The 243,793-nt window shown below is 56.4% G+C and overlaps 15 protein-coding genes and 1 long non-coding RNA gene across 34 annotated transcripts; 8 read left to right on the top strand and 8 right to left on the bottom strand.

The window, feature by feature from the left end:
- Nucleotides 1–1,134: 1,134 nt before the first annotated feature.
- LOC100546611 (protocadherin-10-like) lies at nucleotides 1,135–6,593 on the bottom strand. Its single transcript, XM_003210228.4, has 4 exons — nucleotides 3,598–6,593; nucleotides 2,586–2,644; nucleotides 2,401–2,489; nucleotides 1,135–2,187 (listed from the first exon to the last, which is right to left on the bottom strand). Exons 1-4 carry the CDS (start codon nucleotides 6,076–6,078, stop codon nucleotides 1,928–1,930), a joined length of 2,889 nt encoding a protein of 962 aa, XP_003210276.2. The 5' UTR covers nucleotides 6,079–6,593; the 3' UTR covers nucleotides 1,135–1,927.
- A 7,906-nt stretch (nucleotides 6,594–14,499) lies between these two features.
- Nucleotides 14,500–24,206, bottom strand: ZMAT2 (zinc finger matrin-type 2). The gene is made up of 6 exons (XM_085236472.1): nucleotides 24,051–24,206; nucleotides 21,337–21,430; nucleotides 20,647–20,770; nucleotides 19,256–19,329; nucleotides 16,830–16,975; nucleotides 14,500–15,322 (listed from the first exon to the last, which is right to left on the bottom strand). The coding sequence occupies exons 1-6, from the start codon at nucleotides 24,066–24,068 to the stop codon at nucleotides 15,179–15,181; spliced, it is 600 nt and encodes a 199-aa protein (XP_085092598.1). The 5' UTR covers nucleotides 24,069–24,206; the 3' UTR covers nucleotides 14,500–15,178.
- Nucleotides 24,207–24,256: 50 nt separating this feature from the next.
- On the top strand, nucleotides 24,257–29,239 carry LOC100547230 (histidine--tRNA ligase, cytoplasmic-like). Of its 3 annotated transcripts, XM_085236469.1 has the most exons (12): nucleotides 24,257–24,468; nucleotides 24,542–24,661; nucleotides 25,046–25,141; nucleotides 25,865–25,990; nucleotides 26,108–26,215; nucleotides 26,412–26,510; nucleotides 26,832–26,925; nucleotides 27,130–27,257; nucleotides 27,358–27,600; nucleotides 27,910–28,026; nucleotides 28,282–28,428; nucleotides 28,570–29,239. In XM_085236469.1, the coding sequence occupies exons 1-12, from the start codon at nucleotides 24,304–24,306 to the stop codon at nucleotides 28,624–28,626; spliced, it is 1,500 nt and encodes a 499-aa protein (XP_085092595.1). In that variant the 5' UTR covers nucleotides 24,257–24,303; the 3' UTR covers nucleotides 28,627–29,239. The 3 variants fall into 3 exon arrangements, with proteins under 3 accessions (XP_085092595.1, XP_085092597.1, XP_085092596.1); XM_085236471.1 differs by lacking the exon at nucleotides 24,542–24,661; XM_085236470.1 differs by lacking the exon at nucleotides 26,412–26,510.
- A 231-nt stretch (nucleotides 29,240–29,470) lies between these two features.
- On the top strand, nucleotides 29,471–40,855 carry HARS1 (histidyl-tRNA synthetase 1). 2 transcript variants are annotated; one of them, XM_085236467.1, is made up of 13 exons: nucleotides 29,474–29,635; nucleotides 29,714–29,803; nucleotides 30,692–30,811; nucleotides 31,022–31,117; nucleotides 31,666–31,791; nucleotides 33,545–33,652; nucleotides 36,095–36,193; nucleotides 37,041–37,134; nucleotides 37,339–37,466; nucleotides 37,567–37,809; nucleotides 38,797–38,913; nucleotides 39,653–39,799; nucleotides 40,344–40,855. In XM_085236467.1, exons 1-13 carry the CDS (start codon nucleotides 29,558–29,560, stop codon nucleotides 40,401–40,403), a joined length of 1,506 nt encoding a protein of 501 aa, XP_085092593.1. In that variant the 5' UTR covers nucleotides 29,474–29,557; the 3' UTR covers nucleotides 40,404–40,855. The 2 variants fall into 2 exon arrangements, with proteins under 2 accessions (XP_085092594.1, XP_085092593.1); XM_085236468.1 differs by lacking the exons at nucleotides 31,022–31,117; nucleotides 31,666–31,791 and having other exon boundaries at nucleotides 29,471–29,635.
- A 219-nt stretch (nucleotides 40,856–41,074) lies between these two features.
- On the top strand, nucleotides 41,075–43,765 carry DND1 (DND microRNA-mediated repression inhibitor 1). Its single transcript, XM_085236924.1, has 5 exons — nucleotides 41,075–41,086; nucleotides 42,038–42,155; nucleotides 42,230–42,691; nucleotides 42,773–43,159; nucleotides 43,265–43,765. The coding sequence occupies exons 1-5, from the start codon at nucleotides 41,075–41,077 to the stop codon at nucleotides 43,270–43,272; spliced, it is 987 nt and encodes a 328-aa protein (XP_085093050.1). The 3' UTR covers nucleotides 43,273–43,765.
- Nucleotides 43,766–45,417: 1,652 nt separating this feature from the next.
- WDR55 (WD repeat domain 55) lies at nucleotides 45,418–47,959 on the bottom strand. 2 transcript variants are annotated; one of them, XM_085236362.1, is made up of 8 exons: nucleotides 47,808–47,959; nucleotides 47,601–47,731; nucleotides 47,273–47,373; nucleotides 47,118–47,205; nucleotides 46,867–47,046; nucleotides 46,685–46,784; nucleotides 46,405–46,574; nucleotides 45,418–46,004 (listed from the first exon to the last, which is right to left on the bottom strand). In XM_085236362.1, the coding sequence occupies exons 1-8, from the start codon at nucleotides 47,823–47,825 to the stop codon at nucleotides 45,686–45,688; spliced, it is 1,107 nt and encodes a 368-aa protein (XP_085092488.1). In that variant the 5' UTR covers nucleotides 47,826–47,959; the 3' UTR covers nucleotides 45,418–45,685. The 2 variants fall into 2 exon arrangements, with proteins under 2 accessions (XP_085092488.1, XP_085092489.1); XM_085236363.1 differs by lacking the exons at nucleotides 47,601–47,731; nucleotides 47,808–47,959 and adding an exon at nucleotides 47,503–47,555 and having other exon boundaries at nucleotides 47,273–47,466.
- An 839-nt stretch (nucleotides 47,960–48,798) lies between these two features.
- On the bottom strand, nucleotides 48,799–57,033 carry IK (IK cytokine). Its single transcript, XM_085236357.1, has 20 exons — nucleotides 56,936–57,033; nucleotides 56,619–56,685; nucleotides 56,357–56,449; nucleotides 55,861–55,920; nucleotides 55,176–55,343; nucleotides 54,977–55,091; nucleotides 54,657–54,727; nucleotides 54,507–54,553; nucleotides 54,127–54,290; nucleotides 53,911–54,019; nucleotides 53,447–53,486; nucleotides 52,835–53,030; nucleotides 52,519–52,537; nucleotides 51,878–51,954; nucleotides 51,488–51,570; nucleotides 51,021–51,078; nucleotides 50,497–50,585; nucleotides 50,092–50,200; nucleotides 49,448–49,482; nucleotides 48,799–49,093 (listed from the first exon to the last, which is right to left on the bottom strand). The coding sequence occupies exons 1-20, from the start codon at nucleotides 56,949–56,951 to the stop codon at nucleotides 49,066–49,068; spliced, it is 1,644 nt and encodes a 547-aa protein (XP_085092483.1). The 5' UTR covers nucleotides 56,952–57,033; the 3' UTR covers nucleotides 48,799–49,065.
- Nucleotides 57,034–57,054: 21 nt separating this feature from the next.
- Nucleotides 57,055–58,469, top strand: NDUFA2 (NADH:ubiquinone oxidoreductase subunit A2). Its single transcript, XM_010718797.3, has 3 exons — nucleotides 57,055–57,214; nucleotides 57,291–57,397; nucleotides 58,281–58,469. The coding sequence occupies exons 1-3, from the start codon at nucleotides 57,111–57,113 to the stop codon at nucleotides 58,370–58,372; spliced, it is 303 nt and encodes a 100-aa protein (XP_010717099.2). The 5' UTR covers nucleotides 57,055–57,110; the 3' UTR covers nucleotides 58,373–58,469.
- TMCO6 (transmembrane and coiled-coil domains 6) lies at nucleotides 58,392–64,948 on the bottom strand. The gene is made up of 12 exons (XM_085236358.1): nucleotides 64,792–64,948; nucleotides 64,572–64,693; nucleotides 64,151–64,260; nucleotides 63,886–64,069; nucleotides 62,909–63,013; nucleotides 62,220–62,305; nucleotides 61,575–61,691; nucleotides 60,975–61,086; nucleotides 60,712–60,886; nucleotides 60,130–60,224; nucleotides 59,429–59,596; nucleotides 58,392–58,945 (listed from the first exon to the last, which is right to left on the bottom strand). The coding sequence occupies exons 1-12, from the start codon at nucleotides 64,868–64,870 to the stop codon at nucleotides 58,772–58,774; spliced, it is 1,527 nt and encodes a 508-aa protein (XP_085092484.1). The 5' UTR covers nucleotides 64,871–64,948; the 3' UTR covers nucleotides 58,392–58,771.
- A 218-nt stretch (nucleotides 64,949–65,166) lies between these two features.
- On the top strand, nucleotides 65,167–70,007 carry CD14 (CD14 molecule). Of its 2 annotated transcripts, none has more exons than XM_085236359.1 (2): nucleotides 65,167–65,684; nucleotides 66,539–70,007. In XM_085236359.1, exon 2 carries the CDS (start codon nucleotides 66,549–66,551, stop codon nucleotides 67,944–67,946), a length of 1,398 nt encoding a protein of 465 aa, XP_085092485.1. In that variant the 5' UTR covers nucleotides 65,167–65,684; nucleotides 66,539–66,548; the 3' UTR covers nucleotides 67,947–70,007. The 2 variants fall into 2 exon arrangements, with proteins under 2 accessions (XP_085092485.1, XP_085092486.1); XM_085236360.1 differs by lacking the exon at nucleotides 65,167–65,684 and adding an exon at nucleotides 65,691–65,938.
- Nucleotides 70,008–75,213: 5,206 nt separating this feature from the next.
- Nucleotides 75,214–77,168, bottom strand: SLC35A4 (solute carrier family 35 member A4). Of its 2 annotated transcripts, XM_010718795.4 has the most exons (2): nucleotides 77,035–77,168; nucleotides 75,214–76,780 (listed from the first exon to the last, which is right to left on the bottom strand). In XM_010718795.4, exons 1-2 carry the CDS (start codon nucleotides 77,041–77,043, stop codon nucleotides 75,950–75,952), a joined length of 840 nt encoding a protein of 279 aa, XP_010717097.1. In that variant the 5' UTR covers nucleotides 77,044–77,168; the 3' UTR covers nucleotides 75,214–75,949. The 2 variants fall into 2 exon arrangements, with proteins under 2 accessions (XP_010717097.1, XP_003210285.1); XM_003210237.5 differs by lacking the exon at nucleotides 77,035–77,168 and having other exon boundaries at nucleotides 75,214–76,906.
- LOC116217201 (SLC35A4 upstream open reading frame protein) lies at nucleotides 76,977–77,783 on the bottom strand. Its single transcript, XM_085236364.1, has 3 exons — nucleotides 77,645–77,783; nucleotides 77,475–77,573; nucleotides 76,977–77,391 (listed from the first exon to the last, which is right to left on the bottom strand). The coding sequence occupies exons 1-3, from the start codon at nucleotides 77,657–77,659 to the stop codon at nucleotides 77,194–77,196; spliced, it is 312 nt and encodes a 103-aa protein (XP_085092490.1). The 5' UTR covers nucleotides 77,660–77,783; the 3' UTR covers nucleotides 76,977–77,193.
- An 8,029-nt stretch (nucleotides 77,784–85,812) lies between these two features.
- On the bottom strand, nucleotides 85,813–92,227 carry STING1 (stimulator of interferon response cGAMP interactor 1). 5 transcript variants are annotated; one of them, XM_010718793.4, is made up of 8 exons: nucleotides 91,682–92,227; nucleotides 88,076–88,248; nucleotides 87,625–87,898; nucleotides 87,355–87,529; nucleotides 87,065–87,173; nucleotides 86,711–86,949; nucleotides 86,193–86,379; nucleotides 85,813–86,107 (listed from the first exon to the last, which is right to left on the bottom strand). In XM_010718793.4, the coding sequence occupies exons 3-8, from the start codon at nucleotides 87,867–87,869 to the stop codon at nucleotides 85,929–85,931; spliced, it is 1,134 nt and encodes a 377-aa protein (XP_010717095.1). In that variant the 5' UTR covers nucleotides 87,870–87,898; nucleotides 88,076–88,248; nucleotides 91,682–92,227; the 3' UTR covers nucleotides 85,813–85,928. The 5 variants fall into 5 exon arrangements, with proteins under 5 accessions (XP_010717095.1, XP_085093210.1, XP_019475881.1 ...); XM_085237084.1 differs by lacking the exon at nucleotides 91,682–92,227 and adding an exon at nucleotides 89,742–91,615; XM_019620336.3 differs by lacking the exon at nucleotides 91,682–92,227 and having other exon boundaries at nucleotides 88,076–88,308.
- Nucleotides 92,228–92,576: 349 nt separating this feature from the next.
- UBE2D2 (ubiquitin conjugating enzyme E2 D2) lies at nucleotides 92,577–121,822 on the top strand. Of its 7 annotated transcripts, none has more exons than XM_085237088.1 (8): nucleotides 93,043–93,650; nucleotides 100,391–100,454; nucleotides 103,968–104,036; nucleotides 104,714–104,745; nucleotides 104,833–104,910; nucleotides 104,999–105,104; nucleotides 116,642–116,735; nucleotides 120,181–121,822. In XM_085237088.1, the coding sequence occupies exons 3-8, from the start codon at nucleotides 104,027–104,029 to the stop codon at nucleotides 120,224–120,226; spliced, it is 366 nt and encodes a 121-aa protein (XP_085093214.1). In that variant the 5' UTR covers nucleotides 93,043–93,650; nucleotides 100,391–100,454; nucleotides 103,968–104,026; the 3' UTR covers nucleotides 120,227–121,822. The 7 variants fall into 7 exon arrangements, 6 of the variants coding, with proteins under 6 accessions (XP_085093217.1, XP_085093213.1, XP_085093214.1 ...); XR_014886705.1 differs by lacking the exons at nucleotides 93,043–93,650; nucleotides 103,968–104,036 and adding exons at nucleotides 93,804–94,785; nucleotides 107,825–107,861 and having other exon boundaries at nucleotides 120,181–120,284; XM_085237091.1 differs by lacking the exons at nucleotides 93,043–93,650; nucleotides 103,968–104,036; nucleotides 120,181–121,822 and adding exons at nucleotides 92,577–92,880; nucleotides 117,183–118,105.
- A 16,693-nt stretch (nucleotides 121,823–138,515) lies between these two features.
- CXXC5 (CXXC finger protein 5) lies at nucleotides 138,516–167,020 on the top strand. 3 transcript variants are annotated; one of them, XM_085236338.1, is made up of 3 exons: nucleotides 138,516–138,656; nucleotides 161,276–162,286; nucleotides 165,996–167,020. In XM_085236338.1, the coding sequence occupies exons 2-3, from the start codon at nucleotides 161,501–161,503 to the stop codon at nucleotides 166,038–166,040; spliced, it is 831 nt and encodes a 276-aa protein (XP_085092464.1). In that variant the 5' UTR covers nucleotides 138,516–138,656; nucleotides 161,276–161,500; the 3' UTR covers nucleotides 166,041–167,020. The 3 variants fall into 3 exon arrangements, with proteins under 3 accessions (XP_085092464.1, XP_085092465.1, XP_085092466.1); XM_085236339.1 differs by lacking the exon at nucleotides 138,516–138,656 and adding an exon at nucleotides 139,479–139,499; XM_085236340.1 differs by lacking the exon at nucleotides 138,516–138,656 and adding an exon at nucleotides 144,828–144,846.
- Nucleotides 167,021–190,128: 23,108 nt separating this feature from the next.
- LOC146543290 (uncharacterized) lies at nucleotides 190,129–196,836 on the top strand. Its single transcript, XR_014886520.1, has 2 exons — nucleotides 190,129–192,620; nucleotides 194,696–196,836. It is a non-coding gene; the product is annotated as an uncharacterized LOC146543290 (long non-coding RNA).
- Nucleotides 196,837–243,793: the final 46,957 nt, after the last annotated feature.

Genomic DNA, 243,793 nt, shown 5'->3' with positions numbered 1-243,793 from the left:
GGGGGTCTCAGGCAGCAGCTGTTTTGGGTTCTATTTTACCGTTAGCACTCTGCAGAGGCCATTGCAGAATCCACTTGGCAGCAACAAATCCTTCATCCTACCTTCTAATTGGGACAGGGAATCTTTCATCTGCTCACAGCCAGGCAAATGCAAGCTGGGACTGGAGGCACAAGCAGCAGCCAGGTCCCTTTCATGTCCACAGCCCACTCCTCCCGGGGCTCTGACTCCCACAGGCCCCTCGGTGTGCTCCTGCACCAAAATGCACATTACCTGCACATAGACGAGGACTTTTCTGGGTTAATCCCAAAAGCCGCACTGCAGCCTCCTCAGATCCATCCCCGAACAAGCAGGGACAGGAGAAGGAACAGCCACAGCGTGGCCATCTCTGCACTTCATCTCAAGCTGAGCCCCTTCCCACCTCCAGCTAGGAGCCCCCAGCTGGTACTGCCCTCCCTGTTCCCCGCTGGACCCTCCCCCAGGCACATCCAGGTTATCTCCTCCTGCACTCCTATTCCTGCAGCAAGCTGGTGGGCGGTGAGCAGCTAGGGGAAAGCTGAAATGAGCTATAGAAGGCAATGCACCATGATAAACAATAATCCACAGTGAGATCCAACGCCCCTCCCCAGCAGCTCCAGGCATCTCCATTGCCACTGATGCTTTTCTGCCAGGCCCTTAGGTGGGCCTGAGTGCAGCAAGAGGGGACCTCGAGCCCCCAGCCTCTGGGTGAAAGGAATGAATGAGCCTTCGTAGGCTGCTCCAGCAGTGAAGAAAGCCATAGGGTCTGCATGTGTGCTGGAGCTGATTCCTGCTTTGCAGCTCAGTGATGATCCCTGCCACCGGGTGCAGCTGGGGCTCAGGACAGTCAGCAGGCAGAGTGAGCTAGCAAAATACCATTTATTGGTACAAATCAGACATCATGAAACAAACTTGCTTTAGAAAGAGCTGTCATGTTCTGCACAGATGGGCCTGGACTCGAGCTATCTGGTCACAGGCGAGCGATCAGAAATACTGGCAGACAGAGCGGGTGCACAGGTGTGGGGTTCTGGGGCTGCAGCCCGGCCCTCAGGCTCCTGGCAGCCAGGTGGAAGTCCTTGAAGAGGAGAGAGAGCAGCGGGAGCTGCGTGTCCTGCACAGGTGGGGTTAACCAAGGTGCTCAGGACTTGGAAAAATGGAGATGCAAGTGAGAACAGGGGAGAAAAGGGGAGAGAGTTGTCACCATGCTGGGACTCCTCTGAAGAAGGAAACTTCCTCTCAGATGATGTCGCCTTGGAGATACCCAGCAGGGCCTCACCCTGTGCATCTCCAACAGCCCTTCTGGCCATCCTGTGCTGTTTGCAGAGCAGGGACTGGTAGCATCCAGGATACAGCTGCATCCTGGACTTCACAGTTCTGCATGTGTCAGATGGTAGTTTGAAGGGAAGCCCACATAATGGCTGGGATTGCACTCAGAAACCAGACACCAGCTCTGGATGTGCAGCATCTCCTACTGAGTCCCAGGAGCAGGGCACTGGTTGCTGCCCACTACCTGATGCCACATTTGGTCTGTGTACATCTCCCTTCTTCCTGGGGCAGAAATACAGGCATGCAGCACAGTACATTCACACAGCCAGACAAGACAAAGTGACAACATTTACAGAGATGGATCGCCCCTAAAGGGGACATGGGAATGGGTAAACACAAGGCAGATTTGCTGAAATCTGCTCACCTGGACCCCCAGCAGCACCTGCTGCCAACACAGCTCTAAAAGAGACAGGAAACACCTTTCACCCCTTCTCCCCCCCATCCTGCCTCATCCTCTCGCTCCTTTCCCTCTCCCCAGGCAGCCCTACAAACTCTGGAGCAGTCTGTGAATGGAGCTGTGTGTTGCAGATGGACTCAGCAGCTGAAGTAAAGTGTAATGTGGGTGATCCAGGCCTGGCACCAGACACTATTTCAGGTCGTTGTTGATAACCACACTGTCAGGCATATCGTAGTACGTCGTCATTTTCTTCCTCTTGCCAAAGGTGGAAAAGCTGTTCTTGCTCTCCTGGCCTGGAACCAGGGGGCCATCTTTACTAGAAAGCAGAGTTGGGGTGCCGGGGATGTAGACGTTGTGCTGGTAATCTGGGGCTGGGATGTGACCAGGGTACAAGGGGCCATACTGGGGTGCCCAGATGCTGTTGGTGCCCGCTGAGGCCTTCTGAAACTCTGGAGAAAAGATGGGTGTGAGGATGGCTTGTTGGGGTCTGCAGCCCTTTTCAGGGGGACGGTCACAGCCACGTCCCAGAACACTCATGTGTCACCACCCTCCCTCCGTCCCAGGGCCATGGGCAGCCCTGTGCACACTGCTGAGGGCAGGGCTGTGTCACCCCAGGGACATCATCTGGTTCTGGTCTCCCACCCCAGCACCCTCATACTGACCAGAGACCGGGGTCACCAGCGTGCACAGCCTCTCGTGCTCCTTCTGCAGGGCTCTGCGGATTTCCCCCACATCCTCCAGGCTCTGGGAGCTAAAGAGAAGAGACCAAAGAGACCAATCCAGTGCTGCATCAGCGGGAGCCTCCCCATCCCCACAGCCCCTCCACCTGTGCCCCCAGGTCCCGTACCTCTTCAGCGCAGGTCGTTGCATGCTGGGGGGCAGCCAGTCTGTGTTGGGCTGCTTTATCTGGAAACACAGAGTGGGGAATGTCTGTTAGCCTTCAGTAACAAGCAAGGCCCCAACTCCTCCATCCTCTCCTCCTGTGGGAAGCTCTAATTTTACAGACAGGACAACTGAGGCAGAGCTAATCCATCCCCCCTCTTCTGGGACCCCCACTCAGGGCACTGGGTTGTCACAGAGGCAGACTCGCTCACCACCTGTGTGAGGGTTCCATCGCCAAGCTCTGCTCTGGGGAGAGAGAGCAGATTTTAATTCTAAAAACCCTTTTATGCAGATGTGATGATGACTTCACCCAGGTCTCCGGAACCTGAGGGTGCAGAATGGGCTCGATGATCTGGGGCTTTAGTATCCCATTAACACAACAGGCAAAGCCAGCGATGCAAGGAGATGCAGAGGGAGAGCCTGCTGGCAGCGAGTCCTGTGCTCTCCTTGCAGGGCTGTTTCATTAGAAGTCCGAAGTAAGTGGATTAGATGCTTCATCACTCTCCAGCTTTGTAATCGTGTTTTGGACAGAGTCTCTCGTTGGGAAAATGAGGCATCCCTGATTTCAATACCTAACAAATGTTGACATCAGAATCCCACCCTGAGATCTCCACTTCCTCCCCAGCAACAAAGCCCATAGCCATAGTGCCTGGATGTGGACATGAGTGGGTCCCCGCTGCAACCCCTGGCATGGAGAAGAACAGAGGTGTCCTGGTGTGGAGATGGTCCCTCACCCCCCTCCCCCACCCTCGGGCACTGAAGCAGCTCCATGGCCTCTAATGCATGCAGAAGGTGGTGGGCAGGAGACTCCATCTCACTCCTGCTTTTCCCCATGGGGAATCTCGGTGGAGCATCCCCACCACCCAACCCTATCCTCCGTGAGGACCAGCGCCTGATTCCTCCTGTGGGCTGACGGGTGAGACCCCTGGGGGTAGGGGACATGGAGGAGTGCGGTGCCAGCCCTGTGCCCACCTCACCTGCTTGGGGCCATGGAGGGGCTGCCCTGGCCGGGACCGCTTCCCAGCAGCAGGCAGGTTCCCAGGGCCTTTCTCATTGTTGCGGGGCAGGCTGCAGGGCTTGAGGAACATGAAGTCGCTCTGGGCAGACTCTGGCCCGAGGCACAGCTTGTAGCAGTAGCCTGGGGGGCCACCATCGGGCACATCGAGGTGGGTGGCCGTGCTGGCACCAGGCTGTGCTGCAAGGTTGGATGTCTTGAGGCCGTCGGGAGAGCGCCTGGGCCGGGGGCAGCAGCAGCAGCCGTCACCCTGCCAGGGGTATCGCATCCCACGGCATCGGATGGCCGTGAGGATGAGGATGGCCAGCAGGAAGGTGAAGGAGATGGAACCCAGGGACACCAGGAGGTAGAGAGTGAGTGGAGAGGAGGAGGAGGCTTCTGGGGGGAGGCTGAAGTTGCTGAAGTCAGAGAGAGTCTGTGGCATTGTCTCCACCACGGAAAGCAGGAGGGACACAGTGGCCGAGAGCGATGGCTGCCCTCCATCCCTCACCTGCACCACCAGGCGCTGCCGGGCCGCATCCTGCTCCAGGAAGGAGCGGAGGGTGCGCAGCTCACCTGTGTCCGGTGCCAGGCTGAACAGTGTGAAGTCGGTGGCTTGGAGCAGCTGGTATGACAGACGGGAGTTCAGCCCTGCATCTGCGTCCACTGCTGACACTGTGCCCACCAGGTAGCCAGGCCCGGCAGAGCGCGGCACCAGCTCGGTGGCCACAGAGCCATTGCGCGGCATGGGGGACACGATGACGGGAGCATTGTCATTCTGGTCCAGCACGAAGATGTGCACGGTGACATTGGCACTGAGCGGGGGGAAGCCCGCATCCTGCGCTTGCACCTGGATCTGGAAGCTGCGGATCTGCTCATAATCAAGGGAGCGTAGGGCATACATGTGCCCGCTGTCTGAGTTGATGGACACGTAGGTGCCCACGGGCATGCCATGGATGTGCCCGTCGGTGATGGAGTAGGACAGGTAGGCGTTCTGCTGGCAGTCGGGGTCCAGAGCGCTGACAGAACAGATGGAGGCCCCTGGCGCGTTGTTCTCCATCACGTAGACGCTGTAGGAGGGCTGCAGGAAGTGCGGGGCATTGTCGTTCACATCAGACACCGGCACAGTGAGGGTGCTGCGGGTCAGCAGGGCAGGGGATCCCATGTCCCGGGCCATGATGCTGATGTTGTACTCGGACACCGCCTCCCGGTCCAGTGGCTCCGTGGTAACCAGTGTGTAGTAGTTGCGGAAGGAGGAGCGGAGCTCAAAGGGCACACTGGGGCTCAGCTCACAGCTCACACGCCCGTTGTCTCCGGAGTCCCGGTCCAGAACACTGATGACTGCGATGACGGTGCCCGGTGGGGCATCTTCCTGCACCGGCGTGGAAACTGAGGTGAGGGTCACCTCAGGCGCGTTGTCATTCACATCGAGGAGGTGCACAAGCACCCGGCAGTGCACAGCCACCGCTGAGGGCCCACGGTCCTTGGCTTGCACGTAGAGTTCATGCAGGCTGGCACGCTCGTAGTCCAGGGGGCCCTTCAGCAGTACCTGCCCACTGCGGGGCTCCACGCGGAAGAGCTCTCGGACGCTTGGTGGCGCGTGCCCGCTGAAGGAGTACTCAATCTCCCCATTGGGGCCCTCATCCAGGTCGGTGGCGTTTAGCTGGATGACCAAGGTGCCGGCGGGGGCATCCTCGGGCAGGCTCACTCCGTACGAGGGTTGGTCAAAGGCAGGAATATTGTCGTTGGCATCCAGCACAGTGACGAGGACATGGGCTGTGCCCGAGCGCCTGGGGATGCCACCGTCGAGCGCGGTGAGCAGCAGCCGGTGCGTGCGTTGCTGCTCACGGTCTAGGGCGCGCTCCAGCACCAGCTCTGCAAACTTGCTGGCGTCGCTGCGTGTCTGCACCTCAAGAGAGAAGAAGCCATTGGGGCTGAGCTGGTAGGTGTGCACCGAGTTGGTGCCCACATCAGGATCCTGGGCGCTCTCAAGCGGGAAGCGGGCACCCAGCATGGCGGACTCAGCCACCTCGAGCACATACTCCTGCCAGGGGAAGGTGGGAGCGTGGTCGTTGATGTCCAGCACCTCCACCTCCACACGGTACAGCTCCAGAGGGCTCTCGACAAGCAGCTGCAGGTGGAGCAGGCAGGGGCCCCCTGTTTCGCACACCTCCTCCCGGTCGATCCGCTCGTTCACAAAGAGGATCCCGTTCTCCAGGTTCACTTCCAGATGCTGCCTCGCCCCGGCCCCGGCCACAATCCGGAACCGCCGCGCCGACAGCGTGGACACGTCCAGCCCCAGGTCCTCGCCGAGGTTGGCCACGAAAGCTCCGTGCTCCAGCTCCTCGGGCACAGCATAGCGCAGCTGCCCACCCGTGGAGTGCGGCGCGGCCAGGAGGGAGAGGAGGAGGAGGAGGGAGGGGAGGGAAAGCTGCCCCCTCCCGCAACTTGCCCCGGTCCCCATGGCCACGCAGCCCCTCTGCAGCCCGCCCGCTGTGCCCGTCCTCGCTCTTCCGAGGGGTTCCGTTCTGCCGGAGTCGGCGGGGAGGGCCGTTCCCTGTGCTCCGACCACGCTGTACCGGCCCCGCCGCGGTCTCCTCTTAACCCCTTCCCCGCCGGAGCCGCTATCAATCAGGGGATGGGGCTGAACCCGGAGGGGGAGGCGAAGCCGCGCTAAAAGCGAGCGGAGCCCCGGTGAGCCCGACCGCTGCCCCGGCCCAGGGTGCCGGTGTTACCCCGCAGCTGCAGCGCCCGTCCCCGCGGTAAGATTAAGAGGAGCGCGGATCGCAGCGGCTGCCAAATCCCCCGGCTGCGTCCCCCGCCGTGCCGGTCCTAACCTTTAGCAGATGGTTAAGCCCCTCCAGACTTGATTACATTTCCCCGCACACCGTTTTCCTTGTAATGCGGAGTTTTTAATTACCGGAGCAGGGGGATTACAGCCTCGGATAAAGCTGAGCCCATCGGCATGGAGGCACTGAGAGACCCCCCCCGGACCCTGCCTGCCTCCGCCCCCGACCTCCCCTCTACCCGCGGCCCCGCGCCCGTCGGTACCGAACGCAGCCCTCTCCCGAACCCCGTCCGCGATCCCACCAGGATTAGAGCTCCGGGCTCTCCCCGCAGCGGGGACACGGGCACAAACTTTCCTCCGGCTCCGAAGCGGGAGGAGGGCACGGACAGAGCCCCGGTTCCTGTCCGGCCTCCGGAGGACGACCCCCGCCCCGCCCGGTACCGGACCCGGAGGACGATCCTCGCTGCGCTCTCTCCCGTAGCTCCGCAGACTCCCGTTAGCGGGACGGCGCGGACAGCCGCTCCCCGGTGCTGAAGTCCCGGATAATCCCCTAACGATCTAGTTAAGGGATCGGCGGGGCTCGGAGCGGCTTGAGCTGAGCACGGATATTTTACCGCCTTTGTCTCTGCCTCCCGGTCCCCGGCGGGCTCCCGCGGAAGGGAATTGCCGGCTCCGGGCGGCCCCGGGGAGTCCCGCGTGGGAGGCGATGCGCGGGGCGATCCCGCAGGCAGCGGGGTTGGGGGCGTCGTGGGACGGGGAGGGGGGAGACGGACCCCAGAGCGCAGCGGGACCCACGCGGGACGCGGCACTCGTGGGGCTGCCGGGGAATGCAGCGGGGAAGGGTGGGGTGGCAGCGGGGTGGCAGCGTGGGGCGGACGGGTGATAAGAGCCGGCGCCGGGTCACGCGTGGGCTCGGACCCGAGAGGGAGCGGTGGGATCGGACGACTCCTGGTAAGTGAAGCTCAAGCTGTATCGTAAGCGCCTATCGCTGCCGGCACGTTTTCTGCACCACCTTCCGAGCCAGGGCCACCCCCTCCCCATTTCATCCTCCTTATCCCTGCTGTGACCCCACAACCCCTGATCTGTCCTCTCGTCCCTGATCGGCCGTGTCCGCCTCCCCATCCCCCCCCTTCCCGTACGCCCCCCCAAATCGCAGATCTGTGTCTCCCCCAGCGCTAGAGAAGCTAAGACGAACGGGGGAGGGACGCTCCAGAGAGCTGGGAGGAACGCTCAGGACGGAGAGGTATTGGGCGGGGGGGGATTCGTGAGGGACTCGTTTTCCCACTCCCGTTTCCAACCAAATGCGTTCCGGGAAATCCTCGGAGCTGTTTTCACCCTTTTGTTTAATTCAGATTTAAATATTCATTCTCCTCCCCTCGGGTGCGATGTGCTCCGGGAGGAATCCTCCCCCCGCCCCCCTCGGCTCGGTCCTGTTTGTGCTTCTCCAGCTCTGCTGCGCGATGTCCCCCAGTGCAGCTCATCACTTTTTCCTTTTTGGGGAGGTAGGGAAGAATCTATCCCTCTTCTCCTTTTTTTTTTTTTTTTTTTTTTTTTCCCTAAGGAAGGTAATGGGACAGCCCGTTAGCCCCTCTTCCTCACCTCCCCAAACCTTGCTCCCTTCCTCCCTCCCCCCAGTCCTCCTTCGGTGTCCTCCCACTGCATCACCCCACCCCAATGTTTGTGCTTTACCAACCATAGAAACTCTCACTGCTTGCAGTCCCTCCAGATCCTTCTCTTCCCCATGTCCAGGACTTCAGTGGACCAAGGCCAAAAGGGGAAGCTGTGGGGTGGAGGACACGGGTTGTCTTCGAGATCCCTTTCCCTGGGGAAAATGTTACAGACTGTGGGGTGACCATGGGTGCTGCAGAGGAATGAGGACTCAAGAGAGACCTTTCCGGGAAGGGGGGGGTCATGGCAGTGGACAGCAGAATGGGGGAGATGGCATGGGGACAGCCCAACACCCCCCTACCACCCCGCTCACATCCCGCAGATTTTATATTCTCCCTTTCATTCAGGGGAGCATTCAGCCCCGGTTCTCATGGAGTGAGGAGCCAGAGCACAGCTAGAAGCTCGCTTGGGAAGGCGCTGGAAGCCACAAGAAGGGGGGCTTGGCTTGCTGCGAGACGCCTTGGCACAGCAGCAGGTGGCCGGCTGCCGCGGGTCAGCACTGATGTGCCTTGGCAGGGCGGCTGGCAGATCGGGATGGGATGCAGCAGGAGATGCTGCAGGTTGAGCCGCTTCAGAAAAGCCACGCAGGGAGCGAAGTGGGGGGAAGCACCCCACTGCCAGCCAGCACCAAGCCTCACTGCCACTCCACGTCCCTGCCCTCCACTTTCTGGGGCAGAAGAAGGGTCTGAAAGCGAATCGGTCCCTGTCAGACTTCATATCCCCTCCCCCAGCTCCCCAAGGCTCCCGTGTGCCTAGCCATGCGTGTGGGTTTGTTGCTCCCTTCTTGCTGGAAGCTAGAGCAGCTATAGTTTGCACTGCCCGTGAGAGAAAGCACAGTGAGGGCTCCTGGTGGAAGCTGGGAATGAGTCACTGCTCACTGGCCTACAGCTGATGAGCAGCACAGGGTCAGACACCTGAGGTTTGACTACTGGGAGCCACCAGGATCCTTCCCTGCTGAAGCTTCTGCCCCTGCCATCCCTTCGGAGGAGAAAGCAGTGCCCTGAAGGGGGTGGTGGCCATCTCAGTGTGCTATCGGTGCTGGTGGGGCACCCTGCCTGCCCTTGAGTGCTGGGATGTGAAGCATTAAACATACATCAAGCCATGCTACAACTGTGCTGGCATCTCCAGTATGAGAGAGACATTGATAAAATGGAGCAAGTGCAGTGTCAGTCACTGATAGTGATACAGGCAGTGCCCTGAGGAGAGGCTGAGGATGAATCAGCCTGAAGAAGACAGCACAGAGCGGGATCTAGCTGCCCTCTTTATTTCTCTAAAGGAAAGATGGAGCCTGTCTCCCTTCAGAGGTGCACAGAGACAGGATGAGAAGCTGTGGGCACAGACTGGACTGGGGAAATTTCTGTTAGATACTGGGAAAAGAGCTTCACTGTAAGAGTGGTAAAACTCTGGCATAGGGATCTGGCAGGGCTAGGAGTCGCCATCCTTGATGAGGCCCTGATACAGCAGATCTACCAGCCCTGCTCTGAGCGGGGCTGGGACAACAGACCTCCAGGTGTCCGCAGTGACCAAAGCTGCTCTGGGGTTCTGAAAGCCTCGTGCTGTAGCAGCCCACTCCAATCAGAGGTGAAGTGGCCACAAAGGCAAGGGGCACTGATGGCCAGGGTACGTCAGTAATGCTTTCTTGCATCCTCCCTACAGGACATAAACTTCATGGCAACTCAGAAAGCCATTGTCTCCGTTCCCATTTCAGAGGGGGAGACTTTCTTGCAATCCCAAGACTGCACAGGGAGATCACTCCATAGCTGCTGCCTTCTCCCTCTGGAATTAGCTCCGATCCCAAGCAGAAGAAGAGCTGGGTCTCCGTTACCCCGGGGCCTGAGACTTGTCCTCTCCTAACCACCCTCTGGGAGGTTTCCCCTAGAATACCCTGGGAGAAGATCACCTCTCCTGGGGCTCTGGGAAGGGAGGGCTCAGTGAGTGGGGATGAGATGGTGGGCAGTGGTAAGATGTTTGGAGGAGAGATGATGCCCCCCTCTATCAGGCAGCGGGTTCCTGGAATGCTGCACATGGTGCCTGTGTCCCAAGTTTTGGCAGAAGATAAAACCAACCAACAAACAAAACAAGTGATGTAAGGCTTGGAACAAGAATTTTCAGGGGGAAGCTGAAGTGAGGCTGCCTAAATTGTGCAGAAAGAAGGAGGAGGGTTGACTGCAGAGCCAGGGAAGTGTCACAAGGAGGAAATGCCGGGGGTAAAAGGACAGCTGCAGGCACATAGCCCCCCGTGGGGCATTCATCTCTGCGTGTTGATGGGTGAGAGGGGGTCAGGCTGTCTGAACTGCCAATGGTGTCCTCAGATCCATGTAGAACAGATTTGTGTTCATCAGGTCCAGGTTCCCCAGAGTATCTGGATGACATGGGGAAATTGTCTGTGGGGAGAGGGCTTCAGAGTGACTTCACATCCTCCAGCATAGGAACCACGACAGCTGTCCCCTCTTTGTGGGTGAGGCTACAAGAAATTTGCCCTTCTTATGGTCCTGCAGCCACAAGGATGCATGCTGCCAGCTCCCAAAGGACTACGGGTCATAACTCTAACATAACTCCAGCAGCTTCCATTGTTGGAGCACCCTGGTCCTGGGCCTAGGACCTGAAACCTCTCCTCTCCTTGCAGGAGTTGGGTTCAACGTATCTTTGCCCTCTCCCCACACACCTCCTTGTATCAACACCCGGGCAACAAACACGTGTCTGCATTTCACTTCAAAGCCCCCTGTCTCTGGGCTAGGTTGGCTGTTTCAGGAAGGAAAGGCAGAAAAAAAGAGGCATGTTCTCCTCCATCCTCATTTCTTTTGTAGCCATCTGCTTCTGTGGAGCCACCGTGGACCTCTGGGGATTCATCTCTGGAGAGGGAATTCCAGTTTTTCCAGCTCTGAACAGCAATGGGAATTTTTCCAGCTTCCCAGTCCGCCCTTCACTTTCTTTCACGTCCTCGCTCTCAGGTCAGGGACCACCCCTACCTGCCCCCCACCCCCCAGGACAACCCCCTGAGATGCCCCCAGCATCCCCATCTGCTCCCAGGAGCTCCACATATCCCCCCCCCTCCCCCCAGCCCTACTTCTTTCCTCTCTGCCGGAGAGATCAGTCGCCCAGGGTGCGACACGCACGAGTCCGACCCCCCCGGGAGGCTGGGGGTGGTGTTCTGCTGCGGGAAGGCGAAGCTGCCATCAGCAGGAGCTTTGATCTGCAGACAATTACAGACGAGTGTAGGACCTCGCCTCGCTCAGCCAATAAATAATGGAATTCGTGCGTTGACACAGACAGATTCCCCCAAACTGTCAGAGAAGGGGAGACAGAAAGTGAGACGAGGGCATGTGGGGAAGCAGGGAGCGACGGCGGGGGATTCTGGGAGGCAGTGCTGGTGCGGGGAGCAGCACCGGAGGAGGAGGGTGAGGAGGACGTATTTGGAGAGGGGAAGGAAAACCAGGCAGGAGCTGTGGGCAGGGAGGGGGTGATGCACACACAGCAGGCTGGAAGCAGAGGAAAAATCCGGAGGTAGAAAAGAAAGAGGAGGAACAAAGGCATGGCCGTGTTGCTGGGCTCCGCGCTGCCCGGCGGATGGCAGTGCTGTGGGCAGGGACCGGATCCTGCCCTGCAAGGGACCCCAAGGCACCCACACGCGTGGGATTTGGTTGGGCTCAGCTGCCCCAAAGCAGCCCTGTGCTGCTCCTCCTCTCCTCCCCATCTTTTCCCCTCTGCAGCCTGGGGCTGTTTGCTCTCCAGCTGATGATGGTTTTTGCTTTGCTTGCAATGAAGAAACACCCCCTCACGCTCACAAAGCCATGGAGCCCTCCAGCCACACACAGCTGCAGGAGTAGATCTGGTGGCATGGGAGAGCCACAGGGGCTGCCTCCTAATCACAGAATGATTGGTTTGGAAGGGACCTCAAAGGTCATTCAGTTCCAACCCCTGCCATGGGCTTTGTGGCCCCCACAAGATTCAGCTGCCCAGGGCCCCATGCAGCCTGGCCTTGGGCACCTCCAGTGATGGGCTGCACAGCAGCCTCCCACTTCTCTCTGAAGGAAGGAAGGGGGGGGGGCAGCCCCACATCGTGTGTGGTGCTCAGCCTCCACAGAGGGCTTCAATCCCCACCCCCCTAATATGAGATCAGGGAGGAAGAGGGCTGGAAGAGGAGATGTGAGAATAAAATGGAGTTCTGTTTTCTCTGGGGTCTGCCGTGCTGCCTGAGTGCTTCTCCAAACACTGCCATCAATGTTTAATGGGATGGAGCAGCAATGGGCAGGCTGAGGCTGCCAGCATCCCCCTGCCTGCCTGGCCTGAGGTGCATGGTGGTCCAGTGGCATCCCGCACACTATGAGCAACCACCCCAGCCAGGGGCCTTGCACCCTCCACCGAGGTGCTGAACCCAATGGAAATGTCCCTCCTTCCCCTGCCAGCTCCCAGCTGGGCCTTTTCTTACCCCTGGAAGGTCTGCACAAAGTGGGCTGCAGGTGAGGTGAGAGCAAAGTAGGAGGCAGATGGCACAGAGCAGTTGGGCACCATTTGCTGGTGGCAGGAAGAGGGAGGGAGAGAGGCCAAGCTGAGACCCACCTCGTCCTGGTGAAACCCCAAGATCTGCAAGGGCAAATCCAACATCCAGCATGAGGTGAAAGTGCTAGAGAAGAGCCAAGAACAATGCTGCTCGAGTGCTGGGGGCAGAGCAATGGATTAAGACTCCATAGCAGCACCAGGCAGCAGTGGGAGCAAAGAGTTAACGCAAAGTGTGCAGGGAATGCTATCTGTCTCTTCTCTAAACATTATTTCCTCCCATGAAACCAGCTTTTCATCCTTGGCTAGAGGCAGCTCCCGCTGCTGGGAATCCGGCAGCAGCTTGTATCTGTGGCTGCACACACCACTGCTCCCAGCACGCGTGCAGGCAGAGCTGTGCTCCCCCCGGGACAGGGACAGCAGCCTCAGCGCAGGGACCAGCAGCTGGTTTCCCTCAGTGCCACAAAGGGCTTTGGTCCAAGGCTGCAAACAACCCCAGACTTGAGCTTAAGGAAAGGGCTTTAATCGAGGGACAGAAACTGTTTTTTTTAAAAAAAAAAAAAAAAAGCCTCTCCTACCGTGCTGTACTGCAGAGGGATTTCCTCCCCCATCTCCCATGTGAGGCACAGAGTGATGGAGAGCTGCAGGCAGTGGGCTCTGAGAGGCTCCAGCAGACCTGGAAATGAGAGAAGGGCATGGAGGAGCCCCTCACCCCAGTGTGTGCTGTGTGCTCCGTGGAGAAACCAAGGGCACAAACTGGGAAAGCCAAGGGTGCAGTGCAGCCTCTGTCCCTTCCCCAGGTCCTCCGTTGGACCACGGCCCGGCCCAAAAGCATTTGTCCAATCATCTTCATTCAGGCTGCAGTGAGTGTCTGATCGTCTGCAGAGCTGGTGGCTGAGATAAAATGGCTGCTACTAAATCTTGTCTGAAACAACCTAAACTTTTAATGTGCATGAAACAGAACCGTGGCAGCATCCCTTTGCTGCCCCAGAGGGCACAAAGGCACAAGCGTCTCCTCTCTCCCATTCAGCAGGAGCCACGTGCTGCAGTCTGAGCAGCGCTGGGGACGTGGCTGGAATGAAAGTTGCCTTCCAGCTCGAGTGCTCAGGGAGTGTTTGCTGAAGTCTGAGGATTGCCAAGTTAAAAGGGTCAAATCTCCAAGGACAGTTGTATCTGACTGGCTATATATCATTTCAATAGCATCTTCAACGGGGATTATAATCTGAATTGAAGTGGAAAGACCTGAGGCAATGAAGCTGTCAGCAGTCTAAGATTAAGGAATTAAAACAGCAGCAGAGCATTACAGGATTTGTTCTAGATGTATTAGAAAGAGCAGGCTAAACACACTTCAGCCTTCCTCGGGTCGGAAATTTCATAAAAGTACAGAGAAGGGCAAGAACAAGGATCTCATCAATGTACATAAAAGACAGAGGAGAGAAAGGGAGCAGAGACAGAGCTATGAAAACCCAGCCAACGCAAAACATAAATCCTAACTGGAGATGGAAATGAGTCACACAAGTAAATAAAAGCAGAAATGAAGAGGATTTAGGGGAGGGCAGAGGTGAAATGACACTGGAAGCCAGTAGACAGGTTAAAAGTGGCCCTTGATATATGAAGGCTGGTAAATTCTAGAATGCAGCCTGGTCTGCTCTTGGACTGCCTAATGGAAATGCAGGCCCACAGTGCTGCCCACCCTTCCATCCCCCTCCCGATTTCTCACATGCATCTGAAGAACCACGTTAAAACCCCCAAAAATGGCAGTAACTGCCTGCAGAGGGGAAAGCTGGCAGCTGAGCAAGTGCCCCTAAGGGAGAGAACAGGCAAACTCTGCCTTCGCCTCTGCGGAGCACCCCTGAAGGCCACCAGCAGCTATGTGCACCACAGGAGACATCGGCTCTCAAAACAAAGAAGGACTCAAACTCCCACCAAAGGGCCAATTAAAACTATCCATTTATTCTGGGCAAATCGCACACACTGTTCTTTCATTTGCTCTATCCTAGATCAGCTCCGGGGAGGAGCTTCTCCCCCGGATTAAAGATATCAAAGTTATGGCACAAAACACGAAGAAAACCAGGGAGGTATCCCTTACAGATAAAACACTGGAAAATTTCAGTAACCCAGACTCCATGCAGCCCCCAGCTCTGCTTAGCACAAGCCAAAAGGTTCAGGCTGTACAAAACAGCACCGCTCACCGTGGCACAATTCCTTCAATTACGTGATCCAAAAAGAAACTGAACGCCTCTCTGCACCTCACGACCTCAGAACAACGATGCCCAGCTGACAACTAAAATAATTCTGAACAATGCCATCTGTACAGAACTGTTGCACTTTATTGACACAAAACTGTACCCAGCAGAACGTCTCCCTGCATACACAAGGCTGAAGAGCACTGACGAGCAGCCAGATCTAGGACACAGAAGGAGATGGGAAGCTAAAGACAGGTGGAGTTTGTTCTGCAGCACAGGTAGAGCACAGAATCGCTTTTCAACTCCTCTGGCCAACTTCTACTGGGAGATTTACATACAAGTCCTCAGTCAAGTCTTAAAAGAATTATCCGGAGTCCCCTGGGTAAAAACAATCTGCTTCAACAAAGAAGAGAGTCCAGAGCTTCTCAGTGATTCTTTTTGGTTGAGCCGAAACCAGAGAAGCCCATCACAGCTGCCATTTCATCATCCTCTTCAAAAGTCAAATCTTCCTCTGCCCTCCTTTTCTTTTCTCTCTGCTTCTCCTTCTTGTAGGCTTTGGCCTTTTCCTCCTGCAGCAAGGAAAAGAACAGCAAAATAATCTGAACTTCCTGAGTTAGGTAAGCTTTTAAGACACCGGGCACTGCACAGTAAACTCAAAATCCAAGTCCTACCAGCATAACCCAAATTGTATCTGAAGAAATAAAACAGCCAGCAGAAATCTTGGCCTGCAGCCTCCCAGGAGGTTTCCCACTGCCTACAGACCACCCACTTCCACCCCAGGAGGGAAGCCGCACACAGAGGACGCAGCCAAAGCGATGCACCATGAAATCATCAGCTCTCACTTCAAGCAAATGGCAGAGGTTTCACCTGGAATCAACACCGAGAAGGTGAGAAGGGGCTGCTCGGAGAGCAAAAGGCATTTCCATCACACAGTGGCTGTGATGCTGAATGTCACTGCCTGTTGGCTGTCAGTGTGGCAGAGTGACAGCTGCTCACTGGAACAGAAGTTGAGCTCTAAGTGGCTTTGGGGGTTTTGGCATCAAAGAGCTTGCACTGCACTAATCAAAATGCTTTGCTCTGTAAGGATCACAAGCCCTGGAACGGTGCCAGGCTGGTACTGGGCGACACATAAGTATGGCTGCAGCTCCCAACTTAGCAACTGATCCTGCCATTCCCATCACCATCCACTGCTCTGTAGCTATTGAAGACAGCCAGGCCCTGGAGAAAACTGCACCAAAAGCCGCTGCTGATGATTTCTTTGTTGTCACGCATAGATTGGCAACAGCTTTTCTACCCACTGCATGCTAAGGCATTGTCTCCTGCCTCCCCCAGACTGAGCAGGCTCAGCAGCACCAAGGCCTGCTTCAGGACGGAGCATGGGGTTGCCAAACATTAGGACTTGCACACTGTGAAGCAAAGCTGGGAGCTTCAGCAGGGAGACTCAAACATGCAGCACGTCTGGTTTTTATGACTGCTGATGAAGGAGAAGCATGCAGAGAAGCTCCTTAACTGTCAGAATTCTGTCAGTTGTTTCTCAGATATAAACTTGATCTTCATTTCAGTGAACTGGCACTTAAGCCCAGGTTTGAGGGGAATCTGATGCCTTTCATTCCTTCCACACACATCCCACAGCACAGTACACCACTCACAAAGCCCTCCTTCACTTGGGGAGGCCACACAAAAGCAATGTGCCACGTGGAGAAGGAATCAGCAATCCCCAGAACCATGGCACACCTCATGAAGGCCATGGACAAGTATACTGCTCTGTTTATCAGAGCACGTAAATTCAAATACAAGTAATGGGGCACAAAGAAGGTGTACTGTCAGGGCTGCAGTACTCTTAGTAGAAACTTTAAGTATCAAAAGTAAGTAGCATCATGCATAAAGAAGAAAAAAGGATTTCCAGGGACCACAACAGAAATTATTTTTAAGAAAACAAGCAGCAAGTAAACAGACCCACTCTGAGCAGCAGATAAGAAGCCCACACCACCAAGTACAAGATCTCTGCTAACAGGATAAGGAACCAGGGCTGCTTTCCTCAGGGGTTCTGCTTTGCCAGCTATTGCCCACGCTCACCTCCTCGCGGAGTTCCTTCATCCTCTCCTCAAAGTCATAGTCCTTCTGCTTCTCCTCCATCTTCTTCTTGTTCACCTCAAAGCGCTTCTTCACCTGGTCCAGCGTGGAGCGCTCCACCCGCATGGACATGCCCAGGTTTCTCTGGTCTGGAGGAACACAGCTAGCCATGTTCAGCAACAGCCTTAGCCTTTAAAGGTCTGCACACAGCACCCCTCCTTGCTCCCAGTTCAGCTATCTCAGCACAGCACCCCACCACCACTCAAAGCACAGGGAGCAGCTTTGTCCTCATGTTCTTGTGCAACAGAGATCAGCATGACACTGCACAGAGTGCCCAGCCACCAGGGATTCCTCTCAACTCCATCCTTCCCTAAGGACACACCAGGTAACTCAGATTCAGCCTGGAGGCTCTGACACAGCAGTGCTCTCTTCCTCTCCTCCCCTGAAAGGCAAACGTTTCCTGCCTTCATTTGGTTCACGCTTCACGCACTGGGATTTCTTATGTCAGAGATGAGTTGGGATTTAAGGGTATACCAGAACTCAGACAAGTCAGTGACTAGAGTGACCCTTGTATTACTCGTACCAAAGAGGAAGATGCAACCTTTTCAGGTTCCATGCTCGGGAGCTCCTGACCATGTCGGTGTTCTGATACTTCTGGAAGTTTTTATCTTGGACCAGGGAAATAAGGACTGGAGCACTGAACAATGGTTCAGAATAAAACTAGCAAGCTGGCTTCCTTTGGCTGCGGGAGAAGCTAAGGAAGCAGCTTGCAGTAAGAGACCCTGAGTACATGGGACATTTCCAGCTAAAGCAAAGCAATGAAATATTAAGACAGGCCTTTAATTCAGTGTCTTTTTAGTGCAGATTCCCACTAGTGAGTGAGCCCAGTGGGAAAGGGTCACCCCCAGCTACATCTCCAGCCCACACTGCCTGGTGGATCCAAGCAGCCTGTCGATGCACAGATCTGTCCCAGGCCTGCAGCAGCACTAGAAAGCTCAAACTGTGCACCACGAACTAGCAAGAGTGCTGGTAGAACAATCAGATTTCAGTCACTTCATTGCTGGATCCCACTGCTCCCAGATTTACTCACACTGTACCAAAGACCTATGCCACGTTCCAATCAGAGCCCAAGCCTTCATCTCAGGACCTTGCACAAAGACACGCCAGGCTTCCAGATTCTCTCAAACAGACTTACTGCAGATCTTTCATTGTCAGACAAAGTGCTTCTTTGTCATCCTCCCACTCCCATAAAAGCGTATGGCCTCAGTGCAATGGATTTCCAGCCTCAAGCTACAGAAAGTTAGCCCTCAGTTCTTCTTTACATCCCCCCCCCCCCCCCGTTTCTAAAAGGTTCCAACACCAAGGAGCAGACTCCCACTAAAGAAAGGAGAGCTGAGTATTCCTCTGTATAAAAGGTTGGACAGGTCAGCATCACATACATCACCATCTTTTTGAAAAAGAGTCATTTGTTGACTTACACAGAGAATCAAAATCACCTTTAGGAGCAGAACAGCATGCCAAGAGCGTGCCATTGTATCCTTTTGCTCCTTTACCTTCTCTACTTTCCCCACTCCCTGAACGTGCCAAGTAGAAGTAATACTGCCTCATGAGATGGGGGTCAATTCAGTGAAGTCCTGTTTTGACTGCATTCCACACTGGCCTCTTATTCAAGTAAAATACAGCAGAGAAACAGGCAAGAGAAAAGAATTCCCAGTTCTCTTTGGCTAAGTTACCTGCATGATCCCAACAACAGGGAAGAAACATGAATCTGTGTGGCTTTTACCATGTGTATATATATACATGCACTCTGGGAAGCCTATCTTTGTGTGATCACATCTGGACAGCTGCACAGGACAGCAACACAAGTTGCATCACACAGCATCTTGGGGGTCATCCCTTCCCACTTCTGATTCTGCCTCACTTCAGCAAACCGCAGAGACCAGCTGGTCCTGAGCTTCACACTCACATTCTACAAAAAAGAAGCTTATGATCCAAAAATAGGCTAGTCAAAGATATTCTTAGATTGGTGAAAGGTCCATACTTTTCCCTTATCTAAGAATTGATTTAAGTTTCAATGCTATTAAAAAAAAAAAATCTCTCTCCATATTTTCAGAGGAGACATCAGGATTTGCTGACCTGAACTTCATGCAGTGCAGATGCTCTGAGTGGAAAAAATAATTCTATCTAACCAGACTCACTATTTCTTCTGGGTTTATTCCACACAAACGGTCCATCAGCCTGGAGAAGTTGCCATGAGATAAAGACAACATCTCCACAGCTCTAAAAAGTAAACTCTGCCTAAATCCCAATCACTAAAGCACATTTTGATCTATGTGTAAATGTTCAGCACTCAGAAACTGGTGATGTATGAAGGGAACAGCCTACAGAGTTGCACCAGCACTCCAACACTGCAGAATAATTGTCCTTACGTTTTTTGCCATTGATGTGATCCAAGAAGTTAATGGAGTCTTTCACCACGCAGTCACATACATTACAGTAATACCTAGCAGGAGAGAGGGAGAAAAAAACCAACATTAACTCCAAAGCATGAGATAAACCTCACCATTTGAAATGACCTAAAATGCAAAATCTCCATGTTATTTGGACCTCCTGGTTCTAACTCAGACTGCTGATCTGGGCTGAATTCAAACCAATCCAGTGCCACAACACCCAAGTCCTCATTGAAGCAACTGAAACAAATACAATCCCAGCAATTGCATCATCCGGTCTCAGATACCCTGACAGATCAGGCCTTTGTTTAGGACACAACTCTATCCAGGCTGAGAAGGAAGTTACTTCAGGGAAAAGACATGCAAGGCCATACTCCAGACTGACAGAGGTCTAACCTAAGCCAACGCTGCAGTTACCAGCCCTGATTGTTGATGCCACTCCAAGAGATGACATAAACCAAAAAGGGCTGACTCGTATTAATGATGGCCATGGCTTCTTGCCCTTCCACTTGCAAATAACAAGGTGGAATGGTCTCTGCAACATCCCAATGCCCAGCTGCCCTCCTCCACAGCAGGACTGGCCACACAGCCCAGGATTCCCCTTGGACTCTCACTGCAGCCTGCTGTAGGCTCTCACCCAGCTGCAAGGCAAGTCTTCTCACACCTATCACCTTGCAGAAGCAGCTCCCTGCTTTCCACCCATCTTAACAGCTTTGGCATAGCTGGCATTTCTACCCCTGGCTGCTGTTCAGGGCTCTCCCTGGCACTACTGACTACTAGGCTACGATTGTGAGGCACCAACAGGCGTACTCTTAATATGGCACAAACTTAATGCAGGCTCTTCAGCATCTGGATGGCTTAGGGTAAGCTAAGAACCCTTTCAGCCTTTGTCCAAACATGTCCCTATTTTTTGCAGGGGAGTAGGACAAGGTAACCTTTAAAGGTCCCCTGCAACTGAAATGATTCCACGGTTCTATGATCCAAACAAACAGCAACCAGATGCCACTCCTAGGAGCTGCTATCAGGATCTCTCTTTCTCCCACTTCCTGTGCTGATCATGCCTCATTGCAGGCAGGTTTCCTGACTAACAAAACCCAAGTGAGAAGCAGAGATCTACCTCAGCTGTTCCTACAAGAGGGCAAAGCAACACTGATCTCAAACCATAAGACTGGAAGTGGCTCAGTTTGCTGTGTCTCTTCCACACATTATGCTGAAGACACGGTTTAGGTATAATGCAGTGCAGTACTATCTCACCAGGCTCAAACACAGGGGGAAAATACCCACCAGCACTCTGTAAGGGCTCACTGCTTTATCACAGACCCTAGCGTTATCAACACAACTCAGATTCCAACAAAAAGGGCAGGACTTACCCTCCCATCTCTGACTGAGGGGTAGTTTTGGTAATGACAATGGTTTTCCCCAGCTTTGATTCCAGGTCCACTTTGTAGTCTCGGTGCCGCAGAAGTTCCCTTTTGACGGGCTGAGCTGGTTTGCCTAGAACATAAGCAAAAGTGTCAGGCATCTAGCAAAAAGATCAAGCTTGCCCTGCTGGATTTCATGCTGCCCTTGACAAAGAGGAGTCTGCCAGAAACCCACGAACTATGTGATTTGTGCAGAAATTGCACTCGAGTTTTTGTTCGCTTTGTTGTTTGCTTGGTTTTTGCTTTGTTTTTGAGGTCAGTAAAGGACACCACCTCATTAAAAAGCTAAAATTAAGACTGTTAGAAGAACAGGCAGATCTGTGAAGTATCTCCAGCTCTGACTTGGGTCATCCTCTTGAGATCTTCCCGTTTGCAGGGGCTGATTGTTCCTCTCCCTCCACAAAGAATAGGCCAACAGAGACAGAGATTTTCAGTAATTATTTTTGTCAGGGAAAAAAAAAAATTAAAAAAAATCAGTGGCTAGCAAAGAAAAAAAGGATTGGAGCAAACCAGCCTTGAATTGCTTCTATTTCCCTTTGGGATTTCATTTCTAGCTGCTCTCTCCCTCCCAAGAGGGTTTGGGTGACTCACTGCCAAAAGAGCACAGCTTGCCTGCAGTCAGTACACTACACTACTCACCATCTTTCTTTTCTCTCTCCTCCGTGAGCCGCTTCTCTGCAAGTTTCTCATATTCATCCTTGTCCCACTTTCGGCGGAAGTCCAAGTTCTTAGTCTGAGGAAGAAACAAAGTGCATTAACATTTTAGTACAGTCTGATTAGCTCTAAGGGAAGGCTGAGGAAAGATGTGGAGTTGTTTGCCCTGTAAGGCCACTGCAGTGACTTAGGGGCGCTGCACTACATTCCCGTGTCCTTTGTTTTCATATCCAGGGACTAACAGGATAACACTGAGCACTTGAATTTATTTTAATAGTTCCCAAGATGATCACCCAGCCCCTCCTTTTGAAAAACAGGCACAAACGGCACTGAAACTGTTAGACCCAAAACTGCATAGGCACCACCTGATGAACACAAGACAGTCGTTAGCAGATTATTTAAACTTCTTCCAAAGGTTAAATCTCAGTTACAAATACCAGACGAGGAAGACAGGAAGATGCAGAAGTACAGAAGAAGGATGTACCTCCCTGCTCTCAAAGATATCAGCAATACATTTACCTGTCATGGGAACCAAAGTACTGAATTTTCTACTGAATCATAAGAACCAGTTTGAGTTTTTAAACTGAGACATGCACGGGAGCAGAAGAGAAAAATCTCTGAACATGCCAGAAGTCAAAGTGGGACATGGAAATATTAGGAAAGGTTACTATGAAACACACAGCGAGCTACCCCTCTCCCCATTTAAGTCAATCACGGAAGAGAAGTAACATCCTGAAGGCAGCCTGGCCCTCCATCAGCCTCTGGAAGCACTTTAAACTGGGAATGACAGGGTAAACTGTGTGAAGAGAGGCAGAATTCAGGTACAGCCGGCACCAGGTCAATAAGACGACTAGGGTAAAAATCCCCCACACCCAGAAGAACAGACACCACTGCTGAGGGCAGAAGTGACTTGCCAAGAATGCCTTTTTCTATTTACACACCAACCTGGCACAGCACCTCCCCAGTGACTGCCCAGCAGGCAGCGAGGGCCACAGCCACCACACCTAGCAATGGTCAGAGCTTACAGCTCACACACTTCTCTACCCTCTTAAGAAGATAACTCCCACACAGCTAGAAAGCTGCATTTCACTTGGAACGGCAGTGAGAGGCTCTCAGTTTCATATTAAAAAGAAAAAAGTATGGATGTATTTTAAAACACCTCCGGGAAAAGAGGACCCACACCCACCCACCACCTCTCTGCTCAGCCAAATCAAGAACCCAATCACAATCCAAAGAAAATAAATCCCATTTGAAGCTATAGCAGCAGCAGCAGCAGTCATTTAATGGTTTCTCCTCTGGCAATCCTTCAAATGGAGTGAACAACTACTGATAAGAACGAAAGTACCTTAGGGAAGTGTAGAAAAATTCTCATTTATTCCCAGAGCTTCTAAAGCACTTTAAGCATGTCATAACAGGTTTTATTAACCACCCTGAGCAAAAGACAAGAAAATATCACAGAGTGCAAATTAATGTTTTGGGGTATTTTCCAAAACCTAGGTTCTCCTGCATAGCAGCACATTATCACAAATCATAGCCTCTCAGAGCCCCGAGAGGAGACAACTGACTTGCTGCTCTACTCTCCTGTTGTAATAAAAGGGAAATTGCTGTTCGTGGATCTTTTACCATCTCCCCAGTGCCAGCGCAATGAAAGAAAGCAAACCCAGCTGTGAGCTGGAGATCTCTGACAAGATCTTGGATAGAAGTTATCCAAAGAACTTTTTTTCTTAATTGTCCTGATAGAGGCAAGGATTGCTGCAACGCCAACCTCTTCTCCTAACAGAGTATTTCCCAAGTAAGTAATGACTGAAAAACAAAACTGCCCCACAGCCTCGTGTTTGCTGTGGATGTTGGCATCAAATGACTGATTGGTATCAAAGCCCATGCAATGACACAGGAGTCTCTGCCCCAGCTTGAAGTAACAGGGTCATAACCTCAAGCAGTTGAAAACAAAACATCAGCTCCTCATTCCTCGGCAAGCATTCTGCTCCATCTGCTCTCCCAGCATTGCTTGCTTTCAGCAAGTGGCTTCAAGCAAACAAAAGATTTAGCAAGGAAGCAGCAGAACACAGCCCTGCAGTGCTGACCCATTCTGGGTATTAGAGGAGCTGTTTGAACCAGCGTGGCTCTCCAGTCAGGTCACACCAGCACTATTTGCCTCAATCAGCCTATTCCCAACACCAAATCCCGCAGGTCCACAAAGGCAGCAAGACCTCACTGCCCCGCCACACCACCCAAACAGTCCCACAAAGCAACCACGTTGCTCACACAGGAGCAAAGCAGAGAGGCAGCAGGCAGACACCTCAGCACACAGCAGGACAGGCCCTCATCCACCGCCCAGAGGGGCTGGAAAGCAGCAGGGCGGGACGGGACAGCGGGGAGGGGCTGCCCGCACACCGCCGGGCGGGTCCGATCCTCCAGCAGAAGGGCTGCTCGCGAGGCAGGCCGGGCCCCGAGAAGAGAAGACGGGGGTCGGTCTCACCGCTCCCTTCAACCTCTTGGGGTTCCCGAACGTCCCCCGGCCGCACGCGGAGCAGCGGAGGCGAAGGGCCCCGCCGCGGCCCCTCCGAACGGCTCTGACCCGCGGCCCGCCCGCAGGCCCCGAGCCCGGCCCAGCCGCCCCGAGGCTCTGAGCCCCTCGCGCTTCCAGAGCGGCCCGTCCCGCTGCGGCCCTGCCCTGCCGCCCCCCCGGCAGCACTCACCCCGCTGCCCGACGCCATGTTGAGCTGCAGGCGACGAGGGAACGGGAACTGTCGCTCCGTGCGAATTCGTGTCGTAAAGCAAAGCAGTCCGCCCAAACACCAACGAGTACGCAGCGCTTCGACCTAGAGCGGCGCTACGGGCCGCCACTTCCGATCTCAGCCGCCTGCCATTGGCTGCCCGGACGGAGCGCCCCGCCCCCAGCGGTGCTCTGGTCTCGCCCTGCGGTGGGAACTCTATGGTCCCGGTTTGGCCATGCTGCGGGCGCTCTCCGTCGCCGCGGCCGCCCGGCGCCCGCTGCGGCTCCCCCGGCCCTGCGCGCCCCCTGGGCAGCTGCTGCTCGGGCTGCTCTGCCGGCAGGTGCGGGCGGCGGCGGGTTCCACCGGTGCTGAGTGTGGCTCGGTTCTGAAGACGCCCAAGGTAAGGGCGGCAGGGCATGGCGGTGCGCTCGGCGCTGTCCCGGCGCTCAGCGGCCGCTCTTCGTCCCGCCCAGGGCACCCGCGACCACCACCCCGCGCAGATGGCGCTCCGAGAGCGGCTCTTCCGCACCGTGGTGACGTGCTTCAAACGGCACGGGGCGGCCGCCATCGACACCCCCGTGCTGGAGCTGCGGGTGAGGACTTGGAGCCGTGGTTCGCGGTGCGCTGGGAGGCGAGGGACGTCCACCGGGGTTCCCCAGTGGGAATGGGTGCCTTTCTGTCCTATGCGCTTCTTTCGGGGCACCTCACCCTGTTTGTGTTCCCTGCCCTTTATACAAGGGGCCGGGGGTCTCCAGGGGGATGGAGAGGCCGTGCTGCTCTCACGGGCCTCGCAGACTGAAGAACAAACATTGTACCTCAGTGACGGCTCACAGCTGAGCTTTGGTTGGGGTCACTGCTCAGAGGTCCCTGACCGAAGGTTGCTGACTCCCCTGCTTGTCCTCTGTGCTGAGGACTGCATGCTTTGTGTCTCACTGTGCCTTGCCTCCTCCTCTGACTGTCACCTCGTTTCTCTCTAGGAAATGCTGATGGAGAAGTATGGAGACGACTCAAGGCTCATCTACGAGCTGCAGGATCAGGGAGGAGAGCTGCTGGCCCTGCGCTACGACTTGACTGTATCCTGTCTTTACTGTACACAGAATATGCAGCTTTGGTGGCAGGAGCAGAGACAGACTGAGATTACAGCCTCCTCTGCTTAGTTTAAAGTTATTAGGTAGATCATCTGTGCCCTGACCTGTCTGCAGATCCCAACTTTTTCCCATTATGGTGGCCAAAAGCTCCTTCCCACTAGCCAGTGGACATCCTTTCCAGTCAGTCTGGTATCTGCAGCAAAGCTACTCTTTCATCCCTAGTCTGTGTTCATCCGGTATGCTCCACACTGCTGATCATACTGCTTCCTTGTTACAGTGCCCAGCTCTGTGCCCTCCTGTCCAGGCCATGCCACCTTTCCAGTGTTGTGGTAGTTCTGAGAAAGCAACAGTATTTGCTGCACATAGAAAGCAGGCATCCATCCTGGGCCTTTTCCATCTCCACAACATGCCTAAAAATCTCTTGTGCACTATATGTTGTATTTTCTTTGTGTCACATCTTAAGAAAGCAAAATGACCTGGTAGAACCCTATGTTGGCAAGGTGCTGATGTGCTGTGGTTGTGGAGGAAGTGCAGTTGTGCTACAGGAGCACAGCATTCTCGTGACATTGGTACTCATCATCAGCCAGGCTGTGCTTCAGGCATTTGTACCAGCTGTGTAGGTGAAACGAGGACGGGGAGATTGAGGTTTAGCTTTTTGCACCTCAGAGGTTCTTCCTCGTCCCCATCCTTAACTCTTCACTCCCCCAGGTGCCCTTCGCTCGCTATTTGGCAATGAACAAAATCACCAACATCAAGCGCTACCACATCGCAAAGGTGTACAGACGGGACAACCCGGCCACGACCAGGGGCCGCTACAGGGAGTTCTACCAGTGCGTGAGTGTTGTGGCTCTGTGCAAGCAGAGGGGGGAGAGTGCATAGGTGAACAGCTGAGAGCCAGGCTTCAGCAGCTGCCCAGCTGTGCCAGAGTCTCTGCCTTTTCTTGTGCCTCAGGATTTTGACATTGCCGGCCAGTTTGACCCTATGATTCCTGATGCTGAGTGCCTGAAGATATTGCATGAGATCCTGAGTGAGCTGCAGATTGGGGATTTTCTCATTAAGGTGAGACTAGAGCCAGATATTTTTTACACATTTGTGCCTTCACTTCCTGGCTCTAGTGTGCTGTGGGATTGAGACACCAGTCAAAGAACACAAGCAGACTCTCAACAGCTGTGCTTCTAGCACTCCTTGGACAAGGGCAGGAAGAAATTGCAGTGGAACGTCTTCTCTGAGCTAAGCATGCTTCTCCAACCCTCAGGTTAACGACAGACGAATTTTGAATGGCATGTTTGCCATTTGTGGCATCCCAGAGAGCAAACTTTTAACTTTGTGCTCTACTCTGGACAAACTGGACAAGGTAAGCATTGTGCTCTTACAGCAGATCATTTCCAGTCTCAGGTTGGATGTCAGGTGTAGGGCACTATCATAATAATTAAGCCATTAGTAATTGTAAAGGACATAAAGAGATTCTGGGCTGATAACAGTGGCTAAAAGTAAGACCTGGCATTTTCAGTGATCTTAGTTAACAATCTCTGTGAGATGCACAGAGATCATTGGTAAAGATTGCTCTCTGACAATTATGTTACATTCCAGCATATGTTCTGGATACAGGGGCCTCTGGAGGCTGTGGCTGATGCGAATGTTCTGCAGTGACAGATGCTCTTTACTCACTTTGTAGATGCCGTGGGAGGAAGTGAGGAGTGAGATGGTAGGAGAGAAGGGTCTCTCACCTGAGGCTGCAGATCGCATCGGGGAGTACGTCCAGCTTCATGGTGAGCACGGTGGGATCCAGCCCTTGCCCTCCCTCCTGCTCTGTTGCTCTCCCCATGAGTGCAGCTGCTCTCCTCCATGCCAGGCAGGCCGGGACAGGTGTGACCTGGGCAGGGATGGAGGGGCACAAAGCAGCACACGTGGCAGCCTGGGTCATTGCAGGTGCTGCCGCGCTGGCTGACCTGAGACACAACTTGTCCCTGCAGGTGGCATGGACCTGATTGAGCAGCTTCTCCAGGACCCAAAGCTGTCCCAGAACAAGCTGGCCAAGGAGGGGCTGGGGGACATGAAGCTGCTGTTTGAGTACCTGACGCTGTTTGGCATCGCGGGGAAGGTGAGCAGGAGCAGAGGCAGGAGGGGGTGCTGCCCTGCTGGCTGGGCAGCCCTGGACCCCTGTCCACAGTTGCTGAAGGGCTTTCTTTTGTGTCCTGCAGGTCTCCTTTGACCTGAGCCTAGCACGAGGCCTGGATTACTACACAGGGGTGATATATGAGGCTGTCCTGCTGCAGCAGGAGAATGACCATGGAGAGGAGTCAGTCAGTGTTGGGAGCGTGGCTGGAGGCGGTCGCTATGATGGGCTGGTGGGAATGTTTGATCCCAAGGGACGGAAGGTGCCATGTGTGGGGGTCAGCATTGGGATTGAGCGGATCTTCTCCATCCTTGAGCACAGAATGAAGGTAGGTGCTGCTGGCAGTGTTTTATATGGGGGAGGGCTCTCAGAAGCAGTTATTTGTAAATTGAGTGTTGAGGAGGGAGGATTTTGCAGGCGAGGATGAGTCATCTCCAGTCATCCGCCTAAACATCCATGCAGAACATAGAGCCCATCGGGTTACAGTTGTGAGCAGCATTTTGTAGCAATCACTAAAGAGGTTTCAGAGAAAGCCCCTCAGTTATTTTTAGGTCAAGTGTGATGAAATAAGTGAGCTGCTGCTACCCGGTGCATTCAGCTGACACAGGTGCTTCCATGAATGTGTCTGTCTCCACAGGCTTCAGGGGAGAAAGTCCGAACGACTGAGACACAAGTGATGGTGGCTACGCCTCAGAAACATTTACTCAGTGCAAGACTGAAACTCATCTCTGAGCTCTGGGATGCAGGAATCAAGGTAAATTTAGGGTGTGGGCTTGGTGCTGGAAGGTGTCAGTGAGGGAGAGCCTCAGTGAAGTTTTAGAAGAGCCTGACTCTGCTGACTGGCTGTGCAGCATTGGGGTCTGCATGAGATCAAGAGACCTGAGAGCACTAAAAGCAGCTGCTGGCTGCAGGAGCAGTGAGATTTCTGTGGAGTTGTAGTGCCTGCTGTTTTGTTCCAAGATCCACCAGAGCAAATTTGCACTGATGATTCACCACTGCTTCCTTCTAGGCAGAAATGATGTACAGAAAGGACCCTAAACTGCTAAAACAGCTGCAGTATTGTGAAGACACGGGCATCCCCCTTGTTGCCATTATAGGAGAGCAGGAATTGAGGGATGGAGTTGTCAAGTTGCGAGATGTTGCTACAAGAGAGGAGGTGAGAATGTCTCTACAGCAAGTTTCAGAGGTGTTTCCAAAATCCAGCTGGTCCCAAAAGGCTCTGGGTTTTCCTGGAGCTCCACTGAAGAGCTGTATTGTGGATCTGGCAGATAAGTGCTCCTTTCTGCTTGCTTTGTAGGTTGATATCCCAAGAGAAGAGCTTGCTGCTGAGATCAGAAGAAGGCTGGTGCGCTAGGACTTTTCTGTCCAGAGCTGCACAACTGGAAACCCCACTGCCCATAGCCATTACCTTCCTGCTGAAGTCTCCTCAGTACCCACTGTGATTAGGATTGCCTGGCAGTCTCTGGCCATGGCAGGGGGCAGAAGGAGCAAGCAGGTTTTAAAAATCACATATAGTGCCATACCCTGGTTAACTGCTGCTGGCCAGGCTGAGCTTCTGTGCCCTGAAACAGCGTGATGTGAGGCTGAGCAGGGGCTCAGTGCTGGTGGACAAGGTGGCACAGTGCAGGCAGACGGACGTGGCCCAGCAGCTACAGCCAGTGAAAGCCGAGCCCCTGCTTGGCTCGGGGCAGGGCTGGCTGCGCACGGCAACACCTCTTGCCTCATGGAGTGGGCTGTGCTGCTGCTGGGAAACTGCAACGCGGCCTTGTGAGGAGCCGCCCGCGGTGTGCAGCCAGGCGGAGCTGCGGGCAGCCGAGTGCTGCTGGTGGTGACCGCCGGCGTGGGGTGGGGTGAGACCTGACCCTCAGCACCGGGAGCACGGTGCTCCTATGGGAAGCAGGCGAGCGGGTCGGCGGCGCTGGAACCGCTTTGTATGTTGTTACAAAATAAAACAGAAAGAAAAAGAAGGCTCCGCAGCCATCGCTCCGCCTGCTGGGCGGGCGCGGTGCAGCGCGGCACTGCGAAGGCGCGGGACCGGGAGCTGTCCGAGCGGCAGTGCGCATGTGCGGTCTGGGGCCAGACCGTGCGCAGGTGCAGTTCCGGGAGCAGTCCGGAGCGGCAGTGTGCATGTGCAGTCCGGGGCCAGACAACGTGGAGGTGCCGATCCGGGAGCCGTCCGGAGCGGCAGTGCGCATGTGTAGTCCGAGGCGAGGCAGTGCGCAGGCGCGGTCTCGGGAGCCGTCGGGAGCGGTAATGCGCATGCGCGGCGGGGCACAGAGGCGGCGATGGCGGACGAGGCGGCGGTGCGGGAGCAGGCGGAGGTGGTGCGGCGGCTGAAGCAGGACAAGGCCGAGCCCGACGAGGTGCGGCTGCGCTCTGAGGGGAGGGGCCCGGTGCGCGCGGGGCTCGCCGGGCTCACCGAGCCTTTCTTTCCCTCGCAGATCGCCAAGGAAGTGGCGAAGCTGCTGGAGATGAAGGCGCGGCTGGGCGGAGAGGAGGGGAAGCACAAGTTCGTGCTCAAGACCCCCAAGGTGAGCTCCGCCGGGCGCCGTGCCGCTCCGCCTCGCTGCCCCGAGTGGAGATGCGGGGAGCGGCCGTTCTGCCCAGCGCAGCTCTGTCCGGCCGTTTTGCCCAGCGCAGCTCTGTCCGGCCGTTTTGCCCAGCGCAGCTCTGTCCGGCCGCGGGCGTTGCTTTGTGCTATTCCGGCAGCCCTCCCTGCGCGGCTGGGAATGCGATTTGTGCTGAAGGCTCTTTGCGTTCTTCGTATTTCAACGCTAGCAGCTGTCCTGAAAGGCACTGCTTTGGTGCTGGGGCGTGGAGATGGTTATGGATAATATGAGTACAGGTTGCTGTATAAAAACTGTGGCCTTAATGCCAGTGACTTAAAGGACATGCTTCAGGACTGCCTCCCTTGTCCATTTCCTTGTTTTAGTGAACGCAGACTGTGGTGCGGGGCCTGGGAAGAGAAAGGTCTCGCTATTCAAATATGCAGAATGAGGATTTTGTGGCTCTCTGGGTGTCAGGAAGAATGGTTTGTGTTTCCAGCCTGTCCCAGCTGCACCAGTGCAGTGCTGCAAGCCCCTCGTTGCTGCACCACCCTGGTGGGCTGCTCCTGCTGTCTGCTTCCACTGATTGTTGGGCCCTTGAAAATGAAAGGACCAGTTAATTGACAGTGAGTTACGTGTGCCTGGAAACCTAAAGGCTGTCACTGCAATAATTCAGCGACTCTTAACAGTGGGGAATAGTAAAAAAGGGACCCATACTGGTGAATTTAATGAATATCAGATTGTCAAAATACAGGCCTGATCTTTCTGGCCTTTTAAGCGATGGATTCTTTGCATCGCTTCTCACATCTGTCTGTCATTACGTACTTCTAACCCAACGTGCTCTTTGCTCTTCTTTCCCTCACCACGTCCCAGGGCACACGGGACTATGGCCCCAAGCAAATGGCCATTCGTGAGAGAGTCTTCATTGCTATCATCACCTGCTTCAAGCGCCATGGAGCAGAGGTCATCGACACACCAGTGTTTGAGCTGAAGGTGAGTGAGAGTGCAACACATCAGCTGAGCTGATGGGGACCTCGCACTTGGAAGCCCCTCTTTATGGCTGAGCGTTCTCCTTTCATCTTCTAGGTGTTCTCTCTTTCCTTTCTCTCTTTATTCTCTGTGCTTTAGGGTTCATCACTTGACACTGAAGATGCTGTTTGTTTGTGTGTCCTTTTTTTTTTTTTTTTTTTTTTTTCTCTGTAGGAGACACTGACGGGGAAATATGGAGAGGACTCGAAGCTTATCTATGATCTGAAAGATCAAGGAGGAGAGCTGCTGTCCCTGCGCTATGACCTAACTGTATCCTGCAATCCTCAGCCAGTGCTGAGGGGTTGTTGTCTTTGCTGCCCTCCTTCTGTGGCAGCGCTGCCCAGAGCAGCAGGGAGGAGGAGGGTGGGAGGGCAACCCCTTGGTACTGACCCCCTCCAGGCAGGGAGAATGTGAAAAGGTAATGTGGCACAGTGGGTGCAGAACTGCTGCTTAGTTATTTATGCTGCCTGTTGCTTAAATTAGTCAAAGTAACGCTGGTAGGTAGAGAGAAGGAAGATCTCTGCTGAGCGGAGTTCTTTCTACAGCAGGGTACCCAGACTAGGCGGTGAGGCAGCGCTGAAAGGTGCCCATAAGGTCAGTGTGGCAGGATGTGCGGGCTGTATCTGGGGTGTTTGTGGAGACCTTGAGGAGCTGTGACCAGTCCAGCATCTCTTAGCTGTTGCTTTGACCCACAGGTGTGTGCCATGTGTGGTGCCGTGTGCCTGTGCTGGGGAGACAGCGAGGCTGCAACACTGCCCATGGCTGATAACTGGGTGGGGTGATCCCTCCTCCTTCCCATCCTTAACCCTGGGTCGCAGGTGCCCTTCGCTCGCTATTTGGCAATGAACAAAATCACCAACATCAAGCGCTACCACATCGCAAAGGTGTACAGACGGGACAACCCGGCCATGACCAGGGGCCGCTACAGGGAGTTCTACCAGTGTGTGAGTGTGGCAGCTGCAGTGCTGGAGGCTGGGCAGTGGCTGTGGGGACGTAGGACTGTGGCTGTTATCCTGCAGCCACCTTCCCTGTAGCTCTGGGAAGCTCCTCGTCTCCATCACGTTCCCCTTCGGGTTTGAAAAGCAGCTCAAGAGTGGGAGAGGCTGAGATCGTTGGCTGTAGCACAGAGCAGTGCTTTGCCAGGGGTCTGAGCCATTGTAACTTCTGGGTATGGGTGGCACTTTGCACTGTGGAGGGCAGCAGCTCCTTGCTCCATCTCACAGTGCTTGCCAGTTTGATTGAGGGGAAGAATTTCCTGGGGATCCCAAATCTGGTTCATGCATCTTGCTCACACACTCAGCTGTTCAGCTCTTGCCAGAGGAGCAACTTAGCCACAGCACCCATTGCATCCATCCCACGCTTAGTCCATTTTATTTCAAAGTAAGGGAAAACCCAGAGGCCAAATTACAGAACAAAGAAAGCAATTTCCTCTGTGACTTTCCCAGACAAGTGTGGTAGCCCTGAGGAATGGATTTGTTCCACTGTGCTAACACCACTCCGAGGGCTTTGTGCCACAAGTAAACTTAACTGAGAATATTTCTGCTTTCTCATAAAATTCCTGATGATACCTTCCAGCTTCTGACCTTGGTGGATTCCCTTTTTCAGACAACTTGGGATATTTCCAAGGTCTCATTTGTAGGCTAACTGGGAAGTCTTCTTGCATCCAGGCAAAACTTGTGTTTGACTGTTCACTTTTCCTTGTGCCAGTGCAGTTCTTCAAATGGTGCTCTCCTATTTAAGTGGGTGTCCCTAGATACTGGTTTCTTCCCTTTCCCAAATGAGCCTTTTGGAAATGTTTAGAGCAGTCTTCCTCTCCTAGCCTAGGTGGGTCAAGCTGTTACCTGCTCTCCCTGGAGCTGCTTTGCTTTGCTGCTCTCTAGTACCTGGTGTACCTTGTAGCTGTTTTCTGCATCCTTTCTTAAGTGTGACTGAGCAGCCCTTGAATATTTGTGTGTTTTTTTTTTCCCCAATGTCCTGCCCAGCTTCCATGGGGATTGCATCAACCCTCTTCAAGTTCAGCTATCAGAGGACTGACTGATGCAATCACAATTCGTTCCTTCTCCATTGTCCCATTTTATTTTGGAAGCTTGGTGAAACTGCACTGAAATTTACTCACCATTCAGTCCCATGTCCCTAATTGTTCTTTTACTCAAAGTCTGATAGAAAACTGCGTTTGGGGATTTGTAAATGGGAGGTGAACAGAAGGTTTCCTTTTGCTTCTGTGTTTTTCTTCTCTGAATTTTGATGCTGTCTGTCCTGTTTTCCTACCACGGGGTACTGAAACATCGTGCTAGTAAGCTGTAGCTGTACATACTGGTGCTTTTTCTGGCAATCCACGGTGGAGGCCACTCAGAGATTTTGATTTCATTTTCTGTCTTTGCAGTTGAAACTTCGGTTTTGTGTCAGTTGAGATCACTTCTGCTGTCTTATTCCCAGTGTGCCTTAGCAGTATCCTGATTTGCTTGTTCATTTAGAAGGGGAAAATAAAAAAGAACATTTTGAGGATCAAAATCTCCTTTCCTTTCTGATTCCTTTGTTCAATTTATTTGTTCTTGATGATCTCTGTCTTTGTTGTTGTTTTTCCGCCCTGTTTTTGCTGCCTTTTGTAAACAAAGTGCTTTTAACAGCAGAGTCGAAGCTGTGGCTGCAGCCATACCAGCAGTGCTGAAGTGCTCTCTGCCTTTTCTTGTGCCTCAGGATTTTGACATCGCCGGGCAGTTTGACCCGATGATTCCAGATGCTGAGTGCCTGAAGATAGTGCACGAGATCCTGAGTGACCTGCAGCTTGGGGACTTCCTCATTAAGGTGAGGCCAGGACTGGGTCCTCAGGCAGGTGTCTTTGGGCCACAGTGGGAGGCAGCGGCGGTTGCACTGGGTGGTTGTAGCACCTGCCCACTGAGGCCAGATCCGGAGCGCTTGTCACCTTGCCTCTCTGCCCTCTTGTGGTGTACGTGCTAAGAGGCTGTGCGTCATCTCAGGACCTCTGAGGTGGGAATGCGAGGAGGTTTCCTGAGGCCGTAATTAGCAGAGTTCTCTGTAGCATCTGCCACGGTCACCTGCAAAACATCCAGCAGTCAAGGAAAAAGCTGACTGTTACATTCACTGCCTGCAGTTAAATACAATCTCCAGCCCAGGGTTCCTGCCCTTGTCACAGCTGTCTCTGTCCCTTTAGGAGGGATATCTCCTGTGTGTGTGCGCCATGCCACGAGCAAACTCCTGCCTTCCATCACCTCCTTCCCAGTACTGAGCCCCTTCCAGAGGAAGAGCAGTGCTCTAATGGGGATTAGGCTGAGCTTGCTGTGTGCTTCAAAACACCTCTCTTACCCTGGTGTGGCAGCACATGGTGCTCAGCCGGGATGGGAAGGCTGTAGGAGAGCAGTGGGTAGGAGGGCCTGATGTGTTGGAGGTCAGCAGGGTTGCTGTGCTATGCAGGGAAGGAACAGTGTGGGCTGGGTGCTGCACCCTGAACTGCCAGCCCTGTCCTGTGCTCGGTTACCTGCCCAGGGACCTGTCAGAGATGAGCTGAAGTGCTGTGCTTAGGAACTGCCTCTCTAGATCTAGTGCAGCTGGGTTGTGTTTGGCCAGTGGCCACAGAAAAGGTCTTTGAGGATGAGCAGGCATCCCAGCAATGGGGAACAGCAGAATAACTTGTCTGCAGTAGAAAGGACTCTGTGTCTTCTGTGGGGGACTGTTGGGATATACTGATGCTGGAGGGTTACATCCTCCCAAGTCTTTGTTTCTGTCTAATTTAACCGTGCGTGCTCTCGCTACCCATGCAATGTTGAATTCAGCTAAGCTCTTGGTCTCAATAACCTTCTCTTACAGAACATAATTAAACCATGGAATTGACTTGCGCTATCAAAAAAAGAAAAAGGAAAAGGAAAATCTTAGAGCAAGGTTTTAAAGTATCCAGTGTCCCTTTGTTCTTGTACTGGCAGTGCAGGGAACACAGTGAATTAATCTCCTAAGTCCGGTCTGTTCCTGAGCTATTTTTACAAATCCACATATGAGATGATTTGTAGGCTCCTGTATTGGATTTACATGGCCAGGTTTGGTAGTGTGAGCACTGCAAGAAGAGATCAGGGGCTGCCCTCGTGTTGGACAGAGCCAACTCTAGAGGGAATCATCACTGGCCCAAGCCACGTTTGTGCCAGAGCAGAACTTCTTGTGCAGCCAAGGGAGCAGCAGGTTGTATCTCTGCAGCCTGCTGGAACCTCTGGAGCACCTTGCACTGCAACAGGCAGATCTGTAGAGGGATCAGTTTGGGAAGGGCTGTGTGCTGGAGGCCAGAGCCCACACCGGGTCAGGGAGGAGCACGAGGTGAAGGGAGAAGAAGAGACCGTGTGTTGTGGTCTCCATCCACACGCAGTGCTCACAGGGATGTACAGAGGAGACAGAAAAGTAGGGAGTTGAGCCTGGGAAGGAGCGGTGAGGGGAAGGTTAGTTTGTTCTTTCTTGCTTGCTTTCCTACTCAATTTTTAATAGGCTACAAATTAATCTTCCCCCAGCCAAAGTCTGCTTTGCCCTTGATGGTAACCGGTGAGTGATCTTCCTGTCTTTGGCCAGACCCACGAGCTTTTTCATCTCCCCTCCTGTGGAGAGCAGGTTGGTGGGTGCCTGGTAGTCAGCTGAGATCAACCCATTGTAGTGCTGCTGCTTTTCCTTCTTTCTGAGTGTCAGCAGCTCCAGGAGGAGAATGTGATGGCTCTCCCCAAGCCTGACAGTTTGACTTAGCTGGCTGCTCTCAGGGGAGAGGCAGCTTAGCTCCCCAGGAATGGGGAGAGAGAAATTACCAAGAAGCTATAAGCAGCAAAAAATGTTGGCAGCCTCCCCACAGGCTGATTTCAAGTAACTGTTAGTTTGATTCTTCTGCCATCCTTGCTTCTCTTTGCTGTTCCAGCTGACTCTGACTCACCACATTCTTGCAAATTTTATTTTCTCACTTTTCCTCTCCTAATTCACAGTGAAACTTTACCCCCTTCCAACTGTGGTTTCTTGAGCATTTAGAGAGGTATGTGGGCAGAAGGTTTTGAAAATGCTTAGAGCTGTCTTTGTTTCACCCTGGATTTGCACTGAGATATAACCTGAACATCAGAACGCCAGAGTTTCTGGGGCACAAGTTTCCCATGGAGGTAGGATGGCTGCTAGTTTCTCTCTTCTGTGCTTAGAACTAGAGAGAAGAAAAACTGAGCTCATCTCAAGCACTTGCTTGAGCTTGTGGTAAATGGCTTTCTCCTTGTCTTCCAGGTCAACGATCGGCGCATCCTTGATGGGATGTTTGCAGTTTGTGGTGTCCCAGACAGCAAGTTCCGAACGATCTGCTCCAGTGTTGACAAACTCGATAAGGTATGGGCTGCTCTGTGAGTCTCTGTCCTGTGGGCTCTCAGTGAGGTCACAGCTGTGACCTATTCATAAGCACTGCATGCAAGCGAGTGCTGTTCTCAATGGGCAACGTGACGTCTGGCATTCTGGCTGAGAGCACAGAGCCTGCAGCAGCTTTTGAGCATGATCAGGACTTCAGTGTACAGCACACAGTTGTGGCTGGTTTGGGACCTGCGGGAGATAGGGACGTCAGAGATGCAGCAAAGGGAAGTGAGGAGGACACATATGGGCAAGGCTACAGTGTTCAGCGGGAGGCAGAGGAATGCATTTGGAGTGAGAAGGTGTAAGAGACCAGAAATACAAGCCTGAAAAAAATTATCAGCAGCACTTTCCTGCCCTCTGGGCAGGGGAGGGGTGGTCAGTTTGATATGTGCTGCAGTGTGTGCATCCTCATAGCATGTCTTCACTTTCATCTGCTGCTGTCATCAGTGCAAGGTTGTTTTCCTAGGAACACAGTTTGGTGCTGGTGCAGCATCCCAACAGGGCACGTGCAGTCACAGGAAGAACATACTGCTCAGTGCAAGTCTTGGGGCTTTCAAGTTTTTGGGCAGCTTTGGTGACTGCAGGATTAGGATACAAAAACACCATGTAGAAGTGCAAGAGATGGAGTTACAGCCGTGCCTGAGGGCATTTAATCTGCTGCTTCACTCATGAACCTTTTAATCACCTCAGTGCGGATGGAGTTCAGCACTGCAGAGATGTGCTGAGGGCAGGTGTTTGATCCCCTGTATGGGGCAGTGCTATCAGAGACCTTCCTCAGGAGAGACCACATCCCTGAGGCAGTGGCTGATATCGTTCTCACCCCTCACAGATGCCGTGGGAGGAAGTGAGGAGTGAGATGGTAGGAGAGAAGGGTCTCTCACCTGAGGCTGCAGATCGCATCGGGGAGTACGTCCAGCTTCATGGTGAGCACGGTGGGATCCAGCCCTTGCCCTCCCTCCTGCTCTGTTGCTCTCCCCATGAGTGCAGCTGCTCTCCTCCATGCCAGGCAGGCCGGGACAGGTGTGACCTGGGCAGGGATGGAGGGGCACAAAGCAGCACACGTGGCAGCCTGGGTCATTGCAGGTGCTGCCGCGCTGGCTGACCTGAGACACAACTTGTCCCTGCAGGTGGCATGGACCTGATTGAGCAGCTTCTCCAGGACCCAAAGCTGTCCCAGAACAAGCTGGCCAAGGAGGGGCTGGGGGACATGAAGCTGCTGTTTGAGTACCTGACGCTGTTTGGCATCGCGGGGAAGGTGAGCAGGAGCAGAGGCAGGAGGGGGTGCTGCCCTGCTGGCTGGGCAGCCCTGGACCCCTGTCCACAGTTGCTGAAGGGCTTTCTTTTGTGTCCTGCAGGTCTCCTTTGACCTGAGCCTAGCACGAGGCCTGGATTACTACACAGGGGTGATATATGAGGCTGTCCTGCTGCAGCAGGAGAATGACCATGGAGAGGAGTCAGTCAGTGTTGGGAGCGTGGCTGGAGGCGGTCGCTATGATGGGCTGGTGGGAATGTTTGATCCCAAGGGACGGAAGGTGCCATGTGTGGGGGTCAGCATTGGGATTGAGCGGATCTTCTCCATCCTTGAGCAGAGACTGGAGGTGAGTGCACTGGTTCTCAGCTAAGCACAGGGTTTGCATTCTCCCCATGCATTTATTCCAGTCCAGCAAATGCTGAAGTGGGTCTTTGATAGAGAACCTATCCAGGCCCCTGCTGTGCCCTACAGTAAGAAGTCAAAACAAGTTCAGTCTCCTGTTTTCTCTGGCATCAGACATGATCCCTTTTCTGCAGTCCCCATTACAGCTCCAGCTGGAGGGAGCACTGATTTCCAGCTGTATAAGGTGCCTTGGTCAGATGCCCCAGTGTTCCCCCTGCACTAGGCATCCCTGTGACCACAACGCTTCGATGGCAAGCCAGTACTGCAAGGTTCATGGGCAAACAGTCTTGCACATGTGCCCATCCTGCTGAGAGCACTACAAAAACCCGATAGGGGCTGGATGTCCCATGGTAGGGAGTACAGTGCCTTTGTCAGGGTTTGAGGTACGATTTTCCTCTTCCCTCCTCCTCAGAGCTGTTCTACCCATTTGTTCTCAGTCCCGTTCATGGATGCTAAAGAGGTCTTGGTTAGGATTCCAAAACGCTGCCATGCATTTTCCTTCCCCACAGTCCTGTTGTGGGGAAAGCTCTTGGCATCCTGACCCAACTGAGACTGACAGAGCTGGGACATCTCAGCTTGCTGTTGTTAGCCTAACCCATAGTTACAAGCCCAGCTGTAGAATGTGCAGCTCCCACAGGGCTTGCTGCTCTCAGCCACTCCAAAGAGATCTCCCAGAGGCTGCAGGCCCTTGGGTCTGGAGGGACAATGTAGGCAGAGGTTGGCAGTGAAATTAGTCATTCTCAGCATGTTCTCCAGCCTGTGCACACCTGCAAGCACAGAAAGGAGGCTAGGATAAGCACCAGAACGTGGAACAATCACAGGTGTTGAGATTCTAGGATGGGTCCCTGGGCACTGACTGCCCAAAGTGTTCTTAGAGCCTTGGATATGTCTGTGTGTCTGTAGAATCTTTTGAGTCTTGTCCACTTTCTAGGCCTCGGAGGAGAAGATCAGGACAACAGAGACACAAGTGCTCGTGGCCTCTGCCCAAAAGAAGCTCCTTGAAGAGCGGCTGAAGCTCATCTCTGAGCTGTGGGATGCTGGAATCAAGGTATAATCAGGTGACGGCCACGTCAGGAGCTGCCTGCTCCGTTCTCTTCTTTCTTACACCCAGAAATGGACGACATCTGACTTTGCTCTGGGAGGAAGGAATCACAGGGAGAGGATGGGCAGCAGACTGCCTTTCTGAATGGAGCTTGCCTCTTTGTGTCCTAGATGAGGTGTTTTCCAGGGGGTGCTGGGTGATACGACTTGCTTGGCCCTACACTGCAGCAGAGGCTGTTGTGGATGCTCAGGATGGATTGCCAAAGCAGGGCAGCACTTCAACCTCTGCAGCTGTGATGTCGTGTGCCACTTCCACCAGAAAACACGATGTTGCAGAGACTTGCAAGGAGGGGAGGAGCCTGGGCTGTGTTTTCCATTGTCTAAAAAGCCACCTGTGTCTGTGCACTGCTCCTGCTGCAGGTAGTCTGCCGTGAGACCCAGCAGAGAAGGGATGCTCCACAGGGCTTCTGAGCCTCAGGAACACCACAGATGTCAGTCCTGGTCTGACACACACTAGAGCTGACAACCTGGTGCTTTCCCAGGAGCAGCAGTGTCTTCCAAGTTCCTCTGAGCTGTGCTGCATTACTTTCTAGCTGCAGTGCCCTGCCTTTTGATGTCAGCCAGTCTGTACATACCTCCCATTCACGGGATAGCAATTGGACTGGTCTGGAAATGCTGATGGAACGATGGGGCACAGAGCAACAGGCCAGTGCTGAGAGCAGCCTTGTGCTCTGGTTCCCTTCCAGGCAGAAGTACTGTACAAGAAGAACCCCAAGCTCCTGAATCAGCTGCAGTACTGCGAGGACACGGGCATTCCCCTTGTGGCCATTGTGGGAGAGCAGGAGCTCAAGGATGGAGTTGTCAAGCTGCGGGTGGTGGCAACCAGGGAGGAGGTGAGGCTCTGGTGACTCAGAGGGGGTGAGGGCTGCCCGACCTTCCATCCCAGCTCAGATCTGCCTTCCATGCCCTGTTCAGCCATTGGGGCAGGTTGCGTACAGCTCTGGGAAGTGGTGCAGGTCCGTACTTTGAGTTTGGTACCCAGAGGAGAGTTAAAAGCTCAAGGGCCTGCAGTGAGGGAAGGTCAGCATTGCTCTATGGCTGCTTCCATGTTCCTTCCAGGGTACGGGAGGGGCCTGGAAGTGCCCTGCTGGAACAAGGAGGGGACCCGGTGGCCATCTACGTGCTGGCCTCAGTTTTGGAAAGAGTGGACGAGTGTTGTGCTTGGTCATTGGGTGGGAGGGTTACTTACAGTGCTTACTGTCATGGAGCAGAGTCCAGCTCTGTGTATGCTGCTGCCTGCTTGATCCCCAGAGAGGGACTGGTGCCACGGTGGCACAATTTCACCAAAGGCCGTGAATTACAGCATGGGCCATTCCTCAGGGACCGTGCAGCCAGCTGCTTGTGTTGTAATTATGGAACCTTCTGCTTTCTGTGTAGGTCAACATCCGCAGGGAGAGCCTCGTGGAGGAGATCAGGAGGCGAACAAGTCAGCTTTAGTGCCCACCTGGACAGCTCTTGTCGCTGGGTTCTGGTGAACAGACGTAGTCCTGTACCCACCAGGCTGCTTGGCTCCACCACCCAGCCAGCTGGCAGCAGGTGCAGGGTCAGGGAAGCCTTTGGAGGTTGTATTTATTCTTTGTCTTGCGTCCTCCCCTTCTCAGCGGGAGCAGAGAGGCTGCACTCACTCCTATGAAACGCCCGGCCCTGGGCTGCATCATTGCAAAGATGTTTTGTGAGCGGCTCTGGCACACGCTGCCCTCCCTCCTGTCTGCAGCTGTGCCATGACCGGAGGAGCCCCTCGCTGCCAGCAGCCCCCAGGCTCTTGGCTGAGCTCCTTGTGCCCTTCGCGTTCAATAAGTGTCCGGCCCAGCGTTTCTGCTCTGGCTGCGGAGGGGTTGACCTTATCCCATGCCAAATGTTCCGACGACCAATAAATCTCGTCCATCCCACGCCTCGCCTTTTCTTCCTTCCTCTCACCTGCCCACCTCTGCTCCCGCCGGTTCCTCGGCGGCCCCACGCCAGGAGCGCAGCGCTGCAGGATGAGGGGCTGCGCTGCACCCCCAGCCCTCCGCTCTCTCCTCCCTCCCCGGGGCGGGGCGGTCGAAGCCCAAGGGTGGGCGGGGGCCACGGAAAGTTCCAGAGCCGAGAGGGGGCCACGAGGAGCGGCGATGGCGGAGGAGGTGGGTGCTGTGCGGGAAGGGGCTGCGGGGCGAGGCCGCGCTCGTGGGATCCCCGCTTGTTACGGAACGGCCGTCGGGCTTCGCGGGCACCGCGTGGGGCCGGGCAGGGGCTCGAGCGGCTGCTGGGGGCTCGGCGCCCGTCGGGGCTCAGAACCGCACTGCGCGGCGCTGCCGGGGTCGGGAGCCCCGCGTGGGGCTGCTGTGCTCGGAGCTGACCCCGCAGGGTCCGCGGCTGCGTCCGGAGGGGTGTTCTGGGCGTCGGGAAAGGCGGATCCCCGCGGGGACAGAAACAAGGCGGTGCGTGGGGGTGAAATGCAAGCAGACGGCGTGTTAGCGTGAGCTGGGACCGGAGCGGTTGAGTCGTGAAGGCTGGAGAAGAGCTCTACCGTCATCGACCCACCCCCACCATGCACACTAACCACGTCCCTCCGTGCCGCGTCTCCACGGTTCTGGGACAACTCCGGCGCTTCGAAGGCGCTGATGAGACCGGGCGGTACTTAATGGGTGCTCAGTGATGATGGTGCCGCGTGGGCGGTGTTCTCGGTCCCTCCCTGAGGCCGCAGTGTGCCGGGGGGGTAGGCTGGAGGTGGGAGCTAGCTGTCCGTGTCCCACCCGTCCTGCCTGGGGCTGTGCTCACCGCGGTGCAATGGCTCAGAGCGGCACTTTGCTCCCGCCCTGCCTTGTGATGCACCCAAATCTTTGCTCTCAGAGCCTTTGCAGACATCTCTGGAGGAGCTGTTGGTACCCATGTGCTCTGCCAGAGCTGCTGCTGTTAGGCAGTGGAACGGGAGAGCTCCTTGGGTGCGACCTGAGGGCAGAGCAGCCCCGCATTCCCCCACGTTGCAGCGCAGTGCTCAGCCTGGGGGCCGCGCTTCGGGGTTGGGATGCCTGCAGTTGGGCAGCTGGACGCTTTGCCCAGGGCAGCACCGACCTCCTCACTCCCTCCCTCAGCAGTGGACCAGCAGCATCAACCGGGCCAATAAGGTGGCCCTGCTCACCTGGGTGAGAGAAACCGGCATCGACCTGGTGCAGGTGAACGGGCAGCGGCGGTACGGCGGCCCTCCGCCAGGTGGGTGCCAGCGGCTCGGCGCGGCGCTGCCCAGGGGTGGGCGGTGCTCTGACATTGCATCCGTGTGCCTGCAGGGTGGGTGGGCAGCCCGCCGCCCCCGGGCTCCGAGGTGTACATCGCCAAGCTGCCGCGGGACCTGTATGAGGACACGCTCATCCCGCTCTTCCAGAGCGTGGGGCAGCTCTACGAGTTCCGCCTCATGCTGACCTTCAGCGGGCTGAACCGTGGCTTCGCCTACGCCAAGTACAGCGACCAGCGCAGCGCCGGGAAGGCCATCGCCGCCCTCAACAACTGGGAGGTGCAGGAGGGCCGCGCCATCCTGGTGTGCCGGAGCTTCGAGAAGTGCGAGCTGAGCGTGAACGGGCTGCCCGCCACGCTGCGCCGCGGGGAGCTGGGCGCCATGCTGCTGGAGGTCACCGAGGGGCTGCTGGGCCTAACGCTGCACAACAGCCCCGGCCGCAAGCAGGGCAAGGTCGCCGTGCTGACCTACGGCTCGCACCGGGCTGCCGCCATGGCCAAGAAGGCCCTGGTGGAAGGTACTGGGGGGCAGCGGGGCCGCTGGGCTTAGAGGTGGGGTGGGACGGACTGAGCGTGCAGCTGCTGTGGGTCTCTCCTAGGGAACGTCGGCCTCTTCAAGAAGGCGAAGGTGGAGTGGCTGAAGCCTGAGCTGAAGGAGCAGCTGCGGGCGCGTGGAAAGAAGCCGCCCCCCAGCAACGTGCAGCGCCTGGGGAGCCCCGAGCGGGTGCTGCCGTCCTCGGAGCTGCGCGGTGCGCTGGGCCGACTGCAGGCCTTGTGCCGGCGGCTGCACCTGGGGAGCCCACGCTTCCTCACCAGGTGCGTGCAGGCAGAGCCCGACGGCTGGCAGCGGTACTGGGGCCAGGTGGTGATCCCATCCTACCCCGTGCCCTGCAGCACCTTCCTGTGGGTGCGGGAGGACACGTCGGGCACCGCGGGGCACGAGAAGATCAAAGAGGCGGTAGCACAGCTGGCCCTGATGATGCTGGGTGAGTCCGTTCCCACCTGCCCTCACTACCTGGGGCTCTCCTGGGGCTGGGGGCTGCTGGGGATGGGCCAGAGGGAGAGAAAGAGTGCTCTGCTCTCTCCTGCAGGGTATTGAGGGTGTATGCAGGCACACGTGGTGCCCCAACTATGAAATGAACCCGAGCCACCCGTTGTCACGCCATGGAGCAGAGCTGAGCCCAGTGGGGCCGCGTTCCTGTTCAGCCTTGTTTTGAGTTCGTTGGGGTTTGTTTAAGGGCCATCTGGAGGGCATGGGCGCTGCCCCATTCCCACCAGCGCTGGATCCATTGTGAGCAGCAGGCACGTCCTGCCTGCTTCCATGTTTTCCTGTTGATGAAGTTGTTTTGTGTTGCTGTGGTGCTGCAGGGCTCTCAAGAGGAGCAGCAGCTGCCTGGAAGGATGCGAGCTGGGGGTCTGGCACTGGGCCCCAGTGCCTGCAGCCCCGTTGTTGCCATGAGACAGTCGGGACCCTGGGCTGTTCTGCAGGCGCTGCCCGCAGCCTGGAGGCCAGCGGCCACCTGCTGGCTATTAAAGGAGCCTGGGAAGCTGTGATGGTGTTATGTTGTGTTTTGTTGCTGTGCTTTCCCTGGGTGGATCCCATCCTGCAGCCAAGCCCACATTGGTTAGCTCCTGCTGACGTCACCCCGACGTCACCTCTGCGCACAGTTCCTGAGGCACAGCAGCTGCCACCCGTCCTGGGCCGGCTTTAGCCCAGCGGTTCCTTCGGTTCAAATGTTTGCATTGTGGACTCCGACTGGGGTTCGATCCCGCGGGCACCCCTGGCCCATTTTGTGTGTTCCCATCGTTACTTTTTAACCACTTCAGGGATCAGTGCTCTCCAGCGTCTTCATCAGTGACACCGAGTGGTATCGAGTGCTCCCTGAGCGGTCTGCAGGTGACAGCAAGCTGTGAGGGGACACACCGAGGGACGGGATGCCATTCAGAGAGACCCAGACTGAGCAGTGGGCCCAGGAGAGCATCGTGAGGTTCAACAAAGCCCAGCACACAGCCTGGCACCTGGGCCGTGGCAACCGCCACTGTCAGTGCAAGCTGAGGGGTGACAGGATGGAGCACAGCCCTGCCAAAAAGGACTTGGGGCACTGCTGGGTGGCAGCTGGACATGACCCAGCACTGTGCCCTCGTAGCCCAGAGGGCAAACCGTGCCCTGGGTGCACCCAAAGCAGCACGGCCAGCAGGGTGGTGGAGGGGATCTGCTCCTCTGCTCTGTGCCTCACCTGCAGTGCTGCATCTGGATAGGGAGTGCTCAGCATAGGAGAGACATGGAGCTGTTGGGATGTGTCCAGAGGAGGGCCCAGAAATGCTCCCAGGGGTGGAACACCTCCCTGTGAGGACGGGCTGAGAGCTGGGGCTGTGCAGATGGAGAAGACTGTGGGAGAGCTTAAAGTAGCCTTTTGCTATCTAAAGGGGATGTAAAAAGGAAGGGGACAGACTCTTGCAGGGCCTGCTGTGACAGGAAAGGAGGAAATTGCTTGCTCTCAGTGCCTCTCCATGCAGGCGGGCAGCAAAGCAAGGAATGGCTGCACATATCCCTCGTGCAGGCACAGGTGAGCTAGCTGGAGGACAGCACTCACACCTCAGCTGCACTCACACTTAGCATGCTGTGGTGCTCTGAGCTCCAGCCCTGCACACACTCCTCATCAGCATCTTCCCCTCACCAATGTCCACCACTGTGGCTGTCATTTCTGGGCACATCTTGGCAACAATGCTGCAGGTGGCCTCATCACACATCCAGGTCCCATGCATCAAATTCCACCCACCCGAGGGCTCTGCTGGCCAGAGCCCAGAACTCAGGATAATCCGAGGGGAGAAGCCTACAAGCTGTGCCAGGGGTTGGACCAGGACACACTGCCCTTCCCCTTCTTTCAATGCACACGATTCAGAGCAGGGATGTAACTCAGCCCAACGTTGGAACGCACACCATGCACTGGGAAATCAGGTCCTTGCCCTGCTCTGTATGAGCTGCCAGTGCCTCTCTGTGCCTCCAGCACCTGGAGGCCAACAGCCTCCCTGCTGCAGGGGACACAGAGCAGCCTGGGAGTCTGAGGTCAGCTGCTCTGTCAGGAGGGATAAAAAAGCAGGTTTCCTGCCAAAGAGAGCTACAGTTTGGGATGCTGGCCCATCCATCGGGAGGACTCGCATCACCGCAGTGCCCAGCAGTGGCCCCAGTGTTCTGGAAAGTCTCAGGGAAGTTTGGGCAAGACGAGCCATCAGCACAAGCTGCTAGGAACCAAAAGACACAACATTTTTAATACCTCTGAGGCCTAAGCTTAACAGTTGATCGATGCTTGATGTATCTGCTCAGGATGCGGTGCAGGCTCTGCTGCAGCCTGGAGGAGACACGGCACAGTCCTCACCGACCCCGTGGAACCTCACATCTCACAGCAGACGGGAGCTGCCCCATTTTCTCTCACTGACCCCACCATCTCCGCCAGCACCCTGCTCTGTTCCCAGTCTCAGGACGTCCACAGCCACCAGCAGACCGCAGCCCCTCAGTCACTGTCACTGTCGCTCCCTGTTGTCGCCTCCGCTGTGGCTTCCTGCTCCTCTCGCAGGTCTGCAAAGAAGTCTTCCCCGCTGCCTGCAGCCTTACTGCTCAGGGCTTTCAGTGGCCCCCCCCGCTTTTTCTTCTTGCGGTACTCATCCACCACTATGGAGCCCAGCGAGGAGATGTCCCAGAATTTCACCTTCTGGTCGTGGGCACAGCTGGCCAGGAGCTGCCCACCCGGGGCCACAGCCAGCTGCTCAATGGGCTCCCCCAGGTGCTGCCCGACGCACCCCAGCACCCGGTTGGGCAAAATGTTCACCGCCCTGGGGAAAAGTGAATGGATACAGCACAGTGAGGGGCAGAGCCTTGGGGAATGCAAGCCCACCCCTCCAGCTCAATGCAACCCTTCCAGCATGAGCAGAAGCTTTGCTTGCCCTGCTCTCCAAGGCTCATCTCGCTCTGCACCCTCCCCAGAGCCCTCCCCATTGCATCATTTTCACACAGAGGGTGGCGAGACACTGGAACAGGTTGCCCAAGGAGGCTGTGGATGCCCCATCCCTGGAGGCATTCAAGGCCAGGCTGGATGTGGCTCTGGGCAGCCTGGTCTGGTGGCTGGCGACCCTGCGCAGAGCAGGGGAGTTGAAACTGGATGATCATTGTGGCCCTTTTCAACCCAGGCCATTCTATGATGTGATTCTGTGATCCCACGCCCACAGTGCTGACCTGATGACCCCATCCAGGGATCCTGTGCACACGATGCTCTCTGTGACGGGGACCATGCAGTCCACTGACTCGGCCCTCAGAGAGAAGCGGTCACTGGTGGCCCCGAAACCATTCCAGTTGAAGAGGTAGATGGTTCCTTCGCTGGAGCCACACACCACTTTCTTCCCTCGCTAAGCAAGAAGGGGAGAGAGACCAAAGCACAGGCAGAACACACGAGGCAGAGCATGGGAAGGAAAGAACAGGGCTGTGCTCGTGCTGGGCTGCAGGGCCCCCAGCCTACCTTCAGCAGCACAACCGATGTCAGATCCCCGCTCTGCGGCTCTGAGAGCAGCTCGAAGCGGCGCCTTTTGATGTTGAAGACTCCCATGGTGCCGTCGCCACTGCGGGAAATGGAACGGCCCTGTGGGGTGGGGGCCCAGGGCAGCACCAAGCCCACCACGGGCAGTCCCAGCCCTGCAGTACCTGGCGGTCAGCAGGATCTTCCCGGCCCCATCCACGGCCATGGCGCTGATGTACTCCTCGTGCTGCCGGGCCTCCAGCACGGCGCTGCCCTTGCGCAGGTCCCACACTTTGAGCTCTCCGTTGTCGTCGCCCGTGGCCACGAGGTGCTGATCGACGGGCAGCACGCAGTTGAGGGCCGCGCTGCGGGACCACGTGCGTCAGCAGAGGGCTGAGCCGCAGTCGGGGTTCCCGCAGCCCGGCCCGGCACGCACCCGTGGGCTTTGGCGATGCGCGTCTCCAGGCGGCCGTCCTCCACCGCCAGCACATGGACGGCTTTGTCTTTGGCCACGGTGAGCAGCCCTGGAGACGGAGAGCCATCAGCGCGGCCCCGACCCGGCCACGGCCCCGCCGCCGGCCCCGCACTCACTGTTCCCGTCCTGGGAGAAGGCGACATCGCGGCACGATTTCAGGTGGTGTCCCGAGGACCAGAGCTGGCGGTTGTTCCCTTGCACGCAGCAGTACGAGTACCTGCGGGCGGCCGTGAGGCGGGGCGGGGCCGTGCGGGGCGCCCACGGGTACCCATAGGTACCCACAGATACCCATAAATACAGATACCCATAGGTACCCACAGATACCCATAAATACAGATACCCATAGGTACCCACAGATACCCACAGATACCCACAGATACCCATAGATACTCACAGATACCCATAGGTAGCCATAGGTATTTACAGGTACCCACAGGTACTCACAGATACACGTCGCCGTCCACGTCCCCCACCGCCAGCAGCTCCCGCTGCGGGTGCAGCGCGATGGCGTTGGCCGCTGCCTCCAAGCAGATGTCGTCGGGGGTGTCCCGGAGCTGCGGCTCCTCGGGCGGCTCCTGCGGGCGAGATGGAGCGCGGTGAGGCGAAGCGCGGCCCCGCACCCCACGCCCCGCACCCCACGCCGCTCCGCACCTCCTCGGACTCCGCCATGCCGCCGCGGACAGCCTGCTGCGCATGCGCGGGCTCGGCCGGCGCTAGAGCGCCCCCCGGCGGCCGGGCTGACTGATGCGGAGGACGCGGGTTCGAAGCCTGGGTTCGACTCACAGAATCACAGAATGGCCAGGGCTGGAAGGAACTTCAAGGATCACGAAGCTCCAACCCCTTGCCACATGCAGGGCCAACAACCTCCACATTTAATGCTAGACAAGGCTGCCCAGGGCCCCATCCAACCTGGCCTTGAACACCTCCAGGGATGGACGGGGCATCCACAGCCTCTCTGGGCAGCTGTTCCAGCACCTCACCACTCTCTCTATAAAGAACTTCCCCCTGACATCCAACCTAAATCCTCCCTCCCTCAACTTAAAACCATTTCCCCTTGTCCTGCAGTTATCTACCCTTTCAAAGAGTTGATTCCCCTCCTGTCTGCAGGCTCCCTTTAGGTACTGAAAGGCTGCACTGAGGTCACCCTGCAGCCTTCTCTTCTCCAGGCTGAACAAGCCCAGCTCCCTCAGCCTGTCTTCTTAGGGGAGGTGCTCCAGTCCCCCGATCATCTTTGTGGCTCCTCTGGACCCTCTCCAACAGCTCCCTGTCTTTCTTGTACTGGGGGCTCCAGACCTGGACGTAGTGCTGCAGATGGGGCCTCACAAGAGCAGAGCAGAGGGGCACAATCACCTCCCTGTCCCTGCTGGCCACCCCTCTGCTGATGGAGCCCAGGATCCCATTTGCCTCCTGAGCCGCAAGGGCACATTGCTGGCTCGTTAAGTTTTTCATCTATCAAGACCCCCAGGTCCTTCTCCACAGGGCTGCTCTCAAGGACCGCTCCTTCCAGTCTGTAGGGATGCCTGGGGTTCCTCCGGCCCAAGTGCAAAACTCTGCACTCGTTTGCCTCCCCTCCTCTCCTGCCCTAGGACTCAACACTGAGCTGAGCCAAGCACCACTCTGCCTACACATGCACACACTCTCAGAAGCCTTGAATGTAATTTTATTACATCTACGAGGGTTGCAAATCACAAGCTGTACAACAAACTCAAGGAGGGAGCCCCAGCACAGCCCCACATCCCCACAGCACGAGGCTGGGGCTGTGCGTGCAGCCCGGAGCAGGAAGTAAGCCAGTGTGGGGGTGAAGGAGGAGCAGCCCAGGCCGAGGCACACCTGCACTCTGGGAGCACTGCATCCAGCAGGACGAGGCTCCAGGAGCAGAAGGATCAGATGTAGGCAGGCAGCTACAGCTTCAGTACTTGGGCCTTTTCACCTCCACCCTGGAAAGAGAGATGGGCACACGGCTGGTGAGGTTGCAGAAAGGACAGCACTCCCCCTCCATTCTAGGGCTCAGTAGCGAAGTCCAGAGCACCATCCTAAGGGCACGCAGCAGGTGACGGTGATGAAAAGCCCAAAAAGTCATCACCTCCCACATCTGCTCTGCCCCCACCCAAGGCCCAGGGGAGAGGTACCCTGCATAGCACGCTGAGGGGCTGAATGTTCTCCCCCATCCTTCCAGACCCATTGCCTAGAGGCAACAGAGAGGTCTTTGCCCCTCGCAGCCCCAGAGAGGTCTTGCAGGAGACAGCCAGACTCTCTGCTGCTGAGCCAAAAGCAGAGATAACTTTACTAACCCATCAGCCTCCAGCTTCTTTCTCTTCTCAATGATCTGTGGAAAAAACACAAATGCCTGTTATACTTTGTGCACAGCCAGCTACCCAGCTGCCTCTTTCCTCCATAAGGACAAAGCAAGCAGCAGAAGCACTGTAGGGTGCAAGATACAGTGAGAGCTACAGCTGGAGCAAAGTTGTCAACAAGCTGCCTGAAGCCTGGATAAACTTGGCCTGTTCTCCCTTTGCTCCATTTTGGCCATCAAGGACAAGTCCCATTTTTGTTTAGCATCTGTTCTCACTTTTTCCTAGCCCACCCCTCAGTACTGGGGGTGCTCATGGCCTGCTCACCCTGACAAGACCTCCTCCTCTTGGATATCCCAGCTCTGCTTCTTAGAAAACAGGAAGCCACAAAACACGTCCCGTTCCCCTCCAAGCCCACCTGCACGGCTTAGAGCTGCTGCTTTTGGACACATCCATTTGCTACACAGTACTAAGCAAAAAACCCCCCCGGCACAACAGCAACGCCTGGCTGCAAGGGCATGAGCCAGACCAAAGAGAAGTGCCTAGCACAGCAAGCGGAGGGCTAGATGGGAGTTCTCCTGACTTAGGGATATGTTGGTAATTCACAGCCTGAAAAAACCACCACCCCAGCAGCAAGCACTCACTGCACTGATCTTCTTCCACTGCCGGTCCAGCTCTGCCTTGTCATTCGTCTCTTTGAAACGACGGGTTTTGCGTCCCTCAGACATTTTGATCCCATACTGGAAGGCTGCCCTAGGAAGGAATGAGAGCTCAGTGCTTGCTGCAGTTCTGTGGCCTGGTGCTGGAACAGATACATCTGACCCAGCCACAAGCCTGTACTCCACCGAGCCAGATTATCACCCTGGAAACTGTCTGGGCAGAGCAAAGACAAGTCACCAAGCCCAGGATCCATGGCTCCTCCCCCAGCCCTCACAACCGGTTGCTCTTCTTGATTCAAGCTCCCCCAACACCCGGGTTTGGGAGCTACTGCCATTCCCACCCAGAACCAATTCCTCAGCTATCTAGCACTTCACAAGTGCTGCACTCACTTGGGCAGAGCCTCTTTGTTGTTCATGTATTCACTGTATTCCTCCTGGGTATCGAAGTCCCAGCGGCCCAAAGGCCCTTTCTTGTTACCCTGCAGCAAAAAGAGAGGATTCAGCAGCTCTTCAGTTGACACTGGCCAGGACTTTTCACGCCTTTTATATGCCCACGAGATCTCAGACTGTCATCAGGCCCAGTTCAGCAGACTCATGCATCCAGTATGGACCTGGCTCTAAGATCTCCTCCCCTGGAAGACCCAGCCAGGAAATCCCATGGAAATGGGAACTGAAACAGATGAGCATATATTACCAAACCTCTTCCCAAGTGCCATAAAGCAGCATGTTTGCTCCTTGGGACAACAGATCTACCTAGACTCGAGCGCACAGTAGCTTGGCAAGCCCCAAACCACAACCAGCACCCAGCTCCTGGTATTCAGTGCTTTACACAAGCCTGCTTTCTCTCCAGTGGGACCCTCTAGGCCTGCAGCGATACCTAGTTCACTGCCTGGCCTCAGCTTATGGCAGCCTACCTGATCCATCTTGCTGTAGTCTACCTCTTCATCACTGTCCACAGCCATATCATCCATTCTGTATGGGGAAAACAAAAAGGCACAGAAAATGCTCAGAGTAGGTCTCTGAGACACAGATCAGGATCTTGGAGTCAGGTGTCAATACTAATGAGGCAGTGAGCTCATGACAGATATTTCTCATGTCCTCAGGTTGAAAACTAAGCTAACCAGAAAGAAGTTCCTCCATCCCAGAAGATTCTCAGCCAACTCTGCCTTCCCCTAGCACTGAGGAGCAGAAGGTTCCAAAGAAGAGACCCAAGGAGCATTTTACCAAAAAGTTGCATAGATTGGCAAGGCACCACAGCCAATTGAAGGCCTTCTCCTTCCAGCCAGGAGCAGTGGGGCTGGTGAGCGAGCTCCTGCTGCTAGAGAACAGTGCCCCTTGGTGCACCCTGCTCCCAACCCACAGCTTCTTGCTGCTTCCTTACGTAGCAGGGTAGCACTCTGCATAGCTGTTTGACATCCCAAAGAAGTCTCCCAGCTGCTTCTTGTCTTCTGGCTTCTTCAATGTGACGACAGTAAAGGAAAACAACGGCAGATAGGCTTATGTACAGCTAAGGGCTGAGCACAACGAGGCAAACAGCAGATTCCCCTACACACCCAGCAGACACTTGCCCCAACACAACTAAACCAGACACTGCCGAGCTTATGTTTGGTTTACAACAAATAACAAGGTCCAAGTGGCATTTCTCTATTACAGAAGGAAGAGCCCTCCCACAGGAAGGAAGGACAGCCACATAGCCACTCAGGCACAGCTTGCCTACAGAGGAAGCCTGGCCCTGCAGTCAGCCAGGCTGCTCAGACAGTAAAGGATATGTCTCTGTTCCTTCCCAGCCAGCAGCTCCAGCAAACTTCTCATTGATGGACTTGATGAGCTCCTTGGCAGAGCCAGGTCCTGGAACAGAGAGAGCAGTAGGCTGAGTTTTGGTGGGGAAAACAGCTCACCTTATTACACCTGGGGCTGGAAAGAGCCTCTTTCTGTATGATCAGTTCATGCAGCTTTAGGGCAGCCCAGGGCAGCCTGCTGCAGGGTACATGGGACGGACAGCACTGGGATGGGGTAGCAGACAGGAGCACAGGCTGCACACGAGGTAGGAGAGGGAAAGCTGGAGAACACCAGTGAGCAGCAAACTTCACTTTGAGCACATATAGAGGTAATTCATGCAAGGCTGATCCTAGGAAGAACTTGAATCCTCCTCAGCTTATAGCTGGCATAAGGTCATGTAAGTGGATTTGCTACTAGAAAAACCAAGGGCTGACCTGCAGCAGTTCACAGACAAGAGACTCTTAACTCCATTACCCACCTCCCACAGCAGACAACTCCCTCTGTCATAGCAGTTTCTGGGAGAATGGAGTTCAAGCAAGACAGCGAAGCAAGCAGCTGTTCAACAGCATGCAACGTCATGTGACCTCACTGCAATGTCCAGGCTCATTCAAGTAAACACACGACTTTACTCACCTTTGTCAATGTCTGCGGGCTGCAAAGAAGAGGGAGAGATACTGTGTCACGTGGGAGGGCTGAAAGCACGCAACCGATGGTGCTGCATGACTTTTAAGTTTGCTCGTGGCAATCACATGCACACAGAACCAAATCATAAAAGCCACCACCTGTGCCAGTTTTGCCTCGCTTGCTGAAGGAGAGGACAAGCACCCAACCGCCCACCAGCCCCTAGCTGGAGAGACAGAGCTCAACATGAGCTGAACACAGGCACAACTGGGAGTACAACCACACCAACCCTACAGCCACACTCACCACGCTTCAGAAGCAGACTCACCTCGTCATCAGCCTTGGGCTTCTCAAAGTAGCTGTGCCTCTTCTTCTCCTCCTCCCGGTCACGCTCCCGGTCCCTCTCACGCTCCCTGTCCCGTTCCCGCTCCCGGTCCCGGTCTCTCTCGCGGTATCTCTCCCTCTCTTTATCCCGTGGCATCTTTGCAGTGGAGGGCACATAATCCCCAATGTCTTCAAAGATGCTAAAGTGGAAAAGAGCCCACACTTACAGGTGGTGTAAGAGAAGCCACAACCACCTCCCTTTGAACTGGAACCTGACAAAGGAACATGCAGCATCAACACAGAGAGCTAAGGATGCCGTCAAGAACTGGCTTCTCCATCTCTCAGAAGTGTTGCTGCATTTCTGCTCTCTTCTGTTGTCTGAATTTGCCTCTTGTGGACCAGGACAAGAGACAGCCCTTGGCTGCCTTAGTCAAGAAATAAAACAAAGCTTGTCTCCAGTCTTAGCCACCTTGTCTTAAAAACAGCCCAAACAGCATGTCCAAAAAGGCAGCTTGCTCCACACGCACTAAGCCCAGTACTCTCCAAACTCAGATGATCAAAAAGGCATTAAGGCATATAGCTCTGATCCCACAGCTTGTGGTGGCAGGACACTTACTTCATATCAGCTTCAGGCGGTTTCTTCTCATCCAGCTTCCCTGCAAGGACACAACAGCAGTAAGATGCACGTTGTTCCACACCCCACCTGTGCTGCTTCCCAGCCCAAACAGCAGAATGCCTGGAGGATGTCCTCCCAGCTTCCTCTTATGTTACCACATCACAGTTCAGCACCTTGGCAATCCATCAAGTTCCTTCCCCACAGAAGGCATTTCCCTAAGGAACTGGCTCAGACCAGGAAGAACAGAGTAGCACAAGCCACTCTTGCAGCTGTACTTTCTCAGCATTTACTCAGTTGTGAACATCCTGCCTTCAGGATGCAGTGTTTGGACAGAAACAGGAAGTCACTGCCCTCCAAGTTCACTGCCCCACAGCGCAGAGAATGCAGGAAATAAAAATGTATCTCATTCTCTCAGGACAGGCTTCAAGCACGAGTCCTTCCACTTGGCTCCCTTCAGCACCTACCTTTATCTTTCTTCTTGAGCTTCTTGTTGCGGGTTCCTTGCCTGAGATAAGAGAGGATCTGTGTCAGCTTGCTGATGACGATGTCATTTGTGGTCAGCGTAGTCTGTGCCTGAAAGAGAAATGCCCAAGGAAGTGGTTGGCTCTCTGCAGAGGGCAAGCCCTGCTCCAGGCGATTCAAACCAGCACAGTCAGGGAACCTGGAAGCTGGCTGGGTACCTCCATGGTGGGGCAGTCGGCCTTGCTCCGGATCAGCGTGGTGGGAATATCAGTGTCAGCGTACTCATCATCCAGATCTACCACATAGGCCATCCTCCCTGGCAGGAACAGCTCGTTCCTCTCATAGGCTTTGTTCTTGAACAGAATGCGGTAGATATTTCGACCTGAACAGAAAAGAAATGCTGTTAATGTCTTACAAGAGCAATGGACAAGTCCATAGAGAACCAAGTTTAGCTGATCAGAAACATCAGAATCAGCTCCTAAGAGCCGTGCTTGGGCCCTCGAGTTCATAATTCCTACACTCTGTATGCCTCCTTCCATCAGCTTCAGTATTTCTCCCACATTCAAAACACAGCACAGCCACATGCACACAGCCTTACCCAACCGAGTCTTAAATTCAATCTTGTTCTCAGGATCTTCATCTTTCCTGAAAAGACAGAGAAATTAAGCATGCTAAGCACACGCCCCCTCTGCATCATCCTCTCTAAGAGGCAGCTGCACTCAGGAGTGCAAAATTCTCCACCACTCACTTGGTTTCTTTCTGAGGCTTCTCCATCATTTCCTCTTCTTCCTTCTCTTTGCTGGCAATCTCAGCCCGTACCTGGCCACAAAGTAAATCTGTGCATTACAAACCACATCACACCACTGCTGTTCATCACAACAAGAAAGGCCTCTGCCACTAGTTCCCCAGCCATTCATAAATCTTTCCATGAAAGGATGATGCATTCCAGGAACGCACAGGCAATATCACAGCATCTGACAGCAGCAACGACCACCTTCTCCTCACCACCTCTGCCAGCTGGACAGGCCACAGATAACAGAAGAGCAGCATGTGGATATCTGTACTCACCTTCTGCAGCAGGGCAAAGTCCAGACCCTTCACCAAGTGAGTGTGCTCCATGTCACCACCCAAGAACTTGGACTCTTGGATCAACTGTCTCCTCTTCTCTGCAGCAGATTTATCCCTGTACAACAGAAGTGGAGGCTGTTATGAGACAGCCACTCTGGAGCAGACTGTTAAGAGAAGGCCATGTCACAAGCTCACGTACGCCTCTGCAGTGGGCCCCACAGCCCTGTAGTTTGCAGTTGTGCTGATCAGCTCTGTTTCCTCATAGTCCTTGTTCACACCATCTCTTCTCTCCTTGGCTCGATCCCTGTACTTCTCAGCCAACTCTCTTTCGCGCTCTATCTCCTGCTGGCGCAGCTTTGCATAATAGCTGAGGTTGGAGAAACAGCCCAACATTAGTGACACATTCAACGTTTGATGCACTGTTCCTGCAACAGCCTCTAATGCCCAACCCATGCCTGTTTCACTCTCCATCTCTTCCCCACATACAAACTAAAGCACTGTGGAACACATCTCAGATGAGATGAAGCTGTTGTAATGAGGAGCTCAGTCTTCCCTTCCAAAAGGAAAAGATCTGAGGGCAGTGCTGCTGCACAGATGTGTCCCAAAGGACACTGTCACTACTGCAGGTGTCCTACCACTGTTCTACCCTGCTAGATGCATACAGAGCCCGTCCCACTTTGTCTGGTGGTAAAGCTGCTACTACACATCTGTTCCCACGGGCTGTGACAGTCAGTCATCTTGAGCTCTTCTTATACAGCTTAGCTCCAAAGCTCCAGAACAATCCAGGCCACTAAGCATCATTCTTGGAAACCCAAAAGCTCAGATCCATGGGAAGTACATAACAAACAAAGGGAAAGCCCTGATGCGTCACTTTCAATGTTTACCTTTTCTTCTTCCGTCTACGAGCAGCTGGATCTTCATCTTCATTGTACTCCCGGGGCATCCTGGAAAAGGGTAAGAAACAACAGGTACAACCTGCGCAGCCAAACACAGACAGCATGACAGAATAGTCACAGCAGAACATCACAAAGCCCAAAGACAGGAATAGCAACCAATTATCTCCAATATGTCAACAGGGAGAGGAAGACAAAGTTCACATCTGCACTCAGCAAGAACCTAATCTGCCTCTTAAAACTGACATAAAACATTCTAGCTCTGACCCACCAGTTTCTCACATTAACTCTAGTAACATACACATGCAACGTGCACACCACAGCAAAAACCAAGGTGAAGATCTGCTCCCCCAGCCCTGTCTCCACACTTATTAGCACAGGCATTTGAATACTCCACTACAAGGTTATGGAGTCAGACAGATATAATGCTCCTGAGGGATGAAGGCTCTGCTGTGCCCCACAGCCCCATGAAATACACCCTACTCACTCATGGTGGCGAGATTTGGATGGCGGCGCTGATGTTGGCGTCGCCCGCGGGGTCATGAGAAGCTTTCGAAAGTCTTCATTGGTGAGTTTGGACCTGCAAGGAAGCAAGAAGAGCAACCATCACCTCCTGGCAAGCTGCACCAGCCCGGCAGGTTCTGAGCGTCTGCTTGTAGGAGATGCCCAGGCGCCCTGTGGGGCACTGCCAGGCTGCGTGTGCAGAACGCAGGCGCTGCGCCCTGCTCCGATCCCCGCGTCGTACTCACTGGTGGAAGGAGTGAGCGTCGTCCACGTCGTGGCCATCGGGGGCCAGGGGGTTGGAGAACGGCTCACCTGGGGACGGGAGGGAACAGCTCTCAGAGCCGGCCTCTGCAGCCAACCCCTCCGGCCCAGCCGTCACCGGGCTGTCACACCCTGCGGCTGCTCCGCCGAGTCCCACAGGCCCGATGCCACCTTTCTAGGCCGTTCCAGCCTTCACTGCTGCGCCACAGGGCCGCTGCGCCCCAGTCCCCCCCATTCCACGATCCGTTCCCCAGCCCCCAGCAGCGCTCCCCGCTCCCCGCAGCCCCCCGGTTCCCCTCACCGTCCCTCTCCGGCATCGCTGCTCCCTCCGCTCCCCTCAGCCGTCGCGCCGGAAGTGCCGGAAGTGCCCCTCGTCCTCCCCGCCTCCCATTGGCCAGTTGGCTGAGCGGGCGCGCCGATTGGCCGAGAGCCGGTGCCACGCCCCCGGCCCCGGCAGCAGGAGAGCGGTGCGCAAGATGGCGGCGGCGGTCGTGAGGGGCATCGGGGGCGGTTTGGGCCACGGCCTGCGGGAGCTCCGCGTCCATCTGTGCCAGCGCTCGGCCGGCAGCCGCGGCGCCAGGTGAGCCCGGGACCGGCTGCGGGGGAGGGCGGGGGACCGCGGCACGCGGCTCTGACGGCCTGCCCGACCTTGTCAGGGAGTTCATCGAGCAGCACTACGTGACGCTGAAGCAGGCGAACCCCGACTTCCCCATCCTCATCCGCGAGTGCTCCGGCGTGCAGCCCCGGCTGTGGGCGCGGTACGGTGAGTAGAGCGCGCTGCCGCGAGAGCTGGGCTGGGGTTCGGGCGGCGAGAAGCTCCGTGCTGCTGCGAGCTGCGTTTGTGCTCTGTGTGCTCAGCCAGCGCTACGAAGGGAGCGGGGAGGCTCTTCTGTAAGGCTTTGCGTTTGTCCCGAAGCCACCGGCAGCGGATAAATGTCCTCCCCGGCCCCGTCCTCCGGCTCAGGCCGCCCGGCCCAGCGTGGCATGGGGCAGCCCCGGGGACGGGGCACTCACAGCTCTCAGGTTAAGGGATTTCTTTCACGCATCTGACCGAAATCTCCCCTATTTGAAAGCCATTCCCCCTTATCCTGTTGCTCTCAGAAAGTGTAAAAAAGTCCGTCTCCATCTTGCATATAAGTTCCCTTTAAGTACTGGAAGGCTGTGATGAGGTTCCCCCCCAGGTGTATGAACCTTTTAAACAGGAGACCCCTTGTGCCAGCACCTGCAGGTATCAGTGTTGGTCTCTTTGTGATTTGCAGGAAGATACAGCCCTCAATAGGGGCTACCACAGGAGCAGTGAGGTTTTCAGCAGGGTTTGTGAGGCTCTTTACGTGAGCCAAAAGCAACCAGGCTGATTACTTTGGGACATCATAGTGGCCTCTGCTCAGCTGCAGTGCCGCAAGTTTAAAAAGAGGTGAGCAAATGTGGTAGGGTACATCATTTTCTCCAAAGGAATGGCTGAGCAGTGGGATCAAGGAAGGTGGAAAATGTAACTAGGGCACAGGAGGGCACCTGGGGAGTGCTGGAGGGTGGCGACACTGATCTGAGATATGACATTGGCCCTGGGAAACCCAAAGCAGGGCCTTGCTTTACCCTTCCAGCAGAAAAAAAAGAACGAGGCCTAACCCTCCCTCTTTTTTCTGCAGAGTTTGGCAAGGAGAAAAGCATGTCACTGCATAACCTCAGTGTGGATGAAGTAGCCAAGGCCTTGGAGAACATTGTGAAAGGCAAGGTGTGAAGACAGCCAGCAAACGTACTGAATGCTTTACTTGTGATTTTTAATGTAAAAATGTGTATCCTTAACTTAATCACATAAATGTACATGCTTCTCCTGAGCATCGCGTGTTGGGTTTAAAACTGCAGCAGTAAATCCAGCAGCATTTGTACATCCCCTCTGCAACAACAGGAGCCTTCCTGTACTGGTTGCAGCTCAGCTCTGCCTCTGCCCCACGTAGCAGGGAGGCACAGGGCATCCTGGCAGTGCTTACACCATGACGGGACGCCAGGACCAGCATTCCTGTACAGCCAGCACTGCTGCTTGCAGATAGTCTGACCGCCCAACAAGCCCTCAGGCAGTGGTGTAGGAGAGCAGGGCACAGAGTGAACAGTCTATTCTTCCTCAGAGCAGGAGGGCAGGTTATGTCATCTGGGAGAAGGTGGACGATGCAGTGGATGAAGAACTAAATGCAGAGGCACCCGGTGGCTGCAGGGCCATGTCCAGCAGCACTCGCACCCGCTCCTGGAGTTCTGGGGTGCTCTGGTGCTGCTCAAGGGTCTGGTGTCCTCTTTGTCTGACGAAGTCAGCAGCAACCTGTGTGAGGAGGGAGGAGTAAGAGTGGGCTGGCTGCTGCTCCAGGCTGAGGTGACTGCAGCCCACCCCATCAGTGCTGGGCCTGGATTCCCCTTGTTCAGCACAGGGGTCATGACTGAAGAGATTTGCCAGACACATGAGTCCAGAGCCAGGTAAATCCAGCCATTCTGATCACTGGTGTGAGTGCACAGAGCTTGAAGTAAGGACAACTGAAGGAAAACAGTGCCTCCCTGCATAATGGCTGACTTATAAAGGGGGCAGGTAACCTCCACAGAAAAATTATTATCAACAGAAAGGAGCCCCTCAGAGACAAGAGAAGGGCTTCCAACTGACAAAAGTGGTTCCCACTTCAGATGCATATTTGGGTCTGAAGAGTGTGGGAAGAGAGAAGGAACAACTGAAAATACTTCTGTTTAAATAATAATGCCCACCCACTGCCCTAAGATCCTGTGCTGCGTTGTGGGGCACGAGCCCCAGGCCTACCTGGGGCCAGTGCAGGAAGAGGAGGTGCAGCAGCTCCAGGCACTGCCCCACCACCTCGGGGTCAGGTACCATGAGAACCTGCAGCAGCAGGGGAAGGGCAGCCTGCTGGTGCAGCTGCTGGCAGTAGGCTGGGCCCTTCTCTGCTATGTTGCACAGCACTGTCAGGACCTGCATGGAGAAGCCATGAGAGTGAACAAGGAGTGCTCTGGAAAGAACTTCTTGCCTCTTCCCCAGAAGTTCTCCAAGGTGGCTTTTAAATGCTCTTCAGAAGCTTTTCCCACCCCCTGAGGCGCTGCTTATGTGCATGTCCTGCTTTCTCTCAGCAAGATCCCTCTGCAGCAGTCACAACCACACCACCCCTTAGGAAAGCATCCCTTCAGACCTTTCCCTTCAGCCTTACAGTCTTCCAAAAGAAGGTGGCCCGCCTCAGGTGCAGGCAGGCCTGGCCCCAAGTTAACTTCTGTCCTGGGTCCTCAGGATTAGGACCAGGCAGGGGATTCCTCATTTTGCCAGAACAAAACTGACAAGGCAGAAGCAGTGACTTCAGAGGACACAGACAATGACATTACCACCACATCAGACTTTCTACCAAGTTGTTAGCACTGTCCCAAGCCAACTTCAGCCTGAGCGCTACATGCACACGACTCATTTGTGAAAGTTCAGAGCTTTCCATAGATGTGTGGCACAAAGCAAGGCCTTACCAACATGCTCACTGTCTGGGAATGCGGCAGGAGCTGCAGCAGGGCTGGGAGCAAGTCCATAGAGAGCAGAGCAGAGCAGAAGAAGGGCTCATCCGCTACAACGGGCATAGAATAGATACATTAATAAAATCAAGGCCTCAGTGCAGGAGGGACAAACTTGGTATGTGCTGAGTGCTCTTGGCAAGTGCAAGGCATGCTCACAGCACAGGACAGACCAGCTTAGACACACCAAGTGCCAGCAGACAGATTCTCACTGCATCTTACCAAACTCAAAACCTATCCTGGGAACTCAGTCGAGGGGGAAATGTGCATGAGGGGAAGAGCATGGCTAATTCAGCAGTATTACATCTTACAGCCTTACAGGCTGTTACACCTTAGAAAAGAGCACTTTTCCATCCCCAAAGCACTGCCGTCTGTATGATGTGAGACACCGCCTGGCAGTCCCTCGGGGTCTGGCAGTGTCACCATGCAACACGGCACTGCTGGCAGGCTCCTCGTGCAACGACCTCCAGGCCTGCAGTCAGTCAGGGCAGATCCTGGCAGCAGCTCAGGCTCTGCTTACAGCCTCACCGAGACACTCGCCTGTGAGGTTGTTCAGAAGCCAGAGACTCTCCGGTATGATGAACGGGTGCTGCTGCAGGTAGCACTGCATGATGATGAACAGGGCCACGAGCAGGCGCTCATCTTGGGACTGGACTTCATGACCTGTCTCCTCCGCGAGCAGATTGCCGAGGCACCGCAGAACCGGGCAGATGAGCTTTGACAGCATGACAGACACTGCCTTTCAGTCAGCCCATATCCCCAAAGCAACGAGAAGAAAGGCCAGCATCCTGCCTGTGTCTTACCAGCTCCAGGCCCTCAGAATCGCTTTGGGAGATTTCAGAAGCGATGTCACACAAGAGCGAGGTAAGAGCAGGCACAGCCCCCAGCGACATCAGCTCCACGTTGGCTGTATGGCTGCGAAGGAAAACATTATCTATGTGGGACAGAAAACAACAGCCCTGCTCCTTCTCCAAGTACCCACACTGTCCTTTCCCTTCACGGGGGCAGAGACGGCTGGCAGTAGTCAGGCTGGATAGGTGGTGCTGAGCCAACCATGGCAGCTCGAGGATTCAGGGAGCTTTTCTTGGGGAGAGGACACAAACCCAAACGTGGGGAGGCAATCAAGGGGTTTTCAGAGCACTAGGAACAGCCTTGAGTTTATCATTTGTTACCACCCTGTACATGAAATCATAAATCCTGCAAACCGCACGTGTGCTAAGAGATAGGATGTTGGGAACGCCCAGGATGGGAGAGAAAATGCTTTCCATAGGGAAAGGAGTGAGGGGAGGCAATCCAGGATCCCAATCCACAATCATGGGCTTCTGCTTCAGCCAGCAGAGCCTTTGTTCTTCTGTGCTTAGCTGCCCCCAGGGAACTCAACATGAGGATAAAAAAGCATTTACCTACAAACAATGTAGTGGAGGCACCATGCAAACTCTACTGCGGCTCCTGTCCCAAACTTGAGGCCAGAGCAAACCAGTCGAAGCATGTGCTGGGGGAGAACAGAGTCCAGAACCAAGCTGAAATCAGAACAGCAGAGTTAATGGAGGAACTGGCCAGAGCACCAGCAGGACAGATAACTGATGGGGACAGACCAGCCGTAACATCTAGGCAGCTCCAAAAACACTCCTGGAAAAGGCTCTTGGACAAGGGCTACAATCTCAGCATCAACAAGGCACGATGCAAGGCTCCCCTGTCAGTGGCAGGGCCTGGGGGCACTCAAACACCTTGGCTGCAGTCACATTTTTGGCACTGGGGGCTGTCAAAGTTGATCTTTTCCAAAGAAATACAGCCAGAATTTCCCCACTGGCCTACCCCGTTCAACAGTGTCCTTTACTGAAATACCAGAGCTATCCACTCAAATTAAGCTGGGGAAAAAGACTCACGCCTGGCACCGTGATCTGCAAAACAGCCTTCATAGTTCAGCAGGAGGCTGCTCTGAATTATTAACATCACTGGGATGGGAAATGCATCATCGTCTCTGGCATGCAAATACCACACAGGGCCGCAGGGCACATGCTGGTGCAGGGTACGAAGCTCAGACTCACGGAATGATCTCTGTGGGGGCTTCATTGGCTTGGAGGAGCTGTGACAAGACGTAACCCAGACCTTCCAGCACAGCCTCATGCGGGGACTGCAACCAAACAGAACAAAGGTGACACCCACAACAGAGCCAGGAGGGCCCAAGGCACCAGCTGCGTGCCACTGAAAGGGCAACGCTTTCATGTAACACAGCCTTCCACAGGAGCAGACTGGGAGTGGTAACACCAGCTCAGGCCTCACATGAACAGGCTGTACCTAAGCTGAGCTGTCCCCCCCACCCACATTCACAGGGGCTGCAGTTGTAGGGATTCAGGACCCAAACACGGCAGCAGTGCTGCTCTGCACACTTAGATCTGCAGGCAGCACCCTGCTCACTGTGCTGGCCTCCTAAACCTGCTGGGCCCAAACTGCACTGAGGGAAGAAGCCTACAGCTCACTGCATTAGAGAATAGCTGAAGGCCGTGGTGATGATGGACACAAGATGTTCATCTGGAGAGGGGCAGCAGGTGGTAACCTGAGCCCCCAAAAAGCAGTGCAAGGAGCCCAGGAGAGACCTCCACACACAAGAGGACAGCCCTGTGCAGAAGGGCCGCTTATCTGCAAGGAGGGCTGGTCATTCAGCCAGACAGTGTCTGAAAGGCATAAGAAAAGGTCTCTTTATGGGGAAGGGAGTGGGAAGAGCTACTTCACCCACCTGGATGCAGGATGCCAGCACTGGAATAATGCCCTGAGGCAGAAGCTTCTTCCTCACAACTTCGCTCTCCACTACCAGGTTGCCCAGTGTGTACAAACACAGCTCCTGAAACACCCGAGAGCAGGTCATCCCGTCCATGCAAGCCTGACCACCCTCCATCTGAGCACGACTGGCTCCAGAGGGGCAAACACGGATGGGTATCGCTGGCCTCTCCCAGCTACCCCCATTCTCAGCAGAGCTCAGCCTTCCCCTCCAGTGCCCTGGTCTCTGCAGGGACCTCCCAGTGCTGCTTCACTGTCCACCTCCAGCCATAGCTTCTGTGGGCACTGCCAGGCCCAGCCAGCATCAGGGGCCTGGCCACATGCCTGCTGTTGGTAGTCAGAGACCCACAGCCCCCCACTTCCACAGACAGCCTGTAGCTGCAGGGGGCTCCCAGGGCAACACGAAAGAACTGACTGCAAATGAGGCAAAGCTGCTGTGTGCTGCGCTGTGTCAGAGTGTGACACAGGGATGTTCCCCTGAGCTTGGTGCTGACGGGGTTATACCTAAGCACTGCCCCACACCAGCCCAGGTGGTCCCCAGTGGTGATGCCGGTGAGGCTGAGGCAGGACAAAGGGTTACAAGGTGGGCCAGGAGTGCTGGGCTGGGTTTGTCTGGCCTAGGGGCAGCATGGGAGCATTTACCATCAGTCTGCAGCTACCTGAAGGTGTAAACATGATGGAAACAAAGTCCTCTTGGTTTTGGGAGGGGGGTCTCCACACTCATGTGTTCCAAGACTGGGCCAGGCAAAGCCACAGCTGCCCTGGGCCAGCACTGGGGGCAGTCCTGCTCCATGGAGAAGGTTGGAACAGAGACTTCCAGAGGGTCCCTTTTAACCAACACTTCCACATGAGCCACAGCAGGCTCCAGCTGGCCAAAACAGGTCCTCCCAGAGGCTTACTGGGAGCCAGAGAGGGCAACGCAAGCATGGACCTTACCATGAGCTCGATGCTGTGTCCCGAGAGGTAGGTGAGCAGGTAGGAGGTGACGGGCACGCACGCCTCAGCCACGGCAGCATCGCTGGAGTGGGACAGCTCGTGCAGGCAGCGGGCAGCCTCCAGCTGCACATCAGGCAGGCTGCAGGTGAACAGCCCGACCAGCGTCCGCACAGCTCCGTCCAGCCTGCGGGCACATCCTGAGCTGCTGCTGCTGCTGCCTGCACGCAGTGGGACGGGCGGCCCCGCAGGGCCGGGCTGCGCTCACCTGACAAACTCCTGCTGCGTCTCTTTGCTCTGCAGGGCCCGGCGGAGGCGTCTCAGCCATCCTCTCCGATCCTCGGAGCCCCTCTGCACGCCTCTGAGCAGCTCGGAGACCTGTCCGCACATCGGTGCAGCACCAGGGTTAAGATTCACCCCTGGAGGCACTGACGGCCGTGGGGCAGCCCAGGTGCCCACAAAGAACCCTACCGGCCGCCAGAAGCACGAAGGTTGGAAGACCCCCGAGATTCAGCGAATCCAACCCCTCCCCTCCCCACCCACCCACCGACCGCATCCCATTCACGGGCCGCCGCATCACCGCTCTTTCGCAGGACCGACGTTTCCTAACACCCAACCCGACCCCCCCCCCGCCACAACGCGAGGCCACCGCCTCTCGCCCCGTCGCCGTTATGACCACCCGCGCTCACCTCGCCCTGCAGGACCGGGCCCAGCACGGCCTGCCCCGCGCCGTCCTGCCCGCGCTCCGCCTCGTCCTCCCGCAGGAGCCGCTTGCTGACCAGCTGCTGCTCCCGCCGGGCCTTGCGGAGCGCTGCGTGCAGAGCAGCGCGGTCTGACCCCGCAGCTCCGAGCCGGGGCGGCGGCGGCGGCCGCCGCACCCCTCCCCGCTCCCGCGGTCCCGTTCCCCACCTGCTTCCCGCTCCCGCCGCCGCGCCCGCAGCTCCTCCGCGCCGCCCCCCGGCGCGGCCCCGCGCTGCCGCCCCCACATGGCCGCGGGAGGAGCGGGGCGGGGCGCGGCGCCGCGTGACCGGATCCGGCCCTTCCCACCCCGCAACGCCGGGCGGCGCTGGCGGCGCTTTGCTGCTGGCGGCGTCTGGGAGGGGTTGTCGTAGGATCGCAGACCCGTGTGTGTTGAAGGGACCCCCGAAGGCCGTCCAGTCCAAGCCCTGCAGTGCACAGGGACACCCGCGGTGCCCGCAGCCCATCCCGTCTGACCTTGGCTGCCTGCAGGGACGGGGCACCGCCACCGCTCTGCGCCTCGCCGCCCTTAGCGCTTTGCTGTGAGCGGGGAAGGGGCGTCGTGGGATGGAAGTGAAAACAGCGCAGGGCTCCCATGGTGCTGCGGAGAGATGAAGCTCAGCGAGCTTTCTCTCGGTGCGGTGTCCGTTCCCGTCCCGCGTGAGGTGCGGCACACACACGGGTGCCAAACTGCGCGCAGAGCGCCGCGAGGTTCGCACGTCGGGGCAGCCCTCGGCGGAGGCACGTGAAGCAGAAGTGCTCGCCCGCTGCTTCCCATGGCACGGCGGCCCCGTCCCACTCAGGAAGCGGCCGGGACGGAGAGCCTCGCAGCACGGGCGGTGCTGTCTGCCTGCTGCGCCGAGCGGGCGGGAGGTGCCGCTAAAGCAAAGCGGGGCAGGACGGAGCTGAAAAGTGCCGGCGGGGTTGGGAGGCACCCGCGGTGCCGCTGCGCTGAGCTGGAGGCGGGGGAGCAGCGGGCGCGGAGCTTTTGGCAGCGCTTTCGGATCTTGGCAGCAGGTGGAGGAAGCGCCGCGGGGCACGGAACGCTGTGCCGGAGCTGCCCGGTGAGACACAGCGCGGCCCACCTACGGCGGGGGGGGGTGGGCGCGGCCGGGCACTAAGACCCCCCGGGCGGTGGGCGCGGGGTGAGCTCCGACCGCTGGGGTTTGTGAGGCTCGCGGTAAGGGCTGGGGCTGCGCTGGGCTGGGGCAGGCGGAGAGCTGGAGCGGAGCCCCCCCGGCTCCTTCACACCACCCTTAGGCGGAGCCGAGTCAGTGCGTACTTGGAAGCTTGGGAGTACTTTTGATTTCTGCTCCCGGTAAGAGCCTGCAGTTATCCGGGCAGCAGAGCGGTACGTGGTGTCGGCGGGGGAGTACGGACATCCTCAGAAATGATTTTCTGCTCTCCCCTTGGGGCTGGTAATGAATAAGATCCTTGGACCAGAAGGAAAATACGAAGCCCTCTTTTGCAATTTCCTGCCCCAGATCGCACAGAAACAAACAGAGCTGTGGGTGCCCCGTCCTTTGCTCAAACCAGCGGCTCTGGCTCTGCTTTGCATTGCTCAGCGCTTCTCACTTCTCCAAATCCGTGATGTTTCCTGGCTGCTTGTGGGCAGCAGCCAGCAGCGTGTGCCCCATCTCCAGCCCCGCTCCCACTGAGATCTCCTTTTGGGCTCAGAGCAGTGCCACGCAGGAGCGGTGGCACAGGTGGAGCAGGCAGGGTGTTATGCTGGTGACTGCACAGGGTGGGAGCTCTGCCCTGAGCTGTGGCGGCCCAGCACCCACCGGCTGCAGGCGGGGTGGTGAAGGCAGCGTGGGGTCCGTCAGGGCTGCTCTGCGGGGCTGATCTGGGCTGATCAGAGCAGTCCCATTGGCCGCGGTCCCACGGGCCGCCCCGCTCACTGCCGTCTCCTTCCCAGGCTGCTCGCCATGCGTGGGGCCGCTCTGCTGCTCCTGGTGCTGGGGCTGCAGCAGGCAGAGGGCCGGTGTGTCTTCAACCGCACGCAGGAGTACTGCCTGTGCTACAGGCTGACCGAGCAGAGCGCCGGGAGCGTCATCCAGTGCCTCGCCGCCTCCGCCGTGGAGTTCCAGGGAGGAGACCTGGAGAAATACGCTGACTTCCCCATCAAGGACCTGGACGACTCCACCATTGACATGCTTGGCAGCCTGGAAATCAGGAAGATCATTTTTTCAGACCTTCTGGTTCCTGAGGTCCTCCTGGCCCGCGTCCTGCGGTTCTTCTCCTACACTCAGGTGCAGGAGATGGTGTTTGAGAGCTGCAGCTTCGTGGGGAGGAGCAGCTGGGCGGACATGGCGGGCCGGGCCTTGCCTGTCGTGTCACTGCGCTTCCACAACGTGACGGCCGCCACGCTGGAGGGCCGCGAGCAGGACCTGTCCCCGCTCAGCCGCTGGCTGGGAGCCCTGCAGGAGCTGTCGGTCACCGCCTCGCACCTGGCCGTGCTGCCCTGCACTGTGGGCCGGGCTCTGCGGGCCCTGCGCTCGCTGGACCTGGCGCATAACAGCCTGGGGGAAGACGGCCTGGCGTCTGCCTTCTGCCAAGGGGCCTTCCCGCAGCTGCGGGTGCTGAGCCTGCGGCACAACAACCTGACGTCGTACCACGCCGTGTGTGGCGGCGTGCGGCTGCTGGGCGAGCTGCGGCACCTGGATCTCAGCCACAACGCGCTCACCGCCGGCACGCCTTCGCCCTCCTGCCGGTGGCCGGCGACCCTCCGCGTCTTTAACTTGTCCAACGCCGGCTTGGACGAAGTGCTCACACCTCTGCCCCCCGCTCTGGAGGTGCTGGACCTGAGCTCCAACCGCCTCCACACTGTGGACATCTCCCTGCGCTCCCTGCAGGCGCTCCTCCTCAGCCGCAACGCTCTGCCGGCCGCGCCGTCCATCCGGGGCTGCCCCGCGCTGCGCACCCTGCACCTGGACAACAACCTGATCGCAGAGCTGCCGCGGGACGAGGTGCTGCTGCTGCGGCACCTGCAAGACGTGGCCGCGGCCGGGAACCCCTTCAACTGCACCTGCGCCGGGGCCGGGGCCGTGCAGGCGCTGGCGGCCGTGGGGTGCCTGGGGCAGGGCTGGCCGCAGGGCTACGTGTGCCACGCACCTGCCCGCTACCAGGGCGTGCTGCTGCGGGACGTGCCCGCCTCCGTGCTGCACTGCAGCCCCGCTGCCGTGCTGGCTCCCCTCTGCGTGGGTCTGGCGCTGCTCTGCGTGGCCGTGGCTGGCGGGCTGCTGTGGGCGCGGGGGGCACGGCCCAGGTGGTTGTGTGGGCTGCGGCGACGGGAGGACGCTTGCAGTAGTGCAGAGCGCTTGTAAGGGCTCTCCTGGCGTCCCACACTGCAGTTCCCTGTGGAGCAGGACTGCACCCAGCGCTGTCCTGCAGCAGTGGTGGCTTTCCAACACGAACCTTGGAAATCCTCTTAGAAGCATTAAGGTTGGAAAAGACCTCTTAAGATCAAGTCCAACCGCAACCTCACCATCCTACCCTAACTCTTACAACCCTCCGCTAAGTCACGTCCCTGAGCACCACATCCAGGTGATTGTTGAACACACTCAGAGATGGTGACTCAACCACCTCCCCGGGGAGCCTATTCCAGTGCTTAACAACCCTTTCCGTAAATACGTTTGTCCTGATATCCAAGCTAAATCTGCCCTGGCACAACTTGAGGCCATTTCCTCTCGTCCTCTCTCCTGCCACCAGCGAGAAGAGACCAATCCCACTCTGCTGCATTCACCTTTCAGCTATTTGAAGAGAGCAATACGGTCTCCCCTCAGCCTCCTCTTCCCCAGACCAAACAGCCTCAGTTCCTTCAGTCTCTTCTCATAGGCCGTATTCTCCAAGCCCTTCCCCAGCCTTCTTTGGACCTGCTCCAGCACCTCCATGTCCTTTCTGTACTGAGGTGCCCAAAACTGAACACAGTACTGGAGGTGAGGCCTCACCAGTGCTGAGTACAGGGCAGGATGACTTCCCTGCTCCTGCTCACCATTCCTGATCCAAGGCAGGATGCCATTGGCCTTCTTGGCTACCTATGCACACTGCTGGCTCACATTCAGCCTGCTGTCCATCAGTACACCAAGGTCCCTTTCCATCAGGCAGCTTTCCAACCACTCCTCCCCAAGCCTGTAGGGCTGCCTGGGGTTGCTGTGACCAAAATGCAGGACCTGACACTTGGCCCTATTGAAACTCATACAGTTTACCTTGACGCAGTCTATCCAGGTCCCTCTGTAGTGCCTTTCTCCCCTCAGGCAGATCAACGCTCCCTCCAAACTTGGTGTTGTCCCTGAACTTATTGAGGGTGCACTCAAGCCCCTAATCAAGACAGTTAATAAAGATGTTAAATAGAAGCGGCCCCAGTACCAACTGGATTTAACTCCACTGACCACAACTCCTTGGGCCCGGCCATCCAGCCAGTGTTTCACCCAGCAGAGCGTACGCCCATCCAGACCATGGGCAGCCAGCTTCTCCATGAGGATGCTGTGGTGGACAGTGTCAAAGGCTTGACTGAAGTCCTGGTAGATCACATCAACAGCCTCATCTTCATCCACTAAGCGGGTCACCTTGTCATAGAACAAAGTCAGGTTTCTCAAACAGGTTCTACCATTCATAAACCCATGCTGACTGGACCTGATCCCCTGTCTGACCTTTAACTGGTCCCTGATGGCTCATAAGATTATCCGTTCCATAACCTTCCTGGGCACTGAAGTGACACTGATGGGTCTGTGCCTACCAGGATAACCTTTCCAGCCCTTTTTGAAGATGGGCGTCACATTTGCCAGTCTCCAGTCCTCTGGGACAACCCCAGTTAGTCAGGCCTGTTGAAGGATGATGGAGAGTGGCCTGGCAACCACATCCACCAACTCCCTCAGCACTCCAGGATGATCCAGTCCAACCCCATCCCATCTCACCGTGTCCCCTGGTGCCACGTGTACACATTTCTGGAACACTTCCAGAGTCGGTGCCTCCACCACCTCCTTGGCGGCCCATGCCAATGCATTATCACTCTTTCAGAGAAGAAATGTTTCCTAATATCCAACCTGAACCTCCCGGGCACAACATGAAGCCACCACCTCTCATCTCCGTTACCTGGGAGCAGAGGCTGCCCCCCCCTTGTCATTATCATGGAGTTGCAGAGAGCAATGAGGTCCCCCCTGCACCTCCTCTGCTCCAGACTGAACAGCCCCCGTTCCCTGCTGCTCCCCATAGGAGTGGTGCTCCAGACCCCTCACAGCTCCGTGCCCTTCTCTGCATATGCAGCAGTACCTCAGTGTCCTTCTTGCAGTGAGGGGCCCAACACCGAGCACAGCACTCGAGGCTGGTGGTGGGCAGTGCTCATGCCATGCTCTGTTCTGCTTTTCCATTAAAATCTACTCCTTGGTCTTGTTGGTGTCACTTCTCTATGCTCTGTGTGTGACTGGCAGTGCAGACAGGCTGGGCTGGGTGGTGAGCAGGGTGCAGCACGCAGGGATGCTGGGGCTGGCTGTAGCAATGGGCACCATGGGGCCAGGCTGCCCACCCACTGCTGGCAGCATGCGTGGTGTGGGTGGGTGTGTACTGTATCTGTGTTTGCACCCTGGGGTTTGTTCTGGGAACTGGGAGCAGCACCTCCACCCAGCAGAGCAGGAAGGGAAGTCCCCGTGTACTGGAATTCACTGACCCTTATCAGGACCTCTTTGCTCTTAGTGAACCCACAGGGCTGTTTCCCCATCTACACCCAATGGCTCACGTCCCATCACTCTGGACTTCGGGGTTGGCTCAGGGACAGGAGCAGCTCTGTCACCTGGTCCTATAGGGAGTGGTGGCAGATAGAGGCATGTGTGCCTGCTCCCACCCTAGTGCCAAGGGCAGAGTCTGGGACCCCTCTCCTGCCCCTCAGCCTGTATTGGCACTGAACAGAGCTCCCCAGCTCCCCAGTCGGTCTCCAGGAGGCATGAACCTGTGGGCTGTGGCTGCTTCTTGTCCCTGGATAACGTCCGAGGTGCCTCATCCCATGCCCGCCCGGCTGTGTGCACACGGCTGTACCCGATCACCATCAATAATGCACAGGAACACGATCCCCTGCACAGCCCCATCCCTGCCCTGTGCTGGGTGCTGAGCCGTGGACGGTGAGGAGGTGAGCGGGGCACATTGCAGATGCCTTGGGGGGACTGTCCCCTGGTTTTGGGGTGGCCCCCAGGGCTCACCTGGCTGCCGGTGGTGCTCGGGGCAGGAGCTGGATTGTGTCCCTGCTGCCATGCGTGTGTCCCCGCCAGCTGAGCAGGAGGTGTGCGTGCGAGCAGCCGTGGGACTGCAGCAGGCAGCAGGTGGGGCTGGGAGCAGCGGCTGTGCTGGGGGTTGTGGCGGTGGGGCGAGCGCTTCCTCCCCTTCACCCACCTAGTGACTGAGCACTGTGGTCACTGTGAGAGGGCTCGGGGAAAATGGGAAGCCCCGAACCTGGCCCCTGGAGGCTGGGGGTGCTGGGGGTAAAACTGGGGCAGGTGGGGTGACCCCTCTCCATGCTCGATGTTTTCAGGGCAGAGCTGCGCAGCTGGCAGTGGAGACCCCCTGCAGCTGCTCCTTGCAGAGAAGGAGATCCAGGTGAGAGCAGCAGGGGTGGGGACACTGAGGGGACAAAAGTTCCTGGGCCTCAGATGAGAGCAGGGAAGGGATGGGAGTCTGACCCCTTCCTCTGTGCCACACTAACCATTTGCAGTCCAGTGTGCCCAGTCCTTCCTTTGCCCTACACTGGTCATACTGGGGGAAGCTGAATATCTTTACCCTCACTCCTTCATGCCAGGAGAGCTGCCTGACTGTCGATGACATCTTTCACTTGGATGCAGGACAGGTACCATGGGCCCCACGTCCTTCTGCAGCCCTGTGCCCAGCCAGATGAGCCAGGGACACATGGCTGCCATCAGGCTCCTGTCTGAGGAGTGCTGGTCACCACTGCTGGCTCCTTGGGTGTGCTCAGGTCCTGGAGCTTGTCCTTCAAACGTCTCTGCTGCTGTTTCTCATCCGTCCCTGTTTCCTCTTGGTGTTGGATTGTGGCTCCGTGCTGTGCCATGCTGTCTGTGCCATCCATGCTGTCCCATGCCATCTCACCTTTGCTGTGCCATCTGCTCCATGCCAGTGACCTCTGTGCTGAGCCATCTGCACTGTTCTGGTTGTACCATACCACTCCTCCTCAGCTACACACATCTCTTCTACCAGGAGAAGGCCTTGGAATTGGCAAGACCCCAGCTGGCTCTGCTGCCCCTTGGCTACAGTGTGTCCCTGATGCTATGGGACCCAAATGGCCCTGGGACCCAGCTGCCACTGCAGGACATCATCTGGCAGGTGAGGGCATGGCTGCAGACAAGTCACCTTGCCAGGCTCCAGGGTCCCAGCCTGCTGGTACAGGTGTGGGATACAGTCATGCCTGCTGAGAACCAGCAGCTCCCAGTTTGTCCTCAGGTGATCAACACCGTCTTTCAAGAGCTGGAAGTGTCAGGGAGCAATGCACAACGCCTGCACACAGTCAGCCTGGTCCAGGTATGGTGGCAGCAGGGCTGGCCAGGACAGGCTGCTCTGGGCAAGGTTCCCCATTCTGCTGCCAGTCCCAAGTAATGCGGCCTTTGCAACTCAGTTTTCTCACCCCTGGGCTCCCCAGAAGTGGGAACCCTGTGCACCAGCCCTGCACGGCCCCATGTGGTTCCCAGGGCTTTGGCTTTGGCTGGCCTGGTGCTGGAAGCAACCCTGACGCACTCCCTTCCCAGCCCATGCATAACACAAGCAGTCTGGGGCCCCAATGAGTGCAGGTTACCAGCAGCCCCCTCCATACAGCACTGTCCCATTCCAGGTCTGCGCTGAGGGTGAAGCCTGGGACCTGCTCCGTCCCGACGGCCGAGCTCTGCACGTGATGGACATCACACCCCTGGGCCTGTAGGTAGCTGGACCCCAGGGGCACCCCAACACCCATCGTGGGGATGGGCCTGGTCGAGGAGGCAGGGCAAGCAGAGGTGGAAGGACATGGTTCTCCGTGTTCATTCTCATCTCTCTGCTTCTAGAATGGTGGAGGAAGCGATGGAGGTCGCTGTGTCCGACGCCCAAACTGCCATCAACATCTACACGTGGGGGCTAGGGGCTGCTCCAGCTGCTGGACCCTCAGCCACACAGGGGTGGGTGGGCTCGGCTGATGCCCCAGGCAGGGGTCCCGGGTCCTGGCTCCACGCACTGCTGCTCATCCCAGCTCCTCCCCAGGACCTGCAGCCTCTTCACCCTCACTGTGGAGCAGCAGCTGGAGGATGGCAGGCATCAGCGCTCAGCTCTGCGCATTCTGGCATCCCCAGGGGCCTGTCCTGAGCTGTAGGTGTGGGAGCTGCAGCTCAGCCTGCTCCTGCCATCACAGGCCCAGCTCCATACACCCATCCCTCCCGTGGGTGTCTCTCAGCAGGGTTCCCCACCCCATGCTGCAAGCACCAGGCACGAGCGTCCTGCCCTGGATCGTGGAGAGGCTGCTGGAGGGGAACAGCCTCACCTTCCTGCTGCTGTGTGTGACACTGCCAGGTAGCGCTGGGACCACGAGGTCCCCGCCAGCAGCCGCGCTGTGCCAGCCCAGGGACACGGCACGGCCACTGCCAGGCACCCAGGGCTCACTGCTCTCCCAGACACCCCCAGAGCGCAGATTCGGGCAGCCCTGGCGCTGGCTGAGCAGGTGAAGGGGGCAAACAAATCCGTGTCACCCACACACTGGGACCCTGCATGGGAGGTGGCAGCGCGACGGGAGAAGATCCGAGGGCTGCGGACAGAGCTGCTGCAGATAGAGCTGCGGGAGGCAGTGGGCCGCCCCGAGCAGCGCAGAGTGCTGGTGCAGCTGCAGAGAGCCCTGCGGGAGCTGCAGGTGGGGGACGCTTATGGACACTCCATGCTGGCCGCTAGCGGGGCAACACCGATCCCTGGCTGGATGAGGTCGGGTGTCCCAGGCCCACATCTGCACCGAGGCGGTTTGGGTGGGATACGTTCATGCCTGGAGCTCCCTGGCACCCCCAGTCACTTTTTCCAGGTGCTGAAAAGCCAAAGGTGGGAAAAAAAGCAGGCGCTGACCAGGGTGTTTGGGACAAACCAGGTGCAGCAGCCCGATGCTGAGGTGGGTGCAGATCAGGCGCTGCCCACCTCCCCCAGGGACCACCTGGGCACAGAAGCAGCACCAAGGCCTGCTGCCTCCAGCTGTGTCCTCTGCTCCCACAGGACCCGATCTCTGCAGGGAATGCAGCACCAACACAACAGCCTGGGACCCAGACACCCCCATATGGTGCCAGCTTGGAGCCAGCGAGAGGTCAGGAGCAGGGGATGGGCATGCCCCACACCTGGGGGGCTGAGGAGGGTAGGGGGCATTGCTTACACCGCATCCTTCTCATCCACAAACATCAGAGCCCAGCGAGAGCTGCAGGGCAGGAACCAGCCAAGCCCCAAGGAGCGCAGGACAGGGTTTGATGGAGGAGTCACAGGCACTGACCAGGGGACACACAGTGAGCGAGGCCCCACCAGGTCTGCGTCCAGAAGCAGCTCAGGTCCCCCTGCACCCAGCCCCTTGTTGTGCACCCCATGGACCTGCCTCTGTCAGGCAGGGAAGCAGCACGAGCCATGCCAGTCTGAGGAAGTTGAATATTCTCTGGCAGAGGCCCAGAGGCAGCAGATGCAGACTCAGCACCAGCTGCTCCTCCAGCAGGAGCTCCAGGACAGGGCAGCACAAGACCAGGAGGTGAGCATGGGAGGAGAGCCTGACAGGACAGGGTAGGAGAGGCAGACCTGAAGGGCTCCAGGTTCTCACAGATATGCCAGTGCTGCCCTGTCCTTATCCCTGTCCCTGCAGCAGGATGCAGCTCGCTTGCAACAGGAGGTGGCTGTACTGCATCTGAGCCTGGAGGCAGCATGCAGGGAGCGAGAGGCAGCCAAGCAGCACCTGGACGTCCTACTGCAGGGCCGTGGGCAGGAGATGCAGGCCTGGAGGCAGCACCTGCAGCAGGTGGGGACTGAACCACGGCTGCTGGCACGGCTCTGCTTGCAGAGGCCAGGTTGGTGTCAGGGCTCCTGTGTGTCCCTGCAGGTGCTCCAGGACCAGCAGCGCCGGGGAGAGGAGCGGGCAGAAGCGCTGAAGCAGCGGTACCAGGCACTGCTGCAGGAGGTGCTGCGGGATGCCGTGGAGCTCTCCACACATAACCAGCAGCTGCAGGAGGCCAGAAGACACAGTTCAGCTAATGCCACCACGCAGACACCCTGAGCCAGAGTCCCTGAGCAGTGGGAACAGCCACTCTGGCAGCAAAGACAGGGCGGGTGCTGGTTCCTCCTGCTGCTGCCAGCTGACATGCAGGCCACAGCAACAACTGCTGCTCAGCACAAAACCCCCAGACCAACCTACTCTACCTTATGTGGCAGCAGGCTGACACAGGTATGAGGCTACAGCTGGTGCCATGGAAGGGCTCATGGCCCCAGGGGTGCTGCCGAGTGCAATAAAGTGAGTGCCCCCACACCAAGGAGTGTCAGGCTCAGATGCGTTACTAAACAGGGCAGTACAGGGCTCTGCCAAGTGAAACTGACATCTTCCTGCAGGGAGGACAAACACATGCACATCGTTAAACTACAGCTTTAATAACTGTACCAGAGTCAGCAGTGACTTCCGCCCACCAGGAATTCCACACCACACTTGTACAAATTCAGGTGCTGTTTCCTCTTTGTAGAGCACATAAGACTCCCCTTATAATCTCTGTCTACAGAGGTAGACAGCAACGTCATGCCCAGGACAGGCAAATGGGGCCCAAGGATACCAGACCTCCAGCCAGGGGCTGGGCTGAGGACTGGGGTGGAATACTGCAGAGGAAGGGTGGGAGAAACCCCCAGCCGTGGTGCAGGGCTCTCCTGGCAGCAGAGTTGGCCACATGCTCACGAGCAGCACACCAGGGCTAACCCTGCAGCAGTTTTACTGGCACAGGGGATAGATGTGCGCTTTGATGTGCAGAAGATGGGGAAACAGCAGAAGTGTGACGTACCGTACGAGAAGAGGCTCAGGATCCACTCTAGAGCCTGGGACTACTGGATAAAGAAGGTGTGGGATAAAGAAGCATGAGGCCTGGCCCAGGGAGGGCACTCTCCCCTTTTACTGAGCAGAGGTACGCTGAGTAAAGCCCTCCCAAAGTGCATTTGCTTTAGGGCAGCAGAGACTCACACTGGGCCACCCTGCCTCCTCCTGTGAGCAAAAAGGCAGGGAGGCACCACTGTGCCCCACACCAGGCCCAGCACAGACAAGGAACACCCCTGAGTAACAGCTAAGGGCTGCCCTGGTGCACGCAGGGCAGGGAGGCCACAGCTACGTCACCCCATAGTACAAGTGAACAGCGAGGCCGATGCACGAGACAGCAATGAAAAAGAGGAGGGTGAGCTGCAGGTTAAAGAGGGCGACAGACAGCAAAGCGTTGACCAGGATGGAGCAGGAGATCACAAAGAGCCTGGTGATGTTACTGCTGTGCTTCATGACCACGGACATAATCAAGCCGTTCAAGGCCTGGCTGACCACAATCACCAGCACCCAGAAGGAAAAGCCCTCCAGAAAACCTCTCTCTGTGCTGCTCCAGAAGTGGCCGACCAAATTGACCAGGACCCCAAAGAAATAAAGGAAGAGGTTCTGAAGGTTGAGGGGCAGCACCTGGGTTTTCAGGATAGCTTCCGTGTAGACAGCAGACAAGCCCGATATCAGGCAGTACACTGAGATCAGCAACAAGCCCACCAGCGTGACGTGCAGCTGCATGGCAGAGGGGCTGCCAGAGCCCCGTGGGTCCCGCAAACCCCCACAGCTGTAGCTCACCCCGGCAGCCATCAGCAGGCAGAGCGCCAGCCACTGGCGCACACGGAGCCTCTGGCGCAGGAAGAGGCTGTAGAGGAGCGCGGTGCTGACGATCTTCAAGTTACTCAGGATCTGGTAGGTGCTGGGATCCATGAAGAGCTGCATGTGAACCACGAGGTTGTTGTTTGCAGCGTAGAGCAGGGCTGAAAGGGCGAAGGGAGCGACGTGGCGCCAGGACACCGCGGCCCCGAGCAGCTGCCGGTCCCAGGTGAGCAGGAAGAGCAGGGAGAGCACCAGCTTCGTCAGCTCGATGAGAACCACCACGGCCGAGGAGCTGAAGGGGATCGCGCCGTCCACCTTGCACAGGGTGAGGAGCGGAGCGTGGGAGCCGTATATGGCCACAGAGGAGAGCAGCATCAGCCCCCAGAGCCCGCGCTGCGAAGGGCTGAGCGCGGCGCCGGCGGCTTTCCCAAACACAGCCATCTCCGGGCTGCGGCACGAAGGGCCAGGGCTGGCACAGCAGGGGGAGGCCGTACAGACTCCCACCTCGGGATACTCAAAAGAGACCAAACGCCACGAATTTAATGAGCCCGACTACAAGAGGACGTTACCTGCCACATTCCCCGTGCAGCACAAGGGAACGGCTTCGCTCCTCCCGACGGAGCGGCGGATCCGCCTCCCCGGGACGCACCGCACAGCCGGGGGCGGCGGGGGAGAGCCGAACACCGGGCACGGACGGCGTGCGAGGTCCCGGGAGCCGGGCAGCCCCGCTACTCCCCTCCTTTCCGCAGCGAGCTGAGGTAGTCCTGCACCGTCTTCTCCACGTCGGGCACGGCGTAGTTCTGCGCGGCGTAGATGCCGGTGCACGTCCCCACGGCGAAGCCCAGCACCGCCGAGAAACGCAGCTTGGCCACCAGGTACCCGGCCAGGAAGCCCTTCAGGAACGGGGAGGCCAGCAGCGAGCCGCCCTGCGGGGCACGGCACGTCAGGGCGCGGGCCGGCAGAGCGGGGCAGAGCCGAGCGGGGCGGAGCCGGGCCCGGCCGTCCTCACCTGCCCCACGCCGGCGTGCACCTCGTCCTCCACGCGCCGCTGCAGGCTCTCCAGCTGCCCCTTCAGCAGAGCCAGGTCCTTCAGCTTGGGCAGCGAGTCCTGCGGGAACGCACAGCCTCAGGCGAAGCCGCAAGCCAAGCCCGCAGAGCGCCGCTCGCCGCTTTACTCACCTTGTCGTCCGCCATGCTGCCGCCGCCTGGCCCCACCTCTCCCGGGGGAGCTCCGCCCTGCGCGCCGCCATTTTGAGGCGGGGCGCCCGGCCCTGTGCGGCGCCGCGTTGGGGGCGGGGCGCCGCGTTGGGGGCGGGGCGCCGCGTTGGGGGCGGGGCGCCGCGTTGGGGGCGGGGCGCCGCGTTGGGGGCGGGGCGCCGCGTTGGGGGCGGGGCGCCGCGTTGGGGGCGGGGCGCCGCGTTGGGGGCGGGGCCGTAGCGACGTTGTCTTTCCCGAAGGTCGCTGGGGCTGTGAGAGGTGCAATTGGCGGGGGAAGGGCCGGTTCGTGTGTGACTGTAGGGTCAGCAGGGCTGTGGTTCAGGCTGCTGGAAGCGGAGTCCTTCAGGCCCCAGTAGCCACACTTGGGCTGTTTGCTCAGCTTTTCCTGTGCTTTCCCCCCACAGCATTTGGTCCGTGGGTTAATGAAAGTGAAATCTAGTTACTGCTCCATCTGTGGGGCTGTCTGGAAAAACAAGTGCAGTTACCCTTTCCGCCTGGAGTGTGGCAGGATGGCCTCAAACAGCTGCTCGCAGGCTGGCCGAGTATCTGCTGTCCAACAACAACAAATGGACAAAGTGTTCCCTGAGCACTGCAGACGCTGAGAACAGACAGAAGGGAAGTGCGTGGCTTGCTCTGTCCTGCCTGGCAGGTCTCATACTGGTTTGCCCAGTTTTGCAAAGAAAAACAGGAGGACTTGCAGCTGGAGGAACTTTCAGTCCATTCACAGTATCTACAGAGCGGTTTTCTTTATGCAGAGAGCCCCGATGCAGTGAGTTCATGTTGCTTAGCGCGAGGGACCTGACGAAGCCCCAGATGAGCCCTCGCAGCGCAGTTCTGAGTGCTGCTTTTGGTTGAGCTGGGCATGGCCAGACGAGGGCAGTTTTGATGTGTGGGGGTGATTGTGGGAACTCAGAGCAGAAGCTGTGGAGCAAGATAAATGGCATGAGAAAGCAAGGCTGAGAACCAAGGACACCTCTGCAAGAGGGAAAACAAAGCGAAGTGAGCTGCGTGATGGCTGTGCAGTAATGGCCCTGGTTGGAGGGAGGGTGCGTGTCCAGGAACGACCCATGGATGTCGTGGATGAGTGCCTGCGTGCCCGGCCCAGGGGTGTTTGTGGAATGGTTTGCTGGCGTGTAAAGGCGGGTGGGAAAGTTAAAAGAGAAAACTTGCGAACGTATGTAAGGCATGTTAGAACCTGTAATAAACAATTTGGATCCATCACATCTGAGTCTGTGCCTCAGACGCTGCAGGACGCAAGGTCACCCTGAGGGCTGCCTGTTTTGCCATGGTTACAAGGTACCCATGGTCTGGAGAGAAAGCTGCTTTTCCAGTGAAGGGCAGTCAAGGGGATGCCTCATCCCCTGCACACTCTAACACTGATTTGTCAGTGCCTGACTTGGCCACGCATGGCTCAGCATCCTGCCGTCCCCTGGCTCTCAGGCTGTTCACCATGAAGGTGACATTGTCTTTCAACCTGGGCTGTGGCTTCCTTCAGGAGGCTTCAAACCTGGCACCTGCATGTTTTCCGTGTGGGTCTGGAGATGAGAAGGGACTGGTGTCATAGGGGTGCACCGGGGAGGGAGAATGGACGGAGCGGGACCTGGCCCCTTTAAGATGGCAGTGCCCATAGGTGGACCTCTAGCAAGTCCCCGTGGCATCACTGCGAGCCTCTGAGGTGCCACCTGGCTGCTGTGATGCCCCCAGCACTGCCTGTGCACCGAGCCTGGGGGCAGTGCCTCCCCTGGGCTGGGCAGCCTGGCAGCCAGCTCGGCTTGTAGCATTGCTGGTCACTCTGTGGGGGCTGCACCTCTTACATTTTGCTGCTTCTTTTAGCACCAAATAACTCCTTGCCATCAATCAGCAGCTTGCTCTGCAGGCCAGGCCGGCCCTGCTGTAGCCCCTGGCACAGCTTTTCTCACAGAGTCTGGCCCAGGGAAGGCTGATGCAGGACCCGCTGTGCCAGCACCAACGTTCAGCAGCCATACCACACCGTGCTTCTGGAGGAGGCAAGCCCACGAAATGCCTTGGGGACTGATGTAGAACTGTTGTTTTTTTTCAACCTGCCTTTAGAAAATACAAATGCTGTGGATAATCCACAGCATGGAACAGCACCTCGGAGACCCACACTTTGCTCCTAACCCAATGCCAGTTTTGGTGTTGGAAAGTAACTGGAGAGATCACTTCAACCCTCCATTTGCCCTTGCTGGGAGCCCTAAGCTGGAGAGAGCTTTTCTTTTTTGGGGGGACAAAGAGGTGGAATCTGTCCTCCTGTAAGAAAAGAAATGCACCTTTCTTTGAGATCTAAGTCTTGCTGAGGACCGCTGTCAGACCAACACAGCACTGATGGTGCCAGCTGAACTTAAACCACAGCACTTACAGCTGGGCAAATAGGCACTGCAGATGCAAGTCTGAGCAATTGAGAGAAATACGCATTTCAGACTCTTGGCTAGCAGTTTGGTTAAAAACTGGGATGCTGGGATTGATGTGGATGTTAACTCCATGTGTGCTCTACCAGAGTTTAAAAGCTCAAGTGTGAGTTGCAGTTGCAGCATGCAAGAGCATCAGGTCAGCCCCAGGAAAGTTTCTGTTGTGCTGGTGGCTCTCAAATTTAGTCTGTATGCACTCACCTTATGGCGAGGATGCCAACCTCTAAGCGCAGAGAGAAGTGACCTTGGGGAACCTGCTGCTTTTCTCTACCACGTCAAATAAGCCCACGTCTCAAACAGGCTTTTTCCGGCATAAGAAAAGCAAAACAGTGTGATCACAAGGGCTTTTTCGGGGAACAGCCACCAGGCTTCGAAAGGACGAACTTCATGTTGGCTTTGAGGATGTGAGAATGGCCAACTAACGTGCAGCACTGGAGGGCAGCACAGCATCGCCGCAGCCGCTGCTGCCCTCCTCCGGTGTGTGATTCCTGGTGGGACCTTCCCACATCCCCAGCCTTGCGAGCACCGTTCTGTGCAGGAACACAGGCACGCTGTTCGGTTGCAGCACAGCCCTGTTTGGCTGCATGCGCACCTATTTGCTCGTTGTATTTCAGCCTCGTGAGCACCGCTGCAAAGCTGACTGTAAAAACCCAGGACCTGCACAGTTATCAATCAGACTGACTTGCTCTTTGGAGGTTAACTGGTGTGAGATCTGAGGATACAGATAAAAATAAGTCCTGATGAACCTTTTTAGCTATTCTCAGCTATCCTTAGACTAACTTTTTACACGGTGTGATAGTGATAGGACGGGGCGGAATGGCTTTAAGCTAAAAGACAGGAGATTTACACTAGGTAACAGGGAGAATTTTTTTATTCAGAGGGTGGTGCGGCGCTGGAACAGCTTGCTCCATCTCTGGAGGCGTTCAAGGCCAGGCTGGATGGGGCCCTGGGCAGCCTGATCTGGTGGGTGGCAGCCCTGCCATGGCAGGGGGGTTAGAACAGGGTGATCTTTAAGGCCTGAGCTATTCTATGATTTCTTGCCAACTGCTCCAAAAGTGTCAGAATGAGTTTGTTGGGTCTGTGAGAGCACCAGCAAAGCCAAGAACCCTTTCTACCTCTTGCTACCAGAAGTCAGGTTTGGGGCCTTTCTAGACGTTCCCTTCATGTCACCATTTATATCCAAGAACGAAACTACGAAACTACTAACGCTTCAAAATTCATTGGCTTTTTCACTAGACAGAAACATGACAGCCAAGGTGCATGCTTGGCACGAGCTCTCAAGACACAGCAGACAGTTGTTCCTGGGAATGTAAGCGAAAATAGGAAACCTCAACACATTTTCCATGATCCAGGCACTAACCACCAGCAAGAGCAGGAGGGAGAAAGCCAGCATCCGCATCAGCTGCTCAGCTTCACAAGGAAGTTAGTTCTTCCTTTAAGCCACGTCTCTCCTTACGCTGCTGATACTGGCATGTGAATACATAAGCATTCTTACAGCCCTTTATCATCTTTGTCACTGCAAACTGAATGAATTTAAATGGCTCAAAACTTCTTCTGACTTTGAGCAAAACAGTGATTTTTGCAAGGTCTGTGGGCCAGAGAAACCGTGCAGAGGCTTAAAGAGAAAAAAAGGTCATTTCCCCATGGCAAGCAGTAACCATCCCCAAAGCTTTTAAATGATGCTTGGGATTGATACCCAGACGTGTTTGAGAGGACTTGAAAATGTCAGTCTTTGAAGACAGTAAAAATGTCACCAGGTTGAAGGAACCATCTTGCAGTAAAGGACAGATTCTGTTGTTGCTGAGCAGCACCAGTTGCCTTTCTTAGAGCTTTATTGCTGCTCAGCAATGCAGCAGGAGCAGCCCAACGTGTCCGAGGTGCCCCATCCATCACAGGGCAGCAAGCAGAGGAGCAAGGTTTCCCAGAAGAGCTGGATGATGTTTCCAGCTCTCAAAGTGCCCTTTACAGGAACATGCTTTAGAGGGTCATACCGATGCTGGCCTCTCAACCCCTAAACCCAGCAGTAAAACAGAAGAGGAATTCTCTATCCTTAAACCCAGAGTCGCAGATGTCAGCATCAGCTGGGAGTTCTGAGCAAAACAGGTAGGAGTTAAAAAATCCCCAGGCACACCTGGGAGGGCAGCTCCAAGAGGTGCAGCCCTGCTGGAGCAGAGGGCAGCCTGCTGGCAGCCTGCTCACCCCTACAGAGGGTCTCGTGTGCCTGAAGTGGGGCTGGCTTCTGGCACCCAAAGGGGCCACGTGGGCTGGAACGGGCTTCTCAGCCAAAAACACTTCTCATCCTAATCCTAAACCAACTCTTAGCTCCATCCCCTCCTTTAAATATCGGCTCATATAGCTGGAGTCAGCCTTAACATTCCTGGGACTTCCAGTATAGTGATCTTTAATACATGAATTCCTCCATAAGAAGAGCTCCGAAATCCACTGTATCCAAACAGAAAGGCAAGAATTAGGGAGCACTTTGCCTCCACCTTCCCAGCCCTCTGTCCCTGACAGCTGCTGCATTAGTGCAGACTGCAGGGCAGGCTGCAGTGGTGGCTTTTCATCCGTGGCAAAGAGGACACGTAAGAGCAGGGGTTAAAGACAGAACAGAACCTGCTGGGATAGGAGGAGAGCGGGAAGCCTCGGCCTTGCTTGGAAGCTGTGTCCAAAGTCAGCCCTGGCCCCAGTCCTTGTGCAGCCAGGGTACAGCTGGCTCTGCCTTGCTCACCCAATCCTGACCACGAAATTACCTCCCTGCTCCATGCTGGGCCTCTCCCACCATCGCCGGGTGATGGCGGACCCCACAGAGGTGGTTTCTGGGTTACCGGCCCTTGCAGGGTAGCAGATCTGCTGCTCTCTGACGCCGCATGCCGGGATCGTGCCACCCTGTGGGGTGCTGCCAGCTCAGTCCTGCTACTGAAGGTGAGCTGGGCTGTGGGTGGCTGTGCCAGGCAGCTCTGGGCCGGCATGGTCCCCACTGAACAAGGCCAGGGGCACAGGGCAGCGGTGTCTGTGCTCCAGTCTGACCCTGGCAGAGCTGCATGGGTGACCCGTGGGTCCTGCAGATGAGGGTGTGCTCCACACATCTCCAGCATGAAATACAGGCTGCAGCAAGGAGAGGTTGTATGCAGAGCAATTCAGGGGCTCTAACACCACGTGTGTCCCCTGTGCCAATCTGGTCATCAGCTCTTTGAGCCCTGGATGCACAGGACCTACAGTCACACCGCAGGGCTGTGTGCTCACTGCGGAGAGGAGCAGCAGCAGAAGCCCCCCAGCAGCAACGTGCTGCTGCAGCAAAGAGCACTAAGCCGGGCTGCAGCGCATGCTGGGCTCCTCTCTGCAGTGTTTGGCTGTGGGATGTTTGGCTTGGGCTGTGCTCCTGTCCTGCAGCGCTCAGGTGCTCAGGTTTAAGACAGCGCCTCACACACAGCTCTGCTCCTGTTGGCAGCCTGGTACCCGAGCGTCCCCAGCCCCAGGTGGTGCGTGGGGATGTCGGGGCTTTTGCATCCCTCTGCCTGAGGTGGTGACAACGGCTGCTGCAGACAGCACTGCAGCACTGCCCCGTGAGCCAGCCAGCAGCGGGCACTGTCAGCTGCCCCAACAGGTCAGCTCTGGTGGAGCTTCCAGTGCTGAGCCTTGCTATCGCTGCCTCTGCACCAGCCCTGCCCGCCGCCACGGCTGTCCCATTGCCATTGCTTGGCCCTGCCTTGGTCCTTGAGCAGCAGCACGAGCTGTGCTGTCAGACGTCAGCACGAGGCCGCAGGAACAAGCTGCACCGTCCCTCTGCGCCCACGCCTGTCCCCAGCGCTGAGGCCAACCTGGCCTTGCTGAGGGTGGTGGTGGGGAGTAGTGCCCGGACCTGACAGCAGCCAGGAGGGAGCGTGTGCTGCTGTGCACGAGTATCCCTGCAGAGAAAAGGACGCAGCTGGGGGCCGCGGTGCTGCTGGCTTCGCTGCCCTGCAGCTGCCGCTGGCTGTGCCCTGCTGCTGAGCTCAGCCCTGGCACCGCACGCTTCCAGCCCAGCAGATGCTCCCGCTCTCCAGAACAGGGGGTGGGCGGTGGGTTCAGGCCAGCATCGCTGCCCCCAGCCCACGCAGGGTGAGCAGAGCCCTCAGAGCAGCACCAGCGTGTTCCCCCCGCCTGCAGGAGGTCCCCACCCTTTCATCTGTCGCTTTTGTCTCTTGTGCAGATGCAGTGCCCAGAGATTAGGCTGCAGATTAGGGCTTTACTGAATCCTGCTGTAGGTTCCAGCTCCAATCCCAGAAGGACCGACGTGCAGCCACATCTCCCTGTAACCTTGCTGGAGTCTGGAGAGGCATTTACCACCCTATGCTGCCCTGTGCATGGGGGATGGAGCCCCAGTATTTGCAAAGACTGTGGCAGCTGCCAGGCTTTGTCCTGGGAAGGAAGGCTGGAGAGAGGCAGGAGCTGAGGCTGCCCAGAGGATGGAGCCAGCCATGGCCTGCGGGCAGCTGAGCTCAGTCCTGCAGCAGCTGACTCCTCCCTGAGGCTGGAAGTGCAGGCTGAGCACCTGGCAGCTCTCACGTGGCCTCATCCTTTTGCTAAAGTCTTGAAAGCTGGGAGGGACCAAAGGGATCGAATCCATGTAGGGATGCTGCAGCACCAGAAGATAACAATCCAACTGAACTGCCTGTCTGCCTTTTAGCAAAAGGGGAAACTGAGGCACAGAGCAGCAGCGTAGAGCTCTGTGGCCTCCCCAGGCTGCTGACAAAGGGGTTTTGGCATCAGGAGGCGGGGGGCATGCGTTGTGTGGGCAAACAGTGTGCATGCTGCTGGGTGCTGAGCAGCACAGTGAACACTCAGTGGGGTGTTCTCACTGCAGAGAGGTCCAGGCGTGTCCCCGTGGGCTGAGTCTCTTAGGTCTAAGCATTTGCCCTAAATCAGCCAGGACTGCTGCTGGAGTGAGGCAGAGTGCACAGCCTGGCACATCACCTGAGGCTGGAGAGACACTGGGTGCTGCAGAAGGCTGCCAGCATAAAGTGACTGCAAGGAAGAGATGCAGGGAGGTTCCTCATGCTGTAGGAGTGCCCAAAGGCAGAGGTGCCCAGGCCTGATGAGGATGTCTGTGTGTGTAATTACTGCTGGGATGTGTCAGCTCAGGGACCTGGCACACACACACGTGTGGCTGAGACTGGGGCACTGCCAACGAGCCCAAGATTTGGGATCATGCAACTTACTCCCAAGAGGAAAACACTTCACATAATCACAGCATGTGAACATAGAACCATAGAGTGGGTTGGGTCTGGGTTGGAAGGGTCCTTTGAGGACTATGATCATTGAGATCATGGAACCATGGAATCACAGAACAATTGGGTTGAAAGAGCCCTTACAGCTCCCCAGCCCCATCCCTGCTATGGGCTGGCTGCCCCCCAGCTCAGGCCGCCCAGGGCCCATCCACAGCATGGGGCACCTCCAGAGATGGGGCACCGCAGCTCTGAGCAGCAGTGCCACTGCCTCGCCATCCTCTGGGTGAAGGATTTCTTCCTAACATCTTACCTAAATCCCCTCTTTTAGTTTAAAAGTGTTCTCCATAGTCCTGTCACTGTCTGCCCATGTAAAAAGTCATTACTCCTCCTGTTCACACGCTCCACTGCTCCTGGAAGGCTGCAGTGAGGTCTCCCTGGAGCCTTCTCCACACTGAACATCCTCAACACTCTCAATATGACACAAGGAAAAACCAGATTAGAACACACCAAACATTCATGTGTGTACATGAGAAATACACAACACAAATGGTACTGGAAAGCGTGCCTCGGGGCCGCAGGCAGCTGCTCCTGGGTGCCAGGGGAGCACTGGGCTCAGGGGCGGTCACTGCGCAGAGGCTGGGGGAGGTCAGAGGAGCTGACCTGCAGGCTGAGCTCCATGGAGCTGGTGCCCAGGGGAAGCTCCTCCTGCACCATGTACTCCTCACTCTGCTGCTGCTGCAGGTGCCAGAGGATCAGTCTGGACAAGAAGTGGCTCTCGGCCTCTGCCGGTTCTGGAAAGAGGAAAGGCAAAGCCGTGCTCATATCTGTGCTGAGAGGGGCTCTGGGCAGGGCTCTCAGCAGAGCACCCGTGCTCACCTTCATAGGCGATGAGGCGGTACGTCCCCGCGCACTCCCTGGAGCTGCCCAGGATGTCCCGCAGCGTCCTGTAGAACAGCCGGGCCTGCTCCAGCCGCTGCTCCCGGCCGAAGGCTGCACACTCATCCTGCGCCATGGCGTACAGCGTCTGCAGCGGGGACGCAAACTCCAGCACGCAGGGCCTGGGCTGTGGGGAGACAGCGTGGGGAGGGCAGCGCCCACTGAGGCCCCGGTACTGCCGCCCAGAGCTGTGGTGCCCGTCCCTGGAGGTGCCCCATGCCACGATGGGCCCTGGGCAGCCTGAGTTGGTGAGGGGCAGCCGGCCCACGGCAGAGGCGGGGTGGGGGGCTGTAGGGCCCTTCCAACCCAACCGTTCTGTGGTTCTATGGGTTGAGCAGTGCAGCTCAACCTAACCCAAACCCTAACCCTAACCCTTGCCTCCATCCCCAACCACACAGGCAGGACCTCCACCTGGGGACACCTCCCCCACCTGGGGATGCAGGGCTGCCCCAGCATACCTTGTTGTCCTTATCCCTGATCATATACAGGCTCTGTCTGTAGACTCTTCTTTTGATGCCTGCCCGGGTCAGGGTGGTCTCAGGAAGGTCTGCCAGGTACTGGATGTTGCTGTCAGCCTTCTCCAGGTCATCCCAGATGTCACAGTTCAGTGGGACCAGGATGTGGAGCTTCCAGGTGTCGTGGTGTGCCCGCAGCATGGGGTTGACCCTGCTGATCTCTTCCATGCACTCCTTCAGGCCTGGAGGAAGAGTGAGGTTTTGGGGGAGAGCAGCATTGGGGTCTGCTCCTCACTGTGGAAGTGGGAGGGCTGCAGGAGCCATTTCCATCTATAGTGCAGAGCAACAGCTACGTACGTGGCAGAACTATTTTCAGGTAGCCGACATAGTAGGACCAGGCGAGGCCGTGAGCAACATTCTTCTTGGAGCTCTCAGTCAGCTCTGACACCTCCACTGCTGAGAGCTTCTGCAGAGGGAAAAGGAGAAAAAAAACAGCAGCGGGGCTCAGAGAGCAATGCCCGTGACAGGATGCAGAGCGGTGGTCCTGCAGATGGGAGGTCAGGGCAGGGTGTGCCCAGCCCCTTCCCAGCAGCACACTGCAGATATGGAGCCAGGTGGCCGAACATCACTGCTGAGCATCCCCTTACCTGCAGCCCGAGGGCAAGGACCAGCAGCTGGCACAGGCAGGCGAGGGCGAGGCGGGGGCTGTGCCCGTTGTCCTCTTGAGGGTCCAGGTAGGCTGAGCCGCCGACAAGGAGCAGGGCCAGGTGCCAGTGTGGAGGAAAGCAGGCACACAGCATCTGCCAGAGGCTGCCATGGTGCCTGGATGGGCGAGGGACAAGAGGTGGGCTGACACCTGGACTGGAGGGGCCAGGTGGGAGTCAGAGACAGGGAGTGGATCCCCCAACGGTGCTCACCTGGAGCGCAGGTGGAAAATCTCCTCTGCCAGGCAGCAGCAGCCCTTGAGCAGCACCCCGAGCTGCAGGGCCGCCAGCTGGGTGCAGGCACGGTAGGTGATGGGCATCAGGGGCTCCCCAATCAGGAACAGTACCACGAAGCACACAGCCAGCAGCACGCACGCTGCATGCCGTGCCCGCCCTGCACGGGGCTCGGGGATGAGCAGGGCAGCAGGGCTGCTCCTTGTCGACAGGTCCTGGGGCATCTGCAAGCAGGAAGTGGGGGCAGCAGCAGCTGGGACCCCCGAGATCCACATCACGGTGGAGTGTGGATGTGCATGCCCAGAGCTCAGTCAGCACTCCAGAGCTTGCAAGCACAGCTCACACCCTGCATGCCCAAATCAGTGCCTCACCGACCACTCTGCTGCCCTGCTGATGCCACCCCTGTGCTAATGCACCCGTGGGCACTCACCAAGATGCAGCTGTGATGCTCGGCACTGGGATGTCTGTGCTGTGGGCAATGGACGCAGCAGTGCTCAGCACGCACAGCCACGGCCTCCACTTCCTCCGGACGCTACTGCTATGCGCAGGGTCTGCACAGCTCTCAGTGCAGGGAGAGGGCAGAGCTGCACGGCTGCTGCAAACCTAATGGAGAACAAAATGAAAACGAAAGCTGCTCTGGCAGCTGTAGGTGGCAAGGGAAGGCGTGGAGCCGCCCAAGCTGGGCACCTGGGGGGTGTCTGTGGCTTCAGGAATGCTGCCCTGGGCAGCTCCGGGGGAATGCTGCAGGTTACAACATGCAGGAGTTTATGGCTCTGGAAAACCCCAGCATCCCTGCCAACTCACAAAGGCGCTGTGCCGGGATAGAATGAGGAAGGAAATTAAATCAAGCTTGTTTTTTGCTTAGAGTGGGTTTCCAAAGCAAGCAGAACTTTGGCAGAAATGGATTCCTCCAGTGAGGCTGACCCACAGCATTCCCCACACAGCCCCAGGGGAGCTTGGGGCTCTGCTCATGGGCACCAAGGGTATGGCTGGAGCTCCTGCCCACCTTGCTTTCCCACCTGGGCACTGCCACAGCCCGGGCTCCTGATGGAGGCAGAGAGCTGTGCGCCTCCCCAATGCCAAGGCTGGCCAAAACAGGCAGATGCCTGCTTCTACCCCTGTATCGTGGGTCTGTTCCCCACTCCCAGCTCCTGCCCGTGGCTGTGCCACTCTCCTGCTTTTTCAATCCCCCCACTCTAATTCTGCCCATCTCGCTTTTGCTTCCAGGCTCTGCCCTGTGCCTGCTCCTGTCTGCACACCCTGGATGCTCTGGTGCTCCTGTTTCCCTCACTCCTTGCTGGCTGCATGCTGCACACAGCCTGCCCTCTCCTTGGAATTTCCTCACACATCCATTGGGGTTCTCAACTCTTTTGTGACACCAAAGCTTCTTCCCTGAGAGATTTTCTCCATTTGATAATAGATAAAATTGTGATTTATCTGCCTTCTTTCAATGTCCTTTAAGCTGCCAGCACCTGCAGTGCCCATGGCAATGGGTTCTTGTGCACGTGTCAGACGGAGGAGTCCTTCTGCTTTTGGGGCTGTTCCAGGCTGCTGCTCTTTGAGGTGTTCCCGTTCTTGTGCTGGGACACCTGCAATGCCCTCAGGTCTCAGGAGCCTTTGCCCTCCTGCCCGTAAGCTGCCTCTCACCCAGCTCCTGGCACAGGGAAGCAGGCATCCACATATTTCCTCACCTCCCATCATGTGGGCGGTGGGCACAGCACGGGGCTGGGTGGAGTGAGATCACAGCAGTGTGATGCTGCAGGTGCACACGCCTTCCAGCCACTTCTCATTTGTAACGGAGAGCCACAGAATCACAGAACTGTTTGTGTTGGAAGGGACCCCCAGAGGCGTCCAGTCCAACCCCCCGCAGTGCACAGGGACACAGGGACACCCGCAGCTCCATCAGTGCCCACAGCCCATCTCGTCTGACCTTGGCTGCCTGCAGGGACGGGGCACTCAATCCCACTCTCAGTGTCACTGATGAAGATATTAAAGAGCATCAGTCCCAGCACGGACCCCTGAGAGCCACCACTTGTCCCTGATCTCCATCCAGACATGCAGCCATTGACCACTGACCACCGTTCTCTAGGTGTCACCTTGTGCATGCCTGGCTTCCTTCTCCCATTGCGCAGTTGTAATTACATGGGGGTGTGGTCACGTTCTTTCCTTGTTCCTCCTCTCCCACCCACTTACAGGAAACCACTGCTGCCTTCTTGGCCAGGACGTGCATCTGAGGGAGGTTTATGGAGGAGAGACACTGGGCAGGAGCCGGTCCTGTGGCACACATCCCTCGTGCTATGAAAATGAGCTTTAGTTTGGTTTGCACCAAAACCAGAACAAGCTCGTGAAAGAACGAACAAAAGAACCATGGAGCTTGGGAGGATGGGGTAGCAATTGCCAGAAATGGGAACCACATCAGCAAAACAGCAAAACGAGCTTCTGTGCCTGCATAGTGGACACTGCGTTTGTTTGGATCGTCGTGCGCTGCAATTCCCCCAAAGCCTTTTTCTTCTTGTAGAAAAATCCATTGCTAAAAAGCAAAACCAGCAGAAAAGCAAACAAAGCCCCCAACGTTGCTTTGTTGAATGAAGAAAAACCTCTGTGTCCTGAGCAGTTTTTTTTTGTGCTCCTGTTTCCCTACCGCCTTGCTGGCCGCATGCTGCACACAGCCTGCCTCTCCTTGGGATTTCCTCACACATCCATTGCGGTTCTCAACTCCGTGTTTTTAAGCACATTTAACTGAGACCAGGAGAAAATCACTGCAGAATCACTGCCATCAGGCTTCGAAGTTGTGTCAGTTCTGAGTTTGAGTTGTGGTGTGGTAATGGGAAACCAGGGTGGGGCACGTGGGGCTGTGTGGGGCTGTTTGAGACCCTCTCAGCTCATCTGGTCCTGTGCAGCCACGTCCCCTGTGCACAAATCAGTGATGTGGGAGCACAGGGAGCTGCCGTGGAGGCACAGTGCTGCCTCATGTCCAGCTGCCATCCAGCAGTACCCCAGCCCTGTTCATCGCAGGGGAGTTGGACCAGATGGCCTTTAGAGGTCCGTCAACTCAAACAATTTTGTGATTCTGCAATAACAACTATGAAAATGAATTTTCTACATTCCTTAGAGAAGCTCACATCCATATGGCAGGAAATAAAAAAACATCCCTGGCAGGAAAATGAAACCGAAAGTGTTTTTAAACTGTTACTTTCACAGATGTTGATTATCCAGATTGAGTTCTACAATCACAGAACCCTAGAATGGCCTGGGTTGAAAAGGAGCACAATGCTCATCCAGTCCCAACCCCCTGCTGTGTGCAGGTCGCCAACCAGCAGCCCAGGCTGCCCAGAGCCACATCCAGCCCGGCCTTGAATGCTTGCAGGGATGGGGCATCCACAGCCTCCTTGGGCAGCCTGCCAGCACCTCACCACTCTCTGTGTGAAAATCTTCCTCCTAATATCCAACCTGAACTGTTGTTCAGAGGGCTTTTCAGAGCTCAACAAGGAACAAACAGCAACCCAGGCTGTTTCTGTTGCCACTGTGAGCTCAAGAGTTTTCCAATTTGGTAACAAAATCCACAGAGCTCTGAAAAAGCAGGGCCCAGTCCTCAGGATTTGTGACCTGAAGGCATTCTGAGAACTGCCCAAGCAGCAGCGTAATGTTAAGCAGAAGAGCCAAGCAGGGGGCTGCCCTTCCTGCAATCCCAGGCAGCCAGCGCTGAAGTCCTGACAGCATTCTGGTGCTCTGAGAGCCATGGGCTGTTTTCAGCATGAGAGGGGGATGTGAAGCTGCCGCCTGAAGCATGTCTCTGCTCAGCACAGCTGTCTGTGCTGGGAGACACTCAGTGTGCTAAAGCTGCTAGAGAAAACACCTGAAGTTGTTGTAGAAAGGGCAGCAGCAGCAAAGCCAGCGGGAGCAGTGACTGTCACCAAGAGACAGACCGTGCTCCCCCAGGGCCTTGTGGGGGCTGCAGGATGAGCACAGCCCTGATGCCAGCACTGCACGGGGTGCAGCCAGCAGGTGGACACAGCCAGCAGGTGGATGCACACACCTGCAGTGCAGAGCCGAGTATTTCATCTTCCGATCTCTCCTTTGAACCTTTCACGTGAGAATGAGAAGAGCAGAAAGCAGCCCTGCTGCAGCAACTGAAGGTAAGCAGACAGGTAAGGTTAAAAACCCCGCTGTAATTCACTGTGAACGTCCACTGTACAAGAGAGCAACACACCGGGAACCAGGCTGTCCTCCGATGGCTGAAAAGGAGCAGGAGCTGGAGACTTGCTAGAAAGCCTTACGAGCGCCAACACGAAGTAAAAGGGCTCTCGACATCTTTAATGCAGGATCTGCGCTCAGGGTTACCAACACGGAGCCCACAGGGCGGGGCGGGGCGGCGGCCGTGCGGCCATCAGGGCACCTGGAGCTGCGCGCGGCCTGCCCGGACCTGCGTGCCACCGAGCACGGCCTCCCCAGCTCCAACACAGCCCAGACCCCCGCCCGTATCCGTGCCCACGCGCTGGGCCGAGCACGGCGCAGGCGGCCCGGAACTCCCGCGCGTTCCCGCGGAGCCGCCCCTCACAGCGGCGGCGCGGCCGAGACTTCCTCCCGCCGCAACTACTCGCGTGACCTCTACGTCTCGCGAGGTGCTTCGCGTCACGCGAGGCGTTTGCTTATCGCGAGATCGTTGCGTCACGCGTAGCGGCACCGTCGTATCCCTCCGCGCTCTCCCCCTCCCCCTTCTGGAGAGTTCTGTGCGCGCGCCGCACGGCAAATAGTCCCCGCGCCTCCCGCCCGCCCTCGCCCAGCGCGGCTCCGCGCCCCCGGCCCGGCTCCGGCCCTCCCCCCGCGGCGTTCACTCTCGGGCTCCTCCCGCCTCGCTCCGGGCGGCGGCGGTGCGGCGGCGGGCAGGGCACGGCGGAGCGATACGCGGAAGGGGTCAGCCCAGAGCGGCGCAGCGCAGCACAGCGCAGCGCATAAAGCGGCGGCGGAGCGAGCGGCGCAGCGCGGCAGTACCAAGCGCAGCCGGCCGGCCCACGGAGCAGCGCGAGGCCGCGCCGGGCCCCTCGCCGTACCGCCGCCTTCCGGGCCCCCTCCCCTCCCCCTCATTTCCTCCCCTCCCCCTTCTCCTCCCCCCGCGCCGCCACCTCCGCACTCCTCCTCCTCCCCTCCCCCGCGGAAAGTAGTTCCCCGCGGCCGCCCCCTCCCCGCGCCCCTCCTCGCACCGCGCACACAATGGCGCTGAAGAGAATCCACAAGGTAAGGCCGAGCCCCACGGCCCGCCCCGCCGCCGGGCCCGACGCCGTGACCGAGCCGGACCGCGGGGCGCCGCTTCGGGCCGGCCGGGCGGCGGGGCGAGGCCCGTGGGCAGAGCGCGGGGGGACGGCCTGGCCTATCGGCCTTCCGCCGCACCGGGAGGCGCTGCCCCGCTCTCCCCCCCCCGTCGCCGCGACGTGGCCCCGGGGAGCTCCGGGGGCCGCCAGGGGGCGCGGGGCTCCGGGGCTGCCGGTGGGGAGCGGAGCGGGGCGGAGGAGGCCCGGCGCTGCGGAGGCCGGCGCGGCGCGGGCGGTTCTCAGCCGGGGAGCCGCGGCCCGCGCTCGGGGCCGGTGGCGGCCCGGCGTCCCCGGGCCCTCCGGGCTCCTCGCTGCGCCCCGGGCACGCCGCGCTCTGCGGCGCCGGACGAGGGCCGCGTTTGGGCGTGTTTGCCGCGGCCGGAGTTGTGCTGCGGTTCGTGCCGCTCGGCATCGCAGCTGAGCAGAGCGGCGCGCTGTGTGCGCCCGGCGACGGGCCGGCCCGGCCGTTCCGCTGTAATTTTAGTTACTGGAAGTCGCACGGTAACCGGTTACGTAAGCGAGCGGCGTTCCAGTTCAGCATCGGTCCGATCTGACGCTTTCGGTCACTTAACGCGGCGCGGGAGCTGATCGAGGCCGCTTCCCGTGCAGCTCCCCGGTCGTTCTGGAAGCCTCTGCTGCCGAGGCTGGACGGGTAGTGTTGGTCCGGGACAGCGCCGGGAGTGCCTGGACAGAGCTGTGAGTGCGGGGTGCTGTGCCTGCTTCGGGGCCGCCTGGCAGATCAGCAGAGCTCCTTCTTTGAAACAGTGCTTGCTTTGCTTGCTGCTCGTGCTTCAGCAGGAGAAATGGAGAGTGCCGTCCCTTGGTGAGCGTTGGTTGCTCATGGGTGGGCTGTTTGCATTGGTCCTCGGAGGTGAGAAACCTGAGGCAAGATGGGCTGCGTTGGATTGCAAGGCCCTCACAAGTGGGGAGGCAGTGAGAAGTGGTGCACAAAGCTCGGCGCAGTGCTGAGCGGTGCAGTGGAAATGGTGCTGCAAACCAAGAGCTTCAGTTAGGGCTGTGATGGGGTGCCCAGCTGCTCATCTGGCAGCCTGGGTGCTCTGAGAGTTAGCTGGAGTTGGGCTGCAGGTGGAGGAGTGCTGTGGTGCCTCGTTGAGCTGCCTACCAGTGTCTGCTCCCACCTGGGCTGTGCTGAGCTGTGTGGGACTGCCCGTCCCACCTCCTGTTGTCCTGTCTGCAGGAGCTGCAGCAGTGTTGGCCCTGTCCTGATCAGTGGCTCCAGCCTCTGCTCTTGCACCTGGTGACAGGAACAAAAGGCTGTGGAGCATGGATTAAGTGGAAGTAATCCCAGCAGGCTTGTGTATGAAGAAGCAATAGAAAGGAAAGCTGCTGTTTAGGCATTTTTGGAGGATACTATGAGTCTTGATACACCAGTGTACATGTCTGCATCTGGTGTTTATGCTTGGTGCTTTGGATTTTATTCCCTACCACAGACCAGACCATGCATGAGGCTTTCTGCAGAGTTTTTGGACAACACAGGGATGAGAACTTCAGGAACAAGCAGCAAATCCCGGGAGTGAACAAACCTCTGATGCCCTGGAGCTGCTGTTGCACAAAGTGGTGTCTGGCACACTGAGCCCCTCTGGGCTGGAAGTGGGGTAGAGCCCAAAGCTGTCTGCCATCTGACCAGAAGTCTTGCTGTCAGCGTGGAGGTGCTGCCAGATGTGGGGTTGACAGGCTGTCTCGGCCTGGAGCTGCTGTGCCAGCTCTGCAGCTGTTCTCTGAGCTGATGCTGCTGGGGGGATCACACATGGAGGAGCTGCTCTCAAGTTGCTGCTTGTGGTGTTCCTGCAGTACTCTTAATTCTCCCAAGGTGTGGACTGGCACTCAGATTTCGCCAGGAAGGAGCTCCAGGTTTTAGAAGTGCTTAGTTTTGGGCAAACTGGGATGCGTGCAGTCATGGTGGCCAAAGTAGCCATGAAGTGTGGGAGTAGCAGTTTACTATAACTTGTATATTTGATCATCATTATCTCTTAGAAGGAATGTGAAGACATACAGGGCTAGGGAAGGGGTGATGCTGGAGACCATAACAAATGGTGCTCGTTTCAGGACTTCAGCTGCAGCATTTGGGGTTCAGCCACATCCCTACCCTCGTAGCCAAGCAAGCAGGGCGCTGCCTGGAGTGGGAGAGCAAGGGGAAGGTGAACTTCCTCCTCTGTGGGCTCCCCTAGGAGGGAGCTTGGTGGGCCTGCAGTGAGGGAGCAGGGGATGAGGAGCTGTGCTGGGGATGCTGGCTTACTCCTCCGGAGCTGCTGCTCGGCTCCTGCCTGGCACCTGGCCTCTGCAGCATTCGGTTCCTGCACCAAGAGGAAGTTATGTGCTGCTTTGGTGTTCTTGCTGTTGAGGCTTTGAAAGAAGATGAAAGGTGACTGATGGTTACATCACAGCTCGCTCACAGCGCGTTCCCTGGCAGGCTGTGTGTGTTTCGTTAAGCTTGGCTTTTCTTACGCTGCTCACTGAACTGCGTGCCGTCTCATGTGCAAGTTGTAAGAAGTCAAGAAGGCCAGTGGATCTAAGCCATTCTATGCCCCAGAAAGGCAGATTCTGTGAAAGGAGAAGGATTAAAATCCTTCTGAAGAGTAAAGCGTTTCTGTTGTTAGGAAGAAGCAGCCTTAGAGTGGGAGATATTTTGGAATTGCAGAGTCTTGTAGGCCAAAAGTGCCTTTGGAACCCACGGTTGGATGCCGGAGCCTGGGTGAGTGCTGCCTTGACAAACGGTGCCAGGGCTGCGTGCCGCACAGCCTGCCCTGCGTGCTGCCTTCGTGTCAGGTAAGTGCAGGAGCTGTGCTGTAGGGCAGGGTGGGGCCTTGCTGCCCCTTCCACACGTGTGGACCTGTGCAGGTTGCTGGCAGGCAGTGCTATTGGTCATTGGCCCTGTTACGTATTGCTTGGCAGCGATCTGTTGAAAGCTGCCAGGAAATCGTGGTTGAATGGCTCCAAGTTCCTTTTTGGTGAATTAAATCACAGTTTTATGACACAGTCCTCGGCTGCCTGTCACTGAGGGATTTGGGGGCTTTGGGCGAAGATTCTTGCCGAAGACAGATTAAAAGCTTATTTTGCTGTCAGGTTGCTGCTGCTGTAAGTGAAAATAAGGCTTACAATCAAGCTAATGATGTGGTCTGTGAGTCAATTAGAGCTTCTGAAAGCAGCTCGAACTGGAGTAAGGAGGAGGGACCACGGCTTTGCGTAATCTTTGACTGTTTGGAGTCCTGTCTGATGCGTTGGAGTGTGTTTGAGGAGCTGCCCCAGGACAGCAGCTGTCCTCTCACTCGGCCGGCTGCTTGGTGCCGCTGCTTCTGCCGCAGTCAGAACAGAATCCTTAAGCCTGGCCTTGCCTGCTGGCCAGGGCCTCCCTGCCACGCAGCAGATGGGCAGCGTGGGGCTCGTTGTCTGGGGAAGCGAACTCACACATCTGCAGCAAACGCCTCTGGAGTTTACAAATAAACGAATTAAAACTTGGGACGTGGACAGGGTTAAACTTGAAGCTGGAACTTGGAGCGCTCCTGTTTTTTGAAAATTCTTGTGCTGCTTGTGGAGTCCCTGATTCAGCTGCACTCCAAGTGCCGTGGGCCAGCTGCTGGAAGGGGGGGCAGGGCGGCAGGTGGTGGCTCTGAGCTGGGCTGCAGGCTCACTGCTGTGCCCCCTCCTCACTCGGGTGCTTTGCGAGGCTTTGGTGCAGTCAGGCAGGCTGTGTTACACACTGCATCTTTTCTGAAACGCTTTCCTGGGGCGCCGGGTGGGGCTGTGCTTTCTGCTGGGAGCTCGAGCGCAAGTAGAGCTGTTTTTGGAGCCGAAGTGTCAGTTTCTTGTGCAAGGCCTTAGCTTTACTGGAATACCTACTTCCCAGGTGTAGTTTTGTACGACTTCTCTTTGGGCAAGGTACTTGAACTTTGCTTTGCAGCGCGTCGTGCCTTCGGTTCCTTGCTTTTGCTGAGGGGCCAATTGAGACTTTTAAGTTAGATCTGAGGGGTGGTACGGTCCTCAGCAGTGGGCCTGGCTCCTGTGGAGGAGAAAGCAGCTCTGCAGCTCGCTGTCCTGCTGCTCTTGGAGGCGGGCTCCTAGCAGCCAAAAGCCTCAGCTGGAACTTGCCTGAAGGCTGCCTGGTCGTTTGCTTTTACATTCCTGGAGCAAAGCCTTCTGCACCAGAAACTCAACTGATAACCACCTGCAGCTTCCTCCAGGTGCTGGTTTGATAGCAGTGCTGTCAAGACCTGGTCAGTGACCACGGAGCCTTTCTGGGACGGGGGGGGATACAGCAGGCCGTGCAGCTCAGGGTCTGATAGGTGGTGATGTCAGCTTTGCAGCTGATACCAAACTGCAGTGCAGTCTTCTGTCTGTGAGAAGTTAGTTTCATATGAACACCTGGGTAATTAGCTCAGATTTAAGACAATGTTTCTTCTGTCCCTCAGTAACATCTGGGAACCAAGCCTTGGGTAGGTGGGTGCTCTGCCTTGTGAACTGCTCCAACAGCTTCTAAAAGGCAAGGTAACCTTCTGGATGCTCTGCTTTGTGTGTGGCCAGGTGTAGCTGCATGTAACCATCATTCCTGTTTTTAAACTTGGCCCTGCAAGTCTGTTAAGGGACTGATAGAAGTCTGGCTAGTACGTGAGCAGCTTGAAGAGAAAGCTGTGTGAAGTGTGGTATCTGTGCCCTGCTAGGAAGCCCCGTGCTGTGATAATGGGTGGCAGAGCAAGTGCAGCTTCAGCAAGCAGGCAGGGACAGCCAGCTGTGTGGTGCAGCTGACGGTGGAGGAAGAGGGTGGGTGACACCCAGGGGAACTGGGGAGGTGGCCTCATGTGACCCTCCTGAGGTTGATCCAGGCCAAATGCAGGGTGCTGCTCCTGGATGGGGGCCGTTCCCCGTCCCAGACTGAGTGCTGATGGCCTGAGCAGCCCTGTGGGGAGGGGCTGGTGGGGGGGAGCGGTGAGCCAGCCGTGTGCTGGCAGCCAGGAAGGCAGCTGTGTCCTGGGCTGCAGCAGGATGAAGAAGGGGGCTGTCCCCTTTTATGAGGACCGTCCTTCCCCAGCGCAGCGTTCAGCCCCGGGGCCTGGCACGAGAGAGATGTGGAGCTGTGGGAGTGAGCTTGGGAGAGGCCACCAGGGTGCTTGGGGAGCCGGAGCACCTCTCGTCTGTATCAGCAAGTGTGGTGGTGGCTCTCAACTAAGAGAGAGGAGAACTTAGCTCAGGCACAAGGAGGAAATTTCAGGCACTGCTGCCCAGAGCTGAGGTGCCCCAGGCCATGGATGGGCCCTGGGCAGCCTGAGCTGCTGGGGGCACTGAGCCCGTGGCAGGGGTGAGGTTAGGGTGCTGGAAGGGCCCTCCCAACCCCACCGCTCTGCAGTGTTGGGACTGCAAGAGTAGTGCCGTGCTGCAGCTAGTGCTTGTGCTCCAGAGGAGTCCTGAGGAGGTCCAGCTCTTCCACTGTTATTTTGCCTGCCCTACAGCAGCTGCAGGGCTTTATGTTGCAGGAGCTTAATTTAAAAGTTGTTTCAAAACTTCTGTAAGTGCAAGGAGTCTGTGCATCACTTACACAGGCCTTTCAGTCTGTGGTGCTGCAACCTGTGAGTTTGTAAAGGAGAACCTGAAATGCTGCCTGCAGTGAGAGCTGTACCAGTGACCCAGTCACCTCTCTGCAGCGAGATACTGTGCACAGATACAAACCTGAAGTATGCCTTCTGCCTGGAACTCAAAATTGAAGAGAAGGAAATAGTACGCTGTGTAGCTGCTGTGAGCCCTGCCTGCAGTGGGGCCACGTGAGGTGCTGCTGTGCTCTTGCAGTGGTATTCCTTCCCAGGGTGGCCTTGTTGCATTGTAGGTGTGCGCAATGGAAGAGAAGAGGTTGCCAGCTGATACGGAGGAGAGGCTTAGGTGCTTTTTTTCTAATGGATGTGTTTAGAATTCTGAGTACTGTGGCATTAAATTGCCTTCTCCAGGAGATCAGGGTCAATAGCATTCGGAAGTTACTGTGCTTCACACAGTTATTACAGGCTCTTAGAAAAATGAGGTATGCTCCTGAATTTTTATTTACACTTTTAAGTTCTTATGCCTGTACTTACAGTGTGTGTGTGTGCATAGAGAGCTGCTGCGCTCTGTGTGCTGGGCAGCACGTGCCTGTCAGCTGAGCAGGAAGGCACAGAGCTGGCTGCCCAGCCTGCTGCTGGCTTACTGGGACTGGAGCAGAGCTTACTGGGACTGAGGGCACTGCTCTCAGAGGGGCTGTGTTTCTAAGAGCAGCTCTCTGTGAATGATGTCGCAGTCCACGCTGCTGTGGGATGAAGCAGAGTGCTGTAGCTCGGGTTGGAGCTCGATGTATTTAATGTTGTGGACTTAGAACAGGTGTGCAGTGGGTGGTGTAAAGTGTGGTGACGGGGAGTGAGTGCTTTATGGATCTCTTTGCTGTTTCAGCAGAGAAGGAAGAAGGGAATCCTCACAGGGCTAAAATTGGCTGCTCTGTGCTGATTGCAGCTCTGAAGGGCTTCCCTCTTATTTAATGGAGACACTTGGAGGGCTGTCCACCTTCAGGTGTGCCGTAGCCGCTTCAGCAGGTGCTGCATGCTCAGTGTCTGTTTCAGTGCAAGTCCACGGGGGGTTGGGCTCAGTGGCTGAGCATGGGGCAACACAGATGGGTTGGATTTGGGGATCTTGTTCCATTTGTGCGTGTCGTTCAGTGCCAGCTTCGTGGGCAGTGTGTAGGTGTGGGCCTTGAGCCCAGCTGAAGGTCTGCTCCAAGCTGAAGGTTGGGGTAGTTTGGCTCACGTCACGCAGCTGCACATTGAAACTTGTCAGAGATTGCTTGAGTGAGGCTTGGCTGATACAGGTACTTCAGAAACGTGGGGTTGTGTCTGTGCACTCGAGCTAGTTACCAAGGGCCTTGTGTTTTGCTGTGCAACCACCTCTAGTCTGATGAAACAACAGGGGAAGTGGAGTTCTGCAGTAAGTGAAAGTGCTGTGGGGGAGCAGCTTGGGAGCTGTTATGGGGCAGGAGGGGGGAGGGCTGGCAGCGGGCTGTTGGCCTGGAGCTGCCCTGGCTCTGTGGCCTGGACACGGTCCCATGCAGGAAAAATCCAGGGTGTAATCAAGGTACTAAGCTTTATTCTCAGTGAAGGTGAAATTAACCTGATAGACACCGTCACTTAGTGAGGGTTGTGCGAGCGGAGTGTCAGGAAACCCAGGAGAGGTAACTGATGTGTGCACCAAATAAGTTGCGTTGATTTCAGGAGTGACTTTGTGTCCTGGGCTGTTAGCTTGGTGGTGGTACTGTTCCTGTGGTCTCACCTCACTGATGTATGCAGCTGATGAGCAGCACTCCCACAAAGAGCAGGAGTAATAGCCCGAGTGCCACCAGCAGCTTTTGTAGCAGTAACGTGAGTGGTGTTGAAATTGAATGAAACAACTGTTCCTGTTTTTTGTTTTTCTAGGAGTTGAATGACCTGGCACGTGATCCTCCAGCACAGTGTTCAGCAGGGCCTGTTGGTGATGACAGTAAGTATGCCACTGTCAGCCTGCACGCGTGGACCCTGTGCTTCTGAAACAGGACACCTAGTTCCTCCGTAAGGAGAACTTGGCTGTGCCCTTGGCTGGAGTACTGGAGACTGTTCCCATACCAGCCAGGCACTTGGTGCTGTTCTGTAATACCATCCCTGTGGATCACCCTGTGTCTGTTTCATGGGAGCTCTGTTTCCTCTCCTGGTGCTATGGCATTCTCATATCAACACGTGCAGTCAGCATGCAGTGAGCTTCAGTCCCACTCTGGCCCAACCAGTGTGCAGTTTTCTACAGCTGTCTGAACTTGTTTGGTACCTAAATTATATATAGTGTAGTCACGTGGTCCTGTGGAAGTAAAGCAATCTGCTCCTAACGCTGGGTGGTGGTACACCAAGGTCACGGTTAACTATATTTTGCACAGGACTTAAAGCAACCACTGCATTTCCTAAAAAGGTAATGTACAGTCTTTGAAGGTAGCATGGTGAAATGTGAATGGGAGGAAAACTAATCAGTGAATTGAAGCTTGAATTATAAAGTATTTTTTGATCTTAAGTTACAGGAACACCTGAAAAAGCTGTTTGTTTTTAATTGGTTTGTGCTGTTGCACTATGGAGTATGCCAGTGTAAGGACTGAAAAACAAGTTGAGACCTTTAGGCAGGGCTTGACTCAATCTGATACTCCTTCAGGGCTTCTGAGTATGCAAAATCTGAATGTGCAGGTCTTGCTGTGGGGACAGCTTTGTCACTGCACTTGTATGTGGGTGCTTAGCTATGAGATGAAGTGCAGGCAGAGGATCCTTAAATTGCATGGTACTGGTATGCTTAAAACCTGTTCTCTAAGCACGTGGCTCTGCCAGGTCCCCTGAAGGGAATAGTGTGCTGGGAGGGAGTACTGGGGCTGCCTTGCTGGCCCAGGCACCAGCTGCTCTGAGTTCTGCTGGTACGTGTGTGATCTGGGCGTCTCTGCCCTTTCTGAAGCTCAAAGAGCTGTGTGAAAGAAGGATGTTACTGTTCAAAGCCTTCCTCTGCACTTCTTTTCTTTGTGGTAAGATCTTCTGTTACCTTGCTCACGTGTTTCCTCCTAGAAGAGGGCAAGATGCATTGCATGATTTAATAGGCTTCATTTGGATCTTTCTTATTGTAGTTCTGGATCGTGGTCCCTGGCTGCTGTGATCACCTGTGAATAACAGAGCTTAATTGTTGGCCACTGCTGCAGCCTTTGGTGTTGGGTTGTGGTTTTTTGTTTTTGTTTTGTGAGAGGCCTTTGCTTTTAAACTGAACCAAAGTCATTTCACAAGTTGCTCAAGCCTTCTTACATTAACTTTTCTGACTTCTTGGTAAAGTGCAACTTTTTTTTTTGTAACAGCATTAAGCATTAGGTCCCAGGTTAGATGGTCAGGGTCAGTAAGATGCCTGCAATGACAGGACCACTTGTAAGGTCGCCTCTTGCTTTGTAACTTCTCAGCCTGCCCTGGGGAAAATCCATATGAGTGTGAATTAAATGCATGGGTATTTAAAGCATAAAATGCCTGAGATAAGGCAATGTGTTGATGCTTTTGTAGAGGCTCTGCCGTGTCAAAGAGGCTGCATAAGAACAGTTCAGCTGTTACTGGGTGCTCACTAAGCAGCGTGCATCCAGCTGTGCAGCAGCATCTCTGACAAGGCTGGTGCTCAGCCTAGCATCCAAGCTTGTAGGAGTAGGGAATGTTTAAGAAGGGAGGCCTCCATCTGTGCTGAGAGCTCATAGGTGTTCTTTTTACGAGAATGATTCTGATCAGTTTTAGCAGTTAATCTCCTTTGAGCTATTTGGAAATTCTGCGGTGTACAGAAACTTAAATTCATAGGTCTTAGACTAGGTTAAAAAAGAGCACTTCACTGGAGAATGAAAAGACTGATTCCTTCTCTTTTTGTGGAGGCATTACTGCTTAGCAGTGCCTTCAGGCAGGTGGGAGCTGTACCTGGTTCTGAGGGCTTCTAGCACTACTAACAAACCTGTGGGTATTCTGCCGCTTTCCTGCTTTAGGAATGCTATTTCTAAGAAGCTTGCAGGTGTGTGGGAGGGGATTCAGTAAGGTGCAGAGCCAACCTGAGGATTTTCTTCCCACAAACTTGCAAGTTGGACTTGTGCCATAATGATCTACTTTGTTTCAGAAGCGTGTCAGACATCAGGGCTGTCTGGAGGAGGAGGAGGTAACGTGAGTTGAGCAGAGTGGCTGAGGGCTACTTCAAAGCTTTCCTGCTTTGGCAGTAATACTCAGGTCTTTGTGTCACCTTTCTGGTAGATCCTTGAAAATCTTCCACGGTTGAGAGCTCACCCTCTGGTGGATGTAACTGAATACCAGTGACAGCAGTGCCTTTCTTACGGTGCTGTCTGTGCTCTAGGCCTGCCTGGCTTGCCTTGTCAGGTTGTTTCTCAGAGTTCAAAACATGCTGTGCTTTCAGAGTGATATCTTCCTAGTCCAGTTGATGTAAACTGTCTCCATGTGTCAGCAGCTCATCCCAGTGTTTCATTAACTCTGCAATGGGAAAAGCTGCTTCTGCTTTGTTAACTGTAGGGACTGGACGCGTTTTCCCTTTGGATAACGTGGTTTTGTCATCCTCCGCTTGGCTCCATCCTCTGTTTGGGAAATAGGGCTGGGATTACATTACCAGATTGTAGTATGATTCTGGCTTCTCCTGGTCTAAGGCTGTGATGAGGTGTCACAGTTGGTCTTCCTAGCATGCAGAGGTGTTCAAGTTAACATCCAGTATTTGTATATATATTGCAGCATAGCTGGAGTCACTCTTAACCAGCATCTGCTGATGCATGTGAAAATTTCAGCGTTCTTTGGTGTGGCACTCCTCACTGTCTTTTTGCTATCCTTTTGTCCTCTTGTTCCAGCCTTCTCCCCTCCAGCTACCATCAGTGACTCGCTCTGAACCTTTTAAAATGGGTGAATGTCATGTTTGAAAACGAGGCATTGCCTTGATTTCCTGAGCCTAGCTGAACGTAGTTTCTCCTTGCTAGCTGCTGTCAGCAGCTGGAATACCCTTTGTTACAGAACCTGCTACTTGAACCAGCTGCTTTTGTACTTGAGTCTTGGCAGGGCTGTTTCTGCCTTTTTCCATTCTTTCTTTCCATTCACTCGCTTGCAGTGCCTGTACAGTGTGCAGTTAAAAACAACCCATGCTGGAGCAGGGCATGCAGTGTTGCTGTGTCACAGCTGCCTTTTGGCCGGGGGGGTGGTGGAAGCTGAGGGCACTGGTTGCACGACAAGTGTGCAGCTGCAGATGGCTTCAACTTCTGTGCCTTGTACAACTGGGGTCAGCTTGTGTTCTGCTCCCCACTTCTAAAGACGTGGTGCAGCCACATCCTGGCAGAGGAAGATTCCCGTAATACCTAAGAAATAACTTGTTAAACTAGGGTGCTATGAACTTTGGGGTGTTAAGAGAAAGCAAGAACCCTGAAGTACGTGTTGGGGAACTTCATTACAGATTAACAGCACTGATTATTTTCCTTATGTTCTGCAGCATAAAGACGTTCTTCACAAGCCTTCTGTATTACCAGATTAAGATGTTCTCTTGGACAGATGCACATGAGTGAGACTTAATTTTTTTTCCATTTAACCTAAAGTATTCTGGCACACCGATCTCAAGTGTTGAGCAGACTCATTCTGAAGTTCTTCTATGACTTGTATTACTTTCTGTTGCCTTAATGAAATGTTCGTGCTTCTGTGGAGGCTGAAGGTCAATGTCCGGTCAGGACACTGCTGGCTGCAGGTGGGCTCCTTACACGTGGAATACACAAGGCTTAGGCTGACCCTTGGTTCAGCTGAGGAGCCAGACAGGAGGGATCCCGTTGAGGAAAGGAGTGAAATTCCTCTGTGCTTTTGCTGTAACTCACTCTGAAAGGGCAGTGCAGCTATTGGAAACTGGGCTTTGATTCAGGTAATGGTAGGCTTTCATTGGAAACTACCTAATTGAATGTTCAAACTTGGCGGGTCTGAAACAGTGAGTAAACTCTGTGGTCTTTTTGTGCTGGGATTTCCTTCAGGGTGCAGCACAGGTATGCTACCACAACAATTTCTGAAAGCGTGGACCAAAAGTACATGAAATACAGAGTGCATCACCTGTCTCTGTTCAGCTTTTTGGCTGGTGTCCTTGCAGTTTCTCAGAAGGTTTTGTTTTTAAAATAGACTTTCTGCACTGCTTTCTCGTGACATTAAGTATTCATTACTTGAATTTCTCCAACCAAAGTAAATCTCTTTCTTTTTCAGTGTTCCACTGGCAAGCTACAATAATGGGACCAGTAAGTATGAGAGAATTGATGTTCATAGTTTCTATGACCAGTCTTCTTGTAAAAACTCAAACTGCAGCGTTTCCTTTTCCTTAACAGAATGACAGTCCCTATCAAGGTGGAGTATTTTTCTTGACAATTCACTTCCCAACAGATTATCCCTTCAAACCACCTAAGGTGAGTGTCTTGTGCAGTAGATCTGTTCATTACCATGTGGTGTAATGTACATTTGTGAGCCTACACTGACATTTTCCTTCTTCTGCAGGTTGCATTTACAACAAGAATCTATCATCCAAATATTAACAGTAATGGCAGCATTTGTCTTGATATTCTACGATCACAGTGGTCCCCAGCACTAACTATTTCAAAAGGTACCTCCAATGCTCACTTAATTTTACTCTGCTCTAATTACTGATCTAGGTTTAGAATGTAAAAAAAAAAAAAAAAAAAAAAAAGTAGTGCATTCTTAGCATTAACTGCTTCTGTGATCACAGCTTCAGCCTTGTAGCCCCATGTGTAGTTTGTAACCTGTTCTTCACAAGCCCTGGATCATCAAATTCCTTCCTTCTGTAGGGAGAAGGAATTTTAGTTTAGTTTTGCTGATAGATCCATTAAGTCTTACTGAATTAAGTACTTGGTCTTGGCAGTTCAGTGCAGGAAGCTCTGCTTTAGTACAAAGGTTTGAACTTAAAAACATGTAGTCCATGACAAAAGAGTCCAGTGTTGAAACTGTACATGATGTGAAATGAAAGAAAGTTGCAGCGGCCTTTTAAAGAAGGCCAACAAAAACATGCAGTTCTTCTCCACACATGTGATGTTCTCAGACACTCTTCAGTTCAAGCAGATGAGTCCTTACTTATCTTAACTGTTTCCCTTTTACTGAGCTCACAAATTCCTACACCCTCTGTCCAGCTGAGAACGTGGCATTTGTAAAAAAGAGAGACGGAAAGACAAAACAATATCTTGTCTCTTGACAGCAGTGAATCTGCTGTTGCACAAAGCTGAAAGTCCTTACTGTAACTTGGAAACTGGAGGAATAGTGCCAGTGAAGAGCAAATGACTGCTCTCATAGAGCTTTCATTACAAATGCTTTCTGTGGAGCACCAGCTCCTGTTGGAAGTACGAGGGCAGTGTTAACATATACACCATTTAATCACAGTGTAATTGGTTAGAATTCTGCAGCTGCAGAGTGTGTAGTGTGGCATGATATGTTATTTTTCACTTGTTTTAGGGATTCTGAAGTTAGCATACATCCTGTGGGATGATCAATAGCACGTAAACACTGGAGTATACACTGGGATTATGACAGAAGTAGGGTGAGAAGTTAAGAGGCTAGTTGAGAGCATCAGCAGACTTGCTATTAATGGCTGTCAGAGAGCTTTAATCACAAAATGTACCTTGACTTAATTTATGAACCAAATCCAGTTGCAGTATGCTTTTCCAGCTCCTTTCTTCCTCTGCCTTGAACTCCTTTTTCTGATCCTCTTCAAACTGCATCCTGGCTTAGTTAGACTAAGCTGTGGGATCAGTGAGGCTGTTCTGTCACTCCTAAAGCATGCTTCCTGAGATAGGTGCATATCTACTACTGACCAGTTGTCTCTCATTGTGCTTTCATATGAACTCTCTGCAAACTCTCCTGCGTGTACACAGAATGCGTGCAGATCTAACCAGTGAAGTCTTACTGGGGTTCACTTGGTGTTAATTCACGATAGGGTTAAAGGCAGCAAAAGAAATGCTGATGGGTGTCTTCTGTCAGAAATAAGAGATGCTTTCTGTAAGAAAGTAGACCAAATTACCAACAGGCAAGAGTTGGAAGAGGCATTCCTGTCTTGATCAAGTACAAATAAATTCTGCGAAGACAGCGTCAGTCTTCTGGGGTGGAAATCTTGTTTTCAGTGAGGCTGCAGCTGCATCGTTACAGACTTCAGGGCCATGTCAGCTCCCTAGTGACTTCCTGGTGTGCCTTAGTGAAGAGCAGATGTGTTGCTGATAGGAAAAGCTGTTGGGTTAGGTAATTCCTGTGAATAACAGGACTGCAGCTTTATGCTGAATAACTAATGCCTTGCATCCCATCAGAAGCAGCACTGTGGGTCTGGGGAAAGGTGTGCTTTCTCTAGTATTTCTCTTGAGAAATACTAGAAACAGTTCTTCCATTTAACAGCTTATCATTTGCAGCTTCTTTCTGAGGCATCTGGCAGATGACGTTACCAGCAGCTCATGCAGATGAGACGTTATGTTGCAGTTACCGTGGCCAGAGTTCTTGATTGTGCCGCTTTTTACTCTCCCCTGCAAGGGGAAAGTGTAAGTGGTGTGCAGTGACTTACTGCTTATAGCATCTGTTTGTGGTGGAAATGCTGAGGAAAATCATGGCAGTGCTAATTAATTAGGATAACATAAGTGGTAAAGGTTGGGATTGTGGCTCCTTGCTGTGGAGATGGCAGGCTGCTCCAAAGGGCAGGCTAGCATATCTGAATTGGGAACCTGCCCTCTTTGCAGGGTGAGATAGCTAGTGGCTGAGCTCAGGGCTATCAGAAACTTGATTTCAGGCTGCTAAATGACCAGGGGAATTTCTCTGCCACTGTAAGTAATTTGAAGTGATTGTGACCATGGTAGTAGAGGTGACTGGCATCCTGGGTTTGCTTTCTTTCCTAATGCTTACCACTTCTTCAGAATGGATTTTGGAGGATAGGGGAGAGCAACACTGAACTCCTGAGATAGTAGTATGAATAACTCTGTTAGTAATTCTGAAGTAGATATTGGTTGAAGAGTACATATTGTCAAATATACGATCTCCAGATCTAACTGTAAACACACCTTGCTGGTTACCTTGATTCCAAAGCTTAAGCAGAATGCATAAACTTAGAAGTGTTATCACTGTCTTAATAAATAAGAATCTGTAATCTGTAACAGGAGAATAAAGTGTCTTCACCTGCTTTTAATTGTTCCCAGGCATATTTGGGAAAACCTACTTTATCTTGAGCTTGGCAAGTACTGTGCAAGTTGAGTGTTAAACTGAAGTATTTCTTCAGTAAAGATTGGGCAACTTGCTCTCTTTCTTTGTGTTTCTGTGTGTGCTGGGTGTTCAACAAAGGAGCCATGGAGTTTGGTGCATTGGAAGACCCTACCTAGTGAGTAACTTCAATCTCATTCACTTAAAGAATTCAACTTAGATCATAGAACCTTTTGGGCTGAAACGGACCTTTAAGATCACCTAGTTTCACCCTGCTGCCATAGGCAGGGACACCTCCCTCTAGCCCAGGTTGCTCACAGCCCCATCCAGCCTGGCCTTGAATGTTCCAGGGGAATGTTCACAGCCTCACTGGACAACCTGTTTCAGTGTCTCACCACCCTCGCAGTAAGGAATTTCTTCCTAATATCTAGTCTAAATCTAACCTCTTCCAGTTTAAAGCCATTTCCCCTCATCCAGTCTCTACCTGCCCTTATAAAAGTCCCTCCCCAGCTTTCCTGTAAGTCCCCTTCAGATCCTGGAAGGCCACTATAAGGTTCCCACGGAGCCTTTTCCAGGTTAAAGAGTCCCAGCTCTCTCGGTCTGTCCTTGCAGGGGAGGTGTGGCTCTCCTCTAGGCTTGCTCCAACAGCTCCATGTCCTTGTTGGGGGCCCCAGACCTGGATGCAGTACTCCAGGTGGGGTCTCAGAAGGACAGACTAGAGGTGCAGAATCACTTCCCTTGACCTGCAGGTCACGTCTCTCTTGATGCAGCCTTCTGGTCTGCAAGCATGTTGCCAGCTCATGTTAAGTCTTGTATCAGCTGACACTCCCAAATCCTTCTCCTCAGGGCTGCTCTCAAGTTGTTCTCTGCCCATTTTGTATCTGTGCTTGGAATTGCCCTGACCCACCTGCAAAACCTTACACTTGTCCTTGTTGAACTTCATGAGGCTGTTACGGGTCCACCTCTCCAGCCTGCCCAGGTCCCTCTGTATATCATCCCTTCCCTCTAGCATGTCAACTGCACCACTCAGCTTGGAGTCATCTCCAAACTTGCTGTTCATGTTGCTTACAAAGACGTTAAATAGCACTGGTCCCAGCTCCAGTCCCTGAGGAACACCTCTCATAACTGGTCTGTGCTTGGACATTAAGCTGTTGACCACAGTTCTCTGAGTGTGACCATTGAGCCAGTTTCTTATGCAGTGAGTGGTCCACCCATCAAATGCACTTTCTTCCAGTTTGGTGACCAGCTGTCATGCAGGATGGTGTCAAACCCATCGCACAAGTCCAGGCAGATGACATCGGTTTCTCTCCATTTATCCCCTGATGCTGTCACTCCATCATAAAAAGCCACCAAGTTTGTCAGGTGTGACTTGCCCTTGGTGAAGCCATGTTGTTTACTACTGATCATCTCCTCTTTGTTTTCCGTGCCCCTCAGTAGGACCTTAAAGGGATCTTGCCAGGCACAGAGATGAGGCTGAGTAGCCTGTAGTTCCCTGGATCTTCTTTTTTCCCTTCTTCAAAATGGGGGTTTTGTGTCCTCTTCTTCAGCCAGTGGGAACTTCACCAACCTTTCAAATATGCTGGATAGCAGCTTGACACCTTTATTTGCCAGTTCCCTCAGAACGCAGGGATAGATCTCACCTGGTTCCGTAGATGTGTGCACCTTCAAGTTTGTTAGGTGGTCTCAAACCTGATCTTCACTTCCAGCGGCAGACCTTCCTTCTCCCAGTTCTTACCTTTGCTTTCTGCAATTTGGGCACTGTGGCTGGAGCTGCTGCCAGTGAAGACTGAGGCAAAGAAGTCATTTTTAGCCTCAGCTCAGCCTTCTCCACATCCATTGTGACCAGGTCTCCAGTTTCCTCATGGAGAAGGCCCACATCTGACCAGAGGTTCCCTCTAAACTTTGAGAAGCTCCTCTTGATAGAAGGCATGAGCACCAGTGCAGGCTGGCAAGAAGCTGTGGAGTCTGTCCTTGGAGATGGCTGTAAGTCAGCTGGACTTACAGAACCTGGTTGTGGGCAGTTAGCTGGCTCTGGTGAAACTCTGGAACTTTCAGATCCCAGATGCTTCTGAAGGTGAGACAAAGGGCTGTCTGAAACTCAAATTAGTGATTGTACAGGCAAATATTTTTTCCAGCAGTCAGTTTTGAGATTTTTATTCTGTATCAATGAGAGGGCAGAACCTCAGCAGGTTTCGTGTTTACTTGTCACTTCATTTTCTGTATATGAGAACTTTTATTTGAAGTCAGTTTATCAAATTGCAAAATATATCAGCTATAGTGATACTGAAGTTTAAAAAAAAAAAAAAGAAAATCAAGAACATAAAGCTAAATCTGCGTGGTATCATTTACAGTGCTGGTTATTAGAGACTTTAGAACATTAGAAACACTTTCAGCAGTCAAGTACTTTGCGTTCAGTATCTCCCAAAATACTCTTCTGAGCATTTTTATATTATGGCATGCTGAGTGACTGCCTGTGCTGTACGCAGAGATGGTGGTTCAGCTTCTGCCTTGGTATTCACAGTAGTCCTGATGCACTGTCAGCTCCACATGCAGAGCTGAAAGCTGCTAAGTGAAGTTTTGTAAAACCCATCTAGGAGTGCTCTGTGCATCAGCAGAAAGCCTGTAAGTCCTCTCTGTGGAAGTCCTTCAGGTGTGCACCTTAGCAGCAGCAAGTTGCCCCAAGCAGCACTGGACCTGGATGTGGAGGGCTGATGGTTAGGAAAGGAGGAACCTTAGCTGTCCTGGGGAGTAGGAGAGCTGCATAAGGCCCCTGGAATGGAGTTGAGTTCCCGAGCAGTGCTGTGTCCAAAGCTCAAATGCATGCTGTCTAAGCTTTTGTAGTCCCCAGAGTATCAGGCTAAGCTAAACCTGAGCCTCATTACTTTGATGTTGAAAAGCATGCGTTGTGTACAAGCAAGATCAAAAAGCAAAGTGCTGTCAGAGCTGGTAGCCTGTTCTCTAGAAGGATAGCTAATCCCTGTCTAAAGGAAGGACTTAGTGGCATAGTATTTGTGATTTGCCTGGAGCAGAGCAGAGAAGGGTGGGCTCCTGCTATTGGCATGGTGTACAACAGCTGGCACTGCCCTTTTCTTGAATTCCTGCTCTGTGTTAGCACACAGCATTTTGATTATATGGTGATCTTGAGATGACTGTGTGACTTGAGCCAGGGCTGGTAGCTGAGTACGTATCCTGCTGTCCTGACAACCTGACAGGGAAAGGAGCTCTCGTCACTTTGTCAGTACTGTGAAAGGAACTTTCTTGGTACAGTCTTTGTCCTCTCCTTAGAAATGGATCTTCTTTTGGATGGGTCTTCAGAGAAGACTGGCCTGGTCTGATGAGGCCTTTTGCCCCTTACAGGAATTGACTCTAGAGGGATAACTTCTCTTTAAGGGCAGCTGCTCTGTTCTCCTCGTTGCACTGATGTACTCGAGTGCTCTTTGCCCTTAACATAAAAGTTAAGATGAGCAGGGTCTTTATGGAGGCAGAACGTTGGTGAATGCCTTAGCTGTTTCTGACCTGAGCTCCTTGGAACCCAGGGAAACATTTTATAGTCCTGGATTGGTTGTAGATTGGACCTGTTCAGAGAGTAGTAATAGTGCCAAGCAGCAGTTGAGCCAGAACACCAGTTAAGAAGCTTCTTTCAGGTACCTCATTAGCTTGGAATTGGTGTTTGCTTTTTAATTTCTTTTCTCTGGTTCATCCAGAAATTCCATTGCTCCTCAGTTGCTTCTCGTCCTGAATTGGCCTATGGATGAATGGCTACTGAGCCAAGTTTTGTTGGAAGTCACTGATATGAGACCCACTCTGGCTTTCTTAACAAATACAACATTTGACTTCTGTACTTGAAGATGATTTCTGCACTGAGAAAGCAGCAGCGATCATCAGTTCTTCCTGGTAATCTTGTGGAAGTCTGTGCCTTGGGGTCACAAATCAGGCTTCTACATAAATAGCATCTTTTTTTCTTAATTAGCTGGGATCACAGTCTCAGTATGGTGTGATAGTGCAGAGCTGGTATTGGCCTTTTGTAGTGCTGATATCTAGAGAAACTAGAAGTGTAGCTTTAGTGCTCCTAATGAGGCTTAAATAGGGGCTTTCAGTGGTAACTTTTCCTACAGCAGATAAGGACTAGACTTGGTCTAATTGTCTGCACGTCTGTGAGAGGTGTCCTGCACTAGGCTGGTACACAACTTCTTCTGGCCTTAAAACTACTGTCAGTGCAGCTGCATGTCCCAGGAATGCAAAAGTGCCAGAACTGCATGATGCACTTGATGATCATCCCTGCCACCAACAGAACTTGATTGCCATGGGTCCTCTTGACTTCCTTTTCCTGCTGGAACTCTAGGAAAGACTTCTGGATGTGGAGCTTACTCTCCCCAGTGGGCTCCATGGGGGCTGCGGTTCGTAAAGGTGTCTTTGCTGCTGTACTGTGGGATCTTGATGTGTCTCTTAAGTTGTGTGTTCCAGTAGCAGTTGGTGGGTTTGGTGGTTCTCCGTGCTGCTCATTTGGCCAGCACTGGAAGGATGTGCACAGAGCCTGCGTCGTGAGTCCTGTCCTGAGTAATGACTGAGCTGGTCGTGGCAGAAGAAGTGCAGCCGTGGAGCTCGCATGTTGAACTTGCAGCTACCTGCAGTTTCCATCTCAGGTTGGCAGAGTGGGAAGGATAGAAGTGCCCAATGGCAGGCTCCGCTGTCAGTGATTCAGGAACACAGCACAAAAGCCTACTGAGAAGGCGAGGTGAATCTCGCAGCAACAGCGTGCTGGGTTTGTTGACAAGCTGGAAATGGCATGGTTCTCTGCACGTTGGAGCTACCTTGAGACAGACTGCCCCTGAATTTTGGAGCATTATATAGTGTAAAGGGAAGTCCTGCACGTAGACTTAGATCGGGGATGTGCTCTGTTACGTTGGTAGGCTCAACTGGCTTCAGAGAGCACGTTGCTGAGCATCCTTAACTGATATCAAGTGTTGAGTGATCAGACTGCTGGAGAGTGCCTTATCAGCACTCCGTGGGGGAGCTAAGCCCACTGCTTCTTTAGAGGCACTTTGTTAACAGTCTCCCTCCTTGATTAGTTCTGTTCTCCCGATTCCTTGTTTGAAGGTTGTGAAGTACTTGCTCTGTGCTAGTTCATAGAAGGGAGGAGTCCTCTAAAGGATAAGCTGTTCTCATTGTCTGCGGGAGATAGATGGAGTTCACAGTTGATGTATTGGAGTTAAACAGGCTGTGCTCTCGGAAGAAAAACAAAGCTGGAGGAAAACCAATTTCTGAATGAAAGGAGGCTTTAACAGACTGCTTTAATTTGCTTGATGTTTTGCTACAGGCTGGACTGCTTTGGCAGTTAAGAGTGAATGGATGAGAAATAACTCAGTACTTGAACCATCTGAGTCAGTGGGAAGTTAAATTTTATCTATTCTGCTATTACTGACAAATGCAAACCCAGATCCTGAAGAAGGCACACTCCCACACTATTAACATCTCTCAGCGAAAGACTTGAAGTGCAATCAAACTGATGCTCCACCAGCCCTGCAGCAGCCTTGTGTGTTATGGAGCAGGATGAACAGACCATGGCATAAAACAGTCACTCTGTATAGTCTGCAGTAGTTCATTTGCTGTAGGAAGCGTCACTCCAAAATTCTAATAAGTGGACTCAACCTCTTGGTTCCAAGCTGCAACACCACCTTCAGCCTAATGCTGTGCTCACGAGACTTGCTGCTCTGAACTTTTTTACTGCAGTGCACTATACCTGTTCTGCTAATATTGCATTTGACAATGAATATCAAGGCTCTACTGTGGAATTCATTCCAGCAATACTCACTTGCCCTGCAGAAGATGGTCTGCTCATCTCTTTCCACAGTGTTGGCTTAGTTAATTACTGCACTAAAGAGCTCATAGAAATAACTGACACTCATAAAGATCTGCAAACTATTTGCTCTTTCCTCTTACATTTGGGTTCTTAAACTTTATGTCAGGGTATATTTCTTTCTTTCCAGGGGCTTTAATGGTGGTCTGTAGGCTGCTGACCTTGGTTGGTCTCAAACTTGTGCCTGTGTGCTCAGCAGAAGAACTTCCTGAATTTGTTTTGGACAGCTGGCTGATTTCGGCAGCCTATCAAAATTAAACCACTTGAAATAAATTCCAGTTAAAACTGCTTTGCTTGCTGAAGCTGTAGAGATAAAACTGAAAGATCTGAAGTTACAAGTCAGAGCAAGTAGTGGAGAACAGTTCTGATCAATGATTTTTTAAAAAAAACCAACAGTGCAGCTTGAAATTGCATGATGGAGTCCAGTTTCTAAAACTTTGGAGAGATGCTAGGATAGAGGTGATCTACTGCAAAACAAAATGTAGGGATTGTTTTTGCAGTTACTGGTATGCCAGAACTCACTGCTGAGAGCGCCCAGCTGGTGGTGGAGTTCTAATAAAGCACAGCCTCTTTCAGGGAGGAGTGCTGGCAGCGTTCTCTGTAGTGACCAGCGAGTTGGCCATGCTGAGAGCGGTGTCACTGGGTTCCTTAGCCCTGTGGGCATGGAGCAGCAGCCTGTCCTTCCTGCCTGTGCTGGGAAAGGGCTGCTGGGAGGTGTGCAAGGAGCTGCGGGGTGAGCTGTCAGTGGCTGGGGAGAGTGAGCAGATGGGACTGAACGGGGGTTTGCAGGTGGGTGCAGCTGCTTTGGGCCCAGCCATCTTGTGCAAAGTCATCTGTGGTAACTAAGGGACTGTGGTAAAACAGAACTGGATGGAATCATGGAGATGGAATGTTCCCATGTGGAAAAGGCTCACAGGGATCACTGAGTCCAACCCCTAGCTCTGTGCAGTGCCATCCGGGTCTCAAACCCTGTGTCTGAGAGCCGTGTCCCAGTACTCCTTAACCTCCAGCAGTTTGTGGCCGTGGCCCTTTAGTGCCTGTTCCAGTGCTCCTTGGCTTGATTCCTTCCTTCTGTTTAAAGGAGGAAATGGATGTTAGCTGTTCTTACTCATCCTGTCACCTGAGGAGACCTCAGTGCCTGTCCGTGGAGTCTGGAAATACGAAGACAAAGGCTGCAGAAAAGGAGCTACTGAAACCTGCCGTGTTCAGGCTGTACTGGCTGGCTGCAGGTGTGTCTAAGGTGAAGAGAGACCAAAGCTGAAACTGGTAGAAAGAGCTAAAGGGGATGAACTGCTGTGTTTCTTACAGCCTTGTCAGCCCTCTCTTTCAGCCTTGGTAAGGGACAGCAGTTCAGGTCTAGTGGTTCCCGTGTGCCCCTGGCACACAGCTAAATCATTAAGCTCTGAGGCCGTGTTCAGACAGGTAGCTGTCTGAGTGGTCTGAGGGGTAACTGATTGTGTCTCTTTTATTATGAGTGAGCAGTGGAAAGTCATGGGTACAGAGTGAAATTGGCAACAGTGGATTTAAAACTTAAATCCCAGTTGTCCCTTAAACTGTAAGTTTGTGGAACTTAACTAATGCAATAGATGGCTGGTAGTGAAGTTCTTGAGACCAAAAGGAATGTGAAATTAAAAGCTGTTTGTAGATGCACTTCTGATGGTGAGCCTTTGTGCTGTTTAATATTTACGAAGTGCAGAAGATGTTCTCCTTGCTAAAGGTTACTTTCAGCAGAGACTTCACTGGGATGCAAAGCCCAGACTCTACAGGGACAGTGATGGGTGGATTGGTTCCCATATTACTGAATTCTTACGTAGTAGTGGGGCAGAGCTGTTCTTGTAGTTGCCAGTTACAACCACCCATCCTGGAGGTCTCAATTCTTGGAACCACATGTGATGAAGAGCTCTGTCTGGTTGGAGATGGGCAGCTCTTTGGAGGCAGAGGTGCTGTTCTGATCCAAAGTGGAAGAGGATGTTGGAGGAAGAGATTGCTCTTCATTTGAGAGCAGGAAGTATGCTCACTTAAATCAGGAACAGAGCTTACTAGTGAACTTGTTCTGGAAGCTTTTGACTTGAAATGCCTACTGTGCCTGTGATGAGTCTACAGAAACATGGAAAACTGACCTGAGTTCTTGTGCTCATCACTGAGTATCTCCTGAAGTTTTCACTTCTGTCCTATTTAAAATCTGCAGTTTGCACAAATGTGAGGCCTGTTCTGCCAAGGTATAGCTAAACAGGAGGAGCCTTTCTTTTAGAACTTTCTTATAAGCTCCCTTTTTGTTTTGTTTTTAAGTGAATTGTGGAATGCATGCTGCTCTCTCTTTGTAACTGATGTGTTTCAGACAGAGTAGCAACTGCTGGAAGTTCTGACAGATCGGTGCCTTCAAACTTGTAGTTGCTGCCATCTCCAAGGTGCTTGGAAGAGGCCTTGTGACAACTCTGTGCTGTTGATGGAGGGGGGCCATGGAGTGGCACTGTTTGTATGCATTCAGCCAGCTTTAATCAAAGGAACGTTTGGCATTCCTTAGGGGGCAAGAAGCCCTTGAGTGCTTCGTGTAGCATTGTCCTGAGGTGCTTAACTTACACCTCTTCATCTCTTCTGCTTGCTGTGAGTGTAGGAATGCACGCATCTGTCTGTAGTCTTCTGGCTCCTTACATGGATGCAGGTTGATGCTGTGCTAGGCAGCATCGTGCAAGTGGGACGTGGGATATATGCAGTACCTGTTCATGCTGATGCTTCTGTGTTCAGTGCTTTGTGTCTGGTGTGAATGAAGCAGCTGAATTTCAAGTATAATAGCAGGTATGTTTCTGAGAAGGCTTTCAAACAGTACACTTCTCCCTTAGGATTTAAAGGTCCTACTGGGATGTTCCTGTCCAGAGGATTCCCAGTTGTGGTGGTGAGACTGGAAAAACCTGTAGTTACGCACAGTTGATGAGTTAAAACTTTTGTCCAAAATGGCTTGGCTGGAGGATGTGGGATTACTGCTCGTGCTTTTAAGACGTGCTGCTAATACTCATGTCTGGGGGAAGCAAGTAGGCTGCCTGACTTCTGCAGGTGTCTTCAACTGTATTTAAACTAATGCAGTGTTTTTTCTCTCTCCCTAGTACTTTTGTCCATCTGTTCTCTGTTGTGTGATCCCAATCCAGATGATCCTTTAGTGCCTGAGATTGCACGGATCTACAAAACAGATAGAGAAAAGTGAGTATGGAAGCCAAAAGTGTGAAGTAAAGAGTTGATGCTTTAATAGTAAAAGGGAACTGAAAAAAACCAACCACGCTTCTTGGAGAGAAGTGTGAACTTTGATTTTTTTTTTTTTTTTTTTTTTTTTTTTTTTCTTTCTAACACTGTAAATGTGGTGGGTTTAGGTTTTCATGGCTTGTGTAATACAGCTATTTTGACAGCTTTTCATGGCTGTAGGAAAAAAAAGACACATTTTCCAGTAGAAGTAAGCAGAGATGTTGTTCTTCTTTGGGTTTCTTACTGCATTTTCATTCTACACAATAGTTTGTCATTAGTGTGGTAGCTGTTAATTGCAGGTTTGCTTAATGAAAATGTAGAGTGAGCAGTGCAAATGTGTTTCGTATGATGCTCAGTTAAGGCTTCTGAAATCTCACCAGTTTCACTGTGTGCTTTAATCCTACATAGCCAGCAGAGGGAGAACAAGTTACTTCGGTGGGAGGATGTTTCCATGCTAGCTGTTGGTGATGGAGTCATGCAAGCAAAGAAATAACAAAATACTATTTCATCTTCATTTGACAACCCAAGAAAAGAACAAGTGGTGTAGAGAGAGGGTGGGAAGACACAAACTGCTTCTGAAGTGAACTGCAAAGCTGAAGAGAAGTCCACTAATGAGAAGGTTTAAATTGTTTTGTTTAAAGGCACCAGTTTAAGCATAGAAGCATAGAATGGTTTGGGTTGGAAGGGACCTTAAAGCCCATCCAGCTCCAATCTCCTTGCTTTGGGCTGGTTGCCTCCCACCAGCTCAGGCTGCCCAGGGCCCCGTCCGTGGCCTTGGGCACCTGCAGGGATAGGGCACCCACAGCTTTCCCAGGCAGCCAATGCCACAGCCTCACCACATCTGAATAAAGAATTTTCTTCTCACCATGTAACCTAAGTCTCCCCTTTTTAGTTGAGAACCGTTCCCACTCCCATTGTCAGATCATCATCATCTCCTTATAAATCATCTCCCTTCAGGTACTTGGAAGGTCACAGTGAGGTCTCCCCAGAGCCTTTTCTTCTCTACACTGGAGATGCCTGGCATCCTTAGGCTTTCCTTGTGAGGAGGTACTGCCACATTCTGAATGTCGTCTTGGCCTCCCCTGGCCCTGCTCCACCAGCCTCGTGTCTGTCCTGTGCTGAAGGCACGGGGCCTGGATGCAGTTTTCCAGTGGGGCCTCATGAGGGCAGAGCAGAGGGGAGCAATCCCTTTCCTCACCATCCTGCCTGTGTCCCTCTGTTGGTGCAGCTCAGGATACTGTTGTCCTTCCACGCTGTGAGCACACCAGAACCCCGAATCTTTGTTTTCAGGGCTGCTGTCAGTGAGGTCTTCTACCAGTCTGTCTGCATATCGGGGATTGCCCTGACCCAGGTGAAGCACCTTGGCCTTGCTGAACCTTGTTTGATTCACGTGTGCCTACTTCTCAGCCTGTCCAGGTCCCTCTGGATGGCACCTCTTCCTTTTATCGTGTCAACTGCACTGCCCATCTTGGTCATCAGCAAACTTGCTGAGGGTGTACTTGATTCTGCTGTCTGTGTCATTCATAAAGACATTGAAGAGCACCAGGATGGACCCCTGGGCTTGTGACCAGCCTCCCCTTGTCATGGAGCTGTTGACTGCAACCCTCTGGCTCTGACCAACCATTTCGTATCCACTGATCAGCCCACCCTTCAAATGAATTTCTTTTCAGTTTAGACGTGGTGATGTGGTGTGAGGCATGGCAGAGGCCTTGCAGAAGCCCAGGTGGGTGACAGCAGTTTACCTTCCTTTCTTCACCAGTGCCGTGGCTCTATGATAGAAGGCCACAGGTGGGTCAGGCACGCTCTGCCCTTGGTGGAGCTGTGCTGGCCGTCTGTGATAACCTCCTCATCTCTCATGTGCTTTCCAAGAAGATCTGCTCCATCTTTCCAGGCACAGATGTTGAGGGTCACAGGCCTGTAGTTTCCTTGGTCTTCCTTTCTCCCTTTCTTGAAGGTTGGAAGTGATGCTTCCCTTTCTGCAGTCTCTGGGTACCTCACCTGACAGCCATGACTTGTCAAATACAATGGAGAGCAGCTTGGCAACCACACCAGCTGCTTCTCTCAGGACCTTGAGATGCACGTTGTGTGGCCCCATAGACTTGTACACGTTCAGCTTCATGAGGTGCTCTCGGGCTTGCTGTGCTCTGAGCAGTGGGAGGGGTTCTGCTCCCCAGCCCCTGCCCAGAGGCTCAGGGATGTGAGGGATGTGGGAAGCCTGGCTGCCAGTGGAGAGCAAGGCAAGAGAACTCACTGAGTGGCACTGCCTTCTCTGTAGTTGTAGTTGCCATGTGATCATGTGAGGTTTCTTTACCTCCTTGTTCCCATCCAGCTCTGATCGCTGGTGTTAATTCCTGAAATTACAGAGTTGTCTAATGAGAGCAAGGAGGGAAGGGAGAATGATTCTCAAACTCTGTGCATTTTGCTTTTAGTCAGAGCTGTGAGATTTGCAGTGCATGTGTCCAGTCTCAGCTAAGTGTGATTGCTCTTTCCTATTTACTGTATGTAGGAGTTTTTTCCCCTTCCTCCAGAGTGAGGAACTTCTGTGCTTACACACATCTGGACTTGGTTTTGAGTTTTCTCAAAGCAAGTGACAGTTGCTTTCCTGTCGTTTCTTGATTTTCTTAAGCTGAAGAACTTTTATCTACAGACTAAATTGCAGCACAGAAACTTGGTTGGTAAAAATAACTAGAAAACTTCCTGCCTTGTGATGCTTTTTCTGCAAACTCTGTAGAACAACTTGAATTCTGTAGTCAGAAACACAACTTTTATTAGTACTGTAAGTCACAACCACTGCTTTGTTTTATCCTGAGCTTCCTCTGGATGTGATTCTGGCTGTAAAGGGGAGCAGGGGCTCCAGGTGGCTGGGAGAAAGGAACAGAGTGTGCCTTCAGAATAAAAACTTGTAGTGGACAAGTCTGTGTGTCCTGGTAGCCATGAACACAAAGCTAAACGCAGTGTGAGCCCGTTAGGGTTGGCACTTGGTGTGTCCCAGGTACTGGGCTGAACTTCTGGGGGAGCTGGGGGGGGGTGGGAGGAGGCACTGGGCTGTGGTTTTCCAGAATGCCCCAATTAAAACCCCGCAGTGGTAATTCCCCAGGGATGCAGCAGCTGGGAGAGGAGCAGGTGAAGCCTTCCTGAAAATACTTCTCATGCCTCTCTGGGTCTGTTTTGTGCCTTGAATTGCAGAGAAGCCTTCACTCTAAGTAGGGCAGGGTCAGTTCTTCTCCACAAAGTGCGGTGGGGTTTGTCTGTCTCCTGTTGCACAGTACTTCCGTTTGCTCCTTTTAATTCTGCGAAACAGCGATGCTGTGGAGGGTCTCAAGTTCATGTGGTGTTACTGACTGAGCTGTGGGGCTGGGTGCTGTTGGGATGCAATGTTAAGTAAATCCTCTTTTTACACATGCAGGTACAACAGAATAGCTCGGGAATGGACTCAGAAGTATGCGATGTAATTAAAGAAATTATTGGATAACCTCTACAAATAAAGATAGGGGAACTCTGAAAGAGAAAGTCCTTTTGATTTCCATTTGACTGCTTTCTATGAGCCCACGCCTCATCTTCCCCTGTGCACATGTTTACCTGATACAGCAGTGCTGCGTGTTGTACATACTTGGAACAACAAAATAGAAATACTGTATTTCCCCGTACCAACATTGACTCCTAGCAGAGAAGTGTGTGTGTGAAAAGCTGGTTCTTCAGTCATAACTTTGTGAGCCTAAAAGCATTCCTCGTTCGTTTAAATTGGGTGATAAAATGTGAATGGGAGAGGCGGGGGGGTTAGTGTTTCTGGGGGCAGAGTTGTTGGTCCATGAAGGATTTTGAGCGGAATCCTTTTAAACTCATAACAGTTATGAAAAACGAGGTGAAGAACTTGAAGCCGTTTCTGTATTCATTTTATTCTGAAGGACCTACACCTTAGGTAAATGTTCTGACCAATGAATTGAACCGTACCCACATCCTGTGCTGAAGGTCTGAGTTTAACTGGTCAACATTTAAATGGATCGGAGCTATTAGTGCATCAAGTGATGTTGATTTGTTTCAACTCTCCCCTCCTTCATGCTCTTTTTGGTTTGTATGTGGTTTCTCAGTTAATACATAGCTAATAGCTCTTATTTTTCTTAAGTTTTTTAACTGCTTAGGTCTTTCTGGATGTAAGGGTAAAAATCCATTTGACAGAAAACTTGTGTATATTTAAAAACCCAACTGCTCCCCTGGAGCTTGTACGTTCAAGAATGATTAATCTGTGTAATAAACTGATTACTACAGTCATTACATATAACTCTGTGTGAATAGGCTTTTAATTATTAAGAGCAGTTTGTTACAGGCTGAGACTAACGATGGATTTCTCTAGAACTCCTGCATTCACAAACGGTTGCATTTGAAAATCATGAAGCAGTTTGGTTTGCATCACACGAGGCTTTGCACCCGAATGAGGCAGACGTGAGCTGGAGCTCTCACACCAGAGCAGGATGTTTTGTGCCAGGAACCTGACTGTTAAAACCAAATAAGCAGCTTACTTAAAGAGAATCAGTGACATTTTACAGAGCCTAATGGTATTATTCCCACTTGCATGGGACCTAACACAACGCATATGTACTGTAGGTAAATGAAACCTTATGTAATTAAAATAATGGATGTAAAAGGGTATTAAAAAAAAAAAAAAAACAAACTACCAAACACATCAGCACAAACTTTCATAAAATGTAGCTTTTACATAATTACTTTGCACTAAACATTTGCAAATGTTCATACACTTTTAAATTGTACTTGTATGTGTCTTTTTTGAACAAAGTCTTCACTTGAATCTAGTGAAAAATGTAGTTTGGAACTTTTCTTTGTATACAAGTGTATTTGCCAGCATCATTCGTGTGAATAGGTGAGTCTGCAAGTTTCTCCTCTTAGTATAAATGTAAACAAAGCCATCGACTATACAGGAGAGGCTGTGGCCCCCAGCTCTGCCGCCACAGGAGCGTGTCCCATCCATTCTCAAACGCATCTTTACACTCTTGCACAAATGAGGAATAAATGTCCACTGCCTTTGGTCTAAACCTGTTCTGCTCGTCTCGTCTCTCGGTGTCCTCGTGCGCACGCCTGCAGCCGGCAGTGCGAGCTGTGCCTTCTGCAGTCCCTGCGCAGAGCTGTAGGAGAGCTGAGCTGCGCGGCGCCTCCTGCTGCACGGAGACCCGCAGAAGGCAGAGGCGTGACGGAGCTGCGGGCGGGGGAGCGATGAGTGCGGGCCGTGAATGCTGGGAGCCACCGGGCCTCCGTGCTGCTTGGCAAAGCAGTAGCGCCCAGTGCTGCGGCCCTGGCAAGAACCCGCTGGACCTGGGACGCCTGCCTTAAGGCGCCTGCTCTCGTCTGTCCTTGTCCTGTGTCTGGCCGTAGCTGGGGCTGAACTCTTCTAAGTGTGCAGGCTGATGCTCCTGCGGCCCCGCGTGCTGCAAGGAGGGAGCAGGAGGCAGCCGCTCTCCTAGTGGGATCGGCAGCATCCCGTTCTCACAGCACCGGGGCTGTCCCCGTGCCCCTCATGGGGCTGCTGTGTGCTGCCCAGAGACAGCAAGGAGAGCGGGCTGGAGATGGAGCCTCACAGCAGGTAGGATGTAGGAGCCAGTGGGCCACCTGAGCACGGCTTCTCTAAAGGAGGGCTCTGTTTTCTGACCTAGCGGCTGCCGGAAGAGCTCTGGGGGTGTCAGGAGAGCTGTGAGGGCAGGCGGTGGAGTGCTGACAGGCACAGGAGTGCGGCTGGCAGCAGAGCAGCTGCATGGCAGTGTAGCAGTTAAGGCCCAAATAACTTCAGCTTAGATATGTCCTATTTAGGATGACTGTTCCCTTTGAAATGAAACAGTTTGGAGTCCCCCACCGAGGGCATGGCAAACAGCATGGTTCAGGAAACTGGGTTTGCCCAGGAGAGCCTTCCAGGGTTTGGTCAGGAGCTGCTCTGAGCCTGGCTGTGCCTTGATGTGCTCAAATAGCCAGGAAGCTGTGGGCCCAGCTTGGTGAGTTCCTGGGAGCCGTACGTTTGTGACAATGAACTTCTTCACTCTGTCCATTCTCAACTTGATGTCGTATTTTCACTACTCCGCACGGCTCGCTTTGCACTGACGCTCCCATGGGGTGCACACACTGCACACACTGCTCCAGCAAATGCTTTTTTAAATCAAAGCGTTGGATGGTTTGGGTGGCTGAGCTGTGGCAGTGCAGCGCTGTGCCCGTCAGCACTCGGTGCCCCTTCCAGCCCCGCTCCGGCAGGCAGAGCACTGCTGCACGCTGTGCTGTACTGCTGCACCATCCCGTGTGTTTCAGAAACTTCTCAGTGCTCCTCTCCCACGCCGTCGTTGTGCAGGAGTTGCCCGTTAGCTCACCAGGTGATGTCCCGGCCCAGAGGCCAGCAGAGCTGCCGAGGTTGGAGCTCAGCCGATGGCTGCGCGGCGCCGCCTGCGGCTCAGCCTCGGTGCCACGCAGCCTTTTGGCAGCGCAGGAATCACGTCTGCCTTGAGTTGCAGTGTTCCCAAGTCAGCGGTGTACCGAAGTGTCCGCAGCTTTTCCTCTGTGCTCCGGGTGCATCACACGGAGGTGCGGGATGGCACACGGGAGCTGATCCCCTGCCCCGGCAGCCCCAGCTGCTGCCGCATAGCCGCGCTGCGCGTCCTGCCAGCCCTTCGCTCCCCGGGCCGCTGGCAGCAGCAGCAGCAGCAGCAGCAGCAGAGCCGTGCGGCCACTTGGGCGCAGCACCGGGCGCCGTTCCTCGTGCCCGGCCGGGAGCTGCGGGGCCCGGCGCCGTGCGAGCCGCGTTCCTGTGTCACAGCCCAGCTGAGCGCGCTGCGCTCGGTGCAGGCAGTGCCGCGGGCGTGCGCTGCTGGGAGAACCAGGGAGAGCCCCGAGGGGTGCGTGAGTGCAGGGGAGGCCGCTCTGACCTCATCCTTCAGCGATAGCGAAGCACCTCCAGCTCCTGCGCCCGCCCAGAAGTTCCCTTCCCAGCCCCGACCTGCCGGGCTCTTCCCCTCCTCTGCCCCGCGCCGTCCGGTCAGCGCGAGCCGTTGGGGGCGAGTCAGAGCTGAGCGCTGCGGGAGTGCGGGCGGACCAGGAGTGCCGTCGGGGTGCGTGACGGAAGGCCGGGGACGGGACGGCGCGGCTCGGTGGGTGCCTGCAGACCCTGCACGTGCCCCCCCCGCAGCGCGCGTGCGCCCGGACCTGCTCCGACCCCGCCGTGCTGCTGTAACCGTGTGGTCGCCATTAAACGACGCCGTTCAACTCACCGTGGCTGGCTTGCTTTTTTGCTCTTTTTGCCCATTTCTGAGCTCGCCTCGGCTTGTTTCTTTTCTCTCGTGACGTGTGTCTAGCATTAAATGGGGAGGTTGGGGGCCCTGCATGTGGCAGGGGGTTGGAGATTCATGATCCTTGAGGTCCCTTCCAACCCTGGCCATTCTGTGATTCCGTGTCTCTCACCTCGTCCTCCTGCCCCGCTCATCCCTGCGGTGCCCGGGGGTCTCTGCCCAGCCCCGGGGCTGTTTCCGTTCCTGCCCTTCGGCCGCGTGTCTGTGGCCGACGCTGCTCTATGGGTGTCTCTTCGAATCACGCACGTGCCCGTCCGCGTTTCTTCTTTGCGCCACGCAGAGCAGCCCGAGCGGAGCGCTTCTGCCCCGCAGCACAACGGGCGGGCTGCGGTGCGGCCATGGGGCGGCAGCAGAGCTCCGGGAACGGCGCTCGCTCCGCGAGGCTGTCCGGTTTGGGCTATGTTTTATTTCTTTCATTTTCGGTCCTTCTATTTGTCCTATTTTCTTTTTCCCTTTCTCTTTTATTTCTTCTGGTTTTCCTCCTTTTTTCTTTAACACGTGATGCAGTGCCGCCCCCCCACTGCACTGCTGCAGGGGTGCGGTTGTTCATGGGGTCAAGGGGTGCCCCTGTGTCAGGGGCTGACCCTATGTTGGGGTGATTCCTATGTTAAGGGGCATCCTTGGGCCTGGGGTGTCCCTACGTCGGGGGTGATTCCAATGTAGGGATGTCCCTGTGTCAGGGGCTGACCCTGTTTTGGGGGCTGACTCTCTGACAGTGGCTGTCCATGGGGTCAGCGGTGTCCCTGTGTCAGGGGGTGTCCCTGGCTCGGGGAGTGCCCCTGTGTCAGGGGTGCCCTTATGTCATGGGTGTCCCCTATATCGGGAGATGTCCCTATGTCGAGGGTGTCCTTGTGTCAGGGGTGTTCCTGGGCTGAGGCGGTGCCCCTATTTCAAGGGACGCCCATGTGGTCAGTGGTGTCCCCATGTCGGGGCTGTCCCTGGGTCCCGCCGTGCCGTCATACGCCGGTTATCAACGCCGCGTCCGCAGCCGCTCCGCAGGCATTTCTGGCCGTGCCGTGTCGTACCATGTCGTGCCAGTCGTGCCGCGCCACTCCACGCCGTGACAGCAGCATCCCCACGCAGCCGCCCCCGGACGCCTCCAGCAGCGTGTGGCGGTGGGGCGGCGGGGCGGCGGGGCGGTGGGGCCGCTCAGCTGCCGCTTTGAAGCTCCGCGCTGCCATCTGCGCGATGCAAATCCCGCGCTGCCCGCGGCGTACGGAGCGCTTCCGGAGCCGCGACGGAGGGGGCGGCAGTGCTGTGGCTGCTCCGCCCTCCGGCACCCGCGGCGGCTCCGGGCCGGGGGGGCAACGCGGGCGTCCACGGGGAGAAACCCCAAACGCACGAAAGGAGGCGTCGGCGGCGCGGATGGGTCCGGGACGGAACGGGGCCGCCGCGGATCCTCGACGCGCTGGTGCCCCTCCAGCGCTGATTGTCACAGGGCAGAACCGCGGCTGCCCCCTCCCGCTCTCCCCCTCCTTTCGCAGCGCTCTTTAAATGCAAATCCGGAGGCGAAGTGGGAGACATCCCCCCCACACACACACACAGCTCGTCCCCGTCCCCGTCCCGCTCCGGGGCTGCGCGGAGGGGGCGGCGCGGAGGCAGCGAGCGGCCCCGGGGAGCTGCGGGCGGCGGGGCGGGCGTGGGGCGGGCGTGGGGCTCCCCCGGCTGCGGGGCCTCGTTAATATTGGAGGAGCTCTTTGTCCGCGGGGGCCGGGGCGGCTCTCGCAATCGCCTTTCATCTCCGCGAGGCCGCGACTCGCTCTTATCTGCCGCTTCCTCCGCGCCGCGCCGCGCTCGAGGCGTTTCATGATTTCTTTTCCCCTGGCAGGGCTGGAAAAAGCCCATCGGCTCCCGGGCAAAGGGCGCCGGGCCCCCCCCGGCCCCCGCCGCGCCGCGCTCACCGTCCCCGCGTTCGTCACCCGGACTCTGCCCCGCGCCGCCCCCAAGGCAAACACCGCGGTGCGGGGCGGTGCGGGACGCGGCCGCGCGGCGCCGTGTGCGGAGCGCTCCGGGCGGTGACACGCGATCCGCGCTCCCGCGACCTTGCGGAAGGAGGAAGGGCACGCGGCTCTCCCGGCGGCAATTCAATCCCCCTCCCGGGCGCGGCCCCGCGGAGATGCGCTGAGCGCTGCGCGCCCCGACGGCACCGCGCTGTGCCCCCCCAGGGCTGCCCGCATTGCACCCCCCCCGTCCTTCCCGCCGCCTCGGGGACGCAAAACTGTGCGAGCGCCGGGCAGTGCCCCCCACCCCCCGCCCCATTTATTTTAATGCCGACGCTCGGGACGCATTAACGCAGCGGGAGCGTCCGGCGTTCCAAAGGCAGTGAATGCCACATCCGAAGGGGCGCGGGAGGGGGGGAGGGGGAAGGTCCTCATCTGTTGCTCTTCAAAGCGGAGCGAAATCGGGGCAGCGCAGGTGAGGGCGGGGGCCGAGTCCCGGCCGCGGGGAGTTGCGCACAGCTCCGCGCCGTGGGAGCGCCGCGCCCCGCGGACAAAAGGTGCCGGGCCGGGGGGGCCGCTCTGCCCGCAGCGCCCAACGCATCGCCGCGTCCGGGACCGCCCGCTAAATAATGCAGGAGAGCTCTCCGCTCTCTTTTTCTTTTGCGAGAAAGCGTCTCGCTTTCTTTTACAGCCTCCCCCTCCCACCTTTTTCTCTTTTTTTCCCCCCTCTTTTTTTTTCTCCCTTTTTCCTTTCTCAGGCTGCAGCGTTTTCCACGCCGGGATGCAGCCGGGGGGCACGGCCGCGCATGCCGTCCCGCCATGTGTTTACAGCGCAGCTCCCGGCGTTATTTAGGGATCGTAAAACCACAGCACAGCTCAGCAATCCCTCTCCCGCTGCAGCTCTGTTTTTTTCTCCCCCCTCCACCCCCCCCTCTCCTCCACGCCGCTTTCGTTGCAACGAAAAGTCAGCGCTGCCGCTTCGAACGCGGCCCCCCCGGCATCACCGCGTGGGGACGCTGCGGGGGGGAACCGCAGCTGGAACACGTCGGGGGTGCGGGGTCAGCGGGGTGGGAGTGCGGGGAAGGATGGAGCGGGGGCTGCGGAGCCGGGGGCGGTGCTGAGAGGGCGCGGGTAGTCGGGGCACAGCTCACACGGCCCGTTGTGTGGGGCTCTGAGCCGTGGGGTAGGGGCAGAAATCGGCGCTGGGGCGAACAGAGCGCACGAGGGGAGGGGTGGGGGCCGGGGCACGGCAGGGCCGGGCTGTGTGGTGCTGCGGGGCAGCGCCTGGCCCAGGCTTTGCAGCGATCCCTTCCCCTCCGGCCCTGCCGCGGCCGCAGCACCGAGCACGCCTTCCGACGTTGCCAGCGAATGGTTTTTAATTAAAACCAGCCGCCGTTCCGCCGTGTCCTGGCTCTCCGGCGATGACCACCGCTTCCATCCTCCGCCTTTGGTCTTCCTTTCCGCACAGCGTGAGGCGCGGAGATGAAAGGAACCCAAAAAGCGCCAGAAAGAAAACACCGAGGCGGCCGTAAAACCGCAACCGCCTCCGCTCCCCCCCGGCCCCGGGGCCGTGGGACGAGGTGCTCGGCCCCACTGCCAGCCCCGAACCGTGCCCGGAGCCGATGCCTTCAGCCCTGCTAAAAATAACAGCCCTGAGCAGCACCAGCACTGGCGCCTAACTGGAACCAGCTTTAGGGCGGCTGGCTGCAAGCGGGTCTCCGGGTCTTTCTGGGAAGCAGCGATTAAAAATAGCGGAGGGCTGAAAGCTGAGCCCCCAGCGCGGGTCCCACGCGTGCCCAGCACAGCGACACAGCGACACAGCGACACAGAGCCCGGTGCCGTGTCACCCCTCTGCCCCCACATTCCTGCAGTACAGGCCGGGCGGTGCGCTGCGCTCCTTCCAGCACCTTCCAGTGCCTTCTGGTGGGTTGGGCTGCAGCCACGGCCCCAGTGAGGAATGGGGGCACAGTGCAGCCCCCGGCATGGCTTCCCCTCTGCTGTGCCCGTGCCGCTCTGTCCCAAGCGCCCAACGAAGGGCTGTGCAGGAGGAAGCACCGCACATCTCCCAGCCCGGTGCTGCAGGAAGCCCCCCCAGCCGGGTACGTGCCGGGGTGACACGTGTGGTCACGGCTGGACACAGCACTGCTACCCGGCCCGTCTCCCTGCCCACTTCCTCCCTCTGAGCACCAGCTGCTGACGGGAGGTGCTGGCTGCGTGGAGCCCTGCACTGCCCTATGATGGGGGCCCACTGAGGAGCACCCCCTCCTTGCTGGCGCCGGTGGTGGCCCCGCTCTGCCCAGGAGCATCCCTGGCATCAAAGCTGGGGGAAATGCTCCTCTGCACGGTGCACTGAGCACCCACTGGGGCTGCTCCGCAGTGGCGCAGCCACGAGCATTCACTTCGAGGTGACACCAGCACCGAGGAGGGGGTGCTGAGCTCCCCTGGTCACCCCAGCTCGGCAGCACCGCTCCTCCCAGCTGTGCTTGTCTGCAACGCAGCCTTCCCCACTTCCCCAAAATACTCCGAGGGCTGGAGCGGGCCGGCTCCGCCACCCTCATCAATGCTGCGGGAGCCTATTTTAAGCCTTGCTAACGTAGGAGGATTAAATTTGGCTGGCTGAGACACGTCCTGCTCCCAGCTGTCCCCCGGCCTCCCCTGGGGCTGGCAGCGCTGCCGCACTGCTCGCTGCACCAGGGACCAAAGTGGGCGCCTCCTGCCTATGGGGTCACAGTGAGACCTCGTGCTGGTGATGGAGTCAGGAGCAGCAGAGCTGCACACCGCAGGGATGGCACAGGACTGCTCTGTATCCCAGCATACTGCCACACCACTGCCTGTCCCCACTCCTCCGGAGCCACACGTGCGTGCTCAGCCATCGCTTTGTAACACGGCATGCTTGGGCAGGGAGTACCTGCACAACTGATCTCATCTGCAGAGCACCCTGCTGTCCCCAGCATGTGGTGTGGGGATGGGGGGGGCACAAGGGGACGTGGAGGGGACATGGGGAGGGACGTCAGAGGGACGCGGAGAGCGGCACGGCTGATGGCTGCTGGGCTGTGAAGGCCCTTCCCCGGTTTGTTCCCTTGGAAGATGGGGTAACAATGCCACCCATCACCTCTGTGCCACGCCGCCGTGAATTTTCATGAGCTGCCATCTGAGCGGGGCTTTGAGCAGGAAAACTGCTGGATCAGCTCTAAGCAATGATAAACAATACTCAGCATTTACATATTCAAAGCACTTTGATTAACTCTCGGGCTTTAAGGACCCGACCGAATTCCAACCCCCGAGGCCCGGGGGCAGCCGGCCCGGCCCGGCTCGGGGCTCCGCGCGGAGGGGAGCGCTGGCTGGAGCGGTGCGGGGCGGTGCGGGGCGGTGCGGGCTGTGGGACGCGGAGAGGCGCGGTGCGTGCGGAGCGCCGGGCGCCGTCGGTTGTGGCCCGAACGCCGCAGCCGGGCGCGAAGTAGCCGTGCGGGTGATTGCGGCTCGGCTCACGCAGGAGCTGCCGAACGACGGCGTTCGGCTTTAAAATAAAAGGAGCCATCGCTGCCCCCCGCGATGCGGAGCTCCGGGGCGGCGGAGAACAAGGGACGGAGCCGGGCAGCGCGCTCCCTGACGTCGTCGGGCACATTCTGTCGTTCCCTTTCGAGTCTCCTCAGCCGCGCGGTTCCCAGCGATCCCCTCCTTCGGGCCGGCGCCGCTCCGACTCCCCCCGGTAAGAGGATCCCGCGGCGTTACGGCGAAGATGCCCGGCGAACGGAGCGGAACGCGGGGCCGCCTCGGTCCGGCCGCGACCCACCGCCTTCGGGGCGCCGCGGGGATGGGCTCCGCCGTCCCGGAGACCGCGTGGGGCCGCGCCGCAGCCCGCGCCGCGATCGATCCGCATCGACCGTCCCCGCCGCGCTGCTCCACTTTCCAGCCAATGTCAGGCGGCGGCGGCGGCGGCCCGGGGAGCCCCGGCGGTGGCACCGCGCGCCCGGCCTGGCGCACCGCCCGCACCGCGCTGCCCCGAAGAGCCGGCCTGGAGCGGGGAGCGGGGAGCGGGGAGCGGGACCGGGGGAGGGCGGAGAGCGGAGAGCGGAGAGCAGCACGGCTCTGCGCGGGGCCTCGCACCGCCCACGGCGCCGCACCGCACCGTGAGCTGCACCGACAGCCACAGCCGCACCTTACGGGTGTACCCGCACCTATACCCGCACCTGCAGAACAGCTGCAGCTGCACCTACACCAACACCTGCATCTAACCTGAGCCTATACCTGTCCCTTAACCTGCGCTGACATAATGCTACAGCGAAACCTGCACCTATACCCGCGCCTACACTCGCACCTACACCCACATCTACCCCAACATTCACACCTACACCCAAACCCGCACCCACATCCCCTCCCCATACAACTCCTCCTGCTGCCAGGCCCACATCTGTAGCCACACACCAAAACTCACACCCACACCTGCCCCTACTCCTGCACATCCTCACTCGCACCCAACCCAACCCCCTACCTGTATTTACACCCACACCTCCATCTGCATACACTCACACCTACATCCAGACCCACACATACACCCACGTCGATGCCCACACCTGTGCCACCCCCCGGCTCGCCGTGCTGCAGACACCCCCCATTGATTCCTTTGGGGTTTGGGGTCGGGGACCGGCTCAGCAGCACGGCCGTGCCCATCATCGCCCACCCCACCCCCAGCTTTGGGTTGTACACAACTGGGGCTGCACAGCCAGGCTCTGGGGCGGCAAGGCGGGGAGCCGGGTGGGGGACGCTCCGTGCCTCAGTTTCCCCACGCTGGTGGTGGTGGTGGCTCTGGGCTGGCAGCGTGCGGCCTCGGCGCTTCCTGTTTGTGCAGGATCTGCTGGCATTGTGCCGCACAGCGAGGGGGGCAGAGCCTCTTCTTGCACCTGCCCAGAGCATCTGCTAGGGAGAAAATCTCCATGGCAACTCAGCCGGCTCCTCCATCGCTGCTCCGCCGGGGGCCGGGGGCTCTCCCTCTGCGTCCCCTCGGCTGTGGGAGGTGTCCCCGGGGCACTGGGAGCTCAGCGCCAGCAGAGCAGAGGCGGTGCCAACCTGCTGCCATCCCCCCCAGTGGGAACCCCGGGTCCCAGCACACGGTGGAGAATGGAGAGTGGGGCATCACTGAACATCAGGGGTGCACGTTTGGGTCTGCGGTCCCCGTGTGCCCCGGGGGCTGAGGACGCAAAGGGGGGTGGGTGGCACAACACTGCTCGTCATGGCCTGCCCGTGCCCCGGGGGCTGCCCCAGGGCTCTCAGTGGGCTGTGGGTGCCGGGAAGGCTGTGGTTCAGTGGGGAAGATCTGAGTTGAGATCAGAGAGTGATGGAGGGAAGTGGAAGTGGTTCCTGAAGGCTCCAGAAAGCATCATTGGACCACCCAGCTCTGGGGCCCGTGGAGGCGTGGGGGAGCACAGCAAACCCCCCCCGGTGGCAGAGGACCCCACGTCCTGAAGGTCCCGTAACCCCCCAGCACACAGCGCAACCGGGGCCAGGAGTGCAGTATAGTTCTGTCAGCACCCCAGCGCAGGGCTGTGGGGGCAGGGATGGGCTGCTGGGGGCTGTGGGGCTGACCCACAGCACTCCAAGACTTCTGCTCTGGGCAGCCCTTGTCCCCTCCTCTGGGGACCTCTGTGACATCGGGATGCTGGGGACCTGGGCGGGGGATGGACAAAATGTGCTCATGGCCCTGATTTGGGCTGGGAGCTGCTATTTTGGTGGCTGTGACCTAATGCTCCGTAGGTGCCTCTGGAAACACGGCCGGGTTACAGTGGGTGTGGTGCAGAGCTCCCCACAGCAGTGCTGGCTGTGCACAGCCCCATGGCTCTGGGGTGTCAGTGGGGCTGGCGGTGCACGACATGTGTGTGCAGAGATGGCAGCGCGGGGAGCAGCATGGGGTTTCTATGTGAGCAGTGGCCCCAAGGCTGGCTTTTCCCATGAGGTATTCTGGCCAGAATGAAATTGCTTTTCCCAATACGGTGGCTCCTGCAGGGGTTAACTGCAGCCCTCTCTGAGAGCAGTAAAAACGTTTCCGAAATGTTTCCACTGCCCGATGCTGCTAGGGCCAGGAAGGGCCGGGCAGGAGGGGCTGGGGCGGAGGCTGCAGGCGGTGGCCTGGGAACAGGGCTGGGCACTGGGAGGCACCGGAGACCCCCGCATCCCTGCAGCATCGATGTCACCACGCAGTGATGTCCTCTGGCATGGATCAGCTCCAGGCTGTGGCTGTCCAGTGGGGCCGTGGCAAGGCTGGAATGTGGGGCGCCCATGGGCAGGTGTGGGGCTGGGTGGGCACGTCCTGTGCCCAGTGCTGGCGGTGAGACCCCAAATCTCAGCCCAGAGATCCCCACCACTCCCCACTTCCTGACCCGGGCGTGCTGCTCTGCTCGGCACCAGCCCTCCCCTCCCAGCATCCTCCAGCCCCCAGAGGTTCCAAGGGCGTTACGCTGTGCTCCGGTGGTGGCACGGAGGCAGCAGCCAAGGCTGTGCTGGGCAGAGAGAGGATTGAATTCCCTGAGTGTGCCTGAAGCGGGAGGCAAAGCGGGACGGTGGCCCAGGAGCGATGCAGAGCAGTGGGGCCGGGCTGTGGCCGTGGGCTGTGGGTGCGTGGGGGCTCCGCATGGGGCTCCCGATGCGTGCCTCCAGCCAGAGCCACATAGGGCTGGGGTTTGGTGGCTTTGCTGGGGGGGCTTTTATGCTCGCTCTGTGCCTACTCTCAGGAGTAATGAAACGCAGGAGCCAGCGCTAATGCACCATTAAGGCTGCAAATTTCAGCACGCAGCCATCGGGAAACGCAGGCGCTCGGGTCCGCCGCCAGCTCCACCTCTGCTGCGACAGCGAAGGAAGGGGCTGGCGTTGAGCTGACCTTTGGCTCTGCAACCCTGGCTGAGTCCTGGGCTGCCCGTGGGGCTGGGGGTGTCCAGGGGGGGCTGGGGCCGATGGGGGCAGGAAGGAGCCCCCGAGCAGCGCCGTCTGTTCCGCCTCGCGACCGTGCCGTGCTTCGCTGGCAGGGACCGCTCTCCATAAATTTGGGTGGAAGGGAGAGCTTGGCAGAGCCCCGGGCTGCAGGGGAGGATTTACTGCGGCTCTGTGCACTGCTCGCACGGCTGCGGCTCCTGCACCAGCACAGGGAGGAGGAGGAGGAGGAGGAAGGAGCTGTGCTAGCGTCTGAGTGGGGACCTTCCCCCATTCCTGCAGAGGGTCTGAACTCACTGGGGCCCACAGGGTGCGAGCAGTGGCTGTGCTCATAGGGGCACCCCTTGGGCAGCGCAGCCCAGCCGGCGGGCTGCCTCCTCACCCTGCACGCCAGGCGGTTTGGGGACACAGCCTCATGGCCACCTCCCCTCCTCCTTCCCTGCTCTCCCCCTCGCTCTCTTTAAGTTGCCAAAGGAGTCCACCGGGGAGGACGCACAGCACAGTTGTCCATCTTGTGCCTCCTGTGCAAGGCGGGTGTTGGCTGCACATCCCCGGGCCTGGGGATGGAAGAAGGCTTTTCCAAGGCTTTGGAGCAAGGTGTGGACAGCGCTGAGAATAGCATCTCAAAATCTCAACTGCCAAGCCCTTAGCCTAACCAGAAGGTTATTCTTCTTCCCTTATGCTCATACATATCCATTAGGATGGGACCATATGTGTGAGATGTAGATGAATTTCTTTCCTCTTGACAAGTCCAGTTGGTCGCCTAGGTAAGGAGATGGTGGTCTGTTCCCGTCCAACTCGGCGCTGGCTCCTTGCCGCCATTCCTTGCGTTGGGCCCGTCCTGGAGGAAACGCAGGCACCGCTCCTTCTGACGTCCTCCATCCATTGCAGGCTGCAGCCAGGCAGGGCAGGCTGATGGGACAGCACTCCTGCCAGCTCCTCGCGGCAGCACCGATCACGCCTTGCTGCCAGTGAATGGAGCACAGAGCAGCTCCCCGGGGCTGGGGTGCTTCACCCAAGGGCACGCACTGCTCTGGGCCCAGTGCCTGCTGGAGGGGGCACTGCTGGAAGGAAGGGGTGGGTTCAGCCCCACTGTGCTGTTCCTACCAACGCCTCTCTGGCTGCTCCTCTGCAGCAGCCCCTGGGTCCCCAATCTGGGGGACCACCTTGGTGCATCTCTGTCAGCTGCCTCAGCAGCCCAGCGTCCATCCTGTGCTCGTTGCTTGTGCCGGCTGCTGCCCTGTGCACATGGAAGCATCCAGAGGGGCGCTGCTCACCCTGCACGCTCATCTCCAGGTCAGTGCTTCACCATGGTGTTAGTAAAGCACAAACACAAATCCAAACCCACAAGCCTCTTTTATCACAGGCTGTGGGCCCACTGGTGCTGCCCCTTCCCCAGGCAGCGGGGTGGCCGTTGTGTGGGGTGTCCTGGACACCATCCCACGAGGGGCAGGCAGGCACGGCTCCCACAGACGTTTCCCCACAGCTCCTGACTCAGGCGTGCCCAAATTAGCTCACGCCACGAGTTACTTCTGATATTTCCCGGGGATACCGTTTCTCTCCTGTGTCTTTCTGTCAAACTGCCGTTGCCCTGAGCTGCTGTGCCCGCGGTGCCCCTCTGCCTGCAGGGCCGGGCAGCAGCCGCACTGCAGGAGCCCCAGGGAGGGCTGCGTCCCAGCAGATGGCTTTCGCGGGGCGCTCCGGATGCTGGAGCGAGGCGGCTATTTTGGACCACGTGGGCGTCTGAATTCCAGGCGAATCCCTGCTCGGAAAAATGCTTGCCAGGGTCCCCGGGGGTGGGAGTGCTGCGGTCTGTGTGTCCCCACGGCTCCTCCACAGCTCCTCTGCCCTACGCACTCCCACTCTGTACCCGGCAAGCCCCCTGCCTTCTGCACTTTCCCATCTCCCTCCACACTGCCGGCTCCGTCCACCCTCCTGTGGGCAGACGCTGAGCCACCGGCCCGCGCCCCCCGCTGCCCAGGGCAGCACCATGCCTCACACATCGGGGCGCACGCAGCTGCGGGTGGGAGCCGGCAGGACAAGGCGCTTCCTGCCCTTCTCCCGGCCGCCGCCGCGCATGTTTGCTTTGAGGCCCGTGTCCTCCTGCCAGGACATTCCGGGCAGCACGGCTGCAGCTTGCAGGGAGCCGTAGGACGGCCCCGACCGCAGCTGCCCCGCTCCCAGCCCTGTGTGGGGCAGAGCCCCCCCGGCCCCACACATCCCCAGGAGCCAGGGCGACTGCCCGCCATGTGGGAGACAGCTGGGGTTAAAAATTAACGCGGCACCGCCTCAATTAATGCACGGCGTGGCCAGCCCAGGGCTACGTGCTGCAGAGGGAAGGCAGCGCTGGCCGCGGGGCCCTGGTGCCTGGCAGCTCCCATCGCTCCATCCCGACGGGCATCAATGGCCGCAGAGCCCAGGCCCCACCTCGGGGACATCGCCGTGGCCGAGCGCTGCCCCTCTGTGTGCCCGGCACTGGGTCTCTGTAGCCCCGTGTCCATGCCGGGTCACCGTGTGGAGGCCGCCAGCTCTGTCACCCACCTGGATTGTGGCGGCCAGACTCAGGGTTTGCAGGTCGGATTTGTTTCGGAACGCGCTTGCACGCCGGGAATCGCTGGGACGCGTCCTCTCTCACAGCCCCGCATCCCCACGGCCGTCCCGCTGCCGTCCCTACCTGCAGGGCCACCTCCTGCCCCTGCTCCCTGCCGTGCCGCCCGCTGCCGCTTCCCCGCCGCTACGCCAGCGATGCTGCGGCAGCACGGCCCGGCCTCCGCGTGGAGCCGAGTGCGGCTCCTGGCTTTGCTCGGCAGCCGGAGAGGAGACGGCGCGGGGCCCCGCCGCGGGAGCCGCGTGCCCGGGTGGCGGGGTTGGGTTTGGCACCGCGTCTGGCACCGCTTCTGGCACACAGGGGCTGGAGCAGCACTGCTGCCTGCACGCCTGTTTTGTGCCCTCGTGCTCCAGCCCTGCCCTCCTCGTGCCGCATCCCCAAACCTTCACCTTCCTTCCCTACCCCCTGTGCCCTCTGTCCCTCCCCTCCAGCTTCCTGCACTCAAGTGCATCCTCATCCCCCCCCCCATCCCCATTCCCATCCCCATCCCCTGAGCAAGTGGCTGCTTGTCTCTGTGCCTCAGTTTCCCCTCTCTTTGCTGTGGTCCCCGCAAGCTGCGAGCACTTTCCCTTGGCCCAACTCACTGCAAATGACCTCATCGCTCAGCACAGCTATGTCCCAGCAGATGCACTTTGCATCTGCACAAAGCCCAGATGCAGTGTAGGGTGTGGGGGATGTGTGGCCGTGGTGGTGCGTCCCCCTGCCCCACTGCTGTGGGCTTTGATGGCCTTCAGGTTACAGCTCACTGGCAGGACCTGTCCTATCCCCCACCAGTGCCATCACCCAGTGTGAGAATTGGTGCACAGGAGGGTCTGGCTGTGGGATGCTGAGGGGGATAGTCCCTACTAGGACCTACAGCCATGGGGCCAGCCCCACAGCCACACTCTCCCCACCACTGTGCTCATCCCATGACCACGCTCACACCATAGCCACGCTCACCCCATTACCACACTCACCCCATGGCCACACTCATGGCACATCCACCCTCACCCTACATCCATGCCCACCCCATGGCCACACTCAGCCCGCACCTGCACTCATACTACAACCACACTCACCCCATGTGTGTCCCTGCTCGCCCCATGGCTGTGCTCACCCCCACCCGTGCCCATCCCATGGCTCCCACTCTCCCACTGCGGCACCAAGGGGAGATTTTTGAGGAAGTGCCCATGTGGGGCTCAGGCTCTGCTGGGGAATTGCGAGCATCGTCACAGCAGCAGCAACCGCATTTGAAAATCCCAGTTGCTAAATATGTGAAACTTGCATAATTAACAAGACGTGGATCAAATACAAACAACGCATTCACAGCGCTTCCACGTTCCGGTTCCCACCCCCCGCACCCCCTCGCTGCACCGCTTACATTTTTGTTTCGCCGAAAGGACTCAAGCAGGGTGGGAAGTGATTCTGTATTCCTGTGAAAAAAAAAAAAAGCATATACATATATATATATATATATATATATATATATATATATATATGCAACAAACCCGTGTGCTGCTTTTGTCAGGGCGTGCTGCCGGGAGGGCTGGGATGTTGGTGAGGCTGCAGGACAGAGCTCTGCCCCCCGGAGCCGCAGTGCTAAGCAGAGCGCTTCGCTGGGGTTTGGCTCTGGAGCTGCATTTCCCACAACGTGGGGATGAAGGTCCCACGGCCCTGCGCTGTGCTCACCCCACACAACTCAGGGAAAGGAGAGTGGGGACGACAAACGCTGCTGGGGTCCCCCCCTCCGTGATGGTGTTTGGGGACATCACCTGAGTGTGGGCAGTGACTGCCCCATGGGAACTGCCGGCCCCGGTGTCCCCTGTGGGTGACCCATGTGCCATTGGGAACTGTCCCTGTCCCACAGGGCACTGCGGTGGTCTTGGTGTCGCCCACCCTCGTGCTGGAAATGGGGACGAGGGGACAAACGCCGCATTGGACTGAGATGTCATGGGGCGGTCGGGGGAGCACTGCAGGGTGTCAAGCGCAGAACAGATGTTGGTGACACCCGTGGGGATTTGGCAGGCAGAGGGGTGGGCAGGGTGCACGGGGGGGGACAGCCCTAGGGACGGTGGGTGACATGCCACTGGTGTGGGTGGACGTGGGGGGCACAATGAGGTGACACCACATGAGGGTGGAGGGGGCACTGGGGTGAGTTTGCAATGACCTGGGGGGCAGCTGTGACACTGCACAGCTTTGGTGGGATGCTGGGAAACACAGGAGGTGGGGGGGGACAGTGAGGTGACACCACGCGGGGGCAGGACGTTGGGGGCACGTTATGGGGACAGGTGAGACCTGGGGGTCACGTGGTGGCGATGCCCCATGGGAGCAGATGGGGTGGAGGACACACTCTGAGGTGACACCCGTGGGGGGGTGGCACATAGTGGGGGGCAGAGCACAGTCCTACCCCACAGGCATTGAAAGGACGCAGTGGGGTCATGTGGCAGGGACACCCGTGGGGTGGGTGGGACGTAGGGTGGGGGCACAGCGCAGTGACACGTGGTGGGGGGAAGAAGGACACGGGGGGGCACGCGGCAGGAATACCCGCGGGGGTCGGGGGGCACAGGGTGACGCGTGGAGGTAACAGCCGTGGGGCAGACGGGGCACGTGGAGACACAGAGCGGTGACGCCCCGCAGGGGACGGCGGGACTCGGGGGGGCTGCGATATCCCATGGGAGCGGCGAGGACGCGGGGGGACTCGCGGCGGAGTCACTCGTGGGTGCGCAGCGCTGCGACACCGTACGGCCAAAAGGAAAACTCGGGGGAGCTGGGCGGTCAGCCGGAGGGACCCCCGTGGGGGTCGCGGGGGGCTCACACGGCACGGACACCCGCGGGGGCGGCGGGGCCATCGGGGCACCCATCGCAGCGGCACGCGCGGGGACGTGGTTCGGTCTCACGGACGGACCCCGAGGCGCCGCGGGGTGCGGGCGGGCGGCGCGCGCGCGGGGCGGCGGGGGGCGCGCGCGGCTCTCGGCGCGGCGCGGCGCGGGGCGGTCCGGTCCGGTCCGGGTTTTGCCGGCAGCCGCGGGCAGCGGCCGCGGCAGCGCCGTGCAGCGCGTTTCGGGGGCTGTGCACTCCCAGAGCGAGCAGCGATGTGGAGGTGGGTGTGCGGCGGCGGCGAGGCACCGCGCCCGCCTCGGCTCCCCTCTCGGCGGGCCCCCTCCGCGGCGGCGGGCAGGTGCCGAGCCCGGCCCCGTTCCGCCGCCCGCGGTCCCCGGGCGCGCTGCGCGGCGCGGAGCGGCTACGCTTCCTCCCCCCCCCCTCCCCCGGCCCGGCCCGGCCCGGACCGCCGGTAGGTGCCGGCACCGCGGGGCCGCCCCGGCGGGCGGCGGCGGCGGAGTTCGGGGAAAAGTGTCGGGAAAAAGTTTGGCGGGGGGCGGCGGGCCGGGGGCGGCGCGGCTCTGCTCCGAGCCCCGTTCTCTCCGCGCTGCGCCGCGCCGCGTCGCGCTCCGCTCGGCGGTGCCGCTCCGCTCCGATCCGCGGCGAGCAAAGTTTGGCGGCGCGGCCGCGGGATGCGCCGTGCGGTGCGGGGCCGGGAGGGGGGCAGCGCCCGTACCGACCTCCGCTCCCCGCACCCAGCCCCGCTCCCCGCGGCCGCCGCCGCACCGCCGCCTCTCGGTGCCCGCCGCCGTTTCCCGGGTGACAATGGTGGCGGCCGGGGCGCGGGGGCGGCGGGCAGCGGGGCGCCCGCTAGCGCCGAGCCGGGAAGGGGGGGGGGGGGCTGCGAGGCGCCGGGCGGGGGGGGTGGGGGGGGGCAGTGCCGCCACCCGCGGGGACCCTTCGCGGGGGCGGGGAGGGCAGCGCGGCCGGGGGGCGGGGGGAGCTCCGCGCTCGGTGCCGCGGTTCGGCCGGGGGCGGTGCGCGCTTTCCGGCGGCGACAGCTGCGGGGGGGACGTGGGAGCGGCGCGGCGGAGCCGTGCGTAACAAGTCCCGAAGTTTGGGGGTTTGTTGTTTCATTGTTTTTTTTGTTTTTTGTTTTTTTTTTTTCTTTACCCCTCGCGAAGTAAATTCATTTATTTTTTTTTAATTTTTTTCTCCCGCTTCTCCGCCGGCCCCACAGCGGTGCCCTCCGCGCCGGGTGTGACGGGAGGGAGGGAGCGGAGCGGCGGGGAGGGCAGCGGTCGGCGCCGAGGATGACGGCGGAGATGGGCGCAGGCGGTGCCGCGGGGCTGTGGGTGATGTCTGAGCGCCGCGATCACCGCGCGGAACTCCGCCGATCCGCAGCCGGGCGGCCCCGCCGGGTTTCGTTGTTTTTTTTTTTTTTTTTTTTTTTTCCGCCCCCCTCCCCCCCTCCATTTTTATTTTCTTGTCGCTGTTTCCCTCGCATCCAGCACCGGCGCTGCGCTCCTTCCCGCGGGGCCCCGCTCGCTGGGGGTCATTCTGCGCGGCGGTGATGGATGGGGACGTGAGGGCAGGGGGCAGCTCCGCGTCCCGCGCACGAACAAAGCTGCGCGCAGCATCGGCCGTGCGCTGCTCGGAGTCGTGCCCCCCCCCGCCCCCCCGGCTCCCACGTGCGTGGCCTCGCGCCCCGGGAGCCGCCCGCTCGGCTGGGAGTCGCGCTGCTGGGGACGCGGCCGTGCCGTGCCCCTCTTACCGGCTTTGTCCGCCGCTGCAGCCCCACAGCCCTGGGCGAGCGGCCGCACGCCTCGGCAGCTCAGTCCCCGGGGAGGGGCAGAAAGCACAGCGGGCGACCCAGATCCGGACGGCCCCGTCCCACGGCTGCCGTGCGGCACCGCGTCCCAGCGGGTCGCGGCAGCGCTGCCGGGGCTCCCGCCGGCCCTCTGCCACCCGGTCCCCGCAACCGCCACCGCCGTGCCCTGACCTCGGAGCGGCCGTGGGGGCCGCGCCAGCGGGTGACAACAAAAGCAAAGTAACAAAGGCCCCGCCGCCGCGCGCAGAGCTGCGTCCCGGCCCCCCACGGCGGCAGAGGGGCGGTGGGGCCGTCGTGCAACGGGAGGACGGCGGTACGGCGCTGCGCGTGGGAGGCTCCGCGCCGGGCGTCGGGGCGGGCGGGGGGTGTTGTGTCCCACTGCTCGGTGAGGAGCATCGCACCGCCTCCGTGGGAAACGTTGGAGGCGTGCTAGGCGCTGAGCCGGGCTGTCCTTGGTTCGTGGCGGGGATGCGGACAGCGTGGTGCTGCCCGGGGGGGCTTGGAGCCTGCGGAGGGGGTCGGTGGGTGCGGTGCTCCCACGTTCAGTCCCGTGACGGAGGGCGGGGGGGCAGAGGAGGTACGGGAGGCTGCGTGGGCTCAGCCTCAGGCTGCAGAGTGCCGCTCGTTGACGTCCCGGCCGTGGGGATGCTGGGTGCCTCTGGCACGGCCCTCTCCCGGGGCTGTCTCCTCTCTCCTGTGTGCAGCTCAGCGCTGGGCTCCGTCCCGCACAGCCCCACGTGCTGCTCACACTGGCCCTGGCCCTGCCAGCTGCTGTCCCACAGCAGAGCCGGACCGGACGCAGCCCCATGTCCTGCTGGGAGCTTTGCAGTAGGGCCGTGTGGGGCTGCCCCGGCCCCATCTCCCACCACCTCTCCTCCTCCGCTGCCCCGTGGTGCGTTTGTTTTCCCAAACCCCGGGTGTAGGAACAACCTCTTGATTAAGTGTATTAATAGTTAAACTTTCAGCTCATAGCTTAGACTCACCAGACCACGAAAAGCCTCCGTCCTTTACTCATGCTCTGTTGCTCAACTAAAATATTGCACTCAAAAGGTTTTTTTTTTTTTTTCTTTCCTTTTCCCCTGACTCAACTTTGACTCCTGGGAGCTCAGGGGCCACTCAGGGGCTCCTCATGGCCCCGGCTGGGGGGGGAGGTCCCGGCTGCCAGCCCCACAGTCTGTGGGCATGGGTCAGTGGGTGGGGGGGTGCGATGGGGCAGCTGTGAGGCTGGGGGGAAGAGGTCAGGTGTGGGGCCCTGGAGAGCACGGGGTGACCCATGTGGGTGGCCGAGGATGAGCTGTGATCCCAATGATGATGGGAGAGCGTCGGAGGTCTGCAGGTGGGGGTGAAGGGCACCTGTGTGTCTGCCTGCATCGCTGCGCTCGTGGCACCAATGCCCTCACCTTGCCCTGTGCCCCTTCCCTTAGGGACGCTGCAGGCCTGTGCTGTGCTGCAGCTCTGAGCTGGGGTGGTTCTGTCCCAGCTCGCCTTTCCCCGTGGCTTGGAAGTAGGTGGAGGGCACTGTGCAGCCTGGGATGGCAGTCATCACCGTTCATGGGTGGCAGCCTGTTATTAGATGAATAAAAGGATTTTTAAGGTCACTGGTTTTTCGAGAGCCGGAACAAAGACCGTCCTGCTGCCCTGGCTGCCCGCTGCTCTGTGGGGCTGTCGCTCACCTGGGTGCCCCACTGGCATCTCCAGTCATGGAGTTGCTGCTGGTAGGTGCAGGGCAATGTGCCACCCCCAGGAGTTGGTGGCCTGCTGGCAGCCCCCCGTCCTACTGCCCCAGCCAGGTGCTGCCAGTCCCTCGGGGCTGGCTGCTGTGGGAGGACAGCCTTTATGGGGCACCCATGCGAGCAAAGTTGTGGAGTGGGAATGGGATCGAGATAACGGCCCTGCTGGATCTGTGTGCTGAGTCTTGGCACTTGATCTGTGGTCCTGCTTTGGGATCTGGGAGAGTGACTCTGTTTCCTCTTGCTCAGATGGTATTCCTTGTGCCAGAGGGTCTCTCTTGGTCTGAGCTTGGGCATTCTTAGTGCTGGCAGAATGCAGAACCATCTCCTCCATGTCATGATACTGTGGGGAGCTGGCCCAGCTGTGGGGTTTCATGTTGGCTTCGTCCCTGCAGCTGATGGCAAAGAGGTGTAGTGCGATGTTCTTGGCGCCCTAGCTTGAGAGCTGAGAACCGTGACAGGGCTTGGGTCGCTGTCTCCATCCCTCTCTGACGGTGTGCTGTGGTTCTCCAGGGATCGTGGTGTGGGTGTTCCTTGGGCACCGTGCTGTACAACGTCGCCGTTCAGTGGTGGTGGAGGAGCTGAGCCCAGGAGGAAGCACTGTCCTGGGCAGTGTGCTGCTGCCGTGCCACTCCGCGCTCTGCTCTCGAGGCGTCGGGGCACGCTGTGGCTGCTGGGCGTGGTGGAAACCATCAGACACAGTCAGCACTGGTGTCACCTTGGTGCTGGCCGTGTCCTGGGCAAGGCGTGGGTGTGTGCCTCAGTGCATAGGTTGGGGTGCTCAGCCCAGCGCCCGGTGCCGTCCCGCAGCACCGCTTGGAGTCCTGGCGCTTGGCAGCTGTGTGAGGGCAGCCCTGGCCTTGCCCGGGAGCACGGCGTGATGGATGGTTCGTTTTTGCCTTCGCAATCCCGCCTTGAGTTCTTGTCTCCACTCCAGCTCTTTGTAGAGAGGTCTGGGCAATATCCATCTCCCACAGTTTCCCTTTCAAGAGTCTTAATCTGTGCCCGAGCAGCTCCATCCATTCTGACCCCAGGTGGTCTCTTGGTGTCCAGTGCATCCCGGGGTCACCAGTTCTCATGTATTTCTGCTAGGCCTGCCCTCGGGCCTTTGCACCTCGTTTTCCATCAGGCTCTATGAGAAGAGCTTTCTGTAGTCCAGCCCTGAGCCCAGAGCGTGCAACTTGGGCAGCTCCCGGCCGTGCCTCTGCGTGATGCTGAGTGTTGGCAGCACGGCTGCTGTCGGTTCACAGCCCTGGTCCCAGGCTGGCTGTCCCACAGGCTGTCCCTGTGTTCCTGCTCTCTGGAGGGTCCGAGGAGCTCGAGAACTTTTGGTGCTGGGACAACACGTGGAGCAGAGCTGCGGGAGCTCCCACGGTGCTGTGCTCAGGTGAAGCTTTGGGTTCACGGTGAGGGGGAATGATGGAGCTGTGTGCAGTTTGTCGTGGTCCCATCCCCGAGCCCCGGGCCGTGGTCAGTGCCTGGCGCTGTGGTGTCCCCCACACCAGTGCTGTCCCTGCTGTCCCCATGCCATGCCGGGCTCCCCGCGTGCCGCTGCTGGGACTTTTCCCCCAGTTCCATACCCTGTGAGCGTGGCCGAGGATGGCTGGCCCCGGGAGCGCTCGCCTTGCCCTCTGCTTTACCTTCTTCATCTCGCTAATCTGATGGCCGGAGGTATGCGAAGCATTTCAAATATGGCCTCGTTCGCTGGCTCCGGACAGAGCACGCAGGAGGCGTTCCTTCACACTCCTCCCCAGCCCGCCGCTCCCGTTCCCCTTCCCACGAGCATCCCGCCGTGTGGGCACGGCACAGGGCACGGCGTGGTGCGGGGCAGCCATGGGGCGGGGGCTGATAGGTGCTATGGGAAGGGGCTCCCTTAGGCTCCGTGGTACCAGCGGCGGGGCCCAGCCCTGGGCACGGCGGTGTCTCTTGCTGGGAGAGGTGCGGGTGGGCACGGGGTGCAGCTCCCATGGGGTCCGGCCCTGCGAGGTGCCCCGCTCAGCTCTGCACCTGTGCTGACACCGACCCTGTGCGGAGCTGTTCGTGACGTCGTGGCTCACCCTTGGCTGCCGGGAGGGGGGCAGGGGCAGGGGCAGGGGCTGGGGGCGGGGGGCACGGCTCCTGGCAGCGCGGTGGGGCCCAGCGCCGGGTGGGCGCTGCACGGGGAGGTGCCGCACCGCGCCGCGGGAGGAGGCAGTGGGAGTCTGTCAGCGCTCCGGCTCAGCTGAAGTTGCTATTTAAAGCCGGGGCAGGAAAATCGACGCGGGTGATGAGGAGGGGGAGGTTTTGGGAACGGCCTCGCGTCCCTCTGCCCGTGGGATCTGCGGCCCCAGGGACAGCTGCGGAGCCGGCCGGGGGGGCGGCGTGGCGGGGGGGTGGGAGCCAACGCGAGGCGTCCGCGCTGTAATGCGTCAGGACAGCTTGCAAATTCCAGCGAGGTGCCGGCTGCGGCCGAGCGTGTGCTGCTGCACCACCGGGAGGGCCGCGCTGCCACGGCGAGTTACGGTTGCGGCGAGTTACGGTTACGGCGAGTTACGTCGCGGGGCGCGACGGCCGGGGGAGCCGCTGCTGCCTGCGTGGGGAAGGGCTTGGCCAGGAGGGCGGAGAGACTGAGCCCCGGGGCTGAGAATGGGGTGGTGCGTGTGGGGAAACTGAGGCAGAGGGACACGTGCTGCAGCTGCCGGCAGCCCGGGGGTGTCAGGATGAAACCCGACTGACCCCCCCCCCCCCCCCCGTCCCCAGCTCAGCTCCGTCCCCGTGGCTGGGTGGCACCTGGCTGCTGCCCGGCCCCACAGCTCCCCTCCCGCTGCCTGCAGCACTGCGCCAGCGCGGCGCGCCGTGCCAGGCTGACGCCGTTTGGCTCGGGAGAAGCTGTGTGTTCGCACATGGACGCTTCCAAAGCGAGCAGCTGGGTATGTGTGCGGAGGAGGAAGGAAGGAAGGGGAAAGCCAGCCGTCAGGGCGTTTCTATTGATGAGTTTGTTTTATCACGTAGGTGTCGAAATACTTTGCAAAGAGAGCAACCGAGCAATGTTTGGGCCTGGCCTTTAGCAGAGGCGTGATGGAGGAAGGGGCTGAGCAGGGACTGGACTGAGCTGGGCTGAGCTGCCCCCGGGGCTGGGCACTGTGGTGGAGGTGCAGGCAGGCTGCTCGCAGGGTCTCAGTTGGCCGACGGCCTTCCCTCGGGTCCTCCTTTCCCATGAGGCAGATTGTCATCCTTCCTCTCGCTGTCTGAGCTCCCAGGGGTCGGGATGAGAGCTGGAGGTTTGCCTCCATCCACCCATCGATGCGTCCAAATCCACCTAACGCTGAATGCTTCTCTCCTCTCCACCATCAGGTTTTGTTTCCTTAAATAAAGAGCCTTTAAAAGTGCTCATTAGCCATTTTAATGGGAAAAGCAGAGTCACCTTGAATGCGGCACAGCGGTTCAGTGGGTGCAGGTCTGTGGGTGCAGGTCGGTGGGTGCAGGTTGGTGGGTGCAGGTTGCTGCTCCCCCGCTCTGTGCCTGCACCTCCCCAGGGTGCACAGCCTGGCCAGGATCGGCCCTTTTATTTGTGAAGGCGTGGGGGGATTAGTGGGAGGATTAGTAAATATGACCCCAGGTAAAGATTAAGACTGTAAAAAAAAAAAAAAAAAAAAAAAAAAGTTGTTTTTTCCCCATGCTGATGCACTGTGAAGATTAACGCGGGAAGGATTCGCAGGCAGCAGTTAGCGCGCTGTCGGAGGGGAGGTTGTGGCAGGAGGGGTGGGGGTGGATGGGGTGGGGGCACGTGGCCTGGGGTGCTGGGAGCCCCAGGTGTGGGTGTGCTGGGGGCTCCTGCGGGTAGAAGCATCTGGGCTGCTGTCCCTGTGCCGAATGCCCGGTAATTGCGAGCAGCCGAATGCTGGCAGTACCTGACACTCGCTGCGAGGCCGTGGCTGCGGCAGCTAATCTGAAAGGACGTGAACTCGACAGGGAAGGCTGGAAAACACTCGGAGCAGCTGAGGAGGTGGGGGCAAATCAGCCCCCCCCGGCCGCAGCTCTCCCATGTGTCAGACTCTCTGTGCCCCAAGCCTCATCCCGCAGATGGGCCTGGGGCTCCCTGCAGAGCTCTAGGGATTATCTGGGACCTGGGATCTCAGCTGTGTGCCGAGTGTCTGTCAGATGAAGCCGTGTCCCACCATGCTGCAAGAATGTGTGCCTCAATGGGGGGCTGTGAGGTGCTGGGAGTCTTTGGGAGGACATTGGGTCATCTGTTCTTGGGGGCCTGGAGGGTACCTCTGGTGCAGGATGGAAAGCGGGGACAGCTCCAAGCCATGCCCGGAGCAGCAAGAGGGCCAGATGGCGTCCATGGTGCATCCTCACCCTGCTTCCTTCTCCTCCCATCAGATGTTTGCATTTCTGGCTCGGGACTGAGGGGAATCCTCTCCTGGAGCAGGGACCCATCTCCCAGGTTTGCGGTGTCCTCTGGGAGGGAAGCAGAGCTCTGCACATCCTGGCAGCCTTCACTCCTCCGTATGGGCTGTGCATTGCGGCCCTGATTTGCAGAAAGCAGGAGTGTGCACTGCAGCTGCCAGAACTCCTGTCCTCCAGGAGCTGGGGTCAGGCCCACTGTCCCGCTGCTGCTGAGCCCCTCCTGTGCCAGAGGAGATGGGATGTACGTGGGATGCACACGGTGGTGAAAGCCCCCTGCTGTGTGCAGGCCAGGCTCTGCAGGATGGTACTGGTCACACTGCACAGGGCTCAGAGACCCCGTATCTGGGTGTGCCTTGGTGCTCCTTGAAGTGCAGAGATGCCCCTGGCAGGGGGAGTCCATGGTCTTCCAGGACCTCTGCCTCCTACCACCGCCAACCTACAAGTGTGCCAGTGGCGCTCTTGTTGCATTTCTGGGTACCAGCCCACCGTGCTGGCGGTGCTGCTGCAGGGGGTCCCCCCCTTCCTGGGGGCTAGGCTGTTCCCTGCCCAGAGCCGTTCTCCTGCCAGCTGGGAGCAGAACAGGCGTTGCTGTAGCAAGTGGAAAGTTAGAGGGGTGAAGCGTGGCCATTTCCCTTCTGAGAGCCACCTCCTGCAGCCGTGTCATCGGGCTGGCACAGGGACAGCTCAACAACGTGAGTGGCATCAGGGACGAGCGTTCCCGGCTGGGTGGCAGTGGGGGGCACGAGCTCTGTGTGAGTCACCTCTAATCCCACCGGGCACGGCTGTCCCAGGGACCCATCTGGCACCCTGCTTCTCATGGCAGCTCGTGGGAGCGGAGCGGCTGAGCGCACCCTGCTGCCCCCAGGGAGTGGGAGGGCAGGGGCAGGACTTTCTGGTACCAGGGCTGCGCTGTGCCATCCCTGCCTGCTGGGGAGCTCCAGGGGTCTGTGCCCAGCTGTGGGTCCTCACCGTGCTGTGTCCCTGCAGGATGTGGCCGGGGTGGGGTGGAGGGGCACTGGGGTGGGAGATGGTGGCACAGACCCTAGGGATGTTGTGCTCTGCCTGCGTGGAGACCTTGCTTGTGGCTGGTGTCCGGATGGCGTGGATCTGTTGTATTTGTGATGGGATCAGGCATCCCGTGCCCCGGTGCCAGCAGCCCCACATCTCCCTGGGAATGCAGCATGGCCATGGCATGGGCAGGACGTGGGCAGCACTGGGGCTCCCTGCCCTGCTCCTGACACAGTGATGACGGGTTGCTGGGGCTTGCACGGCTCCGGGGTTACTGTCCCTGCCCAGCTGTGTCCTGCTGTGCTTGGGCTGGAGAAAAAATGCCTCCAAGGACAGTAGGAGAAAGAGGCTGCGATTTTATCAGCAAAAAATGTCACCCCTCTAAACACAGTTTGATGATTTAAGCAAATCCCTGTGACCCCCCCCAAGCCGTGCTGTTTCAGGTGGGGTCGGCTCAGAGCGGCCACGGGGAGGGGAGCAGCAGCTTCCCCCATCTTTGGCGCCCGGACAGCTCCCGCGAGGAAGGTGTTTCCCCAGCTCGGTGCCCGGGCTCCTGGCTCGCCCCACGTCCCCATCGCGTCGCTGTGGGGCACGGCAGCCGTGGGGCTTCGCTTGCGCTGGAGCTGCGGGGCCGCGCGGCAGCCGGAGAGGTGGTGTTTGGAACGAGGGCTGCGGCTCATAGGAAATCACGTGGCGCAGAGACCTGGGGCTTTACGGGAAGAGAGATTAAGAGGCGAGGGGCAGCGCAGGGCTGCTCGGTGCCTGGGGCCGCCGCCCGCAGCACAGCTGGCTGCCGCCGCCCGCTCGCACGCAGCGCGGCCGGGAGCCGTGGGGCACCGCGGGGAGCCGCGGGCAGGCGGGTGGCGGGCGGCGGGCGCGCCCTCCCCAAAGCAGATGGTCCTTCCGAAGCGAGCTGCCCCTTCCGCATCGATTCCCCGCGCTGGATGGTTAACGATTGCTTTCCAGGGTTAATTAAACTCTCCTCGTCGGGGCTGCGCTGCGCCGTGGGGGAGGAGCGTTTCCTACCTGCGCTGCCGCCTCCGACTGCGGCCCCGGGGAGGGACGAGTCCGGCTGCAGCCGGGATTTGCTTCCAGGCCGGCGCTCGCCCTCGATATAAATCCAGCGGCGTGGCAGTTGTGCGGGGAGGATCTCGGCGGCAGCCGGCTCTTCTCTCTGGGGCATCTGAAGCGCGGCGTTGTCAAGGTCAGCCCAGCCGAGTGCTGAGCGGCTCGCTGCGGCCTTGGATGCTGGAGAAGAGGCTGACGGGCGTCTTCCCGACGTCTGTCGTTATGTTTTTGAGACCGGCCCCGTCCCTCCTCCCGCTCCCCTGTTCCTTTAGGTTTAGGCTGCAAACACGTCTCTATTTCCAATTATTTTTAAAGCCGTCAAATATTTGGCAGCTGGACAGTCATTGTAGAGCAGCGTGTTTTGCAGAGCGGGTCACCAGCCATGCGATTGTTCGGAGTTTCTGATTCTTGCATATATAAATATGCCCTTTCATCGGGAGCTCTCAGTCGAAACTGCCATCTTTTGCCTCATTGTCAACATCGGCGAGGTTACGCATCGTTTGCTGACTCACAGCCTCCTGCTCTAATTACTCGGCTAAACTCCCTCTGCGGCGCGGGAAGCAGTCCGAGCCCCCCGCCTTCCCTCCCTCCCCGCCCCGGTGGCCAACCCCCCACGTCCCTGCTGCCCGTCCCTGCCCCAGATTTCACCGCCCCATGGCCCATCCCTGCCCACTGTGCTGGCACAGCGAGCTGGTGGCCGTCCCCATGTGCCCCCGTGGCAGCGCCGCTCACAGCGCTGAGAGCAACTGCCCACACCGTGCTGCCCGGCTGCTGAGACAACCTGTGCTGAGGACCCGGGGCTGCGGGGGGCTGGCGGTGGCTCATACCCCTGCTCAGGGTCGGGATAGATGGCACGGTGAGCCTTGCTGAGAGGAGTGGCACCGCCTGCCCCGTTGATGCTGCCCTCCCCCAGGTGCCGCCCCACTGAGGACGCAGGCTGGGTGCTGCCGCAGTGCCAGGAGCAGGCAGTGCTTCGTGCCGGCGATGCGCCGGGACCCCGGGTCAGCAGGAGCCTCCTCTCCTCCCTCCGCGGCAGCACCAACTCAGACAAGCTGTGCACTAAACCTGTTAGCTTATCCTCTTTTATCCCAGTCTGATATGATCATCCGCACTGTAAGCTTTCATCCGGGCCCAGCGTGATTTCCAGCGTTGGAGTGATTTGAACAGACGCCGCAATTACTGCAGGCTTGGTCTCACCCCACTCCTCCGTGCGGCTCGGGCTGCTCTGCAGGCCACGCAGGTGCCCATGAGCAGAGCGCAGAAGGTGGCACAGGCTCTGGTGTTCATTGCCAGCATTATTTCTTACAGTCCCAGCCCGAGCCCAGCACTGTGCTGGTGTGCCCTGACACGGCCTCGTTCTTGGGGCACTCGTGCCTTCTTCCTCCCGAGGGCCCCCAGCCCTGCGTGCCCCCATCCCACGAAGCCCAGCACTCTCGTTATCTTTCTGTGTGCTCAGTGCTAATATTGTGGTGCAAACAATGCCCTTGCAAATCCCGCTTGCTAGCAGAGGTGAAACCTAGCCTGGTAATCCAGTGGTAGCGACCGTGCGCCAAGCCAATAATGCAGCACTGCTGGCTTTGGAGGAGCAGATACCTTATTTATTTATATATATAAAAACATATAAGTGTTTGCCTGGGCTTCTGTCTGTCACAGAATGGTACAAGCACGCATCTTATCTTGTAAAGCCATATTTTGGCCCTTTTTTCAAAAGAAAGTGAATTTTAAGCACAGGAGACAGTGATGGTTTCTTTGGAGCCGTTACGATCTGCCATGTACAATAAATCCGTCTTAGTTTGTGGATTATTGGCCCAATAGACCGTAACAGCTCTGTCAGCCCCTCCTGGCATGCTGTGTCCAGCTAGCTCAGTGTTGTGTTGGTTCTCCTTTTTTTTCTAACAGAAATTTCCAAAGGATTTTTCCATGCCGTGTGCATGTACAGCAGCTGATATGGAAACCGCAGGAGCTCCGTTGTGTGCCCAGGTTTTGTTTTGTTTTTTTTTTTTTACATATATATTTCCCCTCTGAAAATACCCACGGGCACACATCTCCGTGAGGGAGTCCAAGTCCCTAAAATCTGTTAAAGCATAAAGGCAGAGCTGTCACTGCTGGAGAGCAGCAGGACGGTGCAGAGCTGCGCTGGAGGAGTGGGTCGGTGTTTTGAGGTTGCTCGGCAAGGCTTCCCATAGAGCACCCCGATCCTGTCTGGGGTCAGCAGGGCCAGGCAAGGGGACGAGGACAGCAGGGACAAGGCCAGAGCTGCTTGGAGCCGGAGCAGGAGCTGTGTCCCTGGGGGTTAGCGCGGGGCAGCTGGTGGGGGAGATGTCTGCCTTTGTCCTTGGGCTGTGTGGGAGCCGGGGCAGGGCTTGGGGTGGGCTGAGCGCTCGGGGCCTTCGGGGCCTGGAGGGCAGCACATGGCACCATTAAGGCCCGGCCCTGTGCTGGAGGAGCCGGGCAGCCGAGCAGCCCCGTAAGCCCATTAAGAGCTCAGTGAGCCCTGCGTCTCGGGGGGCTGCGCTGGGGACTTGCACTGCTCTGCCAGAAACAGCCTGAGCCCACAGCCCCAAATCCCAGCACGGGGCTGCCTGCTGCACCAGGACCATTATCTGCCCTTCACCTGGATGTCAGATGTGTCAGAAAGGAGTGAAGGAGGAAAGAAAGCAGAATGGGTTTTTGTGAAGGCCTGGAATGGAAAAGTGCCTTCCGCTGTGCACGCCCAGCATCCTTCACAAAGGTCCTCACACTGAGTCCTGCGTTGGTTAAGCAGAAGGCCAGGCGACTCATCGTGCAAATTCCCTCCTGTGGGACGGAGGTGGCTGTGGGCAGCGGGAGAGGGCACGAGTGGGATCATCCCCTTCTCGTGGCTGAGGGCAGGTGTTCTGCAGGGCCTTCTGCCCCGGGAAGGGGACCCTGAGCCCACTGTGGGCAGAGCAGCGTGCCATGGCAGGCTGTGGGTGTGGAAAACACGTCCGGCTGCCATTCGCCATCAGGGAAGGGCGGGCAGGCAGAAGCTCTCGCACCCACACCTAACTGCTGCTGTAGCTGTGGACCCCTGGAGCTTGGGGCCAGGACTCCTTACCCTCTGGATGTGGGTGGAAGCCCCACGGTGCTGCCTGGGTGATCCTCCCAGCTGGGCCCTTCAGTTTGAGCAGAGCCCCAGAGCCCCTGGAGGTGCGTGCTGGGCCGATTGTCCGTGCTGCTGGAGGCCTTGTGGAGCTTTTGGGTTTGTCTGCCTCAGCTGCCAGCCACGCTGCTCTCCCTTGGGTGAAGAGCTGCTCGCTCGGTGCTTTCTCTCAGAAGGGCACTCGCACTCTGTAATCATCTCCTCAAGTCACAGCTCCTGCTCAATAAGCTAACTGTCTCGAGCTCCTTCCATCCCTCGCCATCTTTCCCTCGTGCTAACGGCGTGGGTCTGCAGCTCTCCTCAGTCTTCTCTATTCTGCACCTCCTGAGAGCAGCTCATCCCGCTCCATGCCATGCATCCCACGGCTCACCCAGCACATACGCTGTGCTGTGCCTTTGCTGCTTCCATCCTGCACTCGGGTGGCCACAGCTCCATCTCTGGGGCCATCCCATCCCACCTGTGCTTTCCTGATGAGGCACTGTGTGTGAGATCCCAGTGAAAATCTAGCTAACCGTAGCCCTATCTGATCACAGACAGATGCTGGGGTTCCTTGGTACAGCTTCTTGCTGTCGTTCCACTATATCCAGGAACATTCTGGGAGGTGTTTTCCCAGTGACTTTTCCCATCCTCTTGCCTTGGACTGCTGTTTTTCCATCCTGTCTTGGCAAGCTAGAAAGAAAGGAGAAACCCTTTGTGTTGGGTTCAGTAAGCATCAGGCACCAGGGGAGCTGGTGGACACCCCTCCAGCAGAGAGCTTGATGTGAGGCTCATTCCATGCACTCCTCAGCAGTGCAAGCTGGTGGAGCTTGGTGTTCCCCCATCCCAGAGCACAGCGTGCTGATGGTGCAGGTGTACCTCCGGTCTGTGTGCAGTCATGGTCCTGGTGCTTGCAGCGTGGGGATGGAGGGATGGATGGATGGATGGATGGATGGAGGAATGGAAGTCCTGAATGAGTCCCCCTCACCCCACTGGTGTCATGGCTGTGAGGTCTCCCCTTCTCCCACTGCTGTCCCAGAGCCCAGCAGCAGGCAGCCAGGAGCTGGCTGCTCTCACTCACACTGGAGGGTCTCAGTGCCACTGATTGCTGTTTGCAGTTGTGATGAGAAAGCTCTGCGGCTCTGCTCCACGGGGAGCAAGGAGCTGGGTGCTCTACAGTCTGTAGCAGGTATACAGAGAGGAGGCCCTTGGGCAACCTTACCCAGCTGCCATCTCCTTGCTGCTTCTCCTGTGGTGCTCCAACTCACCCATAGTGTCACATGCTGTACTGCCGTGCTTTCACTGACCCCAGGCTGACATTGTGACCGCTTTGGGGCTGGGCTGGTGGCAATGGGGACGCAGCGGTGGCTTGGCTCAGGCTGGTGACCCTAGGTGCCTGCCTGGGCTCTCCAACCTGCATCACCCCAGCACTGGGGCACCCTGTGAGCACACAGCTGGCACAGAAGCTCCCTCGAGCGACCGCCTGCTGCCCGACTGGGGTTTGATCTGTATTATTGTAGATATAAAAAAATGCGATTGCTCTTTCCCAGTTCCTATGTTTCCTGAGAGCGGTCTAGTTTCTAGCTTATCTTCAGACAGCCTCAGGGGTATTCCCTGGGAGTTTGGGAGTTTAATCAGGCATTGCTGGGGCATGTGAACTCTGCGTATAATGGCTGTTCCCATGAAGGGGAGAGCCTCTTGCAGATATTTAGGTTGGCGTGCCTGTGCTGGGGGCTGGGCCTGGCTGGGAATGCAGGACTCCTTTCCTGGGGAGGGGACAGGGAGTGCAGGGTGACAGCTGCTGACCGGGGGAAGCTCGTGAGCTGGGCATGGGGGCTTTGGAGGCTGCCCCCTGCAGCGGGGCTCACTGTAGGAAGTCCTTGGGTGCTTCTGTGCCTCAGCCAGGCTGCACTCGTCCCCTCCAGCGCTGGCTCTGCCACCTGTGTCCTCTCTTCCCAGCCACCAAGTTTGTGTCGGAGCATCCTGGGTGGGGCCTGCCGTTCCCCCCAGCCCACTGCTCTCCTCCCGCAGCTCCGTGCCCCCCCAGCCATCACTCCGTCACTTTGCTGCTCGTTTTGGTTCGGGTGGTTTTTAATTCCACCTCTAAGGGCAGGCAATCGGGAGCTGCGTGGAAATGACCGATAGGCGAGATGTTGGGCTCAGCTTTGCTGGTGAAATCAAGGGCTTTTGTTGCTGGCTGTTTAGCAGGCAGTATTTCTTTTTAGGCTGGATATATTCCTGGCAAGAAAAATGATGGATGCTCTGTTTCGTTTCCAGTGGCAGTGTTTCAGATTCCTTGCTCCAGGGCAGAAGCTGAGCTAACTCCGATTCCGGAGCAGCTCTGGTACCTTGGCAGCTTAAAGGCCACGGGGTTGCTTGAATGACAAGTGGCACTGAGCACAGGGAGGGCTCGGGAGAGTCGGTTTTGTGCAATGTGCCCTCGATCTCTTGCAGGAAGCGGGGCGGGAGGAGTGAAAGCCCACTGAGCGGGGAGGGAGCCTTTCATTGTCTTAGTGCTTTGCAGGCAGAACGTGTGGCGTTGGAAAGCGAGCCTGACGCACAAAGGAGAGGAGCTCTGTGCCTTCCCAGCCAGCGGGGCCGTGCTGCATGTTGCTGCCGAGGCAGCTGGGTAGGTGCTGAAAGCACTGAGTCCTGGGGCACAGCTAATTCCTATGTCCTGGGAGTTCCTGCGCTCCCCGGGCGCCCTAAGCCCCGCTGCGGGTCCGGTGCAGAGCCCGGAGGCTTGGGGCAGCTCCTGTGCGAGCTGGGGCTGTGGACACTGCGGCACAGAGCAGCGCTGTGCCCACCCCGCCCTGGCCATCAGCCTTCCTCCTCTTTCTCCTTCTTCTTCCTATTTTCCTTATGCGAGCGTGGCCAAGTGAAACATGGTGCTGACCAAAAATAACAACCACAAGCAGATCCAGACAATGGATAAGCCCCCCAGTGAGGGCAAGGGCGACCCGAATCCTCCCAGAGGAAGACGGGATTATTCTGCGTCCTATTAGACATCTGTCAATAGCTGCCATTTGTGGACCCCGGCTGCTTCCTGACAGCGCAGCCACCTTCCTGGTGCTACAGCAATTCCTTCAGCAGCCCATGTGTGCTGCACAGGGCTGCCTTTGGGGTGATGGCACGTGTCACTGCTGTCAGCGCAGCAGCCCGGCCCTTGGGGGTGGTTTTGGTGTGGGCAGCTGAGATGCTCCCAGGTGCCCTTGTATGCCAGCATCCTCATCAGCCTGCAGAGGGTGACTGGCTGATTCACGCCCTTGCTGCTCCCATCCTTCTGTGGCTCCTTCGGTCTGGGTCCTTGCATTTGGGTGGTGCTGCAGCTCTGGGGAGCGGGATGCAGGGTCCTGAGCATCCCTTGGTGTGTGCTGTGCCCTCACGGGATTACAGGGGGACGTGATGCAGGGCCTGCTTGGTGCTGGGGCTGCTTGGGGAGGTGGTGCTGGTGGGTCTGGGGCTCTTCAACAAATATTCCTGTGCTGCTGTACCTACAACTTTGTTTTTAATTAACTTCTAGAAGCTTTGCTGCTGATGATCGGTCTCTCTGTGACCCGGTTATCAGTTATACCCCACGTAATTTATGCTTTAATCGGCCCATCTGTTAGCCGTGGTGATTCACATGTCTCAGGGCTGCAGGGGCCTCCTTGGGCAGGGGTCCCTCTGTGGTGCTCAGTGCTTCTGCTGGGTGCCAGGGCTGCATGGGGCAGCTTAGTGGGGGTCCCAGCAGCACTGCTGGCACACGGGAGGGCTGCGTGTCTGCCAAACCTCCTTTGGTTCGCTTGCATCCCCTCCCACGTGAAGGGGCCAAGTCCCTTCCTTTGAGATGCTCTGCCAGTTCTGCTCAGACGCCCTGGCTGTGCACGGTGCTTGGGTAGCAGTGCCTGCTGTGGAGCTGTGCTCTTGTCCCGGGGGTCTGCAGCCATGGGCTCAGTGTCTTCTGTTTGCTGGGATGTGCCAATGCCCAGCGGGCAGCAAATGTCCCCAGTGCCCTTCCTGTGGCATCAGTCAGCCCAGCCCCTGAGCGCTGCAGCCCCAAAATGCCATCGGTCACCTCCCTTGGCAGCCTGACGGGCTGTGCTGGAGGTTTCCTTCCAGGAGGCTCTGGGGGCTTTGCAGGGGAAGGTGGTTCTGCTGGGCTGGGACCACGTCTCCAGGGTGCGTCGTGCCTCCTGTCCCTGCAGGGCGGTTGCTGACTGGCGTACACAGCACCTCACGGCATTATCTGGGACTTGGTGGGTTTGTGAGCTGCTCTTCAGCACCGGCTCAGAGCCATGCCTCCTCCTGTGGCCGCGGGTGGGGGACGGCGCTGAGGAGTGGGCGAGCATGGAAGCGCTCCCCAGCAGAGCCGTGCCATGGCGCGTGAATGTCAGATGCTGCTTGGCTGCGAGATCAGCTCTTGCAAACACAGATCTGTTCAATCCCATTTGGAGGGAGGTGGGGGAGGCGGGGGGGGCCTTCCCGAGTCTCAATCTGGTAGGTTTTAGTTACAGTCGTTTTCGGATTTGGGCAGTGAACGGCGCAGCTTTGGCACAGGGGGATGGATGAGCCGTGCGGGGAGCGCGCTGGGGGAGGTGATGCTGCCAGCCCCCGCTGTCCCCAGGCTGCAGGGCCGGCCGTGGCCACGCTCGCCTTCACTGCATCCCCAGGCAGCAGCTGCGAGAGCAGAGGAGGGGGAGGAGTCACCCGGAGTTGTCCACAGGGCAAATGGAGCCCTGAAACACTCGGATGGACGTTTCAAATCGCGTTATCTCCATAACCGCCCTGCTCTGGCCCTTCCAAGTGGCAGCGGAGATAAGTGGATTTCGAGGGAGTGCCTGGTCGTCTGACATTTAAGGCTCCATAATCCATAACTACCGCACCTCAAAGGCAGGATGGAGCCACGCTCCTCAACCAGGCAGCATCGGGCAGCCCCAGGGGTCCCTGTGACAGTGGCCACGTGCCGGGGCAGGTTGGGTCCTGGATCACTGCGGGGAGGAGACAGAGCTGCTGCTGGCACCACCAGAATGGGGCTCCTGTTGCCAGCACGGAGGTGCTGGTGGCATAGTTGTCTGCTTGGTGCAACAGTCAAAGGCTCCTTGGAAAGCCAAGGCGCTTTGCTCTTGGTCTGAGTGCATCTATGCAAGGTAGGAGCCAGCAGGGAGGTGGCATTGCCTTCCACACAGAGCTGGACATGTGCACAGAGGCGGCATGACCCAGCGCCCATCCCTGGCTGGGCAGACTGCATGTGAACCATGAGTTGCTCCTGGGAGGCACCATGGATGGAGAGAGACTGTCTACGAGGAGGAGGCTGGTGGAAGCCACTCCGTGTGCCATGATGCTGTGCCATCTGCTTTCAGGGCTAATTCCAGATGCTGGATTTAATCTTCCATAGCTATTTTAATTCGGGAGTTGGCTTCTTAGCGTCCTCCTGTGCCACCTTGGTAGCGGAGCGGCTGCCGCAGTTGGCCCTGTAAGGATGTTCTGGAGATGAACCACCTCTGTGGATGTGCCCATCTGGTGACCTGTCACAGCGCTGGCCACATCACCTGCACCTGCAGCACCGCCCGAAACCATGGCAAGCCTCTGCGTCCTCTCCTGGTGCCTTGACAAACTGAAGGGGGTGAGGTGACTTGGTGCACCCATGAGTGGAGCTTCTGGCTGGACCAGTTTTTGGGAAGATGAATGGGAAGAGCAGAGCTTGTGGTCTGTTGGGTTGACAGAGATGACTTGCAAACAAAGAGGCGAAGAAGACCCTTGCCTTCATCTGATGGTACCTGTGCCTGTTACTGGGTACCATTAGAAACCCCCTGGATGGATGTCCTGCAGGGACGTTCAGCCCCGTGCCTTGACTTCTCCCCCCATCCCTTGGTTCCCTTTGGTTTCCCCTCATGCCCGTAGGTGGCAGTGCCGTGGTCTTCGTCCCTGTGCCCACCTCTACCCTGCTGCTGGGGACCTGGTGGATTCTGTTCCTCCAGACCAGATCTGTTACGTGGGCCCTGGTTAGGGCTGGCCACAGCGCACTGGGGTCTGCCTGTCTGTCTGTCCAGCTGTCTGTCTGTCCGCCTGTCCCGGCGCGTCGCTGGGAGGCGGGGGCTGTGCCGGGCGGCTGGCCGTGCCTCCATGGCGTGGGGAGGGGCGAGGGGGAGGAAGCGGGGACAAAAACCCTGCGGTGGACACAATTACAGCCACGTAGTGCCTCCTTTTTAGAGGCTGAAAAGACGCTGGTTTCCCTTCCGTCGTCCGTCTGCTCCACCTCTGCCGGCCACACAATGGCGGGCCCCGGTGCCCACCATGCAGCACACAATGGGGAGGGAGCCGCGCTCCTGGAATTTAAAGAGCTGAACTTTTAATTTTTGTCCCTTTGTCTCTCGAGCCTGGGAGCACCTCGGCTTCGGCTTTTCTTCTTTTTTTCTCTCTTTACGTTCGTGTCTGTGCATGGCTGAACGAACAGTGGCTCTTACGGGAGCAGATTGATTTATTTGAAATTAAAGGAAAGCAGAAGTTATTTTTAAAGACAAGAGTTTTTACATCTGAGGGAGCTGATTGCTTTCCAGTAATGCTAGGCAGCAGACAGTGAAATAGCGCAGGGGGCTGGAAATCGCTGTCCATCATTTCCACTAAGCTCCGCGCCTCTCTCAGATAAATGCTTTCTGCAACCTGGGGCCACAGTGTCCAGTGTCCATGGTTCTGCTTCTGAGTTTTGGAGCTGGAGCACTCCCGGCACGGGGCTGGGGTGGAGGCAGCAGGTGGCAGGTCTGCAGAGTTTGGGTTCATTGGGGCGCAGCCCACGGAAGGCAGAGGCGGTGGCAGGGGTTGCCACTCCCAGGAGGGCAGCTCTGGTGTTGGGGCAGCTCCCGTCTTGTTCGAGGCTGCCCCGTGCAGAGCAGTCCGGGCCCCGCGCTGTGCCGGGGGCTGGGGGCCCTCCCGCCCTTGGTGGGTCCCCTTGAGCCCTGGCACTCCTCCAGCCTAAGCCGCGCGGTGCAGACCTGGGCGCGCGGGCGCATCACATGCTGCTTAATGCCGTGCCGCAGCTAAGCACCTTCTGACAGGGACCCAGCTGACGCCGCCCGGCGCCTTCCCCAAGGGATGGGGGCCGGGAAGGGGGCCGGGACAGGGGGGAGCCCGCCATGCCTTTCCTGGGGTCAGCCATAAAGACGGGATTAAGATAATTAATTCCTTCCCCCCCTCCTCCAGCAATTAGCGACGTGGGGCCGGGGCGGCGCGGCCGTGCTGCGGGGCGATGCCGGGGGGGCTCTGCCCGTGGGCACCCCGGGGCGAGGCAGCGCCAGGCGGGCGCAGATGGCGGGAGCTGGCGGTGCAGCCGCGGGACAATGGTGGGATTGTGCGGTGCCAGGGCCTGGTGCGGGCAGCTGGGTGCTGCGCGGGTCGGTGGTGCTGCAGCGTGGAGGGGACCTGCTTTGCGTGGTCGGGTGGGACCGGGGAGCGGGGTCCTGCTGCAGAAGGCCAGCCGTTGCAGCCGACTGCAGGGGAAGATGTTCCCTTGGAAATAACTCGAGGAGGTGGAGGCTGCAGCACGTGCTGCGCAGGGACGGGCGCAAAGGCACAGGGCTGCCAGGAGCGCGGCCGGGGGGAGGCAGGGCCAGGGCCATCGTGGCAGGGACCTACTCCAGCTGGGAGACGGCCTGCAGCCAGCGCTCTGCCTGCTGCGCCGCCCATGGCCTGCTGTCCTTGGCGTGGGGCTGAGGCCTGTGCCGCGTGGGATGGGGGGATGCTCCTGCTGTCCCGCGGCACTGCTCGGCAGCGAGGCCGGTGGCACGTGGTGGAGGTTTAAGGGCGGGAGCTAAGCAAAGAGCCCCAGAAGGTGTCTGAGCGATATCAGCGGCGGCTCAGGCTCCACCAGATTACACAGGGCGGGAGCGTGAGCTTGGCAGGACGGTAAATCCAGGGTTGATCAGCGCGGTGCTCGCGGCTGCAGATCCCTGCCAGGCAGCCAGGCCTGGCCATGTGCGCACAGAACTGGGACGGGGCCGCTGCATTGCACAGCAGTGGGCACATTGCCACCAGCCCCGGGATGTTCGGGGGGCGTTGGGCAGCGGTGGCGTGGGCGAGTCCCGTGTGCGTGCTCCATGCAGTGCCGGCACTCTGCACTGCTGTGAGTGTGGCTGCAGACCCCCGGCCTATCGTCCCAGCCTGGGCACGTGGTGCTGTAGTCCGAGGCCCAGCAGGTCCTGCTCAGCAGGCCCACAGCCCCGTCCTCTTTGTTTGGTGCCAGGGCCGGGCAGTGCCGGGCTGCGGGGCAAGCGGGGCCACCACTGCGAGGGGCGGAAGAGGAGAAGGGCCGCAGGAAAGGCGGTCGCAGGCAGGCATGAGATAATGCCGCCGGGCTGCTTTATCTCACATCCTCCCGTTAGATGCTTTTCCTGCCGCGCTCCCCTCCTGGCCCCAACACCCGCAGCTTTTGTCATTGAGGTGTGACCCATCCCACCGCCGCAGGAGCCGGCCGGGGCCTGCTGCTGCCCGGCACCCCACGGCCTCGCCGCCCACCTCTCGCTGCCCAGCCTGGCTGTGCTGCGGCGCTGCCCACGTGGCCGCTGGCCGGGAAGGGCAGGCTGTCCTGCGCCGCAGCCCTCCCTCCTTCCCACGTGAATCGGAGAGCTGCGGGCTGGAACCCGAGTCCTGCATCGATCCGCGCTGCATCTTAAATCCCACAGCAGCTGAAGCAAGCGGTTTTAGTGCGAGGGTGGGGGTGTTTTTCTCCGCAGGCGAGCTGTCTCCTGCATCGGGGTGAGATGGGCTGTCTTCCTGTTCCAGTAATGTGATGTTTGGCACAGGCACCTCGCCCCCGTCTGCATCCAACGGCTCTGCTGCTGGGCTCGTCCGTAGGCAGCGCCCTGGGCTGTGGCACAGTGCAGGCACCACCAGGCTGTGCCGAGGGGCGTGGGGTCCCACAGAGCTCCGTGTGCCTGGGGCTGCTGCAGGGGGGGCTGCAGGAGGGGCTGCAGGAACGCTGCCTACCTGCGCCCGGCCCTCCCCAGGTTGGTGGGACCGGCGAGGGGCCCCCTCCAGTGCTGCCCTCCCCCAGCCACTGTCGGGGTGGGGACGTGGGTTCCTGCTCCGCTAAGCCCTGGAGCTTTTCTCTAAAGCCTGATTACTCTGGCAGTGCCTGTGCGTGCGTGCATGCGTGCGTGCTCGGGAGGGGAGGAGGAGGAATTTCACAACAAGTGTTGGCGGCCACGCCGGGGCCCAGCTGCCCCTCACCCCCCAGGGCTGCGGCACTGCCGGGGATCTGTGCCGAGGGAGCTCTCTCGTCACCTCCCTGCAGTGATGTGTGGGACATGGCACCGCAGGGTGGGCAGGAGGTGCATGCTGCAGCTCGCCTCCCTTCCCTTGCCTGGTGCCGGTGTGAGCGCTGCCCTGGGGACGAGGGCCCGGGGAGATGGTGAGCAGAGCCATGGGCAGCGTGCCACGCACCGGCTCCATCCTGCATCAGGCACCGGCCCTGCAGGGCTGCGTGTTGCTGGAGCAGAGCAGGACAGGAGCCCCGTGACTGCTGTGGGGCTCTGGGCCGTGGGGAGGGAGAGGCAGCGCTGGGAGCCCTTCAGCAGTGCGGTGACATTGCTGCCAGGCCAGGGCTCCCTTTGTGACCCCCAGTCTCTGTCTGGATGGCGACCCTTTAGAGAGCAGCGGAACGGATCTCCATCGAGGTCCGTTCCCTGGAGTTTCTTTGTTCATGGCGCTGAGAGTTTCATTGCAGGGGGAGGAAGAGCTGCTTTGAAAAGCCCGTTTGCTCTTGCCAGTACTAACTCTCTTTTATTTTCTACTTCCAGAGCCGTATGTTTTGTATCAGAGCCGCGGAGTATGTCTCTGCACTGAAGCTGTGCTGAAGACCTTTGCGGCTGAGTCTGGAGGACCCACCCCGTTCATGAGCGCTCCCGTGTGAGCTTTGTCCGGTGGCCGCTGTGTCGGTGCTGCAAGAAGGGCTTCGGGGGTCTTCCGCTCGGGCTTTGGGGTGCTTTTCTTTGGTTTGGTTTTGTTGTTCCGCTTCGTGCACCATGTCGAATTCGGGCTCCCATCAAGACACTGGGAACAAGCCAGAGACGGAAAAAAATAACCAAGATGACTCTCATCCCCCCGTCAGCTCCGAGAGGAGGAACAAAAGTGGAATAATAAGTGAACCTTTGAACAAAAGTCTTAAGAAGTCCCGTCCGCTCTCCCACTATTCCACCTTTGGTAGCAGCAGCTCAGTAAGTGAACATTCAGAGAAAGGCAACCCCTTAACTAATGGCAACGAAGCAACTGTGGATAAAAGTAATTCTACCTCAAAGCACAAAAACATCTCTAGTATGCTGAGCAAATTAGACAGGGTGGCAGAAATCTCCTCAGAAGGACAGAATGCCCTACAACAGTTTGCTCAGTCGACAGAAATGCTCAAAAGAGTGGTACAAGAGCATATTCCTCTAGCAAGCGACCATGGGACTGGTATCTCTGATATGGAGGCAGTCTCAGCTGCAGAGACAATGAACAGCCCCTCTGATTTTCCTTACCTGGGGGCTTTTCCCATCAACCCAGGCCTTTTCATTATGACCCCTGCTGGCGTGTTTCTGGCAGAGAGCGCGCTCCATATGGCTGGCTTGGCAGAGTATCCAATGCAGAATGAATTGGCATCTGCCATCAATTCGGGGAAAAAGAAACGGAAAAGATGTGGCATGTGCCCACCCTGCCGAAGACGGATAAACTGCGAGCAGTGCAGCAGTTGTAGGAATCGCAAAACTGGCCACCAGATTTGCAAATTCCGAAAATGTGAAGAACTCAAAAAGAAGCCTTCTGCAGCACTGGAGGTAACCGGCCCCTGTCAGGCACCCTAACCCTTCCTCGGGCAGCTCTCCTGGGTTCGGATCTTGCCCTAGATAATAAAACACCTGGTACTTCCTACTTTTTTTCTTTTCCATCATCAGTTCTCACCACAAATTGCGTACACTGCCCAGCGCCCCTGTCCCTGTCCCCTCGACGTGCTGGGTGAGGGCTGGGGATGCCCGGCGCTGGGGGCCCTTTGTCAGCGTTTGAGCAGCGTTGGGTTGCAGTGCTGCTGCTCCCGCGCCAGGCAGCAGCTCCTGACCTGGTGATGGGCCAGAGGATGGCTGTAGGGACAGACCTGCAGGCGGTAGGCGTGTGAAGCCGTGCTTGTGGGCCTGGGGCCCGGTCCTTTAGCTCACAGCTTCGTTCCATGTGGTAGCAGGGAGCCCTGAGGTTGGGTGGGAAGTGGCTGCAGAGCACATTTGGCACGCAGGGCTGTGCCTGTGCTGGGGCAGCGCTGTTTTGAGCATCCCATGGGGTTCACTGAGGTGCCCCCATCCTGGAGTGCATGTGTTCTGGATGGCTGTTGCAGTGGGGGATGCAGCCCTGCTCTGGGTGTTGTGCTGAGCATGATTCCCTGCATGTGCTGCACCCAAACTCTGCAGGGCGATGCTTTGTGGCCACAGGGACTGTGCCATCACAGCAGTGCTGGCCCTGGAGCTGCTGATGACCCACCCAGTGGGCTGGGGGCTGCCTTGCTGTAAGCCAGGGAAGGCACATTGCTGGCGTGAGGACTGCAGGAACGTGTGAGTGGGTTGGGTCATGGGATGGGCTGGAATTTGCCCTGGGCCATGCATGCCTGGCAGGCACATGGTCCTCTGAGTGGGTGCGATGTGGCTGAGGGCTCGAAGCGCTGGGGAGCGGCTGTGCTGTGCTGAGGCCCCTCTGCAGACCCTCCATCATACCGTGTGTGATTTTTGTGGTGGCCCATCCAGCCATCTGCTGTGCTTCCCTGTCCTCCTGCTGCTGGTGGAGGCCAGAAGTCACCCTGACATCAGCTGGATCGTGTGTCCTGGCACGAGGGCACGGCCTGTGCTCTGCTCTTCCTGAAGAGATAACCCACTGTTTCCTTAACCACGTCCCACGTTTTCAATTAGCATCAGCTCTGAATGAATCGTGAAGGGGAAAAAAAATCTATTTGGGCGGTGGGGATGAGGAGAGGGGGACTGTGTCTTTCAAAAACCGCTGTATTGCTAAATTATATTCTTGTTCTAATTTGCTGAGTCAGTGATCTGGAAAAAGGGAGAAAGGAAAAAAAAAGTTCATCTCTTCGGAAGAGTCCTAAAGCGGGTCAATAGAATCAGAGCTCACATCAGCCAGAGGAGCTGCTCCCTTCTCCCAGCGTGGTGCTGCTCTGGGGACAATAAATATTACGGGGAGCCCATGAAACGTTCACCCCCTTGATTTGTTTTCCCATTCGACATCTGGCTGAGATTGGAGCTGCTCAGATGTGACTTTTAGTCTGGTAGCACTGGGGCCTGGAGAGGATGGTCCTATCCTTCCTGAGTGCAGCGCTGTTGAGGCTGAGGAGGGTGGGTGATGCTGGGCTGCCTGATTTTTGGAGCAGGTGCTCCTGCAGCAGCCGTGGTCAAGATGTCAGCCTGTGCCACGCCTTCTCCTTGGGAGGGCTGAACGAGATTGCAGCCCTGTGCAGCTGGGATGGCGGCACTGGGACCTTGGCTGGTGCCCCAGCACCACCTGTGTCATTAAGTCTCAGCCCACATCACCCAGTGTTGGCCAGCCCGAGGGCAGCCGTGGGAGCTGCCTTCCCCTGCCTGCCCCGCAGCCCTGGGGAGCTGGCGGTGGGCAACGCTGTGGGCCGCGGCTCCCGGAGGCTGCTGGGAAATTCATAGGGCTTTAGTGAGGTGTCATCCCAGGGGCTGTGCCAGAGCTGAGCGGCAGAGGAGCAGCCCGCAGTGACCCTGCCGGGCCGTTCCGTCTGCCAGCCACACCTGTGGGCAGCAGCGTCCTCAGAGAGCCCGGACAGGGGCTGCAGCTGTGATTAAACATTGATCTAAAATCAAGCAGTAAAAAAAATAGAATTAAACCTTTATGGCGGCATAAAAATCAGGCTAAGTCCCTATCCCGCCGTTAAGCTTTATCTGCACATCTAAAGAGCCTGAATAACCAGTCACTGCTGCTGTCCTGGTGGAGTGGCTGCTGGATGAGGCGGTAGGGCCGGCCAGGCGGGTCGAGGTCTTGCAGCGGGCGGCAGCACAACCCTGTGCCCACCGGACTCCTCTGGGCCCGGCCAGCCCCTGGCAGTGCTATGGCCCTGGACGAGTAGGCATGGACTTTTCTGATGAGTTGTAGGGCACATGGAGGCCACAGACAGTGGGGATTTTACTCAACAGAGCTGTCCTCCATCTGGAAGAGCCTTGGTGAGGTGACTGTGGTGCTCCTGCTAAGGCTGGTGTGATGGTTGTTGTCACATTGTAGGGATGAGGGAAGATCTGCCCTTGGGCATCTGCCCTACAGCTGTTCGTCCGTCTCCCCTTGGTAATGGAGAGCTGGCCAGTTAGAACCAGGGGTATCTGAAGAGCTGGACCTTGCCTGTCTGTGCGCCCCGTGGCTCAGAGGCACCTATGTTCCTCACACACTTGGTTACAGTTTGCAGGGACAGCAGCTCGTCCCAGGGAGCAGTGCAGGGTGCCATGGCCCTGTGATGGTGCCATGCTCCCCATCATGATACCACCGTGATGCGTGGGATCTGAGGGGCTCTCCAGCACCCGTCTCCCTCTGGTGCAGCAGGATGTGGGCTCAGGGAGCTCCCGGCTGTTCTGCAGATGGTGTTGGAGAACCCGCTGGTTCCTCACTGCCAGTTCCTCGTGGCCAGGCAGGGTTTGGCTGGGCTGGGACAGGGGATGTCCTCACCAAGCCTTGGGACAGTGCCGCACTGCTATCCCATGCTTGTTTGGATGCGGAGAAACGGAAGGAGGGGGCTTCTGTGGGCCCTTCTCAGGGGCCTTTGCCCCACAGAGCTTCCCCCCTTCCCTGGAGGTGGCTCCAGGTGGCTCTGCTTGGGGCTGCCCACATCAGCAGCCCTCATCCCTGCCCACACCCAGCGCGATGGAGAAGGCGGTGCTGGGGCTGCTCTGTGGGATGGTGGGCACTCACCGAGGCTGCTGGGAACACCTGCATCCCTGGGACGGGTCGGTGTCACCAGCAGCTCCTGGGCCCAATCGCTGCCAGCAGGGCCTCGGCTGCTCCCGGCCTCCTGTGTGGGTGCTGCGTCCCTCCTGCCGTCCGTCTGTCCGACGCAGCGCGTGGGCAGGGATGTGTGGGGACGTGTGGGGACAGGCCCGGCCGTGCCCGCCCGGCCATTGTGCTCACCGTGGCTGAGGGGAAGCGGGGGTCTGTGCCATTGTGCCTGTGTGGCACGGGGAACATTTCGGGAGGGCTTTTCCAGGCCTTCCCTGCAGCGGCAGGGCTCGGGCAGCGGGCAGCGGGGCCCTGCAGGCGATGGCTGCACGGAGGCCTCACTGCGGCCCCGCGTTGCCTTGGCCGGGAGCCCCACGCTGAGCCCGTCGGGGGCTGAGCTGTGGGGCTGGGCAGGGCTGGGTGCCCGTCGCCTGCTTCAGCAGCCCCGGATCCCAGCCCCGCAGCCCCCAGCCCCGCAGCGCAGGGGTCGGAGCCGCCCGCCTAACGCCTTGTCCCTCTGTCCTGTCCCCTCCCTTCTCTCTTCCTTTCCAGAAGGTGATGCTTCCTACAGGAGCTGCGTTCAGATGGTTTCAGTAGGAACGGGAATCCCAAAGCTCTGTCATCCAAGTGCAATGTCACTGCTTGCTTGTGTTGTCTCAGGCAAGGGATTTTGGCTGAAATGAATGGATGCACCTGTGTCTCTTTAGAACCAAAAATATTTTCTCGCAAATTTCATTCCTGTTTTTATAATTTTTTTTTTTTTTTGCGTTTGTTTAACATCTTCGAGTCCTAGTCAGACATTTAACTGCTTTTCAAATAAAATAATTAAAAGAAAAAAACAATGGATCTGTAAAGTACCAAGACTTAATAGACAGAGTATGGACAATCAGTTTCTTTCTGTGTTTTGGTGTTGATGTTGTTTATGTGTGAAAGATGCAGTACTTGTGTAGGGAATGTAAATTTACAGTAACCTTTTAAAATCTAGTTACTAATAAGCACTACTGTAATTTAGCACAGTTGTTTAATTGCACCCTCATTTATACTTTTTATTTGATTCTTTCCCGTCATACAATAGAGTGGATAGTTTCTAGAATGCCTCAACTTCATGTTTATAAATGAGAATATGTTTAAAGCGATGTAGTACCCCTCTCCTCGCCATTCACCTGCGTACGTTTAACCAGCAAGAAGTTTGGAATAAAGGATGGAAGGAAACAATTGCTGCAAAAATGGCGGTCTTCGAAAAAAAGGAGAATTTAAAAAAGGAAAAAAAAGAAAAAAAGGAAAAAAATCGTTCTTGTTAGTTTATTAATATAGAACAAGAAATACTGCATACAGAAAAACTCCTCATTGCAATGGTTTACTCCTAGAAGCAATTTTTGTAAACTCACTGAAGTTAAAATCAAAATAAAAACAATATTGCAGGACCTGTGCTGAAGCAGTTACGAAAAGTGATATTTCTCTTCTGTTCAAATCCCCGTCTCCAGCTCTCTACATCATTAAATTGAAATGCTGTTTGTAATGTTTTAGCGATCCAGGCTGTTTTTGTGAATAAAATGAATGCATGTTTTGTGTCATTATTCACAGCTCTGTTATTTCTCCCCATCCCTGTGTGCCACCTGCCCGGGGTGCAGGCAGCAGTTTTGCAGCAGGCTGCTCTGCTGCTGGCTGTGCTGGGCGAGGGTGGGCATGGGGCTGCTGGCACCAGTGGGGCTGGTTCCCTGCTCCTTGCAGTGTGGGGTGGCCGGGGGAGGAACTGCACTGTGTGTGTGCAGCCTGGCCTGGTGGAGCTTTGCCATGGTGTGCATGCAGTTTGTTTGTGTAAGACAGTACGATTCGTGTGCCACAGATACCTGCCCTGCGACCCTTCTGTCGGGACGAGTACAACCAGCATGCAGCAACAGGAGCTCCTCCAGGTGAGTGAGGTGGGTCGCTGGGCAGCAGATGCCCGGTGTCCAGGATGGGTCCTGCAGCGCCTGGTCAGGGGGATGGGGCATGCTGTGCTGTGCTGTGCCGGGCGGGGGGCTGCGCTGCACTCCCCATCACACTGGAGCCAGAGGATGGGGTGCCAGGTGGGTTGGAGCATGCAGAGCGTCACCCCGACTGGAAGGGTATGCAGCCAAGCTTTGTCCTGGCTCCAGCATCTGCTGGCCAGATGTGTGCCCCGGGCAGCAGAGCAGTGGGGCAGTGTGCGTACGTGGGCTCCGTCCTGTGGGCAGTGAGCCCACAACCGGGGCAGAGGGCAGCGCCTGGGGGTGCGGGGGGACCTCCCCAGGCTCCATCAGCTCTTGCTCCGCCTGCCCCCGTGCCTGACTGCTCTCCACGCACAGGGCAGAGCCTTCTCCAGCTAGGAAAACAGATTTGGGAGAAACAAAGGACCGGAGAGCGCGGAGGCCGTGCCACCGTGGAGCGCCCAGGGAGGGCCGAGCAGTGCCGGTGTTGGGCAGCGGGGGCTGCAGCCTGGCCCCGGGCTGACCCACACCCCCCCCCCCCCAGTTCGGGGCTCGGGGCAGGATGCAGGAAGCACAGAACAAAATGTGCCTCAGCTGAGCCGGATGGTGGGCCGGCCGCGAGCAGCACCGGCCAGGCGTGACCTCCCTCCGGCTGTGCCTGCCCGGCAGTGCTGGGGCCCAGGGTGGCAGCTCCCGGCTCTGCCCTGGCCCTGGTTGGCTGCTGGTGAGGTTGTCGTGGGAAGGGGTCCAGTTCCCATCTCTGCCCCAAGTTTCCCCAAATTGCTGCACATTTTTCACATCTGGGCTAAGAACACTCGTCTCTTTGTGGCCCGTTCCTTGCATGGGTTCCTCCCTGCCCTGGCAGTCCCAGGTGCTGAGACGTGCCGGGCACACCTCCCCCTGCTCCATCCTCCACCCCGTGGCACAGAGCAGTGGGCACCAAGCAGTTCTGCCCCCAGTTCTCATCAGGAGCACGCTCTGATTAATCCCGACGAGCCCCTGTGGGCCCCCGACCCACGGCCCCTCCAGCCGCTGTCTGCCGACTGCAAAGTTCACACCAATCCCGCTAATCGCTGCCTTGCCGTTGCGCCAAGGCCGGCTGCAGCCCTGCGTCAGGATGCTTTAAGGCAGAGCAGTCAGGATTTGTGAGAAATAGGTCGGCCTGTGACAGCAGAAGGAGGCTACTAAATGCGAGATGCCGCGGCATCGGGGAAAAAACTGCTGTGGCCTCCGCACAGCGGGGAGGGAGGAAGGGAAGGATGGCGTGGTAGCATGGCCACTGCATGGCACTGGTGTGGGGTGAGCAGGGGAGCAGCAATGGGCTTTGAGGTGCCCGTGGGGCTTGCAGCGGGGCTGCCAACATCCTGGGGCTGGGGGGTCCTGCAACCCCCCTGAACGCTACAGGTGAGTGCAGCACTCGTGCCCCAGGCTGTCCCATCACACAGCCCAGCCCTGCAGCCCGTGGTCTGCACTCTGCACATTGAGTTTTCCATTCATTACTCAGAGGGTGCTGAGGCCGTGGCACTGCCTTTGGAGAGGTGTGAGCGCCCATCCCTACCTGCCACAGATGGGCCCTGGGCAGCCTGAGCTACGGGGGCAGCCAGTTCACGACAGGGGTGGGGCTGAGGGGCTGTCGGGCCCTTCCAACACAGCCATTCTGTGGCTCCATGATGGCAAGGCCAGGGCTGGAGTGGCTGCAGACAGCCTCACCTGGCATATGGGGCTGGCACGGGCTGCAAGGCACAGCCATGACGGAACGTCCCTTGACCGGTGGCTGTGGGTAACATGGTGCAAGCAGGGGTGGCCCACGCTCACCAGGAACACCGGAGAGGGGCTCGTGGGCTGTGGGGTGGGTGTGGGTTCCTCCCACAGGCCCCGCTCCACGTTGGTCCGTGCGGCCCCATCTCCCAGCAGCTCCTGTGCATGCTGGGCTCCCAGCGGCAGCACGACTCGCTGCTCGCGGCCAGCCCTGACATTTCGACACGGAGACAGCCGCAGGGGGAGGTTTAAATTGGCTCTGCTGGCAGTACGTGCCTGTGTGACGGGGCGGCACGGCTGCTCTGCGGGAGCCTGGCGTGGCCACAATGCTCTGCAGAGTGGGGGATGTGGGATGGACCCCAGCCCAGGGCAGGGGATGGGGCCGTGTGAGGCGGGGGCGGCAGTCATCCTGCGGGCAGCGAAAGGGAGCGGCGGGCGGGGGGAAGGGGCAGGAGCTGGGTGACACTGCTGGGCGCCGGGCACGGCTGTGGGCTCTGCCCTCACCTCCATTTTCTCCCGTCGCCACCGAAGTGACCATTTTCCGCATTGGTTCCAAGCTGCGAGCGCAGCGCTGCGCTCACCCCCAGCTGGACACAGGGAAGAGGAGGAATGCAACCAGGCAGGTTTGTGCAAACACAGGCACTGCGTGGTCCCTCTCGGTCTTTAGTCTGGTAAGCAAAATCAGCATCTAATCCAGATCAAACAGGACTTTAGCTCCTGTCAGAGGACTGATCCCCTGTTCTGCCCAGGCCGTGGTATTTAAAGGGACACAGCCAGGTTAAATACGGCTGGAAAACAAAGGGTCTGTGAAAATAATCGTAATAAAAATAACAACGGCAAAAGCTGGGAAGGATTGGCTGGAGGAGAATCGGTAATGAAACATAACTGCCAGAGAGAACTGTGGTTAATGGAGACATCTCCCCGGAGTGTCTGAAACCTCAGGTAGTGGAGGAGGAAAGAGATAAGTGAAACCACTCGGAGAGCAGCAGCAAAACAGCCCTGGCTGCACCCGGATCAGAGCAAAATTTTCCTCTCCTCTCCTCTCCTCTCCTCTCCTCTCCTCTCCTCTCCTCTCCTCTCCTCTCCTCTCCTCTCCTCTCCTCTCCTCTCCTCTCCTCTCCTCTCCTCTCCTCTCCTCTCCTCTTCCGCTCAGTGCCTCCCGACCAGGACAGCCCCATTAGGATTTAGCCACTCGACTTCTCCTGACCTTAATAACCAGCGCTAACATAGCTGGGAGCCTGGTGGCTAAATCCTGTGCAAGGCTGGGAGTGTAGGAGTTGGTGTCACAAGTAATTTATCCCACACGTCTCAACCTCCTAAACTTGGGGAAGGAAGTTCTTAGTGGAGATCCCAGTGCTGCTGCTGCCCTGGCTGGGACAGAGCTGTTCCTCCATGGGCTGGGACCCACAATCCGGCTGCTCTCTGCAGCATCAGCTGGGCCTGTTGCTGATGGCAGGGTCTGCACAGGAGTTCTCAGGCAGGGGCTGACCGTGGGGTTTGGGGCTGGGGCAGGTGGGGCAGCCAGGCTGGAGCTCTGTGGCTGCAGAGTTCAGGCTGGGTGACCACCACTGCTGCAGTCTGAGCATCATATTCATATTCCAGTCGCATTTTTTTTGGCATCTTTCCCCTCTTTGGATGTGGCTGAGCTCCAGGAGGGGAGGGTGAGGACACAAATGGGCTCCGCTTGCCTTCTCTCAGCTGCTCTGACTGTGCTGGATGAGTTTGCCATCTTTCTGAGTGATAACAGAGCAGAGCCCACAGCCCGGGCATCTCCTGGTTCTCCCTGCTGAGAGCACTTGGGGTCAGGTCACTGCCCATCCCCCCTTGGCTATTCAGTCACTACCATGGAAAGCCCCTGCTCGGGTCTTTCCATCTCTGCTGGGAAGTTAAAACCTCCTGAAGGTCCTGGAGGAGCTGTGTGCAGCACCGGGTGCGGAGCGGATCACACTGGGTTTCACTGGGCTGTGGGCTGTCGTTCCCACACAGCTCAGGGCGCTGGGGCAAGGGCAGCAAAGGGAGGAGTGAGCCCACGCAGAGATCGATTCTGGAGCCCCCAGCTCCAGCCTAGGATGGGAGCCCGGAGCTGCCTGTCCACCCCCAGGCTGGTGGGCTCCACGCTGCCCCTGCACCCAGGGTCGGACACATGTTTGGTGGCATTGGTGGTCTGCAAACACGTCTGTGAGTGGGAGCTCCTAGGGGCTGATGGCCACCTGGTTACAGCTGGAAGTGTGGGAGACTTCTAGGAAGCAGATGAGACATGGAAAAACTATACCTGGGAGGTGAGAAGAAGAGGGGTTTTGTTGTTTGGGATGTTAGATCAGAAGCCAGGGAGGAATAAGCCACTTCAGCTTCATCCAAAAGGAACTGTTCTGAATGCTTCTTCTGAAACTAAAAACGGTTTGCACAGAAGCTGGCATTGGTTTCTTCCACTACCAACACGATCTACGTCTCTAGTGGAAATGTGCAAAGTTCCTCCAATCCCACAGAAGCAGAAAAGAAACAGTTTGCGTACCGCACAGTGAGCCCCGCTCTGTGGGGCAGAGCCGCATCTGTGGGTTCGCTGGGGGCTCTGGCTGTGGGGAGGGCACGTGGGGCACGTTGGGGTGAGCGGTGCGGCGCGTCCCACCCCATGGCCGTGCCCCCCCCGGGCAGCAGCAGCAGCAGCAGCTCTGCCTTTTGATTCCCCGGCGCCGGTTATGCAAGCGGCCTGGGGAGCCGCGCAAATTGCAGCAGGAAGAAATGATCGCGCGGCTCTGGTGGGAAAAGCCGTTATCGGCACCGCTGGCGAGCCCGGCCGCGGCAGGTAGGGCCGGAGCAGAGCCGTGCTGCAGGATGCGCGCTGATAAGATGCCGGGTCCCGCTCCCACGGCCTCGGGAGACGGAAGCGCTGCGCCGCGAAGCTATGGAAACGGCGCGGCTCCGTGCGAGCGGTAATTGGGCCACTTCTGCTCGCGGCACAGAGCGCAGGCAGGTACGCCTCGCTCTTTTGTGTGCGCGGGGGCACGGCGGCGTCGCGCTGCTCTGTTGGAAGCACGGCGGCCCCGCAGCCTCCGCGGCCCCGCACCCCCGCCTGCCGCCCTCCCGGTGGGGAACCGCGGCGCGGCTGCGCCCGCCCCGTGCGAAGGTCGCGCTGCGAGTTGGCCGGGAGCGGTGCTGCCAAATCCGCCCCTTTGTTGGGGAGAGGGCTGCGGTGAGACCCCAAAGTCACCTTCCAGGGAGGGGCTCGCTGCGCCCTTTGTTGTTTGCCGAGAAACGCCCGCCCAGAGGGCCGTGAAATTGTCAGGATGTGTGAAATCAGGCAGCGCCGGGCAGCTCTCCCGCATGACCACGTTAAATATTTAATGTGTTGGTTAGAGGGGATTTGTACCCACGGCGCAGACCTGCAGCCCAGCTCAGCCCCACTGGAGCGGGGCCGGGGGCTGCACGGGGCACCCAGCAGCCGGCAGCTCCTGCGAGTGACAAACGCGCTCGGGAGCAGGAATTCATTCCTGTAAATATGTTTGCATTATTTATTTTAAGCATTTTTATAAATCATAATAGGAGAGACATCTGCTGTTAAAACTGCAAACTGCATTCATGCCTAGGGCAAGATGGGAAGAGGCTGTTCCCCGGGAAAGCTCGGCAAACTTTGGGGAGCACGGTGGTGGGGGGCTGCGGGGGGGCAATACCTGGGAGTGTTGCAGGGCACACTGGCAGCAGCTGTCCACTCCTCCCCAGGCTCTGTTTAATCGCCTGCAGCTCCCCTGCAGCCCTCTCGCTTTTGACACCTTTTTATATGCAGCTTTATCATGGGGATGGCATCTTGTGCTCGCTCTCTAGACGGCCAAAGGAGAAACCAGGACGAGAGCTCCCTGCTGACACCCGTCGCTGTGCACGCACCGGCGTGCCTTCTCCCCTCGCTGGCTGTGGAGGTGGCTGGGGGGGAACGGCCCCTCTCTGCAGGGAGGGCTCTCCCCCAGCCCGTGCCGTTTCCAACCCCGGAGCTGGAGGCGGTGGCGGCTCTGGGTGCGGGGAGGAAGCTCCGGGTGACTGTGACTCACTGCGGCGCAAGATTAATTGCCAGGCGTTGCAGGAGGTTTATCACTGCCACCCTCGGCTCGCCGGATCGCACCTCTCGCTGCGGCTCTGTGTGCCCGGGGAGCAGCGGGGCGGTGGGCAGGGAGTGCTGTCTCCATCGGTCACCTTGGGGCAGGGGCACTGCTGGTCCCCCGGGTCACGTCATCCTTCAGAGCGGGGCCGTGTGGGTCCTTGCTCCTTTCTCGAGCTGTGCTGCAGCCCCTCGCAGCAGGGCCCGGTGGGGGAAGTACTCCCCAGGGCTCCTCCCTGCGTGTATGGGGACCGTGCATCCCCACATCCAGAGCTGAGAGGTCCCTCAGCACCACCGAGTTCTGCAGCTGTGATGAACCGAATCTTTTGCATAATCAATAATTAATGTCTGGGGTTTCCAAGCAGCTAATTAATCTTTTGGTGAAGGGAAAACAATTTTTAGAATAAGTACGGGTGTTTCTCAGCCAGGTGAAATGATGGATGCCACCCTCCACCCAGGCTCTTCTTCCATCCCCCGTCCTTCCCAACCATCCCCAGAGAGCTCCTTGCTACAAGTGAGGCTATTCATTGCCAGGGAGTGGACCATATTGATCATAAATATTTGCCTAATGAGATCATATCTGCTTTCCAGCGTGCGCAGCGAGTGACCTCGCGAGGCCTGTGTCCTTTGCAGAGCCTGCAGAGCGCTGCACTGCCTGGCAGCGTGCTCAGTGCCAGCAGCGAGCCCTGCAGTGCTGTCCCCGGCTCAGTCCAGGTTCCCTTCCTGCCACTGGAGAGGAGCAGATACTTTCGGAGTGGGGCCCCTTTGTGCCACACGAATGTCACAAGCTGTCCTTGGAGCACCTGTTCTCCCCGTGACTCCTGGTGACCGTGTGGCTGCCCCCAGCTGCCGCCCCGTGAGTTCTGGCAGACAAATCACAGTAAATGTCCCCCTGTGCCTCCTCAGTGGTGAAGGACAGGGCTCTGTGGGCCTCCGCTCAGCACAACAATATTCTGCTCTGCCTCCATGCTGGGCGTTGCTGAATCCAGGCTTGCTGCAGTCCATTTCTGTGCTAGCAGGCGATGAATTTGCTCTCCCCAGTACTGGCTCCTCAGCTCGTCCCAGAATAGCCAAGTCACTGACTCGTGGCTCATGTTGAACAATTGCCAAGCAGCTGCAGCTGTCCTTGACTCTCTCTCTGCTCCAGCGTGGCTTTGCCCAGCTCCACAAGTTCACACTAGGAAACTCCACTCCCCCTTCCCAGAATAGAAGACATCCACGGCCCAGCGTCAGCAAGTTCAGCAGCTGTGGGAAGCGTCCTCCGAGCCATCAATAATTAGGCTGTGGAAAGGCCGCTCCATTGGCTAGTGAGTGGCTCAGGATGAGACCTGAGGTCTTCTCGCCCTCTTGAAATCTTGCTGGCGACTTCCAAAGATACTTGGCTCGCTCCCATCCTCACCCCAGCTCACAACCATCCTCTCATGGGAGCTCCAGTAACACAAAACTCATGGTCCTTGCCTGCCAGCTCTGGTTTTCTCCTGCTCCTCCCCACGCTGCTCTCAGCCACCCATTTCCATCACACCACAGAAGCACAGCATGGCTAGATGTGGAAGGGGGCACAGAGCAGATAACTCAGCTGGGGGAACAGATTGAGTGGACAGCACTGGCATTTCTCTGTGGACGAACACTGCGTTCATCCCCTCATTCCTGCAGGAGCAGCATGGAAAATGTAGGCACGGTGTGATCAGCATCTTTACCTGATACCCATCAAATCTCACTGTCCTTTGCTTTAACTATTATGTGCCCCTACTTCCCTAGAGGGAGTCGATTTCCTGCAGAAAGCAGCTTTCCTTTCCTTCAGAGTTGTTAGAGGCCAGGAGCATTAATTGCCCCATGTACTGTGCTGGCTGTAGGGTGGGCACATCTCGGGCTGAGGTCGTTCCATTGCTTTGCCATTGCCAGTTCTTAGAGCAGGCCCAAGCATGGTGAGCTGTCACATAGTCATCTGCCTTTGTGGGGTTGGAGTGAGGATAAGCTCAGGATGAAGACAGTCAGACACCAGCAGACAGCCTAGAGAGGCTGTGCGGTCTCCATCCTCTGGGGTTTTTCAGCCCCCATTGGACAACAGGATCTTATCTCATAGCTGACCTTGCTTCGAGTCCCGAGGTCCCACCCAGCTCAAGGTATTCTGCGACACTGTGATGAGGCTGAGATGTAGAGCTGATAGGGAGGGTAGCACTCCATGCAGGACTGCCTCCAGCCAACAGCTCTCCTGCTCCTGAGAGCTGGAGCTGGGAGGCTGAGCCTTGCCTAAGGGCATGGATCACAAGGCACAGGGCTCTTTTGTTCTTGTGCATTTTTGCACACAAGCTCAGATGGGGGTCTGACAGCTTGTAGCCCACCTCTGTGCCCCCTGCTCACATCTCCCCATGAAGCAGGAGGTGCCCACAGGGCCCAGCAGTGACCCGAGGGCAGCGATGGCTCAACATCCCTGCTGCCCTGCAGCGCTGGCTCAGTGTCTCCATGAGCTCCTGACCCTGTGGTGGCCAGCTGGGTGTGGATGGATGTGCCAGGCAGCAGTGATCCCTCCCTTTCTGTTTCCTGTGACCTCTCTGCCAGGCAGGTTTTGAGGTCCATATCCTCCCTGGAGGCCACATCCCAGCAGGATTTTCTCCTGGCCCCCAAGCCCAAGGTTCCTGCCACAAGGCCCCTTCCTGCTCCATGCCAGGTCCTCAGCAGCATGCAGCCCTCCATGGCCCAGCAGAGCAGTCCAGAAGCAGTGCTGCAGCTGTCTGGTGGCTGGGAGCAAAGAGCCTGGCTTTGGCTTTTTAGGGGCAGTGGCATACAGGATGGGGGCTGGGGCTGGCAGTGGAGGGATGCAGCAGGGAGGCCATCCTTGTGCGGCCCTGACTGGCTGATCCAGCAGCAGCGATGCCGTGTATGGGAAATGGTGCTGGAAGGGGTTCAGCACCGCAGAGACCTGCACCAGGACTTCCTGCTCTGTGCAACTTGGAGAAGCCCCTATACAGAAACTTGTGGCACGTCGCACCATGTGGTTGGGGCTTTCCCCCAGCCCTGCAGCAGGGGTGAAGGCCGTCAGTGACTCCAAGAAGGGTCACATAAATGTCTCCAATCACACCTATGGCCCATTGAGCTCTTGTACTAAAAGAGCTTGCCACAAGGGAACCACAGCCCTGGTTCTAGCCGGGCTGGACCAGCAGGACCCCAGAGCCCTGGGGGACCCCCAGGGAAGGGCATAGAGGGGAACAGGGAGGCCTCAGTACCTCTGTCTGGCAGAGCGGAAGTACCACCCAGCAGATCCCCAGGTCACCCCTCACACAGCTGCACGGGACTGTTCACACTGAAACCCATCAATTGCGGTCAGAATCAGCTTCTGGGCTACTCCACAGCCACTGCCAGCAATTCTAGTGCCCGCCGATCCTGAAGGAGGTGGGGAGGGCAGCAGCAGACCTGGCATGCCAGCACACGAAGAACCATGGCCGGCAAACATCAGCCAGGGCAGCAGGGCTGGCAGAGAGACTTACAGCTCCTGTGGGGCTGGGGGCAGCTGCAGCCCTCCTGGGACACACTGCAACAGGCATGCAGTGAGCTCCAGGCTGCAGGGACAGACCCCATCCCAGCTGCACCCCATGTGTCCCCAACTCCGTGCCGATGGAGGCAGCGTGGGACTCAGGCTTTCTTCAGGCCCACACTGGGCCGCACAGCAGCCTCCCACTCACCAGACACCCGTCTGTCGCTTTTACGGGAGCAAAGAATGCCCCAGCACGAGGGCTCCAAAGCGGGCAGCACCGCTGTACAGAAATCTATGCCCGAATGCTCATAGCGTAGCCTACTGCACACATCTAGAGGCAGGCCAACAAATTCAGACCTGAGGATGCATATAATTGCCAGGCAGGACCTCAAGGCTGGAGGAACTTCAAAGAAAATTGAACTGGTATGCCCTGACAGCAATGTGCTGGTGCTCCATGCTTAGTGGGACAAATCCTACCTCTTGCATGTTGCTGAGTCCAGGCAGCGCCCCAGGGCCTAACCTGGCGTGCTGCAGAGCCTGCTTCAGCTGAGAAACTTGCAGCGCTCAAGTATTTGTTGGCTCGCCTCAGAAATAAAGCTAACTGGGTTTAGCATGATACTCAGTATTCCCATACAGCTCTTTTTCTCTCCTCATACTATTTCTGCAGTTCTGCATTGCCTACAAACTGCCCTGCCAAAGTGGGAAATGCCGTCACCGGCGGTGGATCTCACTCTGGTGATGCCTGCCCTCCCCATGCAGCACCCGATGGGCCCCCGCTCCCCAGAACCCAGGTGAAAACCAGCGGTCTGAGGCTCTGTGCTGGCAGAGAGGAGCGAGCAGATGGTGCCCTAAAATCGCCGTGCCCCGACGAGTGAATAGCGATCGCTTCCGAAGCTCTCGAGATATTTTTTCCAGCTCCTGCTGAGCCTGGCGAGCGCAGTAATTGCAGCTTGGACTGGCTGGAGAGGGCAATACCCGGATGGGCTGCCTGCCTTCCCCGCTGTAATTGGGCCCTGGTGATACAAAGCACAAAGCTCTTTGCTTCCTGTTTGCTGCGCTCCCTCTGTGAAACCTTCCCCTGCCTGTGCTGTGCATGCTGGAAAATATGTAAATACCAGGGCACAGGAGAACGACTCCCTCGTGCCTGCGCCGCATCTGAAATCCCCATTAAAAATATATGTTCCAAAAAGAGCACCTCTGCACCAAAGCAGAAGCTCTCCCGGCAATGAGGGGCTGTTTGAAGGGAGCGGGAGCTGTGGATCAAAGGGTTCAGCTGCACGCCTTGCCGGGAGAAGAAGGGACAACGCTGCAGTCCCGGCTAAATTAGCCGCAGGAAGGGACTTTGGAAGCTGCACAGAAGCAATAGAACTACCTGGAAAAGCCTGCCACTCACATAGGAGGCTGCGACGCGGCACTGGGGACGATGGCCAGGAGAGAGCAGCCCTAGGGAAGGGTTGCAGCCAATGGGGCCACGGGGTCCTCATCCCATACTCATGGGGCCCCGTCCTAGCTGGAGCATGGGCTGGGGATGCTGGTTTGTTCTAAAGCCCCCAAAGCAATGTAGGAGTGCAATTTGGGTTTTATGGGGCCTGGGAGGGCGTGGGAGGAGGAGGCTGGTGATGCCCAGCCCCATCTCCTCCAAAGCACCTTTGGGGATGTGGAAGCTCCTGGCTGCGGGCTGGGCTGGCATCCCTGGCGGCTCCAGCCGGTGAGAAAGGGCAACCCACAGAGAGGTGTTCTGCTCTTCAAAGGGATTCGGTGTTCGGCAGGAGCTTTCAAAGGAGATTTAAAAAGAGAAGATAAAAAAGAAAGTTAAAAGCTGCCCAGCAAGGGGTGGAAAGGGGAATGTGGGGGGAGACGAGGGGCAGACCAGCAGCGGGGAGCGGCAGCCGTCCTCACCTGGCCGCATGGCCGGCGCATCCCTCCTGTGCCTGCATCCCGCGTGGGGACACGGAGGGGACACCGGGAGGGAACATGTTAACTGATGGCGGTGCCTCCCTGAGACGAGCCAAATGTAAATGAGATAATTAAGCTATTATTTAAAGCCTGGAGACGGTGGGGACGGGCCGGGGTGGCCGGACTGCATGTTAATCAGCTGCCTGGCTGGGCTGCCACCCGTGTGTGCCCACCGCTGTCCCTCACTGCCATGTGCCCGGCGTGGGCTTGGCTCCAGCACTGCCGCTGCTGCAGGAGGGGTCAGCTCTGCACTGCTGGTGTGGCACCCAGCAACCAGGATGGGTGGGGTGGTGTGATGAGGACAAATCCACCCAAGGAAAGACAGAATGTAAACGCTCCAGCAGCGTTGGCTGGAACAGGTCCTTTGGGAGCTCTTTGCTGCCCTGTGGCGTGGAGTCGGGAGGGGACCAAGGGAATGGGATAGCTCTGTGTCTCAACTCCCCGCCCCGAGAAGCAGTGCTGGTGCTGCAGAGCTGCCCTGGGCACGGTGGGAGCTCCAAGGTCACCGTGAGCCAGGGGAGGCGGCAGGGTGGGATGTCCTTCCTGCCTGTCTCTGTTTTGGTCAGGAATGGAAAACTAAACCCTGTTCAAAACCATCTCCAGCACGAGGTGTGAACTGACGGCGTGCCCTGTCCTTCCCCACCGCGGACCCAGTGGCTGGAGGCAGGGACAGGGTGGGTGGCCGGCCTCTGTGCGCCCTCAGCCAACAGCCAGGCACAGGGCAGATGGGATGTTTGGGGGCCAGGTTCGAGGGATACCCAAGGAGATGCCCATTCTGAGGAGCATCCCTATGGGCTGCGGGTTTCCAGATTAGGAGATGAGTTTGAACTGCTGTCCTCTCCCTTTCTTTTCCACCCAGCACTCAGCACCCTAGAATGAAGACAGCAGATCCCCTGCAATTCACAGAGCTGACCCCACAGGAACCAAATGCCAAGGCTGAGGATGCACACACAGGGCATAAATGCCCAAAGGAAGCCGTTTCCTCAAGGGTTTGTTGTGCAGCCAAGGCTCCAAGGAGAGAAAAAACTGGGCACAAAAGCTACAGGCACAGCACTGGATGGAAGGGGTGAACGCTGGGCCCCGTGTGGTGGCAGTAATTTTCCACTGTGGTGGTTGAGGTGAAGCACTTGGTCAGGAGCAAATTTTGCTTTTTTTTCCCCTTCCTCTCTACGTTGGGAGAGCGGTGTCGGATGGGAGCCCAGGAGAGGCAAGATAAAGGTCTTCTCTATTGGACAGCTGTGCAGAGATCTCAAATAAAGAGGCAGGCATCGCTCGGAAACCATTTGGGGAGGCAAATGCAAAAGGAATACTGCAGAACAGGTTGCGTTTGTCACCGTGAGTGGCTCTTGGAGCCGCCTTCTTTCCCAGCCAGGTAACCCCCATCCCCTCCAAAGCAGAAGCCTGGTCCTCAGCTCTGCAGCACCACATGGGGCCAAGGCACGGTTGGAGGTGGCAACAAGGCAGCCGCACGCTGTGGGTCTGCTGTGCCGGTGGCTGTGCCAGGTGAGCACCTTCAGGCAGTGATGGAGGGGAGGAGGGGGTTCCCCAGGCAGCCCCCCGCCCCCGCTGTGCCAGAGCCCCCGGCAGCGCTGGACACGCACGCAGGGCCGGCCGTCACGTCCTTGCCGCGCTGCGGTGTGTCACAAACCTAATCAGATCTCACGCTCCGGGGAGCAATTCGCTTCCCCATGGGAAAGCGTGAGATGCTTGTGCCTGGCCGTGCACGTGGCCTCCCACCTCCGGCACGGGGCCCCACGGGGCGTGGGGCAGAGCAACGGGGCCAGCGGGGACTGCTGGGCAAGGACGTGCTGCACGCTTTGCCCTGAGCCACGGGCTGCCTGGGCCACCCTGCATGCCATGGGGAGCAGGCTCTGAGGGGTTTCCTGCCCCTCTCATCCCTGCCCCACTCCCTCCTGTCCACCTGATCTCACTTCATCTTTCCCCTCTGTTTTACCCTTTCCTCTTCCCACCCTTTTCTTGGTCCCATCCCATCTCCTTTGTTTTATCCCACTTCATTTCACTCCTATCTCATCCTCTCTGCTTTATCCCATCCCATCCCATCCTGTCTCATCCCACCCCCTCTGATTCATCCCATCTCATCCTATCCATCTTATCCCATCCTGCCCATCCCACCATTCCTGCCTCATCCTGTCCTGTCCCAGTGCTCCTCTCCCATAGCACCTTCTGCTGTTGCACTCCATCCTCTCCTGGCCACCTTACCACACCCTTCCGTCTCTCCCAGCCCATGCCATCCTATTCTGTCCTCACTCCAGCAACATCCACATCTCTGTCTGCAACTCCTGCACACCATGGAAGTGTCCGCTCCTTGTGGATCCCACACTTACTCCTCAAATTTCAGCCCTTTCCCTCCCAGAGGCAGGTCTTCCTTGGGAATTCCATCTGCATCCAGCCAGGAGCCATGGGCAAGCATCAGGCAGGGGCTGATTTACTCCAAATGAAGGAATTGAGGTCTGACTCTGCAGCAGGCAGACTGGCTTGGCTGCGTCCCGGCCTTTGGAAAGGCAGGACAGGGGGATCAGCTCTGCTCTCACCATATTGGGGTGCAGCTGCTGTTGTGATCGTGCCGTTACTGAGGCAAGTGATACAGACGTGTCCTTGACTCAGCCATTTTATAGCAGCTCTTGAGCTCAGTGGAGCTGGCGTTAAACCTCGGCCGCTTTGATCATGACAAATAGGAGCCGGGAAACCAAACTCAGTGCAAAGCCACCGGCTGCCTGTGAAGCTTCTGCTTTTCCAGGGCTTGGGTACCTATGTGGAACTGTGCTGCATACAGCGTGGGGGAAGTCGGGGTAGGCAGTGTGCTGCAGCCAGGGCTGCATCCTGCCCACCTCTGCTCTCCCTCCTGCAGCAGGAGGAGCTGCACCAGAGGCTATGCTGATGGCACAGCTGTGCTTTGGTTCATCCATCGCACCTCCCTGGAGTGCTGCTGAAGGGTGGAGGTTGTCCAGAAGAGGAAACGGGGGGTTGTAGGGCTGTCATGCTGGTTTGCTTTATGGAGGTGATCACCCCATGAGGATGTCGGTGGTTCCCCAGCTCTGGTTTAGTGACGGGGCACAGCACAGGGCCCTTGGGATCCTGGAGCAGGGCAAGAGTGGGGCACGCTCACGGAGCAGGACAGTGCTGTGGTACAGGTACCCCAGGCATACCTCCACTGAGCTGGGCGCACTGCGGGCATCCCCGTCCCTGCACTCACGGGGCCGTGTGTCGAACAGGCGTGGGATGCGAGGGAGGGAGGGGAGAGGCAGCCGCCCCCGCTCCCGCTGTGCCTCGCTCTACTTGCCGCGGTCCCCAAGCTCCCTTCCCATCCCTTCCCCTCCGCTGCCTTTTATGCCGCTCGCCCAAGGCTCCGGGGCCTGGGGATCTTTCCAGGCTTCCCCAGCTGGGGTTTGGCAGCTCTAATTTTAGGCACTTCGCAGTTTTGCTTTCTTGCTGTTCAGCTGAGGAGCAGCGCCTGTACGGGAGGCGAGCCTGGCCCTTCCCCACCGCTGCGGCTTTGTCTTTGTCTCGCTTTGGTGCCTCACGCTGTGGCCGAGCCCTTCCGGAGCTGGGGCTGACACACGGCTGCAGTGCGGGGCTGTGCATGGCGCCGGGGCTGCCCGCCGCTTCTGCTGCCCCACGGAGGGCTCCAAGCCCCATCCCAGGACCTCACGGTGGGCTCCGGGCGAAGCCGTGCGGACTGACCAGCCGCGTGCTGCCCGCGGGCACTTCTGCGCACACGTCGGCTGTTGTCCTCCGTAAGCGATGGGTTTTCATCTTCCAGCAGGGAAAGGCTGGGGCTGGGGCTGTCTAACCTCATCGCGAGCCGCCTGCTCCTGGAAGGGCTCCGCATCCCATTATCCAGAAACCTGTTCATGGCACTCGGCTAATTCAGGCAATTTGCGACACGTTTACGCTGTCGATATAATAACCGATCTGCCGGCCCCAGCCGGGCTGGAGCACCGTGTCACGAACGGCAATCTGCAAATCATGCTCCTAGTGTGGGTGCTGCCGTCCCCACGGCCAGGGGCAGCCGGGGGTGGGACGCAGTGGGGATGGAGTGGGGACACGGGGACCTTCTGTCGAGCTGTGGGGAGGTGGGCTGCAGAGCCCGGGGTGATGGGAGGCTGCACCGCTGCCGGTGCCTGGCACCGCTCTTGTCACAGCCTCACAGGGCCCAAATCCCCGTTATCAGAGGGCCCAGCTGCTGCCTGCACCCTCCTCTCCCCATCTCAGGCGGAGCAGTGGGTGGACGCGGCTCTGGCTCTGCTCCGCTGCCAGATTATTTCTGGGCATCGCCACAGATGGACGCGGCAGGGAGCGGGGCGGGCTGGGGGCACGGCGGTGCCGGCAATGGGACACGGCAGCCGGGTGCCCGCAGCCCCCGCCACCCCCAACCACGCGGTGCGTCATCCGCGCCCGGCTGCTCGGGGGCACCTCCCGCCGGCCCCCGCCGCCTCCGTAACCAAGGAGAGAAATGAGCGGCGTGCTCTGACGCAGGGCTCGCGCTGCTGCCCGCACGGTGCCCGACCCCTCGCACTGGGGGGGGTGAGGGCTGAAGTTGTGCTGGGGCTGAGCCGTCGGTGCCCCGCGCGGTGCTGCGGCCGCCTCTCTTTGGGGCGGGCGAGGAGCTGCTGCGGGGCACTGCCTGGGTGCCCGGGCTGCACGCTGCAGAGGGCACGCACCCTTCTGGGAAAGGAAGGAGTGGGAGTTTGCCTTGGGGAGTGCTGCTCACATAGAGCTTGTCTTCCCTGTGGCCCCCACGCCGCGCTACCAACACGTCTCATGAGCTGGAATAAGGTGGGGGGAGCATCCTCTACAGGAGAGCATCCCCCAGATAGGAGCAGTCTGGGTGGGAGCATCCTCCAGATGAGAGCATCCCCGCATATGGGAGCCGCCCCTCAGACACGAGCATCTCCCAGATAGGAGCTGCCTAGGTGGGAGCTGCACCCCAACTAGGAGCGTCCTCCCCAAATGAGAGCTTCTCCCAGTGGGATATCCCCTTGGACAGGAGCATCCTCACAGATAGCAGCACCCTCCACATGGGATCACCCTCCATATGGGAGCATCCCAATGCTCAAAGCCCCACAGGAGAGCTCCAAGGGCTCAGCCACCAGCTGGGCTGTCCCTGGGCTCTGCATGCAACGCTGTGCTGAGCTCTGACACACACACACTCAGCTGCATTAAATCCCATCAGGACTCCACGGAGCTGGGGCTGATTTCCATGAAGCTGTAGGATCTGATGTCACCCAGAATGGATTGGCACAGGAGCTCACACAGGCTTGCTGCTCTGTGGGGCCATGTTCCCATCCAACTGAGGGCAGCACTGCAGGGGAGGGGCCGGAGGGGATGGCTCGGAGGCACTCATAGCCCCTGCAGGACCTCTGGGCTAAACCAAGCAAAGTCCCTGAGGACACTCATGGGGGTTGTGTGGCCCCAGTGAGGATGTGGCACGTTCCCCCCCACGTACGTGCAGCAGGATGTTGAGGGCAGGGCAGTTTCGAGCAGTCAATTTCCATCGCTGAAAGCTGACAAGTTTAAAACAGCTAATGTGCCCCACAAGATGAGGCCTTCTGAGATTTACAGCTCTCCTCGGCTGACTGCTCCCATACGGTGTGCGTGTCAGCCAGGGAGCCTTTTAGAGAACCAAGATAAAGCTGCAGCGTGGCCGCATCGCCCACCAAATGGATGGCAGGAGGAGGCAGGAAGCAGAGCGGCTGCCGCGGGGTTTTTCCCACCAGACAGGCTGCTGAGCTCATGTCCCACTGCAGCCACCGCCTGGAGCTGCTCCGGGTCAAGGTCAGCTGGAGGAGGGTTCTGGGGGGGGGGCAGCCAGAATGCCCCAGGCTGGGGTGGGTGGGATGGCAGAATGGAGGCTCCCGGGTGGGCTGTAGTGGGACCCACGGGTCTCATCCAGCACCCAGCTCCAGCATCTGGGCTGCCACACACGGCTGTGCCTGCCATGTGCTGCCGTGTGCCCGGGCACCCATGAGCGGCACAGGACCGGTGGCCCTGGGGCACATGGGTGTCATGGGGCCTGCCACCCCCCATCCTTGTGATGCCTGTGGCGTGGAAGCGTGTCGACATCACCCCCAGCTCCTGCACTGCCCAGTGGAGATGCGGTCAAGAGGCATTTCCCCTTCCCTGAAGTCCCCAGAAGAAATGGGTGAAATTCACTCTGGGAAATAACCACTGTCTAGAAAGACCTTTTGTTCCCCTCTGTCATTCCGGAGCTCCACTGAGACAGCACCTGGGGCCCGGAGGAGCTTTGCTCTTGTGCAAAGCCCAGGAGGGTCTGAGCTCCCTGCAGGCACCCCTTGGCCAATGGCACCCAGGAGGGAGCTGGGGGAAAGAGGCATTAGGATGGCTTTTCTGCATTCCCACCCACCCCCTCAGAGACAGAGTTTGACTCCCTGCCTCCCTGGAGTTGCAGACAAAGGCTGTGTCTGATCAGTTCCCGGGGTGGTTGGGAAGAACTCTGCATGCTGGTGATGGGGCCCAGAGGACTGGGGGCTGCAGGAGGTTTCTCTCCATTCCGGCCACCCCGTCCCACAGTTGGGACACAGCACTGTGTCTGGAGATGCTCTCCATCATTTCTGCCACCCCAGAGGCCAGGAGATCCCAATTCCTCCACCCAACCAGGGTCAGGGGAGGTGTCACAGCCCTGCAGCTGATGCTCTGAGTGCTGCATTGTCCCCTGGGCCTTGGGCACAAGGAGCTGGAAATGAGCCTGGCACGTCTCCGACTCCTGCAGTTCTTGGTGCAGATGAATGAGATAAGGGACAACGAGCATCCTGGCACCAGGGCAGCTGCCAGCCCTGCCACTGCTGCCCCAGGTGCTCTGCTGGAGCCTCATTCATGAGGAGAACCACTGGCCAGGTGCTGCGCTGGGTGCTGCGTATCTCAGGCCCGGACTCCCCACTCCGTTATCTCTCCTCCCTTTGTGCACACAGCCGAGCCCTCCCGGAGCCACCGGCTGATGCTGCCAGCCAGAAAGCCGCAGAGGTAGGGAGGTTGCCCAGCTTCTGTCTCCTTCCCAGCAGGTGTGGCTGGCCCTGCCAGGCAGATGGCTCAGCGCCTGGTGGAGACAAGCACCGGCGCCAGCAGCAGCTGCCTCCATCCCCACCCGGGCCAAGAGCAGAGATGCTGAGCAGCACAGGGAGCTCGTGGTGGGCAAGTGGGGCGGTGACCCCCCTGCCAGGCTCCACCTGAGTCCCGCACACCTTTTTTCCCTTGCGAAGCTTGCGGTTGCAGGCCACAATGACAGCAGCGGGGGACCGAGAGGGTGGCTATGCTCTGCTGGCCGTGCTCACAAGCATGACACGCAGGAGCCTCGCACCGCTCGCTGCACGGCCTCATTTTCTGCAGTTATTAATGCACACATTCGCCTGGCTCCAAGTGGAGGCAGAGAGCGAAAGCAAATGAAGAGCACCTGGGCTGGCAGCCCTCTGAGCTCCATGTTAGTGGCTTGAAGGAACTGCTCCGAGGGGCAGTGGGGGACCAGGGGGATAGAGGGGGCTGCTCCATCCTTGCCTTGCAGCCGGTGCTGGAAGAGGAAGTTTTGAAGTCATGCATGGAGCTGTTTGCTTGGTATTTCCTGCCCCCGAGAACAGGAAGCAGCAGTGGAGCTCAGGAGGGAGCTGCTCTTGGGAGGTTTCCAGCCCGACACATTTCGGTCTCTGCCTGCAGGAAAGGAGGAAAGCTCCACACTCCTTCCCCAGCACTGCCGGTCATGGTGGGACGTGGTGGGGAAGGGCAGTGCCCGGCGCTGGCCCGGAGCTCGGTGCGGCCGGAGCTGCTCTCTGGCAGCACACAGCACACAACAGGCTGCGAGGGACGTGAGCAGCGCGCTATTAGCCAGCTTTGAAAGCACTGCCAGCCTGCCCCCGGCCCCTGCTTGTTTCTGTGTGCGGACGGTCCGACGGCGACTGCCGCATTCATAAGTGATGCTATCTCTGCTCGAGGTGGTCTATTGCTCACCCCCATCAGCTCCTGCGATAGGCAATTATTCCTCTGGGCAAGGACACAGCCCTACAGAAGGAGGAGTTTATTCTCCTTTTACATCATTCCTGCCCTTCTTTTCCTTCTTCCAGGGGCTGTGCTTTTGCAAAGCAGACGTTGGTCCAATTCTGCCCAGGCTGGGGCGTGTTGCTCTCTCCTCTTGAAGTGCTGGGTGACAGCGTGCTTGGGCTGTTTCTGTGCAACCCCCAGGGTGGAGAGACACAAGGGGGTGGTGGCATCGCTTGAGGAGCAGCGATGTGCCTGTGGGGCTGACAGGTGCAGGATGGGTGGCAGGGGATGGCAGTGCCACCCTGGTGGCCCAGCTCCTGGTTCACACTGTGGTATCGACCCATCCACAGGGCACTCTGAATTGGCCTGAACAGGGGTGATCCATGCAGAAAGTGCCCTGTCATTGGGCAGTCTCTGAGGATCCTGGTTGAGAGCCCAGTTCTCCTTCCATACAGTAATGTCAGTGCCAGTTGGGTACAGATTGGTGCTGGGCCCCATAGCCAAAGCAGGGACATGTTCTAGCCAGGTTCCCTCCATGGGAAGGTGAAGAGCTGGTGGGGATGGGACCTGTGCTCCAGTGCCCACCGGAGCCATCCCTGGGGGTCAGCTAACTGCAATGAAGGATTTCGGATTGGGTGTTTGCACGGATTGCCAAGTGCAAATGGGTAGAGAGTGAAGGGTAGGCTGTGGGCAGTGGGGCCATCCCCACACCTCACCTTTTGCCTGCATGAACAGAGTGACATTTCCCCCATTACTAACTGCAGTGAGCATGCACACACACGTGCATGCCTGGAGCAGCCTTGCAGCTGCAGAGGGAAGGGGTTCCTATCTGGCTGCAGAGCTGCCTCCCTGCCTTGCTCCAGGTGCTGCTCCCCACACGGGGCTCTCCATGTTCTCATGCTCATGGCTGAAGCCCCTGCCAAGAGGGATGGTGCAGCCAGGCCTGGAAAAAGCAGCAGGGATGGGCTGCCATTAACCTTCGTTACCCACACTGCTCCCCTCGGCTCCTTCCCATGTGTGAGGGCGAAGGGCAGGGATCAGGGGAAAGAAAAGAAAATCATTTTAGAAAGAGAGAGATGCAGAGAGGGACCAAAATCCCTGAGCAGTTCAGGCAGGAGCTCCTCGCATCCTCTGTAGAACGCAGCGCACGTCCCTGTGAGCCCGGGGCACGGAGCGCGTTGGATGTGCGGCGCTTCATCCGGCGCTGGTGCAAATTCCGGAGAGCCTTTGTGGTGTGATGGGAAAAGGCTCACGGGGCCAGGGAGCTGTGAGGGGCGGCTGCGCTATCCGCCGACCGCAGGGGCTGTCGGTGTGCCGACATTTCCAAGGCTATTTGTGAAGGTGAAATGGTCTGTAAAGATTCCAGGACACCATGTGGCAGGATAGTTAGCGAGGCCGCTCCTCCGGTGTTTGCACAGAGCTGCCGGGCTGCAGAGAGGCTGTGTGTGCAGAATGCCTCGCGGTGATTAGAGCATCTGCAAATTTCAGCTTAATACGCGGCATAATGAGACATGGAATATTATTAGCCCGCAGCCATCCCCCCGCCCCAGCGGCGATCTCTGCAGCCTGAGCTGCTTTCACCTTCTCGGTGCTTTGCTGCAAGAGCCCCACTGGGAGATGCCTGCCTGCTGCCCACGCAAGGCCCAGCCCCATGGCACGACTCAGCCCCATTGCGGGACTGGCAGGACCAGCCCCATGGCAGGCTTTGTGCTTCAGCCACTAGTGCAGCTGCATAGGAGCGGGGGCAGCACTGGGGACTGAGCCAAGCTCTTTTTGCACAGGGTGACCCAAGCCTGGCGTGGGGAAGCAGCACTGGCTCTTCCAAGCAGAAATCAGCCAGGATGCTGTGCCGGCTGGCAGGATCTGGCCATGTGTGTGCGGACTTGCTCAGTGCAGGGCTCTTCCCTCCTGCAGCCTGTGCTCCTCCTGCAGGGCCCACTGCGCTGCTTGGTTCCTCCCAGTTGCAGAGAGGCAATCTCAGCTGCAATGCCAGCAGGCAGCTTTGCAGCAGGGCTGGCAGACTGAGCGGTGAGTCCCGCTTAGTGGGGTCCAGTGCTTGGTGGAAGGCTCTGCAAACCCCTGGTTTGGGCGTGGGCTGAGCCAGGAGCTGCCATGCAGCACGGAGATTTGTAGGGTCCTGGGAGGCCAGGGCACAGCTGCAGCCTTGAGCCTGCAGGCACAGCTCCTGTGGACAACTGCAGGCACACACATACATCTGGGCGTTCATGTGTGTAAAGTGGTTTGGATGTGTGAGCAGGAGTGTGTGTGCACGAATATCAGTGTGTGCACGTATCTGCAGCAATGCACATGCTTGTAAGTGAGGCACGGCGTTATGGATACCAGGTCCCCAGAGCTGCTGCCAGCTGCCCCAGCACTGCGGGTCTCAGCCCACGCCGGGCGGCAGCAGCCCCCACACAGCCGCTCCCCACATTCCCCATCTCCTGCTGACCCACGCGTCCGTGTGACCTTGGAGCTGCCGCAGAGCGGAACCTTTCCTTGTTTTGCCCGCGGTATTTTCCAGCGAGATCAGCTCCCCTGCCTGCTTCAAAGCTGGCATTTGCTGCCAAAGGTTATGACAGTGACATCTGCAGCCAGGGGCACCCCCCGGAGATGCTCGGAGCTGAGCGCAGCCCGTCCCTGCTCACCGCTATCCGTGCCATCGATACACTGAGAAAGGCAGGAGCAGAGACAGGAAGGCATCACCAAAGCAGAAGCTGTTAGGAGTGCTGTTAAACTAATGCTAACTGTCGCTGCTGTTAATCTGTACCGAGGTCAGATTCGCAAATCGGCAGGTTAGCCTGAAATTAGATCATCCATTAGTTAAATCATCACTTTGATGCAGAAAGAGAACTGGAGTGGACCCAGTCCTCATAAATCCCACAGAAGGGTTTGGGAAGGTGGCTCTGCAGCTTATTGAGAAGAATTTGACCGAAGCAAACCAGCTCCATATCCAGGAGCCAGCTAAATGCTGCAATAGTGAAAACAACTGGTCGCCCACTGCCACGGCCAAGGCCTCCAGACCTGCACGGATGCGTCCACCTGGGGAGCGTTCCCTGTCCCCAGCACGTGCTATTGCACAGCAACAGGGAGGCTCTGCGTACACCACAATGCATTGAGGGTGGCTCCGAGTTTCTCAGGACTCAGAAACCCAAAACTCACCTAGATTTTAAGAGTATCTTTATGGGACGATCTTAAGGGCTGCAAAAACTGGAAGCTTCTCCTTTGGGTTCCTCAACCCACCTGCCCGTGGGGGAGCCCCGTGCACTATCATCCAATCACCCTCAAGTTTAGAGCTATAAAAAGGGTGGGATATCTCCCGGTTAAAAAAGATAGGGAAGAAAAAAAGGGAGAAGCACAGCTAAAGATAAAGGTGCCGCAAGCCCTCCCTCCTGCAGAGCGTCACCGAGCGGGGGCTGGCGGCTGAATCAGCAGCCAGATGGTGAGGTCCTGCAGGCACGGCGTGCTGCGGCTGGCCGCCCGCGGAGCGCTCGGGGCCGGCAGCGGAGTGCTTGTGGGGTGCTGGGGTGTGGGGCGGGCAGGCTGGGTCACTGCGAGGCTCTGCAGGAGGTGGGAGGACCTCGCTGCCCCCAGATAACACCGTGCGGGGCCCTGGGCTCCTGCCCTGCTGCTTGGGGGCAGGAGGGCAGTACAGCTGTGTACTGGGCTGTGCTGAGGATGTGTGGGAATGGCGCAGGCTTTGTGCCTGGGATATCTCGGTGCACACAGCGGTGTCGTGTGGGGGGACCGTGTCGGGCAGACCCTGGCTGTGATCACAAAGGTGGGTTAATCGCACCGCAAGTGGAGTCCTGCAATGAAAGTCCTTCTGTTCTGCATTCAGCGCCACGTCCATCAGCAGCAGAGCCGGGCCGTGGCACGGACACCCCCTGGTCCCACCGCTCCCATGGTCACACCCAGAGCTGCTCCTGCAGCCCCAGCCCTACACGCGGGCACACTCCTCTCTCAGCTCTGCAGTCCTCAGTACCTTTAACTCCTTGCTCATCCTCTTCAGCTGACTCCACCATTACATCTATTGACAAATACCATCTACCGACAACTTCTCCACCTCTTCAAGAGGGATCTCAGACCCACAAACACTTCCTTCCCCCAAACCCTCTCTCGACGGAGGGCCCTGACAACAAACAACGACGTGTCATTTGTTTTTATTACTCCAGGAGGGCAAGCTGCTGTGCGTGACCAAGGAAACCGAGCGCTGGCTGCCCTTGTGAACTTGCTGAGCGCCTGATGGAGAGCGTGAGGAGTGGAGAGCTGGGGGAGTATGGAAAACATCGCTTCCCTCCTGCTCATTGGAGGAGGAGAGATTGATTGACTGTACTTGCTATAGCAGAGAGCTCATCGTGGTAGGCACAAAAGTGTGGTTAGTGCTGGAAAACCACTGGCCGTGGGGTGAGCACACTGCGAGGTGAGCAGCTCGGGTTGCTGTGCCAGGATGGTGCTTTTGGTGGTGCACCAAGAGGTGGTTGATAAGGGCAGTTGAATTTGCCACGCCTGTGACGGCTTCAGCATCAGAGTCATTTCTAAGTGTGTGACCAGTTTTGTGTTCACCCCATTTGGATGCTCTCAGCCTCCAGTTTTCCATAAAGGTGCGGATCAGTTTGTGTGCTGGCAAAGGGACAGCAGTGTGGAGGGAGAAGGGAAGGAGTGAAGGTCACAGGCTCTGTGTCGCACAGCACTGTGGGACTGCTGCAGGGGTGGCGTGGGTTGAGGACAGCACCAGGGGACAATCCAGCCCTCATGGCACAGGGAGTGATCTGGCAGCGCGTGCCCACTGCTGCACTGCATGCCATGCGACTGCAGGATGGGCTGCAGCTGGGCTTTTCCTCCAGCACTAAAAGCACTGATCTGCTACAGCAGGCTGCAGTGTGTGGCCACCCCTGTCTGCAAGCTCCTGCAAGGGGACCTCAGTGGCTCCTGTAGGCAAGAAGTCCTTCACCAAGGGGTTGGATCGGGCCCCACGGCAGCCCCGTCTGCAGCATCCCTCCCGGCTCCTCCGTCGCCACGGGAGCCCAGAGGGGATGCGTGGGGACAGAGTGGGGACGTAGAGAGGATGCGGAGAGGACACGGCGGGGACGCAGTGGGGACACAGAGGGGATGCGGAGGGGATGCAGCTGTGGCTGCAGCAGAGACGCAGTGGGGACGCAGTGAGGACGCAGTGCTGGCTGCAGCAGGGCTGAGCTGCCATCGACTCGGAGCGCAGGATGCCGGCTGCCCTGCGGGAAGGCGCGGGCAGGGCCGGGGGGGCTGTTGGAGGGGAATTGTGAATCTACTTTCTTACACGGCTGCGTACCACTGTGCAACGGTAATCCCCTGAGCAGGGTGAAGCAGAGGCCTAGCTACCATGACCTCCTCTGTAGGTTTCCATGGATACCATGTACTATAAATAAAAAAAGGAATTTCAAACCAGTTTTCAATCCTGCTTAGTGGGAATAGGAAACCTCTTTTGAATTTAGTTTCCTATCTCACCTTACAGGGGTTATTTTGCAGCCCGTTTGAAACAAATAATTACCCCTTCAGCCAGGAAATTACCTCCAATCATACCTATTTACTTCCAAACACTCGGCTAATTAGCGCGTTGGGGAGAGCTGCCTATTTGCGCGCGGGAGATGGGAGGCTGAGCCGCTGCGTTTCGGCGGTGCCGGCAGAAAGGACGGGGCCAGGGGTCAGCGCGGGGCGGCGGAGCGCTCCGAGCAAATAATGCCGGGCGGAGGAGAGCTGTAAAACTGGAACCGCCGCGACGCCGCGCGAATTAGCGTGCGAGGAGCCCGGCGAAAAAGGGAATATTACATCTGCATCCTTTTGCAATGAATCAGAGTCATGCTGCAGATTTTGTCTGGCATACTGGGTCTCTGGAGGATAGAAAATAATTTGGTCGCAGCAGTGGGAGGTGTGTGTGCGTGGAGAAGGGAGTTGCTTTCCAACAGCCTGCTGTGGTGAGAACATGCCTGACACTTCATTCCTTTCCAGTTAATGCAGCGAGGCCGGGAGGAAACTTAACCCTCTAATTGCTAAAGTGTACGGGGGACGGGGAAGGTCCCCGCTCCGCACAGGGCGCCCGCGGGTCGCAGCTCGGCACGGCCCCGCCCGGTGGGGGCAGGGAGGCTTAATGCGAACCAGGCGCGGGGCAGCGGGACGGGAGGACAGAGGGGTTGTGTTTGTCAGACCTCGGGGCTGGCAAGCGGCCTGCGAGCGCGGCTCGTCACAATGCTGGGCCGCAGCCAGCCGGACATGTGGCGCTTGGCTGCGGGGTCCCGCGGTCTGGGCTTCCCACACGGCGCCGTGGCCCCGGCGCACGACGTGCTCTGAGCTCCCGCACGGTGGGTGCTGGCGGCCCCGGTGCCCCGTCCCCTGCCGGCCCCGCGGCACCTGCGAGGTGCTTCTGTAGGCCCTGGGGTGAAGGACACCTCCTGTGCCTGCGGGGGCTGCTTGGTAGTCCTCAGCTGCTCGCAGCACATCGCTCCCCGCACCGAGCGGATTGGGGCGCGCCGTCTCTTTGCTTTGCTCACCCTGGACAGTGCAGGCTGGGGCCGGCCAGTGAGCACTACACAGCCAGGGAGGATGAGGAGGGGAGGCAGCCCTGCCAGCAGTGTGGATGCACAAAGCACCTAGGGCTCCGCTGCAGCCGCGCGCACTGTCTGCTGCCAGCTAACGGCTCAGGGTGATGGGGCATCTGACGCCCAGCCTGTTTTCTGCTGCCCTGCTGAAGCTGCTCATTAGCATTTCCAGAACGTCGATGTGTGCTCGGATATACGGGAAGGCACTCGTAGCTGCACAGCAGCAATATATCAACGTTAGAGAAGGGCCCATTTAAGCTTAATATCAGAGGCCGGGTTTTTCTGGAGTCAGGTGTCTCATCCCCATTGAAATTCAACGGGAGTTGGAGTCTCTGCTCCCAGGGCTTCTTTGAAAGTCCCAGACTTAATTAGTATTTATCTTAATTAGGGGGACGTTACCTGCTCTGGGAACCTCATGCTATTGGCAGCGCTCATCCCCGCGGCGCCCTGGGAAGGCCTCCATCTGAGGGAGGGGCTGACTGCAGTGGGGCTCAGGCTGTGTGTGGGGCCGGGGGGCAGAGCTGCGTCCTCCTGTGGGGCCGGGTGATGCAGAGCCCTCCGGTGACACCAGAACCCCACGGTGACGCTGGAGCCCCATGGACGGATGCAGGGCCAGCCTTGAACACAGGGCTTTGGGGCAGGAGAAGGGAAGGGGAGGCAGGAGGTGATGGAGCACATTCAGGGCTGCTCCCTGAGGGACAGCGTGGGCAGAGCTGGTGCCCATGTCTGGCCTGAGTGAGAGAAGTGGGACAGCAAGTGGCCCGGGTAGAGCAGGGCTGGGATGGACGGTCTGCAAACCTGCCTCACAGAGGGATGCAATGTGGGCTTGTGGTTCTATTGGAGAGGAGATGCTGGGGGCTACCTGCAGCTGGGTCACAGGAGACAGACAGGTGGAGGCACACAGCCAGCCTTGGTTATCTTATTTGGTCCCAGTGACAGGAGACTCCACCTGTGGGGCTTCCCAAAGATAGGAGATGCTTCCAAGCTAGATCACTCTGCTGTGGTGCTGAGCCCCTTAAGGAGCCCCAGCAGTGCTTGTGCGGCTCGTTGCAAAGGTGAGGACTGAGATCAAGGTGAAGAGTGATGGCTCACCTGGGGGGAGCTGAGTGATGACCTTGGAATCTTACAGGCAACTCATGGGGACATGGCAGGGACACCACCCACGAGCAGGCTGAGAGCTGCTGTCATGCAGTGGCTGGGCAGGAGCCTTGGGGAGGAGAGACCTGGGGCCAGGACTTCGTGCAGGTGTGCTTCCTAAAGGTGATGTTCCAGATCTGCTTCCAGATCGCCTGCCTGGCAGCTGGGGAAAGTGGTGGGATGGAGAGCGGCCTCGGGTGGCTCCATAAAGAAGGGAGGGAATTAGTCACTGGGAGTAAGGGAGTAGTCCCAGCTTGAAACATGTTGCAGAAACTGATTCATGAAGATGCTGATCACTCTTACCTCCCCTCTTCCAGCTGATTTTCCATTACCAGCAAGAGGAGGATAGCAACAGTTTCGTAAGAGAAGGGAAACTCCCAGAAACAAATCAAGGGTTCCTGTTGAATATTCAGGTAGAAATTCCTAGGAATGTTAACAGCTGAAATCAGGAGCCACATCCCCACAAACGACACTGGGAGAGGTGAAGAAAGCATTCTCTCCAGGCACCGATGACACAGAAATAAAAGAGGTGGCACTGCATTTAATGTTACCCTTAAGCTTTTGTGTTCAGCCAGGAAACAGTGGGAGCTGGAAAGGTGGACAGACTCCATCAGTTCATTCTGCATCATGTAAAACTACCACTTATCTTACCAGATATTTCATAGAAGCCCTGCTGGTCTCAGCCTGTAGATTTGAGGTTGTAGACAATGTGCTGATGTAAAGTTGTTTGAACTTACGGAAGATCTCGAAGGCTTGGGTCCCATGTGCTGTGATTGGCACTGTACCAGAAGTGCTGATTACATGGAGCAGGGTGCTGCAAGGTGGGAGTCAGGCTGGGATCAGCCTCAGGTGGGAGCAGCCATCAAGCCAGGTGATGTGGAGGTCGGGTGGGATGTGCTGCAGCGGTGAGGAGCGGCGTGGGGCAGGGTGCTGGCTGCCTCTGCAAGCCTCGGGCCTCAGGAATGCTTCCAGGGCCACAGGGCATACGGAGAAAGGCTGCTTTTAACTTGTGGGGCACTTCTAGTCAGCAGTCAGTGGAGGAGGTCATCTCCTCTCCGAGGTGGCTGGGAGAAAGGATCCGTTCAGCTGCTTGGAGGTCCCTCTGGAGGAGCTGAATTCCACAGGCAGGGAAGGGGGCCGATCTCTGGCCCTGGGGAGCAGCCCCTGGAACTGTCTGGAGACCATTTCCTCAGCTCTGAAATTGCTCTGAGGCAGCAGAGACACCCAGGCCTGCAGTGAGGGCTGAAAGCTGGAAGAGAGCATTGGCCACCCGGGACCAGCTCGAGTGCAGCGTGGCTGGGAGGTGTGGCTGGGACTTCCAAAACAGCTTATGTACTCAGCAAGAACAACACTGACTCCAGATAGACCATCAGAGGAACTCACCCACACAGAGCAGAGAGAGCTGCCCTCCAGCTACCTGAGTACATCGTTTCTTGGCAATCGTATATTGCAGGGGAGAGCCACTGCCTTCCCTGCTGCAGGAGGCGCAAACAAAGGGTGTGCAGAGGACTGAGCACTGACACAGGCTGTCCATAAAGGCTGTGGAGTCTTCCTGCTTGGAGATCTTCAAAAGCTGCCTGGACATGGTCCTGGGCACCCTGCTTGAGCAGAGTTTGGACCTCAAAAAACCCTACCAAACTCAGCCTGTGATTCTGTGAAAAAGCAAGAGCAGAGCCTAAAATAGCTGGCTGGAGCTCAGCATGTGTTCTGGAAGAGCTGGAGCAATCCAAGCTTACCTCACCTGCAATCCTGGCTCACCAGAGCAGGTGAGGAGCTTCACTGCGTGCTGGGGGGGGGAGAAGCTCACTGAGTGCATCACTCAGCACAGAAGGAGGAATGGGGCAGCCTCCAGGTGCCACCTCCGGATACCAGCATGAAATGGAGATGGCTGGAGGGGCAGCAGCTCCTGGGAAGGAGGAGCAGTTCAGCAGGCAGCTGGAAAAGCTTTTGTGACAACCTGCTCTGAGCTCTCACCCTGCTGGCCCCACCTGAATTGCTTTTCCTGGGAAATGCCAAGCTGCAGTGTGGCAGCCCGGCACCACAGCCAGCTACTTCTGTGATGCTACTTTTGGGGACGAGCAGGTGCTTTGGTCTTTCTGGGTTTAGCGAGCAAGCTGAAGGCTTTAGGTACACCCACCAGCATCCTTCCTTCTGGAGCAGGTCACAAAACCAGGTTGCTCCTCTCCATGAGTAGGTTGTGGAATAAATTTGTGCATCATCCATCTGTAGTTGGGCTGAATGATCTATCACACTAATCCTCACTCTTTGGAGAGGCTCTTGGGCTGGGGCTGGGCCTTTGTAAGGAACCACCAGGATGCATGAGTGGAAGTAAACAGGATTCCTGTGGAGCAGTCCTCCTACATGAGACTGGCATCTCTGGAAAGTCTTGTGTGGACAAGATGATGCTCTTCCTTGTTGAGTGTGGAGAGGAGTCTGGAATAAAACCACATTTGCTCAATTGCTCTGCTGACTCAAAACCTGTGTGGGTCTGTCTGGGTAATTCGGTAACGTCCCGAATGTTGTCAGAGCTGTGCAAACTCCTTAATGGCAACACCAGTGTGGAAGGCCCGAGTTGCTCCTGGGAGGACTCAGAATGTTCTGGTGGAAAAACTGCCTCTACACCACAGCTGGAATCATGGCTCCTGTGTCAAAGCCATCTTCCCTGAGCCATCCTCCAGCCCTGGATACACCACGGTGTTAGGGCCCAGCCCTGGAGCTCTGTGCAGCACAGTCACTGCCTGTCCCGCCACAGTCCTTTGGATGACATGGGAAGCCTGCTAGTGTTTGACCTGTGGGGGTGCTGTCCCCATTGCAAAGCCAGGCAGGTGGCAGGGTGGGGAACTACGGATGGGTGCTGTGAGACACGAAGTCCCACAGGACAGGTGAGCGGCATGGCCAGGACCTTGCACTGAGTGCTGCTGGAGGTCTGCACACCCCACCTCACCAACAGCAGTCACCAGTGGGAACTGGAGGGCTAGGGCAGCTGCAGAGCCTGGGGCTTCTGTGTGCACGATCTTGGAACAGTTCAGCTGGCAAAACTCACATCCTTGGTAGCTCTGAGTCTCCGAACTTGGTGGATGTTTGGAGCCAAAGGCTTGCTCCAATTCTGGTGAAGGCAAATGGACTTTCCTGTCTGAATCCTCTGACCTGCAATAACATAGGCTGGATAAAGCCTGACAAGGGATGCTCTGAAATCAAGAACTCCTGTCTAGATCATACCCCAAAGGCATTTCCAGTTCCGTCTGTGGGTCAGCATCGTGCTGTCTGTATGTCCTTAAGGCTAACAAGCCACTGCTAAATAGCTGTAATCCTCTGCTGCAAGCCTGGGTCTGAGGGTGGCTTGCTGCAGCAGGATGATGAACATTCCTAGCTAGAGTGTGTGTGTTTGGAGCCCACATCATGGCCCGCTTAAATACACGTGAGTCTTGAGGAGTCCTGGCAAGGGAGCAAGGTCAATCAAATTAGGAAGACAAGGGAATGTTCCCAATGGCCACTGCCTCAGAGTGGGCCTGCAGGACTTGAAACAATGAGAGATTTTTCTCCCATAGAACAGTAGAAATAGGTAATCCAGATTAGTTTCTCAGTGCCTCCAGGATGAAGGATTATTAAAAGGAAGAGCCTGCAGTACTCAGCCAGCTGTAACGGTACCTTTGCAGGCTCCTGTTCAGTCTTATAGAGTGGGAACACGGGGATGATAACAAGAATCTCCAGAGGCCAGAAGGGCCGTCTGTGAGTGCACTGCACTGCTTCTCTCTTGCTCTGAATGTCATGACCAAAGTGCCAGGTTTGCTGGTGTTTTGGTGTAAGCCTGTGTCCATCGATAAATTCATACAGACGTGAGCACAGTATTACAGTATCATATACAGATACAGTGTTTCCTCAGTCAGTGTTGTTTTCCCTCCAAAGAACTGGTCAGAAAGGGAAATTTCTGTCTGAAGAAGTTCACCCTACCAGTTACCTGGATATTACATCCATGTGAACTTCCTCTGAGACAACATCAGATCCTTTCAAACAGTGACTCCAATGATTAACATTGAAAATAACGCAGAATTAAGAGTTGAGGTGCCAGGGGCAGCTTTCCCCTTCAGGAGGTGTTGCAGATGAGGTTCTGACTCATGATTCCTTTGGGCCGAATGATCAAAAGGAAGGGATGTCCATGCAGGTCTGTGACGTTTCAATGGGCACTGTCTGTGCACTGAACAAAGAGGGGAAGCCCTAAATCAGGGCCGTGGTTGTGAAGGCGTGGATGTTTGAGCTGCACACCTACCTGTGCTGAGTCCTGCTGTCCCTCCCTGCTGGCACAGCTGGCCATCGCTTGGAGTCTCAGTGGGTCTCCACTGCCCGATGCATCCCCTCCCTTCCCTTCCCTTCCCTTCCCTTCCCTTCCCTTCCCTTCCCTTCCCTTCCCTTCCCTTCCCTTCCCTTCCCTTCCCTTCCCTTCCCTTCCCTTCCCTTCCCTTCCCTTCCCTTCCCTTCCCTTCCCTTCCCTTCCCTTCCCTTCCCTTCCCTTCCCTTCCCTTCCCTTCCCTTCCCTTCCCTTCCCTTTCCTTCCTTCCTTCCCTCCAGATGAAGCAGAGAGGTGAAGCCACAGGAGCCCGATGGAAAACCAGAGCCCAGCTGAGGCCGTGCAAACCTGCTCGGCGTCCTTCCAGCCTGCGGATGGGGCTGGAGAGCTGACCCCACCCCGCCATCTCAGCCTGGGATAAAGGGAGCTTGTTTCTGCTTCAGCTCGCTGCAATATCTCCTGCTGGCAGACTTTCCAATTAGGGAGCCAAGTGGGAGTTGGGAGAGACCCCAGGGTGGATTTCACACTCGCTCTTTATTTATATGTAAACCTGGATGCGGGGCTGAGCTGCCGAGAGAGTGAGAGAAGCAGAGTTGAGGGAGGGGAGCTGGCGTGGGGAGCCGAGGCCTTTGCAGCTCTCATTTGAAATGCGAGTATGGGATGGGGCTGAGCAGGATGGGAGTCTTCCTTGTCTCTCCCACCCGCTTCAGCTGCTGGGAGGATGCTGTGTGCTCCTACCGCTCCCAGCTTGTGGCACTTAAGCACCACTGAACACCAGGCTCTGTGGGCTCCCCCTGGCTGCATGCAGACACGGCCTGGGTCCGCTGGTGGTCCCGTTTCCTCCCCTCCTGCCCTGCTCCTGCCAGTGCCTCAGGGCCCAGCACCAAGTCCAGTGCCATAGCCCCAGTGGTGCTTCTGCTCTGGGCGGTCCTGGTCAGCCGGGTCCCCTGGCCAGGCGGCACAAGGGCTGCTTTCCTGGGACTTCTGCCCAGCCTTATGTCTGCACACACAGTCCCATGGCTCGGCTGCAGCCCTCCCTCTCTCCTTTCCTTTCTTTTGTTTGTGAAATGTGACTTTTCTCGTGTTAGCTTTTTTCAAGCATCCAACCGGGCTACATCACCAGGTGATGCTCACAGACACTGTGCAAATTGCACATCTTGGGGCTGGTGACTGCAGAGACAAGATAGGCTTTGGGTAGCTGGTCGGGTGACTTAAGCAAAGCATCCTCAGATGAGAACCAGAAGATGTGGGTTCACTCCCCGCTTCTCAAGCACTCGTTTGGCGAGTCAGGAGTGTTTGATACTTGGCCTCATTAGAATGGGGGAAACAGGATTTCTGAGCTCGGCAGGTGTGCTGAAAAGATAAATTCAGCAACATTTGGAGGGTATCACAAAGCTACAGCTTCACTCGGGCAAGTCTGCAGGCCACAGCGATTCTCACATGAACCTCTCGTGAACAGAGCAGGAAGAGATGCTTGAGGGATAGTTGAGAGAGATCCAGAAAAAGATGAGCAGCGCAGGGATGGTGGATGGAATTGCTCATTCTCTCTCCCAGCTGACAAACAGCAGCATGGAGCAAAGTCAATAAAAGTCATCTTCAAAGCAGACGGAGGGAAGTAATTTTTCACACAATGTGTTGTGGTGCCGTGGAACTCCTTGAGAGAGGGCATCATAGCAGGTTGACACGGACTTTGGATGAGAAACCGATTGAAAATACACCCTGCAGAATGTGCCTTGCTCAGGAAAAATATTTTGGGGCAGGGAAATCATGGGGGGAAGTGCTCTGTTCATTTGCTTCTTACATCCTACCCCATCCAGTGACAGCAGGGATGTAGGCACAGCGGGCCTTTGGCTGGCCAGGGTGACGCAAGGCAAAAAGCTTCCAGTGCACACCAGAGGTTTGAGCAGAGCCTGGTAAGGCTGGGAAGGGTGCAACACGGCATAGGAAGGAGGAGTTCGCATCTCCTCCTGGGACAGCAGGGGACTGATGCTCAAAGAGGCAGCGCTGGCGTTCACCGTGTGGGGTTGGTTTGGAAGCAGAGCTGTGGGGGCTAATTGTGCTCCAACTGCGGTCTTCGTGCAGCTTGTGGGGTGTGGGCAACAGGATGTAAGATCAAGGGTGGCCCAGCAGTGGGATACTGCCACGCTGAGGTGGAAGGGGCAGCTCTGGGGGTGGGTAACACCTCAGTGGGATGCTACCGGGATTTTTAGAGTGGGAGAATCAAGCTCCACGATCAGTGTGGGGTGTACGTACATTTGGGTGCAGATCTGTACCTAAAATCTCCGTCTGTGCCTAAAGTGACCCAAAGGGAGTGAGTGAGACTTAGCAGAGCTGGGCCCACTGAGACGCTCAGCACCTGAGAACTCCGTGCTCCTCTGGGAGCCAAACAAATATCCCAGGGAGGCAGCAGCCAAGCTGAGTCAGAGACCACCTTCAGAGCCAAAGTCACAGAGCCTGAACAGAGGCGTTCCCACCTCCTGCAGCCTGAGCGCAGCTGAGCCCCCGTGCCCCCTCCCGAGCACCCGGGGAGCCAGCAGGCAGCCCTTCAGCACATGGCCGCTGTGCTATTTAATGACCCTGATGCAATTAGCGAGGCATTGCAGAGCAGCCAGTACGAACTGCAGGTGTTAGTGCCTCTCCAGGGCATGGACATCGAACAGCTGGGCTCCACCTTCCTGGCTTGCAGCTCTCAAGGGCAGGCCCAAAAATAGGCTGCGGCAATCACCTTGGCCAGAGACCCTGCTGACACAAATCACCCTGGCAGAACGGCAGGAGGAAGAAAACAGTGCGATTTGCACAGAGATGAGCACAGAGGCAACAGAAGGGTGATGATGGAGACAGTGTGCTGCTCTGCAGCCCCATCCATTCCAAGGGGGTAGAGCCAGGCCAGCAGGATCGTATGGTGCAATCTTCCACTTTCTAACCCCACCAATCTTCCTCTTCCTTCCTTGTAAGACTGTTTACCACCATTCCCCGCCCCAGTGAATCTTGTTTCACCACCTCTCTTCCCACCAACCAAACCTGTTTTGCCATCTATCCCCTGGCAGGAGCACAGAACTGCCAGCAGGTGCTGTAATTAGCAGGTTAGGCTCCTCTCCTCTCTCTGATCTCTGTTTTCATTGCTGTCTGCTGCTCATGGGAAATCTGATAGGCAGTATCTAGGGTCTCATGTCAGCAAGTCATTGCAGAGCCGAGCACCTTGGCAACAGGGCGAAAATGATGGGATGGGAACACTGCAGTCAGGGGTGCATGAAGTACCTCTGGGTGGGCATCTCATGGAAAGGAGACCTCAGATTTAGCTGCTGCAAAGTCTCTAGCAGCCTTCGTGGCTTTGTAGATGAGGCAAGGGCAGCAGGGATGTCCTTGCAGGACTCAGTGGCTCAGTCTGTGGTAGGCAAGGCCCAAGGACAGGATGAGTCTGCCTCCTCCACAGACACGAAAACTGTCCTTCAAGACTCCACATCACTGTTTTTCTGCAGCCTGACTCAGAGGAGGCATCCTCCAAAATGTCACTTGGAACAGACCTGCTTGGTTATGTCACTACCTGCTGAGGACTCAACAAAAGGAGGAGGGACACAGTGCAGTCTTCCAGGATAGCTGTCTTTGCGCTGCTCTCCCAAGCTGTCCTTAAATGCCTCCAAGGAAGCTGGTTGCCTTCCTGAGCTGGCAAGGCACATCTGCACACTTGCCTGCTCCCCTGAGCATGCCCCAAGGCTCTCCTCCATCCTGAACTGGGATTCTTTAAAGCTAACAAAAAACCTCATGAGTTTATTGTGCACAGGGAGTCTGATGGGGAGAAAGCACAGCCTTCCTGGTGCTTCAGGTGGCTATTTTGAAGATGGGGACCTTCTCCCGAACATGGAGGCAGGAGATAAGAGAGAACACTGAAAAGCTATTGTATACAAAATCTCAAAACTGTCACCTTCACTGTCCCCATTCACACAGGGGGTGGGCAAGTCCCCTTTGGGTCTCAAGGCTATCTGTTGGAACTGTGCATTCAGAAGAGTGACACAAATGGTGCCAAGCCTAAGGGGTCAGTGGGTAAAACAGTTTGGAGCTGGAGGAGAAATAACACACTCCCTCTCTGAGAAAACAGAGAGAGACAGACTGGGTCCAGATGAAGCTGGGAGTGTTGCTGCAGAAGTGCTGGGCATAAAGGATCAAGCAGGAACCGATGCCCCAGCCCAATGGTCCACACCCTGGCACGCCATGCTGTCTGCTGGGCGCACGCATAGCATGGGGAGAGCTCTGCCTTCCTCATCCTCCCTTAAAACTTCACCTCTACCCTGAACCATACCCCTCACCACAATGGCATATTTCCCTCTGGCAGCTGTCCCCCGCGTGGGGAATGGCCACACACGTCTGTGACACAGGAGGAGCCCGTGGGGAGGTGCCCTGTGCTTTGTGCTCTCGGGATGCAGACCCTGCCTTCACCCCCCGGCACAGCCAAGTCCCCGGGGTGCCTCGAGCAAGAGGTGCTGCCTGCATTCAGCTGGCTGGAGGCTGAGCACCACCAGGGAGGCTGTCCCTGTCTCACAGTGACCCAGAAGCAGCGTGTTGAGCGCAGTGTTCCCCCACAAGCTCTCAGCCCTCCTCGGCTGAGATTCGCAGGGGACAGGAGGAGCAGTTTGCTGGGTGTGAGGAAGCGACTTGTGCTGCGGAACAGAAACGCTCCGGGTGGGTGTCACGAGCACACGCTGGGGAGTATCCCGTGGGCCTGAGCTCAGAGCTGCATATGCTGCTCCTCTGCCCGCACCAAACACGGCACCTGGCATCTGCTCATCTCAGACCCCATTGGTACACAGAGGCGGTAGGTGGAAAGTCCAAGCCCACAGCACAACCCATAAAGGTCATGTTTTATTCTGGCTGATCTCCTTCGCTTGCCTCATCTCCTGGAGGAAAATGAAGCGATAAACAGCCAGCAGCACAGTTTTGTTAAAAACAAATTAGGGCAAGCAAATGGGGATGATCCAGTTGGTGCGGGGAGTTTTGCTGAGCCGGGAGTGATGCTTTGGGAACAGGCACTGCTGCAAGTTCCAAGGTCCTGCACAGCCAACAGGCGGTGCCCAACTTCTCCGTGGGGCCATCGCCTTGCTCCTGGCTGCTGTCCTGGGGAACGTAAAAGTGTTTTCTTCTTGTGCAGAATTTATACTCCTGCATTCAGCAAGCTACCAGTCAGTGTGGAAGCTCTGCTGAGCTGACGACAATCTGTGCCCAGAGTGAGGGGTTCTCCCTGGGTGGAAAAAGCTCATGAACACAGATGGTGCACCAGGAACTGTCACCTCTTTCAGTCTGAGCGTGGCTGCATGGGAGCCTTTCAAGGCAGGGACCTGGAGGAAGGAAGCCCGGCCTGGGCAGGGATGGCTGCAGCATACCAGGAAAGCAGGAGAGGAGAGCAGCTGACAGGCGTTGGAGGGGGGGCACGTGCAGCCATCACATGCACATGGCCACGAGCAAGGAGGAGGGGAAAGAGCAGCACTGGGCCAGGAGGTGCTTGAAGGCCTCGGAGCCAGCTGCCATTGTTTCCATTCCTACCTTCCTCTGACCATGCCAGGATCTCCCAGTCTTTTACAGGGCTTTACAATCCCAGGACCTGGCAAACTGAAGCACTGAGAAGCTAAGCGAGGCCACCAGAGAAGATGAGAAGGGATTGTGTTTCTCTTTTTTCCCCTGAAACAAAGCAGAGCTGTCAGTTGACACTTCCCGCACTGCTCCAGCTCTGGGGGGATGCTGGAGCTGTTTCCAGCAGCCGAGAGATGTCACGGAACAGAGGTGGGGAGAGACAGAGGGGTTCCTGCAGCTGGGGTTCCATGTGAGGTGCCTGGAGCTGGCGTACCCCACCAGTGTGGGACAGTGCATGTGTCTGCTGCTGCCTGCTGCGAGGCATGGAGCTGGACGTGCCAAGCCCCGTCCTGGAGCTGGCATCCTGCAGGCATCCTGGGAACCTGGGTTCTGAGGCTGTCTGCTAGGCAAAGGGTGAGGACATTGGGCAGGCTGCCATCTGCAGTCTGCCCAGCTTTTGGCAAAAGCCTGTCTAAATGGTACAGAGCTATGAAACATTTCAGCTTTGACAAATGTGTGGTTTCTAATGAAAAAAACAACCGTGTTGCACTGAAAACTTGCCCAGCTGGTCCGAGGATGGCTGAGGCAGCCTGTAGGAGTGCTGGGGCAGCAGCCTGTCTCCGCACGCACAGGCTGCCCATTGTTCTCCTCCCCAACAGGAGGATGGCCTGCCTGAAGGACAGGATGGGATGGCACCGCCTGGGTCGCTGTGTTGAGACCACACGGCAGTGTTCCACTCCACTCCTAGTCCAGTGGGTTGGGCAGCACCCATGCCTCAGGCTGAAGGGTCTCTGGCTGCACCCCAGGCCCTGGCGCAAACCGAACACAGGAACAAGCTGAAGTCCCCACATCCCACAGCCTGTCACTGCAGGGTTTGGCTGTCCCATAGCTGCCCATCCCGCTCCCCCTCCTGCCCCGGGCTCCCCGAGGGATGCTGAGCCCTGTTTGCTGTGTGGTTTTTCACAGTACCGGGGCCCAGGAGGAGCACGGCACGGTGAGGGGCTGACAGGAGGGGTGTCTCAGTGCCATGGGAGGTGCACGTCCCATGGCTGCAGCCGGACCCAGCCTGACATTCCCCACTGCTGACACCTTCGCCCCAGGCTCCGCCAGCCCCGCTGCCCTGCACTGCCCCTCATCTGCTTGTTATTCATGGCAGGGGGCAAGGACGTCCCCCGCCCCCCATTCAACGGGAGGACATCACCATGGAATAGCCCCAGAAGGTTGAATTTAATGCTGGGGGGATTTGCAAGTCAAGAATTCCTGTGCCCACACAATGCGCAGCTGGGCTTTGAAAAGGCGTTGGGATTAAAATGCAACCGCAAACTTGACGAACCGGCGCAGCGCTGGCGGACAATGGGCCACGTTACCATGCATGGCGTGTGAAGGACAGGCAGCGAGCTGCGGTGTGCCGGGCTGTAGGGTCATGGTGTGCTGGGCTGTAGGGCTGTGGTGTGCCGGGCTGTAGGGTCATGGTGTGCCGGGCTGTAGGGCCGTGGTGTGCCGGGCTGTAGGGTCACGGTGTGCTGGGCTGTAGGGCTGTGGTGTGCTGGGCTGTAGGGTCATGGTGTGCTGGGCTGTAGGGCTGTGGTGTGCCGGGCTGTAGGGTCATGGTGTGCCGGGCTGTAGGGCTATGGTGTGCCGGGCTGTAGGGTCATGGTGTGCCGGGCTGTAGGGCTGTGGTGTGCCGGGCTGTAGGGTCATGGTGTGCCGGGCTGTAGGGCTGTGGTGTGCCGGGCTGTAGGGTCATGGTGTGCTGGGCTGTAGGGCCGTGGAGTGCCAGGCTGTAGGGCCGTGGTGTGCCGGGCTGTAGGGCTGTGGTGTGCTGGGCTGTAGGGTCACGGTGTGCTGGGCTGTAGGGCCGTGGTGTGCCGGGCTGTAGGGTCATGGTGTGCCGGGCTGTAGGGTCATGGTGTGCGCGTAGGGCTGTGGGCTGTGGATGGTGTGCCGGGCTGTAGGGTCATGGTGTGCCGGGCTGTAGGGCTGTGGTGTGCCGGGCTGTAGGGTCATGGTGTGCTGGGCTGTAGGGCCGTGGAGTGCCGGGCTGTAGGGTCATGGTGTGCCGGGCTGTAGGGTCATGGTGTGCCGGGCTGTAGGGTCATGGTGTGCCGGGCTGTAGGGCTGTGGTGTGCTGGGCTGTAGGGTCACGGTGTGCTGGGCTGTAGGGCCGTGGTGTGCCGGGCTGTAGGGTCATGGTGTGCCGGGCTGTAGGGCCGTGGTGTGCTGGGCTGTAGGGTCATGGTGTGCTGGGCTGTAGGGCTGTGGTGTGCCGGGCTGTAGGGTCATGGTGTGCCGGGCTGTAGGGCCGTGGAGTGCCAGGCTGTAGGGCCGTGGTGTGCCGGGCTGTAGGGCTGTGGTGTGCCGGGTTGTAGGGTCATGGAAAGCCAGGCTAGGGCAGAGGGCTTCAGATGGTGACGGATTAGACACAGGTCAACCATGTAATAGTGAGGGACAGTACCACCTGGGGCTGCCATAATTAACACTCGAGAGATAAAGCCAGCCAAACAACTGGCAGGGTCCTCCCCTGGGCACAGCTGGTCACCATCACAGCCTGGGATGTGGAGCCTGCAGGCACGCACGGCACGGGGCATGCAAGGCCTGGGGCTGGGCACTGCAGGGAAGGAACCGTGAGGACCGACGTGACAAGCATCTAGTGTGACTGTCATGGCTGGGATCAATTATTTTAATGAGCCATTGGACAAAGATCAGGAAGGAATGTGACTCGGTTGTATGCGTCGATGTAACATTAGCCAGGCCTTTACACTGGACACCAAGACGCATGGATGCCAATGCTGCAGGACCAGCCAGGGACCAGCCGGACAGGACAGCAGGACAGCGGGACAGCTGGACAGTCCCTCTCTGCCAGCAGCAGGGCTCTGAGGCTGTGGATGACTCTGCAGAAGGAAGGAGCAGCAAGCAGTGCAGCTCGGCAAGGGGCAGGTCGGCGTGGGATGCACAAAGCCTTGCCCATAGGTGCTCTGGGAGCAAGAGCAGCCCTGAGCACCGAACCTCACTGTGCTGCTGGTGTTAGATGTGCAGGGGGGTTTCTTTTGTATTCTTTACAAACAGAAGAAACTTGTCCCTTTACTGAAGAAGAGGCCTTTCAGAAATGATGCAAAACTGACACTATTAAACTTCAGAAACTTTCAAGAAGAAAAAAGCTGTACAAATATTACTGAATGAAGAACTGACATTTCTCCTGTAGTGAACTGGAGTTTCTGTGGCCAATTTAATGCTGATTTAGATGGATGTGCTGAAGAACAGATAAATCCTATGTTTTGAGCCATCACAGCTTCCCCAGACAGAAGGAGAGGGATGGGTCAGGCTCTACCTGCCTCTGTCCAGCTCTCACAGGCACCAGAAGTTCAGTGAACTGGCCCTGACCTGCCAGACAAATCAGAGCAGCGGCAGGAAGCCTGCCCCATAGCTGTGCCTGTCGTGCCAATCGCCAGCCCTTGTACCAAGGGGAAGCAAAGCATGTAAGCAAATTCCTCTTCCACCTACTCCCGGACACACTAATGGCTTTCCCTGGGCTGCAGTGCTGTGCCCTGGCCTGGCTGCAAGCAGAACGATGATGGCCACCCTCAGTCCCAGCAGAGCCATCATCCCCACGTGGGGCTGAGCACGCTGGGATGCCCCAGGCACAGCGGCCCCATGCTGCCGGATGTTGCTGGAGGGAGAGAGGAGGGAGAGAGGAGCTCACGGGCTGAAACAACAACTGCAGGAAGTGGTGTGGGATAAACAGGCGGAAGGGATCAGGCCCCCAGGGGTGGGAGAGCTGGTGCTTCCCTGCAACCGAAGCAAAGGGCTGGGCTGGGAGCCTGGGAGCCCGGGGGCTAGGGGCTGAGCCCAAACCCTCGGACTGGGGCAGCCAACAGCACTGTTCCCGGGATGGTACAACAGCCCTGTTTTGTGTGGACGGCCATGCTCCACTGAGCAGCTGTGTTCTGTGGGGCAGCCCTGCCATATCTCCTGCCCCCTCCACCCCAGCATTTAAAGGGAACCCTGTGGCAGCCACCAGGAATCCATTGGCTTAGCCTTGGCATCCTGCATGCCAAGGGACTGCTATTTAGATGAAATCAGCAACAGAGAGGTAAAAACTAAAACTAAAATGAAAACCAAAACCTGGCCTTCATAATGGCAGGCAACATCTGTCCTGCAGGAACTAGGCTCTGCAGGAACACTTCTCTGCAGGGAAGCTCCACCCCTGCCTGGCTCAGCTGAGTTTGCACCAACGCATGCCCCCAGGGCACCTCTGACATGGGGACACCTTTATGATGGGGATGCCTTTGTCACGACCATCCCTGATGCCTGCTGTGCTCCCTCCCCAGCATCGGGATTTGGGGTTGCTGCTCTACGCTCATCTCTCCACCAGTGCAATCCCTGCCCTGCTCCACTCCCACACCTATATACCCTATATGCCCTGTATACCCTACATGCTCTATATTAAGCTGCAGGATGCTGTGTTCAGCAGGCCCGCATTGCTCACTTGGCAGAGCTATATTTGGAAGGTGCTGCTTGGTTCCCTCCCGGCCACTGCAGCGCTGGGTCCGTAGTGCTGGCTGACACCGAGCCTGCTGTGCCAGCACGGCCCCCTCCTCCCAGCCCTGTGCCACCTCGGCTCCTTTTTCCCCTGCTTTTCTTTCCTGCGGGCTGTGAAAAGGTGCAGTCTGCCTGTGACCGCTTCTCCTCCCTCCCTTCCCCCTTCCTGCTGGTCAAAACCGCCATCCTGGAACAGCCTGGCGGATTAGTGCAGGGATACCTTTGAAACCGATGCCAGGAAAGCTCCGTGGATCAGTTAACAGGAGAGTATAAAAAGCAAGGCCTGTCTCCCCCCCGCTCCCCCCCAGCTCTCTTCCTCCCTGTCACTGGCCCTGGCTGCTGGCTCGCCCCTGGCTGGGGGCCTGCGATCCCAAACGTGTTCTCCAGGCTGGCTTGCCTCATTAATTAAAGAAGACAGATTTTTAGCTTCTTTCCCTCCCTCTCTCTCTCTCTTCCTTTTTTTTTCTTTTTTTTTTTTTTTTTTTCCTTGGGCTCCTGCTGGGGAAAGTGGAGCCAGGCTTGTGGGGGCAGGGGGAGGAAAAGGAAGGGCACCAGGGGCTGCAGGCACTGCTGAGGAGCTCCTGGGGCGGCACGGCGCCGATGTCTGCCCCTCATGGACAGCTTCTAGGGGGCGAGGGGAGAGGGGACGCAGCTCCCTGCAGTCACAGCCCTTCTGGGGATGTTCCCTCTTGGCTGAGCAGCATAGCATCCTTCCTGCTGCCAGCACCCCAATGCCAACCTGTGTAGAGAGCTGTTCCCTTCCTCTGGCACAGAAGGGACACGTGATGCTGTGCTAATGGTGCAGTGTGTGTGCTGCAAGCATGCAGTGGTGGCCTATGAGTGGTGCACTGTGTGTGGCACAGGGGGCGTAGTAAACTGTGTGTGACACTGTGTGACACAGTGCAGCGTGCAGGTACAGCCACGAGTGGTACAGCCACGAGTGATGCCAGTGTGCAGTGTGCATGGTGCAGTGTGGGTGGTGCACTGTGCATGGTGCATAATGCACTGTGCATGGTACAGTCAGTGTGTGGTTGAGTGGACATGGTGCAGTGTGCACGATGCAGTGGGCAAAGTGCACTGTGTGATGCACTGAGTGTGGTGCAGAGTGCATGGTGAAGAGTGCATAGTGCTGCATGCACCATGCAGTGCACATGATGCAGTGTGCACAGTGCTGTATGCATGGTGTGCTGTGTGATGCGGTGTGCATGCTGCAGTGCGTGATGCACCGTGTGCAGGGCAGTGCATGTTGCAGCGTGCACAGTGCAGCATGCAATGCAGTGTGTGCGGTGCAGTGTGTGCAGTGCAGTGTGCTTGATGCAGCATGCATGGTGCAGTGCTTGTGGTACCACGTGCGTGGTGCTCCTGCTCTGGGTATGACACACATCAGCAAAACACTGTTGCAGCTCACTCCGGCTGTATGCACGTCAGAGTAGCACAGCACTGCACCCATCCCCAGCACAGGCACAATTGCCTGCATGTGCTGACACAGGGGGTAAAGGGTGGGGACATAGGGGGAACACGGGGGCAATGGGCACTCCAGGAGGGGCTGCCCCTGGCTCTCCCTGCCCACGTCCTATTTGCCCTGGTAGGGGCCCTGACTGGTTCTGGCTGAGTCATCTCCAGGTCTATCAGCCCGGCTGCAGAATTTAATTCTAAGCTCGTCTTTTTAACACGAAGATCACTTACATCCAGCTGCACAAGCCGCGGCCCCTTTAGGATTTAATAATAAAATGAATGCCCATGACCTGACTGTTTGCTCACGCCTGGATCTTCCTTGATGGATGAACAGAAATTGCTCCCTGGCTCGGGTCATCCGCAGTAAAAATCGCCAGTCGATTGCTGGGCCCTCCCTCGGCTCCGCCGCGTTCAGGGCTCGCTGCCTTCGTTTGGGACCTGGCTTGAAACGGATAATCAATAATAATCAGGCTCGACGCTGTGACGGCACCTTTGATCCGAGGATCTCGGAGCACTTTGCAGCGGATAATGAACGGAGCCCCTCTGTGAGGCAGGCGGGAGCGTCTGCATTTTATGAGGGGGAGAAGAGCCCAAGGACGGGTTGACCCCGCTGCTCGCCGGCTCCGTGCTGCTCAGCATCCCGCATGGGTACGGCTGCTTCCGCACGGCTCTGGCCAGCCGCGGGAGGAGGGGATGGAGCCAAATGTCTGGGGGGTTCGCAGCTCCGGTTCATTCCTGAGACAGCCTGATCTGCCTTGCCCACAGAGCTATTTATTTACTGTGGGAAAAGCAGCGTGGATCTGGGGACAGGCGGGGAGCAGAGCCGCGCCAGCGTGCAGCACATCCCCATGGGGAAAGCAAGGTCGCGCTCTCCCTGCCCCAGACCGAAGCTCGTGGCTGGCGGGGAGCAGGGCTGTGTCGCGGGGCAGGCTGCAGCATCTCTGCTCGGGGCTCTCCGGCCAGCGGCTAACGGTGAGGATGCCGGAGCTCCATCCCGTCCTCGGGCACGTCTCCTTCCCCAGGCGACGCCGGTCCCTCGCCTACTGCCGTCCCCCCGGTCCCCGGGAAGCCGGGCGGCACTCCGGGCGCTGGCGGCCAGGAGGCGTCACAGCGACGTGCCTCGAGGCCGCCCCGCTGCGCACCGTGCGGGGCCGGGGGTGGGGGCGGGGGGCGGCCCGCGGTACCACCCGCTGTCCCCACCGGACCCTGCGGGACGCGGCTCTGCCGGTATCGTAGCGCCACCCGTTGCCTCTCGGGGAAAGTGCCCCGGGCGTCAGCGGCGCTCTCCGGCAATTAAGGGCCCGATGGATTAATTGTTTCCCATCCCCGCATCCCCAAGGTGACCCGTCCGCACGGAGCGAGGAGCACCGCCCGGCGGTCCCTCCCGCCCCCGGGGAGGTGGCCCCTAATCCTTAACCCACTGACCCCCCGAGCGCCGTCCCGGCAGCGGGTGCCCCCCCGGGGACGCGGGCAGCGACGCAGGTGCTGGAGGCAGGGCACAGCCCTCCTTTGCTGGCCGTGCCGGGAGCAGCACCGGGCGCATCACGCATCACGCAGCCTCCCTCCGCCTTTGTCTCTGCGCTCAGCGCTCTTCCAGTCTTCAAAGTGTTAAAACTTTTCAGTGTGTGCTGCAGATCCCTCGCCTGCAGCCTCCTGCCCTGAGTCAAATTAATCATGTACTGGGAAACACAGCAGGCATGTACTAGCCCTGGGCATGGTGTATCACGTACTTTCTGGAATCTGTCACATGGGGAGCTTTCTGTTTTAGGCTCAATTGATCCTTTCTCGGTTTGATACTGTGTTTAATTGTGAGATGGGGCTGTGTGTTTTTGCTTCAGCCGAACTTAAAGGGCCGCTCTTCCCAGCCTTGTTTTCAGATGTCCGCAAGAACAGACCGCCGCTGTCTCCTCACCCAAACAAAAAGCCTTTCTCTCCCCGCACACAATATCCCCTCTGTATTGTCCACAACAAAGAGCAGGGCTAAATTAATTTTAGGTCCAGCTCTTTTAACGCAGGGCTGGGGAGGGGAGGTGCTTTGATGGCTGCAGCTGATGCTTCAAACAAGATAGGGAGAGGTGGCCAGGCGCTGCCTGGGCGCTGGGGGACGCCCGGCCCTGGGGACCCCTGGTGTGAGGTGCGGTGCACAGAGCCCACCCGGCCCTCCAGCACTGTGGGAGTGCCCAGGTGGGGAGTGAAACCCAAATCCAGACCAGCTTTGCCTCCAGCAGAACGCAGACAGAAAGATCTGAGCAGGATGGGTGGACAGAAAGGGCCCATGCTCCAAAAGTGACCTCAAAAGTGCCCCCCCAAAGTGACCCCCAGAGCTGCACATGTATACCTGTGGGCTGCAGCACAGTGATTTTTCATCCTGCCTTCACACAAAAGATTTCAAGAGCCAAGTGAAAAAGCAAGCGTCCCTTTGAAACGGGATGAAAAGGAGAAACAAACACTTTTAATAGTGTGACTGTCCCTCTGAAAAAGGCTCACCCAGAGCAGCTGGTGCAGGCAGCCATGCACACCTGCAGGCACCAGGGGAAGGTCTCCACGAGACCTCCAAGTCCCAGCTGTGCCAAGTGGGCAGCCCCCATGCTGCAGGGCCATGGCTACAGGAGGAAGTGTGGTGTGGGAGCCCGCAGGCACCAGTGGGCAAAGGAAAAGGTGCATGCAGGGACGTGGAGCAGGGGAAGGAGGAGAATTGGTAGGAGCTCCTGGAGTCCAGCAGGCACCAAGGGCTGAGGGGGGAGGGAGGGATGCTGACGACAAGGCATCTCTAGGTCCTCCTTGGAGGCATGCTCTTCCCCTTCCCAAGGGGGATGAGCCCCAGCCAGCTCCCAGCAGTCAGGCAGAACCCGGGCATCTCCTCGCTCCAGTGCAGCCCCTAGTTGCTCAGTGGATGGGTAGGAACTTGCTCTGGGTTATAAATATTCAGTGCTGGCGAAACCCATTAATGTTGCATTAGGGCTGTGAATCTGCAAGCCCCAAAGCCAGGCTGCGTGGTGCTGCAGCAGCAGTGCTCTCCGGTCCTCCCCCTCGTGTGCTGCCCATGCTGCTCCAGCACAGAACCCTCTGTTGCCCTGGCACCACGTGCAGCTGGGAGCATCGTCTCTGTGGCCTGGTGCCCGCACCCACGGCCCCTGGGAAAAGCCAAGGGGAAGGAGGGCACGGTGATGAACTCTCATTCCCAAACCTCCCCGCCTCCCCGAAATGCCACGGCCGCGGGGGCTGAGGGCTGGGTGCTTTTTGAAGTAGGAGAACAAAGGGAAGCCCCTTGGCTGCGGAGTCAGGCTGCCTCGGTCTCATGGGCTGCTCCTTCCATCCGGCAGCGTGCGCTGAATTGCATCTCCAGGAATAGGCAGCAATGTGCGTATTAAAACAGAAGCTGGAGAAAGGAGTTACATCTGTGCAAAGCAGCGATCCAAATGTTACTATCGGGACCAAATTTTCTCACTTCCAGGAGAGCAGCTCTGAATGTGACAATCTGCAGACTTGGGCACCGGTTGCAGACAGCTTCCTCATCTCACTGTGTTTTGCAGATCCGCCCAGCAGCCACGTCCCCTCCGCTCCAGCAGTGTGTGGTTGAGCTCGAGGTGGCAGGAGAAGCAGGAGCGGGCTGGGAAGGGGGGACACAGAGGGAAGGAAAAGCTTTGGGGAGCTGAGAGGAGAAGGTGAGATGGAGCGGGAGGCTGGGAGGTGGTGGAGAATCCCTTTGGGCTCTGCCACGCAAGGGGAAGGACCACCTGAGGGAACAAAGGGCTGGGTTGTCCCCTTCTGGGCCATCCTCCCAGATAGCTGTCCTCCTCAGCAGCTTGTGGCTGGCTTCCGAAACCTCAGGATGGAGCTGTCTGGGGGTTGATGGCTTCGGTGGGACTGCTCCGGAGGCAGCTCTGCGGCCCAGGCGAACAAGCTGCGGTCAGCGCTCTGCCTCCTTCTTCCCTTTGTTTCCACTGATGCTGCATCCACTGCCCCAGGAGCCATAATTACCTGTCCCTGCTCCTCCTGTTTGCTGCTGCCAGCCCCAGGGGAGCGTGCCTGACTGCGGCTTCTCAGGCAGAGCCCGAGGTCAGAATATGTGTGTGGAGACGTCAAGGGCTGTGGGAAGGGGGAGGATGCAGCCTTCCTCCAGAAGGATCAGTATTGCAGGGAGCTCATCGAGGAGAAAAGCAGAGATGAGGTGGGAAGCTGTTGAAGTTAATTTCTGCAGCTCTTAATGAGCAGCCAAAACCTGAGCATTGGGTGGTGCTGTGCAGAGCTCGGTGACACTTGTGGGTCCCTTCCATGTCAGGATGTGCTGTGATCCTGTGAATCTATGGGCAAGAAAAGGGGGATGTATTTTATTAGGGAGACAAAACCAGTTTGATATCAACAAATACTAGAAGACAATGAGAAGGAGTCTGTCCCACATAGCTTAGGCAGAGAAGAACTGAGCATCAGCTTGATGAGGAATAATGATGAGCAAACTGCACCTCCTGGGTGCTGGGGACAGGGAGCAATCGAGTGTGCTGGGAGCAGAGCATCCTTGGTGTTGTACAGGCACGCAGCCCGACAACTAACCCCAAGTGGAAGCAACTGAACGGAAACCTTGAGAACAGAAAAACAGCAGGAAACCTGGGAAAAGAGAGTGCAAAGCTCTCCTTGTGCCGGCTGTGCGCGCTGAGGTAAGTCAGCTGGAATCCGGCTTGGAGGCTGCTGCCCCAGCCAGAAACAAGGGCTGAACGTGTCCCAGGGCCCATTGCCTGTGAGAAGCCCTGCCTTGTGGCTGGAAATAATGAGCTGCACGACAGACGTGTTCTCTGACATGACGGCTCTCGGTGCCACCGGTGCCAAATTCAACACAGCATTGTCCAAAGGCGCCTCGTGTTTTTCCTGCACCTCCCGGCTAGGATCGGAGCTGCAGGAATGAGCATCAGCACAGGGGTGTGGGGGGGCTTCCTCCCCTGGAGTGGGGTCAGCTCTGCTCTGAGCACTGTGGCAGGAGCTGAACATCTGGAGTTGAGTGAACCCGGCATCTGCCCTTGGTGGGGCCAGCAGCTCCCCATGGGGACACGGAACAGCACTGAGCAGCTCTCAGCTCTGGCTTCACCAGCAGAGGAATGCAATCGGTCGATGCCTAGACCAGCCTGAGACCAGAGATGCTTTGTGTTCTCTCATTTTATTTATCTAAAAACACCTTTCTGATGAAATGGAGATGGGTAAAGGGGAGAGATGTATCAATTCTGTAAGGTGAAAAGAACACCATCAAGTGAAAAAAAAAGAACCATCAAAATATTTGAAGTTTTCAGAAACATCCCTCTCCATCCCCAAGCTCATTAGATAATGAATGTTTCAAGCCTAATGAGGGCCCTCCACCAGGAAGGATTCTCAGCAGCTCCTTTCACAGCCTCCCACTCCCCTCCAGCCCGACGTGCTGCTGAGCCAGGGACCCGCAGTGTGTCAGCCCCGCGCAGCAGCGCTCCGTCCCGGCCCATTACCTCGAGGAGCTCCAGAGCAGTGTGTGTGCTCTGGTGACGTGATGAGCCCTTCACCGGGGGATGCAGCAACAGCCGCCACCAAATCTGGCTGCGGAGGCTCCTGCTTGTGGGTGGGGATGATCTACCTGGGGGTGGAGACATCTGCCTCCTGCTCGGTGCATGGGTGCCTGCCTGCAGCCTTTTTAGCCCTAAGCATATGTGACTGAGGACTGGATCACTGGAGAATTCAGATTAACCCATGTATTATAGAGGCCACCTTGGTGTTGATCTCGTGAGCCTCCCACCCAAGCAACGACCCTGCAGCTGGACTTCTAACAGAAGTCACCTAAGCAAAGCTGTCCCTACAGTCCGTGTGAGCAGCACAGGGTTTTGCCCCCAGCATCACCTGTAGCTCTCCCAAGATCTATTCTCTGGCTGCCTCCATCTTCTGACAGGGGGGAGAAGCAGGGGTCTAACAACAGAAGTCAGATGGGAATGGGGACGGCAGCAATTTCTGGTCCTTCCCTGGAAACTTCAGGGCCAAAAACTTGCCAGCTTGCATAGGAAGAAGATGGGAGGCAGGCGCGGGGCAGGCAGAGCCTGTGCATCCAGAGGGGTGCAGTGGACACACTGTGGACAAGTGGAGGCTGATTCTGGGGGATGTTTGGCCTCAGCTACCCAGGACGGTGTGAGAAGCAGGAAGCTGGGGGAGCCCTGCACTGGGCCAGCGCCAAACTGGGCGCAACAGCAGGCAGACTCTGGGGTGCCAGGGAGGCCTTTCTAGCAAGGAGAAAGCTTCCAGCTCTCTGTTGTGACGCCTCCCCCTAGGGAAGGGCATGAGGCTGTAACCCTGGCTGTAACAAGCCTCTAAACTCATTAGCTATAGGCAATGAGTGATGTGTTGCACGGGGCGAGCAGTGACTTGTGTTGGTGCAGAGGCAGACGATGTGGCACGTTGGTGAGGGGAGAGCTGGGGACTGCATGAAGGACACGATGCAGCCCAGGGAACCACTGCCCACCCCAGGCAGCATCCTGGTGCTTTGGGGCTCGAGCTGATCACCGCAGGGACTGCGAAGGAACGAATCTCCATCTACTTCCTGTCTGCTGTGGGGAGCAACAGGCAAGTGAGGAGGGGAGGGTTCAGTAGTGGTGTTTGTTGGAGAGAAGAGTCATTCCCCTGTCTGCATCACATAAACGAGAGCATGTTTTTCACTGTGGGGCAATACATGCAGGGACAGAGAAAGAAATGCTTCAAAAAAGAAAGAAGGAAAAGGGGGAGGGGGGAAATGAATCGATATAACAGAAGCATTAGGGCACTCAGGGGAGTGTTTTAGTGGGGCCATTAATACACTTCTCAGGTGGTAAAAGCCACTTAGCCTTTAAAAATGATAATGAAATGTTAACTACCCAAAGCATTATTGCTGAGTCACAGAGAGCAGGCAGCCCTCTGGCTCCCACCCGACCCTGGGGTGCTGTAATGGCCCGGTGTGCTCCACCTCCCGCAGTGGGACCCCACGGCCCCACTGCCCCCAGCTCACACAGTGTGTGTGCCACTGCCGGGACCCTGCGTGGGAATGCTCTGCCATAGGGAGCAGGGAAGACCCCGATCCCAAAATGCTGAGCTAAAGGATGAGATGCGCAGGACATCAGGAATGTTGGTTCCCAGGAGATAGGGACAGACAGGAGCGGAGGACTCATGCATTTCAGCCTGCACTGCACGAAGCATTGGTGGATGCTGGTACCTGGACCCACATGCCCTATTAGCACCAGGGCAGCACACGCTGCTGTGCACCTCACCCTGACCACCGAGCTTTGGGGGCACTGGGACCCTCCGGTGGCCAACCAGCTCTGAGAACTGCGGGGGCCGAATTCAGGCTGCGTTCTTGTTAAGGAGGGCTTCTGCACTGCTCAAGGGAGCAGGGATTCTCATTTCTCATCTTTTATGTATCACTGACTCTTATTTGATTGTGAAGGGCCCAAACAGCCCCCTGCAGTGTCACACGAAGAAACCCAACAGGTCTGCATGGTCCAGCGAGCCCAAGTGTGAGATGAAGGACTTCTCCTAGGACGAGTCAGTGCCCAAGCAGAAAATTAATTTCATTCCATCTGTATATGACCCCAAACCATCCCCAGTCAGGGAGATTATGGAGTTTTTCCATGAATGTAGATTCAAAGTCAGAGGCAGCTGTGCAGGATGCTGGTGAGGGGACAGGGAGCAGCCCGGCTCCTGGTGGCACCTGAGCCCATTCCAGGCACACTGAGAGACTATTCTTGGGAAATCGTTTGGTTTTCAGCTCTGCTAGGGGTGCCTGGGCAGCACTGAAGCATGCAGGTGGGCTTCTTTACCTCAGAGCCCCACGTGCATAGCTCTGAAAGTAGTGCCTCTTATTTATTTATATAGAAACTGCAACAGGTACAAAGAGCACAACAACACTGTTTGATGGAGCACATTCCCAGCTACAAAACACTGTTTTTCAACACAGACACCATCACAGCTACGCGGCTTTGCCAGCAATGAACAAGAGCCTGCACGCCACACTCTGCATGCAGGCTCTGCACCAGCAGAGGTGGCCCACTGTCACTGCTGCTAAACGCACCAGCCTCACTCTGCTCACATACACTGTTGTCTCCATCAGCGTTCACAAGCGTTGATGAGTGCCAATGGGCGCCATTTTTCTGCATGGAGGCATTCAATTCCACACCTTTGCTCCATGCCCACTTCCACGTCAGACGCCATTTTGTCAGACCTCTTCTCTGCTGCCATCCGCCGCGCGGCAACAGAACGGAACGGGATACCGGTGGAAGGTCCAACCTCCACCGCCGTCCCACCGCCGTCCGCCTCTGAAGGCGTGGGCCGGCATCGCAAAACAGGAGGCATTACTTTTGGAGCGGCCCCGACGGAAGGCAGCACGACCGCAGGAGCCGCACAGGCGGTGCAGGGCTGCGCTGTTCCATCACCCTTCTCCTTCCCCCGCCTCACCTCCGCGCTTCCCCCCCGCTCCCCCCGTGCAGCCGGCCCGCAGGTACGGCACAAGGGCACGGGAAGGACGTTTCCTTCCGGAGCGCCGTTCTGGAAATTAACGGACGCGGAGGGTTTTCTGCCTGCTGAGGGAGCGCTTCTAGAGCCGTGGGTCACGGCGCGCCTGGAGCCGGCCGGAGCTGATAAGTGGGTCACGCTGCGCTGCGGGCCGGTCAGGCGCGGCGCGGGGCCAGCCCTGCTTCCAGCCCTGCTTCCAGCCCTGCTTCCAGCCCTGCTCCCAGCCCTGCGCCCAGCCCTGCGCCCAGCCCTGCGCCCAGCTCTGCGCCCAGCCCTGTGCCCAGCCCTGCTCCCAGCTCTGCTCCCAGCCTTGCTCACCCCGCGGCACCGGCGGCCCCGCATTCAGAGCCGCACGGCCGCCTCCACTGCAGCACTTTATCCCCAGCGCCCGCTGTGAACAAAATTGCCTCGGATCGGGTGGTGCGAGCCAATTTTTCTCGCAGCGGGGGCTGCAGGTAAAGCACCTCGGCACAGGAGAGCTGCGCGGCTCTGAACTTCTCTGCTGCCCATCTGAACTCGGGGAAGGAGGAGAAGGGATACTGTGTGCACTCGAGCAGAATCGGAGAAGATGCCAAGAGAGGAGAGAAGCAGATGGAAAAGGCAGAGAAAGCTCAAGATGAGGAGAGAGCAGGAAGGAAGGAGCAGAGGAAGGATAAAGCAAGAGGGAGGTGAGAAAAGAGCTGGAGCTGGGATGCCACAAAGCAGTGGCCAAGGCAGCAAGAGAACTGCATCTTCTCTTTCTTGTCCTACAAACCAGACACAGACGTGGCAGCAGCTAATCTTCCTGGCTCGTGAACAAAAGGATTCTTTTCATGCCAGTAATCCAAGAGCTGCCATGCCACGGCTCTCCCAGCTCATCTGCTGTGAATGCACTTATGTGGCGTCCAACTGAACGGGTTAGCAAAATAAAGACAGATGGCAATGGATTAGCTCTAACACTTCTTCTGTATCACAATGCAATCATTGCAGTCTTCTTCACTGCCTTCTCTCGGGACAGTCTGCTGCACTGCAGCTGTGCAGTGCCCCCAGGTATCCACCAGCCCCAGAGCTGCAGGAAAGATCCGCCCTCACTGTTCATTTGTGCCTGGGAAGGTGGCATGGAGATATCACAGCACAGGTGGGCCCACAACCACCTCTCTGATGCAATGGGACTCCTTTGTCTCAGAGCACCACTTGGTCATACACCTCTGGCTGATTAAGGGCAGACTCTAAGGCCCATGTTGGTGAATGCTGAGCAGCATTTTTACCATCTAGCCCTGCCAGCTCCAAGGACGGGGATATGTCACACGGTCCATTAAACATAAAGGCAGATATATGGAGAAACAACAATGGGATGATGAGCCACATCTTCATAGACCAGCGAGGAGAACGGTCTCTTCTTCATGACCAAATATACCTCAACTGAGTGAATGCAGCTGCAGAAAAAGAGCTTCCAGCCAACCCACTGCCAGCTGATGCAATGCGAGCATGGAGGCAGTGGCCGTCGAGGCATTTTCATACTTTTTCCCAGGTGAAAACAGTGTGGGTCTCATTTGAGGAGCTGGTTGTTGCTAGTAAACATCCTTTGCAACTACATCACTTGGTTGTGCTGAAGTGTCTCCAGCCCACCATCCAGGCGCAAGCCCTCTGAAGAGCTTCAGCAGGCTGTTAGTGCCGGTGCTGTTGGTAGCTGCAGGAATGCTGAGGGTCCTTGGGATGACAGCGTTTCTGTCCTGCTGAAGCAGTCCCCTAATCTCGTTTAGGAAGTCAGTGGGACATCTTCACTTCTGACCCCGTTGTTTTGTAAACTGTCTCTTCTGACTCCTCCCTCACCCAAGATCACCACGAGAACAAGGCCCCATTTTCTCAAGAAGGTGCCTTTCCCCGTGGCCATGTTTAGTAAACATAGAACTGATGACACTTGGGAATGGTCAGGAAACATCAGCCTCTATCCCTGAAAAATACCAAGACATAGTCAGTGTTTTTGGCAAGGAGACAGCTTGCCTCTGTGTTGGCTTTACCGTTGGAAAGCCACCCAAACTGCCTCATCTTTGGTATCTTTAGGGACGTCTCTTGCTAGTTTTCATGCATATTTCATTAAGGAGTGCTTCTGATCACTCTACTTATGCCTGAAAATACAGGATTTCTTCAGATACACAAAGCCCAGTCCGCCTTCGATCTGTTCCAACAGGCATTTACATCAGCATCTGTCCAGGCACTGCAAAACCGCTCACTGCTGAGATAGGTGTGTGCTCCACCATGCCATCCTTGCAACATTCAGTGCCCCAGAATGAGCTGAGGCTGTGCACATCGAGCTCCTTGAGGTCTGCACAGTAACAGTAGTATTTCAGGGTCAGCCATAAGAGACGCAGAGTTGTCAAATATGCCCTAGAACAAAGGCACTGATATCTATAAGACAGGTGGTTGTAGGCAGAAAACAACCCTGATGCATTTCACTGTAATAGAGGCTATCACCCCCTGGATTGATAAGAATTGTAGAGTTGTTCTTCAAGAAAATGATCCACTCAGTTCAGCTGTTCTCTGGCAGGAAGAGGCCGACCAGGGATACCACTCCTGCTTCTGCAGTCCGCATATTAGATAAACAATACTGTAAGACATTTGCTGAGATCTCCAGTTGGTAATGATGCTTCAGTGAAATTTGAAACATCTGACTTACATATAGATGGCTGCCAACAGAGGAATAGGGGCATTTGAGAAAGGACAGGCTGGGAAGATGAGGAGGAGATGTTACTCTGTATGTGAGAAAGCTGCTGGAGCACAAGGAGCTCTGCCTGGGGGTGATGAGGAGCTCACAGAGAGTCTGGGTAAGAATTAAGAAGCAGACCAGTACAGGAGATGTTGTAGCAGGTGTCTGCTACAGGCTACCAGACCTGGAGGAACAGAGTGAGGCCCTCTGCAGACAGCTAGAAGCAGCCTCATACATTCATCCCCATACCTGCATGGGGATGACAGCTCTGAAGAACATAAGCAATACAGGAGGCTCCTGGAGAGCACTGATGATAACATTTTACTCCAAGTGGTAGAGGAGCCAACGATGAGAGGAACTCTGATGGACCTCACACTCAACAAGAAGGAACTTGCTTGGTATCCAGAGGTCCAAGACAGCTTTGGGAATTCCAGATCACAGAAAGCACAGGGAAATGCTGAAAGAAGAAATTTGACCCTAGGTGGAAGAGGACTGGGTCAGGGAACACTCAAGTAAGCTGGACTGGGCCTTGATGGAGTGTGCATACAAGTGCTGAAGGAGATGACAGATACCATTGTGAGACCACTCTCAATAATCCTTTGCTGATCATGATGAATATGAGAAGAGCTCAAAGACTGGAGGAAAGCAGATGTCTAAATCCAAGAAGGGCAAGAAGGAAGACACAGAGAACTCCAGACCAGTCAGCCTCAACTCCATATGTTGGAAGGTAAGGGAGTAGCTCATCCTGGAAATTGTCTCCAAGCACAGGAAGGACGAAGAAATCATCAGCAGTAGTCTGCACGGCATTGCCAAGGGCAGGGCGGGGGAGTAATGTTTAGCCAACCTGATCTACTTCTGTGCTGAAGGGACTGGCTTGGCACATGGGTGAGCAGCAGACATACTCACCTGGATTTAAGTAAGGCCTGTGACTGACATTGTCTCCCAGAAGATCTTCATAGAGAAGGGATTTGATGCATGGGGCAGGATGAGTACACAGCGGGGTGTGTTGGGAAGTGACTGAATGGCTGGGCCAAGAGTGTGGAGATCGGTGGCCGTTGAAGTTTAGTTGGTGGCTATTAATGATCAGTGTGGCCCAGTGGTCAATCCTGGCTCCAATCCTATTTAACTTTTCCATTACTAATCTGGATAATGGAGCAGAGTGTACCCTCCGCAGTCTGAAGATGGCACCTAGCTGTGTGGTCTGGTCGACGTGTCTGAGAGATGGGATGCCATCCAGACACCTAGGCAGGCTGAGCAGAGGGCCCAAGAGAATCTCGTGAGGTTCAGCAAAGCCAAATGCGAGATCAGGGTGGTCCCAAACATGAATACAGGCTGGACAAGGAGTGGATTGCGAGTACCCCGGGGAGAAGGACTAGGGGGTATTGGTGGAAAAAAATTGGAATATGACAGGCAATATCTGCTTGCAGCCCAAAACGCCAGCTGTACCCTGGGCTACATCAAAGGAATTGTAGCCAGCAGGTCAAGAAAGGTGATGCTCCCCCTCACACTCTCATGATTCCCCACCTTACTGCTGTGTTTGACTCCCCAACATAAGAAGGATGCAGAGCTGTTAGAGTGAGAACAGAGGAGGCCACGTGGTTGGTCAGAGGGCTGGAGCACCTCTCCTGTGAGAAGGAGTTTGTTCTGTCTGGAGATGGGTCCAGGGAGGCCTTGCAGCAGCCTTCCTGTACATAAAGGGGTTTACAGGAATGAAGGGACCATTTTGTCAGAGAGGGTAGTGGGAGAACAAGGGGTAACTGCCATAAAATTAAAGAGGACAAAGTCAGATTAGTTGTCAGAAAGAAATTCTTTACTATGAGGGTGATGATGTGCTGGAACAGGTTGCCAGAAAAACTGTCGATGCCACATCTGAGGAAGTATGAGGTGGATGGGAGCCCCTCTGGGTAAGGCAAAGGATCCTAAGATGAGTTCTGACAAAATACCCTGGTGCTCACAGGTCTCAGGCATAGCCTAAGATGGGAGAAAATTGAGGCTGGTAGGAGCCTTGATGGACTTGCACATTCCTGACAGATGGAGCCGTTCTGCAGGGACGATGGCTTCCATGCGGGCTGTCTGCAGCCCTCCTCCTCCTCTTGCCCTCTGGGAAAGGCATGGGAGAGTAGAGGTGAAGGCATGGAGCTGGCGGTGCTGTGCTGGTGAGGAGTTCTGCCCTCAAACCAGCACCCAGTCCATTTTGTCATGCAAGGACAGCATAGGCTTAGATCTTTACACACTGTACATGTTATCCATACTGATATTTTTCTCTCAAGCAGCCTGAAATCATTGCTAGACACTGTATAGACCAGCCAAGAAGGAGACAAAGGCTTCAGCCTACAAGACAGCACTGGGGAGATTTGTCCTGAGTAGGGCCAGAACATACACAGGATGCGCTGGGGAAGCAAAATATTAAATAACCTTTCACTGAGCTTATTTAGCACTGGACCAAGCGTGTTTCTTCTCTCAAAGCAGGAGACTTGCTCTGGTTGGCATTCAGAGATCAGCCGAAGTCAGGCTGAGTGGGCAGCTGGAATTTTGACATTTCTGTCTTTAGGGAGCTTGAGATTTGCAGCCTCCCCTGCGTATTTTCTTCCTGTGCAAGGTAGAGTTGGACAGGTAACCAAACAGCAGGCGCCGAATGACAGCCTGACAGTGTTCTCTGAGCTCCTTTGGGATGCTGACAACAGACAGGTGACTATCATGTGCAGAGAGGGTCTTGCTGCTGCAGGGTGTGATGCACTCGTAGCCCCCGGCACAGATCCCCTGAGCAGAGCACGTTGCTTTCAGGAATACAGTGTGACTGTGCGGGAAGCAGAACTATCTCTTTTACATCCGCACCAGCTCAGAGGCTGCTTTCACCCTCTGTGACCCACCTCTCTTCTCACAGCATCACCTCTCCCCACATAACGCTCTCCTGACTTCTCTGCATTGCTGCACCTGCTGCTGAGTCCTCCCAGGGCTCCAAGCCTGGCGCAGTGGGAAGCGGTGTCCCCTGCAGAAATGATGTGCCAGCTCGCTGCTGGCTTGCCCTGTTCTGCAGAGACACTGCAGCTTGCTTTCCACGCGGCTGAAACAAAAGGCAGTGGCAGTGGCTGCTGATGCTGCAGATGGTGATGCAGCCCTGGTGCTGCTGGGGTCTCTCTGAAGACCCACACCTGGTCCCTGTGAGATAAAGCCGAGTTCCATTCCTTTCCATGGCCTCAGTCCTTTGGTCTGTACACAGCATGGGAGAAGGTGGAGATGGGGAAAAAAGGGATTGTATCTGAGACAGGCAGAAATCCGTAGAGGTTCAGCCATGGCAAAAACACGGCACTGCAGCCAGCAAAGCTCAGCTCGTCACACTGCTCCTGAGCCAGCTCTGCAATTTGCATCTGGGTGATTTCATTCCCTATCAGTGTTCATTAGCAGCTGCCCAGCTCTCAGCTGCCTGCTTGGGAATAATTAGGCCCTTTCTCTGAAGGTCGTGACAGAGCTAACATCGCAACCTCCTCTCCTTTGAACATCGATGCAGCCGGATGCTGGGAGCATCTATTAGACAGCTCCTGAGAGAGGTCCTGGGAGCACAGAGGAGTGGGGCAGCATGGGCACCAGTCTGTGCTGCTGTGAGTTACTCCTACAGCAAACAACAGAGCTGCACGGTGACTTACCTGTTCATGCTGGAGACAGCAAAGAGCTGGAGGCGGCACTCCTCCTTTGGTGCACAGCCTGTTGGGCTCTTGCTGACACACCATGTGGTGTGGGAGAGCCTTCATCACCAGTGCTTTTATCCCAGCAACAGCCAACGAAAGACACCTCTGCAGGAGGTAAAAATAGTGTTGTATGTCTCCAAGGTGCCTACCAACACCTTTGAACCAAGCAGTGTCAAAAGGAGGCTCATAAATCTGACCCAAGGGTTGCACGTAGCCTTTGCTGCTCGCTGAGCTGTAGCTGAATGCCCTTGGAAAGAACTTACTGGAAGCTCCGAAAAACTGGTATTCCCCATTGTTAAACAGTCTTACTTCAGAACAATGTCAGCCATCACAGGCTGCACCGAGCCTAGGGTGGCTGCTTTCACTGGCGGTGCTGGCATGACCTGGGCTGTACAGCTAAAAGCCATTGTCTAACCATCAACTCTACTCACGGCATCTCATCATCGTGTTGGTAGGACCCCATGGAATTGGCACTCAGTGGCTGCAGCTGACTGCGGATTTTCAAGGAGAGCACATAGCCCTCTGTTACCTGTGTTAAAATGGTGCCTAGGCATTGCACGATTCCGTCTGCATACCGGATAGCCCGCCATTCAAACAGATGTGCAGGGATGCTCTACAGTCACAGAGTGGGTTTGTGCAGACCCCAGCCAAGCCCAGGTTTGGTCTGACAGTGCAGGAGATAGGACACTCCCTGTCTCCATGGGTCTCAGCAGACAGCAGGTAGTATCTCTGCAAAGCAGCATCCAGCCCATTGGACTGCCATTTTCCTCTGCAAGCTGGGGAAGGCACCTCACCTTGTGCCAGCAGGGGCTCTCCTCTGAGTCAGTGTGTGTGAGAGCACAGGGCTGGCACTGCTGGCCTTTGTCCTTCAGGTCAGAATGCTCTTCCCATGGCAGAATTCATCTCTCTTGCCAGGAGTTCCCAGCATAGGCTAAAGCCAGCATACAGCCTTTATGTAAATACAGTACAGCAAAACTTGGCTGCGCTGGAGCACCTTGCTTTTTAAAAATTTAAATAAAAGAATAAAGTGTAACCCGGAGCCATTTCAAACTCCCAGACAGACAGATACCTGTTTTGCTCTACTGAATCCGTGCATATTTAGACAGTGTTTTATTAAATAGACAAGAGCTACTCTATCTATTAAAAACTTTCATGAAGATGGAGTGTGCTTTTGGTATCTCTGCAGAATACTGCATGCTCTGCTGAGACCGACACCAGCTGTGCTTTGTGTCTTGTGCAGCACCTAGGAAGGCTGGAATATCAATCCAACAGCTGCACTCCCCTGTGCACAGTGCCAGTGCATGCGCAGCACCGCACATCAGTGCAGCTGTGGGTCGCTGTGGGATGACGTGATGATGAGAGACGTGGATAGGAAATGAGAGAAAATAAGCAGTCACTGAGTGCTGGTCTGTGTCCACAGTGAGTCTCAGACTTCTCGCAGTCACGCAGCTCAGACAGCTCAGGCTCTCGCTATGCCATGTGCTGCCTGCAGCAGTTCGGGTGGGAACCAGTTTGGATGAGAAATGGAACAAGAAAAATTCCCATAGCTGGTGAGGGGAGGTTGGCACTCTGCTCCTGCCGATATATCCCGCAGGCAGTTGGGGTAGTTTCAGCTCCAGAGGACCTGCAGTGATTGCTTGTGAATGCCTGGTGCTCCGTTGTGCCACATGAAGCATTCCAACCTGTGCCAGAGCATCCACCAACTTACAACCAGGAGTTCCCAGGTTGTGCTGGCAGCTGGAAAATGGCTGCAGTAAGGGAGCACTGACAAAGAGCATGGATAACCTGTGTGTTTGTGCTGATTCCTGCCTGAGCCTGTTGTGTTTGCATGGAAATGCTGAGGCTGGCTGTGCTTTTTGCTATAATCTCACAGACCAGCTTCTGATTCTCAAGACAGACTCAAAAAAAAAAGGGAAGGTGAAACCCCCAAAACTGTGTTCTCTTCTGCATACTTCTGCATACACTCAGCTTACTTTAACTGCTCAATGATCCCAAAACTTCGTAGCAAAGCCATACGCCTCACCTTGCTGGTTGCCCAGGTTCTGCTCACTGCCCTCAGCGCTCATTTGTTTATTGCTCCCTCCGGTCCTTCCTCTGTTTGACAGCACACAGCAGCAATGACTTTCCAACCCATGCTCAGCACTGGCAGTGACCACAGCAGCACTGACGTATGTTGTTTTTACTCTCAGTGATGGAGGCAGTGCCCACCAAACTCAATGCAGGTCTCTGATTTTCATGGGTATGCAATCAGTATTTTAATGTTTTTCTTCCAAAATGGTGACCCAATTCAGCTCGATGGGGAAACTGAACTCTCAGTATTCCTGCCACAATGGCACAAAAACTGAGTATTTCGTCATTATTTGAAGATACTTTTGTCCTCTTTGTAGCAGACTTTCTTTCAAATGGGAGGCTTTCTTCAGAGCATCCTAAAAAGAGTTCATTTCATTAGCTCTCTGTTGATTTATTATTTCTAATGACAGTTTACAAAGCAGTCTGCCCCCACCTCCACAAGCAGCCACAGCCCTCCCGAGCAACCTGCAAGCCCGAGCTCAGCAAAAATTAGCTGCTGATTAGAAGTGATTTGCAAGGAGATTTAAACAAAATAATCCATCCGTGGTTGGAGGAGCGCCGCTGCGGCTGCTGCAGCGCATCTGCGATCTGAGCTTTGCTGGAGATGTTTGTAATGCTTCCTGTGTACTGCCGTGCTCGCTGCTTTCCCAGGATGGTTCGGGAGGGCAAGAAGTGCTGCAGTCTCCGACTGCCCCTTCCCAGTCTTTTTTCTCTGCAACATCACCCAGTCAGCCCACAGGCCTGCTCACAGCTTTATGTACCACCAAGCCCCACTCCATGCACACCACCCTTCAGCCCACACCGGAGGCACCACCTGGGGCACAAGCCTGGGGCAGCACTGCTCCTTTGCTTCCCTCCTGTGTGGTGGGGGTACCTCTGCCAGGTCCATTTTCTGACAGTGTAGGACCGAGGGCCTGATTAGCAAAAGACTTACGCGTGCTTAACTCGATTCCCATCATCCGGGGGGTTGTTTTATCACTCCCGGCAGCGGAATTGGCGAGGTGAGCACAGCACAGTATTGAGCATCTCTCCCTTAGGCATCAGTCACCGAACCGCCAGGTTACTGAGCCTGCAGGTATTGGGAGGCATCGACTGGTGCGAAGCCTGCGACGGGAGAAGATTGATTGCGGTGCCGCTGGAGCGGGGCTGTGCCGCAGTGCCGCAGGCTGCGTGCTCCCAGCAGAGCTGCCAACATTAGCTGCTTGGCTCGTGGTGTGGGTGCTTTGTCTGGAGGAATCGGCCTGGGTTTGCACACAAGCAGCTTTCTGTTGTCTTTGTTCTGCATCTTTGCTGACCTCTGTTACAAAGGGTCGCTGAATGAGATGCACCCAGATAGCTTCCTTTGGTTGTTAGGGAGGAAACACCCTCCCAAGCCCTGCAGACAAAGCCAAAGGTCTGGCAGGCTGGGGGGGCCCTGCTGGGCTTGAGCGCCCCTGGGCTTCCCATCCCCATCATGGAAGCAGAAGGTCTCGGCCCCTCCTGATGAGCTATGCAAACACTACAGGCTCAGAAAGTTGCATCAGCTGCTACAGAGGTAAAGCAAGAAAGTGGCTGCTGCTAAATAACAACTCTGCTGGTTAGTGCTGAGCACAAGATCAAGATTTAAGCAGTTCCCTTTGGTTCTCTCCTTTCCTCACGTATCTGCTGGGTCACACCAAGGATGCGGCACCAGATCCATGGATCTGCTGCAATTTGTTGGTTCAGTGGGCACAGCAGCCCTCTGCCACCAGTGTCCTGTGCACTGCTGGTGCTCCCAGTGAACTGTTCCCACAGAGCACCATGCCCTTTGGCATGAAAGTAGAGGTAGTCTGGTCCCATTTAGTCAAACTGGCTGTTGGAACCCCAGGTGATTCCTGACACAGCAGGTAAAACCCAACTCTCGCAGCAGTGCATTTTCTTGAGCCCTGCTGAGTTTGGGTCAGCAGGCAATTCTGATCTGTTCCATCTTGGGCATGGAAGTCCCTGTCTCTGTCTTCAGCAAGAAGAAAACCTCTGCTGCCTTAAGATTTCCCTCTTGAAATTGCAGGAACAACACATCCCTGCTTTTCTCTTTTCTTAAATGAAGATCTAAGCATGTTCAGCGCTGTCAGTGGTGTGTAAATGCGACATAAACTACTTGGATGGGACGTCAAGGATGGCTCTTTCTGCACAGGTATCTGTGGCTTGGGGAGCTTGAGACAGAACAGGGGCTCGGGGCTTTGTGTGTCAGATAGATTCTCATTCCCAAGCCAACGCTTCCTCTCCTACACTGAGCGCATTCATTTGATTTTCACATGCCCCTGGGGAAGATGCTGGGTTCCCCACTCCTGCGTGTCAGATGTGGTGGGTCACACTGGGGTCAGAGCTCCCAGCACACACAGCACCATCGCTGCCGTGCTGCTGTCTGGCTGAGACATGGCACGTGGGCCAACACCTGCTAGTGGCAGTGCTGGCGTCTCCTGCGGTGGGAAGGACTCCTTCCTGCAGAGGAATGCAGCCCTGGAAAGAGGATCTAACAGCTGAAGAAGCACAGTCTGGGGATTTCTGCCTTCAGTTTTTAGTCGTGAATAGCTTGCGGGCAGATCCATGCTTTTTTTGCACTGATTTTTCAGTCTCCCTACACCCTCCCTTCCAAGCCTTTGTGTTATCTCATGTGCCATATCTCATGTTTGCTGGCTTGTGGTCTACTGTGTTGTGGGGTGATGGCAGCATGACCACTGAAATCCCCTAATGTCTGTATCCAAGTCAGTTCTTATGAGGCCACATCTGTTGTGGCCGTGCTGTGGCGTGCACCAGAGCCCAGAAGAGCTGCACCTCCCAATCAACATCATCACTTCTGAGTGTAACCTGGAGCACCAAGGCATGGGAGCCTCCCCGGTTCTTCCTGAAGAAGATTATTTGTTTCAATACTGGTACATTTTACAGGACAGCCCCAACTATACAAACAGCCCAACCGCTGTGTTTTATTTTTTTTAGCTTGTTCTTTTTTCCCCAAGTCTTAAGGATGGGTGGTCCGTTAGAATGGTAGGCAATGCCCATTTTGCATCGTAAGAACTGGAAGAAGAGATTCAGTAACAAACTTCCTCCTCTACTATTTATGATGATGATAAACTCTTTGGCCCACCTGAGTCTCCAGCTCCACTTCTCCCCTCACCTCGTCCCACCCTTCTCTGCTCCTCTCCCTCTTGTCCCGCAGCTCTGCTGTCAGTACCTGCCTGGCTGGGTATTTCCCACTGTCCTCCTGGGGATGTGACTTTGCTTGATTACTCCATCATATCTTCCCAGAGTGAGAACCATGTGCTGTGTGGTACTTAACCAATAGGGCCCGGTCTCTAGGAACCACTGTAACAACCATAGTCTTTAATCACCATGATGGGGGGGGGAATGGTTAATCAGGAAATGGTAAAGAAAATGGTCTGTAATGAAGAAATTGAATTTCTGACTTTGTTGTGGGGAACAAACTCACAGGTAAGGTCATGGAAAAGAAATCCATTAAGGAATACTGAACACAAATACTTTGCCTCTGGGTCAGGAAGCCTCACAAACTATTGCAGACAGGAAGAAAACTGTGAGAAGTGTGTTCCCGTGCTCAACCTATGCTGTGCATTGGCCACTGCTGGAGACAGGCTTCTGAGCCTGGTGGCACAAAGTTACCACCAGCCATGTCATACCACAGCCACGACCTGTTTTGCAGAACTTAGATGTTGAATGCAGACAGCAAGGGGTCCTACCCCGATCCCATGAGATGCGGAGTGAAGCACAGCCCTTGGTGTGCATGCCAGCCCTGCACCCTGCTTCACCAGCAGTGTCCCCTGGGAGAAACCTCTGGGCCTTTAGGGCAGATAGAAGAAACATTTCCTAACCTGGGCTACCCCTTTCTGCTTGATCACAATAAAAATGCATGGCCCAGTCTAGTGCTGAGCTGCCTGTCTACATCAGAGGCTTTTCCAGCACATAAAACTCCTCTGTTATCTTTCTGTAGCACCAAGCAGGGTACCGATAAGGCAGGCTCAGCCTGTAAAAAGTCCTTGGGACGTCTTGCTCCCAGCACAAGCAGAGAGGACTTCACATCCACTTACAGTAGGAATTCTATCACGTAGTTTTCTGCAACAGATCTTGTTCCCAGCAAGGTCTCACTTGTTCTTGGAAAATGGCTAAAACCCACAAACACGATTTGAGTGAGAAGGTGTAGAATCGTAGAATCACAGAATCATCGAATGGTTTGGGTTGGAAGGAACCCTTAAGACCATCTAGCTCCAACCCCTTGCTGTAGGCAGGGACACCTCCCTCTACACCAGGTGGCTCACAGCCCCATCCAGCCTGGCCTTGAATGCTCATTGAAAAACAACTTCATCCCCTAGCAGTAGAGATTGCTTTCAAATGATGTCTTTTTCAGGGGCATCTGATGCAAAGTGTTGAAGGTAGATAATACCTAATGACCAAAAGCCAAGGCAAGGATTTCCTAGTGACTTCTCAGTGTAACTCCATGCTGAGAGCACAGTTTCGCAGTCTACTCGGAAGCAGGGCTGGGAGATGCTGACCATCACCACTTTTGGGTTCTGCAAGACTCACCTTCAGCAGGAGTATTTGTAACACCTGGTGTTGCACATGGACACCAGGCTGCATCCGGAGGAGCATGATGTGGGAGCCGAGCACCAGCTCCACCCCTGTGGTGAGGTCTGTGCAAGATCAGCTATTCCTCAGTGCTGACCTGGAGGTGGCAGAGTCTCACGGCTGCCCTGAACATTATGCTGATCCAGAAGACACTAAACCCCAGCCTCATTGTTATCCCTGCGTCTCACTCCATCAATATTTTTTCAGTGTGGATAAAAAACCCTACTATGGTTTTTAGCACAAAAGGGGAAAGAAGAGAACCTTCTATGTTCAGGACATTTGGGACATCACTAGAATTTCATCCATCTGTGATTGGCCCTCAGACCGTCATACTCAATTTATTTCTCAGCCAAAGTTTTTCAGCCATCTGCTCAAGTGGAACAGCTTCCAGCATTTATTCCCAATAGTGCTCCTCTGAGGGAGCACATGGATTTTCTCCAGTACGACAGCATCACTATTTTCCAAAAAAACACTCAGTGCAACCCTGCAGTGACTGGCAGGGAGCCCTCCCTGCTCTGCACCCCGACCTTGAATTTTAAGCAATTGATCAAGAAAACACAGAACTGTTTCTCTTCCACTTAGCACCACCGAACGTGACTGATGTTTTTTAAAGGACTCCTCTGCAGAGATGTTAATGAGGTCGCCTTGGATACTCAGCTTAAAATGGTGTCGCTTCAGCTTCTTTTATGTCAGCAGTCAACAATAACAGCAAAAATACTCAACAACCCATCAATGGATCTGCTCGAGGAAGGGTGGGGGATCCTGGCAGGCGACAGGAGCAGATAGCAGCTCAGAGTCCACCTGCTGCCAGCAGCTTGGTGGCTGAGCCTCTCTGATTGTCTAGTAGAGCATCAACACAATGATCTCCATAATTATTATATCCTCAAATTGAAAAGAAAAAAAAAAAAAAGAGCCATAAATTACACGGCATAAATGATGCCTGATTTTAACAGACGTGTTGAAAGGGCCCCAGGAAAGGGCTTCAAACTGGAGAAGCAAGAGGTTCAGGGGCAGACAGGAAAATGAAAGTGTGTGAACAAGATGGAACTGCCAAAGACAGAGGAGGAGGCCGTGTGTCCTTAGGGAACAGCCTGCTGGGCTCTGAGACTCACTTGGTTGCTGCTGCTTCGTGTGCTGCCCGCCTATGGCAACATGTGGACGCGCGAGCTGTGAGAGGGACTGCGTCCAGTTTCAAACAGATGCAATTGAAGCAGAAACACAGGAACTCAATGGGGGTGTACTCAATGCTTTAATGATCTACTTAGGGCAGTGCTAGTCATGTTTCCAAACAAATTACTCAGCTTCTCTGGACCTCGCTCTCCCCAGTTTTGAACAAGGATGGATTCAGTGACACCTCACAGGCTTCCTTGGAGCTTTGAAGGCGTACATGGAGACACTGGTGGAAAGGTACGATCCAGTACAAAGGACTGCCCTTATCATATTTACATATGCATGGAGAGCAGACTGATTCCTTGAGTAGCAACTTTATTAATCAATTGTGAAAGGGACTACAGTTATTTCTTTATTTCATAGAATCAGACAAGTTGGGCTGGAAGGGCCCTTGCAGCACCCTTAGTCCTGATATGGGCTGGCTTCCCTCCACAAGCTCAGGCTGCTCAGGGCTCCATCCATGGCACTGGGCACCTCCAGGGATGGGGCATCCACAGCTCTCTGGGTGGCAGTGCCAAGCTTAACTGCCCCCTCGGTAAAGAATTTCCTCCTATTATCTAATCTAAATCTTCTCTCTTTTAGCTTAAAACCATTTCCCTCTTTCCTATCACTATCACATCATATAAAAAGCCAGTTTCCTGCTTATAACCTCCCTTCAAGTACTGGAAAGCCACAAGGACTCCCTAGAGCCTTCTCTTTTGCAAGCTGAACAAGCCCTGCTCCCTCAGCCCCTCTTCATAGGAGAGATGCTCCAGCCCTCTGAGCATCTTCATGGCCTCCTAAGGACCCACTCCAACAGTTCCACTTCTTCGTTGTGCTGGGGGGCCCAGGCCTGCATGCAGCACTCCAGATGGGGCCTCACGTGGGCAGAGCAGAGGACAATCTCCTCCCTGCCCTGTGAAACTCCTTTGTTGACACAGCCCAGAGTTCTGTCAGCCTTCCAGGCTGCAAGCACACACTGCTGGCTTGTGTCAGCTTTTCATCCATCAGAGCCCCCAAGTCCTCTGCAGGGCTAATCTCAATGAGTTTTTCTCCCAGTCTGTACTTATATTTTGGATTGTCTCAACCCAAGTGCAAAACATTGCATTTGGCCTCATTGAATATCATTAGGTTCAGGACTGCCCACTTTTCAAGCCTGTCCAGGTCTCTCTGGATAGCATCTCTTTCTTCCGTTGTATCAACTGCTCCACTCATGTTGTCATCAGCAAACTTGCAATCAGCAAACACCACTCAATCCCACTGTCTGTCACTGATAAAACTGTTGAAGAGCACTGGTCCCAAGGCAGACCCCTAGGGGACGACTCTTGTAACCAGCCTCCACTTGGACATAGAGCTGTTGACAACAACACTCTGACTACAACCACCCAACCAATTCCTTACCCACCTAATAGTCCAGCCTTCAAATGTCTCCAAATTAGAAATAAGGATGTGCCTCGCACAATTCCCGGTAGATGACATCAGTTGCCCTTCCTTGGTCCACCAGTGCTGCCACTCCATCATAGCAGGCCTCCAGATGTGTCAGGCATGATGTGCCCTTGGTGAAGCCATGCTGGCTGTCTCTGATCACCTTGTCATCTCACATGTGCCTTACCATCTCTTTCAGGAGGATCTGCTCCACGATGTTCCCAGGCACAGAGGTGAGGCTCACAAGTTTGCTGCGTCTTCCTTTTTCCCTTCCTTGAAGATGCGAGTGATGCTTCCCTTTCTCCAGTCACTGGGGACCTCACCTGGCAGCCATGACTTTTCACATACGATGGAGACCATCTTGGCAACCACACCAGCCAGTTCCTTCAGAACACTGGGATGCCTGTAATTGGTCCCCATAGACTTGTACACCTTCAGCCTCATGAGGTTATCTCAGATTTTCTCTGCTCTTTCACGGGGAGGTATTTTGCTCCCATAACCCCTGCCAGGAGATTTGGGGTCACGAGAGATGTGGGAAGCCTGACTGCCAGTGAAGACTGAAGCAAAGAGCTCACTAAGTACCTCAGCCTTCTGTATGTCTGTTGAAGCCAGTTCTCCCTTCCCATTTATGGAGAGAGTACAGTGTCCTTGATCTGTCTCTTCTGACCTATGTGCCCATAGAATTCCTTCTTGTTATTTTTCACATCCCTCACCAAGTTCAGATCCATCTGCACCTTGGTTTTCCTGATCCAGTCTTTACATGTCTAGAAAGCAACCCTGTGTTCCTCTCAGGCCACACATCTGCTGCCTGTACATGTCCCTCTTTTCTTTCAGTTCAACCAGCAGGTCCCTGCTCAGCCATGCTGATTTCCTGCCTCCTCTGCTTGATTTCTTCTACTGGGGGATGGAGAGTTCTCGTGCTCTCAGGAAGTTGCCAGCTCCTGTGTTCTTAAGGACAGTTTCCCAAGGGATTCCATCCAATAATTCATTAAACAATAATTCCTTAAATTTTATACCTATTTTTCCACTTATCCAGACTATACAAATACGGAGGGAGCTCCTCCTGACATAAAACCAAAAGTGCCCAAACATGATGAAGAGCAGACTCAATTTCTGAAGTAAATGGCCATAAGGATATGAATATTCCTACTCCGTATAGACAACAGGCAAGCCTGGGACATTGTCTGGGATGGCAAAGCTCAGGCCATGGAGCAGTTCAGGGCAGCAGGGATCAGGGCTGCGGCTGGCTGTGAGTTGATTACATACACAGATGGAGATTCCCACAGCCCTTCTAGGCAGCGTTTGACACATTTATGCTGTAACAGAGCTTAATGGCCCCGTCCTGGTGCCTCCAACACTTGCTTATGGGCCTGGGATCTCAATTGAGCCCAGTCCTTGTTCAGGTGTACCTGTTTCCACTATGGTCTGCTGGGTAGACCTTGAGTGATGCTGTATCCTTGTTTCCAGTCCTGTCACTGGCTCCTGACTGGGCTCCTTGAATGTGTCCTGAGCCTGGTTCATCACCTGGCCTTGCCTGGGTTCCTCATCAGCCCTGTTGCTGTAACTGTGCTTTACTCCGATGCAGCAGGACTGTGCCCAGGTCGGTCAGAACACTGTTGTTACTTTGGTCACCCTTGACTCACAGCTCATCTCATCCCATGGAACAGCCCTGTTCTTGCTTTCTGACTTCAGGTGAAAACGTTTTTCCTTATATATACAAGAATTTTCCCACATTCCAGCCTCACCAATTGCCTCTCGTCCTTCTACTTTGCACTTCCAAAAGTCTTTTCTCTCTCTCTTCCTTCAGACAGATGCAGAAAGCATCTGTACTCATCCAGAAGGAACAAACTCCACTCTCTGCTTCCTACCCATACTGGTGGCCTCTGCCAGACTTGCTCCAACCTGTCAATTCTTGCACTGGGAAGTCACAAACTGGACAGTGTTTCAGATGCAGTCTCAAAAGGGCCAAGAAAGGAGAAATTACCATTTCCTTGCATCCTGGATAGCACAGCCTAGGATGCAGCTAGCCTTTTTTCTGTAGACGCAATGCCGATTCCTGCTCAATGTCTTATTTGCCAGGACTCTCAGCTCCTTTTCAGTAAAGCTGCTTTCTATCAGGCTGCTTTCCAGCCAGCTGTCCCCTAGCCTGTCCTGTTCCCCCATGAGGTTATGCCATCCCAGGTGTAGGACTGAATTTTCTTTCAGTCAGCCTGTTTCTCCAGTCTGTTGAATCCCTCTGAACAACAGCTGTAGCCTCCTGGGTATTGAGTGCTTCCTTCTCCTCCACTTCCTTTAGTATCATCTGAAAAATTCCTGAGAGTGCACTTTGTCCAATTATCCAAGCCATCAGCAAAGCTGTAAAACAGCACTGTCCTGAATATCAGCCCCTCAAGGATGCCAGTAGGAACCAAATGCTAACTGGACCTTGCACTGCTGATAACCACCCTGCAAGCTCAACGGTCCATCCTCTTTTCCATCCACCTTATTTTCTCTTTGTCCTGTATACATCTCCCCAGCCTGGATATAAGGAGACTATGTGTTGAAAGCTTTATAACTGGAAAATGAAAACACTACCAATTTCTTCCCTCGTCCTCATCTTATTTACACAGCCAGTTTTCTTGCTCTTCAGCGTAGTCAAGCAGGTCAGGTGTGACTTGCCCTCTGTAAATCCTTACTGGCTGTTCCCAGTGCCCTCCTTGTCCTCCAGGTGCTTGGAAGTGCCAGCTTGGAGTTTCCTCCATCCCATACCCAGGACAGAGGGGAGGCCACACAGACTGCAGCTCACCAAGCTCTCCTCATCCTGCCAGAAGCTGGGTGAGATGCTTGCCTTTTCCCACTCATCAGGAACACCTCTGATTGCTATGACCCCAAAGGAACCAGTAAGCAGCCCTGCCAGAGCATAGGCCAGCTCCCTCAGCATCCCTACCGCGTCCCACCTTGAGTCGATCTGTCTCTGGCAAGGGTAATGCCTCCCTCCTGCAGACCCTGCTACTAGTAGCAGTGACTCAGCAGGCTTTAGGGCAAACCCCAGCAATAGGAGTCAAAGGCAGCTTGACACCTCAGTTGCTCTGGGCCTGTGCTCAGCAGGTGCCCTGCCCTATGAACAGCAGAGCCACCTGTCCCTACGCCTCCTTCTGCTGATGCCCTTCTAGAAGCCTACTCCTTCCCCTTCACATTTATTGCTGGTTTCAACACAGGGGACTTTTGTCTGTGCAAATATCAAACCTGATCACACAGAATCATTGAATCACAGAATTGTAGGGGCTGGAAGGGACCTCTAGAGATCATCGAGTCCAGCCCCCTGCAATGCAGGCCCCTACAGCAGAACTGATTCCACTGACTCAGGCAATGCCTCTCCAATCTTTGCAGGCTGACTGTGCTCACTCCCACCTATGTGTGTGCCTCCTTCTTGCATCTGAGCTCAGGTATTCCTTGTTCTATGGTGGATTCTACCCCACACGCCTGGTACAAGGAGAGTGTTAATCTTCAAGTTGCCACTTACTTAAAATTTCAGCCGCAGAGCCCCTACAGAGGCTGAAGCCTGCTCTCTTACATCTGGGGTTGGGATTCTACCATGCGTCATGTAGTGAAATTGGGGTCAGCATCTGCTCCCAGTAACAGACATAGGATGAGATGTGATGACCTCCACTTGCCCCAGGGGAGGTTTAGGTGGCAAACATTTATTCTCAGAAAGAGCCGTCAGGCATTGGAACAGGCTGCCCAGGGAAGCGGTGGAGTCACCATCCCTGGAGGTGTTCCAAAAACATGCAGATGTGGCAGTTAGAGACATGCTTATGGGCATGGCTGACAGCTGGACTTTATCTTAGAGGTCTTTTCCAATCGTAACGATTCTATGATTCTTTATAATTGGAATTGCTCTTTCATCTAGAGAATCATTGTCCCAACAGATAGCATAGTAGGAAGACAAAGAGACGTGAGACCACCAGGGAAAACCAGTCTGAAGGAAGATGAAGTGGGATTTTACAGTCATTTAGTTAAATTGTTGTTAACACAGTTCTGTGGGTAGTGCTAGCCAGAATGGAAAAAAGCTGAGTTTGATTTCTCATTTATTTGGACATGAGGTAAGGGAGGATAACTGAAGGCTACTTGAATTCTGAACAGGAATGTCCACATAGACATTTTAATGAAGTTTAGCTAATTCAATTTGCAAAGGTTAATTCAGATTCATTTTGCTGATTGTCTCTGTATAGATAAGGGCAAGGTCACTTCCCCAATGTCACTGGCTGAGTCAGACACAGGATCCAGAATTTCTTGCTTGGGAAGCACAAGAACACAGATTTCTTCCTCTGGACTGATTTGTCTCAGGGTCTCGGATGCCATCCCTCTATTCCCTTCATATCCCCCCATTCAGAAGAACACAATTTCTTCCACTTTCTTCAATGAACACTCAGTACCGGTGATTCTTGCTGACACTTTTCACAGAATCACAGAATCACAGAATTGTAGGGGTTGGAAGGGACCTCTAGAGATCATCGAGACCAACCCCCTGCCAAAGCAGGTTCCCTACACCAGGTCGCACAGGTAGGCGTCCAGGCGAGACTTGAATATCTCCAGAGAAGGAGACTCCACAACCTCCCTGGGCAGCCTGTTCCAGTGCTCCGTCACCCTCACCGTGAAGAAGTTCTTACGCACATTCGTGCGAAACTTCCTATGCTGCAGCTTATGTCCATTTCCCCTCGTCCTGTCTCCACGTACCACTGAAAAGAGACTTGCCTCACCGCTATGGCCGCCACACCTCAGATATTTATAAACCTGGATCAGGTCCCCTCTCAGTCGTCTTTTCTCAAGGCTAAACAGACCCAGTTCACTTAGCCTTTCTTCATAGGGGAGATGCTCCAGGCCCTTCACTATCTTTGTGGCCCTCCGCTGGACTCTTTCCAAGAGATCCCTGTCTTTTTTGTACTGGGGAGCAGATCTCTACAAGGACTTACTCTGTACCCTCTACTACTGGGGAATAGTTGGTGCTTAGAGGCAAATGATAGCACCCACTATATCAGAGAGCCATAATACATGTATCAGTACTGGAAATCTGGTAAGATCCTCACCAACAGGCCACTACTTCCCAAATTCCCCAGAGCTGGGCAGTGTTAGTTCTAAAGCTCTTTCAGCAGGTGTTCCCACCTCTGCTTCTCAGCATCTGGTATTGGGCACCAACTGCAATGTCTCAGTTACTCATAAGAGATTGAGATCCAAAATTTGGAATCTTTACAGGGTTTTAAAAATACATATAGTCTAATCTGAACTGTAGACCTGCCTTCACAGAAAACTTCCCAATGGAGTCAGAATCCCAGAACAAGTAGCTTGCATCTCCTGGTACGTGAGAAATGGATACAGGAGCTATTCTGCACAGCAGGCAACAGTGAATGGTCACATTTCCTTGGCCAAGATGAGGAAGCTGTAAGTAACTAGTTAAAAAAAGAAAAAGAGGAATCAATAGAAAGTCCTTTCCCACGATCTTTTGCCATGAGTCCTTGGCAATAATTTCAGCGCTCACTTCAAAGCATTGAGGTCTCTTTTCTGAGCTTCTCTCTGCCACAACAAAGGAGTTTACAGAGATGAGTTACTGGAGCCCAGTAGCTGGCAGTGAGCTTGCTGTACTGCTTCAGGGTGGGCTTGCAGTCTCCAAGCCCTGGTGTCCAGGGATATCTGCATGCTGAGTCTTGTAACCATGAGGAGTGTCCATATTTCTGGCCTTTTTCCATCTCTAGAAGATTGTTTCAGCTCTCTGGGACTTCCTCAGATTTTCTGCTGCCCCACAGCAATGGTCATTTCTGATATCTCCCGAAAAGAGCTGTCCTGATCCTCCTCCTCTTATTAACTGTTTCATCCTCTGTAGCTCCTTAGATCTTACCTTCCTCGTGTAGAACTTGGGCCTTGCTCCAAGAACTTCCATGTGAAATGTGAAATGTGAGCAGAAGCAGTGGGGGCAGAGATCTGGGGGCGTGCAGGAGTAAGGAGAAGTTGTCTGATGACAAGTGCTCTCCACCTTGCATTGCCTTTGTAGCCTTAAACCACAGAGAGGCCACGATGGAGCTGCAGCACCAGCCAGGCAGACACAAGCTGTACTGCCCACATCTGCAAAGAAGACTCAAGAGACAGAAGCACCTGTTAAACAGTGTTGCTGAAAGAGCTGATGCTGATGTCCTCTGTCCTGAGGAATCATCACAAACCCTGCTTATACCACTAATTTGCTGAAGAATTTGCCTCTGACAATTTTGAAAATGCCTACACAAGTGGAAACATTTACTGCTCTTGGTCTGGTTTCTCTTAACTGCTCTGTGCTAAGGCAAAGTCTGAATCTGCCCTGCAATTGCCAAGAGGGAACCCGGATGTTACCTCTCCTCTTCTATCAGTGATGCCATCTGCTGTTGTGTTTCTGATATCCTCATTTTCACATCTTTGCAATTCACTGGAGGTACCTGGACAGCAGATCAGGAACGCGCATGGATCTGAGTTGCCTGTACTGCTGAGGGACTTCTCCTTCTAAGAGGGAAAGGTCACTTTCCATAGTTAGCAGCCAGCTCCCTGTCTCGTCTGTTCGGACGGGCGGCTCTGTAACAAGCCTGAAACAAAGTCTGAGCTCATATGCCAATATCTGCAGGAGTGTCTTCACCATTTTCCTCACATTGCCCTCAGAAGCACCTAAAACAGTCTGCAGCTCCTCCTCCTTTCCCTTCTTTTTCTACCCAGCAATTAAGTCCTTTCCATAATGTAGGCAAAAATAAGAAAATGAATTATGCGAAAAGCCTTTGCCTTCCTCTTATATCATCCTTCTTTCCAAAAGCCTCCTTTAAGACAGAAGATGGAAATGGGAATTAAATGCTTGAGGAGGCGAAGTTACCTTTGCTTTGGAAAGATGTCTGTGGGTCACACCAGGACATTTTGCTGGTGAAGAGCAAGTCACATTGCTTTAAGTGAGCTGCATATGATTTGTAGCATCATACTCTGATCAGTTTCTCGTGTTTCCCTTGTATAAAGCAGGACTTCATTTCTTCTCATAGTCCATATTGTGATGAATAGAAGATCCTATTTCCTAACCACAGCTGGGCTCAATCAGAAGGATGCACTTTAGGTGCTCACTGTTTCCCAAAACGCGTCCCATGCGCTCAGGACACCTGCCAGGACTTTGCCCTTTGGCTCCTTCCCATAGCCATAATCCACGGTCTTGTTTGCAGCCTTTTCCTGGTTGCTTACAACATAATAACTCTGGTTATTATATTGATTCTTCCCGGTTCTGTCAGTACTGTATGTAGACCTCCAATGCCTTCTTCTATCACTGCCCAAAAGCACTTCTTCCATTAATTTGTACCAGGTAAGTCTATGGGGACCAATTACAGGCATCCCAGTGTTCTGAAGGAACTGGCTGGTGTGGTTGCCAAGATGGTCTCCATCGTATGTGAAAAGTCATGGCTGCCAGGTGAGGTCCCCAGTGACTGGAGAAAGGGAAGCATCACTCGCATCTTCAAGGAAGGGAAAAAGGAAGACGCAGCAAACTTGTGAGCCTCACCTCTGTGCCTGGGAACATCGTGGAGCAGATCCTCCTGAAAGAGATGGTAAGGCACATGTGAGATGACAAGGTGATCAGAGACAGCCAGCATGGCTTCACCAAGGGCACATCATGCCTGACACATCTGGAGGCCTGCTATGATGGAGTGGCAGCACTGGTGGACCAAGGAAGGGCAACTGATGTCATCTACCGGGAATTGTGCGAGGCACATCCTGTGCCACATCCTTATTTCTAATTTGGAGACATTTGAAGGCTGGACTATTAGGTGGGTAAGGAATTGGTTGGGTGGTTGTAGTCAGAGTGTTGTTGTCAACAGCTCTATGTCCAAGTGGAGGCTGGTTACAAGAGTCGTCCCCTAGGGGTCTGCCTTGGGACCAGTGCTCTTCAACAGTTTTATCAATGACCTCGACAGTAGGAATTTAGAATCATAGAATCATAGAGTGGTTTGGGTGGGATGGGATATTTAAGATAATCTATTTCCAACCCTCTGTGATAGACAGGGCCACCTCCCTCTCTCTGTAGGGGAGGTGCTTCAGCCCTCTGTTCATCTTTGTGGTCCTCCTCTGGACCCACTATAAGTTCAAGTCAAATGTATTCTCAGTAAAGTGTACCCTCAGCAATTTTGCTGATGACACTAAACTGACCGGTGTCCTTGACACAACAGAAGGAAAGGGTGCCATCCAGAGGGAGCTGGAGAAGCTCAGTAAGTAGACATGCAAGAACCTAATGAGGCTTAACAAAGCCCAGTGCAAGCTGCTTGGGTCTAAACAATCGCAGATATGAGTACAGACTGGGAGAAGAACTCAAATGAGAGCAGCCCTGCAGAGTAGGACATGGGAGTTTCTAATGGATGGAAGGCTGGACAGGAACCAAGGAAGGCCAACTGCATCCTGGGCTGCACGAAAAGAGGAGTGGCAGCAGGGAGAGGAGGGGGATGTCCCCAGCTACTCTGCACCTGTGAGGCCCCATCTGCAGTACTGCATCCAGGCCTGGAGACCCCAGTTCAGGAAGGAGCTGTTGGAAGGGGTCCAGAGGGAGGCCATGACAATGATCAAGGGACTGGAGCACCTCTCTTATGAAGAAAGGCTGAGGGAGTTTGGCTTGATCATCTTGGAGAAGAAAAGGCTCTGGGGGGATCTCACTGCACACTTCCAGTACTGGAAGGAAGCTTATTTATAAACAGGAGGGGGATATATTTTTTAGGCAGTTTGATAGTGATAGGACAACGGGAAATGGTTTTCAGCTAAAAGAGGGGAGATTTGGTGCAGATGTTAAGAAGAATTTTTTTTCTCAGAGGGTAGTGAGGAACAGGCTGCCCAGAGGGTTATGCTGCATCCCTGGAGGCATTCAAGATCAGGCAGTATGGGACCCTGAGCAGCCTGATCTGGTGGTTGACAACCCTGCTCATGGCATGGGGGTTTGAACTAGATGATCTTTAAGGTCTCCTTCAACCTAAGCCATTCTATGATTCTATAAATCAAAACCTACTTGATGGAAGTGAATAACGTTCTTGTATGCAAATACGCCCTTCTCAGTGACACCATACACAGTACTTTTTCTTTGGCTCCGTTGTGAAAGCAAGACCTTTTAATGGGTTGTTTGGGATGACTTTCACTTCCCAATTGTCTAGAGAAAGGGTAGTTTTGTGGCTGAAATTTAAGATGGTCTGGGGCCTATTCTAGACCTATTCTAGATCACTTTTATGAGGGCTGGAAATGTTCAAGAGCGCTCAGCTCTCCCCCAGCCCTTCTATAAATTAAATTCCTCCAACAAATGGACATCACTGTCTGCTTCTACTTGCCAGCTTTAGAATGAATTTGTCACTTCTGACCTGCCCCATAACCACGTCTCTCCTGGTGAGTCTCTGTACAAATCAGCACCTTCAAAAATCCTAGATTAGAAGAAGAAGTTCATCAGTGCTTGGTACTGGGCAGTTGCCAGGAGATCTCTTAG

The sequence above is a fragment of the Meleagris gallopavo genome, chromosome 15 (assembly GCF_905368555.1).
Source record: "Meleagris gallopavo chromosome 15, MGAL_WU_HG_1.1, whole genome shotgun sequence".
NCBI classification, from domain to species: Eukaryota; Metazoa; Chordata; class Aves; order Galliformes; family Phasianidae; genus Meleagris; species Meleagris gallopavo.
Note: the sequence above shows the minus strand (reverse complement) of the source record. Positions and strands in the feature narration are given on the sequence as shown.

Bases quoted from the DNA above. Each gene is read 5' to 3' on its own strand.
- LOC100546611 (XM_003210228.4), bottom strand. From the start codon at position 6,078: ATGGGGACCGGGGCAAGTTGCGGGAGGGGGCAGCTTTCCCTCCCCTCC. The intron at 2,490-2,585 runs GTACGGGACCTG...TCTTCTCTTTAG, and splicing joins CAACGACCTGCGCTGAAGAG to CTCCCAGAGCCTGGAGGATG. The intron at 2,188-2,400 runs GTCAGTATGAGG...TCTTTTCTCCAG, and splicing joins GCTGGTGACCCCGGTCTCTG to AGTTTCAGAAGGCCTCAGCG.
- ZMAT2 (XM_085236472.1), bottom strand. The intron at 19,330-20,646 runs GTAAGTCCTGCC...CTCTCCTGCTAG, and splicing joins CCTCAGTCAGAGATGGGAGG to GTATTACTGTAATGTATGTG. The intron at 16,976-19,255 runs GTAAGGACAATT...GTGTTCCTCCAG, and splicing joins TCACATCAATGGCAAAAAAC to ACCAGAGAAACCTGGGCATG.
- LOC100547230 (XM_085236469.1), top strand. From the start codon at position 24,304: ATGCTGCGGGCGCTCTCCGTCGCCGCGGCCGCCCGGCGCCCGCTGCGG. The intron at 24,662-25,045 runs GTGAGGACTTGG...GTTTCTCTCTAG, and splicing joins CCCCCGTGCTGGAGCTGCGG to GAAATGCTGATGGAGAAGTA. The intron at 26,511-26,831 runs GTAAGCATTGTG...CTCACTTTGTAG, and splicing joins CTCTGGACAAACTGGACAAG to ATGCCGTGGGAGGAAGTGAG.
- HARS1 (XM_085236467.1), top strand. From the start codon at position 29,558: ATGGCGGACGAGGCGGCGGTGCGGGAGCAGGCGGAGGTGGTGCGGCGG. The intron at 29,636-29,713 runs GTGCGGCTGCGC...TTTCCCTCGCAG, and splicing joins ACAAGGCCGAGCCCGACGAG to ATCGCCAAGGAAGTGGCGAA. The intron at 31,792-33,544 runs GTGAGTGTGGCA...CTTGTGCCTCAG, and splicing joins ACAGGGAGTTCTACCAGTGT to GATTTTGACATCGCCGGGCA.
- DND1 (XM_085236924.1), top strand. The intron at 42,156-42,229 runs GTGGGTGCCAGC...GTGTGCCTGCAG, and splicing joins GTACGGCGGCCCTCCGCCAG to GGTGGGTGGGCAGCCCGCCG. The intron at 42,692-42,772 runs GTACTGGGGGGC...GGTCTCTCCTAG, and splicing joins CAAGAAGGCCCTGGTGGAAG to GGAACGTCGGCCTCTTCAAG.
- WDR55 (XM_085236362.1), bottom strand. The intron at 46,785-46,866 runs GTACTGCAGGGC...CATTTCCCGCAG, and splicing joins AAGATCCTGCTGACCGCCAG to TGGCGACGGCACCATGGGAG. The intron at 46,575-46,684 runs GTAGGCTGGGGG...CTTCTTGCTTAG, and splicing joins CATCGGTTGTGCTGCTGAAG to CGAGGGAAGAAAGTGGTGTG.
- IK (XM_085236357.1), bottom strand. The intron at 55,092-55,175 runs GTACGTGAGCTT...TCTGTTGTACAG, and splicing joins GTGGGGCCCACTGCAGAGGC to GGATAAATCTGCTGCAGAGA. The intron at 49,483-50,091 runs GTGAGTGCTTGC...TTTTTTCCACAG, and splicing joins AGTGGAAGAAGATCAGTGCA to ATCATTGAGAAGAGAAAGAA.
- NDUFA2 (XM_010718797.3), top strand. From the start codon at position 57,111: ATGGCGGCGGCGGTCGTGAGGGGCATCGGGGGCGGTTTGGGCCACGGC. The intron at 57,215-57,290 runs GTGAGCCCGGGA...CGACCTTGTCAG, and splicing joins GCCGGCAGCCGCGGCGCCAG to GGAGTTCATCGAGCAGCACT. The intron at 57,398-58,280 runs GTGAGTAGAGCG...TTTTTTCTGCAG, and splicing joins CCGGCTGTGGGCGCGGTACG to AGTTTGGCAAGGAGAAAAGC.
- TMCO6 (XM_085236358.1), bottom strand. From the start codon at position 64,870: ATGTGGGGGCGGCAGCGCGGGGCCGCGCCGGGGGGCGGCGCGGAGGAG. The intron at 64,070-64,150 runs GTGAGCGCAGCC...ATGTGCCCGCAG, and splicing joins ACGCAGCAGGAGTTTGTCAG to GCTGGACGGAGCTGTGCGGA. The intron at 62,306-62,908 runs GTGGGTGAAGTA...GTTTGGTTGCAG, and splicing joins TGCTGGCATCCTGCATCCAG to TCCCCGCATGAGGCTGTGCT.
- CD14 (XM_085236359.1), top strand. From the start codon at position 66,549: ATGCGTGGGGCCGCTCTGCTGCTCCTGGTGCTGGGGCTGCAGCAGGCA.
- SLC35A4 (XM_003210237.5), bottom strand. From the start codon at position 76,906: ATGGCTGTGTTTGGGAAAGCCGCCGGCGCCGCGCTCAGCCCTTCGCAG.
- LOC116217201 (XM_085236364.1), bottom strand. The intron at 77,392-77,474 runs GTGAGGACGGCC...CGTGCCCCGCAG, and splicing joins TGCACGCCGGCGTGGGGCAG to GGCGGCTCGCTGCTGGCCTC.
- STING1 (XM_085237083.1), bottom strand. From the start codon at position 87,920: ATGTGGATCTCGGGGGTCCCAGCTGCTGCTGCCCCCACTTCCTGCTTG. The intron at 87,530-87,624 runs GTGAGCACCGTT...TCGCCCATCCAG, and splicing joins ATTTTCCACCTGCGCTCCAG to GCACCATGGCAGCCTCTGGC. The intron at 86,380-86,710 runs GTATGCTGGGGC...GTCTCCCCACAG, and splicing joins TCAGGGATAAGGACAACAAG to CCCAGGCCCTGCGTGCTGGA.
- UBE2D2 (XM_085237085.1), top strand. From the start codon at position 94,702: ATGCTGCTGGGGGGATCACACATGGAGGAGCTGCTCTCAAGTTGCTGC. The intron at 100,455-104,713 runs GTAAGTATGCCA...TTTCTTTTTCAG, and splicing joins AGGGCCTGTTGGTGATGACA to TGTTCCACTGGCAAGCTACA. The intron at 105,105-116,641 runs GTACCTCCAATG...CTCTCTCCCTAG, and splicing joins AGCACTAACTATTTCAAAAG to TACTTTTGTCCATCTGTTCT.
- CXXC5 (XM_085236338.1), top strand. From the start codon at position 161,501: ATGTCGAATTCGGGCTCCCATCAAGACACTGGGAACAAGCCAGAGACG. The intron at 162,287-165,995 runs GTAACCGGCCCC...CTTCCTTTCCAG, and splicing joins AGCCTTCTGCAGCACTGGAG to AAGGTGATGCTTCCTACAGG.